Source organism: Camelus ferus, chromosome 10 (genome assembly GCF_009834535.1).
Source record: "Camelus ferus isolate YT-003-E chromosome 10, BCGSAC_Cfer_1.0, whole genome shotgun sequence".
Taxonomy (NCBI): Eukaryota; Metazoa; Chordata; class Mammalia; order Artiodactyla; family Camelidae; genus Camelus; species Camelus ferus.
The window spans coordinates 13,088,770-13,369,559 of record NC_045705.1 but is presented as its reverse complement, the minus strand read 5'-3'; the positions used below and the strand labels follow the sequence as shown (position 1 = coordinate 13,369,559).

General features: G+C 37.1%; 4 protein-coding genes across 8 annotated transcripts; 3 read left to right on the top strand and 1 right to left on the bottom strand.

Annotated features, from left to right (window-relative positions):
* The first annotated feature begins 73,599 nt into the window (after positions 1-73,599).
* Positions 73,600-79,020, top strand: CCDC179 (coiled-coil domain containing 179). 3 transcript variants are annotated; one of them, XM_032490437.1, is made up of 5 exons: positions 73,600-73,716; positions 74,581-74,625; positions 75,998-76,102; positions 76,561-76,614; positions 78,883-79,020. In XM_032490437.1, exons 1-4 carry the CDS (start codon positions 73,672-73,674, stop codon positions 76,582-76,584), a joined length of 219 nt encoding a protein of 72 aa, XP_032346328.1. In that variant the 5' UTR covers positions 73,600-73,671; the 3' UTR covers positions 76,585-76,614; positions 78,883-79,020. The 3 variants fall into 3 exon arrangements, with proteins under 3 accessions (XP_032346328.1, XP_032346329.1, XP_014423505.1); XM_032490438.1 differs by lacking the exon at positions 76,561-76,614; XM_014568019.2 differs by lacking the exons at positions 76,561-76,614; positions 78,883-79,020 and having other exon boundaries at positions 75,998-76,313.
* A 6,390-nt stretch (positions 79,021-85,410) lies between these two features.
* On the top strand, positions 85,411-96,555 carry SVIP (small VCP interacting protein). The gene is made up of 4 exons (XM_032488376.1): positions 85,411-85,594; positions 87,734-87,784; positions 88,315-88,428; positions 91,999-96,555. The coding sequence occupies exons 1-4, from the start codon at positions 85,541-85,543 to the stop codon at positions 92,011-92,013; spliced, it is 234 nt and encodes a 77-aa protein (XP_032344267.1). The 5' UTR covers positions 85,411-85,540; the 3' UTR covers positions 92,014-96,555.
* A 506-nt stretch (positions 96,556-97,061) lies between these two features.
* On the bottom strand, positions 97,062-216,930 carry GAS2 (growth arrest specific 2). 3 transcript variants are annotated; one of them, XM_032488374.1, is made up of 9 exons: positions 216,640-216,904; positions 208,507-208,671; positions 198,072-198,193; positions 172,723-172,864; positions 160,992-161,055; positions 152,950-153,091; positions 145,631-145,738; positions 132,440-132,493; positions 97,062-98,402 (listed from the first exon to the last, which is right to left on the bottom strand). In XM_032488374.1, the coding sequence occupies exons 2-9, from the start codon at positions 208,649-208,651 to the stop codon at positions 98,184-98,186; spliced, it is 996 nt and encodes a 331-aa protein (XP_032344265.1). In that variant the 5' UTR covers positions 208,652-208,671; positions 216,640-216,904; the 3' UTR covers positions 97,062-98,183. The 3 variants fall into 3 exon arrangements, 2 of the variants coding, with proteins under 2 accessions (XP_032344265.1, XP_032344266.1); XM_032488375.1 differs by lacking the exon at positions 132,440-132,493 and having other exon boundaries at positions 97,179-98,402; positions 216,640-216,930; XR_004323114.1 differs by lacking the exon at positions 216,640-216,904 and having other exon boundaries at positions 98,348-98,402; positions 132,440-132,496; positions 208,507-208,776.
* Positions 216,931-239,853: 22,923 nt separating this feature from the next.
* FANCF (FA complementation group F) lies at positions 239,854-241,080 on the top strand. The gene has a single exon (XM_032488373.1). It carries the CDS (start codon positions 239,876-239,878, stop codon positions 240,953-240,955), a length of 1,080 nt encoding a protein of 359 aa, XP_032344264.1. The 5' UTR covers positions 239,854-239,875; the 3' UTR covers positions 240,956-241,080.
* Positions 241,081-280,790: the final 39,710 nt, after the last annotated feature.

Below are 280,790 nucleotides of genomic sequence, written 5' to 3'. Positions count from 1 at the left end.
CACTAGGTGTTTTTATCATTTAATTAGACAACCCATTCACATAATGTATTAAAATATAGAATGGAGACTGGGAGAGGTCGAAGGGTAGGGGTATAATTTTCTCTGTCTTTTGAAGCTGACTTTTGCTGGTTTGTGTGTCTTTGTTTCTGGGTGGAGGTGTAGAGGCTTGTTTTCCATTCTGCCTGAACCAGTGGCTTAGGAGATGGAAATATATCAATTGTCTTGTCTATCCTCAAGTGACTCATGGTTGCCCAAACAAAATAATCCATGTGGTTTCACAAATATAAATTTTAAAATTATAAGAGAGAAAAATCATATGGAACAGATCACTTCCAAAAAAATGCTGGGAAGTGATTACAGAATCCTCATAAGAAGGAGATATTTGAACTTAGCCTTGATGAGTCCTTGACAGAAATGGGGATGTAGAGAGCAGAATATCGCAAGTAGATAAAAGAAACTGCATTAAAGTACAGGGACAAGTAAATTCAGACTGGATGAGGGACACTAAGTAAATTAGGTTACTGGAATTGAGTGTCTAATGCTTTTAGAGTTATCATAGCCAATGCTATTTTGAAATATTTCTCTTCATAGATCTTTTTGTAACATCAAGTACAAACCTCTGCACAATCTCTTTGTTTTCCCCGCAAAAAAATATGGTAAATTTTATCATCGCTATTTTATTGTCAATTAATATTATTTGTGTCAAGCTATATTTAAGTTGAAAATCCTCAGTTTATTCTTATTATTTTTAAAAACCCTACTCTTAGAATATTGAGCACACACATATTTTATCATTCCACCCATAAGTTTTTTTTTTATAAGAAGTTTTTTTTTTTAAAGAGGGGAGTCCTCAAACATAAAATCTATAAAAAGTTTCTAAATGAATTCAATAATGCTTTAAAAATAATATGTATTGACATTATTCAATATTGACTTTACTTTTTCATGAATATTTATGAATAAAAAATTTATGAATAAAGAAAGTGAAATATTGACTATAAATAAAGCAATTGAAGTCAATAACTGAATATTTTTTATTTATTTCTTGCAAAGAATTGGGTGATTTCACCCCCATATTCAAAGAAGCCATCTGCTGATTAATTTTTCTCTTAAAGCAAAGCAAAATAGAAATCTTCTTAGACTATTCTTTTTTAATCTATCTGGGAGCCAATTTCAGTGAATTAAATCAAATTGTCTTTTGTTAAAAAAAATACATTCTCTTGAATGATGGTCTTGTATTACTTTGAAAAAAATATTAAACTTCAAGAAACCAGTGTAAAGGAGACAGTGAGCTTCGAATATAATTAGTGAAGAAAATAATTATACATTACATTGAGCTCACATGCTGCCAATCCTAGTTTGTAATTATATTGCATTAAACATAATGAGCAAATGTGCCAAAAATAAATCACTAAAGTAGAGAATTAATCAACTGGCTTTCCTCCAGAATAAAAAGCATTTCAGTAGAAGAGTTTTGAGTATTTTTTCTGGAGGTCAGTTTTTAGCCAAATGCAGCAAATATGGAGCTTGATAAGGAGAAGAGATTGCAGCACATTTAAAAATTGGGCAATTATCGATAAAGTAAGTGTAACTAACTTGCTAATCAAACTGAAGTCAAACTTACTATATTTTAGATCCCTTATTGAGCACTAGAGATGCCCAGATGAAAGAAGAGTCACTGGTCAGAGCTGTAAGGGGCACAGGTTTTCCTATTGCATCTATAGTAACCAGCGTACATGGAATCATTTAACGTGTGTTGAGTATGTATTTTGAACCAGGAATTGTGCTGGACACTGTGAATTTAAAAAAAAAAAGGTGACAATAACCCTCATCTTCCAGGAGCTCAAAAATCTACAAGTTCATGACTGATAACCTTAAGTGTTTTGGGGACTAGACTAGAATGTGTGGCCCTCTGTCTCCTTTCCAGGGCCCAGTCAAGTCTAGAGCAGGCTCACCCATTTGTAAATGAATCAAAGCTGGGGCTCTTGGTTCTCTGTGAAGTGCCCGATGTAAAGTAGACCCTTATATTTGCTACATTCAAAACCACTAAAATAAAAAGTACACCTTCTAAAATGGTTCCACCCATAAAAATGTTGCCATGGGTATGTTTTGGTTTAGAGTGGTAAAGCCAATGAACACTTTGCTCTGCAATTTACTAGTTCTGTATTGTGAAGTGAGTTATTTAATTTTTTTTTCAATTCTCCATGTCCTCAACTACAAAAGAGTAAAAGTAATATTTACCTGGTAGATTTTTGGATGGAATTAGATAAGTATATATATAGTTCTACACTGCGGTAAACATTCAATAAACAGAAGCTTTTATTATTGACAGTCATAAAATAAAATAAAATGTAAAAATATAGGGAATGGAGCAGTTAAATCTACCTGAAGGTATTTGGACGGGCTTCAAGGAGAAAGTAGCTCTTAGCCAAAGAGCTGTAGAATTCTTCAGAAAGGCAGGAAGTCCAAATATTCCAGGACGAAAAGCTTGATGTGCAGTTTTGTCTCCTAATGCTCGTCCCCACCAGCCGTGGACATAGCAGACGTACTGAGCATTCACCTGATTTTTCATGTGCTCCCTGAGCTTGCTCTGCCATTAGGTTAAGTAAATGATATCGGGTGCTGATCAAAGAATCGTAGCTTACATCAGAGGTGATGTAAGCTACGCCTAGTTCTGCTCCTTGAAAACATCGTGTGAGAAACTCCAGCTCTCTTTTCCCTTGTCAGGATGATCAGGGAGTCTACATGCTGAGCTGACTGAATAATAAGTTTGATGGGGCCTTGTGTCTCAGAATGGAGGACACCTTTCAATGGTGTGCATTAGGCCCAGTATGAACAATTAAAAATAAAAAATCTTGTGTGTGTACTAAGCCACCGAGAGCTCAGGGTGTGTTGCAGCAGTTAGCATTTCTTATCCTGACTAGTGAAAACAACCTCCCGGTAATCTCTCCTGTTTATCCTCAATACTGAACGTGTAGCTTTCCTATTCAACAGCTCCACAGAGTTGGACAAAACTGTCTTTAAGTTAAGAGTGATTACAACCTAGCCATTATACTAGGGATAAGATGGGATAAGACGAAGCTAAATGATCATCTTTGTAATACCTGTACTCTACCATTTCATGGATGGCAAATAATTCAGTCCTTTGGTGACCAACATCAGAGGATTTTTCCATCTAGTAGTTAATTACTCCTAAGCATTAATTGCAAGGTTTTCAACAACATAGATGGATCATGAATAGAAAATAGGCATAAAACACAATACATTCAAAAAATTAAATTTTTACAGCTTTTGCGGGCACTGAATCTTTTACAATATATATTTTTTTAATTTAGAATGGAATGAGAATGTGATTTCCATAGGCATAATTTGAAATAGTCTAAGTACTTAATCACTAAGTGCAATTACTTGTAAATACAAATTGAAGATATAGCACTGCTAAAGAATAGTAAAATTAGATTTTTGAAACTTTTCTTAATGTGCCCACAAAAATTTTAAATGTTTAATTACTTTGTTCATTATACTTCTTATAGGCTTATGCTAAGCTGGGGAATGTGAATAACTCAGAATAACTATGAATAACTCATAAAGTAAAACCAAATAAAAATAAAAAGTTTGGGCTAATAATCTTTCACAAGGAGATCAAATGATTGTATTAGATATCCTCCAGCCAGGAAAAGAGAACCTATCATTGATACAGAGATAATTTAACACTGGTACCAATTAGCCAGAACAGGGTGTGGGTGATGATAAACCTGAGAATAAACCAGCAGTTGACCAACACAACTTTTTATGGATTGTTGAGGTGAGTGGAATCTAGTTTTGCTGATGCTAGGTAGATGTATATCTTTTTGAAAACTTTCAGCAATTCTGAGAATTAGGTATTATTTTAACATCTTCCAGGTGAGTAATCTATGAACCAAGGAACTAAGTGAACTGCCCAAGTTACCAGCTATCAAGTGACAGAGCTGGGTCTGACTCCACGTAGCGAATCCCACTTACTATACCATGTGCAATAAGTAAGGGAGAGGGAGGGGCCAGACCCAATTAGGAGACTCTCTTTAACTCTGAGTTTCCATAGTAATAGAAACAATTGCCTTCATAAAATAATCAATTAGTAGCACCATCCCAGACTGTAATATGTTATCCTTAGCAACACAAAGTGTGTATTGAAGTGAGGTTCTGCTGTGGGTGATGGAGCGTGCTCTGTAAACTGTGGAGGCAACTTGCTTAAATAACAAAGGAAAACCCCATGTCTTCTTTGGATAGATAAGTCCATACTGTCAATCTCAGAACGTGTAAAATGTTGTGTTTTCTCAACTGACTTTTCACATTTTATATTGTTTGTCTCTTTTCCCAACTCAAAATTGCAAATATCTCCTATAAGAAGATTTGAAGATGGATTGTATTAATTGTCCAAAATGAAATTTATTGTTAAGGGATTTTCAGGAAAGATTATTTGCTCAGCATTTGTGACAAGAGATCTTTGTCAAAGAGATCAGTGGATCTGGAAACCAGGGCTTACCTGTAAGACACGGCATTGCCACTAGGTTTCAATAACTTGCTAAATCAACAGAAATTCTAAGAGCCTCTCTGTGTAATGATCAGCTCCCAAAGAGTAATGATGGGCTTCCATGAAATTTGACAGAATTGGACTATATGTCAAAATCTCTCTTTTTCCAGAAAGATTTTTCTGTAACAGCGCGTGTAGGACTGCTCTTTCTTTTGAGTTACCTAATGAGATTTTTTTCCTGCACAAAAGAAAGCTAACTTTACAGTTTAACATATGTCTTTCTCCATGCCCCTTTTTCTTTCTTAATTTGCTACTTCTGTAAGTTGCCTGGAGCTCTCAGGCATCAGGTTCCATATGTATGTAAGTTATTGGAGAGTAATGGAGCCATTGACCTGGAAGGAACCAGCTCCCACATTATAGAAATGAAAAATAGGTTAATGAGAGTTAAGTTTAGTTGTATACAGTAACTGGCAATTTAGGGACATGTTTCCCAATATCTGTTCTGGGTGTTCTTTTAACTATGCCAGAATCTTTCTGTGAGCACTTTAGTCAAAAAATTTCTAATTAAATATACTATTAGAAAAAATAAATTTTGTTGTTGTCGTCAGGTGAATTTCTCTGTTGATCTGTCATCATTCTTTAACCTAAGTTTCCATCAAATCTTACTATAACATCTCGGCTGTTTGGGTTTTCTTCCTTCATTTTTATTATTCTTTCTTTTCCTCTTCCCTAATCTCTTTGGCTCTGTTGTAATTAGTTCTAGAAATTGTTTGTTTTTTAAATTTTTCTTTAGTGAATATAATACAAAATATATCCTGTTTTAATTCACAGTGCATACTTTTATTTCTCCAATAGAGATGCTCATTAGTATAGGTAAACATATTTTAAACTGCTGTGTTTGTTTTTTTTGGGGGGGGGGGTTACTGGCAAAAATATGTTTCCTTTTAATATATTTATTGTTACATGTCTCACTAAAAAAATAAGTTAAAGTTTTAAAGCAGAAACATTGAAAGACTGAATATTTGTAAAAGCTATACAATTACATACTAGAACTGCAACTTGTATCTTTTCAAAATAAGCAACTTTTATTTTAACAAGCAAATCTGAGACCTGTGATTCAAAAGTAGTGTGGCTGTGTTTTATTCATTTTTTTAAATAGGTGTTTTGATAAATTATAGATGCCGGTTTTCTCAAATGCACTGAAATATTTTCTTACAAGCATCTTTCAGCCAAGATACATACACCCACTCCCTCAATAGCCGTCAACAGACGTACTCAGAAATCCAGTGAAATAATACCTTTACCCTTTGCAGTCGACTCCATTTGGGCAGAATAATGTCTTAAGATTACACTTTTGGATCCCCAAAGCACAGAACATTATATATTGGGTCATTTAAAGTCTGACCTTTTAATAAAATGTATTTCAAACCAACCAAGCTGTAAAGGATCAAATGACATTTCTCACTATTCTCTAATCGCTGAATAATCCCTGAGTAAGTAAGTGGTACTCCTGGGATACACACATATACAAGAGTTTAACTTAACTTTTTAGGGCCCCCATCCAATGAAAGTGAGAAAAACACTCCTTCTTGAATTTTTCAACACTCCTTGTTTTTGTGAACTATTAATGCAGTGTTGTAGAAACTGATTTAATTACCAGGGAAGGGCAGCAACAACTACTAGTTCTGCAGCTTGCGTTTACGTGTCTGGAAAAGTTCCACAGCAACCAGATTTCTTCCCTGACTCTGAGAAATGCTCATGAATGGGGAGCCAACACATTTAGAACAACTGCTCGTGAGGACTTGCACTGAAATGTAAGGTTTATGAGCCTAGGCTGGAATAAATGAATGAGTTACTACTGGCAGCTAAATGACTAGGTTTGATCATAGTTGAGGTAGGACATGAAAGACCTAGTTAGAGAAAGAGGGTTGGCTAGAAAGCCTGAAGGATAAATAAGACAACAAACGGTAAGAAAAGCAAAGGTCACAAGCCGAGAACTTGAAGAACAGACCAGGGTTATGGCATGAAGTTGGAGGCCATATATATGGGGTATGATGCTCTGAGTGAGTCTGCCTGCCTAAAGAGTCAGGACCAAGGCAGATGGTCACTTATGGTCACTAAAGAGCTCAAGGTTCTCCCCACTGACAAGTCCCTGGGGTCTCTGACACAGCCTTTCTTAGTGTCACCTCTCCTAGCTGGTGCCAAATGTTTACTCATTGCATATAAAACTAAAGATGCTATAAATAAAGATGCATATAAACTAAAGATGCTCTTTGGCTCCCTGAAAGCCAAAGAGGAAGGAACAATGTTTGACTACTGCTATCACTCATTAGTTCTGGACACCTCATTTATCCAGGTAACTCCTACATCATTCTCTAGATATCCAGCTATGGGATAGACTCCATAACCTCTCTCGAGTCTCTTCATTTGAAAAGCGGAAGTGAACGCATCTACCACAAAGAAAAGAGCTCAGTGCAGGGACTCGTATATAGGTTCTAAAATGACTTTGTCCTCTTTTCATGTGGTAATTCATACAGGACTGAAACATTAGAGAGAGGCTGACAAGTTGGAAAGGAGAATATAGGGAGAGTAAGGAATACTGAAGATGCCAGATGATGATGCGTGCTTATTGCACAGGAACCACATCACAATAAAGGTGTTTAAAAAAATTCAAGAGGAAGCTAAAATATGCCATAGCTTGTGAACTAAGAAAATGATCATGAAAACTCTGTTGAAATATATTTGTATCAATGAATTTTACATTTAGATTAAAACTATGAGTTAAAACTTAAGATGTAAAATATGATAGAATACTAATAAGTAGATTGGCAAAATTATATCTGTCAAATATGAAGAAAAATAATATTGGAAAAGCAAAAATAAAAAAGAAACAATGGAAGAATAAAGGAATATGACATCATGACAAAGAAAACATAGAAACTAAATAGAAATACATAGGAAAACAGAATGATAAAGAGATAAGTAAATGGTAAAAGCAGACACAGCAAAGTAAGGGAAATGCAAAATTAAGGGCTCTCTCTTGCATAAGGAGCCTTTGAAGGAGTGGTTTGATTTATTGTCTATCTTAACTCATTAAATAAAATTCATCTAAAAATATCCACTTCTAGAACATAGAGACATGGTATCTGAAAAATCTGGGGAATTAGAAGGGACAAAAAGAAAAAAAACTGAGCAAAAAATCTACCAAAAAGTTATTTAGAAACTAACTGCATGGTAAAAGTAAATTCTAAAGTGCATGAGGTTTATAGTTTCAGGGAATTCCAAGATGACTCAGAAAATGCACTGTAGATTTGTTCAAGTTCAAAATCTTTGCAACAATTTCCCAAGGTTATGAGTCTCCAGAGGAGAGATACATGGTAGAGTCTTCAGATATTCAGTTTGTGGTCTTATCCCAAGGACAAGCACTCCATTTTATTCTATTCTTAATTGAAAATCAACAAGCCAGCACTGTATCAACGTCTTTCCAGCACTGACTGTTTCCACTTTCCCTCAGTAGTGCATGAATAACGAACTTGAAATAGGTACTGCTGACCTCATCACAGCTCAGCAAATTCCAAACTATCTCAGAAAGAGCAAATAGTTAGTTTTCTCCAAACTCCAAGAAATAAAGCTATAAGGTATTAAGGTGGGAAATCTTTATACATGAAAAATGAAGAGATGATTCATATAAAGGAAAATGATTGCTTAGGATATTCAGTAAAGTAATAGTAGCTCTCACTAATTAAGCTCTTACCATGTGGCAAGTTTTTTCAATAGAGCTTTATATTCATTTCTTAACTTCATATTCACAGTAATTCCACAAGAAGTCACAACTGATACTTCCATTTTACAGTGATAACTGGCTCAAAGTCTGCTTCTCTGTGCTTGAGTCAAGATTTTGACCAAGGCTGGCCTTACTCTATCAAAGACTATAATCTGAACCAAAGCTTTTAGTGCTATCCTCATAATACAAGAAAAACTCCACTGAAAATAATCACCTTAAAGTCCTAGAGTGGAGCTTTAGTGAACAATTATAGAAGAAATTGGATTCTCTGTCTTAGATTCTTGCTTTGATTAGTGCAAATTTCTATACAATCTAAACTGACAGCCCATAGCCAACAACCTTGACCAAAGTATTGAGATGTTTTCATATTCATTGGTAAAGAAATTTTGTCCTTATGGAAACTACAAGCTACCTAATGACTTTAGCAGAAGTCATGCAGGTTGGCTATGAGAAATCGAAACAGTGCTGGCATGTGTAGGCTGCCACTGTGGTACTTAGCACAATGAATTGGACAGTGACGAATTTGGGGAGGGAAGAAGGGATGTGAAGTAAAATAATCTGTCCTTTTGTTCTTGTAGTTTCAAGGTTTACAAGTGAACCTCATAATTTCAACATGCATGCTCTAAAAATTGTGTCCTCCTTTGGTGCCATATGAATTTTAGCCATTCTAAGTGTTGGCAATTAACTATACCTGATCACCCTTTAAGTAGTCTTTTGTTTTAAATAGTCTTTCTTAAATCCTAGGAATAATGCAAAAAGACATTCTATTTAACTTTCATAATCTGCATTTTTCTAAAAAAAAGTTGCGGTAAAATATACATAACATGAAATTTAACATCTTAACCATTTTTAAGTATACAGTTCAGTAGTATCAATTACATTCACATTGTTGTACAACCATCACCACCATCCCTCTCCAGAACTCGTCTTCTTCTCCAACTGAAACTCTATACCCGTTAAACAATAACTCCCATCCCCCAGCAGCCTCTGATAGTCATCATTCTACTTTCTATTTTGATAAATTTGCCTACTCTTGGTGCCTCATGGAAGTAGAATCGTACAGTATTTGTCATTTTGTGACTGGCTTATTTCACTTTGCATAATGACTTCAAGTTTCATGCATGTTGTAGTGTGTGTCAGAATTTTTTTAAAATTAAATAACATTTTACTGTATGTTTATATCACAGTTTAAAAAATCCATCCACCCATCAGTTGACACTTGGGCAGCTTCCATATTTTGGCTATTGTGAGTAATGCTGCAGTGAACATGGGTATACAAATGTCTCTTTAATAGCTTAATTTTGTTCAATATTTACCTTCTTTCCTTCTCTCTCTCTCTTTCTCAGCCTGGGCAATAATGTATTTTCTATCATCCTGGACTTTTTAGATATGGGAAAGGAGCATACCTAGTATCAGAAACTCCATGGATGATATTTCAAAGAAGAGAAAACCAATGTAATGGATCAAAGAATAGTAAAACCTCATTATAGAATCAACTTAAGCTCTCCCCTCTATGTAAAATGAGGAACTTTTGCACCATTACTGACAAGCACATGTGTCAGGAAGCTTAATGTGAGGGAATCCAGTGATCCTTGAAGAACTCAAAATGTCATAGTGTTTAAGTTACAATACTGTTCAGGAGCTAATGTATAATTCTAAAATAGCAGTCATAGTGAAAGAGGAACAGGTAGATTTTTAAAATGTACCCTTCCTCTTCCATTCACTGCTAGAGTGATCATCAAGCCTGGGTAATTCAAATACATCTGTTTGATCACTTCCTTTGCTTTAAATAATTCAGAATATCTCTATTAGATCTATCTCTAGACCCTGATGCATTCTACTAATGGGGGACATGCATGAGAAATGTAAAGAATTACATAGTTCCTGTCACTGGTATTTAACATTGTAGAACTGATGATTTTTCAAGGAGGCAGTATACCTGGGGCACCACGATTCCTGGTAAAATCCAGATTCTCAGTTACTGGTGACTCCACCCTTTCAGTTGGTCAAGCAAAAAAAACGCTGAAATCACAGTTGACTCTTCTCGTTCTCTCACACCTCAATCCCAATCCACAAGTGCACAATATATGTGTTAATTGAATAACATGAATCTCAATTACATAATGTATTAGCTTTGGAACATTGGAGAACATTAGTTAGAACTCTGGTCTTCAATGCCTTCCTTATATTATGGAAATAATAGGAGGAAGAAGAAGGAGGAGGAGGAGGAAGAGGAGGAGGAAGGAGGGGGAGGAGGAGGAGAAGGAGAAGAAGAAGAGGAGGAGGAGGAGGAAAAGGAAGGAGGGGGAGGAAAAAAGAAAGAAGAAGAAAGAAGAAAGAAGAAGAAAAGGAGGAGGAAGGAGAAACAAAATAAACTATTTATATAAATCATATCTAGTTGGCAAATAGTAGCTATTTTTTCAAAAATTGGTTTAAAGTTTTGTCGTTTCCTTTAAACTTTTCTCTTGGAAACTCTCCACCTCCAACATGAGCATAAATTAGATGGTGACTAGAGTCCCCATCAAGTAAAATAGAAAGTAACTTTTCAAGGTTCTGAAATGAAAATTATGCCATTTTCTTCTGCATGTATCTCTATAGATATGACAATTGGCATCAGTAGTTCAAAAATAGTTTAATAAATTATATGTCCTTAAGCTACATTTTTCTTTTCTTTAATTATAATGTCCTTATTGGATAAATAGTTTCATTATAAGCAGTGTAGAAAATGCTACTTATGTTTAATTCACCAATTTTAAGCATGAGTTACCTCGCATTTTCAAATATTGTCTGATGATAACATAATTTGTCCTCATTAATTGGAATGATGCTTTGCATCCTTCTCAAATCTCAGAAGGAAAGAAATTCAAAGCCTTTAAGTGGTGCAAAAGGTTTCTGCATTTTACAATCAATATAAAGTGATCAGAAAAATTGCTATATATATATTTTTTTCTGGATAATGCTATAAAGGAACAAACTGCATTTGAAAAGCATTGGATAATTGTTTGCATCAAAACAATTCTTTAAAGGGTGATTCCTGGTTAATACACATCCTTTCCCTGAGGAATAGCCATATAAATTACTTCCAAATTAAGTAGATTCCAATATTTTGTAAATCTGTGTAAATCTTAGTCACATTCTGTGAGACACTCATTAATCTCAAGGCAGTGCTACGGCATTGATTTATGATCTGACAAAGAAGCCCACCATGACCATGATCCACAGCCACAAAACAAACTTGTACTGCATTTAATTCTTGACACCCGTGTTGGCTACCAACTGTGCCAGGTAAGATGCTCAGCGACTGATTATCCTTGTTCATCAGTGATACTGTTCTTCTCAGGCTGTGTTCTGTGCTGTCCTATTTATCTGTAATACCTCGACTGCTCATCTGGTACTCTTGCATCATCTAGCGAATAAACAAGCTGGGGAAAGTCATAAATAATTGAACATCACTGGAGTCCAGTTGTTTACCTTCTTAATAGCAAAACAACTCAGTTTGGCGCCTTGTTGGCATTACCTGATTGTCCCTGAATTTCTGTTTATACAGATCCCCTCCTTCTCTGTTGATTATTTTTCTTAAAATCCCCTTTTTTTGTTTAGACTCTATCAGCTGCAAAGGACAATAATGAGCTAGAAAAATTTACTGGACTTGCAATTTTACCTTCATGTCTGATCACTCTTTAAAATACCTGTGGACATTGTTGAAATCCCCCTACCCTGTGGGCAGGGCCACATGAAGCTGTAGGGCATAAGTAGGGTGACCATATAGTTTTATCTTCCAAACCAGGACCTTTGAAAGGTAACAGGGTATTCTATTTGAAACTACAGTTGAACAGTAAATGTAAACTGCAAACTGAAGTGTATTGCCACACTTAGAGTGAAAAAAGAGTCCAGATGTTGGGTTCAAACAGTTTTAATAGTTTTAATACTAGCTCTGTCTCTTATCCTCTGTGTGACCTGATGCAAATTACTTGAACTCTCTGGACCTCAGATTCTTTACCAAAATTTAGAATAGTAGTCAGGCTTATCATAGTATATGAGGATTAAATTAGGTAAAAGGCTTAAAACCATGTCTAAAACAAAAATAAAAAATAGTTATTAAATGCACATATCATAGTTGTTGTTATTTATATTCTTAGTGCTTAGAACAGTGTCTGACACATGGGAAGTTTTCAATTAAAATATGTTGACTACATTAGCAAAAAATAAATGAATGAACAAATACATTAAGATCTGAATTTCAGTCGCAATTAAATGAAATTATAGTTGCCTTAATGACAATCCTGTAGGTCATAGAAGGGCTGATAAATACATAGAGTGTGCTAGGGAGCAATTAAACCAGTCTTGGAGAAACGACAAAATAAATTCAAATTAATATTATTCAGTAGAACATTACTTTACTCCATTTCTAAATGTATATTAAACCTCAGGACAATCTTAATTGTGATTTCTATTCATTTGCGTTAAGCATGTAAAATACCTTATTTTTTCATTTGGTAATCAAATATTTTTGTCATTATGTGTATATATCCCCACAATCTTTAGAATTATAGTTCTAAGAGTTGTATAGTATTCTATCATTTTAAAGTGCCAAGTTTATTGAATTTAAATATGTCATTTATTTCTAATTTTAAGCCATCAAAGTGCTAGAGACATACATGAAACAGTTAAGAAAAATGGTAAATTATTAGAAATGTATGATAATGGGAGTAAGGTAAGATAAAAAAAAAATCACAAACAACTTGAATTAAACCAGTAAAGAGGTACTTCTTTGATAATTTAAACAAGCAGCAATGAGATGCTGAAATAAATTAGAATCACTGAAGCAGTACATTGATTGAGCTTAGCAAATGGTTACGTCTAAAGAATGAAAAACAGAAAAGAGTCAAAGACAATTTGGAAGTGCTAAAGCCACATGCCCATAGTGATAACACTGCTCTGATGGAAAACACGGAGAAAGAGCTAGCTGATATTTGATCAGAAACATGATGAATTTGGGTTTTGGAACTGGCATTTGTTTTTATTTTATTTTTGTATATTCGGTCACTCATATCCATTCACCCCAATTTTCTTTCAGTATTGCATTTCCTCTCACTCTTTGTTCTTAGTTTTTGGTGAGGCTGACATACACAGCTCCAAAACAAAGCCTGTAACCCGGGCCTGAAATAATTAGCACTGTCTAGCCTCTTGCCGCAGCCATGAAAGGCCAGTTAAGGCCAGTTAAACCAGTTAGGAAGCAGATTCACGTTCCCCACGAGATCTTAAACTTTGAGAAAATAGGTCCCAGAGCTTCTGGATCTAGTCTTAAGCATTTCAGACTTTCCTAAATTAAATTTTAGGAAAAAGAAATGGAGATTTTTAAGACATTTTGTTTTTACGTATTTCATACCAAGTGAAGTAAGCCAAGGAAAAGAAGGTAGTATCTTAATCATCTTCTCAGTACTCGGCTTCTACATATTTCCAGGGGAAGTGGTCATAAGGTTTTTATGTATTCGTCAGATCAGCTAGTAGTAAAAGTTCAGTAGTCAAGAATGCTTTGGAAAGTCTAGATTAAGAGAATTAATTTTGCTATCAATATAAGGCAAGCTGTAGAACTAGAAAAATAAATGTAATGAGAAAATTTATCATATAAGCTCTGAAGTCAAACATGATTTACAGTTGAAATATTTAAATTTTAACTCTCTATTACTGTACATTCCTTTGGTGACTGCATTTAATTCACTAAACTAAGATGAGAAAAAGTTTCTAGGTGCATTATTGTCATTTGCTCATTTGTGTTGCCTCCAGTTTGATTTTTCTTAATGTCATTCTCTTGTTACATCTGTATTTCTTTTCTTCCCAATCTCTATTTTTAAAGTACTCTTACTTAGTAATAAATTTTACAGCTCCATTTTTTTCTGGTCCATGAAGAACTGCATATAAAGTTAGTAAAAATACTACTATTGAATCCCTCTTAATTGTACTGTCTTCAGTGTGGAAAAGAGGGAAGATTTCCCGGTATGCATGTGAAAGAACCATCATACATATTTACTTGTGTTTAAGGAAGGAAAGCTCATTTTCTTTAAAAATGAATTTAAGTTTAAGGGACTACATTTCCAAAACATCCTGGGCATTCTTATAAATTCTTCGGTCTGGATGTATTCAAAAGGACAGCTTTAAAAATGTAAGTTCAATGATTGCATTAAATGTTTGACGTAATTGACTCAACACTGAATGTATGACAAAAGGCTTTGCAGTTGGGTCTATAGACGAAATATTTGGAAGTACAGATAACCACAGAATGATTGTAATCGTGAAAAGATCACTTGAATGTCCTTAAAGAGGTTAGAGAACTCTAATAAGGAATCAGTTGATGACTGTACTCTCAGTCCTTGGCTGTATTATGATAGTCTCGCAAATTGAAAGAGAACCTAATTTTCAGTGAATGGGCCAACAAACATTAGAAGCTAAGTCTGAGTCTCAGGCTCTCAAATTTTTAATTTACTTAGTGCAATGACAACTTGAATCATTGCCTGTTTAGGCAAATGACAAAAGATAAACTTCTAAAGCCTATAAAGACACATTCCCCAATGTAAAGTTTTCTTTGATATGTAAAATGGCTTCCGTAGATTGTCACAATGCCATATAAGATTGTGTTTTTTTAACAACTTATTTTTCATTCACTTCATAAAATGTGGCATTATAATTAACTTCTGGGCCTTTACTCTGTTTGTCTTTTAACATTTTTTAATCTGAATTGTTTATCTCCCATATAACAACACTACCAATGACAAATGGACAGAGTTCAACTGTTGTCCAAGAATTTTAAATTAAAATATTTGTAAGTAAATTGTGCTTTATATGATAATGAATGCAATAGCAGACTGTTTATTGGCTGACTGTCCATCTGTTCCCACAATAATTCAAATCTAGTAGGGAATATGATCTTGAGCTGAAAGAGATAACTGCTGTCAGGTGTCAAACCCACATTTTTCGTTTGGTGCATTAATCTGGTCAGTAATAGCACTTTTACCCAGGGTGGGCAAGTTTAGAGAGGAGAAAGTATATCAAAATGTTTTGTTTTAAGAATGATCAGAATCAGAATAGAATTCCGCAGACCTATTTGTTCTTTGAAATAAAATGAGATTAATTTTGAGAACAGAAACAGAGCCTAAAATTCAAGAAGCATTTAGAGGCAAAAGTCAGTTTTGAAATTAGAAACAATTTTAAAACAGTAGAATTAATGATTCATAGAATATTTATAAAAATGACCTCCCTTGAGTTTTTTTAAATGGTGAGAGAAGACTCATGGGTTTTTTTTAATGAAATGAAGTAATTGGCTTTTGTCAATTCTAGTTACCAGTGTATTTCCCACAGCTTTGCAAGTGTCATATTTGGTTGAATAATGACAAAATTCACAGCATTTTGCTGTCTTAAAATTGATAAAATATAGTGGATAAGGATTAGCTACATAGTGTGTGAGAAAATAAGTTGATATACACATATACATTTCACTTCAGTTTTCCATGATTGCAAAAGTATAATATCCTAGGAACAAGAAAGCTTTTTCTTACTGGCTCTAAAACTTCTCACTAATTTTTATCAGTCAGAGTTCAATCACAGAAGCAGAACTACTGTAATACACACACACAACTGATTACTGAGATTGTCCTTACAGAGTTTAGGAAGATGGTGAAATAGACTCTGTCTGATGCTGCAGCCTAAAGTCAGCTGGGCGGGCAGTAAGGAAGGGAAGATGGATATCCAATGGGGACAGCAAGGCTGAGAGAAATCTGTGAGGGTTTGAAATCCACATAGACTGAATGACACTTGCAGATAAGCAAACCAGCTGATAAGTGATAGCCCACGTAAACTGCCTCGTGCCTGGGACCTGCTTTAATCTCATGAGTGTAAAAAGAAAACAGTTGCTATTCACTACTTTCTTCCAATTTTCACAAAGAAATTTCTGGCTAAAAGTAACCTGGAATGATCAAGCGAAAAAATTTCTGCAAAATGTGATTCTAGATTTGCTAAGTTGACAAAATACAATTCCACTACAATTCACCCCTTGTCAACTTGACATTTACGTATACGTTTATTAACCATACTTATTATAATTTCTAAGTAAAACAATAACAAAATTCTGTTTCTGTATGATATAATTGTTCTGTGTACTATCTTCTCCAGTAACACACAAAATCCCTTCATCTATCCTTAAGTGGCATTCATTTCTCTTCTACATAATTCACATTTCCTCTTTGATATCTTGTAAATCAAATGGTATGATTATTAATACATCTTACATTAGATGTTAGGCAAATGCAAGAGAAAAAGATTTTAAAAGTTAACATATACACAAGTATATACACATCAAAATAAGGAAAACTATCCATAACTGTTGTGGTTCTCAGTTCTGCCATTGGTCATGTGATCATAATTGATACCTATTACAATATTTTTCTACCACCTTTTGCCTTCAGCACGTACCTTGGCTAGTTATCATTTTAGTTGAGGTCATAAGACTCCCTCCTATGTTAGATTGTTTTCATTTTTCCGGTGACTTGAATCACTGAGTACGGGAATACTAATAGGTACCCCAGATGATCTTCTGCAATCTTTACCCAATTTCTTTTTGATAATCAAGATCAATCTCCTCAATCTGCAGATTTAATGCAATCCCTATCAAATTACCCAGGACATTTTTCACAGAATTAGAACAAATCATATTAAAATTTATATGGAATCACAAAAGACCCAGAATTGCTAAAGCATTACTGAAGAAAAAGAATGAGGCTGGAGGAATAACCCTCCCAGACTTGTTCTCCTAGGGTAGTCTACCCAAGCAATAGAAATGAAAGTAAAAATAAACAAATGGGACCTAATTAAACTTACAAGCTTTTGCACAGCAAAGGAAACCATAAGCAAAACAAAATGACAACCTACGGCATGGGAGAAAATATTTGCAAAAGATGAAACTGACAAGGACTTGATTTCCAGAATATAAAAACAGCTCATATGACATAATAAGAAGAAAACAAACAGCCCAATCCAAAAATGGGCAGAAAACCCATATAAGCAATTCTCCAGTGAAGACAGATGAATGACCAATAGGCACATGAAAAAATGGTCAATATCGTTAGTTATCAGAGAAATGCAAATCAAAACTACAATGAGGTATCACCTCACACCAGTCAGAATGGCCATCATTAAATAGTCCACAAATGATAAATGCTGGAGAGGGTGTGGAGAAAAGAGACTTCTCCTGTTGGTGAGAATGCAGTTTGGTGCAGCCACTGTGGAAAACAGTATGAAGATTCCTCAAGAGACTAAAAATAGACTTACCATATGACCCAACAATCCCACTCCTGGGCATATATCCAGAGGAAACCTTAATTCAAAAAGGCACCTGCACCCCAATGTTCATAGCAGCACTATTTACAGTAGACAAGACATGGAAACAACCTACATGTCCATTGATATATGACTGGATAAAGAAGTTGTGGTATATTTACATGATGGAATACTACTCAGCCATAAAAAATGATAAAATGCCATTTGCAGCAAGATGGATGTCCCTGGAGAATATCATTCTAAGTGAAGTAAGCAAGAAAGAGAAAGGTAAACACCGTATGATATCACTCACGTGTGGAATCTAAAAAAAAAAAAACAATAAAGACAAATGAACTTATATGTAAAACAAAAAACAGACTCACAGACACAGAATACAGACTTGTGGTTGTGAGGAGGAGGGAGGTGGGAAGGGTTAAACTGGGAGTTCAAGATTTGCAGATACTAACTGGTATATATAAAATAGATAAACAAATTTATACTGCATAGCACAGGGAAATATATAATTCAGGGAATTATATTGTAGTAGCTTACAGTGAAAAAGAATATGAAAATGAATATATGTATATCCATGTATGACTGAAGCATTGTGTGTACACCAGAAATTGACACAACATTGTAAACTGACTATACCTCAATAAAAAGAAAATTCTCAAAAAGAAAAAAAAGCTATAAGAACTTCTGATTCTGCTAAGGATCCTACCTGGAAAGCCCCTATGGAGAGGTTCCAATGCCAGCCACTCATCATAAACTTGTGATCAGTCTGCAGGGGCCGCTCAATCCCCTTACAAGTCTCCCAACTGTGACTTCTTTGGGTTTTGCTTTTGAAAATCCATCATCCCCTTTACCTCCTCCCTACCGATGTACTTTTGGTTCCAACTGAAGGCTGCATATTTCCATTCTGCAAATCTTGTGAACAGTAAAGCTGTCCTTTTGCTTCATGATAACCCTGATTCTTTTCTGGGATTTATTTCTGATTTAGGGCAACACTATTATAAATATTAGAGCAAACTGAAATTAATTCTTTCTTCTTATTTATAGCTTGCCTCATTTAAATATGATTTTAAATATGATATAATAGAAATAAAAATGAAATAAAGGAATTCATATTGCAGAAAAGTAATATGCACAGAAGATTTTTAGTTTGTGGAACTACTCTCTAGGATACCCTGATGGTAGATACATATCATTATATATTTGCCCAAACTCATAGAATGTACAGCACCAAGAGTGAGCCTTAATGTAAACTATGGACTTCTGCTGATAATGATATACCAAGGTAGGTCCATTGATTGTAACAAATGCAGTGCTGGGTGAGAAATTTTGATAGTGGGGGAGACTGTGTGTGTGTGGCAGAAGAGAGTGCATGGGAAATCTTTGTATCTTCTGCTCAATTTTGCTGTGACCCTAAAACTTCTCTTCAAAAAGTATATTTAAAAATTGAAAAAAAATTAAGATGAAGAAAAATAAAATTTCAAGTTTACTCATCAAACCCCACCATAAAGCTCTACGTAGTTTCTAGGAACAGCCCCCAAAATGTGGCCTTTGACAAGTGCATAGAGTAAATTAATACCAATACCTCAGTGTTAAATAAGACGGGGAAGTTTTCCTAATAATAAAGTCAGAGAAAAGTGCCCTTTTGTCCCTTTATAAAGGGAGGCATCATGTTTTGCTGTGGAATACAAGTCAGTAAATATATCAGTGATGTTCATAAAGTTATTCCTCTGAATGAACAATTCAACTAGTATAATTTTAGGAAGTATCAGAGTAGTGCATTCTGCATGTGCAGCTTTCGGGGGATCTGAATGTTTCGTAAATAAAATTTAGACTATCTAAAATGTGTGATTCTCAAATTGTGTTAGGAACACACCTGAAGATATGTGGAAGTGTGCAGGGGTATTCAAAATAACATTTTACTCAATTTTGAATCGTTTTAAACACTTGTTTTTCATTAAAAGAAACATGACTATAATGGAGTAGTGCACACAATTAGCATAACCTTCCCTCCTCACATAAAAAGGAAAGGAAAACCATGGGACGTAAGTAAAATTCACTCCCACTTCACAGCAGGTTATTCGGCTTTGCTCTTTGTTTTCCTATGGGTACCAATTTACTCTTGTGCCATTAGGGTGACTTTCCAAAAAAAACACCTGAAATTGTGATTCCAGAAGACAAGTAGGAGATTACATGCTTGAGCATGTCTGTGATGTGCTTCACGGGGCTACAAACCTCAGCCTCGCCACACCCTCCATTTTCCCTCCAAAGTCCATCATCCCTTGATAGCAGCAGGGTTTTGACTGAAGTTAAAAATGAAAAGACTAAAGGTAGGTAAAGCAGACGTATGGGAGAAAGTTTCGAGAGGCAGTATGAGGAGTGAATTAGAAACATGGGCTTCAGAGCCAGAAAAATCCTTATTTGAAATCCACGTATTTGTTGGTGCCACATATTTGTTCAGTCAGGTTACTCTGCCTCTCTGAGCCTTAGAATTCTCATCTGCAAATGAGAGCAACAGTAATATCTACATAATTGGTTATAATGAGAGGTTATATGATATGAAGCTGCACTGTCCAGTACGGTAGCCACTACCCACTTGTGGTTATTGAGCACTTGAAATGTGGCTGGTCCCACTTGAGATGTGCTATAATTGTAAAATACATACTGGATTTCCAAGACAATTAAAAAAAAAAAGAATATAGAATATTATGTTAATAATTTTCTACATATTTTACATTTAAAAAATATATAGGCTGTATTTTTTACATGTTACAATTATATTTTGGATATAATGGTTTAAATAATTATATTATTAAAATTAACCACCGATTTATATTTATCTTTTAATATTCTAATTTAATTTTGTATATCCTTTCTGAAAAGTTGTCAGGATTCCTTTATTATTCCAATTTATAGGTGAGAACTGAGGCCCAGAGAAATTAAGGCTCATTCAAAACTTCCCAAGTAGGGATAGAACATAGAAACAAACTCCAGTCTTCTGTGTTTTTTATCACGTAACTGTGCTACCTGTAAAAATCAGCATCGCTGCGTAACAGTAATAACAACAGCAACAACATTTTCATGTACTGAGTGCTCTTCGTGAGCCTGACACTGCTTCGAGCACTTTAAATAGATTAACTGATCTGATGTACCTACTCTTGAAATAGATGCAATTATGATCTCATGTTTTACAAATTGGGAAAACGAGGTACAAAGCGGCCTGTGTGTGCTGGCTTCCTGCACTGCGATCTCACCCATAGACTTTGACTTAAATGGGGAACGAATTATGGAACCTTGAAATTTGTTTACTCCCCAGTCCTTAAAGTCAGAAAAATCTCTGCACCTCCAATGCATATGCTGAATTTCACTTTATAATACTAGTTTGTTAGCCATTACTAGTGAGCATCTTTTTGCATGTTGCAACAACTTAAGCATTAACTCTGTAGTGTGTCTGTATCACTGTGGTTCAAAATGCAAGGTCTCGAGCCAGCCTGCTGGATTCAATTTCTGGATCTAAAGCCTCTCACTGTGAATGTGGACACATTACTAAGTTCTTCAAGTCGTAGGCGTTTTCAACTTTAAAAAGTAAAATGATAGAAAGTAAAAGAAGGCAGCTAAACAGTCTCTTTCCTATTTCAAAATTGCCGTATAACACTGTTTCACCAAAGGTTTATTTTTCTAAAGTGTCACAGAAAATATAAAAAGTTAAACCTTTCTGAAATTCATGATTTTAATGGATTTTTAAGATCACTTTACATTTTCTATAGTGAATTGAAAATGGGAGTAACAAAGAGCATACCATAGTTTTATCGATTCTATGCATAGACAGATATGGTGTGTGTGGTGATTGGTGCTTGTTACTGTGTTGTTCTGGTTCTTAAATTTAAATATAATGAGAAAAACTTCATATATGTTATGATTTAGAGAAGATTAAATATGTCTATAAAAACTTTGGCATTATACTTTTATTACATCATTTTCTTTTTCTGTCTAAGAAACAGAATGACACCATTTTTACTGCAAGCTTCTTTATTTTCCTTCAGGAACACAAACTATTTAAGCATGTGACTTGTCTGTATTGATCCAGCTCTGTGTACTTACTTTGTAATTTCTCTAAGGAAATGGTATAAGGTTATAGAATAAATGTAGACAGCACTCTCTAGATGTATAAAGTTTTAAGCACTGTGTTTGGCAGCCATGAAATAAATATCATTCAATTCCGTTTGGATAGTATCACCCCCAAACTCTATTTGCAACATTCTGTTAGTACTTTATCCCTCACACTATTATAGAAATAATGAAAACCATGTATTTTTAACTTCATCAGTAGCCCTGAGCCTCTTAGTTACTACGTTTTGTTCACAGAATGAAATAAACACTAATCCTTTCTTTGATTACTTGCTACAAATTTTCTCTCTCTGGATTTGGTAATTTATTTCTCTATGCCCCAACAGCTACTCATGCATATAAATTGTATATAGAAAATCCAAATACTCTTCAACCTAAGACCATTAAAATAAGAAAGAGAACATATTTGACATTCAAATCCACATGCTAATACATATTTGACCTATTTTTTCTAATCCTAAAAATGCTAACTAACATCACATTACTGAATACTTTGCAGATTTGTTCAATCAACATATATTTTTGAAGTGTTTCCTCTTTATGAGATACTGTGACAGAATCTGCTGTTAGAAAGATATCTAAGAAGTAGTACCTATCCTCAACTAATAACTGGAATACACTTAAATTGATGTCAGTATTTTTAATCAAGAAGAGAGAAAAACAAGTATGTAATTCCCTCCGGGTGAGGGATTGCCAAGGACAGGGACTAGGAAAAGATTTACTAACGAGCTTAAACTGCCTCTTCAAGGAAAATCGGCCTGGTGAAAAAGGCAGAGTAGAGTTTGGGGCATGGGGCAGTCAGTCTATGCAGAGGAAATCACTCACAGTGGCAAAAGCAAACACAGAAACATGAAACAGGTCGACCTAGAGATTATCATGTTAAGTGAGGTATGTCAGAGAGAGAAAACAAATATCGTATGATATCACTTATATGTGGAAATCGAAAAAAAGATACAAATAAACTTATTTACGAAACATAAATAGACTCATAGACATAGAAAACAAACTTGTGGTTACCAAAGGGGAAAGGGGAAGAGGGATAAATTAAAAGTTTGGGATTAACATATACACACTACTATACATAAAATAAACAAGAAAACCCTACTGTATAACACAGGGAACTATATTCAATATCTTGTAGTAACCTATAATGGAAGAGCATCTGAAAAAGAATACACACACACACACACACACACGTATAATGGAATCACTTTGCTGTACACCAGAAACTAACATTGTAAATTAACTATACTTTAAAATAAAATGAAAAAAAAGTCATGCAAAAAAAATGCACAAAAGAGATTTTTAGAATTTGTAAGTCAAATTTGAAAGGAGCTTAAATACAATAAAGGTAGTGTACAGGTGAACACACCTGTTGTGCTGGCTGGCTGCTGTCAAGAGGTGGCCCAGGTCAGGCCTGTCTAGTCCTTGAAAACAGGTCACTTATTGGGCAAGAAATTCTAAAGCGAGATCTGAAAGACAGGGGATGCAAAAACAAGAACTACAAGTGGGCATATCTCCTTGGGCCCAAAGACTGCCTTCCTCGGGGGAAGGGTTTCTCCAGGGAGGCCCACATGATATCCTCAAAGCCCAGTGACATGAGCATGGATGTTCCTTGCTTGGGTCTAAGACTGGCAGCCTTATGAGCTATGCACGAGAATTTGGACTTCTTTGTAGCCTAGAAGAGAGCCATTGAAGCTTTCAGTAGTGATTGTCTTAGATAACACTTTTGTTGTTTGCAAAACTACAAATTAGTGAAATTAACATTAGGACTCTTTTCTTTTCAAGGTAAAGTAATGCTATACACATATTGCAGACTCCTTTGAAAGGACTCATTTATTAAGGCCAAAGAGAATAGATACATTTAGAATTGGCAGGCTATATAATTAAAAGTATATATTGCTATTTATCACAGGTAATGCTTTATTATTTAAAAACCCCTCAATAACCATGCCATGCTGTGGATTTAATCCTGATAACGTTCACTCCACGCAATGAGAGTAATCGACTTCCCACAAAGGAGATTTGTAAATGTCTAGGCTGAGCCTCACAGCTCCTGAGGAGAGATGGGAGAAAGGAAGGAGACAGTGTTCAAAAGATGCAGACTTGGGAAGCGAATGTAAGTAGCTTGATTTTCAAACAGCCCAACTCTATCTTTTCTGCATTTGTTCTGTAAGTGCACAGAGACAATCCATGAATCCTCTAGTAATGCTTTGCTTTAAAATTGTTCGTCCACACAATGACTCATACAATTTATAAATATAAAAATGGTGTTGAAATGTAGGAGAATTTAGATCTCAAGAAAGAAACTGTCACACACTGGTGTGGATGTTGTGTTGTGTCACATGGATCCCCTCCCCCTTTGGAAGAGAAGCTCTCTTTCCCCAGTTGTTTGGTTGGCTCAGTCCCTCTCTGGGAACTGCCCTTTTCAGAAGAGAGCTGCCTCTGCTAAGGTTTCACCTCCTTCCCAGGGAAAGTCAACATGCAATTAATTAGTCAGTGCATGTCCCCTTATAAAGGTCCATCCTCCTTGCCCTAATGCATGTCACTCTGCAGGGCCTCCACAGCAACAGAGCTGATCACTTCACAGTTCACTCACTGCCTTTGCTGAACCCTGTGTCCATTGCTCTTCCACAGGTGCTGATCCTACATCCTATGATTTCCCCATTACATGTCTTGAGCATGAATTTCGATCTCATGCCTGCTTTTTTGGAGAACAGGGCCAGAAATATATATTAAACTCATTAGTTCTTAAAACTGTTATCTCAAGGGATGGGAGGAAAAATTCCATTCTAGAGATCACATGTGAAGCCAATCTCCCATCTTTTCCCTTACATTGTTGTTCTTGAAAAGAACTATTTTATTCTCGTAAGGGTAAATTATCATTATTTTTTTAGACATTTCCCTGGTGCCAAAAGTCAAAAAACCCTTTCTCCACTCACTTGCTTAAAACATTTCCTTAAGAAACCTTGTATCTATAAATCCTTTCTCTGTCGCTTTGATAGGGTGTAAACCTTCTGAAAGGACATGTAAGCTGGTGTTACAACCCAGGAATATTTTCCTTAAAGACCTGGGAGCTATTCCTTTGAAATGTATATATGAAGGGGAGTCGATCTGTCTACTCTGGTGTCTCTTTGTCATCAGAATTTTAGCCCAGAGGTCTCGTGCCAAGCTATAACCACGTGCTCATCATAGAGATAGAGTAGTTTTATTATTTCTTCAGATAAAAGCAATTAGCTACCCCAGTTGGCCACCCCAATTACCAGGTGAATTTGAGATAAACTATGAAAAAATATACAGCAAACAGTTCTGTCCAATCTTCTTCCAAAACAAATTATTGTTCATGTTGAGAACATGTACATAACGGATTATATCTGCTTGGTGTTATACAAAGGATGGGGTTTCTTTCTTTCCGTATAATATTATCAACAGATGATTGGTGATGCATATCCCAGTTTGATTTAATGTTTATTTAATAATAAAACTTTTTTTTTCTTTTCTATATTTGAGGAAAGTATTTTCTAGGTTGAAATGGGTTTTATTTTCATGTTTTCCTCAATACACCAAACAAGTTTCTGTCACAATAAAAATGAAAAGAAAACAGTGGTCTCATCGGCACCAGCCGTGCTGATGCCAGTGGTTTTCCTGTCACTTGATCAACCCTGGGGAGGCAGTTGTACTGCCAGATGAATCGTCACAGTGAAAAGAGTTAGAGAGAAGGCAACTCTGGAATCCTCATTTGTTCAAAAGGGCGCTGGGTAAAAATCGCACTTTATAACACTACAGAGATTGAAACTCCCATCCCTCTGTGGACTCTGGGTACTAGTGACCTGGCCTGGAGCATGTGTGTTGAGAGGACTTTTCTCACCTAGAAGTAAGTGGCCTGGTCCCAAGCCAGTTTTCCTTGGTCCATTATCCCCAGGACAGCGTTTATTGATCTTTTGGGAACTGTCATTCATTCTTGGGAACTCTGATGACAGCTTTGAATATTCTTAGAAAAGTACACATATCTACTTCAGGTCAAATTTTTGTATGCACATTTAGGAGAGTTCTAAATCTCCTGGGCCTCTTTCCTCCAGAAATTATGAGAATTATTCTCAAACACTGTATAATTTGTAACCAGTAGATATTCAGTAAATATTGGTTGGGTGAATATTAGTCTTCTTTGAAGAAATGAATGATGCCCATGATTTAAAAAACTATTTTTTCTTATTTTCCTATAAAGAACTGAGTTTCGAAAAGAAAAGTGTTATTTAATGAAGAACATAGACTCTGAAGTCAAATCATAAACCTCTGTGTCTCAATTTCTTATAAAAAGAAGATAATGGTATCTGGTTTATTTTTGTGTGTATCAAAACAATTCATGTATACATTTAGTCAATATTTGATATATTAATAAATGTCAAATATTAATAAATGTTAGCCATAATGATTATTATATGAAACTTTATATTTCAAAAGGTGCTATATAAGGATTCATCTGGCAGAAAACAACTGTTGGAAAAGTTAGCATCTTAAGTTAAGTCATAAGTTTAAGTAAATGAAGGAGCTGAAATGTGAAATAAGTTCCATCCAACCGAAAGTTCTTGCTCTTAACCACTACTTTACCTGTTTTACAATAAGAAATGATTATGTTTTAAAATAATAATAATGTATTATATCTATATCTATATCTATATCTATAAGTCTCCAAGGTTTTCCCTTGTGTTTTTAATCTTTCAGAGGTCTGCATTTATTCAAATGTGTATTAGGGCTCATGTAAGATCAAAAGGTCTCAAGTACAAAAAAATTCAAGACATGGAAAATTATAGGTGTCTTTAAAAGTTTAGGAATTCAAAAAGGAAGAAATTTTTTTGATTTTTTAGAAGTCAAGATTTTTCAGAATTAAAGATTTATTTTTAAATTTTCTTAATTAAGTGGTATTTTGGGGGATTCAGTTGATAACTACAGGAAAGCCTGTCACATTTTGTATAGGGAGGCAGTGTTCTGTTTGGAAGATCATCAGGCACTAGAGAAAAGTAGCCTATTAAAAGAATTCTAAAGAGTTGCGTAAGAAAAAGACACCTTCTCAATACTGCTATGTCTTTGCAGCATGGCCTTAGAAGACTCTTCACTTTTCCTTCTTTTATGAACAAAATAAAATATTTTATATTTCTTGATAAAAGTATCTATTTCCTCATATCATTTTATTGGTAGTTTCTGAAAGTAATCACAAAGTATATTTTCTAGAATGATCTGAATTTCTTCTATAATATTTTTCAATATCAGTTATCCTGGGCAAAGTAGAAATATAGAGAAAAAAGAAATTCTAGTTCAATTCATAAATCCTTATTGAAATTGACAACTCAAAAATATTCTGATTCTTATTGAAATTGACAAGTCAAAAATATTAGTCTGATGACTGGAAAGTTTCAGTCATTTAAAAATATTTATCTTTTTAATACCACCACAAATAAAGAGATTTCAAGCTAAGTAATGTATTTAGTAAATGAATACAGTTTTAAATTAGACATATGCAATTGAGTTTCTTTTACTTAGATGGGTATCCTTATGAGGTAAAATAGACCATAGTACCTAAATAATTTGACATAAAAAAGAATTTCAAGGACATTATTTTTACTTCATATATATCTATGCTTACAATGAAGAAATTTAGACCTTAAAAGAAATGCTATTTTAAAAATGGCATTACCTATAAAAAGTTTTGTCAGTTCAGAGTAGTTTTCAATGTCCACCTTAGTATCCATGAAATAGTTTTCCTTATCTGATCACTCAAATTAATTCCATTACCTGCCAAAAAGCCTATTTAAATCCAGGAAACAACTTTCATCAACTCTTTTAGTAGCTACGGAACCTCTTACTTTGAAGTAAATAGAAAAGGTTATGCGTCTAGTCTTTCCAATTTCAAACTCTCCTTTAAAAAGAAAGTAAAGGGACAAAGGCCCACAATTTTAAAATAAATTTAAATAAATTACTTAAAAGAGAAGCATGACCTACTTAATTTGATTTTCATAGTCAGGGTGTAAGATATACTATACTATAGAAGTTTTTTGAACTTAAAAATGTGTCATGGTAACTCAAGTAACAGGTTAATAATGCCAATCCTTTATAATAATAACTATTATTATCATAAAATTATAATCATCATAATAGGTGATGAATCACTTGTCCTTCTTTTGAAATCATACTTGAAACCTGGGGTTTTCAATAAGTACTATCCAAGGTTTATTCTCATTGAAGAATAAACCTGAAAAAATATGAATTACTTCAAAGAACAGTGTAGATCACCCCCTATATATTAAAAGAGATTTATCTTAATATTTAGGACAAAAGCAGATCTCTTCCTATATTAGTTTTAGCATAAACTGAAGGAAATTTAAAATTTATTTGATGAGGGCTTTTGTTATTTGTACATGACATTAAGTTTTCAATTGGACTATTAGATTTTTATCCTCCCCTTAGGACACAGGTTTTATCATAAGAGCTGGGTATATGTTGAGAGTTAGAAGAGAGGGAATTGGAGTTTGGGGAGAAAAAAAATGGGAAAGGATGATGATAACATAGCAGGAGTTTGTATTTTTGACATGCACTTCCAGCACGTTAATGTAAGTTCAACAAAGTAATTTATCAGAAGGGTTGGGGAAGGCCTGATGTTTATCTAAGAGGAGTTATTGCAAAGGGTCAAAAATGCATTGCTGTTGTTTTTGGCATTGGCATGAAGTCGTCATGGGCTGAGTTAGGTTTATGCAATTTTGTCTAGTAGGGAGAGACATTGAGACCACCTTTTGATTCAAGAGAAAAACCACTCTGTATGAAAATGCTGACTGCTAACAGAAAGGATTTCTAAAGTTGCCTTTACAATACAACTCTCTCCTTAAGGATTTATTCCAAAAATGGATGTTTATTGTGAACTTAGCACACCTGGAACACTGTGAAATATGAATTAGAATTAGAAATAGATATTAACAGGGCATAGTTACTGCCCTGTGTTGAGTATTATTATATGCAAATTATTGGCTTTAACAGAAAGCAGGTTAAATAAAGGTTTTGAGAGCAAATAATTAGAATTAATTAGGTTCAGATGGGTCACGATCCTATTGGAAAAAACCATGAACTTCAGATACCTAAAGGTCTGAATTTTCATCTATCATTTACTAACTTGGATAAGACATGTAACATTTTTGAAACCCAGAGTTCTGAGATAAGCACACCTGGGGTACCCTACATACTTCGTGTTCTGCTGCAAAAGTACTTAACCCCTCCTCTTCCAGCAACATATGACTAGCATGTTGTCCATTATCAACAAAATATTACTATTTTTTCATTCCTACATGGAAATTGGATATTGTGTTGATCCTTCCACAGTGGATATAATTTTAAAAGGAGATGATATTGGAAGGGGAAGAAAAATTGGTTTATTGACCGCTCTAGGTTTACAATCTGAGTTCAATTAATGGACAATTTAGTTTCCACTTTTTTCTGGCTGATATATAATCGTCTAAGAAAAGCCTGCTCAAAGGTTGGCAAGGTTGGATGAATTCTCTTCTCTTATAGATTTTCTGTCACATTCTCCTGTCTCTGGACCAGGATCCCAATTTTGTAGGTAACACAGGTTTAAATGTGAATTTCAGAAAGTGTGATGGTCCTAGAACTATTATTCTGTACAGCAGAAACAAAGTTCTAGAAGTTAAAAATGGAAACTTTTGATTATTAAATGCAAATTCTGATCATTTTAATGTAGAGTGCTTAACTTTAAATCAATCTAGCCCTTACTCTAGTTTCAATTAAAAAAAAAAAAAACTTCGTCAAAAGTGTGAAAATGTTCATTTTATTCTCCTAAATGTTTACTTTGTATTTTAAACATTCAGAAGAAAAGCAGAACTATATCCCTGTTAGGTATTATTTTGAATACTTTCTAGAGTTCTAAAATTTTGTGGAATTTAGTGACATGCAGATACCAGCCAAAGGATGAATTGAACATTGGATGTGGGAGGAGAAAGAAAAACTATTTTGACAAAATTCTCTTTAAAGCAACTCACGCAATAAGCGTTACCATAAAATACAGTATGTTAGCAATTTGGTAAAACAAATATTAAGAACCAACAACGAATGGGAGCTGGTAAGATAGAGCTGGGGTCGATGTTCTACCAGCAATATTACTAATTAATGCTGGATCTGATTCCACCGGAAAAGGGTCTGGACTTGCCTAATCATGTGATTTAAAAGCAGTCAAGGTTACTCTCTAGATCCTGACATTTGGTCCTCGTAGGTGTCTGCGTGCTCTAAAATGAACAGGTGATGTGCACCCCACATACACTGCTGATGCTGTCAGTGAGTCTCCCCCCAAGGACACAGCTGCGTCAGGCTTGATGCACTTACCGTTTGGTCATGTGCCCTCATTTGCATTATACAAGCATCACACATACCAAAGATACTGACAGTTGTACTGTTCTTTTTCTTAGCCCCAAATGGTAAGATGTAGTCAAGATAATAGTAATATCTACCCAAATAACAGGAAACATTACTAGTTAAGTGACGAAACTTCTGATTCCTGAGTTCCATGTATTATTTTACGCTTCCTAGGACTCCCGGGACAAGAAGGTTTTTATCGTCTTTTCCCTCCATTATTCAATCAGGAATCATCCTAATACCTATCTATCTGTCTTTCTCCCTTCCACCTCCCCCCTACTTCTGTCTCCTCTTCCTTGAGCTAGGCATTGCATTTATAGGCAATGTACTTATGATTATGTACTCAGGAACCCTCCATCTGTTTAAGGCCTTTATTTCCTAGAATGAATTTTTGCTAATCATAGCATTTTGATAAACACGTATTCTATCAAACACTAACCAACAGTCTAAATTTTCCAGAAGAATGGCTTCCCTCTTTTTCCACGGGAAAAAAAAATGTGTATCTCTTCTTGTTCAGGGTGCACTCTTCTTTGAGGAACGTGAGTTCTACACTGCACAGTGTGTGGCCTCTTTTCAGTAGTACAATTGTAGATCTTGGGGTTTTTCCTTTGACACTGAAGCACAGTACAGGAAGACGTACAACTCCAGGATGAGAATTTAATGTGGATTCCTGTCAGCCCTGTCAGACCAGTGACTGTATGTCCATTGATGTATTATTACCCACAATCCGTTGTTTCAGTTTCAGCTGCTGGAATGAGCAGGTCATATTCCTTGGCATCATTTTCTCCAGATGTCGTTTATGGCCTTTCCAAGGCATCAAGTAATTGGATGTGTGACTCCAGATGAGTTCATGAAAAATATGTTTATGAAGAGGCAATAAGCATTTGATTGTCAAATATCTGTCACCATTTGTGTGGGTTTGTGTCTTGGGAGTAACGACCGGCTTTCCCTACTCCCGCTCCTTAACCCCACTCTGCTAAGGCCATCATTTCTCTTCCCAAGGACTATGTGGATTTTAAAGATATAGTCCCGTGTTTTGAACCAGATCTATCCTCCTAGATTTAAGAGCCAGGAGATTGTGCTACTTTGCTCTTTTTGTGTTTATTCTGGTGTTTACAGATTTCCCCAGTCCAAAACAACAACAACTATAAATGAAATGAGTCTTCTCATTTGTTCCTTCCAAGCAAATAACACTAGGTGTGGAATAACCTGTACATTTACTAACCACCTATTTGTGCAAACTTCTCTAATTTCATTTTTCAAACCAGAGCCTTTAGGAGTTTTTATGAATTTCTTATGGAACTAAAGCCTTTCTAGATAGAGACACAGCTACTGATGAAAAATGACACTGTTTTTTTAAGATCAGGCCTAGCGATGAACATAAAATCCTGCTTTGTAAATCAATAAATCCCTACTTACACTAAACTAATAAATTTGTTTGCTTTAAGTATCAAAATAAATATGGGTAGGATAGAGGTTACATTTGCAAGGCTGCAATAAATAATTTAAAAGCAGCACAATAAAGCATAGAGCGTAAATATTTATTATTTGTTTTTTAGATAATGTGTTAGGAAAATATCTCTCCATAAGAAAAAGAACTGTAGAATGTCATTAATAATGTTGCTTTTTATTGGCATTTTTATTTTAGGAAATTATCCTTTAATTAATTTGGACAATACAAAAGAGTTGAAGATCTCTGGTTCAATTTTGTATTTCTTGTGTATCAAAAGGAAAATCTCATTAGCACCTACTTACTGTGAAACAAAATACAATGATTTTTACCATAAAATACATGTTTTAGCTAGATTTGTACTTAAAAATGAATAAATTGAGAAAAGATTAGTAACATTTAAATCTAATCTCAAAAAATCCCTTTAAGTAAACACCAATTACTCCTTTTTACTCTGTAATAGAAGCACATAAAAGACCATGTAACTACACTCAAAAAACATATCTCACTTAGAGAACCTGCAAACAAATTCATTAAAATTCAGATATCAATCAACAAGGAATGCAATCACCACTACAGAAGACAGCATTTTTTTCTGTAACTGCAGAATAAAATGAAAGTACAGATAATAAGAACAGTGACCTCAAAGTTGGAGAAACCATCATAAGAAATATTGGACACCTGAACTCCCAGGCTAAGAATATTGCTTGTTGGATCAAATATCTTTCTCTTTCTTGGATTCTTTATTTTTTTTTACAGCTTTGTTGAGGTATAATTGATATACAAAAAACTGCACATATTGAATATGTGCAATTTGATGAGTTTGAATGTATGCAAACACCTGTGACACCATCACCACAATCAAGGTAACAGACATATTCATCACCTTCAAAAGTTTCCTTATATCCATTTCTTTTCCGTGTTGTTTTGTTTTGTCTTGTTATAAGAACACATCACATGAGATCTCCACCTTTAACACATTTTTAAGTATACAGTGTATTATTATTAACTGTAGGCCTTATGATGTACAGCAGGTCTATAGAACTGATTTATTTTGCATAATTGAAACTTCATGGTAATTAAAGTTTAATTACCATGGTAATTAAAGTTAAATCTGCTTCTATGATTTTGACAATTTAGGTACCTCATGTAAGTGGAATCATGCAATATTTGTCCTTCTGTGACTTGATTATTTCACATAGCACAACATTCTACAGATTAACCCATGTTGTCGCAAATGGCAGAATTTCCTTCTTTTTTAAGGTGGAGTAATATCCCATTGTATGTATATACCACATTTTCCTTATCTTTTCATATGTCAATGGACATTTTGGTTGTTTCCACAACTCGGCTATTGTGAATAGTACTGCAGTAAACATGAGAGTCAGATATCTCTTCAAGATCCTGATTTCAAAACTCCTAGATGTATACTCAGAAGTAGGTTTGATGAATTATATAGTGTTCTATTTTTAATTTTTTGACTGTTTTCTATAGTCTATTGTGGTTGCACAATGTTATATTCCCATCAACAGTGTAGAAGGGTTCTAATTTCTCTACTGCCTTGTCAACATTTGTTATTTTTTGTTTTTTCTGTTTTTGTTGTTGTTTCTACTCTGTGAAAGGCAATGTCAAGAGAATGAGAAGGCAAGTCACAGACTGAGAGAAAATATTTGCAAAAGAAGGATCTGATAAAGAACTATTATCCAAAATATGCAAAGAATTCTTAAAACTCCACAATTGGAGACAAGCAATCCAATTAAAAAAGGGCCAAAGACCTTAACAGACACCTTGCCAAACAAGATGTACAGATGGCAAATAAGCACATGAAAAGATGACCCACATCCTACATCATCAGAGAAATGCAAATTAAAACAATAATGAGATACCACTGCACACCTATTAGAAGGGCCAAAATTCAGAACCCTAACAACACCAAATACTGACAGGGATATGGAGTTACAGGAATGCTCATTCAGTGCTAGTGGGAATGAAAAATGGTACAGTCAATTTGGAAAACATTTCAGCAGTTTTTTACAAAGCTAAATGTATTCTTACCATATGACCCAGTAATCATGCTCCTTGGTACTTACCGAAAGAAGTTAAAAACTATGTTCACAGAAAAATCTTCACACAGATGTTTGTAGCAGCTTTAATCATAATTGCCAAAACTTGGTAACCAACCAAGATGTCCTCAGCAGATTAATGGATAAATAAAATCTGGTATATCTAGATAATGGAATATTATTCAGCACTAAAAAGAAATGAGCTATCAAGCCATGAATTGACATGGAGGAATCTTGAATGTATATTACTAAATGAAAGAAACCAATCTGAAAAGGCTGCATGCTGAATGATTCCAACTATAAGACATTCTGGAAAAGACAAAACTATGGCAATAATAAAAAATCAGTTGTTACCAGGGATTGGTGGGGAGGGCAGGTGGAGCACAGAGGATTTTTAGGGCAGTGAATACCATAACGATGAGTGCATGTCATACATTTGTCCAAACTAACACAATGTACCACACCAAGAGTGAACCCTAATGTAAACTATCGGCTTTAGGTGATCATGATGTGTCCATAAAGGTTCATTAATTGTAACAAGTGTAGCACTCAGATGAGGAATATTGATAATGGAGGAAGCTATCCATCTATGGGGGTAGGGAGTATATGAGAAATCTCTGTATTTTTCCATGCAATTTTGCTGTGAACCAGAAACTGCTCTGAAAAATAAAATCTTAATTAAAAAAATACTGTTTTAACTTTTTCTGAAAATGTGGTAAGGATGTAAGAGAAAGGAAAGCACAAAAGTATTTGTGGATTCTAGGTACCAATGTATAACATATGAACATTAACATAATTAGATTTCAGAACTGCTTCTTGCTTTTTTGCTTTGCATTTTAATTACTTCATTTCCATCCAGTTGTAGTTATTTTAACACACTCAAAATTAGCTTAGTTAATAAATCTGTAACTAGTCTTAAATTTACAGTGGGTAAAATATTTGAATATTTTGCCACTGAATAAACCATAATTTACCTCAGCAGTAATGTTTATTATATTTTGTTTTTAGAATCCTTATTTAGCATATTTTGAATTGCATAATCCCCCAAAATATTACACAGTTGGAACCTGATTTATCAAAATAATAATTCACTTCAGTTTTATATTCCTACATCAGTGAAAGAAAGAGGTTCAAAAATGTTGTATATTTGGAAGAGGAAAAAAGTAGTCTATCTGATTGCATATCTTCCTACCTCTGAAATAACGGCTAATATTCTCCATAGTTCAGACAGTTATGTGTTTTTAAGGAAAACACATAGTGGACCTCAAGGCTAGTAATGCAGAGGTGTGAGATTGTTTTCCTTTTTTTGAGTATGTAGGGATGTTTGTATGTTGGAGGAGAGAAAAGATAGTAGGAACCCTGGATGCAGAGACAAAAGAGGAGACAAAGATCCTGGTAGAAGCTAAGGTTGAGACTGATGTAGGGAATCTCAATATGGAATAAGGAAGGCCATTTAAGAACTTGGAGGCCCCATGTCCAATTTTATGTTCTCAGTCTGTAGAGATATGATATGACTTTAAGGCTTAACTTTTTTTTTTGAAACAAGCCATACAATACCCCAGTTCTCTTTCCCAATTACACAGCAACACTGGGAGCCACATGTTCCAGATGGCGTTGCTGCAGGACAGAGGAGAGCTACCTGCACCACAATTGTCTTTATGGCTTCATTGGATTAAAACACGGTCATTTTAGGGCATCTTTGTTAATGCAGCATAACCTGTTCCACTGGGGATTGGCAGGATTAAGGCGATACCTAGTGAAGATAATGGAAGTGGAACAACCAAAGGACCCTTGAGATGGCAAAATCATCCATAAACTGGATTTAGTCAGTAGAATCAGTACCTTGGCTTCCACAGTGACAAGGAGAAAGGCAAGTCACTTAAATTTTCCTTAGAGTAATCTCCTGTGTGTAAAAATTCCAAATAATTCATGTAGATCCTCCATTCTCAAAGGGGTAGAACGTAACTCCCCACTCATTGCGTGTGGGCTGTGCAGAAAAGCCTCCTCCCAAAGATTACAGAATGGAAAGGGAATAAACCTGATAAACACTACCTCAGCCCAATGATTAAGGTAGACATCAACAGTGACACATCATTTTGAAAGCATGGACGCTTCATACGATGTGATGAGAATGCATAGGTGGTCTTCCTCCCCAGAATACATAGCCCCCGTCTTACCATGAGAAAAATAGCAAACAAATTCCAAATGTGGGCCTTTAATAATATACCTGGTTGTGACTCCTCAATGTTATCAAGATCATTAAAAACGAGGGAAGTTTGAGAAAGTATCACAGTCAAGAGGAGCCTGAGAAGAAATGAAGACACAGTGTAATGTGGTATCCTGGTTGGCGCCCTGAGACATAAAAAAGACATCAGATAAACATGAAAGAAATAAAATAATACGCAGACTTTAGTTAATAATGTATCAACATCGGCTCATTAATTTTGACAAATATACCATATTATGATATATAGTGTGTTTCATATTATGGTTTATAGTATATACCATATGTAAGTTCTTAAAAATAAGAGAAAGTGGGTGTGGTATATGCAAACTCTCTGTACTATCTTTGCAATTCTTCTGTAGATTCAAAAATTTTCTAAAATAGCTTCTTTTTTTTTTTTTAAAAAAGAGGTATTTGAACCTCTATGTTTGAACAAAGGCAATTCTCTCACAGGTGAATTTATTCTTTTACAGTTATCACTTCCAAGGAAAAATATCTTTATCAATGGTTTTGTTTATTTATTTAGTCTTTCATCCATTTATTTATTGTAAGGTGGACAATATGTTAATTGGATACCCTTATATATTGTGAAATGATTACCACCATAGCATTAGCCAATACCTCCATCACCTCATATAATTACTATCTCTTTTTTGTGATGAGAATGTTTAAAATCTACTCTTCTGGCAACTTTCAAGTGTATAACATTATATATAGTATGTGTATATACGTATATAGTTTCAGGTATGTAATAGGACTGTTAACTGTGAGCATCATGCTGTGTGCGGTAGATCCCCAAAACTTACTCATCTGGTAACTGAGAGTTTGTCCTCTTTGACCAGCATCTCGCCACCTTCCCCATCTCTTGGCCCCTGATAACCACCATTCTACTCTATTAAAGGTTCTATTTAGAGCAGCTTTGGGTGTTACTAGCCATTCCTTATTCAGAGCGTTCCAAATGTTTCTCTAGATCTTATCAGTTACCAACTGGGCTGAGTATTTTTTTGTGTCGAGCTAAAATACTAAATATTTTCTGAGAGCTTGAAATTTACAGGAATTGGCTATTTTCAGGTAATAACTTTGCAGTTATTACATAAAGCAAAATTCATTGGTTCGTTCACTGAATGTGTGGGAATTGCCTTATATTTCTTTCTGAAAGTTTATAAACTTCCTGGCACAGTTTCATACACAGATTGGTTCAAAATTCCCAAATCAATGTCAAAACAGACTCCAAAAACATGTCCATGTTCAACCGTTTTCAGTCTAGGTATTTTGAAAGTATTTCTTTCATGTCTGCCTATAATTGATCAGCTCTAAATAAACTGTTTTGTAAAGTATTTCTTTAATAGTTGTTAAATATAAACTAATGTAACACTAACAGACAAGAGGATCTAATGTTTAAACTATTAACTTGAGGCTAATTTCTTCCCTAAAGCCTACTAATGTGTATTGTTATAACCAGACTTTCTCTAAATTGTTAAAATCTAATATTTTATAAGAAATGGTTAAACATCTGTATTAAAATTTAGGTTTTATACAAATGCTGTGAAGTGACTGCCAAAGCCCGATTGTTTTCCAGTGACTCTTTGGATAGGTTAAGAGACTCAGAATTAGTAGGTGAATTGATGCTTTCCACTTCCTGCCCCTGGTGTCCTAAAACTGCTCTCTTCATTGAGGAAAAACGCATGGTAGGAAGGAGATGCAAATGAAATTATCCCTGGCTACGATTGTCCTCTCTCCCTAATATAGAGAGGAAGTTCGGTGTCTAACTCTGAGAGGCAGTGAATGCATGTCCAAGAATCTTCAGCAGATTTATCCCCCATTTCAGCAAATAGGCTCTAGCTGTGGGTCAGTCCAAGAGACAAATTAGAAGTACTTTATCTACTTAATACACACCAGCATGATCAAGGCATCCAGTCCCTTAGAGAAAATACAGTTCAATGAAATCGAACATACTTAGCCAACTTTTAGTAAATTTGGAGCATTCACTGGTGCATACAGAACTGGTAATTGTACATGTAAGTAGCTTTTTGTTCAGTGCACATCTGTTTGCAATCCAAATGTGCTGGTTAATGGAAAAGGAAATAGCCAAGAAATGGTAGCATCTGTCTTTTGAAGATTTACCTCTGATATTTAATACAGAATACACAAACTTCCACTACCACCAAAGCATAATTTCTATGCCCCCAAAGCATTCTCTGGTTTAAAAATTGAGAAAGGATAATTACCTGTATTCATAAGCAGCTAATGCATTCTCATCTGTCAAAAAGTTATCTATGCATAATGTAGAAATATGATACACGAGCTCTGTCCTAGTCAGCTTTAGCACATTTGGAAAGATAAAACTAAACAGATAAATCAAAAAAATGAACAGCTCAAAACATAGTTGTTGGCAAAGGGTAAACTACTGAGGAAAAGGATACTTAAGTCTGAGCTAGAAGAGCTGGGTCTAAATGTCCAATATGATAGAAGCAGCAAAATAAACTTGGCCCAATTCACCTCTCTGAGGACAGTTTCCTCTTTAATGCAAAAGAAATAATGTTATTACTGCAGACCTCACTGGACTGTATTTTGAAAAACCCACAGAACATTGATGTGTAGGGAGCAAGACAGGAGAAGATGGTATTATCCAGACTTGTGACCTTCAGATACTCAAATCTGTATCAACAAGGCTCCTATTGTATCTCCTGAGCAGGTACGAAGTGTTGCTATTACGGACACAAGAGTACTCCAGAGAGAGTCACATGTGAGTGAGTCACAGCACCCTTAATCTCCAAAGGGCAGATATTGTCTCTTTTCTTCACTGATAAAGCCAAAGAGCCTGACATCAGAAGATCATCAATAAGGATTTCTTAGAGAATAAATTAAAATGTTGAGTAGACCTGTCCATCTGATTCCCATAAACACTCATTTCTAATTGTTATGCTCTTCCACCTCTTTTCCACACTTTTTCTCAACCTGTTATTTGTGACATTTGCCAGCTTCAATGCTCTTTCTACAAACTTATGTGACACCAAGTTTTCATAGATGGTGTTAGAACTTTTCCTACATAGACCATTATGTTAAAATCCATCTTATTCAAGAATTTTGAGTAATAGTAGAGAAACAATATATCACTTGATTTGAGAAATACAATTTTCAACAAAATGTAACTTCAGAGAAAAGTCAATAATATATTAGCTCCGAGTTTAGCAAGAATATATGGAGTCAAACATGGTAAGACTAGCCACAAAGAATACAGAAGAGAAGACAATTACAAAAGGTCAAGGTTCTTATTAGAGATAGAATTCCCAATAAAAAATAATCTTTTCATTATAAGATAATATACCATCATTTTGAAAAATGGGTTTTGAAAAGCCTAGTCACACATGAGTAAAAATGGTGTTCATGGCCAACCCAGTAGATTAAAGCCAAACATATTGAGAAAGGAAAGAGTGATTATTGAAAAACTTCAAAAACTTTTAGTTATTCTATTAAAAAGTTTTCTATCTGATCATTTTTTAATAGCTTTTCATTGGAAGATTTTTATTTTATGAAGGTGAAAGGGAATGTTGGTCATATCTAGTTCTTTAAAAATACAGGGAGAGGTCAAATTAGATAGAATATTAAACCAGATTTCAGCTTTTTCTCTCCTTATAATCTACTTTCCAGGCATGCTGCTATTTCATGGTCCAGCTCAACTGCTTGGCTAGAGACAGCTGCCTTGATATTGAATGACACCTGTCTTCCTAAGGCTCAGTCAGTCTTTGCAACAAAGGACCATGGCTCATTTCTATTCTCTAGGGAAAGTCCATATTATCGAGTTTGAGAATGATCCCCAGACCTGGGCCCACTGATTTTAATTTTGCTTTTATAATCACCTGCATTAAACTTAACAGCTTTTCATGGTATCCAATCTTAGCTCTCCATTGATTCCAAAGCACCTCAGACTAAGCCTGATACAAAGATCACAGAAGGAGAAAGCAGGTTATGTTCTCCCTCGGCTCTAAATTCAGCCCCTGCTACCCACCAGAATCCTCAATTCTTATTTCCCAATTATTACTTCTGATTTTGGATGCTGTAACGATTTTTAATGTCCCAATCACTAAATTTACTACTAATAGTAACACCTAACACTTACATAAAGCTTACCATGTGCCAAACACTACCTTAGCACTTTAACAACTTTAAATGTTATAAGACCCCTATGGGGTAAGAATTATTATTATTATTATTATTATTATTATTATTATTATTCATTTTTATAGATGAGCTCTTCGTTCCGTTGTCCAGTAATCAGTTCTTCTACATTTAATTTCAACTACCCATACACGGGACACTGCAGGCACAACGACAAATACACATCCTTTTCCTTCACAGACGATATAATCTAGTGGGGAGACAAGCAAATAAACCAACAGTCACAGGATAAATTCTACTAGATGTGTGCAGAGAGTACCTTAAGGTCACAAAGGGGGCCTGTTTGAATCAGACCAGAAAGATCTAGGAAGACTTTCTTGTGTAAGAAACACTTGAAGCTAAATTTAGAATGACCGAGTAGCAGTTAATTAAAGAAAAAATGTTTGCTTTATGGACAGTGTGTGTGTGTGTGTGTGTGTGTGTGTGTGTGTGTGTAGCAGATGGCATTCCAGGCAGGGGAAAACAGTATATGTAGCAATGATTTTGATTATTTGTAAGTGAAATTTTGACCTATGGCAAGATATCACTTTGATGAGATGAAACTTTTAATGAAAAGCTAGTGGTGTGTCAGGGTTGGAAGGTGGGGTGTGAGGTGAGGGTGGGGGGAGTGGGGAGGTGGGGGTCACTGAGTGAGTGGCAGAGCCCCACTTACTGCCCCACAGCCATATTTTAAAGATGTTATTTTTGACCATACTTACCTAGTTGATCATCAATTTCACTGTAAAATAAAAATACATTTTATGAGTTTATGAAAAACAATAAAAGTTAAGATTATTGATTTAGTGCATACACAGGCTGGAAATATAACTCTTGAAGAGAGAGAGCAGGAGAGATGGGGAGGGATTTAGAAATAAATCTGGACAAAGCTAGGAAGCTTTGTGATTATTTCTGAATTGAGGGATCCAGAAAAGTCTTCCAATGTACTTGGCTTGGAGATTCTTTTTGAGTACAAACTCCCTTCTCCAATCTGCTAGCTTGTTAGGATCGAACAGGCTCTGGTTTGAATAAATTTATTCTTTTCCTGTCTCTTGTTACCAACAGCAGATGTAGATATCCCCCAGCAGGCACAGATATAAATATAGACATGTTAGACAGACAAGAGAGATTATTTTGTATAATAATTTATATTACTTTTTATTTAGTTCATCTCTGACAAGCATTCCATCACATGGAGTAACGGTAATATTATAGTGCCGTGTTCAGGGTCATGAACAATGCAGTTAGAGAGACTTTACATCACTCATTCAGACAGTCCAGGCTAATTTCAACACAGCAATTCTCTTCGTGAGCATCCCCCCCCCAAACAAAACAAAACAAAACCAAACCTCTTGGTAATTCTCTCTCTTGCTCTCTTACTTTCCCAAGACTGAGGTCAGGTCCATCTAGCATTCATTCTCCATGACTCTGACTGCGGGAAGCGCATTCTCAGGTTCTCCTAGAGGAAGTTTTAATCCAACTTGGAGACAAGAAAACAGCCCACTCCCACCCATCACCATAGGAACAGTGGCAGCTGAACCACAGATCTCCAGAGAAGAGGCTCTTCACCAACAACCTCTCCTCTCTTGATCCTTTTAAATCTTAGATGTGGGTGAAGAGGTTCATGTGTTGCAGAAGAGTCTCTGTTCCCTCTGGAAAGTATGTCTGTGTGCAGGAGACGTCTTCATCTCACACTCACTTTCGTGTCCTCAAAATATCTAAAACAAAGTCCAGCCTTTCTAACATGTTATGACATGGGAATATGATGCTAAATCCAAACCATATGAATTTAAACATTCCTTTCAGAAATACCTGACATCATTACATTAGTCAAACAACATTAAAAATAAGGAAATACAATATTTTTCAGAAGGTATCCTTTAGATGTCGGCACTGGGTTCTAGATCCCTCTTTGCATCCAGTAGGATGGTAAAAACACATCCAAAGTTACGGTTTGAAATCAATTGAATGAAACATCTATGAGGCAAAAGCATCTTTATAGGAGAATCATCAGGAAGAGAAGTAGGGAACCATCTTTTCCCTCTTATTATAATTTTGTTAAGATTGTCTTAGAATAGTTTCTCATGAAGAGTAGTCCATGGTATTCAAAGTAATCATAAGCCACTAAACGGTGGCACTGATAATAGATAAGCCTTAAAACTATAGCCATTAAGGAGTTTGATAGTTCTGTTGCTTCAAACAAGAAGTATAATCCAGTCTGAAAAATGGAGGTTCTTGGTTTTATAGATTCATAACCCCTTGTCTGAAATCCTTGAGGGCAGATAGTTTTGGAGTCCATAATTTTACAGCTTTTAGAAAAGTAGGAAGTGCATAAACTGGGTATTACATCATACCCCAGAGGGATCTGAGACAGTATCTTCTAATCAAACATATTAATATTACTGCAGTGAAATGTGTGGCTATTCACCCTAAGTAGGAGAATAAAGGCCATTAATAGACTCAGGTCAGTTCCTTTAAGATTTTGCCATGAAATAAGTTATGAAATCTTTTAGTATCTGATACTTTAAGATTTCAAAATTGTAGACATGGGCTTGTGAACACATGCCACCTTGAGACAATACTTAACCAGCTGACCATAAAACACAGAACATTAAACTTAAAGAGATGTAGGAAGTCTCAGGGCCATGGAAATAGGAAGTAAAGTTATTCTCCCATAAGAAGTAACTATTTGAATATTGGAAGGAACTTAAACCTTGTCATTAAAATTGAAAAAGGTCACTTCTCTCCTTAAAGGTAAATCTTAGCAAGTGCACATAATGGCCTAGGATTAACATAATATCAAGGGAGCAAAACTTGCCAGTCAAAAATGCCTCTCTGGCATGTGGATTATTTTGAGCTGGAAACCATTAAGGCCCAAAAGATTCAGGAAGGAACTTTGACCTTCTCCTTAAATGCCTAAAAGAATATAGACAGAGGACCTGCCCTGGGAAGGGCTCTCTCACCACTATATATGAACTAGGCACATAGACAGGGAGAACCCCACCCACGCAAGTTTGTTAAAATTCCTCTCTGTGTCCCACTGTCACTGGATTCCCAGCAGACATTTATTTACCAAATGTTTGCTTTCCCACCTCCATATGAATTGCCTTTCTCCTCTTTGAAATCTGGAACCACTATACCTAACATCCTCATGTGTCTTTAGCTGGAGATGGGGTCTATGGTGAGGGTTTCTGCCATTTTGGGGAGTTACTCAGCTCTCCTGGGTCTCTCCCATGTACACATGTTATTAAACTTTTGTTTTATTTTCTTTTGTTAATCTGTCCCATGTCAACTTAGTTCTTAGACCATCCAGAAGAACCTAAAGGGTAGAGGAAAATTTTCTCCTCCCTGACCATAGCAAGGGATGCTCACAAGACAATAAGCAAAATCTAGAAAACTGAAGAAGTAATTTTCTTAACCACTTTGGTGAAGGGGTTGTACCCATTTCTCAGGGGAGAAAAATGATTGGAATTAAAATCACTAACCTATTCTATGTTATGGTTTTGAATGCATGAGTATTTCTAAATTAACACTCTAGTAACCAGCATGGTTTCCTCAATCTATAGTGGTTGAGTTAATTATCAACAAAGCCTGTTTGAAGACTCATATGTGTTTGAATCATGCACAACTCTTCTCAATTCTGCAGCTTAGTTCTCTGATGCCAGAATAGGCAGATTTAGCGAACATAATTCTTTAATGAGTGCTGCTTATTGTCCTGCCAGATTTCCTGTATGCATGTGCCTCCTATTTAATAAACATAAGGTGTGAGATAATTTGCATAGATAGAAAATTAAATACCAATAGGGTGATTTTTATCCTGCCCAATTCCAAAATAGATTGATGCTCAAAATAAAGGCACAGTCATGATAGACCCAAATGATAGTCATAAAAAATAGAGTATAAAACTGGGAGAGAAGAGATGGGAAAACCAGTATTAATTTCTTTTCGTTAAGCAAAGATGAAGTAATTGGGTGTAAAAATTTAACCATCACCTTCCAAGTAATCATGACAAAAATTATGACTATAACAATGTGCTTTCGGTGGAATAAGGTGAGATTCATTGATAGAGTTTGAAAAGTTCTCTTATTTTATAATTAATATTAGAAATTGTGTATATATAAGATTATTTTTGGCGTAAGAGTTTCACCACTATCATTCAAAATATCTATGAGCACTACATATAAATATAATATGTTGCAAGATGTCCATGGATATTTTAAGAATTCTTACACTCTTTTTATTTTGCCAAAAAAAAAAAAAAAAAAAAAAAAACTTTGCCAAGATCAGATGTTTAAAAAAAGAGACCTGAGTTGCAAGCAGTTGAGGTTACTAGTCTACATAGAAAGTGAGGCTAATTGGTTAAAACTTTACTTTAATGAAAAGAATTCTATAAGACAAGGCCTTCTCCATCCTCTTTTGGTAAAAGTATTCATTGAGTGGTTTTTAAAATTTTGTATAATATAAAAAAATAAAAAGTACTGAAAAAAATGTACTTTCTCTCATTGTTTTACATCAAAATAATTGTAATAAAAATATTTTTTCAAAATGATTTTCTTCTAAATTACTGGATTTTCAAGTAAATTCTTATTCAAAAAAAATAAATAAAATTTTATTGTTATATACCAAAGTACTAAGACTTTATATTTATAGTGGGACTTCCAAAAAACAGAACAGAACAATGTGCTTGCTATGATAATGCAACTTCAAGACTTTTCTTCTGATGCCTAACCAGATTGCCACCCCAAAGCTTCTCTGACAAGGAAATTCGGGGGCCGCCAATAGACTCTGAGCTACTACAGGCCATTACAGCTGCTTCTCAGTGTGGAAAATTATCACTAGCATTCTGATTTTAACAAGCCAGTAAGAAAGAAGATAAGTTGAATCAAGATCTCTGTGTGAGCTTTTGTTTTGTGAAAAATTTGGAATAAATTATATATTTTGAGGGTTTGGAATATTTAAGTAGTGAGAAGTGAAGAAAATTCACTATAATAAACATTCACTGACCTCAGGCACCATATTGGTCCTGGGAACACCGAAAAATCAGAGAGAGGGTCCTTGCCCTAAAAGATCAGACAGTTTAGGGCCATTCATCTAAATCTTTTCTGCCTATTTTTTTTGTCTTTAGAGAAAATTTCTGTTCTGTTTTTTTGGAAGTCCCGTTTTGAAGAAGGAAGCCTAAATAAAAAGTTCTTTTTCTAAAGGATTCAAACTAACTATTGAAATGGAAATAATATACCAATCATAATTAATAACCAAATTTTAAACAAAAACTGAGTGGAGGCAAATTTTTATTCTTTTTTAATTTAAAGGAAGTCTTATTAAAGATGTTTTACAAAATAAAACTTCACAATTTTAGTGTTTATTTTCTGTCTTATTGCCAATGTAAAGAATGCATATATGTCCCTTTGTTTTATCTCTCTATATACGCAAATTTAGGAGTGATATGACCTGTTTAATACTGCAAAATAGTCCTTAGTTTCCATGGATTGTTAACACTGCACTATTGTAAGTAATCACAAACTGTAACAGAAAGAGAAGCAAGAATAAAAATGGACACTCAGTATTACTATGAAAATGTACTTATGTATGCAAGAATAGTTGCATTCATTCTATCTTAGAGAAATAATTTAACAGATTAATGAATTTGTTGTTTCTCTTAAGCGAGCATTTCTGCCTCTCAGCTCATCCTTGCCCTCTAAAACAAAGCATTCTTAACATCAGCAGTGGTACAAGCTATGCATCTTCACAGCATGAATGCTATAATCTTTTTCCAAAGAACTAAGGCAAATGCTATAGAAAAAATATTTCCCCAGGGCCCAGACAGGGTTCTTCACTAGTATCTGAAACATGAACAGCTCTTGCTCCAATCTAAGAGACTGCAAATTTTCTTCCATTGGCTATTAGAGTCCTGCTGAACATAAGAACGCTGGGTTTTGTACAGGTCTACCCTTCACATTGCAGACCTTCAAAAATTCCTAAACCCTACCTCCCCAATGCCAGTGGCACCTCTAATCACTTGAGCACCCAGATAGACTCCCACAGGTTTCCAAAATAATCTCACTTGGTTTTACAGTCTACGCTGGAAAATACTGTCTTAGAATGAGTTATGTTAGTGCTAGGAACTGTTAAAATTAAGACAGTAACGTTAATGTGGCTTCAGTTAAACTTCAGCTGGTAAGAAATGGCATTTGAGTTACAGTTGTCAGAATAGCGAGGATAGTTACCAACACTTTTGCACAACAAAGGAGCTATTGATGATCACTTTTGCACAACAAAGGAGCTAATGAGGCATACTTCCCTCTTTAGAACTTCACCTTCAGTAGGGTTACAAAGCACAAATGGCTCACTAATCATAATCAGTATCGCCTCACCAGCTCATATATATTGACTATCATGAAGTCATGTAGAATTAGGAAGGCAAGAACAAGAAATATATATGCCTTAACACTTGCTATGGAAGACGTGAGAAACTAACCCCAGCACACTTTCCTGCCAAGCAATATGGGTCCTCTTTGTTCTCAGACTCACATGCCAGGTAACCACAACTAGGCGAGCTAAGCAGAACATGAGGTGAAACTTGTTCACCATCCTTCATGTACATAAAGATTAACAAGTTACTAATAAGGCACTAATGTAAAGAAAGGAGACTGTTAGTTTCATTTGCGAAGACTTAAACTTCTCTACAAGAAAAGCTGCTACAGGTCTAGGCATTCTGGAATCACTACAATGGAATAAACGCCAACAGTTCCAAGGCCTTTATTTTCTGTCAGAAGGAGAGCATTTATCCTACAGGTATGCATTCAGTTAACCAGTATCCTCTAAAAACCTCTTTTAGAAAGACTATTTAAATCAAAATCACTGAGATAACATATGCTCTTGTTCAGGGTAAAATGGAGTAAACACAATCCACCCACAGTCTCACACTGTCTCACACTGATTACAATTATAAAATATGCACAGAATTCAGGGAGCGGCTATTTGAGGACTTTGAAAAGTAAACAGTAGCAGGCAGACTGAGGAAGAAGATCAATATTTGAAGTACCGCTGAACCATGAGTGATTTCACCTTTTCTCCCTCTTTGGTGTATCTCTCTGGTTCTGACTCTAGGAGTTGGAAGTGGGTTTCTTAATGCTTGGAGGTTTGGGGAGACAAATTCCTTTGTTTGTTTGTTTGTTTTCTCATCCCCTGGTGTATCAACCTTCAGACAATCCTGCAGCAACATTGATGACAGTGGGGTTCACAGGACCAAATTTTTGAGGAAAAGGAAACTTGCTCTCTGACCTAAGTTCCCAACAGAGTGGGATAAAACTCAACTTTTGTCTCCTCTCTTTGTGTCTTCCTCCTGTTTAGCCCTAAGTGGAGGCATAGTCATAGGAAGTGTACAGCGTGAGCAAGATAAATAAAACCTAGATTTCTGATGAGAGGACAGAAAAGGAAAGCACAAGGAAACCAGAAAGAATTGGAGATATTTCTGAGAGGGAGATCAGGAAAGCAACGTCATAAAGTTGTGAGGTGTGTATGCGCAGACCTGACACTCAGTAACATACCAAAGACATTAAGAAATTAACTATGGGATAGATCATGCCTAAGTTCCAACTAGTCATTGGGTAGTGCCTGAATAAAACAGATTAGAACAATGCTACAAAAGCTTTGAAAATATAGCTGACATTGACACCAAAACTTATAGAAAGTTGGTTGGAACTTGCACCCTGAACCCAACTGGGTCAGTTGCCTACTAAAACGAAAATATCTATATTCTTCATGGTATATAAACAAAAACAGGAGTTCTATATCATATTTACAATGTCCAAGATACAATTCAAAATCATTAAGCATACCAAAAGCCAGGAAAATTACCTGTTACATGGAAAAAATTAATAGACATCAATCTATGAAATTATCAGAAAGACTTTTGTAAAAGTATTCTAAGAATTAAAGATAAAGCCTTGAAATAAATGGAAAAATAGAAAATATAAGCAGTTCATTAAAATAAAAATTTTAGATAGTAAGTACAATTACTGAAATTTAAAAAATAATCTCACTTAAGGGCTTCAATAGCAGAATGGAGATTATAGAGAAAGGAATAAGCTTGAAGATGGATCAAGAGAAATTATCTGATCTGAACAATAAAGGAAAAAAAAAGAGTGAAAAAACAAAAGAGACTCAGGATCCTGTGAGAAAATAAAATTTTAACATCCATGTTATTGGAGTCCAAGAAAGAGAGAAGAGTTTTGAAAAATAATTTGTGAAAACTGTCCAAATTTGTCAGTAGACAAGAAAACAAAAAAGAAACTCAGCAACTCCAAACAGGAAAAATGTAAAAAAAAAAAGGAAAAAATCCATATCTGGACCCATTACAATTAAACTGCTGAAAACTAAAGACAAATAGAAAATGTTTCAAAGGCACCAGAGATAAATAGCACATTACTCAGAGGGCAGTGGTTCTCAACAGGGGAGATTTTGACTTCCACACACCCAGGGGACATTTGGCAAAGTGTAGAGTCAGTTTTGATGGTCAAACAGGGGGAGAGGTATTGTTGACATCTAGAGGCAAGGGAGACTGCTAATTTTCCTGCAATGCACAGGAAGGTTTCCCACAGCAAGGAAATTTTGGCCCCCAAATACCGTAATGCTAAGGTTGAGAAACTCTGCTTCTGAGGAGTAACTATGTAAGTGACTGAAAATTTCTAATCAAAAACCATGGAGGCCAGAAAAAAGTGAAACAACATTATTAAAGCACTGAAGGGAAAGAAATATTAACTCAAAATTCTATACCTAGTGGAAATATCTACCAGTAACAAAGATGAAGACATTCCCAGTTGGAAAAAAAAACAAAAGAATTTATTGCCAACAGGCCTGACTTTAAAAAGCTATATAAAAAGATGTGTAAAATACAGTTGACCCTTGTACAACAGGGGTTTGGAGCAGGTCCACTTACACTGGAACTTTTTCCAATAACTACAGACTGCATGGTCCATGACTGGTGGATCCACGGATACAAAGAATCAATGTATGGGACTTGAGCATCTGACAGATTTCAGTGTCTGCAGAGGGTCCTGGAGACAATCCCTGTGGATGTCAAGGAATGACTGTACACAGATTTTTGAACGTGTGCAAAGAGGGGTGAGGGTTGGCCCCCCCTAACCTCTGCATTGTTCAAGGGTCAACAAGGGACTAATGATAAATTAAAATGTGATATTAAAGTTGTTCAAATTACTAGAAAGAAAAGGGAAGTAGACAAATCAAAAAGATGGGGGAAAAAAAGCAGAAAATCCAATGCTGAGTAAAAAAGGCAGTCTCAAAGGTTACATACTAGGTGATTCCATTTTCAAGCTATTCTTGAACTAACAAAATGACAGTGACAGCAAAGACCCCAATCATCATAAAGAATTAAAGTTGGGGAGAGAATACATAAAAAGGAAGAGCACAAGGACATTTTGGGAGGTGATAAAACTTTTTTGCATCCTGGGTAGTACAGATAGTTATAGAACTCTATAAATGTACTGACATTTCTACACCTGCACACTAAAAACGGGTCAATTTTACTGTATCTAAGTTTATAAAAATAAAATTTGAAACCATTGAAAAGAAAAGAGATAATATAATCTGTAATAAGGTATTAAAAGCACATTTTTTTAGACAAGGGATATTTTTTCCTCAGATGTGTGAATCAGTCCACAAACAGTACAAGAGTTTGCGTAACTACTGCAAACATCTCCAGGACTGAAATCTTTTTTTAACTGTTAAAATTAGCAACACAAGTAACAATATAACATTTAGATGCACAAGGAGCATTTTGTCACATTGTCCTATGTGAAAACCAGGACTATATTTGTTGACTCTTCAAAACAAAAAAATAAAAAATTAATTAAGCACTATTCTCAATTTAGAAAAAAAATGGAAAAACACAGAAAGAACCATATAGGCTTTCAAAATCTTCAATGCTATATTCCACTCTTAAGAATTCGTCTTATGCTGCTGTGGACTAAATGTTGGTGTCCCCCCAAAATTCATGTTAAAATCTAATTCTCCATGTGCTGGTGTTTGGAGGTGGGGCCTTTGGGAGGTGATTAGGTCATGAAGGTACAGCCCTCATGAGTGGGATCAGTGTCCTTAGAGGCCCCAGGGAGCCCTCTGCCTTCTCCCCTGTGAGGACGCAGAAACAAGACGGATGCCTATGAACCAAGAAGTGGGCTCTCAGCAGACACAGATCTACCAGAGCCTTGATGTAGGACTTCTCAACCTCCAGAAATATGAGAAATAAATTTCTGTTGTTTATAAGCCACCCAGTCCATGGTAGTCTGTTATAGCACAGTCAGAATGGATAGATAGCTTTAGTCCAAATGGACAAAAGCATATGGCTGAAAAAATAAGAGAAGCATTTAAACAAGTACAAATATTTCATTAATCAATTACTTCTAAAAGTATAAACTGTGAAAAAAAAAGAGGAAGAAAGGAAGGAAGGAAGGGAGGGAGCAAGGGGGAAAGGAGGGAGGGGAGGAAGGAAGGAGGAAGGAGAAAAGAAAATAGAATGCCACATAGATGTTCAGTAAAAAAGAAAGCTGAATTAACAGAGTGTAATATAACATAATCATTCATAATTATGACGTTTCTCACGACACAGGAGAAAATACCGCATAATTTCAAAATCAGAAATAATGACCGTAACTGTTTAAACTGCATATGCATACGAACTGGAAACCAACTTTCATTTGTGAAAGTGAGAGTGTCATTAGGAGAGCAAAATTATGGGAGCTATTTTCTTCTGAAAATATTCTTTAATTTGCTACGTTTCTATGCTTAATGAGAAAAACAGTGCTTCAATTTAGAGTATATATGGTGAACTAATTTGTAAGCTTTCACATGCAAAGTTATTCTCTATCATGAAAACTGCGATCATTATAATAGTTTACTTTTCTATAAATCTTTTTAAAAGAGTGCCTCAATAGAAAACCAACAGGCAAAACAACCATTTTTAGCACAAAGAACATAAATTACAAAATGCAATTTATACAAAATAGACTTAGTTTAAAGACACATCTGCCCATAATAGTATAGAGTCAATAGCATATCTGACAAAAAAGAAACTAGGCAATGAAATGCTAACTAGCCTGAATGAATGAATGAATGAATAAACAAATTCAATTTTAGTTACTTTTATCCCAGCTCTATCTTAATATACTATAAACTGAGAGAAAGAGTTAAGAATATTCATTCCCAGGACCTGTGGAAGTAAAAAATGACGTGCAAAGATTGGTCAAGCTTTCGAAATACTAGATTAAAATACAGAGCAGAGAAGGCTGCAATTAAATGTACCTGCACATTGGTGAAATACACCCGTGCTCAGTGACAATTTCAGAATCCTCTCTCTGAATGTCCAGTTATGCTCACTTTCTCTCCCTCTCTTTCTCTAGCAATTACTGCTGTAGCTGCTGACACAGGTTGTCACCATGACTTACACTTATATCATTTACATTCCCAGAGGTTGTATTAGTCATGCAGACCAAGAGAGGGTAGACCTTTCAACTCTAGGTCTACAATAGAAGTAGCCCCGCAGCCCCAGGCCTGATTATGTACCTCCTGATGAGACATCTGATCACTGGGTCACTTTAGAATAGAATACGCCCTCTTGCAGTTGAGGCAGCTGAAACCAAAGGAGGCTAAGTGCTGTCCACCTGTTAACACCCTCATAAAAGAGAGAAATGAAGTGAATAATCATTGAGTGCCCACTGTGGGTTTTCCATCTTGCACACGTGACATCAATTTTTCTAAACAACTGCTCTCACTGAGATAAGTGTTATATTCTCCATTTCTCAGAAGAGGATATTGAAGCTCCACTTCTTATGTTTCCCAAGTTCACCTACTCGTGAGGGACTAAAACTGGCTCTCTCCCACTAATTAATTCACTTTTCTCTCCTTCTTTCTATTTTTTTTCTCCTGCTTTACATTAAAGCACTAAAGATGTGAACACCTAAAACCATTTGAACGAATAGAATGCTACATCATTCAAGCATTCAATGCCCATTAGTCATTTGACCAAAATACCAATAAATACCAGAATGCTATACTTGAGTTTCTACTGGGCAAAACCAAAAAAGGCAACCTTATGTTACAGCTTTGGTAGACAATGGCAGAGTAAAGATATCATGAGCTATGAGATGTAGGTTTCAACATACTCCTTCTGTAGATAAAGCACACTGAACTGTGAATGTGTGAACTCATGTTTGGAGATGGAAGGTGAAACAAAAGGCATAAACTCTACTTAAAGAGAGTCATTGCTCTCCTCATGTGCCAGGTTATCGGTGGCAGTATCTGGGCTGCACAGAGTTAAGACACCCTTGGCAGATATACTCTTCCTTATTCATTACCTAATAAGCCAAAATGTAAATAAAGGTTACAGAAAGAATTTTAAATACACTAAAGATGGAAATGGTGTTTCTGTTATTAGCACAGGTCAAGAAAATGGTACAATTAATTAAACTATACACTCATATCTGGTGAATTAAAATTATGTTACTCAAATGACTCTATTATCCAGACAGATTAAGTCCCTCACTGTGTTATGTATCACAAAGGCCAAGTGCAAGATACACAGGCATACAAAAGAGTAACCCTCAAATCCATGGCTAATATTAGATTATTTTAAGTTTTCTCTCTCAGTTCCCAGAAACCTAGGGATTATGGTTCTACTCATTTTCTCATCAAAAATCCAAGTGGTTTCTTAGATATTTCTAACTTGTTTCAGTAAATTCTACTTATGTTTATTACCATCTTGTTAATTTATAAAGGGGCACATAAGATCGAAATTTCCAAAATACGTCTGGGCAAAGACTTTACTATATTCGTCTTTTATCAACTGGGAAAAGTTGAGACAGCCTTCAATGTGCATGCGTGCACACACACACACACACACACACACACATCTTTAATAGGAATTATTAATTACATTGATATTTATCAATGAAATGTTTCTTACGGTTAGTGGAAATGACCATTTTGGGTGCATGATCATTCTTCTGTGATTTTTTAAATCACATAATCACTTGATCTTGTTCTCTTTAAAGACTGATGTGAAATGAATTTATTTAGCTATAAAAAACAGAAACCCCAACAAATAATGACTTGATAGGCATTTGATCTCAGACTTCTAGCCTCCAGAACTGTGAAAAATAAATTTCTGTTTTTTCTAAGCTATCCAATCTGTGGTATTTTGTTATATAAACCTGAATGAGCTAAAAAAAAAAAAATTGATCTTGAGAAGTTGGGTTCTAGTCTAACAAGTACCTGTTTCTCCCGCTTTTGAACTTTCCTATCAGGCCCTGTGGGGTCAAACAATTCCTTTCCTGTCTCTGGCTAAGTATTGTGCTGTTGGTTTTAACAGAAAGGGTTATGTCCTTCAGGGAATGAAATCAGGAGAGATGTCGTGTTACCTGAGAGCTGGGAGTCCATGCTGGCAGGCAGAGCTGAAACTCCTTTTTCTCTCTGATGCAGTCTCTCTCCAGAAGCTCCTCAGGGAATGGTCTCGGGGTAGCTGATACCCTACGTTACAGCCACCTCAAACAAACAAGCCACCAAGATGTCCCTGACACCCTCATAGGGACAATGTCCACTATTTCATCCACTTAAGTTATTTGCACATCTATTAATGGGCATTTTTTTATCCACTTAAGTTATTTGCACATCTGTTAATGGGCATTTTTTTAAAACTTGAAAATGTTAAAACCTTCAGGGAAGAAATTAATTTCACTCTAATTATATAACTTCTGAAACTTAGGCCCCTTTAGCAAAAACCTTGAAAGCCTACTCCAATGTAGACCTGCAGCTACATACACACGATATCCACAAAGAAACATATTTCCCTAGCCTTAGGGATTATGCGCTTGAATTCTCTTGGAAATGCATTTGAATTAGCTGGACTACGCATCGTGGTAAGAATTCAGTGGCTCCCTATACAGCTGGACCCACTGTAGATCGCTGAAGTTAATATGTGGACTAGAAATGTAGCTAGTCTATGCAAAAAGTATAGGTTGCTCTGAAAAGCATCCATGCTAACGGGCTAGAGGGTTATTATATTTCTGATCATTTCCTCCAGTCCCTTAGTCCCTATGACTACCAGCCCTCATTATGTCATTACAAAAATTGCCTCCTGGGAGACTATTGGGATTTTTGTTCTGCAATCTGAACTGATACAATTATTTACAAACTTCTAGAAGTAAATTAGCTTACTTATCAATTTTTCTACCCAGCTGATTTAGAGCTATAACTAATTGCATTGAGTCTAAAATTTTAATAAAAGAAACTTTTTACCTAGCCTAGCTCCACTAATAACTAAAAATTCCTTTATTGGAGCCAAGGAATCAATTTTGCACTAATGACTGGCAGGAAGTGGATTTTCATTGTGTGTGCATATATGCAGCCACATCCACACTAGACAGCCTCCATTTCTTCATCCAGTCTACTCTCCATCCATCTCCTTCTTGATCTCTGCCTTCAGAGGCTGACTTGTGTCGACTACAGCAACAGCTTTATCACCCTCTAGCTTCCACATGGATTTATCCAATGGGTAGCCCCAGCAGTCAGTTGCTGGAAAGGAGCAAGAATGTCAGATCATGGTATTAATCCCACTAGCTGTCTCTTTTCAAGTAATCTGTGTCTCTTGGTCAAAGATGTTTGTACCTATCAAGATAAGCGTCTTATTTGACTCCGTCCATGGTCCTATAACAATTTCTTTTAATTATCCTTTAAGGCCTTGGTCAGGGAGATGGGCGATAGTCACAGCGTTTGTGACCATTAAGGTGCACAAATACTGGGAGTTTTTGTATTGTCACCTAAGCAGCAGTGGAAGAAGACATAAAGGAAAAAACGCCTTCCCTCTGACAAGTTTCCAGTGGTCAGTGGGAAAGAGACTACAAGATGGCAGCACCTGTCCTCAGGGGAACTCCTTCCTGCCGAAGGATTCATTTTAGAAAGGAGACAAACGACTATCAAGGGGACTGCCACGAAAACATCTACTCTCAGAAGGAGGTTTCCCAGCATCAAATACCACAAATGTTCTGGCCTTCAGGGAAGTAGAAATTTCCTTACATAAGACTTCCCTGTAGCTTCTTTCTGTGATTTTTATGATGCTGAACATTGGCCCAAAGAATAGAACTATCCAGTAAAATTTTACTTTTCTAAACTAATCTGAGCACTTTATTGCTTCTTTGTTAATTAAATCTTTCTTATAATTATGAATTGTGTTGGTTTGGTTTCCATGGCCTCATTATATGAGCTTTGAAATCTGTTGTAGTTTTCTGTCATGATTCTGTCACTTTCTATCTCTGTTATCTTGGGTAAGCTATAGACTTCTCTGAACATAGTTCCTTGTTTTTTGTTTGTTTGGGGTTTTTTTTGTTACTAGATTTTTAAAAATTGAAGTATAGTCAATTTACAATGTTTTAATTACTGGTGTACAGTATAGTGATTCAGCTGTATATATATATTTCTTTTCATATTCTTTTTCATTATGGATCATTACAAGGTATTACATATAGTTCCCTATGCTATACAGTAAGACCTTGTTGTTTATCAATTTTATATGTAGTAGTCAGTATCTGCAAATCCCGAACTCCCAATTTATCTCTCCCTACCCTCTTTTCCCCTGGTAATATGTTTCCTTGATGATAGTGAATCCATTATGTCTTCTTCATATGTGTCTTTTCTCACAAAATATAGAATAGTATCATTGAAGCAAATAATAGAAACTGCAAATTGTAGCAATATTTTTTTGGATCCATAAAGGAAATAAAAGCAAAAATAAACACATGGGACCTAATTAAATTTAAAAGCTTTTGCACAGCAAAGGATACCATTCACAAAACAAAAAGACAATCTACTGAATGGGAGAAAATATTTGCCAATGATATGACCAATAAAGAGTTAATATCCAACATATATAAACAGGTCATACAACTCAACATCAAAACAAACAAACAAACAAACAAACAACCCAATTAAAAATGGGCAAGAGAACTGAATAGACATTTTTCCAAAGACAATGTAGATGGCCAATAGACACACGAAAAGATTCTCAGTACTGCTAATCATCAGGGAAATGCAAATCAAAACCATGATGAGATACCACCTCACACCTTTCAGAATGACTATCATTAAAAAGAACACAAATAACAAATGTTGGAGAGGATATGGACAAAAGGGAACCCTCGTATACCGTTGGTGAGAAAGTAGATTGGTGCAGCCACTGTGGAAAACAGTATGGAGGTTCCTTAAAAAACTAAAAATAGACTTTTCTTGCAATTGAGGCTCAGGGGTGTAAGCAATCTCCTCCAATCACATGCACCCATCCTGGTTTTTGAATCATGTGTTAGTAATGCAAAAACCGGTAACTGCATAGAGTCTATTCTGCACAGGGTGGCATCAGTGGTAAGGCTGTGCCAGTGATAAGCTACATCATGTATCCAAAGATAGTGCAAAGGACCAGTGCTGAGTGTCTACATAATATACTGTGGTGATAGTGTCTACATAGAATACTGTGATGCCTCTGACCAAGAGAACACAGTCCTATCTAGATGAGACAAGTTCTTCAGTGTCATATGGGGCCTCATTCCTGGCTACATGGTTTTTAACCCTTTTCAGAGATTCTGAGAGCCACTCAATAAACTTTCAAGAAATTTCTGCTCAAATTAGAGTTATTACTGCCGCTTGAACTTAATAATCTTGACGGGTACGGTCGCTGTTGCATAAATCCAGATGTTTCAGGAAGCTTTGACAAATGATTATGAAGCAGATCCATAATTTGTTTCCAAGTGAGGGTTCTTATACTCCCCTTTAGAGAGGTTGGTCAGTTCCTTATTGATGTTTGCATGTTGGAAGAGAAACATCACAGACAGGCATTTCATGATCTATTAGAGAAACAGTTTCTACTGATTCTGATCAAGATTTCTTCTAAAGAGGAAAGCCAGCTCAAAAGAAAAAAAAGTGTGCCCTTTACTATATTTTTGCATGGATTTTATAAGGTTCCTATACAATATGACACTGTTATCCCTGAAAGGTGATAACTGGTCCAGAGCCTAACTCTTAAAAGCCTCTCAGGAAAGGCTTCTTAACTTGACTATATGAAGCACAGCATATGAAGATCCCCTAATCATATTCTCACCGCTTTCTGAACAGAATGTTGCTTTGGCTGGTGATTTTCGAATAGGAGCTATCCTGCAGAAAAAATCACATAGCAGAACTTTTCATTCAGAGGCTACAAATCCACTTCTTAACACAAGATGCCTTCTGTGGTTCAAAGCTTAGGGAAAGGGGAATTGAAGAGATGCTGAGATGTTAGAAAAAGGACTCATTTATCTCTCTGAAGTTATGCTTCTAAGCCAGGATCACACACACCTTAGGGGGCGGGAAAGCATCCAATAACTACCAGCCGTGGGCACCCTATCCTTTCATGGAAATACACTTAATTATCTCACTTGACCCACACTCTTGTTTCTGCTCTTCCATCCAGAATTTCTGATCTTTCGTGTTTTATCTTTCATTCCCAGCCTCAGGTGTACTTGAACATCTGGTTTTTTCCTTGGCTTTGAATCCCTAAGCTTCCTAGAAATTAACTTGTACTCATGCAGAGCCTTTTTTCTCATCTGGATGCTTCAGATACCCACCTCTCCTCGACCCAGCTCTACCCAACTACATCCTAGCCCCAATCCACCAAGATGACACTCCAGCCTATCCCGCAAATCAAAAAGGGTATCAAATACCATCTTTATCAGTGAGAAGGTCTGCTCCTGGAAAAACAAAATTTTCAATTAATAGTGGTTTAAACAACATGGGCACTTTCCATCTCACCAAAGAAGAAATCTAGAAGGAAGAGGGACCAGCAGTGAAGCGGTCATTTAGCATCGCTACCAATGACTCCTCCCAGCTTTTCTGACTGCCATCGCCATGTTGGCAATTAATTTCAACATGGTTGTGAGATTGCTGCCACTGCCGAGGGCACGACAGCATTCCAACTAGGGAAAAAAGGCAAGGGCGACATAGGTTTCTTCTCACATGGCTCTCTTTTATCAGGAAGAGAAATTATTCCTAGGATATCCCTCTCAAACTTGTCTACATCTCATTGCCCTCCAACTCCCAGACCAATAAATGTGGGGCTGGGCACCCTCTGACCCAAACCCATCTGGAATCCTGCTAGGGTGAAAGCAAGAGATGCATTTGGATATGCAACCAGAAATGTCCACCAGCCTCGCCCTGAGCAGGAAGGGAGAAAGGCAGAATAGTGCATCCTTGTGCTTCCGACTTGTTCTCAAAAAATAACCAGAAAAAAGTTTGGAAACAAGATGTGAATCTTATTCAAAGGCTGATATTCAGTATTACTACCTGTGTTAATTGTTGATGCAGTCTAACATTGGACTCTCCTGCTTGTAAGAGGACCCCTTTGGTTAATGTCATGAGAAATCGTCTTTAGTGACTACAACCAACATCTCTGCTCTTGTTTCGTCACATCTGTGCTGTGATATAAGGCAGGAGAGCTGGCAGCAGCAGCAGAGCTGGGACAGCCACGTGAAGGAGATGTATCACCCCAAGTGCTTCTTTTTCTGCAGTATCTTGGAGCACAGCAGTGTGTGATGGGGTGAGTGCTGCGTGTGGAGAGAAATGAGCCCAAGGCAGATGTAAACCTTGTTTTGCATGGGCCGTGCAACCCTGAGGAACCCATGGTGATAAATATTAAAGGGGAAAGAAGGATTCAACTGAAAACTATTCTAATTGCACCGCAGAAAACGCTGCTGACTTGCTGGGATACTGCTAAACTAGAAGGCTTTAGGACAGACATCTAAAACAGAATTTATCACAGTGCAGGAAGTCCTCAGTCAACACCCACACCCAGATAGCATACTTTGCAATCGCGTGTGTGAATGAAATAGATTGGGCTAAAATACTCCCCACATGATAGAAATTTTTTTGTAGTGTTGCTTTCTTAGTATCATCTGCTCCAGAAAACAATCTCGAACCTGAGTCATCAGCCTTATTTCATCTCAAATAAGTACATTTTATAAATCTTTATGTTAAAAAAAAAGCACAGCCCTGTTAGTAGCAATCACTTTTTTAAGATAAATACAAATGAAAATTATAATAATGTACAGGAAACACGTTCATTAATGTGTTATTCACCAAACTGCATAAACCGGATCATGATAATATTGACAGCTTGTTTCTTGAACATTAACCTCTTGTATGCTAAACACCTCACTTTTGTGCTTTATCTCCAATGGCTATAAAATTCCTACCTTATAAATAACTAAACTGAGATTCCAAGTGATTTTTCCAGGACTATGAAATTAATAAAAGATGGAGCTGGTCTTCAAATGCAAGTTTGTCTGACTCTAAAGCCCTTATATTTGATATCTTCTAATAGACTGTTTCCCATGTCCTAATGTTTCCCATAAAACCAGTGATACGTCACAGCATCTAAAAATCCCAAACGTGAGAAAGAGGAATAGAGGGCAGAACCACAAAGAGGATGAGTTTCACCTTGTCCCACGAGGGGTGCAGAAAGGGATGGGGCAAAAGGCCGATCAACAGTTGTCCCCATAGCATGAGGACTAACCATTGAGAAATGCTGCTCTAAATAGACAGAAAAGGTAAATGAAGGGAATTAAAACAGCATCTAATATTTTTGCATATGAATCTTAACATTGGCAACATTCATAACACAATTCATAGCATTACACTGAATTTCTAAATTTTCCTCAGTCCAATTAACTAGTAGAAATATCATAAAAATATTTCTGGACACTTCTGTAAGGGTGTTTTAAGATGAGATGAGCATTTGAATCAGTGGACTCAGTAAAGAAGACTGGACTCCCTAATACAGATGGGTATCATCCAATCTGTTGAGTGCTAAATAGAACTAAAGGTAGAAGAACTTGGAATTCACTTTCTTTTTCACTTCTTGCCTTCTTGCTTCAGTTGGGACATCACATCGCATCTTCTCTGGGCCTCGGACAGGGATTTAAACCATTATTCCCCTGGTTCTTAAGCTTTCAGACTTAGACTGAATTATAGCACTGACTTTCCTGGGTCTACAGTCTGCAGACCACAGATCTTCTCAGCTTCCTTAATAGTGTGAGTCAATTCCTCATAATAAACATTTCTCTCTCTCTGTCTCAGTCCATATTAATCCATGAAAATTACAAGTTACAATGTATTTCATAGTCTATGATCCAGACACGACTGATAAATGCTAAAGTCAATAATGATTAGGGGAAAAAATGAACTTTTTGGTTCATGCAACCTATAAGTGAGATTTGGGGGTACTGGGCTAGAGGGGCTAAAATGTGTTAGCCCGGACAACATGGATATGGATTGAGGTAGAGTTTCCTTAAAGGAAGAGAGATACTGTTTTTTACCTAGAGAAGGATGGAAAGGTCTGTTGAACAAGCTAGAAAAGTAATAACTATTTCCAGCTGAGTAGATGAGATTAGATAGATAGACAGATAGATAGATAGGAGAGAGAGGCTAAGATACGGAAAGAAAATAGATAAGTGACAGAATGTAAAAGCTACTGTATTTGGATGTCCAAATTATTAGTAATTTTTTCCCTACTGCAAACATCCCTGTATGTGGTGGATACTTTGATTCTCAACCTCCGTTTCACTCTTTTTCACTTTGGAGGGTTTGGGAAGTTACCATCCACCTTCCCCCGGTACTCTTGCAGGCCAGTGTTCTGGATGCAAAAGACATAGTCAGTACCTGCGAGAGATTTGGAAAGCAGGATGAAGAACCGGCCACTTCCCTACCGCTCCTGGTTCTTGCTGCCGACAATTTAGAAATGTGAGTCTTCCCCACAGCCACATACCAGGGTACATGTTCCAGTTTTATGGATGTGGAAACACAGTGACTTCCTAGTCTGGAGTTCCAGCATCCTAATAACAGCTTCACCTTGCTCTTCCTCCAGAGCAAGAGGCCGTTGTCGCAGAAGCAGTGGCTGCCTCTGAGAGAGAAGCGCCCCTGGTGGCCGAGCTCTGCCTTATTCTGGAAGCCAGTCCAGAATGTCTGGCCCAGAAGCCTGTTCTTTCAGACCTTCCAACAATTCTGTAAGCACCGAACATCTTGGATGAAATTCCTTTCTGTTTAGAATACGTTCATTTCTATTTTTTGCATGCAACCTTACTGGTTTACCTAAATTTTATTATGTTGTGGGTGAAAGTATTATATCTCATATAACAAAAACACTCCTTTTAAGTCTCATGCCGTTTCTCCCCAACACAAATTTCTTATTTAAATTAAGTTGGTCACTTTACTGTTTCTAGAAGTGCCCTTTGTTCATTCTTATATGCAGGTTCCTTCCTCAAGTCTAAACCATGATCATAGTACAATAGCAAAACGTTCTAATACCCCCACCATGACCACTGTGCCCAGCCAAGCAGGAGCAGCAGTCCTGCAGGGAGACAGAGGTGTGCAACAGGGCAGGACAAAGCAGAGCGGGCTGGAGCTGGGGGAGTCCCCTGGGCCCAAAGGAAACGTTAGGTAGAGAGAGACTTTGCAGAAGTCTAGAGTTTCTCCTTGAGCTGGAACAAGAACAAGAAGGATTTGAAAGTATAGTTTACTTATTCTCATCTCCAGGTACGATTTCATTGTTATTCCTCCCACCTGAATTTTGACAGTGGACACTGGAAATGAATATCAACTTTGTCTCTGTTTGGCTATGATTCATTTCCTCCTCTTCATTCTTATAGAAGAAAGTTAACAGTAGGGTATATTACTTTGTGTCCTTCTTAGGTTTATTTTTTTAAAGATAAATGCATGTGGGAAAACATCTGACCCACAGTAAAGTGTCTCAAATGTGTATAAAGGGAGATTCCAATTCTCATGTTTGCAGACATTCCAATATGCAGTCCCACTGCCTGGAGATAATCACTGCTACCAGTTCAGAGAAAAGCTTTCTGACATCTTTTGGTAGATTTACATCATTGTTTTCTTTAATGGAAAAACGCTGTACATACTGTTTGTTAATGGATATTTTTTTCTTAATAATATATTATGGCCATATTTCCATGTCAGCATACATTACACTACTTCATTCTTCTAAAAGGCTGCATTGTAGCCCACTTGTCATATGCAGTTTATTTAAACTTTATCCCATTAATCAACTTTGAGGTTGTTTCCTCATTTTCGTTCACGAAAAAATGTGTCCTTGGGATTAAATTGATGAGGAAAACTCTCCAAATGTAGGTTTTGTTTGCAATCTACAAAAAAATGTTAAGAACTGCTTAATTGATATATTATGAGGCCTGAGGATAAACTAATATTTTTGTTTGTAATTTAATATAAAATATAATTTAATATAAAATATAAAAATAAGGCACACAAGTGAGGCGCTTATATATTAGTATAGGTATCTTGACCCCTTTTCCTGCAATAGAATCAAAATAGGTTCACAGGACAAAGAGCTCATTAACCATTTGTGTTTATGGACAAAGCTGAGAAGATCACTGTATTTGAAATACAAGATTTAGGTCACCCACAAGAAACAAATTAAGCAAGTTTTATTGTTCCAACATCCAAATGTATTCCCCCAAATTTATCTGTAAGTGTGACCCAATAAACGTTAAATTAAAAATGTACTTTGGAATAGACAATTTCAGTTATCAGAGAAAATAATACATCTGAAGCAAATTCTAGTTACGTTTTGTTTCAAGAGTATCCCAAAAAGAAGTTGACAATATGAATTTAAGCTGAAATCAGTGGTACAGATCATGTTAGGAAATCACGTATTCTTTCAAGTCCTAAACACAATGGAACTTAATCCTAGGAACTCTAAGGAGGAACCCACATGCCATTCAGCACTGGTCTCAGTGTGCAGTCAGCATGGCAGAGACAGAGGTATCTTTTTAACAAATCACACCCCTACAGGATCTCAAAGCTCAAAGGGACTTCAGAGGCCATTTAATTGCCCTATTGCTTCTTGAATTCTCTTTTCTGCCCTTCACCAAATGGACTACTAACTCATATTCAAATATCTCTAACTTATAGACACCTATTGCAGGAATTTGTCTTATTTTTCAGATACTTAGTTTTTTAAATCTTGGATTGAATTCTTTCTCTAAGCTTTTGGTCATAGATCAACCCTTTGGAGGCACAAAGAATGAGCTTCCCCTTCTTTTGCAGGACAGCCTCGTAGATTCCTGAAGACAGCTATGATCTGCGTCCTGAGCTTCCTCTTAAGGGTAAACATCCTGCCAGTAGAAGATATTCTGAACCCATGAAATCAATTACACTTTCCAGGTTCGTCCGATTTTTTTTTTTTTTTGATCATTCATTCCATCAACCTACAAGATTTATTGAGAGCTTCCCACATGTCATGAATGACACTCCCACTCACTGGGAATACAATAGTAAGAAAAGTGAAGCACAGGGAAATATATATAAGATCTTGTGGTAGCTCACAGCGAAAAAAAATGTGACAATGAATATATGTATGTCTATGTATAACTGAAAAATTGTGCTCTACACTGGAATTTGACACAACATTGTAAAACGACTATAACTCAATAAAATAATGTTAAAAAAAAAAAAAAGAAAAGTGAACACTCCTCTGTCTTCATGAAGCTTATGTTAGAGTTAGGGTAAAAAAGACATTGATCAATCTACCTCCCATAAACCATGTCCAGTTACAGAGGGGAGAGCCATAAAGGAGACTTACCCAGTGCTACGGGAGCGCAGACTAGAAAGTTCTGATACCCTGAGTGATCCGGGTAAGCTTCCCTGAGAAAGCGATGCTGTGAGCTGTGATCCAAAGAATGTATATGAGACACCTAGACGGAGACATGAGAGAACAGATTTGCTAATTGAAAGAAGACAAGTACAAGACTGGTAGGAGGAGGGAGCGTTGTCTGAGAAAGGTCATATAGCAAAGGCACAGAAAATACTTGAGAAGAATGGTATGAGAGGGACCTGAAGAAGTGAATTTGGGGAATGCTTGAGGTTTGGCTGTTTCTAAAGTTTACTGAAGAGCTCTGAGAACAAGAGTGAAATGATCAAATTTGTATTTACAACATATCGCTTTAATCTCATGAGGGAATACAGGTTGGAGGGGAGCAAGAGGGAGTGTAAGTCAATTACAAAGAGGCTGTTGGAATGGTCCAGTAGCTGGACCATGGTTAGAGGATGAAGGAATGGGGTGACTGGTGAGAAAGGATGCATTTAAGAGATATCTAATAGACAAGTGTTTGGAATTCCAAATGAACCAGCACCAATTTTTAGAACATAATTTTTGTCTATTGGAAAGTTTAAAACAGTTATAAAGCAGTTTAATTTTTATTTTCTATTATTTAAAAGTGATTAAAGACTTGAACATTCACAACAGAATATACAAAAAATGTTATTCATTTTTAGAAAAGTTAACCAAGTACAATAGAAGAAATGTTGCAAAACATTTTTTCCTCTGATTTGGGTATGTCAGGAAGTGTATCCGCAGGTTCTACATCTTCTAATTCAGTGTTCCCTCTTCCTAAGAGAATCTAGTGGAAAATAAGAGGAAAAGAGCTAGGAATTTAGAGGTGGATGATAAGCCCTTATATTTAAAAAAAAAGTACAATCTTGAAACTCGTGAAGCTAGAGAAACAGTAAATTAAAAAAAAAATAAAGATAATATTGTTTCTTTGCAATGATTGTGAGTTATAAAAAGCAGAGTAGAAAAGTATTTCTTGCTTTCATGAGCTGGCCAGGGTTCTTTTACTGTAAAAATAATATATTTGAAGTTTACATTTGAAACTACTGAAGATTTTGAAGAATTTTAAACAATGGGGTCCACAACACCATGATTATAAACCCTGGAATTCACCAAAATTGAAGTTGCCTATTTCAAATGCGGCCATTGATTTTTAAAGACTGGTCCACTAGCACCATCTTCTGGCTACGTCATGATTTTTGTTTTCTTCTTCACTACCAACTTGTTCCTATGTGAATATTGTGGTTGTGGCGCCACTTGCTGGATTTTTTTCAAAACATGAACAGATTGAAGAGATGTTGCTGAGAGATTAGACACTTACACCTCAGCTGCATGACTTCAAACGACTCTCGAAAAAAAAATAGTAGTAAAGTAGTTAGGTCCTCTGATTCGAAGCATTATTCTAAGCTATTCATAATAATACTTTGCAATAGTCTAAAAAATTATTCTGCATTCTATTGATTCATATGGAGAAAAAGGCTGTATGTCCTTTGGGAACTCATTCAAATCTATTTCCTCTTTAGCTGTCTCTGTGCAAACTTTAGCCACAGGAAATTATCCCCAAATAGTTTAAAGGGAAAGTAAAATAATATTTTACCGCCCTTTACATTATTCCTTAAATCTTACAACTCTAGGAAATAGACAGATGAGCCCCATTTTACTGACTGCAAAACAGAGACACAGTTTAGCTGCACCTAAGGCAGCTTATGCCAAAATAGAACACAGAAAGTTTTTTGTTTTTGTTTTTTACTTTTTATTTTATTTTATTATTGTAGTATAGTCAATTCACAATGTTGTGTCAGTTTCTGGTGTACAGCGTAATGTTTCAGTCATACATAAAATACATCTATTCCTTTTCATATTATTTTTCATTATAGATTACTACAAGATACTGAATAGAGTCCCCTGTGCTATACAGAAGAAAACTGTTGCTTATATATTTTGTATACAGTAGTTAGTATCTGCAAATCTATAACGCCCAATTTATCCCTTCCCCGCTTCCCCTCTAGTAACTGTAAGTTTGTTTTCTGTGTCTGTGTGTGCGCTCAGAAAATTTTGAATATTTTTCACACCGAAGCCTCTGCTTTTTCTGCCCAACCTGTTTTCATTGCTACTCAGTGGGGTTTGGGTAAATGCAGATTGTACATAAATAGGATTTTAAAAGCCTATTCAAAAGATTTTCTTATCTAAGTTAATTTCTACATTAGGGAGAAGTTTACTGAACGAGCTTCAATGTAGGCTAGTAACCTAAAGAGTATTGAGGTTCCAACAATATATTTGAAAAAGTCTTTCATAATATTGATATGGACAAGATGGATATAATCAAAACTTGCCGACTTTAAATCTGAGAGAATTTGTAACTGAATAAACAGTTCTTCCAAAAGGCACTGGTAAATAATTATTGATGAACCTTCAGTGCAGTGATGTAGAGCAGTCTTCTCAGCCCTGCTGCAAAATTTTCATCACAAATTTGGAAGATAACATGCTGATCTAGTCAGCAGATGATATAAGGCACTGTGCTATAAACAACAGAAAAGACCCTTGACAGGATGAAGTGATAGATTGAATTGAAAAAGATGTGCCTTCATATAGACATATTAAAAGTCTACATAGCCTAGAATTCACAATTTAATTGCACAGGTACAGAAAAGAAAAAAAAATCTATTAACGCCATACATGAAATAATAATAAAAATGACATTTAAAGTCTACAAATGATAAATGCTAGAAAGGGTGTGGAGAAAAAGGAACCCTCCTACACTGTTGGTGGCAATGTAAATTGGAGCAGTGACTATGGAAAACAGTATGGAGGTTCCTTAAGAAATTTAAACTATAGTTACCATATGATCCAGCAACCTCACTCCTGGGTACATATCTGGAGAAAAGTCTAACTCGAAAAGATACACACACCCCAATGTTCACAGCTGCACCATTTACAACAGCCAAGACATGGAAACAACCTAAATGTCCACTGACAGATGACTGAATAAAGCTTATTTATATATATATACAATGTATGTATAATATATATATATATATGTATGAATATTACTCAGCTATAAAAAAGAATGAAATAATGCCATTTGCAGCAACATGGATGGGGATTATCATATTAAGTAAATTATGTCAGACAGAGAAAGACAAATATTATATGAGATCACTTATATGTGGAATCTAAAAAAAAATGATGCAAATGAACTTATTTATAAGCCAGAAATGACTCACAGATATAGAAAACAAACTATGGTTACCAAAGGAGAAAGGGGTGGGCAGGAGGGATAAATCAGGAGTTTGAGATTAACATATACACAGTACTATATATAAAATAGATAAAGATAGAACAGGGAACTATATTCAATATCCTGTAATAACGTATCTGAAAAAGAATATATATGTGTGTATATAATTGAATCACTTTGTTATACATCTGAAACTTACACAATATTGTAAATCAACTATACTTTTGTGACTCCCAGTGTGACTACACCGATTGTACACCCATGAAGTCAGCCCTACACTTGTATCACTTTACAGGGGACCCATTCATATAGAAATTCTGCCTCGTTCACTATGAAAATTCCACCACAAGACACAGAGCCTGGAACAGAGGAGTCATTCAATGGATCTAGGTATTTATAGATTGAAAGAATTACGCAAAAGAAAGAGTGATAAATCTGTCAACATCCTATTTACTAAATAGAAAAATAGCATCTTATCCTGGAAAGGGAACAGTCTTTAATTGTAAGAAAACTTTGCAGGGTTTAAAGAATCTTAGGATCTAAAACAAAAAAAGATTTACTTCCTCAAAGTTATTTTAAAAAGTTATAGGAAAATTCTAAATATATAAACTAGTCAAAATTCTCTCACTTACTGTGGAAAGTAATTTCAAATCTAAAGATAGTTTTATTGAAATAAAAATAAATATATAAAGTTTATTAATGCCCCTAAATGGATTACACGGCCCATTGGAAACCCAGAAAGCAAACTAACAAAACAGAAAACCTGTGAATAGTGGTACAAGATAGATTAATGTTGATATTCCATTTGTATTTCTTCACAAGTTGTTTCATTTATGTGGTAAAGCTTAAAGGTTAATTTTTAAAGAGCTAGACACTACATTTGTATAATCTTTCAAAAGTAAAATCTAATTATGTAAATGTCAAACATGGCAAGCTTAAAAAAATAATAAATGTGAAGGATAAATTTAAATGCTTCTATAAATTCAGTTGCTAAATTGTCAAGTTTTGAAATACTAAGGATGATAGAAAAGAGCTAAAGAGACACAAACCTGAAAAGACTTCATTTGCAAAAAATGAAAGAAAATGTTTAATATTTAAACTAAGGAAAATTGTGTAGACACTCTATTTGATAAATCTTATCTTGTTTTACAGGATATAGATATATCATCTATTAGTGCAATGCCACTGTAACTGATTTCATCAGTATGTATTTATCAGAATACCAGGAGCAGTGTGGAAACACTTTAACAAGCTAATCTTACTTGCATTATGAACAGCCGTTGAAGATATAAAACAAAAAATCAGCAAATTTTGCTTAGATGGAAAATGAGGCAAATAATTGAATGTGGGAAAATCTGATTTAAATATTGATTTTGAGTTATTGATATAATTTATGCCATTACAAGGTTATGCTTAAAGTAATATAACATAATATTTAGTTATTCAGAAATAATTACTATCTTTATTATATATATATTTTTATTGAAGTATAGTCAGTTTACAATGTTGTGTCAATTTCTGGTGTACAGCATAATGTTTCAGTCATACATGAACATATATACATTCATTTTCATATTTTTTTCACCATAGGTTACTACAAGATATTGAATATAGTTTCCTGTGCTATACAGTATAAACTTGCTGTTGATCTGTGCTATATATGTTAGTTCGTATCTGCAAATCTCGAAATTCCCAGTTTATTCCTTTCTACTCTTTTCCCCCTCTGGTAAACCATAAGTTTGTTTTCTAAGTCTGTGAGTCTGTTTCTGTTTTGTAAATAAGTTTATTCATCTTTTTTTTTTAGAGTCCACATATGAGTGATATCATATAGTATGTTTCTTTTTCTTTCTGGCTTACTTCACTTAGAATGACAGACTCCAGGTCCATTCATGTTGCTGCAAATGGCATTATTTTACTCTTCTTTTTTTTTTTTTTTTACAGCTGAATAGTATTCCATTGTACAAATATACCACACCTTCTTATCCAGTCATCTGTTGATGGACATTTATGTTGTTTCCATGTCTTGGCTGTTGTAAATAGTGCTGCTGTGAACATTTACGGGGTGCATGTGTCTTTTTGAATTAAGGTTCCCTCTGGATATATGCCCAGGAGTGGAATTGCTAGATCATATGGTAAGTCTATTTTTAGTTTTTTGAGGAATCGCCATACTGTTTTCCATAATGGCTGCACCAAACTACATTCCCACTAACAGTGTAGGAGGCTTCCCTTTTCTCCACAGCCTCTCCAGCATTTAACATTTGTGACTTTTGAATGATGGCCTTTCTGACTGGTGAGAGATGATACCCATTGTGATTTTGATTTGCATTTCTCTGATAATTAGTGATATTAAGTATTTTTTCATGGGCCTATTGGCCATTTGTATGCCCTCATTAGAGAATTGCTTGTTTAGGTCTTCTGCCCATTTTTGGATTGAGTTGTCTTTTCTTATTAACTTGTAGGAGCTGTTTATATATTCTGGAAATTAAGCCTTTGTCAGTCTTTTGCAAATATTTTCTTCCATTCTGTAGGTTATCTTTTTATTTTGCTTATGGTTTCCTTTGCTGTGCAAAAGCTTATAAATTTAATTAGGAAATTACTACTATCTTTAATCTAGAATCCTTCACGTAGAAGTAAGAGAGATTATGGGTGGCACACTGAAAAGGGATTCCACAAGCAAGTAAATTAGAGAATCACCGTGTTAGATAAACCCTTCTGAAAGTTCTTAATCACTTTAGCATGTTATTGCTTCTCAATAGGCCTAAATTATTTAACTTTGTTTAACCCAGAATGTCTAAAATTTACTTAAACTCAGTATCCATTTTTAAGTAGGAGGGAAGGTGGCTTGTTTACTTATTTTGTTTTTCATGTAAAATTATAAACATTTTGAGTGGGTGGTATTTTCCAGAGTTTACTTTGAGAATTTCAGCTCTACACCAGCCAAACGTGAACAAGCAGGAATATTGATTCTGCTTGCGTTTAGTATTCAGGAGTTTTTATAATGGATTTCCCAGTTATATCATGTTCACTTTTTGCAAAGGTGATTTTTATGCAAACATACTGTCCAGGTTTGAAAAGCTAATACCCTGGCCCCTTTTACTCTTGGTCACTGTCACATATTAAGACTTATGTCCAGTGCAGGGCATTGGCTGACTGTGGTGTGATACAGGTAATCAACCTGGATAGTGGGAGATTTGCAACCACTCTCAAAGATGTACATCTGAAGGACTGCAAAGTGATTTAGGGCATGATGATTGCCGTTGCCCTGATCGATCTGTTGCCTTTAAGCTCTGAACCCATTCTTCCATATAGTACTTTGAGAAGCCAGGGCTGGGACTCTGCATACTTTACTTCTCTTTAGAAATAAAAGAGCCAGAAATTTAGCCAGCTGGAGTCCTTGTGGGTTTAGCTGCTTGGAGGTGCCAAAGGGGAACTGGAAGGTGGTTGGAGAGGAAGGATGGGACTCTATGTATAGTGTTCTTGCTCTCATGACACCGTCGCAATGACACTTCACCTGGTAGTAGCAATTCACCCCAGCAGCAGTAATTTCCAGTTTCTAAATTCCTTCTCCATGCCCGGGATTGGTTTCATTGCTCTTCCTATACCATACAGGCACGTGGCAGAAAGTAACCCCTCCTAAGAGATCTCTGATCCCTAGTTCTGCAGGATTCCCAGCCCGCCCGCATCCAACCTCCCCTGGTACTAGTTCAGCTTGGCAGACTTCCCCCTCCTCAGAGGTCTGATTCCTAACTTGTGGGGCTCCTCCTCCAAGCTCCTAGCTTCTGACAACCTCAGCCTCTTCCCGCAGCCTTCTCGTCCTGTAGAGAACAATAGGTTAATTGCATGAGGCCCTTGAGGGCAGAACTAGAACTTGTGGGTTGAAGTAACAGGTTCCTATGACTAGAGAGGTCAAAAAATTGAATGGGCTGGAGTAAGTTTCCTATCCATAATTTAACCAAAAGAAGGAGGGACTGCCACAAAACTAACATATTGACAGGGGATTTAAAGCATCAGATGGGAGACTAGACTGGTTGAGATCTAAGGTACTTTTCCATGTGGGGATTCTACAGTGTAATCCACAGTAGAATATAACTACAACTACCATTATCAAGTAACTACTAGCCAACTGGTACTGGATCCAGTTCCTTCCTTGCTTACTTACTATTTCTAATGCTCATAACAATCCTATGTTTTTAGATATTATCAGCCCAATTTTACAGGTGTGGAAAAAGGAGTTGAGGCTCATGCAAGATCATAGTGTTCAAGTGAAGGCAGGTGAAGGCAGGGTTTGGACTCAGGGATTCCACTGCCTGCTTCCTAAGAAGTCTCAGACATGCAACCCTGAAGCATTCTTTTATGGAAGCCGCATGGTGCCTGAATCATCTAACTATTGTTTTATTTCAATTTTTGCCCTTCTGTTCTTTTTGTTTCCTTACAGAGTAAGAGAGGGAAAAGGCAATGAGAAGTGATAAGTAAAGAGTGATAACAATTTGACAGTAGTCATTTATTCCTCAAACCCATGGTACTGTTCCATGCCCCCTGCCCTTTTGACATGCTGCTGCTTCCATCAGGAATGCTTTTTCTGACTTTGGTTTCCCAATGAACTCCTATACATTCTTTAAAGTCCAGCTCAGACACTTCCAGATCCACCTCCAGGGTCTGTCTTTACCCTATTTTTTAATTATAATCCTACTCTAAAGGTATTATACAAACTACGGGTGGTTCTAGGTGAATCCACCTGTGGAAGTATCATTCCAGCAGGGCAGAGGCAGATCAGAAAGTTGGAAGAATGAAATGAATGAGAGTGGCCAGTCTGGTTACTCCACTGGAAAGACTTCTTGGCATTCTTCTTGAAGGCTTCACCTTCAAACATAATTTGAAGCTCTTATGTTTCTGCATAACATACATCGTTATTCCAGCTCACAACACACCGTTCTATTATTTTTTTAATTGTTGCTAGTTTATCTGACTTCTTTGACTCCTCTTTGTATTCCTAGGACCTAACCAAATATAAAATAATAAATTTTCAAAATATACATTCTTGAGGTAGCATGGTGTATTGGAGGAAATGTAGGATTTCAAATCAATTTCTGGATTGTGATCATGAGCAAGATTACATGATTTTTCTAAGTTGTATTTTTCCTACAGAGGAGAGTTTCAAGAAGGGAGTGGTCAATGGTTTGGAGTGCTACTGGAGGGCAAGATTATTTAATCTTCCTAAGCCTAACTCTCTCAAGAGATCTCTCTGCAGTTTCTAACACTTTGCAAAAGTCACCTAGTAAAAAGTATCTATTGACTTCAGCAGGAAGACTGTTACTGATCATTTTGAAATAGGTATTAATGTAGTAGTAAGAGTCGAAGCAGGTCTCTGAGCCAAATATTACACTGGATGTAAAGAAGAGGAGATGGGAATTACAGGCAACTCTCCTGGATATTTACTGTAAATACAGAGGATGGGCAACAGTTATAATTAGTTGTTCTTCAAAGGGTTTTGGTTTATTATAAGAGGGGAAGAGTTGAACATATAGTATTTAAATATGTAAGGAAAGAGGCAATATAAAGAGGGTAACAAGGCAAGGGAATATTGTATAGAGCAAGATCTCTGAGGAGGCTTCTGGGAGGGAAATGTTATGGGAACAGAAATGGAGAGATTTACTCGAGACAGACGAGGGGCAACGACTTTTTTCAGTTTCAACAGGATTACAAGACAAAGAATAACGTGGATACAATAAAGGTTTTAGGCTTACAGGTGGCAAGGAAGTGAGGAAGCTTCAGTCTGGGCTTTTAAAAGCAGTTGGTGGCATAGCACAGTGTTAAGAGCACAGGCTTTGGAGACAGATTTTGTGGATTTAAATCCCAACTCGCCCCAGTTGTATACCCTTGGGCAAGTTATTTAACATACTAATACCTTGTTCCCTAGGTGATGATAATCCGTCACCCTGTCGGTGTTTTGTAAGGAGTTACTGAGTTAATACATATAAATTCATCTAATAGTGCTGAGCAGAGGTGCTGGTCATTGTCAGTGCGTGAAGCAAGAGTTGTCCTACCTCTGCGGAAAGTGACTGGGAAGTGGTGGGTCTGGAGACTTTAACAGAACGAAGACAGTTTGAGGGGGATGGTGCTGAGAACAAAAAAGAAAGAGCTAGTGCAACATAAAAGAAGCAGTAAGCAGTGGGGAGAACCCAGTTTAAGCTGGACATCATGAATACGTTCTGCAGTCATTTTCCAGATCCAAGGTAGCTGGATGGATCCAAATTGAAGTTTGAAGTAAGAACAATGAGGTGATGGAATTGAGAACCCTGACGATAGACTGGCGTGAGGGACCATGGAATTAAGTTGGATATGTTAAGAAGTGAAGGAGCTCCCTGGAGAGAGAGTAGAGAGATGAAGACTGGAAAGGGTGGAAAACTGGTCTGAGCAAGAGAGTGGGAAAGATAGCGGGTGGTGGTAACCTGACATCCCTAATTCCACAGACGCTCTCGCGACAGCTGGGGACTTCACCTTCCCTGCATTGGGATTGGAAGGCCACTAAAGGAAAGGGCGGGGCCGGGATAAAGAGAATTGTGATGGGACCGGGTGGGGCTCCCGGGCTGTAGGTGGCGGGGCCTGCAAGGACTTGGTGGGGTCCCGCAGAGGGCGCCGGGGCGCAGCGAAGCTCTGCAGCATGTGCCTGTTCTGTAGGGAGGACGACGCTGCCCAAGTCAATCCGGTGAGTGCTCCTGGGCCCTCGACTCCCGCCTCGGCGGCCCTGGTCCCGGCCTCGTCCTCGGAGGCCACCGCGGACACTCGTGCTTCCGACCGTTGCGCCAGGATTGATGCTTTGGGGTTGGGAAATCCCTGGTGAAGGAGGAAGACTAGATCCTGGGCTGCAGAGCCCACTGAGATGAGAAAAAGCCCCACCTCGCGCCTGCTAGGGGCCAGGCACGTACAATCAGCGGTTTGTTGAACGACTCATTGACCCACCCGCCCGAGAGGTGGAATGGGGGTCCCAGAGATGGGGGCAAAATTTTTCACATATTCATATAGGGAGGAGATTGCTTTTGGGTCTTTGGGTTAAACAACTGGATCAAAATGAGGGGAAGGGGAGGTATTTAAGGTACAATTTAGAAATCAGAAGGAGTGGAAATCCCCTACATTTAACAAGCAAGTTCCCGGTGCCTCAGAAAACCACACCACCTGATGGGGTTCCTCAATCACCCCAGCTTCCCTTGACTTTAGAAGCCAGATTAATGTCCAGTTCCTTAAGTGAAGAGCAGCGTGGCACCACTGAAATCAGTGCCAACAGAAACATAGATTTCTGGATTTCTGGTGCCCCCTTTCCTTCCAGAATAAATCCCAGTAGTCTACATGTTCAGGTAATGTGGTTCACAGCTGGTTCTTTTTGCTCATAATACTATCCTATCTTCCATCCCAATTTTTACCTTGATGTTCTTGTTCAGATCCTGCCTCTTGCAGCTGAGATAATAGGCATTTCATTACATAAACAGAAAACAGTAACACAGGCTGCCTATTATACTAGCTGATTTTTCAGTTTGCTCATAACTTTTATTTTTAAATTTTTCCTATTATGTAGGAAGGCCCAAGACAGCATCATCCTTCAGAGGTTACTGCAAGGCAGGTAATGTTTAAATAAATACTAAATAATTCTGGTTATCTCAAAAGTGTGACTATGACTCTATCTTGTTCCTTTATGTGTGGTGGTCCCTAATATGACAGAAGTTTTGTTAGCTAGACATTTCTGTGTTATCTTTCTTGGGACTCTGAGATCTCATGACTACTATCAGAATGAGTCTTAACTAGGGTAACCTAAAAGGTTTATATTCTCCTTTCCTAATGTAATATTTGACACATACACAAGGATATATATAGCATATATAATTTGTAAAGCAGTGTAATAAAATATACTTCCAGTTTAAGAAACATATGAGTAACCTTGAACTCCTCTAGGAGCTCCTTTCCTACTGTACCTCCCTACTTCTCTCCCAGAGGCAACCACTACCCTGAATTTTATTTTTATCAATCTAATCTTTTTCTTTAATAGATCATCATATATATGCTTCTAAAAGTATATTGTTTAGTTTTCTTGGACTTATTTCTTTGTGAACATAGGCTCACACAAAATCCATTGTATGATTTAGTCTTTCTTCTTAACACTGTTTACTAAAATTTGTCCTTATTGTTGTATAAGGTCATAATTCCTTTGTTTTCACTGCTATTTCCTATTTCATCGTGGCACATATCTGTCGATGGACATTGGGTTGTTTCCACGTTTTCCTATAAGGAAGTGCTACAGTAAACCTTCTAGGACTTGTCTTTTTTGCCCATGAACAAGGGTTTCACTTGATAATTTAGGCAAGAATAAAATGGCTGGATCCTAGGGAAAACAATTTTTTCCTTATTGTAGGGCAATGCCATATTGTTTTCAAAGCAATTGTACCAATTGAACTCACACTGGCAGTGGAAAATGGTCCTATTATTCCTGTCCTTTCTACCTTACTATTCCATTCCCTTCTCTTCAAAGCATTCTAGTTTGATCCTCTAGGTCTTTGCTACTTAACAAACACTCTACAATGGGGACATAAAAATCTGTGTGACATGCAGCATTTAAGAGAACTAAAGAATGTGCATGGATTTTATTTTCTTATTTCTGTGAAGAAGATCCCTTTGGGGTTTTAAAGTGAACATTACTTTTAAAGTAAAAGTAGACACATATATCCAGGTGTCTTAGAGCTATCTAATTGTGCACAGGTAGTGAAGAGGAAATCAAGGGTAAATAGTTTCATTTGAAAACTCTGCTGAGGCTCCTAAGTGTTTTCCTTCATCTGGAAACCACACATTTGAAAAAGGTTTTTTCCCTACTTCTATGTAGCCCTGTAAGCCATAATCAGTGATTGTATTTAGCTTTTTTTATTGAAACAAACTAAAAATATTTTCAGCATGCTATGTTGTCAAGTTGTAAAAAGTTTCCTTTCCTTTTAATTTTCCAAAAGTCCGCAGATAAACGTATTGAGCATATGAAAAACCTAAGGAAAGAGAAGAGGAAACTTAGTAAACGGTTTGCAAGGCCTATTCCTGTTCCAGAACCAGGACTCCTAGTAAGTGTTGAGACTTCACTGAAATCAGCAGATCTTTAAATGCGAAAGACATCCTTATTTTTAATTTATGTAATACTCTAAAATTTGTTTCCCCTTTCCTTTGAAAACTGTGTAATTGCAATCTGGGAAGTTATCTTAAAATCCAAATAAAATTCTCATCTGTTACTTAAATCTCCTTTGTAGTTGTCTCTTGGAGATGCTGTGGTTTAAAGGAAAGAGTGTTGGGACAAATTTCACTTTGCTATGGTATGCAATTCTTTATATACATTGTCAGATCAATTTGCTCACTATTTTGTTGAGTATTTTTGTATCTATACTCTGAGAGATAATAGTCTCTTATCGCCTCTCTTGTGGGTTGGGTATTAGGGTAATGCTGGCCTCATAGAATAAGTTAAAGATTTTTCTCTCTACTATTTTTTGCAAGAGATTGTAGAAAATTAGTGTAATTTCTTTTTTAGGTGTTTGGTAGAATTCACCAGTGAACCCATCTGGGCCTGGTGCTTTCTGTTTTGGTAAGTTACTAATTATTGATAGAATTTTTTTACACTTTTTAATTGTCCCATAGTTCTTGGATATTCTATTGCTTTTTTTTTCAGACTTCTTTTTCTTTTTAGTTTGGACAGCTTCTATTGATGTACAGTTAAGCTCTCTGATTATTTTTTCTACCATGTCCAGTCTATTGATGGCATTCTTAGTGTATGCTACAATGTTTGAGATTTCTAGCATTTGCTTTTGATTCTTACAGTTTCCATTTCTCCTTAGGTTACCCATCTGTTCTTGCATCTTGTCCACTTTTTCCATTAAAGCTCTTACTATATTAATCATAATTATTTTAAATTCTCAGTCTGACCAAAATTTCTGCCGTATCTGAGCCTGGATCTGATGCTTGCTTTGTCTCTTCAGGCTGTTTTATTGTTTGTTTTGTTTTGTTGCTTTTTAGCAGATCTTATAATCTTTTGTTGAGAGTCAGATATGATGTACTGAGTAACAGAAACTGAGAGAGATAGGCCTCTAGGTTTTATGTTTATCTGGCTAGGATTTAGGCTATGTTTTCTGTTTGCTATAGCTGTGGTGTCAGGCAAGAAGTTACTCTCATGTCCTTATTTTTGTCTTTCCTCTTAGATTTATGTCCCCCTAGAGACTCTTTCTTAAATAGGGTCCAAGGCTTGCAGTTCTTTAAGTTGGATTCCCCTGATATCATATAGGAGCCTCACTGATCTGGTGGTAAGAAAGGCACATTATAGTCCTATGATTAGGTCTGTCATTTAATAAGTCTGTGTCTCTGGGATGTGACTTTCTTAACAACAACTTGGCCACCATTCCCATAAGTGAGAGAGAAGGCTATAGGGATCTGGAATTGAGTATTTTCCTTCCCCCATGTAGAATGGTCTAGATTTGGGCATTTCCCTCCCTCTAGGTCAGTTAGGGTTCGATCAAACCCGAACTGGTTAGGTCCTGATAAAATAGTTTCCTTAAAGGTCATGCCCTATTGAGGAGAACAGAGAGCTCTAGGAATTTCAGAATCATTGTTTTTCCCCTCCTACTACTGGAAGCAAAAGGAGATTTTTCTCTAATCTTCACTCAAGGGAATATTAGGGCTTCCGTAAGGCTTGCTGCCAGCCTTGAGTTTTTACACTTTCAAGCTAATCCATACTGAGCCTCAGCAATTCATCCTTTAAAATTTAAGCGTTCCTCCTCATAGCATTGTCTCTTCAGTTTTAGGCAAGGTAGTTTGCCCTGTGACCTCAGTTCTCCGATGGATCTAAGGAGAGTTGTTGATTTTCACTTCATTCAGCATTTTTCTCGTTGTAAGGATGGTAGTGATGATTTCTAAGCTCTTTACATGTCAGATTGAAAACCCCTGCTTATATTTCTTTGGTCAAAACTGAGTCACCGGCCACTCTTAGCTATAAGTATGTTTGAAGTGGTTAAAAAATGAAGTGGCTTCCTTGCTGCTTTGAAGAGAACTGAAGTCCTGTTAGTCTGAAAGAAAGTATCTTCCTTTCCTTTTCAGGCTGTGGTGATCCTCCTGTAACATCTCCTCCTCACGTTTCTGGGGGGAAAAAATACAAACAATGAGAAAAAGTTAAGCCCATTAGCTTTGTTTTCCATTTGTCTTTGCATAATCCAGGGAGTTTACATGTTGCCACATAGAAACCCAGGCTCCTCTACATTACAGCATTATTATACTGTCTTAAGTTTCTACAGCACCCCTCCCTTGCTCTGATGCACTAGTGTTGTGTAATCCCACCCCCACGATCCTGGTCTCCCTGATGTGCATTAGAATATGCCTGCACAGTACATTTTACATTTGCGCAGTTAACCCTTAGCAAAACTCTCAACAGATGCGTATAATATGCTGTCTCCGTCAGTTACAGACCATAAGACTTGGAAAGAAAATCCTTATGTTTAACCTCTCTGTCACATCTGTTATGTTTAGAAATGCCTTTACCCTTTCTCCAAATTGTTATTTTTGGTTTCTACAAATTCTGCCTGCTTGTAGTGTTTGTTGCCTGACTAATAGAAAAAAAAATGTTTATATTGTATTGATCCCCACATATGATTTATTTTATAACAGTACTTCTCATATCTGGCTTCTGTCTGAATGTGACCTTGCTTTAATTTAGAAGAGCAGTTCTTGCTCTTCATACAAGTCTTTGTGGACAAGAAAGGCTTCTACCTCTAAGACCTTTCCCAGAAAATTTACAGTTTGTATAAACTTTTCCTTCTGTATATTTCAATTGGATTTATTGTTCTTTGTGTATTTTCATCTCTTCTAGTGGACATAAAGCTGGAGTCTGTATGGAAGAAATCACGCCAGACCAAAATATGCAGATTTCTAACATCGAGTGGCATTTTGTGATCTGACTTCATTTTACAAATAAAGGCAGAGCTCTGCCATTTCAGCAAAATAAACACAGTGCAACCATTTAACACCCAAGCCACAGGGTCTAGAATTTTATTAAATACCATATCTTACTACCGCTTTCTTTTCTGTGGTGATTTGAGGTCTGCTTTCAACAAATAACAATATTCATAGGCCTTAGAAAATGATACACTCATGTTTAAATTTTTCCAGTTGGACTTATGACTTATTTAGAGATTTAGAATTATGCTTTAATAATAGAGGGGAAGAGATTTCTTCTGTATATTTATACTGACTTGTGTTTAAACAAAATGTTTAGAATCTTCAAACAGTCTTTGGGGAGAGTTTTGTTTTGTTTTGTATTTTATTGAAGTACAGTTGATTAACAATATTAGTTTCAGGTTTACAATGCAGTGATTCAATATCTTCATAGAAATTTGAACTCCATTTATAGTTATTATAAAGTATTGGCTATATTCGCTATACTGTACACACATCCCTGCATCTTATTTATTTTATACCTCATTGTTTGTACCTAGAAAAGAAATGATAATCATGTCTGTTTCTGTGAAAACTTGCTTAATTATATAAGTATTTTCTAACATGCTAGTGGAATTATCACAGTCATTTTCTGGATTAAAGAATAACCAACTATTGAATTTATAAAAACATTATACTCAGTGACTTATTTGCAGTCTCCAAAATAGAATTTACAGTGAAGTACAGGGAATTCTGCTTCTGGGCACAATGGAAGTACCAGAATTATGCTCCCACTGTAAGCAGTTAGGAAACAGGACACAATATTAAAAACAGTGATTTTCAGAGTATACACAAAAGTCAAAAAAGGGCTGTGATCCTTAAGAGAAGAGAAACAAGGTGAACCTTGTTACTGCCTAGAGGAGCTTTCCAGATCTTCATGCAGGAAGAGGATCACAAGCAGAGCACAGCAGTTTTCCTGAGGTGAGGATCAGAGATAAGAATTCAGGGAGTCTGGTAATAACTGAAAACTTCCCTCACTTGAGGACAGTCACCCAAGTCCAGGAAGTGCAGAGAGTTCCACACAGGATCAGCCTAAAGAGGAACACACCAAGGCACATACTAATCAAACTGACAAAAATTAAGAATAAGGAGAAAATATTAAAATCAGTAAGAGGAAAGCAACAAATAACATACAAGGGAACTCCTATAAGGTTATCAGCTGATTTTTCAGCAGAAACTCTACAGGCCAGAAGGGAGTGGCATGATATATTTAAAGTGATGAAAGGAGAAAATTTACAACCAAGAATACTCTATCCAGCAAGGCTCTTGTTCTGATTTGATGAAGAAATCAAAAGCTTCACAGATAAACAAAAGCTAAAAGAATTTAGTACCACCAAACCATCTTTACAACAAATGTTAAAGGAACTTCTCTAGTCATCAAACCACAAGAAAAGAGATACATGCACTACGGACAAGAGCCAAGACATGGAAGTAACCTAAATGTCCATTGATGGATGACCAGATAAAGAAGTCATGGTGTATATGTATACAATGGAATACTACTCAACCATAAAAAATAATGCCATTTGAAGCAATATGGATGGACCTGGAGATATTCATACTAAGTAAAGTAAGCCAGAAAGAGAAAGAAAAATACCATATGATAATCATTTATATGTGGAATCTAAAAAAAAAAAAAGAAAGGACACAAATGAACTTATTTACAAAACAGAGATAGACTCACAGACATAGAAAACACACATGGTTATGGGGGAGTGGGAGAGTGATAAATTGGAAGTTTGGGATTTGCAGATACTAACTACTACATATAAAACAGATAAGCAACAAGGACCTACTGTATAGCACAGGGAACTATATTCAATATCTTGCAGTAGCCTCTAATGAGAAAGAATATGAAAAGGAATGTATATATGTGTAAGTGAATCACTATGCTGTACAACAGAAACTGACACAACATGGTAAATCAACTATACTTCAATTTAATTAATTAATTATTTAAAAAAAAAGAATTCAGGGAGTCTAGGGTAACTGGAACTTGTGGGGCAGGATTTCAGAAAGTATGAAACCATTCAAGCACTTTGTAGATCTGCATTATGGCTTGCATTTAGTCTTTACTGAATGCTAAGCTGTGTGCATAGGGTGAACTCAACAAGGTCAGGTCTTTTACTTGAGGCAAAGAGAAAAAGACTGGGAAAATGACTAGCTCCTCATTGATCTGTGAGACAATATTGCATGGTCTAACACATAAATAATTGGGACTGTCTGAGTGGGGAAGGATAGAAGTAAAAAAAAAATTCTCAATGTGTTTCAGAATTTTATGAAAACTAAACCCACAGATCCCAAGTTTAATGAACACCAAGCAAGACACAGCCCAAATCTTACCAAATTAACTTACAATTGAATTGCTGAAAAATATAGAAAAGAGAAAACAACAGGGAAGGGTGCACATTAAATATTGAGATAAAGCATAAGAAAACCACAAATGTCATTAGAATTTATGTAAGCCAAAATGGCATCTTTATAGAACTGATTTAAAAAAATTTAAAAAACAACCATGTCAATGTTAAGTTTTATTTGAAGCAAAAATATCCTTCAAAACTAAAAGCAAAGTGCAAATTTTTTTCCCATAAAAGAAGATCCAAAAAATATTTATCACTAGCAGACTTGCAGAAGAAAGTTGTTTGGGTGGAAGAAAAATTACCAGACAGACCTTGCATCCTGGAAAAAAGAGCTCTGAAAATGATGCATATATGAGTGAATATAAAACCCCTAAAATTGTTTTAAAATAATTGACTTTCAAGAAAAATTAATGTATTATAGTATTAATAACATGCAGCGGTAAAATGCACACTAACAACAATAACAAAAGGAATGAAGTAGCTGCATTTTTCCTCCTACACCTTTGAAAGACAAATGTTCTACCTGGTCTTCTTCAGGTACTCTAATCTCAGGCATCTTTTCTAAAATGCAAATTTCAGGAAGGTAACTTTTATTGAAAAAACAAAAAGGGGGAAGTTAATTTGGAACTTGACGTTTCAAGGACAAATACAAACTAAGTGTCTTATCTATAAATATTAGAAAGGGTTTCTCCCTCTAAAGAGGTGACTGTTGATTTGTTCTATCTGCTAGAAACTCGGTTTGAATCCAGCCTCTTCTGATGGGTTTTATATTATTGTAACTGATTCATGGCTGAATTTTTTAATGGAAATGACGGGATGTCTGTTTGTGTCTGTGTGTTGTAGAGATGTGGTATTGCCAAAATTTGTAAAAGAGCTCTATTCAGTTCGCTTAAAGGAAATTAAATGTTCATATAAAGACTTAGAAATATTTAAAAAACTATGCTAAATGAATTTCAGGATCACATGATCTAGGACTACTAGATTAGATGAAACAGATTTCATTTTAATGAATGAAAACAAGTTTAAGTTTAATTAACACAGACATGTCATTAGGGTAGTCAACATTAAGTATAATACTTTTATTGTACCTAGGTTTGCTAGAAATCAAATGAGATCTTGTTATTCCTGTTACAAAATTTGTCAGCAAGAAAAAAACTTGATATGATGAAACTTTTAAGTAAATTAAATGTAAATGAGACAAAACTTTTAGGTGAACTAATTAGGAATAATTACGTTTTGGATATGTCTATCTAAAAATAGTTTCTCCAGATTATTTTGTAACTTGAAACTTGTAAATGAAGGGAATTCATTGACTATCCAGACCATTTCCAAATAAGATCCTGGAACATTAATTATTGACATAGGCTTTCTTTTACAGAGAAACTAAAGACATTTAAGACTATTTTTTTAACATTTTTTATTGATTTATAATCATTTTACAATGTTGTGTCAAATTCCAGTGTTCAGCACAATTTTTCAGTCATTCATGAACATATACACACTCATTGTCACATTTTTTTCTCTGTGAGTTATCATAACATTTTGTGTATATTTCCCTGTGCTATACAGTGTAATCTTGTTTATCTATTCTACAATTTTGAAATCCCAGTCTATCCCTTCCCACCCTCCACCCCCCTGGCAACCACAAGTCTGTATCCTCTGTCTGTGAGTCTGTTAATAAGTATGTTTGGTGCCACACTGAGGCATTTTCTTTAAGGAAGCATCTGTTTTTAGAAATTACAAATAGTATTTATAAATTTGCCTATGTATGATGGGGAGGGGTATAGCTCACTAGTAGAGTGCCTGCTAGCATGCACAAAGTCCTGGGTTCAATCCCCAATACCTCCATTAAAAAATAATAAATGAAAAAGAATATAAAAACAAATATATGTATGTATATGCATGACTGGGACATTGTGCAGTACACCAGAAATAGACACATTGTAATTGACTGTACAATTTAAAATTTTTAAATCTAATAAATATATAAATAAACCTAATTACCCTCAAAATAAATTTGCCTATCTACAAAATGATAATGTGAAATTTCATAATTGCTTACTTCTTAGTTTTCACTAGAAACTAAGGTTTTTAAGGTTAAGAATTATAATTAAAATGTGTAATTAAAACTACTAAAAATTAACAAGAAAAACATCTTTGTCTGCAAAGAAAAAGAAGGCATGAGGATGGAAATGCATTTTGTTAAGGGAAAGGAATTTTGTCCTAAAGCTGGTTATTTCTACCTGGGAAAGAAAATAAGGGACAAATTAATATGGATATAGAAGGTTGTAGAAGGTTGTGAGAAAAAAAAATCTTTAGAAAGGTCTACGTGTGGTCAGGACTGATAAAGATTAGAATTAATTTAACTGAGTAAATGAACTTTAATACTAAAGGTAAAGTGGTCCAATGCCTGAATTTGGTTTTCTCTCTGTTAACTATTTTCTTAAAATAGTTACTGGTTTTTGATAACTGATTATAAAATTTCTTTACCTTTATTTGGTAAGCTGTTACAACTTTCAGTATTTGCTTTTGAAATCTTTTATTGTCACTTTGGTTAAGTGAGTAAGTATAGTTTCACAGTGACAGAAGCATCTGAGAGAGACTTATTAAACTATTTAGGCTTATTTTGTATGTTAAATTACATGGGAAGCATTGTCAAAGGAGTGGTGATAAAACTTCTTAGATTATATTATGAATGTTATTAATACAGAAATTCTAGAAATTATATGGAATTCCTAAAAAAACTGATACACCCTAGTAACATATTATCAGTCATAAGTCTAGTAATTATCTTAAACTGTTGTATGTCACAGCAGTAACCACGTATCTTTGTCAATTGCGTTGCAGTCAGATTTTCAACTGTGCCTTTTAAATTCTTTTGTCATTTATAGACAGTCATTGTTTTACTCTGATGCTTTTGCAAAAAACACTTCATCTTTAAGAGAAGTAACAGGAAGACTTTTTGACAAGTACAGATTTCTGATGATTTTCAGATCATACCACTGAACTGGGTAAGAAATTTAAAAATTGTAATGGAAAACTTGATGGTTTCATAAAACTGTCAACAGAAGACTAAAATCAAGAACCTAGCATGCTCACATCAATTTTCCAATATCTCCAGTTGGTTGTGATATTTATTAACTCATATGCTAACTCATATTTATAGGTGCTAAGTTGACATCTATATAAATGCCCAGGTGATTCTTATGCCTATTAACATTTGAGAAGCATTTAATTAAAATATTGCTGAACAAATCAAACAGTATTATTACTCTTGGAGAAATAAATGAATCCAAAGCACCAGAAACTAAGGGAATCTCAACTAAGTGCCACATTCATGAGGCTCAATTCTAAAACACAGTAATGGATTTTACATTCTGTCCTATCAACTGGAACAGTACTGAGAGGCACTTAAAGGTAAGGTGCAAAGAGGAGGGTATAGTTTAGAGGTAGTGTGTGCTTAGCATCCGGGAGGTCCTGGTTCAATGCCCAATACCTCCATTAAAATAAATAAATTAACCTAATAACCTCCCCCGAAAAAGACAAACAAGCAAAAGGAAAACATCATAATAAACAAAAAATAAATTAAAAAAAGGGAAAAGAGTGCTAACCTCAACTTGAAATTTTGGCTTGAATTTCTTGGAGGTCGGAGTACCTTCTCTCAAAAGAGGTAGTAGCATAAACTCTCCAGAGTCGTATCACTCATTTATAAAGGGCCAGGCAGTGAGAGCCTGGAAGAGCTCTGGAGGTCAGAGCCAGCTGTTCCATCCTTCTGTAAGCAGCCCGCAGCAGGTGCTTCCTGACACGGAGGCCTGGTCAGCACCTGAGCCTCTGCAAGTCAGGTTGGGGTATTGCCTCCGGGGAGCGAAGGCGAGTTAAGGGGCGGGGTGGCGCGGTGAGGCGTGGCACCCCGGGGGGCGGAGCCGAGCCCCGGAGACGAGGCGGGGCGGGCGGAGCCGAGGCAGGGTGGGGGTGGGGCGTTGCCGCAGAGGGGCGGGGCGGGGCGGAGCGCCGCTGCTCGGTAGCCCGGCCGCCGGGTGGGGGCGGAGCGAGCACAGCTGACTGGGACGCGCCGCTGACCGCGCAGTTCGCAGTTCGCAGTTCGCAGTTCGCCGGGCCTGGTCTGGGGCGAGCCCGGGAAGGGACCACCCCGCTACCGCGGCCGCGACCCCCATGGGGATGTGCTATCCCTGTCCCACGGAGGCCGAGCCTCCCTCGCCAGACCTGGTGAGTAAGGCCGCCTCCCCGCGTCCCTGTGTCCGCCAGCCCGCGTCGCGCGCACCTGTTCCCGGAGTGGCGCGCGTGGAGGCCCCGAGCTGCGGGCGCCCGGGCGGGCGGTTGACGCGGTGGCGCGGGCCGCACAGCCTGTGCGAGGGGCACCCTGGTGGCGGAGACGGGTGGACACGCTCCCAGGGACCTTGAGGTCCTGCCAGCGGGACTGGAGCAGCTGCCTCCGCGTGGGTCCGTCCGCTTCCGTTAGAAACAAATTGTCGAAAGGAGGCTCCAGGGTCCTTTTACCTGTCTCTGGCTGGCGACATCGGGAGTTCGTGGGACGCAGGCGTACGCGGACGGCGCGGTGTGGAGGCCATTCCCGGCGATGCGGTAGATGGAGTTAGGTAGGGGGCAAGAAGAGATTCCGTGAACTGGCGTGTTTCATGTTCTAGGAGATGTGCATTTTCCTGTGTCTGTACCAGCTGCTCAGAGAAGGTGCTTAGTAAAGTCTCGTACACTCCGCTTAATTGGACATTGTACTGATCAATGATTCCCCTTTAGTATTTATCTTTCTTTTCGTTTTTTTTTTTGTAAAGAACATCTTATGTAGTGCAGAACGTACAATTTGTAACGTTGTCACGTTAGCAAATAAAAATACAGGGTGCCCAGTTAAATTTGAATTTTCAGATAAACAAGAAATACCTTTTAAAAATACGTAGACTTACCCCATGCAATAGTTGAGACGTACTGTAAGTTATTGGTTATTTAGCTGGATAATTTCAGATTTAACTAGGTGGTTTGTGGTATAATACATTTATACTTTATGTAGCTTTCTCTTTTTAACAGTATTTTTACATTAGTAGTCCATACAGGACGTTGATAACAGAAAACCTAAATTCCTCTCTTCTCCTTTCCAGCTAAAAATTCGTTGAAGGAAATGAATTGTTTAGGGAAGTACATTAACTCTTCAGTCATTTGATCATAAGTTCTCAAAATTACCTGCAGGTTGATATGGGAAAGTTCAGCTTGTCTTTCTTGCTACTGTTCCTTTGGAATATTCTTAATTTTGTTTATATGGCTGTTGATAAAATACCAGTCTGCCAGCGTTTGTTAAGCTCTTCCCACACCCCACAGATAACCACATGGCTCACTACTTGAATGTCACTTTATCTTGGAGGCTTTTCTTCCCCACCGTAAATAAAATAGAGCCTCCACTCTCCCACTCACCTATCCTTCCATTTCTTTTCCCTCATCCTCTTCTTTTTGTTTCTCCAAAGCTCTTAACTTCTGTCTGACAGATGTATTCATTTGATTATATCTGACTATTTGTCCTCATTGAAATGTAAATTCCAAGTGGGTGGAAACATTTATCTGTGTTTTTTCTCTGCCATATCCTCAGCACCTAGAAAATTTCCTGAGGCGTGACAGTTGTTCAATAAGTATTTGTCCAATGAACGAATGAACAAAGGAACGTATTGTGGTATGGGAAGCAAGAGAATGATCAGTACAGCTCCCAAGAGAATGCTCCTTACTGTCTTAGATATTTAAAGAGTGTATAACTTATGGTTATGAAAAGTAGTAATACATGATATAGAAAAATTATAGTCACTGTTTCCCAACAAGAAACAGTGCATCTCATAAATTTCCTCCAGTCCTTCCTGTCCTGCACGGTGAGGTTTGTCCATTTCATTCATGAAGTTTTCCTGAAAACACCAGCCCACTTCAAACTCCTTTTTGACTGGCAGTATCAAACCATGTTATTTCCCTGCTTGTATTATTAAATGTCATTTGTTTTATTATTGTCCTGACCAGCTTGTAAGCCCTTTAGAAAAAAAAGCATAGATTATTTTATAGGCCAATATATATGTGTGTGTGTGTGTGTGTGTATATATATACACATGAGATAAACTATATATATGTTATATATATACATGTCTCATCATGTGCTTATTTGAAGGTATACTGATTGGGAGAACTAAATTCAGAAAGTTGAGTGTTTTATAAATATTTTAAATAATGGCATTCTTAGTGGGACATTTTGGGCCAGTAGTTAATATTTTTGTAAACTGTTATATTACCTATAATAAAAGTGTATAAATTATCAAGGAATATGTTTGGTTTTATTTTAAAACATTTTTTACACATTTTTCCTAGGAAGAGAAAAGAGCAAAGCTTGCAGAGGCTGCAGAGAGAAGACAGAAGGAGGTGAGAATAAGAATAAAATTCTACCTTAGATAATTAAATTTGTACTTTTTTCCCTTATAGATGTCTATTACTAGTAGTATTCACTAATGAAAATGGTATTTGATATCCTATAAATTCAAATTGAAGGTAAACATTTTTCAAAATGATTTCTGTGTTGCTCTAAATTACATTAATGTATTTATATCATTTATGGTATGAAAATCACCATACACATGTCTTCTGTAATGTGAGATGCCCCTTTAATAACATTCCTCCTTGGGATGAAATGACAGTGCCTACAAAACACTGACAGATATGAAGTAACTTTTGGGGAGAAATTTGTATGGTTGCAAAATACCCTATGAAGAAATGAAAATATATTTCATGTAAAGCTGTTGTAGAAATAGTCTAATTCTTTGTTACCAAAAATAGGCCAAAGCTCCCACCTCCAAAGAAAAACCTAACAAGGAACAAACAAACAAAGCACACCTACTGGACACTGGAAACTGATTTTTGTTATTTTTCTACATTTCTTAACAATTTTTTTGAAGGCTGCATCTCGGGGCATTTTGAATGTTCAGTCTGTGGAAGAAAAGAGAAAGAAAAAGGAAAAAATGGAAAAACAAATTGCTACATCTGGACCCCCACCAGAAGGCGGACTTAGAGTAAGTACTTAAATTTACTTTAAATTTAATATACTGGGAATTTTTAAAAACTTAAGTAGCAACCCATTCAGAAATTTCCTCAGGAAATGGATTATCTTAAAATTGTGAACTCATTTTAAAGCATGAATAATATAGATTGGAAGAAGTGTCAATTTATTTGGACATTCCAATGTTCATTGGAATAGATTTGCTTTTTCCCCAAACTGAAAAGAGACTTTCCCTGATTCACTTAACTGTGTATCGTAATACTTCATACTTATGTAATTGATGACAATCTTAAAGGTGTAGAAAATTAAGCAATATGGAATAATATAAAGCAGAAAATAAAAAATGACCCAAATTCAGTGTCATTTTGACACTGTCATTTCTAATCTCATACATCAGTCTTACTAAATTGGATTACACTACAACCTCCGCTTTTTTCACTCAATGATTTGAGATTTTTGAGCTTCCCATTGTCACACATTATCACAGTTATGTAAATGTTAATTTGGGCAATAGGGTATACAGTGGTGAGTCTGATATATTCCCCTCCCAACCGTAGCAGTTGTCGCTCTTGACATGAGAAGTACAGTGATGGGCAAGTTAAACAAGGGCCCTGAACTTGGGCATCTTTACAGTCTCTCAGGACTATAAAGGTTTAATTTTGTAAGTTAAAGCTCAGGAAAATAATGGTTCAGATATTAAAATTTTCTTCGTTGGTCCATTTTTTTTAAAAATTGAAATGAATTGAATTCCTTTACAGTGTTGTGTTAGTTTCTGGTGTACAGCAAAGTGATTCAGTTATTATATTGAATGTAGTTCCCTGTGCTACACAGCAGGACCTTGTTGCTAATCTGTTTTATATACAGTTGTTTGTTTATCCCTCCTCCACACCTTTTCCTCTTTGGTAACCACAGTTTTGTTTTCTGTGTCTGTGAGTCTGTTTCTGTTTTCTAAATAAGTTTATTTGTATCATGTTTTCAATTCCACATATAAATGATATCATGAGATACTTGTCTTTCTCTGACTTCACTTAGTGTGATATTCTCTAGATCCATCCATGTTGCTGCAAATAGCATTATTTCATTCTTTTTTGTGGCTGAGTAGTATTCCACTGTATATAAATATTGGGTCTACTTTTAAAGGAAATACATTTCTCAAGTGTATTTGTGAAAAGGGAAATGTCTTGAATTTGTCATTTAAATTTAACTTCTCAGTTATGAGATTTATGAGCACTTGTTTAGCTGTTTCACTGTCTTCTCAATTCAGTTTGGTTTTTGTTCTTAAAACTCTGTATAAATATGTTTAGGTGTGTACACCCCTAACTTGTTGGGGAGGCAGTTGAGCAGAAGTGATTCTGGCTCAGGAATATCCCATGGAAATAAGATTTTTCTGTGTATATTTTATCATTGCATGTTACTTCATCTAGTTTCATTTACTAGATAAAAGTAAAAGAAAACAGTGTTTTGTTGTTAACTTTTAACAATGTGTAAAATAGCTGCTTTCAAAATTAAGGTAAATGGCTGTGACCATTGTGTTTATGTTTTATATGTATATACATATATAAAACTTTTTTTAAAGCTTGAGACAATCTTCTTGGCTAAGAATTAAAATGAGAAAGCATAACTTAAAGAAAATTGACCAATAGATAAAGGCAAAAGTGAATTAATAGTTGGAGAAAACTATATATATAAATACGTTGCCATAATAGAATAGATTAAATGTAAAGTAAAACAGTTGGGAGATACAAAGTCAAATATTTATCAGAAGTATAGCTTTCAATATTCTGTTGAGATAAAGATCTATGTGACCAGGTTTACTTCATATAGGATTCTCAAAAACAAAACATTTGTGAAAATTAAATTATGGGACTGAAAAGGATGCTGAGATCAACTCTTTCATAGTAAAAGAAATGGAAGTTCTGAATGACTTAAAGTCACATATAATGTTAGAAAAAAGCACACTTCTTATGTATATATAGTAAGAATTAAGAAGGTACTTATTTTACATGTTCTAAGCCAACAAATTTAATATCAGTTTTTAAACTAAGAGAGAAAGGGGCTTTCTTTGTTAAACCTGAAGTTTTCCTGCCCTGAAGCCTGCAGATTAAAAATAAACTAGGTCTTATATTGCTTCTGGTCCCTTCAGAAGTGCTCTAAATGAAAAACATCTCAATGTTAAATTTGGTAACTTTTTTTCCTTGACCACCTGCGTTGCTCATCGAGAGCATACAGTGAAGTTCAAAATGAATTTTTGGAGGCTGGGGATAGCAAAAAGGAAGATACAAGACAGAGAGTAACTTTAATCGTCAAACCATTTGGCCTACGGTCCCGTGAGGGCCGCGGTCAGGCCCAGAGTATTCTATAGTGTAGCTCAGTTCTTCCTAACCAGACTGACTCCATGGTATACGGAAAACCTGTCCTTCCCTGTCTTCATGGCCTCCTCACGTACATCTGACTAGCTCTGTCTCCGGCCAGGACAGTTGGCATTGGCAGTGCTCACTGTCTTCTGGAAAGGCAGCCTTGTTTTAAGATGTCAGTGTGATGATGGCATCAGGACACAAACTGGCATCAGTTCAGGATGTACCAGCGCAAGAGCAGTGGCAGACCTCCAGCGTAGTGGCTCTCAACTGTGGCTGCACGCTGGGTGCTCATGGGGAGCTTTCAGAAAGGCTGAACCTTGGGGCTGACCTCACACCAGTCGGAATCCCTCAGAGCCTGGCTTAGCCGTTGGGGTTTTTAAGCTCCCCGAGGTAATCTGATGTCAAACCTGATTGAGAATTACTGCTCTAGTGTTTGTAATGCTCAGTCCTAAGAGAGATTTTGTGGGAAATTGAGTCTTGTGGTAAAAATTTTTTTACAATCCTGAATACTCTTATATACTGAATCTCCTTCTTGGAGATTAAAAAAGGCACAGTATTTAAGTCTCTAAGAAGTCCTAAAATAAAGAAAAGCAAGTTTACTTGGATTAACCTTTAACTTTCAAACTTTATTTAAATACAGATTTTTAAGAAATATGCAATACCCAGTAATATTCCTTGAATGTACTTAGAAAATGCTGCTCAAGAGACTAGCAGGTATCTCTGGTCCTATCCCAGTGGTTTTTTCAGAACTTGCTGTTACAGATTTAAGAAACGTGATTAAACAGAACACCAAATGGAATAGTTTCTCAAATCAAGCAAAGACTTTTCCAAACCATTATTTAATAATTTCTATCATTTCTTTGCTCCGTGCCTCAAACAAGAATTTCATTATTTTTATTTTGTAGTTTCACTGTTAACCTTTGTCTTGAGATATTTGGTTTTGTTTTTCCTTTACTGATGATTGTATATTTGAAATCTAGTTCTCATTAATCTGCCCGGATATTTTATTCTACTTCTTAATATTTTTAAACCATTATATATCTTATATCAGGCTTTTGACTATAATTTCAAGTTTTGTTAATTGCTGCTATTCACAGAGATCATTTTGCATTTGTATAGCCCATATTCCCCTCTTAGTTTGTTTACTGGAATATTGTTACATAACCTTAAATAAAATTTACTTTTCTCTGTGTTTTTTTTTTCCTCTGTATATTTTTCTTTTCTAGTGGACAGTTTCATAAAGCATAAAGTGAGTGGAAGAGTGTACTGCCAGGAACTAAAATCTGCAATCAAGTGGACATCCTCAATTTAATTTCTTCTCTTTGAATAAATGAAGATTCAGACTTTATAATTTTGGTACCCTTGAATGCAGTGCTTTTTCATAATTGAAATAGTTGAAAATGCTGTTGATTTTCAGAATTAGAAAATGGCCAGATCTTTCTTTAAATATCTATTTTCCCTGCATTTACTCTTCTGCCAATAGGTGATTTGCCAATTTTAAGTAGTTAAAACGTGGACGTAAATAGTGAATATATATTTGTATATTGCATGTGGAAATTCTGCATACATCTCAAATATTAAGGTTTGCAATTGTGTTTTCCCTTTTTTTTTTAAATAATCTAGCCATCTATAGTTTGCCAGTTAACCTTACATCTCTTTATTTCCTTATGTATGAAGACTTTTGCTTAAACTTATGGATTTAGTGCCTTTAAACTGAAAATCATCAGGGAAAATCTTGAAAAATCATGTGAAGGGCTTAGTGAAGGAATACAATAAATTTTTATAACTTACTAAGAAATGAAAATTTGTAGAAAATGTTGAATTTCTCCGTAATTTATTTTATACTTCTGTAGCTTATAAAATTAACATACTGTGTTTTACATTATAGTCAAGGTTTTTGTTGTTGTTGTTGTTTTGCTTGCTGAATTTAACATTGTATATTAGTGGTACCATCAGAGGGCAGTGATGTACTATTACACAATATCAGATTCAGCTCTACAAAGATCTTTGTAGTAAATGAATGAGTTAAACTAAGAATCTGGATGGGTTGTACTTAATGGTAATGTATCTTTCCAAATTTCATAGGTGTTTTTATTCTTTTTGTATTTATTAAAGGATGATCATAATATTTATACAGATGTGAAATTGCCAAGGCAAGTATGAATGTATGAAAAAGAAACGTGTAAGTACTATATTTAAAAAGATCTACTTTAAACTTAAAAAATGTTATAAAGTAATTCTATATGATGCATTGTCATAAACTTTTTAGATTTTTGTTCATGAGTAACATGTTTTATAGCAATTTTATTTTTTGAGTTTTTTTTGTATATAATAAGCGAAAATGGAAGAATTACTGTATCTTTTAATTTGGTTGCTTTTTTGGATGATAAGGCTAAACCCTAAATTAGAATTTGCAGATATTAAGTGCAATAGAGACTGTAAATTAAACAGACCAGCTCATTTGATTTGCAAGAAGAAACTGAACAACTATCTCACTTACCCCTCCCACAAGAGTTGTGTTATATTAAAGTATATTGTCTATGTTAATTTTGGAGAGTTTGAACTATAATGTAGAACTCTTGACTCCTCATTGGAAAAATCACTTTTTTCTACCATGGAATGAAATATTCTATGAATATCCAGGCAAGAAGTATAGTTAGAGACAGGTTCAGTTTTCTTCATCCTTTAGAAGATCAGTGGTATTTTTGTTTGTATAGTGAAATCATTATATTTTAGAAATAAAAGTTTTGACTTTATTATACAGTTAAGTTTTCCGAGGCAAAAAGGGAAGAGGACCATTAATAGATGAATGGATATAGAACCAGAGCCTGTCATCCTAGAACTGTACAGGTTTTTTCCTTCCAGTTTAACGCAGAAAGAACAGTTTTATCTGTACTGCATCTTAGAGAGTGACAGTTTGGGTTGGTGTAAATAAGAAGTTTATATCCAGGGGATGATGTCCTATTTCTAATAGTTTATATCCAAATGCCATGCTTATTTACTGTTGATCCAAGAACGTTATGCTGCTGTAGTGCTTTCTAGGAACAGTGGGATATGCCGTTTCCGGCCATGCCCTGCCTCCCTGGGTGTTAACGGCTTTCTCCAAAACCACGCAGGTTGCTTGGGCTAAGGGGCTGTACTCAAAAGTTAGGAAGAGGAAGGAGTAAGGGGAGACTTGATCCCTGATAGGAAACTAATAAGTGACTACTTCAAAACAATGTACACACACACACACACACACACACACACTCTCCAGGCATCTTCCTCAAGAGTTATGAATCAGTTCCTGATGAAAACTTTAGCTTAGAGCCAATTTCCTATAATTCATAATTTAAATAGGAAACCATTATAATCCTTAAAATGTCACCCAGACCCCCCAACCAAATTATTAAAATCTGAAACAGTAAAATGCTTATATGTAACAATCACGTTAAGATGTAAAATGCTTAAATCATTGCTTCTTCATTCTAATCATTAAACTATTAACTATGACTGGTAACAAAAAGTTGTGTACTGTCACACAGCCCCTTTGTTGACAGGCATGTTTTTTTAAACATCTGTATGTGATACTCTTGTTCCACTGATTGTATTTGGAATGTAATTAATAGTTTTCTCACACATGGTTTTATAAATTCTGTATTTTGCCTTTCAGGGGTACAAATATACATTTTCCTATATAAAAAAATTGGCTTTGGCCATTTCTGTTTAGCAAAATTTTATCTTCACTATACCTTAATTAACTATAAATAGGCATGTTTCTTTTCCTGTACTCCCAAGGAGATATGCCATTATTAGTCTCCTGTGTTCTTAGAGAAAAATTGTAATAAAGGTTCTAGCTGTCATCCTTGGTACCTCAGAAGAATTGACATAAGCTATGAATTTTCCTTTTCTCCTTCTGCAGTTCAACTTGTTTATTTTCACTGATAAGAATTATGCTACACCCTTAGAAGAAAAAGTACCTCTTGTCAGTTTTAGATTTGAATAATACCTGCATAACCAGGTCAGTAAGAGGTAGGGAGATATGCATACCTATCTGGGTTGACATTTAATGTGTATTCCTTTAACTCCCCAGGTAAGCATCCCAGATTCCCATGACAGCTATATGTGCTTTATAGGTTGATTGAAATGTGGTACTCTTTCCTCTGATTTTTTTTTAAAGCTACTGACACCAGCCATTTGCATATATAGCAGACTTTGAAGAAATTTTGGTTTGATAAGTTTGTTTCCTGACAACTCAAACGATAAATTTCTCATGTGATCTGACTTTTTATTATCCTGTTTTCCCCCTTCTAGGTATGTTTCATCTTGTAAATATTGCCTCTAAATATGATCATTATGGTCTAAGTACTGAATATTCATAAATTACTTGACCCGGATGTGATACTTCTGCTGTATCCTGCATTGAATTGTCTATTTTTATAGCACCACACTTGGCTTGGGTTGAGTTTCCAGTTAATGTCCTCTAGTCATAAAAGCAAGTTTGAGCCATCTTTTGCCGGTACTTCAAACTTGCCTCAAATGGAATTAATTTTGCACACAAACTGGCTCTGTCTAGGCTGTTTCTCTGAAATCTCTTTTGTCACATAAGTCAGAAGTCAAGGAGTTTCCTAAACTCCTCACTCCACTCCTAAGGTGCCCTTTTCTCATTATACATTTGTTAGATAGTCAGGTTATAAGTACCAGACATACTTGAAAGTCAGTTAAAAAAAATACCAAGTGTCTTGATGTAGAAAATTCTTCAGGATCTACACAAAAAATGTGTGGAACTAATACATTTACATTTAGCAAGGTTGCATAAAAGATCAATTCTATTTCTATATGCAAGTAATGAACAATCTGAAAATTAAAAGTTCCAAGTATCCAGTATCAGCACATAGGATAAAATACTTAGGACAAAGCAAGAGAAGTAAAAGATGTGAATTAAAAACTACAAAACACTGCTGAGAAATTTTTTAGAATATGAGTGGTCAGACATCGCATGTTCATGGACTGGAAGATACAATATTGTCATGATGGCCTTCTCAAATTGATAATAAATTAAATGAAAAATCCCAGCAAGCTTTTTCAGAAAAATTGACAAAATGATCCTAACATTTATATGGGAAATGCAAGATTTATAATAGCCCAAACAATTTTGAAAAAAGAACCTAGTAATTTCCACTAGGGAGTCAATGAGTAAGAGCTGTCTACACCTGGTTATTTCCTTCTGAATATAGTCTCGTTTTTCCATATTCTTCTTCAGTGCCATTCACCTCGCAGGCAGACCCCAATGTCAATTATGACCAAATTCTTAGCGCCACTTAAAAAGACCATCATAGAAGTGGTATAAGCAGTAAGAATAATGCCACCTTCCCCCAAAGAGGGTGACATCCTAATCCCTGGAATCTGAGAATATGTTACATTACACAACAAAAGGTATTGACTCAGTTAATGACATTAAAGTAGGGAGAGTATATTGGATTATCCAGGTGGACCCAATCTAACCACATGGATCTTTAAAAAGCCGAGAACCTTTCCAACCTGTTATCAAAGAGATGTAAAGAAAGAAGCAGCATGTTGAAATGCTCTATTTATAACTTTGAAGACAAAGGAAGTAGGGGCATGGAGGCAAGTGCCAAGGATATCAGGCAGCCTCTGGAAGGTGGAAAAGGCAAAAAAATGGATTCTCTTCTAGACTCCTCAGAAAGGAACACAGCCCCTGCTGACATACTGATTTTACTCTGTGAGACCATCTTAAACTTCTGACTTACAAAACTGTAACATAATAAATTTGTGTTATTTAAGCTACTGAGTTTCTGGTAATTTGTTACATCAGGAATAGGAAACTGACAAAATAGTAACTAAATTAATGGAATTAATTATTAAAGATAGAAATATTTATGAGAAAAATTTAAGCACAGGAGAAAGTTTTGATGGAAATATTGCTGACTACCGTACAGAGAAATTCATCGTTAATATTAATTTAGGAACATAAAAATCAAATCACTCATATTTTAGAAGATATTACAATACTCACTATTTCAAGGTGATTTTATTTCCTACACTGTTTTTTTTCCATAATGAATACCACCACTTCCAGCACCACCAAACTATACAAAGCCTGTTTTTTTTTTTTTATTTTTTAAAGTTTGTCTGCTTTGACTAAAATCATCCTTATGACAAACTGAGATACTTCTTCCCTGACTTTCTGGGGCAAGAAAAAGTAGATTTTGTTGTTGTTGAAAAATGAGGAAATGACAAATTAACTCTGGCTGTACTTTTTATATTCACGGTCGCACTGGAGGGACTATTTATGACAAGGTCTACACTCTGCTGTGAAGAACCACCACCACCACCACTCAGCCGCCCAAAGTGAAGACATGCAAGGTAACTGTAATTTGATTCTTCCTATAACCCTCAGGGGGAGTTGCCACTTGAAGATTATCTTTATTTCAGAATGAAGCATTAATACAGAGACATACAGTTTTTAACATTTATCTTTTTAATTCTTGAATCAGTAAGGACAAGAGTTTGCTGTTTATGGGTACAAAACAGCCCTGTCCTAGGTATACAAGGGTATACAGAAGTCTGTAACATCATTAGCTACAGTGAAATTACTTTACTAGACAGCATAGCAAAGTTGGGTTAACTAACGATAGAGTCGTACAAGAAAATGCTTTGAAATAACATGAAGTCAGTGAACATCTGACTGTACAGTTTACTCTGTCAAAATATAAACGTATATCAACTTAGGTGTGTGAATTACACTCAGTCTCAACACAGCCATGTGCCTAGGATTGTGTGAAACAACTAAGGGGTTCAGTGAAAACTTCCAGAAGTACCCCGGATATTTGGCTATAGACAGGGCTAGATGTTTAAGGCAATCTTCTGAGTGATGTAAACTTTTCTGAAGTGGCCTTTCCAGTAAAGTACTGCTGTCGTGACGACGCTGTACTTATCCATAGTGTTGGATATTTTTAGTAGCACACCATCACACTAATTGTCACTTTTTAAAAATTAGCATAAAAATCCTGCAATTTAAAAAAATGTCTCGGTTGCTTTTATTCTGTGGACATTAGGCAGGCACTTTCTGTTGACTTAACTGTAAATCCTAACTATTTCCGTCTAATAATTTTTCTCTAGCTAGAATTGTATTTCTAATACTGTGTTCACATATTAAGCAATAATAATTTGCCTACACTTTGTCTAGTTTAAATTTGAGTTTAGAATTTCTTTTCACAGGTCATTTTCTACAGAAGCATTTAAAATAAATAGTGCTACTTTTTGAACATGTTTCAGTATGAGGACATTTTTTCTGTCTGTTATGTTTTTTTACCCCAAAGAAATTCTCAGAGCATGTGAACTAGACTGGCTACCCTGGAGCTGTGGATACAGGCCATTATGAGAGTCCTCTTGTAGTGACCAACTAGTTTCATTTAATTTCCTTCTTAGCCTTGTAGTTGGCAGAGACCACCAGGTAATTATCTGGATTCATGTCCTTAAGGGTCGGCGATTTGCTCTGGATGGGGGACGTTTTGCCGTCCACGCGGGAGATCTGCAGCATCCGGCAGGGGTCATGCTTCAGCAGATACCCTGCAAAAGTTTCCCATCCTCCTCCCACACGGACCATGACATGCTTGTTGTGCAGCATCTGGAAAGAAAAGAGAGCAGAAGGGTTAAATTCTGAGAACCCTCACAGGCTCCCTGGTCGACCTGCAGCCCTGGCATCCTTAGTGTTTTCTGTTTTATTTTTCGAGCCCCATTCTCCTTCCATTTGTTGCAGTGTCTGAGCTAGCACAGAGCATATGAGAGAAGCTTTGTTTTCTCCATGCCAGTGGCTCCGGCTTTGCCCTGGGATGGGAATCAGTGTGTATAAACTCCCCTGCCTGGTTCAGTGAGCCTGGAGGCTCCTCGCTGACCAGCCTCACCACTGCCCATTTCTTGCTTACTGACTCAGTCCATGCTTCACTCTTCCCCCCGGCTTAGTCCCTGAGGCACTAGGACTTAAAGGACTGTGGAAATGCCTTCTATTGAATACAATGGTAATAATCACTCAAACATTCAATGCAAAATAGAATTAAAAATGCACTCAGAAAAACCGACATCTTCCCCAGTCACTGTCTGAGGCTTTTGAGGAAAGATATTATGGAATGGCCAAACATTCATTTTTTTCTTTACTCTCATTCTTCCTAATTACTTTAGAATACTTTAAAAAACAAAAAAGACAACTTACCCTCAGGTCCACGAACCATCTAGGGCTCCAGGTTAACAAAGCTACAGATCAAAAAAGTGAAGACTGTGGTTCTCTCTATCTAGTAAAAACATGTCCAAGGTGAGGACTGGCACAGGGAGCCAAAGACTTGATCTTGGTTTCTTTCAAATATCAGAAAATGTAAGATTAAGGGGGAATGTTTCATCTTCATCAAAGACCCTGCTGACCTCTGCCCTGCCCGAAACATTGTGTACACACAAAGGCAGCGTAATCTCGGGAAGGGACTGTCTGTTTGGGAGGGGGGCTGGGGAAGTAGTTTTCATTGTAGGTAGAACCTATGAAACTCTCCTAATTCCTCTGGCTCTGTGCCAGCTTCCGATCTGGATTTCCGTGACTCCCATCGTGTTGGGGATAACTTTGCTCTTACCGCTCTCATTTAGATGTTGAGCTTCTGATGAAACTTTGGAACGGTCTTGTTGTTTGCCCGTATCCACAAAATTCTGTTATGTGTGTTTAGAAGTTTCACAGACTCCCAGAAACCCATCCACAGGCTCAAGCTAAGAAATCCTCAATCATGTGGTTGACATAAAGCAGTTTTCTAAATCAGATATTGTGGAAAGTAGTAAAAGTGTGCTGAATAACAGTAATTAAAACTGTTAGACCCATGAGAATTAAATGTAACTCTACTGTTATTCTCATGTAGAGTACTAGAACTTTAGAGTAAAAAGGATCTGGGGGAACACCTTCTAACTAGAAGTCTTCAAAGTTATTTTAGCTCTACTCACTAAATAAAATCTCAGTGAGAAGCCCTGAAATACAAAGCTAAGAGGAGTCAGGATTTAGCCTGAAACTGTTTTGCCTCCCTGGGTCCTGCCAGTGGTACCATGTTCCTGTTTTCTAGGATGAAGAGACTGCGGTCCAGATCTTCGATGTGATTTCCTGACTCCCAGTCTAGTGCCTTTCCCACAACAGTTCCTTCTTACATAAGTCCATCAAGGCTTTTATAATTTTACTGGCCTGTTCTCATTGCCACAAGTTCCTGGGTGTGCCTCTGTTTCCTGTTTTCAAAACTTGGAGTTACTGGAACAAAAACTACAAAGGCCAGTGTCAAAACAGTACTCTGACTGTTTCTCATTGTTGCAAGAGAGCTGTTTTGCCTATTCTGAAGTTCTGGCCTCTCTTAGCCTTGCAGATTACATCTAAGAGTTGCCTCTAAACATCCTTGTTATGAATGCCTCTGGCAGAACGCTCAAGGTCACATGACTGTGTGGCAACTCCAACCAGAAAGAACCACCAGTCAGAGGAGTTGTTCAACAGCTAACTCTGGGAACAGTGACAGAAATGCTTTTCAGCCTGGAGTATCTGATCATTTAGGTGCAAACGCTGCTTGCAGATTCTTTAATGAATCCATAGGACCAGGTAAAGAGGACCCAACATGAAACAGGGTCACACTGAATGAGACTAACACAGGAATGAAATTTCCACCCACGTCATCTTCCATGTCCTTCCTACGGATAATCAGCAACCTGTAATTTGCTAAGAGAGCCAGCGGTCAAACTGGGCAACAATTTCAAGCATGAGATTAAGATACCAGGGTCATAAGCATTTACAGCCCTGGGTGTAGAGACTTGAACTCCATGCCTTTTCCTAATAAGTGCCCAGTCTCAAGGGAAAAAAAAAAAAAAAAAAGAATGCACACCTCCTCCATAAACAAAATCCCTACTGTTTAACCTAAAATCAACCTGCTGTAAGTCAATTACTCTCAACTCTTCCTTCCCCTCACAGCGCGTACTGTACAAAACCCCAACTGTGGATTCAGTGTATAATCTTTCTAAACCAGGGCTGAGCTGCTGAGCTCTGCTGGAAGGCCTCCTTCCACCTCAGAGATCAGTGACATGAGACTAACTGCAATTAATTGTTCCTTTTACTCTGTGTTTTGGTCAATTCCATTTCTCATTATTCACAAACGCCCTACTCATTTTATCCTCATCTGTCTGTGGGTGACTTTGTCTTTGTCAGGTGTGGCTTCCTCTCTCTCAGCACCTCCACTGGCTGGATACTCCAATCTACATTTACCCTCTTCTCTGTTTTTCCCCTCAAGAAAGAAGTCCTTCTGTCCAAGGTCCGTTTCTCCCCTTCTTCCTAATTCCCATCACCACTCGTGCAGAACCTAGCTCCATCAAACAGCTCATCCCTCCTCTCTCTCTCCAACTTAGTGTATGATGGTCCTTCCCCTGCAGGTAAGAAACACACTGAAGCCTCCCTCACTCCCGTACACAGCGAAACCCTTCTTCGTCCATCTCAGTCTACTTGGCTCTCATACCTTCTCCTTACGTCCAGGTATCCTGGTGGTTAAGTTTACATTCAGTGTCTTCACTTTTAACTTCCTATTTAGGCATCGCTTCTGCTTAACTGCACAAGAAAGGAAATTGGATGGCTTCCAGAACTATCAAATCCAATAGCTGGTCCTTAATCCTTGTCTTAACTGACCATTCAAGTAGGGTATCTGACAGTATTGACACCCCTACCTTGAAACTCCCTACTCCTTTACTCTCTTTGACAAGACTCTCTTTCCTGAAATAGAAAGTAAGTTCTATGTATTCTATTTTTAAGTTTTGCCCTTCTGAAGGATTCTGAAGTTTTCTGTCCTTTCTCTGCCGCTTTCCTCATTCTAACCACTCTCTATTTGCAACCTGATGGTTTTTACTACCATCTACTTTTGTCTCCCAAACTCTGACTCTAGCTGTTGCCTCCTCCTGGAGCTTCTAAATGCAGAGGCAACCAGTCCTGTACCTTCCACTAGAAGGCCCCACAGGTCTTTCCTCATGCAGTTGGTGACAGGGGCATTCTCTGTACCTACAAGATACCAGAAACATTCATTTCCCCCTAAATGTTTCTCGGGATCTTTGCCGCCACTGCCACTGTTTAGTTCAGGGCCTCACCTTTTCCCTGGTCTACTGTAGGGCTCTCACGACCTCCAGCCTTGCTGTGTCCAATCCATTTAGTAAACTGCCACCAAAGGGAATTCCATAAATGCAGGTTTGATTGTCTCCTGCCTGAATACTTTCAGGCCCTCCCTCTCTCCTGTAGGCTGAGTCCCTTTATGTGCATACAGTACTCTCCATGACCGCTCTTGCCAGCCTCATCCCTTCCCTGAGCCCCAGGACCCATGAATTCTTTTAGTTCTACAGTCCCAGATAACATACTCTTTCTCTCAAGCTTTTGCACATCTGCCCCTAAATGTGCAACGTCCTTTCTGTTTTGCCCTTCCTGCTTCCCAGGACCACAAACCTCCCCCCAGTTCAAACATCACCACCATCTGAAAAATCTTCCAAGATCCCCTCTCTCATTTAATAAGTGAATTCTTCCTTGACATACGCTGTTAAGTTTACACATGATTTCATTGCTTCACTCATTCTACTGAATCGCAATGGCTAATTTATCTGTATGCCTCTTTTAATAATATGGAAGCTTTCTGAAGAGAGTGATGCATTTTTCATTTTGGAATCTTATGTGTGTGAGCTAAGAACAGTGTCAGTGCTGTAATCATAGAGTACCCCTTTTCTTGTATACTTTCATATGCTCTACTTACACTGCCTAACCTAAGATATGATTATCAGTATTACTCCCATTTTATAGACAGTAAAACTGATGCTCTTAACTTGGGCAAGATCACACAACAAATCAGTGGCAAAACTGGGGCAAGAATCCTTATTTTTTCTGTTATCCCATACAGACTTATTCTATAAAGTGCCTAAGATTTGAATTTTCATACCTGCTTCGTTACTTACAAGTGATAAATTCAGCACAGGCAAGGAATCATCAATGTCAGAAATAGTTACAAGTTGCTTAAGCAGATTAAATGCTCATGTCGAATGATGTATAGTTTTATGTCCTAAAAAACTTTCAATAAACATTGCATTTAATTTCAGAAGATTATCCTCCAATGGCCCTAAGTATTTAGGAAACAAACAGTGCAGGTAACAGGATCAAATACATTTATAGACAGGTGTCTGTTGGCATCAGTCGCACTGAGCTTTGATTCTCGGGTCAGTGTACATCTTATGGCTCCTTTAGTTTTGATGCTTCACAATAGTGAACAAGGCTGTGTTCTCTGTTCCAAAAGAGAATTGCTCTTCTCTAATATCATCAGTACGCATGCGAATTGAGTATTCAGTATAGTTGTCTATCTGTTGGTTGCTTTCTCTCGAGTAAAGGAAAATAAGCCAGAGATGCTACAAATGTTTCCCAACACTGCACGTTGCAAAGCAGTCGTTTTTGCACCTGAGGCCTCTTCTGACTGTTACTGTTTTCTACAATCGGCCTCATTCCTCACTGTGCCCCGATTCCAACAGAGGGAAGAAGATTCATTACCAACTTAGAAACATCTCTAATGTTGAAGGGGGAAAAAACCAAAACAACAAATATCTCATCTCATTGTTTCTCCCAAAGGGCTTCATGAAGTTTTACAAGCAGATCTGGGTTGTTGCAAACATTTTCTCTTTTGATGTCTACGGGTGACATACATACATGCATACATACATACATACCTTGCCCAGAGAAAAGAATCAATGTGTCTCAAAGGGATGTTTTTGTTTTTTAATGATTTCTTCCAGTAATGGGAAAAAAAACTCTCAGTCTTATCAAGGGCATTTTGCTTTATGCCTTTGTCCTGTTCTGATGTTTAATTATGTGTTGCTTTCCTAGGATGCCTCTTCCTATGTACCAGCAAAAGGGAAGCTTTTTCCTTAGCTGACACAAGAGTCATAATATTAGAGGACCTACTCTGTGCCAGGTGGGGATCTACAAATATGCCTTGTTGAAATGAGGAGGATGAAAAGAAACACTGAGGTCGACGTTGGCATTCTCTCCTTTCACAGATGTGCAAACCGGCAGGGAGAGCGCCATGCAGTGGGTTCCCAGAGCCAGGCTGGAAACCACATCTCCATTTCGCCCAGTCTAGCACTTGGCCTTACAGCTGAAAAGCTATACTCTTCCAAAAATTATCACCCTAAAAATGAATCCAATCTTTAAAGGTAGGCGAATCACTGAATACATTCACCCAGCAGCGGTTTATAACCTGTCAGCTAAATCCTCTGATTTACTGGATGAATGCACATCTTGTTAGGCTGCACTGTGTTTGCCTAAAGCCTGCCTTCTAATACATAACCTTTCAATCTGATCTTCCTAACATAGTAAGGTAACAAACTATCCCATAACTAACAAGTTCTGTAGCTCATCCAGATACTTAATTCGAAGTTAAAAAAAAAGTGGGGGGGTTGAAAGTAAATAAGTTCATTTAATTCTCTCATATCAACTTGGAACATAATGGAAAATTCAGAAGTGGTAGAAATGATTAATCAACAGCTCCCTACAAATGTTGGGGTCACTGTGGTATCAACGGGGGGGGGGGGTCTGGTGATCTGGCTCTTCTGATATGTGATAAAAGGACTTCAGAAAGATTTTTTTTTTCCCTTTTAATTATGTAGCTTGGAGATCAAACGGGAATCACGTGATGTGTAGGTATTAAGAGCTTCAAGAAAAATATGTATTTTTATTCTTCTTGGAGACACTTATTAGTCTTTAGAAGCAGAAATACATAGACTCAACTTTTGTTGACAAAGCACAGCCAATATTTAATAGATCACAGAAAATCATATTTTACTAAATGAAAAAAATGGTCAAATAAGAAAGCTGGAAAATATGCATTATTGATAATGTATTTGTTTTTAAGGTGACCAGGCTGTGTGAGTTACACAAACAAACAAAAAATAAACAAAACACTACCAACAAAAATAACTGACAGGAAATGTCTTTTAGATAAGCAGAATTTAAAATGAAATGCTTCATAGCCATACTTGATGGCTTTATTCCATTAATTCCCCAGCACAGAGCTGCTTGAATGTTCACATCTGTCCTAAATCATAATTCCTACGAAATGCTTCAGGTGTCACCACCTTCTCAGGAAAACACTGACAAATCTCGTTCATTCTGATTTGAGTCTTGTGTCCATGACCTTGAAAACCCAGGGAAGCATGAGTGTCTGTCAAGTGCTCTGAAACCAATGTCATTAGACACTGAGAATGTTAAAGCTTTCCAGCAGGATATCCTCATCAACGCTTGCACTTCACGAATCCACCCTCTCCTCCAGAGCCAGAGTCATCTTTGTAAAAGGAAAATCTAACCATGCGACTGCCTTGCTAAACATCCTGTGAGTGGTTCTCCATTGTCTGTAGTGTTGCTCAGCCATTTTCAGGTCCAGCCCCCGTGAGGAGTATGACTCATTCTCATCAGCACAAGTCTGTGGCAGAGATTCTGGGAGAGCAACAGTGTGAACCCGCAAGCACCTGTGTGCATGTGTGTTTGTGAATGTAGGGACTAGGCAAAATCTGCATCTCTAGGGTGGGCAGAAGCACACATAATTTGAAGAAACGATTCATCAGTGATTCTGATGTCCCCTCCCCTCCCTACCTCTGACCCCCTTCTGCCCATATGGGAACAACTAGCTTGGGACACTAAGCACTTTATGGTCCAGCTACTATTCGTTCCCTGCCTTCTTTCTCACTATGCCTTAATGACCACATACTGTCGTGCAGGTTGTGCACTGCACAATTATGCAGCTATATTGTGGCCCTACTTTTCTATGCCCATGCCCACGCTCCAAATTATTTACCTAACAAATATTCTGAACTCCTTAGAATCCCCTGAATGTTTCAAGCTTTACTACATACAGAGAATTGTTCCACATTCACCAGGTGAATTAAAGTGAGTCTCTTCCATTGGCCATTCAACAAATAGTTATTCAGTGCTAGACAAGATTATTCTTTGCTAAATTTTATACACTGGGGGCCTAGGACGGTGGAAAGTACACAGTGGACACCCAGTAAATGCTTGTTGAATGAATGAACAAACAGCGTTAACACCTACTAATGTTCCATCCAGGCACTGCTGCCTTTATGGAATATTTTTGCACTCTCTGAGCTTTAGATTACCTTCTTTGGACCTTGAGATCTTCCTGCACTGACCTCAAGCAATGTAATGACAATAATTTGTTGCCTTATTTCTTGTCCATTTTTCTGACATCCTATTCAGCTTTGTAAACATGGCAACTATTACAATATGTGATCTGTAAGAGACATTACTTACTCACGAAAAGATAAGAAAAAGGAAAAGATGAAATGCTCTGTCTGCAGAAGGAAGAGTCTGAAGAAAAGCAGGAGGTAGATGATAATCCACATTAACCACTGCTTAGAGAGTTCCTTTGAGAGAAAGATAGATTTTGGGTCTGCAAATGACGCTGTAACAGCAATCATATTTTAAAAAGGGGGACCATATTGAGAATCCATAGGACAATGGACAGGAGAGAAAGAAAATAGGAGGAGAAAGAAGGAGAGAAGAAAATATCCTGAATTAAAAGTAAGTATGTTATTCTCTTCATTATTTACTTTCACACATGCTCAGAACACCTGGAATGCGTTTAAAAAAAAATACCACTCACTATAGTAACAAATTACTTAACAAAATTTTCATCCCCTCCTGCTTCTCTTTTTTTTTTTTTTTAATTTTTAAAGCTTTTTTTTTTTAGGTTTTTTTTTGGAGGGGAGCGTAAGTAATTAGGTTTACTTATTTTTGGAGGAGGTACTGGAGATTGAACACAGGACCTCATGCATGCTAAGCATGTGCTCTGCCACTTCAGCTATACCCTCTCCCCTGCCTCCTGCTTCTCTTTTAATGCTTACGTGTTTGGGGTCACTCTCATTAAGCCCTTCTCCACTTAACTGACCACAGCGGCTCATATTTCTGCCCAGTCAGTTGACTGCTCCCCACCAGAGCCATCCTTTCAAGAGAGAACCATCTCCGACACTGACTAGGGAGAGGAGACAACCCCACCTACATTTCGATCAGTTTGGCCTCCCGGGACATCATATGCTTCCCAACGTCTTTGTCAACCCCATTCACTGTATGTTTTTATAAGCCATCATAACTTGAGTGAAAATATTGTTTTTAGAATGCAGTCATCTGCTCTCCAGAGAAAGTGTGTTAATTTATAGGACAACAGACTCTATCACCATCTAATATTATACTGAAATGGCATATGCTCAAAATTGGGCGACTGGGAATTCAGCTATCTGCCTAAGGTACCCTGACACATGGAGGAGTAAGGTGGCAGGTGTTCCATCCCCAGTTTGCCATGTTGAAAGGCTGATACCTGCATATTCAAGGTAAGTGATGAGGTCCCCCGTGAATAGGGCAACTGAAGCTCTATTAACCACGGATGACATGTGACACCTTCTTTCTGTCATAGGTTGGGATTCAGCTCAACCTCTCCAGCTATTGAAATTATAAATGGTTAAATCCTCCCCAAGTAAACAAGCTCCTGAAATTATCACTTGATTCTTTATAAAGATTTTTCACATTTGTTATCTCGTTTTTACCTTCCAAATCATCTTTTTGTTTATTATACCCTTTTTCTTAGATAAAGCTTCAGAGAGATGAACAGTAACCATAGCAGAAGCTACCATGTGTTTTGTCTTTATCAGACTGCCTAGATATGGTTACCACTAACTAGCTCTACGACCATGAGACATTTATTTAATCTCTGTGCTTCAGTTTCTCATCTGCAAGATGATTTCAATTTAGAGTCTTGTGGATAAAGATATCAATATATGTAAGCATGTAGCCAGGTTGCCTGGCCCATGATCCTCAAAAACAACCTGCTCTTATTATAGTTATTATTATAATAATAATACTGTTATTGTGAGGATGATGATAAACTCCTTATAAGTTTTATTTCGGTTAATTCCTATATAGCAACTCTAAACGGTTTGCATTATTATCAACATTTACAGATGAGAAAATGGTAGCTCAGAAAGGTTAAGTAAATTGCCCCAAATCACTTAGCTAGAAAGTGACAAAGTCCAAATTTGAACTTGAGTCTCTCTGACCTCGAAGACAATACTCATTACTACTTAACTATATGCCCTAAAGGGGCTTCAGCAGGGGTCACGGTTGTCTGAGTTCTCACCTAGACTCTTCCCATGGGCAACACTGCTTTTCTTTAGGAGTGCACGTTGCATTTTATAACGTCTCCATTGATGGTCATATCACCCAGCTCTAAACTCCCAGACCCAGAACAAAAAAAGGTGCTTGATACATGCTTGGAGGAATTTAGTTGAATTTAAACTTGATCGTTTCACCCGTACAAAAATGTTGAAAATTAGGTACCCCTAGAGTGCTCTGTCTACTCTGAAAGGAAACTGCATAGGAGAGACCCTTGATGGTCTGCAAAGTACGTTCAGTTAAATCGTTTCAGTTTGTTATCCTACCTGCCCAGTGGTTTGGCAGATTACTATTACTGTTCCCATTGCACAAATGGAGAAAAAGAGGTTCAGAGAGGTGAAGTGGGTGGCTCATGGACACACAGCAAGAACACAGACCTAGTTTCCTGATTCCCAGTTTTGTGATTTGTTATCTTCAGTAATAAATCATACATTAGGGGGAATGTAATTCTCAACTCTCATTTGAAGGGTAAACTGTTGCAGTGTCAGAAGTGGTGACAACCAATCTTCCAACATGGACAGGACCCTGAATCAGAAATCTTCTGGCTTCAGAGGCTGGCCAGAAAAAATTCCTGGCCTGCTTTTGTGGTTTCCCTCTGGAAGGGTAAAAAGTTTAATCCCCAGGCTCAGTGTTGACAAATGACTCTCAGTAGCTTCTTTCTGGAAGCAAACATGAGAAAAGCAGCTAGCAGATGAATGTAACCATCGACTGGCAAAAAGTTCCATTTGCATCTGCTTGAAAATATGTGTAGGAGCACTTACTGCCAACCGCCTGTCACTTCTCATCTACTCGTTACGTAACATCTCCATTTTCCCAGCTCTGCACCAAATGAAATTAAGAAGCCTTAGCCGCAATCTAATTACCAGTCCACGGCACCATTTCAGGCAGGGAAGGCAAAGTTATGATAAATATTTCATAGGAAGCTCAGCAGAGTGAAAGCAAAGAGCCGGAAAGCGCTGGTGCTGGAAAGAGAACAGCTGCCTAGAGAAAGGATTTGTAGCTGGTACCTACCCGACTGAGACTAGAATTCATCCGCCCCAAAGATGCTATTCAGGAAAGGGAGCTGGCTCCGAGGGATAATGAAAACCCACCCCTTCCAATAGTCACGTGGGCCCCGTTTGACTCAATCTGAGCTTCCATTCTCTCTTCTAAACCAAAACCCAGCAGACTGGAATCAGCACTGAGAGAGCCAAGGTTAACATTTCCCGACAGTGACGCGCACCAGCGGTTTCCAACCCGGTGTCCTCCTGGGTCCTGAAAAGTAACAAGGGCCTGTCGTTCAGACACTGGATTGCTGAAAAAACTATTTGCCACTGTTTTTAATGTATCTTCAGTACATCAGATCCATTGAAATGGAAAAACAAAGTACTACTAAATACATTCAGATCTTTTATATTGACAAACTATTTGAAAACATGAGTCTCCTTGTCTCAAAACCCCATTCAAATGAAAGACAAGGAATAAAAATGTTCTAAAGCCACAAGGGCAAAGGGAAATGGAGAGGGTCTAACAGTAGACAAGAAAAGTCAAAGACATTTTTAGAAGATGGAAAAAAGATAAATGAGTCGGAATTGACTAAAGGTCGAAAGAGCTAACAACCTGAATTGACAGCTGCCAAGAAGAAGCAAGTCAAATCGTGCCTTGAAACTACAGGAAACTCAGGTTTTAAAATCATCAGGTGCCTCCATCAGGTAAGGAGAGACATGTAGCTGAAAAAAAGGGAGACCTGGTGAAAACTCAGTATGAAGTTCAGTCAGCTCCCTAGATTTACTGCACCCCACTCCAGATTTATTGTCTGTGACTATCCCAATGTCTACATCGTCCCAGCAGAAGGCTGAAGGTTCATCTTTGCAGAAACTGACTCAGAGATTCTCTAGGCTGGGGGCTGACTCAGGCACAGAATGGAGAGAGGGACAGATACAGGATAAAGCAAAAACTGCAAAGTGTTGACTATAGAACCAGATGGTAGTTTTTGGGTAGTGACTTCTCTGTATGTTCGAAATTTGTTCACAATAAAATGTTAGAGGACAAATTCACATTGAACCCCAATCCAATCTGCTCTCACCATCTTTACTGCTATCTCCCTAGTCCTAAGAGTTCTCCGTCTCACCTGGGTTCTTACGATAACCTCCAGCTGCTCTTCCTGCTTCTGCTCTGCCCCTTGGTGTATTCTCAACAGAGAAACTAGAAGGATCTGGTTCAAACAGAAGTCACCGCCGGCCACAGCTCCACTCGAAACCCCACGCGGCTCCCCCAGTTCACTGGGCTTCCCAGCGCCTGTGTGACCTGGGCTCCTGTGACCTCTCTGATTTTATGTGCTACCACTGGGCCCCTCGTGTGCTCGGCTGCAGCCACGCTGCCCCCCTTACTATTTCTCAAACACTCCAGGGTCACTCCGGGGATGCCCCGGACTTGGTGCTGCTTCTGTGTAGAAGGCATCTCCCCAGAAAACCGGAGAGCTCCCTCCTCCCCTCCTTCATGCCCTTGCTAACTTCTCACCTTCTCAACGAATCTTACCCGAAGCACTCTTAAAGCTGCAGCCTCTGCTCCCAGCACTCCCAGTCTGCCCTGCCCGCCCTGCTTTTCCTTTTCCACCCAGCAGGACATGTATCCCTTTCTTACATATTTATTATGTTCACTGTTCAGACAGTATAATCCCACCCAACTAGGGTTGCCAGATTTATCTGACAGGGTACCCCGTTAAGTCTGAATTTCAAATAAGCAACAAACCCTCTCTCAATCTAAGTTATGTCTCCTGCAGTATTTAGAACACACTAAAACTAAAAAGTATTTGTTGTTTATCTGAAATTCACATGTAACTGAGGATCCTATATTTAATGTGACAACCCTACACACACACACTCACACACACACAGGAATACGAGGTCCTCAAGGGGGTCAGGGGTCATCCCTTTTGTTCTCTGGTATCCTTTGCTCCTAAACACTGCATGTGTCAGAGTATATGTTGGATAAATACATGTTGGATAAATGAACGATGACATTTTCTTTTGAGTTCTAAGACAACAAGGGAGTAATCCATAGAAGACAAGGGATCCAGGAAACAGGGGCTCCAACACCAAAGCAAGTTAATAAAGTCTCAGATGACACTGTGAGGCCGACCCGGGGAAGGGGGACACGACGTGGAGCGGCCAGAAAAATGAAACCGACAGTGAACTGGTGTATCTGCCTGGGACATTATCATCGTGACGGGCTTTGTACTTCTCTCAGGGGACCTGGCGGGGGTGCTTAGTCATACTTAGGACAAACAGTGAGACATTACTGACTTCAAGGAAAATAAAAACGGTTACAAGAAGGACAAGCCATCACGGCACACTGCAATATTCACATGATCACTGTAAAGTGAACACTGAACAACAGGACGTGGTATTGCCCGTGATGCTCGGAGAAGAGGAGGAAGGGAGGTGTACGTGTGCGGTGGGGTGAAGGGGGACACTAAGGTGAGGATTTAAAACACTCAGTTCTGCTCCTTAAGAAAACAATACTGAAAAGGGAAAAACAGAACTTCTAAAATATCAACATAGGAAAAATACATATTTCATTATCCAGAGAATCATTTTATGGCTATGAACACCCTATTCTTCTTTTGCAAACTCGCTGGCAGGCTCTCATATACTTCACTATCTAAGAATGCAATCTGACCTGAAATCACTGCTGATTTAAAGACCATCTTTTCCCCCCTTGGTGTTACTTCAGGAGTAGTAGATAATGGAAGTGGATTCGGACCTGAGGTTCAAACTGGCCACCGAATCTCAAATGTCTCCTAACATTTTAATAGGACTTCATGAGTTATAAAATCTTTTTTTCTATCACCGTTTCATATGATCCTCAAATGGTACTTAAAATTTTTTTTTTCATTTTATACATATTGGGATTTCTCCCAGCATCAAACAGAAACATCCCCCTCTCCTCAGGTAAGACGGCGGGTGAATTTAGGAAGGCAAAGGCGTGGCTCGCTGTGTGGTGTCCCTGTAGTTTGTTTTATTCTCCTCTTTTCTATAAGCTATTTCTGACTCTTGAACAATAAGCCTCAGCGTTTCTCTTCCAGAACTTTCTTTCCAAGATCACGATCCCTAGTTCTTCTGATTTTGCCCTTCAGTCTAATAAAGTGCCATATGCTGTCCAGAGCTCAGTCACCGAGTTCCCTGTAATCCTCACTGGCTCCGAAAACCTTCTCTGAGGCACAAAAGTGTTGCTCTTCTTCTAACTCAGTTTCTCATGCTATTTAAACAGATTAGGAACATAGAAGAAAAATACGCACCAGTCTCACTTAATCAATATATGTGTAAAAGTATTACTTTTGTATATGGCTTCTACAAATCTTTTGTTTTTATCTTCCACACAGCTACACTCTTTGCTACATCTTTTAAGTAGATTGTGCTATTCTGAACTCAAAAATCTTTCTTGACTGAATATTCTATTTCCACCCTCTGTTTTCCAATATGAATAGGTGGAGTTTGGGGCTCACTTTCAAATGATTCAGTCTTCCTAAAGATGCAGTCCAGAACAATTCAGCAATTCATCGCTGACTGCGTCTGTCCATCCTTGGTTCAGGGGCTGGTCACATGTTCACTTATAAATGAGTCTGCTGTTCCGTGGGCCACCCACAGGTCCCCACAGGGAGGATGACACAAAGTCTCTTGATAATCCTACACATAGCTAAGTGCCTTAGGAAATTGTCCTGAAACTGCTCAAATTCACCCTGTTTTCAGACAAGAACTCCCAAAGCTCCCACGCTGCCTTTCTTGGGTCTTAAATTTACTTTTGCCTCCAAGAATTCAGGTATCCCGTTTACCGTCAAAGTTTCCGTAAAATTTTTCACCAGCCCATCTTCTATTTTCATGTTTCCATAATCTCATATCCCTCTTCTCTCATTTCTGTAACTTTGATCATGATTTTCTAAAGCCTTTCACACGGGCAAGTACATGTGTGAGGACGTGTGTATTACATACACATAGTTAGAGCAGTCACACATAAGTGTATCCTATCTGATACACACACACACACACACACATCTGTCCTCATGGTTATGTCTTTTTTCCTTCAACTACTGTTGGAGGAATGGTGTCTGTCTAGCCGGGGCCTGGCTGCACAACGGAACACCCTTCTGTTGTTTAGCCCGTCTCTCGCAAACAATGTGAATTTCCTCGTGACAGAAACCCTAGAACCAACCCTCAGCCATGTGGGTTCCTTGGCCACTGCCTTTTCCCTCCTCAGCCACCCACTGCACGTGATGACACGTTCCTGTTGAGACAAGTATCCCCATATGTTTCAGGAACTTACTTGCACAGCAATTCCTCTGCACGTCCATGAGAGATCATGCTTTTCCTGACAAACACTTCCCTGTGTCCCTTTGCTCTAAGTTAAATTATGATGTTGAATGAGCAACACGACCTACCCCTCCTCCATTTGTCAACACGTCTAGTCTAGACTTCTTAATGCTTTGTTTCAAATTCTGCTAAACCTTCCATAGTGGGCATGTTAGCATCAGGGCCTCAGATACAGACTCTGTCCCTAACTTGCTAGTAAGAATGTCACCAGGGTTGACAGCATGAAGCCATTCGCTATCGGCAGCATAGGTCTGAGAGAGGTGGGGCCAGCAACGCTGGGACTCTCTCTGATTCTGCCCCTCCCTTCTTCTGTCCTGAATGTCCTCCTCGTTGGTTCTAATATCTTTTAAGGCCACTCAGAGCGCTTTTCTGTCACTTTGTGATCCACGCCCCCTAGCATCTAACCAGCTGATGTAGCAAGGTCAAAAGCAAATATTTTGTAATGAATGTTGAGGTCACATTAGCAGCCTTCAGTAATGAAGACTCCGTATTTTGCCATTAAGTAGCTATTAAAAGCGTGACTGTCTGAGGTCTGGAAGACCTTGGCCCTGTGGCCTCCACGCTGAGATGCACAGTCCAGGTACATCACCTGGCAGTGGTCTTTGAAGCGTGACCTCAGCTCCTAAAACCCCCCTCTCCCCTCTTTGCCTAGTTCCCCTCCCTGCCCTTTATAGCCTTAAAAGCTCTTCACTCAATTTCACAAACTCCATTAACCAGTCTTAGCACCTTCTCCACCTATTCACTCTTCAATCTCAAACCTGCCACCCTTTCTTCTCTGTCTCTCCCATATCCCAAGAGGTCTTCAGGAAGGAAATTTAATCTTGCCTGATCTTGGTGTTTTTTTGTTTTTTTTTTTCATTTTGAGCCTATCTGATCTTTTTATTCTAACAGTCTTAACCATCTCCCACATACCTTTATCAAGCTTGTTCTGATGAAGGTTTGCAGAGGATATTAGGAAAGCATATTGGAGGTACCTTCAGCCTCGTCTTGAGGAGCAAGGGTTCTTGTGAATATTTCCTAGAGGAAATGATCTAAGACTCAAAGGATTTTGCTGGATATAGAAGGGATAGAGAGCAAAGTAGGGGCAAAAGAACAGACACAAAGCAGCATAGTCTGGACATGACACTGAGCGTTCACTGTTCATTTCTTGGCTCAAATATGAAAGGAACAAGAGAGACTGTGTGGAGATGCAGCTAGTGAGATACAGAGTGATCAAAGGTAAGTTGACCTTGACTGTCCCACATGGGACAGGGAGGGTCACCGGCTGATTTAAAGCAAGAGATTAGCACGATAAGATTTCCATTGCTCACAGAGCTCCAGCAGACCTGCAGAAACGTGAAGGCTTGGGGCAAGAGAGATCAGATAAGAGGCTTTTACAGTATTTAGGAACGAGTTTGAAATGACTGAGACTCAGACTTAGATGAAGAGAAATGGACACTATCTGTTGCATCCTCACCTCTGCAACCATCTAATGACCACAGGGAAGAAACGTGAATGTACACGCCAACACATGAAGGGCAGCAGAGCAGAAGACGGGAACAGCCCAGGTTCTTAGTGGGGTCCCTGCGTTGGTGAATTGACAGTCTTAGGAAATGATCTCTGAACTTCATGGTCTGTGAAGTTTAAGCCACTATGAAGACATTTGTTGTTGTTGTTGTTGTTACATTTAATCAAATGCAATCCAAATGGATCCAAAGGAAAACTAACAATGTTGGGAAGTCCACGAAAGGTGCCTGGAAGACTAACCTTCTGTGCTGAGCCTGGAAGGATGTGTATGTGTTAATTTGTCAAAGGAAGTGGGGGCAGCAGCAAGCAGAGAACATTCCAGCCACAGAATCAAGTTGGTCCTTGATATGGGGCACTCATCTCACTGAAGACGCTACAGAAGCATGTGTGGTGATGATGCTGAAGAAAACAAGGGACACGGTGTCATCAACCAGCCTGAAGAACCAGACAGGAACCCGGTAGAACCATTTAAGGATTCTGGTCTCTAAATTCAGTGAAAAGTCTCTTATGAACTCTAGGAGGGGAAATAATGTGTTTGCATCTTTGCAAGCTCACTCTAGCTTCACTGTGACGACTACATAGAAAAGAGGAAAGAACAGATATAGTAGACCAGTTTGAAAGCTATTGCAGTGGTCCATGCTGAAGATGGTTGCCTGGGCTAGCAGAGTGTGCCTGCTAGACTGTTTCTTATAGTGTCCCAATGACCTCATTCCCTACACGACCCCCTGAGATTGATTATCTCCTTCCCAGAATGCACCACGATTCACAGTGGGGAATGTGTCATCCTCTCTGACATGAGGTGAGGTGGGTGGGGTGGGGTGGGGAGGGCATATATTCCCCATCTGAGAGAAGAAAAGTGAGACACAGGAGGCAAACTGCCTTGCCAAGCATTTCATTCCTTTAGAGCAACTTCTGGGACAGGCTCTGAGATCCATGCCTGTATATCACACCAAGTTAGAAAAACACTTTGTCATAATTGATATGTTATAATCAACCTTCACTCTAAACTATCTCTTAAAACTCAGCATAAAACTGAGTTATAAACATAGGTAAAATGTATTTCAGAGGTAAAACATATTTCTTTTCTGCTAATTAATTTCAGAGTGTATAAAGTGGAATACTTTTTTTTCTTAAATCGAGCGGCCATCATACTGCTCCAAGAAGGTAGGATTTTTTCTCTATTTCAGCTGATTATTGACTAGCAGTTGATTCTCTAAAAGCATCTCTGTCATATTATTGTCGACCCCAGTAAAAATGACACCTACTAGGGCCATGTGCTTCTCCTTCATCTATCATGATAGTGATCAAAATAATTATGTAAACCTTTATTTACTTCTTTCTCTAGCACAAGTTTAATCTATTTTGGAATAACAGGTCAACCAGCATTATCTCCCTAGAGACTGGCATGATCCCTGGCACAGAGCATTTACTAAAAGTATCTATTAAACAATAACCAATAATTATCATGTAATTACTAATTATTAGATACTGTGCTGTGGACTTTAACTGCAACCTCTCATTTGTTTTTATATTAATCTTATGAAGGAGATTGAACTCTTTTAGTTTAGACTTGAAGAAAATGGAACTTAGAGATGTTAAGTTATTTAATCACAAAATCTAGTAAGTGGCAGAGCTGGGATTCAAACTCAATTCGCTTATTTACATATGATACTGCCTCTCTTGAATATATTAAGGAGTGAATAAATCAATGATTTGATTGACTGAATTTGCTGACAAATCACTAGGCACCACACAATCTGTCTCCAATTAGTGCAAACCCTAGACTAAATACAAAGTATAAAAATCACCTGTTTACCTCCTGCAAAGCACAAGACAGCTCCTCACAAGAAACTGGTCCCAAAGTCAATTGTGCCAAATTTGAGAAATCTTGTTCTATATCATATGACTGTTCCTATAAAGTCAAATCATACTGATGCCATTTCTGTGGGGAAAAAAATCTCATGAGATTAACTAACAGGCAAGACTTATGAAATAACACTTTCCTACTGGAATAATAAGAGGAGATCTGGCTACAACATTTCTTTTTCTTGTAGGTCAGTCTTGCCTTGCTAAAATGCAGACCTGAGGAGGAAATGTACCCTTTTTCATTTTGCAGAGACACCCTGACATCATGTGACCAGTAAGAAGCCAGTGACCCACTCCACTTTGGCCAGAAACTCTTCACTATTACATACCACGGACATAGCTCAACGTTATTTAGCATCAGTTTCACCATGATTGACAAGGTACTGTTTTTCAACCTTGAATACGTGTCAATGAAACAAACCCTTAGCAAAATTGCAGTTACTGACTATAGACGCTAGGTGACAGCAGCACCTAAGTGCGTGGGTTTCTCTCTGAATAAAAATTTAGTGCTGCACTGTTTAAATTCTACCTGAACAAAAGAAGTAAACATGTTTTTCCCCAACATTTCTCACTATTGCCTTGTATTTCTTTTATTGGACTTAAAATTATTAAGCTGCTTTTTTTTTCTGAGTAAATCCTTTTTATTCCAGAATACTTTGAGTAACAAATACTAAGTATGCATGTGTGCATGTATACACATATACACACACTAATTATATATAAAATTATGTATATTATATGTATGTAAGTTGGGTTTTGTGTATGTAATTGTATAAATTATATATGTGCCATTTATAATAATAATGATGGCAAACATGATCCAATAATATTTGTCACTCTCTATTAAGCATTTTATCTCACTTAATACTTTTAACAATCTTATGGAGAAGGTATGAGCTTTCTCCCTTTGCAGCTTAATTGCCAAGGATCAGAGAGATCGAACAACTTGGCCAGGGCCACACAGCATAATGAGCTGCAGAAGTGAGATTCATGTTGCACATTTCAGAGAGCTCAAAGTCTGGGATCAGAGATCTTGTCTGAATTGCTGTTCTCTCTCACCAAATACGTGCTACGGATACGTGCTACAAATGTATCAGTTGTAAGAACAGCTGGTGCCCATTTCATAGTGTTAGGAAAAATAATTCATATGGGAAAATGAAGGCGATTACCAGAATGCATTTAAAGTGCACATTACCAGGCCCCACCCCAGACTAAATAGATCAGAATTTCTTATGACAGGTGGATTTCTTAAAGCTCTCCAGGCAATTCTAATATGTAGCTTTGTTGAGAAGCCACAGGGTAGTGATAATGGGAGTCAAATTTTGAGTAGTTTGAGAAGCATTTCCTCACTTCTTTTTGCTAAGTCCTCAAAGACAGAACAGAAAATGTTAAGTAGCTACGGAGAAGGTGATGACGGTGATGTTTGCCACTGAAGGAGACACAAGTTTGCAGCTCACCCGCATCGTTAATGTTCCACCCAGTTGTGTCCTGTTCCTTTTGTGATCCATTTTGTGACTTCACTTACAGAGGCAGGAATCTATTTTGTCTGTCTCCACAAGGAGCATTTCCATGTGAAGCCAACATCCATTGAGGATAGTGGTGGATCCAGTTAGAATCATTCCTGTCCTACATCACTGATGATCTTCTAGGACCTCAGCAAAATGGCCAAGATATATCTCAAGATGTGATTTATTATTAATACTAACTCTAATTTGTTATTACTGAACACAGGTCCTTACACATAATGAACAAGTGATAACCTTTTGCTGTATGAGTAAGCGGATAAATGGACTTAGGGTGACTTGTTAAGTGATGAGATTCCTGGCTGATCTTATCAGTTAATCTTCAAAAACCCACCTCAAGGCATTCTTAACTCACCTCTACCAGTATTTCTATCTAGCTGATTGTTTAAAGAATAAAGATTAACATTGACAGCTTAAAGTTCTCCTTTTCACATTAAAAAAACAAACAAACAAAAAACTCTACTGATGTAAATACAAATCTGAATCAGAACTGAAGGTCTGATGAGGTTTGTGATTGTTTTAATACAACTATGAGACATAATTAGAATAGACAGAAGCTATTCTAAGGAGGTGCGACATGCATGGCGTGCCTTTGTGAAGATGAAAGAGTGTGGAGTTTTGTAGCTGTTGTTGTTTTGGTTTGCTCTGGTTTTTAACCAAAGCTCCTCATGAAAAATTAAGTCCTTTTGCAGGACTTATCCAAGAAGTCTGACTCGTGTGTTTTGTACTCCGTTATGTTCAGAATCAATTCAGATCACTACAATTCCTGGAGGGGCTAACATGTTGACATCTTTCAGAATTATATTGCCAATTCCCACATAAAAGCAAAACCATCTATGTTAGTTGTTCGCTTCTTGTTCTGTCCTTTACATTCCCATGAATCCATCCTCCTAAAGAGCAGCAAGTGGGAAACTGACAACCCTTCCCACAAAGGTGGTGTGACACCCCGTACTCTGAGTGGCAGAGGGAACAGAGCAGAGACTCCAAGTGCTGCAGAGGTAGTAACAAAAGTGAAGGTGGAGACACACTTAGCAGAGTCCTGGAAGAAGCCTGTCATCCAAACAAAGTGTCAAGGCACAGCTGCGGAGGCGACTGGGGCACTCCCTGATTCCCAAGACATCAGCAAAGTCCTTTAATCAGCACATATATTGTTCTGTTCTGTATATAAAGCTGGCCTTAAATATTAAGCAGCTGGTGATTCAGTGCCATCTGGCAGAGCCTGGGTACGCACAGCTCTGATACAGTAAGAATGTGTCAGGAGTTAGGAAAAACAGTGTCCAGTAAGGATAACAATGTGTCAGAGTGAATCAGAGAGGCCAAGTGAGAGTGTGAGAGAGGACAGGATACCCACCCAGCCAGGATTCGTAGAGAAACAGGGTGGTGCGGCACCGGATGCCTGGTGCTTCTGACCCTCCTTGTCCGTGCAGCCTGCAAGGATGTGCTTTCTGAGTGCTGTGCGTTGTCTGGTTTTTGGTTTATCCATCAGCAAGGATGCTGTGAAGTGTGGGTCTCTAATGCATAGAGTAGATCGGGCTTAGATGACAAAACAGCTACAACTCATGCTGCCCAAACAAGCTGCCCTTGGCCTTCAGACCCCTGCAGGTGAAACAGTTAGAGCACCACAGAAGAACCTGAGGGTTTGTTCTGTCCCCCCACCTTCTGTTCTCCAAGAGTGAGGCTGTCCTTGCAATTTAACTGGAACCTTATGTGACCAGGCCAGAGATGAAAAATGGTTTGCAAATGACTGTAACTGGTCACCTCAGACCTTACAGGCAGAGGCAACAGCTCGCTGAGAAAACTAGGTAGAAACAGTGTCAAGAGAGATGTCTCAGACATGAAGGTTAGCGGGGAGGGTCTAGCTCAGTGGTAGAGCACGTGCTTAGCATGCTTGAGGTCCTGGGTTCAATCCCCAGCACCTCCATTTAAATAAATAAGTAAATAAATAAACCTAATTATCACTCCCACCCAAAGAAAAATGAAAAAAATTTTTAAAAAGAAATGAACGTTAAACGCCCTGACGTGAGATTGGAGATGGAAGATGGGCAGAGGACCTAGACCCCTTATGAGAACACGTGTGCAGGGCTGGGTTAGATTCCCAGGCCCAGTGGAGGAAGGACAGAACCGACTTCGAGTGCATCCAGAGAGTGTGGCCAGGATGGTGAAGAGTCTAGCCAGCCTTGATGGGGAGAAGGGCTGAGTGGGCCCCTTCAAGTGATCACCTGCCCCTTACAGTTTATACAATTTTGAGTCTATGCCAGGCTGTTAGTATGCAACAGTCCAGAGGCAGAGATTTCTGTGTCCGTCTTCTAGAGAAGAAAACTCAGGCTCACGGAGGAGCAGTGACTTGCCAGACAGCACTGTTAGTGTAAGGCTGAGCTGGGGAGGGAAGTCTTGGCTGGGTGGTGAGGAGTAGATACTACCTAAGCTAGCAAGTACCTTGCAGATCACCATCCAGTGCTTTCCTCTGCACAGATGATGACAAGGAGCACTTTAACAGTATCATGACTTGCGCAAGCTGGCTTTGCCCAGGTCAGCTGAGTCTTGTCTTTGTCGGGTCTTCAAACAGTGCTTCTCAAATGGTTCTCAACTAAGGAACTGTTTTATTTTACTTTTCTTCTGAACGCCCATGTTGTGATGGGAAGAGATAACAATGGTGGTGGTGGTGGCGATGGTGACGGCGGTGCTGACCATCCTTTATTAAGAGATTGCCCCATGCCCAGCTGGGCCAGCTCTCCATCCTCTCTAGCTCTTATGATGAATCTGTCATCAGTATCATTAATCCCCTTTGGACAGATGAGAAAATTTGTTCTCATAGTCGTTGCATGGCTTATTCAAAGTAACCAGACAATACCAGTGCTCCATCTTATGTTTTATTCCAAAATTTGCATTCTTTCTATATATCATATTGAGAGAATTTGTCTGCAAAACCTATTTCTTAAGAAATAACTAGTCCCCATTTTAAGCAATGAAAAACAAAGAAATGTTATGTAGAACAGCCGCTGATCAGCATAAAGAAAAGATTATACTAAATCTGACCTAAAACCTAGTGTTTTCGAGAGCTCATGCACCCTTGCCATGGGTAAAGGTGCAAGGTCCATTTTGCTTTTGAAGACACTGACATTAGCCCATGAATCCCCATTTCTATAAGTACAAGACCTGGGGGTCTGGATATTTCAAGGGGAGAATGCCTTTGTTACATTACTACAAAAAATAATTCCTGCCAATTTTCTATTTGGGGACTTCATATTACACTGACTTAAATAATAAACCTCTGGGAGTTTACACGCATATTTTTTAGCAAAAAGCACAGGTCAGCAATTGTGATTTGCTTTCCATTAAGGCTCCCAGTGAAAATCTATGAGTTGCTAAAAGGTTACAGGTCTCTTGGTACAGAAACAAAGGCACTAGAAACACACTAGAGGTAATGCACGGAGCTCTTCTCTCCGAGAGGGAGAAATTACAAAAGAGAAGTGATAGATGGTGCTTGCTAGAAATTTTAATTAAACGTGTGAGTGACAAATTCTGAATCAGGCCAGGGGCAGCTGCACTCATACATGACCTGCTGCGATCGCAGAGGTGGGGACACGTGACAGGAAATAGATATCCTGTGACAACAGCCATCATATCCTTGAATTTCATTTCATCTCTCACTCCATAAGGTCGACCTCTGAAGGGCCTTCTGGGAGACGCCCCCCAGCTCAGAGAAACAGTCAGAATACAAAGAAATCTGCTCTCGGTTGCTGAGTGACACCAGCATGCAGACCACAGCGTGCCTCTAGTGTGTGCATGCTGTCCTCGTGTGTCCAAGGACGGTCTGCCTTGCCACTCTGCACTGCTGGTTTTGCTGCAGTAGTTAAATAATTAAAAGCTCTGACCATGGAAGATTCCGTATGCAACTTCTCTAAGAACTATGATTTATGTATACCAGCTTTCCATATAAATATCGTAACATACACTCCTCTCCTATTGCCTGCTTTACCCACAAGGCACTTAGGACACGCATCTTCTCTCAGCCACTCTCCTGCATGCTTCCCTCACCAGGTTTTGACCTGCTCTGCTGGACAAGAGGAAGAACTTGAACTTAATAAGACATGAACATGGTTCCACTTTGACTCCGTCACTTATAAGTTGTCTGACTCTGACTCTGGCCTGTTAGTTTCTCAGGGTCTCATCTGTAAACAGCCTTGGCGGCTGTTTGTTATGGGGTCAAATGCCCTTAATTCAAAGTGCTTTGTAAATAATCAGGTATTAAATACACAGAGGGTGCTGTGACTTATTTTTCCATTTATTTCTAAACTACACTTACTCTCTTTTACTATACTTTTGAAAGTTATACTGCAGATTGAATTGAATCTTGACTCCAAGTTAGAATTAAACTGCTTGTGAGAAAAGCATGCCATTCCTTACTAAACCCATCCTTGTTGTGAGAGTCTCCTGTACAGATTCGATGTAGCTAATTTACAGCCAATGAGATGTAAGCAGAAGAGTCAGGTGAGTCAGGAACTTTCCTCTCTTCATCCTTTCCTCCGTGTTTCTGCCTGGGGGCACAGAGCCACCCTGGACCACGTGTCTGAGACCCACCACTCACGCTGGCAGCGTGCTGAGCCGGAGGAGCCCTGAGTCCCCGAGAATCCCGAGGATTAGAGTCCCAAACCAGCACTGGGCTTCCATGATGGAGAAATCAACTTCTATATCTTCTTTAAGTCACTGATGTTTTGTTGGTCTCTATTACTCACAGCCAACTTAGGAAATTACTTTTCCACAGCTTTGTTTCCAGAGTCCCTCAACTTTCAAAAATCCTGCCGTATGCCTTAACAACATCTGTTTATCTTAGTGCGCTCCACTTGACAGGTATTTACTGTGCAGATTTCATACGCAAGACCAGGCATGGGAGAGGACACCGTACTGAGAGAGTCAGTGAGCAATCCAGCGCATGTCCCACCCCTGACGTCCTCACTAGTCAGTGTAGTCAGAGCAGAACAAGGAAGACACCGGATGTAGTGGAGGGGGGAGTCGAGGTCCAGCACTCCTCCCCCCATTCTTTACTGTCTCCCCATCCCCTTCTAAACTGGGAGGATGGACCAAAAATAGGAGAAAGATGAACAGAGTTCATAAAGAATTAAATTCTAGAGCCCATTTGTCAGAATCTCCCTGTGGGTGAGGAGATAGAATTTAACCCCACGCCCCAGAATCAAAGCTGCCCCTGATTCTAGTTTTTGATTTTTTTTCCCCCAAAAGGAAAAACAGTCAAGTAAGAAAAGATAACACTTAATGGGCTCATTGTTTTGCCCTAGTTTATGTAAGAATGAACAGACCAAACCAAAATATGCAAGTCATCCCTCTCAACAGAACGCTGCTTGTTCCCCCTTCTCCACCCCCTTCTCATTTATGAAAATAAAGAAATAAATGGGACTCTCCTCTTTGACAGAAGCTGGCTTCTCAGAATTCTTTGTTTCCTACATAAGAAAGTATGAATGCATTTCAGGGGACCAATGTGTGCCTATACCCTTTAGCATCCTCCATGGTACTGAGAAGAGGTGGGGAAAGCTGGTGGGGAAATCATCCACGGAGGACACTAGAGGGCAGGTGTCCCCTTAGGATCTGCTAGAATTTCCACCAGAGACTGATCACCAACCTCTGTCCTTGTAGGTAGGCATGCCTAAACTGGTCCCATTTTTCTAAAATTGTTCAAAGATAAGCTTAAAAAAAAAAAATCGCTACCCCTGCCTCTCAGTAAGCCAAGCTTCGTACTCGCTCCTCCTGTCACCTCTGAACTGTTTTCCCGGCCCTGCTTGAGCTTGGTTCCTCCTCAGCCTGTAAGTCTCACTTCCGACCTCACCTCCCAGGAGAGCCCATCCCTTAGAGCGTGACCTAAAATAACCCCTCCTGAATCCCACTGCTTTATGTTGCACCAAATGTTTCCCTCTAACATTTACACTTTAATTTTATAAAGTTTTTTTGAGGGGGGAGGCAGCTAGGTTTATTTATTTACTTACTGGAGGTACTGGGGATTGAACCCAGGACCTCACGCATGCTAAGCAGGCACTCTACCAGTTGAGCTATACCCTTTTCCCCTCCTTCTAACATTTATGGAACTCCAAAATTACCTGGTTATATTTACTTGCTTAAAATGTATCTGTCTCTACCAGAAGGCACACTCCTTAAAGGCAGTGACCTTGTCTTACCCACTACTCTATTCTCAGGAGGTAAAAAGGGATTTGTGGAGTATCTGCTGAATGAATGGAGGAATGGTCCGTCCTTTAACATGAGCAGTGTTGTAATCCATGTTGCAGATGACACAGATTTGAAAGAACTCAATCAAGGGTACACGGCAAGTCAAAGGCCGAATCACCTGACATCAGAGACATAAGCTGTAAGTGTTTCTTCTCTCAAGTTTGGTGGGGGAAAGTAATATCTCTTAAGAAAATCATTTTCAAAATTTCAGTCTCTTCTTTGCCTCTTCCCTCTATTCTATTAGTATCCAATTAAGCCCACCCTCAAACTATGCTTCACATGGTCCAGACTTTTCCTTTCCGCTCTCCCTGCCACCGCTTTAATGATGCTCACACATCCTTCCAACAACTGGAGCAGCCTCCTAATTAGCTGCATTGCCTTTCGCGTCTCCCTGCTCCGCTCTCTGATGCTATATATAAACCTCTCCCCGATTAACTGCCTCAGACTTTGATTTTACCACGCTATTGATCAACACCTCCCGTTGCTGTCTAATGCCTGCAGGTTAAAGTGCAAATTTTCTGGCTTTACATTCCAGGCCCTCCACCATGGCCCCCAACCTACCTTTCTCACACTGCCCCCTCCTTAAACTCTCTCGGTGATTTCCATCTAAACTGGCCCACTCGCTGTTCTAACACCTCTCGAGTTCTTCCTATTCCTCAACCACACTTAGCTTGGTATCCTCCAGAAACACTTCTCCACATTCAAATCCCATTCATCTCTCAAGCCACTGGTGAATCTCCACCTTCTCTTTGGAAGCTTTCCAGATAAATCCAATGCACCTGTCTCTAAATTCGGTGGCCGGCCCACTGTAGGTGCTCAGGGAATTTTTGTTCAGTGAATCTGTAGTCGAAACCATGCTGAGTCTTACGGCACCTGTGAATTTGTCTTATTTTATTTCATCTGTGTAATTAACTCTCAGGTGCCTTTCCAACCAGATCTTCGAGGTCTGAGGCCATGACTTCCGATTCAGCTCCTTACACACAGGCGGTGATGCCTCTTACCTGGCAGATTATTCCACACGCTTTAACCAACTCAGCCAAATGTCACACTGTGTTATTATTATTATTTTTTAACAATGTCAGGGTCAATTGTGCCATGAATGACAAATGACTTTGATTTATTTGATGTCATGCTTTTCAATTTTTAAAAATGTTTATGGCAGGATTATTTAGTAAAATAGGATGTGTTCTGTTTGTGGACACTAAGTGTTTTCCCTCACCCATTCAAAAAGGATGGAGAGGTACCTGTGCTCTCTTGCCTCAGGGCTGATAGCTGTCATTCAAACCTGAAGGAAGAAATTGAAGAAAATTTCCCCCACCCCTCAGCCCCCACCTGGGATTCTCTTATTGAAAGCCTCTGACTATTCATCAAACCAACAAAATATTAAAGGAGTGTTGACTAAGTTCTCAACTTGATTTTAGGGATCGAGGAGAGAGCAGTGAAAAGAACACCAGACAAATAAGTTACCTGATAAACGAAACATAAAAATTCAGACTGTAAATTACCAGGAAAACACACTGTATTATTGGTAAACTTACACTCTCTGATTCGTTACATGGCTCAGGGTTTAACCACTACACAGAAGACCACCGACCCTACACAGCTGATCAGAGAGACCCCTCGAGATTCAAAGCATGGCCTCCGCTTCCTTCAGTTACTGTTTTCCCATCACTGATACATTGTGAAAGCAAATGATCAGGCAGAGCCACTTCTTGTTGGAATTCCAGCTGCATTCTTGTTTTAACTTTCCTGGTTCCTCATGAAATTATAACCTAATAGTTATGGTGTGTCAACAACGTCAAGACACCAAACTAGGCACCCAGGTATAAAACAGGGTCCATACATTTCAGGGCAGCACACACAAAAGACGTCCTGACCAACGGCACGTTTTCTCAGTACTATGTGAGTATGATCATTTAGCACATGCCACGGAAACTCAGAGGAAGTAGGAATCAATGAGGCTGGAGCATTATAGGAAGAAACCTGAAATTCTCTTCCACAAGAGTGCAATAATTAGTGAGTCCCTGTACACATCAGCCTGTTCTAGATGGTCCATATGTCCTATAAATATGTCATCTGCAATTTAACTTTAATAGCTTTACATACGCTCTTTTTTGTTTGTTTTAATTTTGCACCTAAGTGAGTAAGCCCGAATGTCTCACTAACCTCACCCTACTCAGGCTCTGTTTCTTTTTTGTTTGTTTGTTTGCTGATTTGTTTTTTGGAGGAGGGCAGTAATTAGGTTTATTTATTTTATTCATCTGTTTTTTAATGGAGGTACCGGGGATTGAACCAAGGACCTCACACAGGCTAAGCATGCATTCTATCACTGAGCTATACCCTCCCCAACCCAACATATACTTTTAAGAGGAAGGTAAGGAGGTGATATTGACAGTGCGCTCTTGAATCATGTGGACACTGATCTCACCCAATCGCAAAGACATCTTCCCAACCACCGCAGCCACAGCAGCCACGTCCAGTACGTCTCTCCCACATCATCCTCTTCTGTCTTAGTTCTTACTAGTACATGAGAAGAGCTAATTTACTCACTGACCTATGTCAGGGCTCAGCAAAATATAGCCCCTAAAACAAATTCGACCCTCATTCTACTTTTACTAACAAAGTTTTACTGGAACGCAGTCACGCTCCTTCATTGCATGTTGTCCAAGGCTGCTTTTGTACTAAAACAATAGATGTGAGTAATTGTGGCAGAAACCGTATGGCCCACAAAGCCTAAAATATTTATATCTGGCTTTTGACTCTCTGACCCTTGGCCTGCGAGTTTACTGCCTGTCTCCTCACTCCTAGAACATGAACAGAGACTTTTTGGTTCAGGGCTCCAATGATAACATTTGCACCTGGTACACAGTAGGTGCATAACAGCTGCTGCTGACCACCGTGGGGGCTTAACAGAAGAGTAAACTGTGCTAACGTGTACCCAAAGCTTTGGACTCAGCTGCACATCTGGAATCACTGCTTTCTGGGTGTATGTGTAATGAACTCATGTCAAGAAATTTGTAAATGGCCAAAGAATACTCTGGGGAGGATTCCTGGCCCAAGAAACAGTTTTCATAGAAAACGTCTTGGTCTCACTGCTGGGCTTACTGGGGGCAGAGCACTGTGTTTTTTTTACAGCCCCGCCATGCTAAGCGACAACACGCACTAAATCACCAGGCAGGCCTGGAGCTGAGAATTGGGGGAACATCTGGAGAACAAGAGTTTAGAGTGACAACTTTCTAAAATCTTGTTGATAGGAGTACCAGTCTGTGCCATTTTATTAATTTATTTGACTCAATTGATATTACCCAGAGGTTTTAAGGAAAAAAAACCCCACACACATACATACAACAGTTGTAAAATATAAAAACAGCATTTCCCATCATTCTTTTTTTAGTTTCTAGGAGTAACATACAATTTTATTCTACGTAAAATTCTCACCAGCGAAACTCCTTATTAACAAGTGGAAATTCTGACCTATTGAAACCCAGCCAACTCCTCTGTGCCAGGCAGTTGGGTCAGGAGAAGCCAAAATCAACATAGTGCTTTTTTCAACATTCTGTCAAGGGGACAAAGATGAACTGAGTGTCTCAACTTGATCACATTACATCTGGAAGTTTGAGCAGACAGGCCTCCAGGTTGAGCTGCCACCGTCACGACCCAAGTCAAAGTGACTGGATGGTATTCCTCCAATTTCATATCCTTTGAATTCATTCTTTGCACTACAGCCTGAGAGACTTCAAACATAATCTACTGATATTTCTCTCCTTGGAGAAATCCTTCAGAATCCCCTCCCTGCCTTCAGGAGAAAGCTAGAGATCCCGTCACACAGGGGCTTCTCCGTGAGTTGGCTCAGTGTCTGCCTGCCCGTCTCTCCTGGCCACCAGCCTCCCCATGCTCTCTACTCTGAAAGCCGCACTTCTCACAGTCTGGACAGGGTCTCACTCCATCTCTGGCTCCCTTCCATCTCCTTCTCCCTCCTTGTCCCTCTCCCTTTCCTCTGGTGCCTCTGAGCCTTTGTGCATGCTGTTTCCTTTCTGATTCTGACAGAAACACTTTCCTTTCTACTCTCTTTTGGCTAACCTCTGCTTATTCCTTGAGTGTCATCTCAGACTTTTTTTTTTTTTTTCTTCTGTTTCTAGCTTTTCTCAATTCCTGAAGTCCAGATGAATAGAAAACCCTATGATAGGTAACACTCTGCTGGGAACTCCAACCCCCAAATCTAACCCCAAAAACGTATCATGGGAAAGATGACGGGAAGGTAGAGCCCCTAACTTAATTGTGTTTCCCACAACGTGATCTCAATTCTTCAAGTCAATGTACCAAGGACAGATTTAAGTGCCCTTCCAACTCCTCCCAAGAACTTAAACTATGGGTCTCTTAGAAAAATCTTTAAATGCTTTGCTGTCAAGACAAACAGGAATTGTTCTTTTAAAATATGGCAGAAGTGCTCTGTTTAAAATGACACACTAAACGTATTTTCATCAAAGACATTAGACTTGTTCTGAAAGCCCTTCACTTTAAGGGAATCAAAGAGGGAACATGGGTGGAGGCCAGCCACTTCATGGATGGAGTAGCTCCAGCATCTCGTAATATGAGATAGCACCTGGTTCTTCTGGAGAAATACTTGTAATAGGGTAAATAGGCTTGGAGATAATGTGAAACTCCATGTCAGATTAAAATGGAGCTTTGAGATTTTTAACTGGAAATGTCCAGGCAGCAAATACTGGGTGGAGGCATTTTAAGCACATCCACACCTCCCTCACTAGCCTCTGGTTCTGTGGACACTGCTGTAACCTAAACGGTGAAAATGATGCTTGCCACCGTTTTTATAACCTGCTGTGGATAGAGGGTCAAAAAGTGGTATCCTGGGGGTGAAAAGAACTGATGTAAGAAATGCCAATGACAGCAGGTAGAAAAGGTGATCTTGCTTCCGAGAGAACAACAGTTCATACCAAACAAGTCCCAGAGCAAGTGGCCAACTCCAGCCTGGACAGACCTGGCAAGATCTGAAGGTGGTGTAGATTTCAGAGACCAAGCTTGAGGTGTGGCATCGGACAGAAGAAGCAAAAGCGACTGGAGCATAAGTCCCGCCTGTTGAAAGGTGTTGAAACAAGGCAGGGAGAAACACAACCTGGGAACAGAATTGGGTGATGAGCCTCCAGGATGAAGATAGCTTGGCAAGCAAGCCTCCTTGGAAAAAATCAGAAGGACCACGGGGCTGAGATTCCTGCAGGGAACAGTGCGAGAGCAAAGTGGGACCACTAGCAGTAGACGGCAGCCCCTGGGAGGAGGAAGAACCAGGGACCTGGCCTCTGTTGGCCTCCAGATATTTCAGTCCCTGGGTCCCTAGGTAGCAAAGCTTCCTACACCAGGCTTGTACAGTCTGGGAAGCTCCTAGGATTCTCCCCGAACCTTCTGTGCTCAAGGGTGAGAGGAGAGACGGTTCTCAAACGGGCTGTACCCACCAAAGGACAGAGCCCATCTCCCAATTCTTTCTTTGGCCATTACAGGGTCCCTGCGAAATGGGAAGACTCAGGAAGCAAGTCTTGATCTTGACTTTAGAGCATTTCACTTCAGTGCAGACAGTGACAGTTTTGCTATTCTATGTCTGTATTTAAATTAAAAGAATACCAAGAAACCAGGATGGGGAGGCCACCTCAATCCTTGGCAAAATATGCTCTCTTCCCCTACTTATCTTGTCAGGGAAAAGAGGGAAGATAAAGAAAAGAAGAGAATTCTACACAAGTTTTAACCTCCTCAAAGGAGAGATGAAATGCCCCCCAAAGAACTAGCCAGCCGGCTCCGTCACAAACTTTCACTGTAAAATCCTTCATGCCTACTGAGATCACACCAACCTCAAAGATTTTCTATAGAGACTCACCCTAAACTATGAAACACCATGACTCAGGTTATCAGACAACTACATTCCTGATTTCCTAGTTCAGTACCCATGCCCTTTTAGAAAACACTTACGGCTTACTTCACTTAGTATGACAATCTCTAAGCCAGAAAGAGAAGGACACGTACCATATGATATCACTTACATGTGGAATCTTAAAAAATGACACAAATGAACTTATTTGCAAAACAGAGACAGACATAGAAAACAAACTTATGGTTACCAGGGGGGAAGGGAGTGGGAAGGGATAAATTGGGAGTTTGGGATTTGCAGATACTAAACTACTATATATAAAATAGATAAACAACAAGGCCCTACTGTATAGCACAGGGAACGATATTCATTATCTTGCAATAACCTATAGCGGGAAAGAAAATGAAAAAGAATATATATGTGTATAACTGAATCACTACACTGTGCACCAGGGACTAGTAAATCAACTGTACTTCAATAAAAATAAATAAATAAAAGAAATAAGTGAAAAATTTTTTAAAAAAAGGAAAGAAGCAAGAAGAGGCATGGCAATTTAAGTTGTGAAAAGAACACAGACACTCATATTCTTTGAACAAAGGAAACCTGTCAGGCAACATTTTCCTCTTTAACCAAGTGACATCTGAAGAGTGAAAAGGGAAACTTCACAACAGGCTGCGGGGGGGTGGGGGTGGTGTCAATCAATTCTAGTGACAGAAGGGGGTGAGGGCTGTCCCGGCCCCATCAGAGCAATGGATTTAGGTTTCACATTCATTTAACTTCACAATCATCATGCCACGACTTTCAACAGGTCCAAGGAAAGTTACGCCTGGTGTTTTCCTGCCACCCAACTCGGTCAGGCACTCTGATGTTCTGTGACATTTTCAGGTTCGTTGAGGAGATTTTAGAAGTAGCCTAAGGGAACCCAGCTCCTTCTCCTGCTTGTCAATTATGAATGTGGATAGTCAATTAAATTATATTTCATCATCAGAATTGTTAGTCGCGTGTGACCAATTATTCACACTGTTAAGCATGATCTTTACCAAGAAACACAGCTTACGGAGAAACTATACTCTCAAGATTCCTAAATGTTCTTTGCACACGCTGCACACTCATGTATTTGGTGAATAGAAATAGGGTACTCATAATAGATGAGTAGAAATAAGGTACTCATAAATAAATGCATTTAATGACACTTTTTGTTTAGAAATCCAAACTAGTTCTTATAATGTAATTTCAAGATAAATTCATCCTGTTTAAAGATTAATTTACAAAAGACGACTTTTCTAATAACTTTTTGTACTTATGTGAAATAGACAAGACTTACTCAAGTAAGCTGTTCTTTCTAGATCGTAACTATTAACATTTAAAAATGAAAAATGAGCCAGTATTTCTGTCTATACTGGAAACCTCAGGGCCTCAGATTCAAGTCCTATCAGATTCCTATCCTCCCTAACTTTTCTGGCAACAAAGTACTAAATCACACGTGTTAGTTAAAGCACTGCTGATGTATCTGGATGTTAGGTATGGTGTTAGGAGCAGAAATTTGGCAAAGGTCCATGGGGTTCCATGTGTTAAACCACAAAGGGCAATTTGTGCAATGGGACTAGAATGGAAATATTCTGAAATTATAGGGTGTTTCATTTGTATTCCACAAGTGTATTATTTTAAATATTTTAAAGCAAAGGCTAAGTGATATTGCATACAGAAGCTGAACCCAAGTTTATACTTCTGAATAATTTTAATAATAAGCTTGATGAAGGAGCACACTGGAGCATGGGAACTGATGTGAATGAAAAAGACAAAAATTCCTAGGCTGCTGCCTGCCGCCCACCCACAATGAGCCCAGATTGCCATTTTTACAAACTATTATGGGAACACCAAAGGAGAAATAGCATTTTAATACCTCACTGAAATAAAGAAAGAAACCCAGGTAAAAGATTCACTTTTGGGTCCCCAACTCCCCTCATGTGATGGGAGGTCAAGGCTCCACAGTGAAGGCAAAGTGGAGAGGTTTTCCCTTAAGTTTGTAAATCACTAAATAATTACTTAAGTGATCTAAGTCATTACCTTAAATGTCTGCTTTGCTTTGGCTGTGGAGACAGAGTCACAACCATGAAGACCCTACTGAAACAAGAAGATACGAAGTTCATAAAACACGCTCCGTCTCCACTGCAAAAAGGCACACGAACGTCACCTGGAAATGCAAACTGTGATCTTTTGTGACGAGGTTCAAGAAAACCTTTACTTTCAGTTACAATGAGAATGACTATTTCTATGTTTTTTTTTCCTATGGTGAAGGGAAGTTTTACTGCCTAGCAATCCACTTTAAGTGATAACTGAAACATTCACAGTCTGAAAATTACAGACTGAGTTGATCATTCCCATTTTACAACACAAATGTTTGGAACTATCCATCTTCTGGGATCCTCTGGTCTCCTGTTCCTTGCTCAGAGTTCTTACTATAAAAATAAGAGATACGTGTAAGGAAACAATTTTTCCAGGGAAACAGACTCCAAGTCTGCATCTTGATTCTACAAGAGAATATACCAGCCTTCTGAGAATGTTTCATGAAATCGTAAAAAGATACTAAGTAAATGAAGTGTTTATTTTTCTGTATGAAATTTCCTATGTTAAGGACATATCCTGCCATCTTGTTCAGACTTCCCTGGTACCCTTTCGTCTCACTTGGCCTCTCGCTTCTATTCAAGGCCCTACCATTATATTTACACCCAGAAAACCAGTGACTCATGAGGCATTCCACCACCTCTTTCTGTTGTAATAAAAAATGTACTCATGCAGCATTCTAATCTCACCATGGTCACAGACCCTCAGGGAGACACCTAGTTTGTCTGAAAGGTGATTGGTTGAAAGACCTTCAGTCAGAATTGAAGGACATGCCCAGATTCTCTGCCTAAGCGCCAGGGTTCCAAAGTCAAGTCACCCTTGGGAAACATGCGTTTCCCTTCCCACGATTAGGTACTATTATGGCGGTTACTTCTTATTAGTCAAGGCTATCTTGGCTTTTATCCTGAGGATATTTCATCTTTACCTTTCCTCCTGTTGATGTGTGTAAATGTATTATCCACCAGATCTACGGATGCTGTGCATGAAGAAAGATCCTATTCAATCCTGGGTGCCAAGACGTCAGTTACAATTCAGGTTTCTCTAGAATCCTTTCAGTGCTCATTGGAAGATTTCTTTTTGTTTTAAGATGTCAGGTAAATACAGGAGATAGAAAAGATATCCAAGGTTGGATATGAGACACATTTCTCTCTTGGCTTCTGAGAACACTTTTCACTCCTTGTCATGTTGGGCTGTGGATTGTTAGGGAAATAGATGGTAGAAAGATGTTTTGTCAACATCAACATGGGAGAGGGATTTTCTGACATATACACTGTGGTCCAAAGTGCCTTTCTGTGCAAGGCTGAAGGCTACCTTAGCCTGAGGTGGACAGGCTGATAAAATTCCTATGGTTCTATATGCCATAGGAGTTTCCATAATTTTTCTGTTAACCCAGGACTTCAAAGGACCATGATTATCAAAGGACGAGTCCCAGAATGGGTAACATTATCATGGCTAACACACTGGTGGATGATGACAAATTAAGGTGTTCCTGTTTGTCTGGGTGTTGCAGTTTGGGGATGGGATTCTTGGAGACTTTATGCCTAATGTTAAAGTCAGCAGAGAATTTGCTCTTTACTTGCCTTCAAATGAGGTCTCAGAGAGAAGATCCAATTTATCTCTGCCCCACACATTCTAGAGGCTGAATTTAAAGAAAAAATATGACAAATGACCATGGTCATTTGTGGTCAGAGTGAAAAGTTAGAGACTGTTAACTCAGGTGTCAGTTTCTGCGAAAATGAACAACAAAAAACAAGCATTGTATGAGTTAGTTTTACAAAAAGAGAAAGAATGAGAAAGTCTGTTACATGGTGAAGTCTCAAATAATTATAATTTTTTCCATGGACTTTATAGTCCCCTACAACGTGTCTGTAATACAAGCTAGGTTATAAAAAACTCTGGGCTAGAGAGAGGGCATTGCTCCACAATAGCCGAGAGCGTTGGAAGGACGAGGTGTGAGTACAGGGCAGGAGGATTAGAAGCTGGCGAGAGAAGCTAGTATGAAAAGGGGACTGCAGTGTAAGAGAAAGCTGCAGTGAGGAGACGAGTGATGGAATTAATGCAGCGCTTTCTTGCTGGCGTTCTTTTAGGGAAACAGGGCAAATATCTCTTAATTATTCACTGGGATGTTTGTATTTTTTGCGGTAACATTAGGATTTTCAATATAGTAAAGCAGATTGAGTATACAGACTATAGCCAATATGAAACCCAAATTCTTATACCTTGTTCCTCCCAAAATCTACACAAAGATTTCCTCAAGACCTTAGTATGCTTCTAACAAGGGGCAAGAATTGGCAGAATACATCTTAAAACGACATATAACCAAGCTTCAAACGCAAACGGTAACACTAATGAAACGGGAACACACCATTCCAGTGAACTAAAATTGGATGTGAATCAGTAAGTCTCCTGCGATAAACGTCTTGGCACTTAAGGTGAGGGAGGCACCCGTGGGGTGGAGGACCAAGTGCTAACCTTTTTACTGAGGAACTGAAATTCAAAATATTGAGTATTAGAAGAGAAAGGCAAGGGCAGGTCTAAAACGGCTAAGTCTGTGGAAACTCAACCCATGGATTTTTTGAAAAAAGATACCACTAAATAAATGAGCCCTAATTTATCACAGTCAATGTTGTAATGACAAAATTGCCACCATGTTTGACTACCTTCAATACAAACTCAAGATGGCCACATTTGCAAAGTATGTTTCTTAATGAATCTGGCCAATCACCTGTCTTTGCAACTTGAGCCCATGGAAGAATTATATACAATTTACGGTGACAGATATTTCACAGGTTAGTTCTCTGGCTGCCAGAAGACTCATTTGTAATTCAAGAACACGACCCCTTTCTGAATAATTGTTTCATTTCTTCACTTCTTTCCCTTTTGCAAAGAACCATTCATATTTGAATCATCAACACTCATTCACATTTATCTCAGCATAGAACACGTAAACCAAGAAATGTTCTTGTTGGGAAGACTACAAAAGGAAGAAAGAGGAAAATCTCACAAACTTTGTATTTTCACATTACTATATAATGCAAGGCAAATGACCCTTAAATCAAAAACATAAGGAATATCTAGTGCTTTCATTTATGCTAGATTTTTTTAAAATTCGAAGGGAAATTTTATTGTGTAACATTTAAAATATATGGAATTTAATATATAAAGTGTATAATATGATTTAACACTAGATCAACCCCTTACTAATTGGATTACCTTGGGATAGTTGTTAAATCTCTATTATCTACAGTTTCCTCATCAATAAGGTGTGTAAATTAACAATCACACTGATTTTTCCCAAAGAGCAGTAATGAAAATAAAATGAGATAATGTATACGTAAGTGTACTTTACAAACCATATAAAAGTAAAATATACTCTACCCTCCAACAAATAACGGGATAAAATTAGTTAAGAAAAAAAATGTTATTTAAAAATTACTCAAAATCTATTTTTAGGGAAACCAGCTTTCAAAAGCAGTAATTGCTATGCTAAAAGTTTTCACTTCACACTTTGTCATAAGTCTAATTTACATCCTTTAATAAAAACATTAAAAGGTACAAAAGGCAATCTTACCTCCCTACCCTGACAGCATGTTCAGAAAATTCTCTCCTATATAATCAAATTAAGGGAATTTAATCTTAACTACGTAAAGGCAAACTGGAAGTGGAAACATATAATTGCAGTAAATTGAGAATATTCCTTATATTCTGATCCACCAGATAAAGTTTTGCTTCTGGAAGACTTTTCAAGCCTGGTCAATATATTGGAAAAAATCAGTCAATGTGCTGCACAATGTAAAAACCATTCTAGTTAGTTTTTCTGAATTTTTTAAGGGGGGAGTTGTTATTGTTTTATATGATATTTTGTTTCCTAGGTTCTCTCTCCTGACTCTCCATCAGGGATTGGCTATTGACTGCCGTGTTTTACCAAAGCACACCAGCAAAGGAAGAAGCAAATTAGGGGCTGTGCATTAAGTACAAGTCAATTATTAGCAGATGTTGAAAGGCTGAGCAGCAATACTCACAACACGACATGCCAAGGGACTAGCTAGTCTGAAGTAGAATGAAGAGCACATAGTTAAAACCATGGGCCCTGAAATCAGATAGGTTGAATTCAAAGAAAGGTTTGGACTCCTACAGCTGTGGGACCTTTGGTAAGTAATTAACTCCATAATACTTGTTTCCTTATTGTTATAATAGAGATAAAAATAGTGTCCATCGCAGAGAATTGTGAGGGCCACATAGAAGAACCCAAGGAAAGTACTCAGAAAAGCACCTTGACACACAGAAAACACTCTGAGTGTTAAATAGTATATGTAAAGAAATGCAGACAAAAGATTTATTTTGCTCACAAAATTTTTGACAAGAAATTTAAATTCCTGGCACAGAAAAATCAACTGGAGGTCTCTTTTAAAATCAAAATGTCAAATCATTGGACTAATTATGTGCCTTTCCCTAACCACACACATACACATGTTTGTGTATATACACACATACATGCACATACCACTATATAAGACATATATGTATGTATGTATGTATGTATGTATGTATGTATGTATGTATGTATGTGTGTGTATATACATATATGCAGCAAATTTCTCTCAATGGCAGGAAAGCTATAGCAATGCAGAAATCGGGAATGCAGATCATAGAACCCATGCATTTCCTCAATAAAGCCATTTAATTTTCCAGTGCTTCTGTGAGTGGAAATAATTTTTGATTTGTGGCTAGTGAAAAAAATTGTCCATTTATTCTAGATGCAGCAGAATGGCGAAAGCAAATGATCTGAGGTGAAATAGAGTCACATGTGTATCGCACAATTTAAAAGCATGGTAAACCTTTCTAACCCAGCTGGAGACGAGTAAGAATGCTTATCAGTTCAGGACAAAGGCAGACACAATATTAAAACATCTATTCATTGCGAAGTGGCCGAGAGTGGCAAATTTTCAGGGAAAAAGGATCTTTAGTTTTGAACTCTCATTTCTTTATTGTTCTTCACACTTGATATACTTCCTAACAATTCAGTGGAAAGAGAATCAGTGAATTCTCTAACTTAATAGGAACGTAGATAATGGCCCAGACATATTAATGTTTCCATTCTTCTAAGAAATATCAGACTGCATTTTTTTTTCTCGCTTTCAAAAGTGGTGTCAAATGTAGTGTTAGGTGCAATCTTGGACAAAGTCTACTTTAAATTTTTTTTATGTTTAAAGGCTTTCATCTTCAGGGAATACATCTCAGAAAGGCAACATCCCATGGGCTGATTGTTTTTTTTTTTAACCGAAATGGTTAATCACTATTTGTTTATTTTGCATTCATCCAAGAAGAATGCCTTTCTCTGAAAGAAGAGCTTAGGAAGACTTATTAACATTTGCTAAGTCCTTTGAGAGATGTGCTACCAAAGTGTAAATTATATCCAATTACCCCAGCCTCATTGAATATGAATAAACTATAAAGAAATGAGAGTGTCTTTAATGGAGCAAAGATATTATTTAAAAATATTTTAAATCTGGAATTGAAGTGTTTGAATACTTGAAATGTTGTTGTTTGCTTTTCTTGAGTTAGTGCTCAGTTTTGAGGCAGCTGGCAAAGAAAGGGACTCAGTCTGGAAATAAGCATATACTAATAATAGCCATGTTTCTCTCACCGTGGATTAGAGCACTATAAATGTTCTGAGATTTTACATATATCAGAGGCAAATATGGCCATATTTCTTTTCCTAGAAATGAATATAAGCTATTAGATAGTTTTGAAATCATAATCATTGCTCCCATGAATTACTAAATTAGATGAAAGGTTTATATCCATGTTATTAAAAAAAATGAATTTTCAACATTCAACTGCTGAGTAATGGCTGTTTGTGCAATATTTCCACTAAGATAAATGAATGTTTTACTCCTTACTATGTGCTTAAAACTCTTTTGCATTATTACACAACAGCCCATTTTTCATTATCAGGAAATGTATGCAATTTGGACCATGCTACTTTTTATTCACAATAAATCAATATGTGTCATAAGGGCAAAAAAGGAAGTAATATTACTGGCTATCAGTGGACCTTCCCTTAGAGCAAGTCCCAGAAGACACTGCCAGGCTGGGTTGCTATAGCAACAGAGCTCTGGTACCTCTCTTGCTTGGTTCGTTAGAGTGAGTCAATTTTTACCACACAGGTGTAACCCTGAAGAATTTTTATGGTAAAGAAGAAATTACAAAGAACCAGTAACAATGTGTGTGACCTTTCCATTGATCTGCGATGATTTAATTCAAAACCAGCATAAAGACAGTGACTCCACAGTATTTCCAATTAAAGTATTCATTGCCTTTTCTTACAGCCTCTTAAGTAGTCACATTTCTTCAAATGTGAAGACAGGGAAAAAAAGAAACAAACAAAAAACCCTGAATCTTTAGAGTGTTAGCATGGAACCTGATATGGCTTTCCCCAACTGTGAAAGTCAGCTATAAAAATGTCTTGAAATAATAATATTAATCTGCTTTAAAAATATCAACAATGAGTAGGAAGACTCAAAGAAGACTGTACTGGCAATATAGAAGAATTGTCTTCTGACTTCTACCAAAAAGATATCAGGACGGAAAATAGTATATCTTACGATGTAGAGAATTCTAACTAGTTCTGTGCCTATTAAGATAGGCCATATAGACAAACCATTTTGAACAGTGTCTGGCATACAAGTAAACAGCTAATAAATATTGTTATGACTTTTATTACTGTCACAATGCAGGCAGGAAAGCGAGTTACATTCTTGTCCTTACAGTGCAGTAGCACTGTTGATCACACAACTGCAATGTCCTTTGTGTTCTGAATACTTGTAAAGTAAAAATGGTATAAGGAATACACTGCTATATAGTTAAGCTTTAAATATATTGCAAAAAAGGTGCAAATCCTTTTTGGAGGATTAACTTTGTGAAAAAAAATATGTGCACTTAGTGGACAGAGGGAGGCAGCCTGGAATGGAGTGTGTTATGGGTTTGGGAGTCAGGACTTCAACTTTATCATACCCACTATTGAAATCCTAAACCCTCTAAGTCTTTGTCTTTTTATCTGTAACAAAAGGATAAAGACATTTTCCCAGCTGAATGGCGGAGAGGATTCAGTGAGACAATGTATGTAAGGGACTTGTTAAAATGCCTGACACAAATGACACTTACTAAATTTTAGCTGTCTTTCAAGTCTTCCAGTCATTTCCTTGAATCATAATTTCTAAATGGAACTCAGAAGTCAAACTGAATATAAGTGCAATATTTCTTAGCAGTTCTTTAATATACATAGGTTCTAACTTGGAAAAATGTAGAAAACTTTTATTTCAATATAATTCTATGTTACAAATTATGTTTGAAGTTGACTTGATTAACAATGCCTTTTCCAAATTATATTTTCATGACCTCCTAGCCAACCATGATGCTCTGGGGAAAAAAGAAAAAGAAAAAGAAAAAGAAAAAGAAAAAAAGGTGGGAGAGGGGCCATTTCTATGGTCAGATCCACTTGGAAAATGCTATGTAATATATCTCATTCTAATGATTAATAAATCACATTAGCATAGTTAACCCCCCAAGAAATCCCAGATAATCTCAAATAAATAAATCAGTATTGCTTAGTGGTAAAAGAATGGAAATTCAGGAGTTCAGCCTTTGAACTCCATTCTCACCACTCAGCAACTCATAATCTGGGAAGTTACTCAACCTACATATTTTCCAGCCATAAAATGGGCATGGCAACAGTGTTCACCACACTGGAATGAAAGATTAAAATGAGATACAGCATGTGCTCAGGCACAGGCTAATAGAGCCAATTATCAATAAAGAAGTTATTAAAAGAAGCCTGTTTAAACCCTATACCATGATCCTTCTTCTGTATGAATAATATTATTAACATCTTCTGGAACCATTATTCATTGGAACACACTTTGAACAACACTAAAATGCCATGTTAAGGCAGTGAAATTTGTAATTAAGTAAAAAATTATTCATCTTATTGGCATCCAAAGCAAGTAGCCCCCAGAAAGTCAGCTACCTCACATGTGACCCCACTGGCTTGTTCTGATGTGCTGGTATTGGAACACTGCGTTAAGTATAAAAGTCTTCCCCCTGTGGATGCTCTATTCATTAGAGTCATTTACATTTCATGCATTAGCACAGATCGGTTTATCATGCTAGATCATTTGCATGTCACTAACAACTGAGTCTTAAAGGGAAGGGATAATAAAGGATTAAAGCTTTCCAGACCGAGAGAGAAAACTGAGCGTATGATTCACTGATGGGGTCAGCAAAGAGAAGGGACAGTATTAAGGTGGTTATCTGTGTCCTAGTGCTAACCAAACACAGTTTGAATGAGTTTTCGAAAGAGAGAAATAAAATAGTAAAGGAAGACAAGGCAAAGTGAGCGCTTCATCCAAGGAAAAATACACCACAAGTTTCAGACAAGATACAGAGTCCTCCCTGGTCTGAGTAACACCACGGTTCCAGTAAGCCTCCATGTCCTTTTATAGGCGATCAGAAGCTTAGGCAAAGGGCAGAAAAAAGAGCAGCCAGCTAATTAATCTGACACCTTTTAGAAATCCTTTTACTTATTCTTACATTTGCAACTGTATTAAGTTGCTGACTTCTCTTCTTTTAAAGAGTTCATATTTTTTAATGTTGTCATTGGAAATAAATGCAGAACAGGAAAAAAAATCATTCACTCATAATTTAATGCCCTCTGAAAATTAAAAACTCTTTTCAGTTATTCCTGGTCCTATATCATTTCTGCACAGAGGTATTTTTATATGTAAATACATTTCAAGCCTGAGTTTTTTTTCCAGTTAACATTACATATTCAGTATTTCCTCACAACAATATAAAGAAGTCTTCGAAATGATCATTTCTAGTACCTGAAAGGTTATATTCTTCCATGATGACACCTGCAAATGATTTCTAATTGTGTTGTTATAAACGAATCTCTTCCTTCATATAGTTCTTCCTTCCTTTTAGATTAGTGGTTTTAAACTTTAGTCTCCACCAGGATCACCTGGAAGGCTTGTTAAAGCGCAGGTGTCCGGGCCCCGCCCTCAACGCTTCTGATTCAGCTGGCCTGGGGTGGGTCCCAAGAATCTGCATTTCTAACAAGTTCCCAAGAGATGCCAAGGCTGCTTATCAGGGGATCACTTTTAAAAATTACCATCAGATTATTAACAGAATAATATCATTGCTGAATTGGGGTTGACAAATCGAATACTATAGACATTTTTATGACATCTAAGATAAATTTCTAAAATCCTTCATACCAGCTTTTACAGCTTTATATTGCCAATGGACTTCTTGATACTTGAAACCTGGGTAGATACCAACTAACCGAATAAACAAAAGAACAAAGGCAAATTCTTAACTTCTCTCCTCCTCAAAATCATAGCATTATGCCTGAGACCTATTTACCTTTCAAAGATACATAGCATGGCTAAATGGTAACATCCAAAGCTCCATGACCACAGAAATTAGCAAGGAGGTTTTATCATCACTCAAAAGTCAGTGAAAAATAATTGATCTATTTAAACCTTGGAGGAGACTAGCTTTGGATCTACACTACACAGATACAAACTAGCCGCATTTAGCTTTGCTTGTCCACCAGATGGTTCAAAAACAATGTTGCACATTGAAAGGTGTAGGACAAAAATCTGGCTTTGAGAAACTGTTTATGATAAGCTAAAAACAGGATAATTCCCACTTTGGCAGAGGATTAACATGTTTGCCTAAAAGCCACAGTCAAAAACTTCAGAGGTTTTCCGTTGTACTCAAGGATTCTTTATATTTGGGTAGAGATTACTCCCTTGGCTTTAAATGGAGACTTATGTAAACAAACATGCCCGTGGAAGCGTACAGATGCATCTACATACGAAGGCATTGGATGGCCATGTATGCAAAGTATTTGTTCATCCATTGGTTCCTTAAAAACCCGCAGATAACACATATGCTTAGCAAAGGTAACCTCTGCAGAGACTGTCTTCTGGGCTCTTTCTCTGTAATCTGCATACATTCTTTTTTGTTGTTGTTGTTCTTATTTGTTATTGCATTGCTTTGAATGCATAAAGAGAAGATGTGTTCAAATACACAGTAATCATAAAGCCATACATAAGTAAGCAACTGGGTGTTGTCAACAAACCTTGGAATTTGGTTAGCCCTAAAATCATGAACTCTGGCTTATGTTGAGAAGAGTAAATGGGGAGTAAACGTGTTAGATACAAATTTATTACGAGGATCACGTATTTATGACTTTCCAAGGAACAGTGTCTTCTATGTCAGTGTTTTGGTGATTGTTCTCTCTTTAAGTAAAAGTAAGTCAACAGTCTTAACAGCCTGAAAGGACCCTAAATTGTTTTTTGCACCGACTGGTTCATTATGGCCATATGCAGACATGGCTGCTCTCAGGATGGACAGAAAACTAGGGGATAAATGCTAAGATACCACATATATTTCATTGCCTGTACATTTTATAAAATAACATGCATAAATGCATCCCTTATTATATATTATGTAATAAATATGACCATATTTGGCAGCCTCCAAAAAGAGGACAAAGTTTAAAATACGCTAATGTGAAAAATACAGACTTCAGAAACCCAGCACAGCAACACAGACACTGTGGGGCGATCATGCCCCTAGTATGTCTGAAAATTTGACCAAAGGCATTTTCTACTTAATTCAGGTGTTTAGAGAAACTTAAAGGATCTTTAAGTTTGATCATTTGAAAATCAATACCTCTTTTGTGAGTAACACCTGCCAGTTCCTTACAATGAGTTAGTACAGAATGACAATCAAAAAAAGTAGTCCCTGCCACAAATCAAAAAGTACTCGCCAAAGTGTGCACACATCAGCGAGACATTTCCAGTTCATCCATTCAGTACAGAGAAGGAAAAGGGGAGAAAATGTGCGCTGATGGGTGTGTACGGCCCGCCTGTGAAATTTCAATTCCTGAACTATCGGGGATGAGAGGTAAAAAGTTTCCAGGGATAACCAGATACAAGAAAAGAAATTTTTGTAGAATCCCTTTACTCCATCAGGGTGGGAATGAACCGCTGGCAAGTCGGAAGGTAAGAATTTCAATGAATACATGTTAATGAGCATTTTCCCCTTTTTATGACGAATACTTTTCATTTGCAATTTAAGCAGTAAATAGAAAGTTTCTTTTTAAAAAATTGAGATTTGAAAAAAAAGGGCTAATTTTAAAGTGAAACCTGTTGTAAAATACAATACAAATTATATGTGGATGGTGCAAAATGAGAAAAAGTGAATGACTAAGGTTCATTAAAACCCTATTTTAAAATATCTGTCACAGCCACGACACTGTAACTTGCTCGGCCAGTCAGTCAATAACCACATGACAGTTAACTCTCTTACTGCAAGCTTACCTGGAACATTAGAAGCGAGAAACAGCACATTATATTCTGCTGTGGTAACTGACATTAAATTCAAATGCTATCACTAAGGAATTTGATGCATTTTTCTCAACAAAGTAAGTCTCAGTTCCTCTATAAACAATACATTCATAGATTTCACCAAAAGGAAACCATTGTCTGAAAAGAAAAATGGAATATCAAAAATATCTTACCTGTTACATATGATATAATAAATGTTATTCACATAGACTTCAAATTCTTTGACAATTGACTAAATATGGAAGACCAGATACAAATAAATATATGCAATATATATTTTTGCCCAAAGATAGGTTACAGCAGAGGGGGAAGCATCTAATTTATTAATCATGTGTTTTGTCAACACTGTTACTATAAAAATGAATGAATGATTGTTTAAATAAATCAAACCCTATGCTTTGATTCTAGGCTCGAGGGCTGAATCTTCAAGAAGCCTGAGTTTCAACTGAGAAAGGTCAACCTGGTAAAAGTTAAACACATCTGTGGAGGTCATGCTAAATCACTACTTCTTAATGTGTTAAAGTGAAAGGAGGCAGTTTGGCTAAAATAAATGTGCTTATTATTCTTGTAATAAGGAACAATAAGTGATGACTGGGGCAACTGGCTACTCCAGTGAGGCCATTCTTCTAGATTTGTTCTCAAACCCCTAAAACGAATACGTCATTCTCTCTCTCTCATTGCCATTCCAAAGCAAGATAGCAATTATTACCTGGACATTTTTTTTAATCAATAAACACTGACTTAAAACTAGATTAAAATACAAAGTTATTGACATTATTTTTGAAGGGTGATTATGATTAAACTTTTCTTTAAATTACATGTGGTAGAGCCTTTAAAATAGTCGTACAAAAAAAATTTCAGTCAAAAGTTGAAATTAAAAATAACTCTACACTGGACAAAATGTCTACTGGGCCATCACTGATTTGAGTATGTTAAGAATGTTCATTGTGCTAGATGTGCACATTTGACTTATTCAGCTCTACAAAATCAACAAGCAAATACTTTAACTTATTCAAATGAGAACAGAATACAGCTCCTCTGACTCAAAACCTCCGTTCTTTAGGAAATGACTAAAAATAAGATAGAAAAATGCATTTATAGATTTCTAGGAGGATGTCAGTGCTTTGTTTTTCACTTATTTTTGAAAAGAAGAATTCTTGGTCTTAGGAAAAGCCACAAACTAGTTTTGAGAGGTCGAACTCTCTTGATTATTCACAAAACAGAGGGGAAAGGCCTGAAATACGACTTTACTGAGCCACTAATTACAGCCTAAATTTGTTCACGATATCTCGTCCGAGTTTTAATTAGGATGACTGTGAAACGGATGGAGACCACCAAGTCATTCACTGGCACAGGCCCGTGTCTCTTTATTCTAACCCAGAAAACTAGTAAAAATTGGCAGTCGTCAGGTGAAACTAAATGTCTAAACAAAAAAGGAATTCGTTTTCTCTTCTCTTCCTCATTCTACTTGCTTTCTGTTTGGTGTGAATGTTTGTGTTACGTAAAAAGGATAAAGTTCTCTCTTTTTAGCCCTCGGTAGTAATTATGTATGATAATAAAAAATGTTCATACCTCATGTCTTCAAAGCCAACTGCAAGCACCGGAAGGGAGATGCCTGCTTAGTGACTGGCCACATTTTCCCTGGAGCACCCCACTCAGTCCTGTCTGTGCTCAGAAAGGACAAGCTGCCCAGTGGAAAGGAAGACTTTACCCTAATGAAGAGGATCTTCTCCCCGACGCGGTACCTTCCCTGAGAGAGCCTCTCCACACAGAACTTGCTCGGGCATTTGCAGGGAGGATCTTCAGAAATCCGTTTCACCTAAAGCAGAAGAGGAGGCTAGTTCATTCTCCTTAATCAGCTTCCATTTAGGTTAATTTGTTCTGCGGGTTCAAAGACCTCTGCACCATTAATGCTTTTAAATTTGTTCTATCTCAGACTATAGACATGATGTGAGCACAGAAATATCACATTAAATCTTAACTATGGAAAGGTCAGGCCCTGGAGGCACTTTGTGAAAGCCGGTAACTGCACTCAGGCATGAGCTGGAAGCGGACAAGGATAACAATGCTGGAGGATAATCATGAGCAAATCAGCCGGCGGTGCAGGAGTGATGGGCTGGGTTCTCGTGTTTGGAGTATTGAAAAAAATCATGCACACTGAGTTGCCAAGATAAACATATTGAAAACTAGAACAGAATGAATGTTAACATAGTGTATATGTTTTCTCATCACAATTTTAATATTAATATTACTCATTTTCAAAATAATGAGAATTTTAAAATTATTATTTTAAATGAGACTACTGTTTCACCTTACTTTGAACTCTGAGCCAGACTCTCTTTAAGGAATCATTTTTAATTCATCCAGACTAATCCAGAAATTCACTCCATCTCAGTAACTCCCACCTGACAAAACCTATTTCTGTAGCAGTATCTTACAGTTTACATGTATTTTGTAGAATCCATGTATGAAGGTCAGATTTTCTCTGTTTTGTCTACCTCCATGCTCTTTATAAAATACATAAACTAAATGATAACTGAATAATGCTTATAAATAGTTGTGAGTATTTTTTAAAAAATTTATGGGGGGGAGGTAATTAGGTTTATTTTATTTATTTTTAATGGAGGTACTGGGGATTGAACCCAGAACCTCATGCATGCTAAGCACACACCCTACCACTGAGCTATACCTTCCCCCTAAATAGTTGTGACTATTAAAGACAATGTATAGTCCATGATTTTAAAAATAAGGTTTAATTTATTTATGCTTTCCTTGCTTGGGAACCTGCCACACTGTATCTCATAACTGTCCTCTCTTCAATTAACCAACCAACCAAACAACCCAAAAGAATAATGCCTTGTGTTTTGAGTCAAAGTTTCCATGGAAGACAGATCTAAATAATGTGTAGCCTGCATCTTAGAAGCTAGATAGAACACATTTAGATTCTGAAGGAATTCGCTTGGACTCCCCTCACCCCAATTCTTTCTTCCACAGAGATATGATTCCTCGAGTTTTGTCATCAAAGAAATTCAATCGTTTCTCCAAATAATCCAATACCTGACCTCAATCAGCCTTCCACTAGACAACAGCTGTGGGCAGTGTAACACAAGAACTCACTTGCAGGCTGGTGTGTAGGAGTTAAACAGCTTGGTTTCCCTACCATCAGCAACGTTCCAGAAAGTATGGAAGCACAAGGGCAAAGCTAGAAAGAGTGGGTTGATCCTGAAGCAAAACTTACCTTAAGAACTAGACATAATGATGCCTCAGTGAAGACCTAGCAAGGAGAACCAACACTACTGCTGGGAAAAAGAGAATCAGTTTCAGGATGCATTTTTTCCATCAGTCCCTTCTGGAATTCCTACTTCTGCCAACATAGCAGCCTACAATTCTTTGTGCTTATTTGTGTCACAGTACATTGCATCTCGGTGGTTGGTTACCCTGAGTGTCTCTTTGCTAGATTGTGAGTTATTTAAGGGTTGAGATAGTGCTTCATTACAGCTTTAAATACTCGAAATAAAGCACAGTGCCTTAACAGCATGTAATATGTGTTCAGTAAATGCATATTGACACAACATTGTAAACTGACAGTAGTTCAATTTAAAAAGGTTAAAAAAAATGTATTTTAATAAATAAGTGAATGGACAAATAAACTTAGGGACCTATACAGGACACGGTCAGGGGGGGATTAGTGCAACCAGTTAAGACTGGATTCAAAGAATCTTAGAGATGACATTCACTGAAAAAATGAGAGAGTTGCCTAACATTATTACATTAGTGATTAGGCCCATGTCTTTGAGTTCTGAATCTTTCCTACCATATGATACTAGGTCCACAGACACATCCACCCATCTCCCCAGTATTCACAGAAATCTACCCCTAGGCAGTTTTTGAAGGGATATTCTTAAACAAAATGGTGATGACAGAACAAGAATTACAAATGTCAGGTAATAGTAGTGTCATTCCCCTCCGTAATGCAGACCACATTCTGGGGTGGGGTGGGGCCACAGGACCGATGAATGTGTGCTGTTTTAAGTGGTCCTCTCTGTGTATCTCTTTCTATACATATTTATAAAAATGTTTTCAAATATTAATGTATGTATTATAAATTGTGTTTATTGCATACATTTCTGGAAGCAGGACAGGATTCCTTAGCACCACAATAATTCCACGAGAAAAGAAGGAATGCAGGAAAGGCAGGAGGGTGGGGTCAGGGAGGAAGGGAGAAGGACTTCGGCCACCCTGGATAAACCTGATAGTCCTGCATCCTAAAAGCACGCAAATGTTAGCCACTATATATAAAAACAGATTAAACATATTTCTTCTGTACAGCACAGGGAACTATATTCAATATCTTGTAATAACCTTTAATGAAAAAGGATATGGAAATGAATATATGTACGTATATGCATGACTGGGACATTGTGCTGTACGCCAGAAACGGACACGTTGTAACCGACTCTACTTCAATAAAAAATAAATAAAGCACAAGGCCTGAATTTTAGGAGAGTTGTGCTTGGCGCAGCTTCGTAATTGAGCAGACAGTAAATTGGCCTTCAAGTGGTTCCTCTCCCAGGAAGTGACAATCACAAGTATGTATGTATGGAAAGTTTCTCCATCTTGAAGTGTTCTTAGACCAAACACAGAAACCGTTGGTATCAAATGAAATAAAACACAAGAAACACTTTCTCAAGAGGCCTGCCCTTCTCTAATACCTTCCTAAGCTTGGAAAATATACTTGTGCTGTTTCTTTTTCTTTTTCTTTTTTTTTTTTTTTAATCAAGGGCTTTTGTGTAGTTGTGAGAGAGGTGCAGGCAGAAATGGAAGGGCGAGGCCAGACTGTGGGTAGTGGAAACAGATTGTTAAGTAAACAGTGACTGATGACATCTGTGCTTCTTCCATTACCTCGGGAGAAGTCAGTCTGGCAGGTGTTCTGTTTTGGGCCAGGAATCCAGCCAGTTTTCTGCCGAAATGGGATTTCAAGAGGAGCCTGATTACTCAGAATTATACTATCTCTCATCCCCAGACTGAGGAAGTTGATGGAGGAGAGGAAGAAAGTAAGAATGGTTTCTTAGAACTGTATTCAACTCTTTGTGTGGGAACGGGCTCCGTACAAGGGAACTCAACCTGACCCCATCCCTGTCTCACGGCTGAGTCACTCTGTCAGGACATCTGGGGAATAAATTAATCTGAATAGACTCCACTGTGTTTCTCTCAGGATGTTTCACTTGATTAAAGAAGGTGGGAGGTATTACCCACATAAACGGTCACCAAGTTTTTTTTTTTTCCCCCAATATTCCACGATTCTCCTAAGCACCAACCAAGGAAACATGAGGACACATTGAAAGTTTCACAACTGACAGTTATTGTTGAAACTGTTCGCTGGAATATGACATCTTAACACAGGTCCCTGTCTCTCTCTTTTTCTTTTTTCCTTTATTCTTTTCTCTATTTTTTCCTTTTCCTTCTTTACTTCCCTTCATTAGCCTCTTTCTTTTATTTTTTCCCTCTGATGTAAATAATAACTTTGTCAGTGTAGAAACAGCCACTATTAATAAGTAAACACAGGAACTTAGCAAGCAATCTTTATGTTATATCCCTACTTTAAAGCATATATATAAAAAGACCAGCAAAAAAAAAAAAAAAAAAAAAAGGTGGGGGTGGGTATAGCTCAATGGTAGAGTGCATGCTCGGCATACATGAGGTCCTGGGTTCAATCCCCAGTGCCTCCATTCGAAAAGAAAATAGCAAATCACCCGTTGGAGTGCATGAATTTCAGCCTCCCTCTGGCTATACACGCCTCATCTGCAGTGAAGCAATTGTCATAGGAACTATTTCCTTTTTCTATCTGACATGCAAAGCTTTGATTTAAACCATTAGTGCAGGGAAATGGTTTTTCTCTCTGTCCCACTGTCCCTGAAATAAAACACTTCAACGAAAAGCTATCACTTACACAGAATGCAACCATTTCAGTGCTAATTTCCCCAACATAGAGTGAAGGAGACTGAAAGAGGCTGCTGTGGCCAAATAAGCATGGAAAATTCCAGGTTAAACAAGACCTTATGGAATTCACCAGTGCCTTTGATATGCCAGGGTGCACTGCCAAACGCTAGGTAGGGGCTACAGTAAGCTGTATGTCTCAAACTAACCTAAGCATGGAATTCTTTTCCCCGTGGGGCATCTGGTGGTGTGAGTGTCTGACTAAACATTCTTTGAGGAATGCTGGTTTAAGGGCTGTGAACACAGTACTCCAGCTGGCAGCAGTACAGAAATACCCACTTAGCACATTTCTTCCATCCAATGAAAACCTCTTACCTAGCAGATGGTTATGTTCCCAAACTCTGTTTGATAAACTTTAAAGGGGGTTTAAAGCTTCTCTGGAATCCCCTTAGGTGTTTCCAGCTGAGAGACAGAAGTTGGAGTAGGGCAGAGCAACCCCGGAGTGACAGTCTTGCCATTTTCATGAGGACCTATCTCCTTCTGCCTCTCCTGAACAGGAGTACTCCTAACACTTGCCCCAAATCCCTTTCATTGTTGTTTCAACACCTTCTGCCTCCTGTCCTTTTTCTCCCCTTCTCAAGGAAGAGGGATAGCTACACGTGAGACAAGCTGGTAAAGAAAGGGAACCATTCTAGCCACTTTTCCCAGGTTCAAGAAATTGGCTTCAAGCAGCAACACCTCCTCCCTCGGCAAAGCTACAGCGGAGCTGAGAAGTGCCCATGGCTGTTCCAAATGAATAGAAACAGGGAGACTCCTTTTTAAACTCTGGTTACCCACATTGCTAAGTTATCCAACAAGCACGGTGCTCGATATAGATGGATGAAGTATGGCCCTTGCTTTGAGAACAAGGACTCTACCCAGAGAAGAACAGGTGTTTATGCCCAATAAGGTAAACACTTGATTAAATATATAGAAAGTATTGGGGGACCAATGCCTAATTTGCCCATTTTACCTGGAATGAGAGATGCCAAGAAAAGCTTTATACAGAAGGCCAGGGAACCTGAATTTTCAAAGATGGAAAGGTGTCTAAAAGCAGATTTCAAAGATGAGTCGGCAGAAGCTGGGTGAGGAAAGTTAGTGAGGAAAAACATGGGGTATAAAACGTCCTTGGGAATTTGGGATTAAGTACAGGTTTACAATAGACACATCAGAGTGCAAGGTTGGGAAAGATAAAATGGGCCAGAACGTGGAAGGCTTATATGTGACACATACATGAGTGTGGGCTTTACCCTGGGTATGACAGAGAAAGCCTATATAACTTGAATCAGATCTGAGTTGCATTTAGTTGATCACTCTGGTAGCAATAATGTTTGTGGAGAAGAATATCAAGAACAGAGTGGTCAGTGGTGTCAAACATCAGAAAGTGGTCTCTTAATTTGAGGACTAAAAAAATTCACTTGATTCAGTAATTCATACATTAGGAGATTAAGGGTAGTGCCAGCCAGACCTCTGACTATAATGTATTAAAGAAAGTGAATGGAGGTAACAGTGGAGAGGAAAAGGGCTTAAGATCAAGTGTTGTAGGCCCAGAAGAACACATTTATAAGAGAAAGACTAAAAGGAACATCCTACTCTAAAGTAAGTCTAATTGAAAAAGTAAATAATTGACAACGAAGAAAAATTATTCTCATCAATATATAAATAATGCACCATTAGCTACTATTAATACAATGTTATTCAATTTCCTCGCAAAATAAAAATGAAATATTATTATGCAAGGCATACACCCAATCCTTAAACACAGTCCTGTGATTTTTAAAAACCCTTTTAGGTGCATTCTATTAAAATGTCCTGCCTATTCTTTAATTTCTGAGTGAACCGAACAAAGGAGAACTAAATTAAACTGGTATTGGTTAAGACACCTTGTTGGACTAAGTTTAAGTTTGCTGCCCTTAGCAGAAATGGGAATTCTCAATCTGTCAGACAAATTATCATATGTCTGCTCACCTAAGTCCACAATATAGGTTGTAATGCACATGGAGGAAAGCAAAAGGTGGGGGAATCTTTCTTTCCACATCCTCCAGTGCCAATCAGCCTTTCCCCTGCTCTTTTCAGCTCAGACCTTAGAGAAGGAAGCTCTCTACTAGTGTGCCAGCTGTCCCTTCTCAGTGCCCAGCCCATGTTAAGTGGCATTGTGTTTGCTGCTAGTTTCTAAGAACGCTTCCCGTGAATGTGAGACATACTTCAGTTTAACATCCCCAAGGTTACCAGTTTTTGGATAGCTCATAGCAGTTTTGACATTTACACTCAAAACATATGTGCTAGGAAGTAAATGCATACACATAATCAAACACACTACTTGTAACCAAGAACGGCTTACGAGACAAAAGAGTCAACAGATCACTTTCATTCATCCTGTTTTGCTGTTACACTCAGAACCTGTTTTCTGTAATGATGAAGGTAGAATAGAAACATTTCCTAATCTGCCAAAGATGGTGACTCAAGGGTTCTGCTAAGTAGAGGGATGGTGACCTCTGAGAGTCAGACAGAACTGGGTTGGAATTTAAGCTCCGCTCTTCCTCTCAGCAGGTAATCCAACTTCAAGTCTCAGGTCCTTCAATTAGACACCTGCCTTACAGATGGCAAGAGCACTCGAAGAACACTGCAGACAGACCCTGGCCCAGAGCTGGCAGTCTGTAAAGGGCACTTATCTTTTCCATGGTATGTTTGCTTTTGCTTCTTTAATGATCTCAGGATCTCAATCCTCACGCTTCTTATCTATGAAATAAGAACCATGAACCAATAGTATCAAGGCTTAAGTGTTTTCAAAGATAGGTTTCTGGAGTCTGACTTATTATCCTAAAATTTTAGCTACTACTGCACAGAGTTAAGTAACACTTTCGATTTCAATAAGGGCTCAGTTTTGAATCTTAAAATGAATGGCAAGATTACAAGCTTTTTCATAGGATTTTACAACAAATTTCAGTAACACTGAACAAGGTAAAGCTTAGACTGAGAAGAGGTTGTACAGAATGAATTTTGAAGTTCAAAAAGAACTAAATGCTGGTAAGAATTCTGACCCATTTTACTTACTGCATCATCCAGTAAGTTTCCCGTACTCTTTTTTCCAGAAGACTTTGAGGAAGGCGAAGGTGAAGGAGAAGGGGCAGAGAGTGTTTCCTCTTGTTCAATCTCTTTTTCCAATTTTATCAAACCAGGAGGCTCCACCCCATACCTTTTAAAAGACACCAGATCAATACATGTGCATAACTTGTAATGACACATTTAACCATATGTTGCATTCAGTTATGAGCAGCATAGGATCAAACTGCTGACTCTTCAAAACAACCTTCTTATTCTGGCATTGAAATGGTTGATTTTTAAACTGGCATCATTTTAAGCAGGGAAAAACACATGTATACATACACACTTACATATACATACACACATGTTTATCTATAGATGAGCATATATGTGAACAGACATAATATCATTCTAAAAATAAATTAAACTACTCCATGTAATATATTAATGACTCAATAACATGAATTACAATGTAATTCAGTCTTCAGCTTTCAGATTTACTAGCTTTAATGAAATTAGTGCTGTAATTTAATTCCTATTTTGAATACAAGCTTATTAAAGAAGGAAAGAAAATCAGAGAGTCAAAGAGTTAAGTTGAAAACAGCAGTCTCCCAAAAATAAATGTCCTCAAGTGAATTAACAGAGAAGAAATTCACTGTTAATTGTACACCTTTATGGACCCGGAACAATGTAGAATGGTCAATACACTTAAGAACCACATAATGAAAGCATGTACGGCGTTACCAGGAAAGAAAATGAACAGAGAACAATTTGGAATAATAATTTTTTTTCTTAATTATGTGTTGTAAATTACAAGTGCCACAGAAGTTCAAAGAGAGAGATGCAGTTGTTAACAGCATTCTTACCTCCCCTAATCATATTTCCCTTAGGCTAAATTTAAAATCGGTTTGTTTTCCGAGATCCATATCAATTTTACCCAGGTGGAGGAGGCCAAAGATAACTCTAGAATTTGAGGGTCAGGAAGGATCTTTGGGTTTGTGTAGCTAGACTCTTTCATTTTTACAGAATAAATAAAACAGATCCAGAGAAGGTACAGAACTAGCTAAGCAGCAGGACAAAGCAAATGCAAATCCAGATTTTCTCTGATATTTTAAGTAGGTGATCATGTGTTAGAAAGCAAAGGAAAAAGTCACTTGGAAATTAAAAAAAAAAAGGTAATGGATAATCTATAAAGTAAATAGTCTATGTAGAGAGGATAAATGTGTTGGCAATATGTCTAGTACCTTAGAGTGAGTGAATAGTATATTAAGACATCATTAATGTAAAAGCTGAGGTTATCGTCCTGTTCTCATGGCTTGTTATTTTAACTGACATCACCACACAGATGGCAGGTGCCCTTTGAGAGCTGGAAAACTTACAGGAGTTAGAATTCAGTACAAAGCAGTTTAAGCAGGCACAACTCAAATAACAATTGCTGTTCTGATGACTGCCTCTAGTGACCAGAGTCATTCTGAGTTAGCAGAAATCATTAGCTAAAAGACCGAGGCACTATGTATCATATTTCTAACCTTCTATGCCTCTTAGCCAGTCCACGGGACATTAGTAGAAACTGCAATAGACTGCAGATTCTGTAACAGTAGAGACCACTGTCTGATTCACAGCATCCCCAGCAGAGAGCACAGATTCTGGCACACAGCAGCTACTTAATAGCTACTGCTGAATTAAAAAAAAAAAAAATCCTGCATTCTCCTATAACAATGATTTCAGGTTCCAAAGGTGAATTAGATTTCACTGTTTTGGATCTTTCACTGCGTATCACTTAAACAAAATACATCAAATGTTTTACCCTCAAAAAATGTTCTTCTAGAAGACTTTAAACCCTATCATTTTTACCTCTCTAACATTCATTAATTACACATAACACAGCAGCTCATTACCGTTGACAAGTACCAACAATATTCACTTAGGGGTTTGGGTAGCATTCTTCCCTGAGGCAGACTTGAGCTAACTCTGCCATTAACCTACTCTTTAAATTTAGCAAAATCACTTAACCTCTAAGAGTCTGTTTTCTATCAGGAAAGTAAAGGGGAAAATGGCCTGCCATAGAGGTCTGACATAGCAGGGGAGGGTGGGGGAGGTAGAATGTTAGAAGAACAACTGGTGTTGAATGTCTTCCATGTGTCTGGAACATTTGGGCACCTTGACATACATGATTTCTGAGCCTCAGTTTTATTTCACTGTAAAATGGAGATTCCAATCCCTGTGTTTCATTATTGTTAGAAGGAATTAAAACAGCATCCATTACATGCTTAGTATAGGCCTGATGCACGGCACCACCACTGAGATGACTTGATAATTGATGCATCAAATTTGCTCAACTAGGAACCTGCAGCCTTGAGGTCCTTCTGCCAAAGTTTTAATTTTTTACACTATATTATACCATCCAGTGAAATAATGTAACAGCCTCAACATTAACATGTAAAGTAGTGTAGTTACTATTGTTACATATTATTACTATTGTTTGTATCCTTTACAAAAGAACTGAGTATACAGGCTTATAGGGTTTCGTGAAATTAATTTTCCTAGAGCTGTGGAACAGCAGAAATATCTCAGTGCTGGAGCCTGGCAGAACAAGTTATAAATTCAGCGTTGCTACTAACTCATTGGCAGAACTTCAGCAGACAACCCTTTTTAATCCCTCTAGACTTCCTTGAATTTTTAGTTCCATCAAGGTGTAATGTTTTCTTCTGTTTAATATTCTTAACAGAATAACATATACTGGGCAGGGAAGCTAGAGGAATTTAACACACTTGAATTCACAGCCAATTAAAAGTCAGTCATAAGTGAAAACATCATATTTTAAAGTATAAATTAAGTCAATTGGAAAATATGATTTCATTTGTAATTGTAGGTGGATTCATGCCACCTTTCAGGAAGAGGTTGGTTGCACAATTTTTTCTTTTTCTTTCTTCTTCTTTTTTTTTTTTTTTTAACAAAGTGAAACAATAAGAAATATTAGAGAAACAACAGGCTCCATTCCATGTCCAATACAAAGCAGACTAAGTTCAAATGAAGTTGGTAACAAAGTCATACGTGGAAAATTTTGCCCTGGAGATTTTTCTTTACCTGGGAATGCTGAAAATTAGCTATGCCACTGAACATAGAAAATCAACACTAAACCCCAAATCTCTGCTTATATTGGCTTTTGAATACTTGAAGCTGCCTAAGGTATAGTCAGCCAGTCCTGAAATGCACACTTAAATACGATTCATTGGCTTCCTGTCTGTCTGGAGATGTCAACAGGCTGTAAATCATGAAATTCCCCTTGGGTTGTGGGCCCGCACCTGAAGCCAACTTAGTCACCAAATAGGTCTCTTTTTTTGCTCTCCAAAAAGCTGCTTCGTTCTGTTTCCGTGATTAACTCTATACCACTTTATATTTCGATTTTGTCTATAAGGTTTTCGAAACTTCTACTTTTTTTTTTTTTTTTTTTTTTTTACTCTTTTCCAACTACAAAATTTTAAAGCTTCAGGGGACGGGGACAATTACTGCTTTCAAACTGAATAAGGGTCAACTAAAGATAGCAAGAAGGTTGAATCCACTAAAATCAAATCTTCACATCTGTATACTCCAGTGATATGAAAGCAGGGAGAACACTGAAATGGCAACACTTTATTATCATTTTTGTGGGCTCATTGAAAAATGCAAAGTGCTAGGGAAAGGGTCCATGGTTAATGACTTGATGATAAGATCCTAGGAAGACTTCTCATTTTTCTGGCACCTGACTGTAATTTTTGAGATTGGTCTAGATGAAATAATTTGAGTCCCCAAACTGAGCCTTGCACTAGAAAATGTACTCAAACTATTAAGCAGACTATAATTTTCAAAGGAGAGACATCTGGGACCTATTTTACTAGAGTTGGAGGGATAAAGTTTAGACATTCCCCCTTCTTAAGGCATGTAACAGACAGCTTATAGATTCTTGCAAGTGAGTTTTTGGCCCATTTTTTTATTCTGCTTTAAAGTAATTTAAAGATATATTTAAATCTGGAAGGAAATTTCACTCATGTGAAAACAAGTTTTACTCTTGGCAGTCAGAGTCAAGCTCTTTAAAAAGGATGAGTTAATTATTAAGCCTTGTATAAGAATATTTTATTTTAAGTAACATTTCATTGGGGGCATGGATTGAAATAGGAGACTAACGAAAATATCCACAAAGCATATTTCTTTGGAATGGTCATAAATTTTGTTCAAAATCAAGGAAGCAGTCAAAAATAAAAATATAAAAAAGCTTCCCTCTGAAGCTGACAGTTGATCATAGCCCCAAATCAAAATATGAAAAGCGCTTTCTTTTTGTTTAACTCTTATCGCAAAGCTAATCTTAATTCTGCAGTCTGTTGAAAGGCTGAATTCATAGCAATTTTTTTAGCAATGAATATCAAAACACTCTCATTAAAAAGATCTTTGAGATTTAATGACCTGGTTTTGCTGAGTGGTTTACTTTGCAGAAGGCAAATGTGCAACTTTTACACTCAGAAACTGACATAGTTTCTGAAATATTAACGGAGGGATTTCACTCTCCAGTGATGATCACTCTATTTAGTTGAAAATAAAGGGAACTGTGGCCCATGAGAACAAAAATAAGTCGTCTCACACCCCTCTCAGAATTCAGAGACGTCTATGGCTCTCTAAGGAGCTTCACAAAGTGTTCCCAGGCAAGACATGATGGCAGAGAATCAGAAACATTTTGTGAATCTTTTCTGAAGTGATGTGGATGATTTTAAGATGATATCTATGCCATTTTGAGAAGTAAATGTTTAGAATCAAATACAAAAACGTGTCCGCTATTGGGTAAAACCCACAAAATTCACAAGATTGTACTGGGAACTTGCTTTGTTACAATCAAATCTCATCTGCTGTGTGTACAAATGAATGCTGTGGTTCTTGAGAGCGCTCCCAAAATCACTTCTAGTTTTGGCCAACTCTGTCTTATTTCAATAATCTATGTAATCCTCTGTAGAGGAGTAGGGGGAGAAGGAAGCACAAGTGCAATGATCTAGTAAAGATTTAATACAGCCAAAGAAAAATTGAGGAATAAAATAAAATGGGGATGATGCACTTCTCTTTTTTTCTTTCAGCTTTTATGCTTCAACATAGGGCTAAGGTAGAGACATTTGAGTTTATTGGAGTTGCTGATTGTAAAGCACAACTGAACTTTCACTAAAATTAAGAAAAAAAACTTCAAATGTGTACAGAGAGAAACTTAAATAGACATTTATACTTAAATGTTCAATCTGTCCAATTGATATTCAGCTGTTGAACCTTATCCTGCATGTAAAAGTAATACCCCGAATTGTCTCTTAGCATATTCTCTCTTTTTCAGCAGAAGTGTCGAATACTTCACACTGGTGAAGTAGGTGAAGAAGATAAAAAGCAAAATTTACACGTTGAATGTTGTAATGTGTTGTCTTAATCCTTAGATAATTGCTTTGAGAAATCAGTAATTTTTTGGGGTAATGTGAATAATCTCTGCTTTATCAGTTCACATAGTCATAAAGTGTGGTCAGAAATGTTGCAATCCATTCTTATCACTAATAATAATAATAATACAGGAGGCAGGAGGAAACTTTTGGAGGTGGTAGGTACGTTTATGGCAGAGATGTGGTTGGTGATGGTTTCATAGATGTATACTTACATCCACACTCAGCAAGTTGTTGACATTAAGTATGCACAGCATTTTGTGTGTCACTCGTATCTCAATAAAGTGGCTTTAAAAAATGGAGTAGTCCAGAATCTCAATTTTAAAATAGCTGGGGGAAAAAAGTCCCCCCGCAAAACATTTCATATAATGCTTCCCCTTCAAACTGACCAGGCCATTATGACTCCCTTTTGTTAACCAAGATATTAATTTGTTTTATACACCATGGCAAGGGTCAATTTATGCCGAAGTCAGAGCTGGAGGAGAGGTAACTTCTAAGGGGATTTTATCACTGGGTAACATGCCTTCTCTTTTGATGACTTGGTCATAGTTAGACGGCTTAGTTCAGCAGGATTCCTAACAGAGTGTGCAGGTAGTACACAAAGTATAATTACAAAAAAAAAAAACAAAAACGAAAAGAAATCCAGAAGGCAGACAAATAAAGCACACTAAACAGGAGGAAAATGACAACGCGCAGCTAATCCTGTAGCCACGCCACTTCTTTCCACCTCTAGATCACGAAGCTCAGAATGCCAATTTGATCCACATATTTCGATTATTAAGGCAAAAAAATGGGATCTGGCATTTCAGAATATTCTAATGATGTAACTAAAGAAACAACTAAATGAAATTCTTCTGCCCAGGCTTCTATTAAAGAGGAACTCTAGACAAACTTTCTTTTACTCTAACATTTCAGGGGCATCAGTTCATTTACTGATTTTACTTTGTGTGTATTCCTCCTTCCTGTATTTTTTCTTTTTTTCTCTTTTTTTTTTTCAGTTGTTGTTTTGTTTGTTTGTTTGTTTCATTTTTTTTCTTTTTTTTCCCTTCTCCTGTATTTTTAACTTCACCTTTCTTATGGGATATCTGTTAAGCCCAAGGACACGAGCCTGAGTCCTTTGACTCAAATTTGTTTGTCCTGCATGTCAGTAGCCTTAAATTTGGTGGAAGACTGAATCAGCAGAGTCCTAAGAGGGACAGGCATCTTTGTCTTGCTCCCTCCTGGAACCCAAGGAAGTGACAGCACTGACAGGGAATGGGGTCCTAAGAAACAGCGAGACACTACGAACTGTGCCTGAGTGGCAGAGACCTGAGTGGCTGGAAGACTGGGGACCCTCTCCGGAGGCCGCCACACAACGTACATCTGGGAATGGTGTGGGGAAGGAGGGGGATCCCTAAATGTCTCAGACTGATTTTTTTCACTCCTTGTTGAGCAAAGCCTCAGTCATATTTAATTTTATTTTTTTAAAAATTAAAACAATCTTTCTCTTACCCAATTATTATGATAAAGTAAAACTTATACCTGATGTACAATTTGTGAAGATTATGTTGACTATGATGCTTTAAAGAAATTGGGCTTACTTCTCTGATTATGGGCTAATTTCCCATTGGATCAAAAAAAAAAGGTTGTTCACTGGCAACAAGTTTTCTACTCATTGCTGTAATTTGCTGATGTGCACACCTTGTATTTCCCTTTCCTGGATTTTCTTTGTAGCTTTCTCTTTGAGAACATCCAGAGTTAGCTCTTACTATAACTTTCTGGTTCATCTGATCTCAACGCTAAAATTATACCCAGATCTGGATGAGAAAACATCTTCCAATTAATTCCAAAGTTAACCGTTATTTCTTCATTTCTACTTCTCTGAGCTTTATAAAACTGTCAGAAGCCTTGTTTGATGATTTGCAATGTAGTAAAGGAGAAGACATGAAACCAAATCAATTCGGCTATGCTAATAAGTCCCTTTCTTTGCTGGTTTAGCTATGATTGTGATTTCCACAATCACTATTTTTTTTCTAGAAGAAAAAGATTCCAAAGATGTCTCTACCTATGAAGGATAATATTCTATGTCTTTTTCTAATCAAAAGATGGAGAATCATTTTAAAACTGCCACCCACCCCCACTCAGAAGTAGAAACTAAAAGAGCTAAGGGATGAGATGTTCAATGGAAAAAATGAAGAAAAAGAAACAAGAAAGAAAGTTGGAAATTATTAAAGAGTAAACAGGAAGAGAGGGGTGAAGGAGATGGGAAAGTGCATAAAAGGGAATAGGGTTCCTACCAAGGAAAGGGCAATTGTCATATACAACTTCATGGACAAGAGCCTCGCCTACCTCCTACGAAAGAGTTGGGGAAGGGAAATGTACCTAATGAAAGGATATTTAGCAAATGCTTAAACATAGTGACTTTGACAATAAGGCGATGATATTAAGAATCCTGGTGGTACACTTTCAGTTTGAACAACTGCTCTTGAGATGTTTGTACTGATCATATTTGAAGGAGTCACTTTTCACCATCCAGATTAAACATGAACAATGAAAAGCCAGCAAGCTTCTCAGCGGCTCGGACTGCTGAGACGGTCCGTGTCTTGACATTCTGGCAGCAGTGTGACCTACCTGGCTGCAATCCGGCCAAGCTCTAGCAAACAGAGACACACTTCTCTGGGTTGCTTGTGGAGGACTGAAAGACAAGACAGAGGTGGACACCTTTACAAAAGAAGGAATTGTAAAGCAGCTCAGTGGGGAACAGGCTTGACAATGACCCCTCATCCTGCATGGTCCCAGTAAATGGGCTAGTCTTCATTCCAACATTCACAGAAACCATCCTACCCCACAGTACACTTAGCTCTACTGAAGTTTTCAGAATACTTTGCCCAACTTTCCTCCCAAAAGCCATGAATCTCAGGAAATCCCACCCTGAAAACACTTTCTTCAATTAGTTATTATTAGTAAGTCAATGTTGGAAAAACATGTAGCTGTAATTATGCTATACATAGTTGATAGATACTTAAAAACGCATCACACATGTAAGACTATGGAGCAAAGACTGGATTTTTAAAAATCCTGACTCTATCTTCACTACTGACTTTAGCAAAAATAATGCAATGAATAAGGATTAAAAAATTACACATCACAGTCCTTTGTTAGCCTCCAAACAATAATGTCAAGTGAGCTCTTGAAATAATGTCTTCTCCTAACCAAATCTGATTAAATGATTGTTTAGAAAGAAACACTTTCAACTGACTGGTTTTTGTAAATATATACCAATATATACAATAAGCCAGTTTTGCCCATAAAATGAGCAAATTAGAAGACAGTTCTTTGCATTGATATTTCTATTCTAAAATAATCTAATTACTTAATAATTTTGCTTCACCAACTGCTTTGGACCCATTTAGCAGTGGTGGCAAACCATACTTCCGTTTATTGAGCCTATCAGAGGAGTATGTACTCCTTACACTGCTCTTTTTTAACCTAGAAACTTTTAAAAGTGTTTATTATATTCAGCACCTAATAAAGACAACATTTATGGGGAGGGGAAGATAACACTGAGAATGGTCTTTACATAGACACAATATCTTGATTTAAAAAATACTGGCTTATTGATAAACTTAAGAAAAATAGCAATATTGCTTCAATCCTTAAACACAGAATTTTATAATAATTTAATTTCTCAGCATTATTCTAATTCTTCAACCTAATTATCTAATCTCTTCTCTCCACAGATTATGGTAGTGACAATATTTGCCACTGACACCAGAATGGAATTTATTGGGAGTGTGTGAATAGAAAAATACATTTATTTGGATTGTAAAAGTATATGATTTCACTTGGCTTTCAACAGACAAAAATTTATGACCTTGTTATAAAATGTCATTTTTAAAGCTTTCAAAATAAGTTCGAATCTCATTAGCAATGCTCATTAAAACAGAATTCATTATGGGAAATCTGAATTACAGAATACTTCCAATCCCAGTAATACAAATTTTAGTTTTAGCTGACCTTTAGTGAATTGTCACAAAACTCAAGTTGGGGAAGCCTAAAATTACTTCTAATGAAAGGGGCTTAAAATAAATATATTTACTACCTCCAGTTTCAAGTACACTCCTAGTTGACTCTGGCTGAAAGATACAAACTTCACAACTTTGATATATTAAATCAACTTCGATGCAATGAAACATACGGACTGTAATATCACAGAGGTATCAATTTCAAATAGAAAACAATAACAAACATCACAAAACAAAAGCAAACAAATGAAAATCAATCTCCCTATCTAGATAATCAATTTCTTCTGATTTGGACTTTTTTTTTTTAAATCCTTTCGATGGTACAGAATAACAAACATAATAACAGACAGGAGAAAGGAATACATGAAAGCCGAGGAGAGGATCTTTAAGGCCCTGCTGTTACCCTCATCTTCCGTGAAAGCTGTGTGAAGCAAGTGGTAAGGCTCAGGGAGACTTGGATACAAAGTCATGCATTTCATGATGGAAACAGTGTCAAAACAGGAGAATTATTAGTGAACTGACCAAATGGTGTCGGTGTGCAGTCAACAACCAACTATAAAAAGTAATGTGTCCAACTATGGTGATTCCTTAGCCAGCTTACTGTACTTATTTTGAGGACTGTATAAGCATTGGAAGTAAATAAATACATCTTATGAAAAACAAAATTCATTCTGAAGAAAAACAGTAACGTGGGCAACATACGAAAGACAATGTGATAAGTAGGATGCACTGTGATTGTGTATTTCTTTGCTTTCTCAGTTCAGCTATCAACATAAATCAGCTTTTGCATGCCAACACTCAAATATCAAACCTGCCATGGACTCATTAGATAATCAATTTGGCGAACTGAAAAGTAACTACATGATTCTGCATTTTAGATCCTTATCGGAATCAGCTTATAAAATTTAAGACAAATAAACCTCTCGGCCTCATTTCTTAGGAGAATGATAATAGAAAGATGATGTTTTACTTCTCAGTTTTCTTGGTGATGTTAACTTTAATAAAGCAATTAATTGCATTATTGCTTCAAAATACACCTATAATATTGTCTCACGTATTAATGGATTTTTTAATACTGGGCATATCATGCCTGGCCTATAATGGCCAAAAAATCATGTTTGATGACTAGAAAGCAATGAATGACTTAAATCTACAGAGGGTCATAACTTGGCACAACACCTAGAACAGAGTAATTACTCAACATTATGTCTCCCAGTACTAAGGATGATGGCAGTTATGTGGTGATGACAGTAGCTGTGACAATGAACAAACTGAATAAAGACTAAAATCTTACCTAGCATCTTTAGGAAAGGCAAGAATTTAAATGATGCAAATGTTCATTTAATTATAAAACAAGCACTCTTCCTTTATTCTATCAAGTTAAATTCAAGAGTCTTTAAGTAGGTTCTCCATGATACCAAACAGGTGACTGTGTTTGGGTTTTGCACTCAAGCAAGTTCTAAACTAAAGTTAATAGATGGAAAGAGTATAGTGGCTGGTGGGGGGATTGCAGCCACGAAGATCTGGGTCTGAGGGTGAGATCTAAGGTTTACTAGTTATGTTATTTGGGGAGATTACTCTATAAAATCTCACTTTTCTGAGGGAAAATAATATTTTGCCATATTTTTGTGAGGATTAAACAAAATAATATTTATTGCTATTCTTAGCCAGTGTTGGGCATGTGGGAAAACTTGCCCAACGTTAGTTTTTTATTATTGCTTTTATTATTATTATTATTATTATTATAAATTATTTGTTTAAAGATTATCTTCATTTGGCTTAATCAACATTAATACACTCTCGTTTTTTCTATAAGCATTTTTTTTTCTGTGCAACTATCAAGTGTCAGTCACCATTCTAAGTAGTGGAAGAAACTTCAGAATAAAAAAAATTACTATTGATAGATGTGTATAATTTAAAGTGGTCATTATAATAAGTATATTTTGAATATTTTATCATTTATATTATATAAAAAGCAGTTATTTCTAAATATAATCTAAGATTAAGTAGGTCAATTTGGCCAGCATATATAGACAGATATACAGCAGATATCCTATCATTACTGTGAGTTTGTGCTAAATATAAAACTTAAGTAACAATTTTATTAGAACATGTCATTTTATGAAACACTAAACATCTTACCATCAATTTTTGTCCATCTCTGGGAATAAAATAATTTAGATGAGCCCATTTTCAATAAATTACCTAAGGTGATTATATATTTATTATATATATGGATGCATGTTTTTGTCAGGATGATAAGAAAGACAACTTTTAGTGCACTGCATTTGAACTTAAAGCCTTTGTGTTGAGTCATATGTGCTATTCATTTTAAAGACATTTACTGATTTGTCTTTTCAAAAACATAAGGGAATATCTACTTACACTGAAGTTTATGGTAGAAAACATTTTTCATTCTATCACTGCAACATTAATATGGTCTTTTGCTTTGAGTTATGAATAGCAGAGGGGGCCACTATCACTTTCTTTCCTCTGAATAAATTCTCTTCAGAACAAATGAAAAGCTCTCCAGCTGCTGGTGACTATTATGCAAAAGGTTTTATCGTTGGAGACTTCTTTTTAAATAATCAAAACCATTTCAAAGAAAAGTATAAGGCAGGACACCTCTGGGAGAAGTAACACAGATCTCTATTCAAAACTGTGTGGCAAGAGACTCAGTCTTATAACCTAGATTCTATAAAAATCTCATGGGCTTCAAATGTCAAATGGAATGCTGTGAGCTCCAGGAATAGAAATGAGACCTTCCGCTAAAGCAAGGGATAGAGATTCAGTGTCACAGAATCCGCAAGGATAAAATGCATTAGACCATGAGTGTATAGTTTAGCTAAATATATTAAGTTTAAACAGATGGTCAAAAAAAAAAAAAAAAAAAAAAAGAAAGAAAGAAAGCATGACCATTGTGTTGGCTATTTGGGTTCCACACATTAGAGGCTACAATATTCATGTTGGTTTTGAAAGAAACTGAATTTTTGGATTTATATTTAGAAAGAAAATTTGAAAGAATTGTATTTGGGACTGAATATTACATTGTGAAAATATCATAAATTAAAAGCTGCCCACCTTCCCAGAGTAGAGAACAGGTTCAGAGAATACTCAGAAAGAGTGATATAATAGAAGATAGAACCAGCTCGATGTCAGAAGACTCGGGTTCCAGGCAAGGCTACATCATTTTCTTATTTCTAAAACCTGCGTTCTACTCGCTCTTTCTTATGAGGTAATTTTATGGTTAAGGGTATATGGTATACAGTAAGCACTCAAACTTTACTCCCTTGCTACTTAAGTGGTGGTCCACAAACCAGTAGGATTGGCATCAGCTGAGAGCTTGATAAAAATGCAAATTACTGGGTCCCACCCCAGACTTACTGATCAAAATTTACATTTAAACAAGCTCCCCAGGCAATGGATATGCACGTGGAAGTTTGAGAATCATTATATTAATCAATGTTATGATTACTATAATAAACATCAGGTATAATTCTTTATCTATTTGGTCAAAAATGTTCAAATGTGCTTTGATATATGGAATGTGCTCTAGCAATGTTCAGGATAACAGTGATGATAAAGAGGATAAAGTGATGATGATGAGTGGAGGAAAAAGAATTTGTGCATTGGATTAGCCCTTAATGGGTATTATGGGCATTTATCACCTGTCAGGATCTATAAGGTACAAAAGATCCTTCTCAAGAAAGTGAAGAGATGGCCCTCCACGTCATGTCACTCCCAGTAAGTAACATGCAGAAATCTTTGAGTTTAAAGGTAGGAGGCAATTAGGAATAGAACAGGAATTTAGGTGCCTTAAAACGGATCTGGGGAAGGCGAGAGAGAAGAAAAGGCAAATAAGAATAAACCCCACAAACTAATGGATGCTGGGAGTGTGTGTATACACATTTCTCAGAATCACTATTCACTTTAAAACAGGATGCAACATCCATAAAATTCATATAAACAAGGAAAATTTATTCATAATCTCATCAGTAATGGAACATGCATAGAATAAAATGTAGCTAATCAATGTGGTTAATTCCCTTCGCCCCTAAATCAGGAGATGTCCTGGGGCAAGTATGCCCTTTCTGTCTCCAGCACCCAGACTTTATGTGGAATTAATGGATTAAGTCACTATCACTCAGAGCAGCAATAGGAGGCAAGAGTCTTTTCTAATTTGGTTTACATTTATATTTTATTTTTTCTTTTACTTGAAATAGTCATATGAACTAAAATTATCTCATACAAAGCATAGCTTTCTGTAATACGGGGACATGATCTTTGGAGGCAAGTGGATCTGAAATCAAATCCTAGCTGGGTCATTTAGAAGCTGTGTAATATTCTGCAAGTTATTTAATTCTCTAGGTCCTAACCTAGCATCTTTGCTTCTAGAATGGCGGTTTTTGGGAGATTAGATATGGGGGCACATGACCTTGGCTACTGTTATTGTGCATATAGTGTTATTATTGAATATTGCATAGTGAAAATTTGATCCTGGAAAAGCTAGAAGGCTGACCACTTTCCTAACTCGACCCTGACTCCGTCAAACCCTTGATACACCTATTACTCCTGAGAGACATTTGGTTCTCTTAGATTCCATACTGCTCGCTCTTACATTTTTTCTTTTCTGACATAGGGACAAATGGTTATATTTAGAGAGAGTTTCTGCGCTCTAAAGAGTGAAGTGAGATGATATTAAAGTCCTCTATGAGAACAGGTGTTAAAAAGTCCAAAGTCTAAAATAAATTGTTCCTGGGCAAGAAATACTGGGAATATAAATAATCCAGAGATGATTTGGTGTCCTGAAATTATTATCCTACATTAATATTAATCAAAGTAATATAGCTTTTTTTTTTTTTTAACAGAAATACTCATATAATCCCAGTACAGACGACGACAACAAGAAGGGGTGATTTGTCAAACACTGGAAGGCAGGCAGAGATGCTTTTTTTCTGATGCAATAGGTATAAAATGGGAAATGTTAATGCTTAAAAATCCACATACAATCCTTTTCACTTTTGTGCAGTGACATCAAAGCAATAACCGTAGGTAGGTCAGTGCCTGACCAGTATTTGATAGAACAAAGAATTGTATAAAACTGCCCTTCAGAGTCATGCATCAAAAGAAGACAGGGCCACACAGCAAACACGAACACAAAGTAAGAATGAAAAACAAATCACACACATTTGCATGCTAGCACAGCAGATAGCAAACCCTTTTCTTGCTGAGGAGATTCTTTCTCAGAGAAATAGGTGAAGAATAGTCACTGGCCTCCAAATCCTATAATCATCCAATAACATAATGATATTGACACAATTACAGCAAGCAAAAATCTGTGCATATTTCAAGTACCCCCCTCCCCAAGCCGTTTTTCTTTCTCCCATCTCCTAGCTCATTAGAATCTATACAAACAGAACAAAATAAAAACAAAGATCTGGGGAAAACATTAAGCTAACGTAATAATCTCTAAATCAGTGTGCTAAAGTACATTACAAATAATAAATCCTCTATGCAAAAATATCACTAATTTAAGGAAGTAGTTCCTACTTAAAATACCTTAGAAAAAAAATCATAGAGCATTCATTTTAGGATTCATACTTTAAACCTTTTTAAGATTGAGAATAAGTCATCAATCTGGTCTAAATCTAAATGATAAAAAGTAAGCCATATAAACATATTCAGCATTATTTCAAAAAGGTGGTTAAGGTATCTAACCTTTGAAAACATATTACATTACTGTTAGGAAGATTATTGATTAATATGGTGTGATAAGTTTTACATCTCTGTGAAACTGAAAATTGAAATGCTTTCACACCTAGAATTTTCTAAACATTTTTTTCTTTACTCCAGAATTGAAAGTTCTTTTCTTTTAAGATAATTACCAGGGGAATATTTTGTGTTTAGGCTGATAAGCTACATACTTTTTGAAGTCAAGAAAATGTTCATGTACATCTTTTTAACATAAAGCACAATCCTAAATATTTTTAAGAAATCCAATAAAACCAATTAATAATCTTAATAAATCAGAGACATGAGAAAGGAAATCCCCTTCAATGTACTGACTTATACATCAGCATGGTTTGAATAGTGGACTTGTCAGTGAGCATTACATGCAGAACCAAAAAGTTAAAGTGTGTCCCACAACACACACAAAAATTTTTGTCATCTATTCCTGTAGTTGTATGAAACTAATCACTTGAAATGTTTACCCTTAACAATATGAAACAGCCCTTATCATACACAGATTATAAAATACACTGATGTCAATAAATAATCCTCTATGCAACTTGGTTCAAATTGTATCTTAATATAAATAAAATTGTTCATGTTTCAGATTACATGCCATACCAGCTTACTGTCTGAAGCTTGTTCATGGATAATTGAAGAAGAAAATGGTTCCACTTACAACCCAATTACTATTTATCTTACTTTCAAATTCTGAACATATTTTATTGTTATTTACTAGATGTAAATGCTTGACCTCATGTTCATATTATACCATAATTTTCCCATATTCTTAACTAGTCTCAAAAATATTATGAATATTATTTTTGGTTGGTATCCATGGATGACTACAGTTTGTTTAAGCTGCCACCAAATGTCACAGACTCTTAAAAATATTTCAATGGACAGTCTATTGCCTATCTCTACTTACTTTCTTCAAATAAACTTTTAGAAGTAGAACAACTTGATAAGAGGTTATGAGCATTTCTGAAATCTTTGATACATAGTGTCAAATTGCCCTCCAAAGAAGGCATACTGATTTTCAATTTTTTTCAGCAATTGTAGGAGACCCTGTTTTCCTGCAAACCCAACACTAAATAAACAATTCTTAGTCTTTGCTAATTCTTCATAGTTTTTATTTATTATTAAGGGGTCAAACATTTTTATATTGTTTTTGGACTTCTGTAAGTCTTTTACGAATAAGCTGTTCGTGACATTTATCCATTTTTCTATTGGGTCATTTCCAAAATATTGCTCGGGATATTGTCAAACATTTTTATATCTTTTTTGGACTTAGGAAAACCCCCCCAAAAAGATATGAAAGTCTATTATGAATAGGGTGTCCATGACATTTATCCATTTTTCAGTTGGCTCATTTCCAAAACACCATTTGGGATATTAGTTGAACTTATGATCTAAGAACTGACATTTGAAAGAGGAAACATTCTCTATCAAGAATGTCTTTGAAGATAAACTGCAGGTTGTACTCTGTATCTGATTGCATGGTGGTACAGAAAGTTATCCGCCAAGAATCAAAAAGACAAGCAGGAGAGAAGCATATGGAGCAAGGTGCTGCCCATCCTCCCCAGGGCATCGCTGGCATAGCTTCCCCACCCACTGAGAGTTCTTGTCATTAGCTGTTGTGGAAAGAGAACAGACTGAGTTGTGAATCAAGATCCTCTCACAAATAATCGTACAAAATAGCACGGCAACAGAGGGTGGCGTATCAGTTGCCACAAAGATAAGAATGCTTTATGCAGGCAGAGACCTTTGAACAGCTAAAGACAGAAGCCTCTTGATACACTCAGTACAGTGATCTACTTTATCATTCATTCAGACAGATGTTTCCCCTTCATCAGGGCATCTTTTCATTGTATTTGCTGTTCAAAACCCTAGGACACAAAGGATGCTCTTCATCTTGTGTGCTACTGAAATGAAATCTTGAGGTAGGGAAAAAAGCAAAAAAACCCTTGCCCTAAATTCCCTTTCAAAGGTGAAGTGTGAAAAGACATCAAGCAGAGGACACAGTGTTACTGTTCCAAGAAAGTCAATTCTGTGGAGTCCAAGGCCTTCAGCGGCGGTGGCTCAATCACTTCCTCACCCTCGGTGAATAATAAGAAAAATCCAAGGAGAACGGGTTCCACCTGGGGACCTGGAATTTCTCATCGTCCTTCCTCTTGATTATACGCACATCTCTGGGCACGGCTGTTTCCTGTCTCTGAATAATCCTAAAGTCAATGCTATGATATTGGCTCCCTTCTTCCGTCTCCACGGGGCCTACTGCACATCACCTCGTGTCCTATTCTAAACAGCAGAAATTTCACATTTATCTTTTCATTGAGCAGCAAACTAGAAAGCCTAACTATATGATTTAGTTTGGTATTGACAGATTTAAAAATTATTTAAAAAATTGTATAGCCTTGAACATTTGGTCTTATTAAAATTTCTTGGCTATATAAATACATTTTAATTGCAAGGTCTAAGCTAAGTGGTACTAAAGAACATAATCAAAAATCAAAGAAATTTTAACAAAATACTCAATTGTTATTGCATATAAATTATCCTGGGCTTTCTTTTATATAAAGTCAGGTTTTTTTCAAACAGGGTGAAGAACTCAACCATCTCAAAATTCTTCCTGGCATAATTTTATGTGCTCTGGAGTATGTGTTTATATACCAGGGCCATTGTTCTATAAGCTGCTTTAGGCTTTACTGTTTCAAGATAAAATGTATTATTTATTACATGAATGGGGTTTTAAAAAGCCATTCAAGCTTCCTGGAGTCCAGCTGAAAGGTTTATTAGTTCAATCAACAGCAGAACTTAAGGGGCTAAGAAAACTGAGACAAGATCATATTTACATTCACAGCTCCTGGTAATTCCTTGGCCTGTAGCCGTCACTGGAAAATGCTTTTTTAGTGGAAACCTGTGCAATGAACAAATTACCAAACAAAGAAAGCAGTTCCCCGACGTAGCCATTCTTTAGCGAGGCAGGGGCACGCCAGAATTTTAAATCATGATGTTAACTGTCCACACATGAAGTGTACTTCTTGTGATGAAGATTTGATTTTTAAAAATGTATATACATATATACACATATATATATGTGTGTGTGTGTATGTGTGTGTGTGTGTGTATATATATATGTAAATGTGTGTGCGTGTACACGCAGACATTGACTAGGTCTTGCAAGGATTTTTTTTTCACAAATAATTTTGCCACACACTCTTTTCCTATAATCTTCCTCTCACATAGTTTCCTATCAACCTGAGAGTTAACATCCATTTGTAAAACAACCACCAGAATGAAAAAGAATTATATCCATGCCTGTCCTCCACTGAGTCTGTTTTACTTTGCTGTGTGGAAACAGTAAGAACGCTGAAAGCCCATGTATACAATGAGCACTCAAGGAGCACGGTGTTGCATACAGTGCGCTGCTGTGCAACTATTCTGGCTTATTTTTTCTTTCGGGTATAAAATGTTCTAGTCTAAGTTCACGGTATTCTCTGCTGAGAGAATTCTCAGAAATTTGATGACAGTCTTTTCCATATCACATCAGCTCTTAGTACAAACACCAATCTCCTTAAGCACATAAAGTGAGTAAGATTTTAGAGGCTGCCATCAATTTCCTGGGTTCAGCAGGGGAACACTGTTCTGCGAGGCCTAGAGGCAGAGAGTATTTTCCTTGTTGGGAGGCAATTTGCATCCTTGTTCTCTCTGAAGGATGCTCAGCTTACTTTGATGCTAATATTTAGTATTATGTGATTTTGTGAATTGATTTTTTTAAAGCCTCAGGCAAAAGAACCAAAGCTTCAGTTTTCCCTTCTAAATGTGTCCTATCTTCACTTAGTTCCGCTTTACTAGAACTGAACTTTAATCCCCAAATTTTCCATATTAGGGTTATACTGGACTAGATCTTGTAGGAGGTCTGATCATTTAAAGGTATCAAGTAATGTCAAAACACTGAATGGTCCAATGTATGTTTTCACCCAAGGAAATACAAAACCAGACGCTATGGTCTGGAAGTGGATTTGCCAAAATTCAATCATAAAACAAACCAATCCCCTCTCCCCCAGATATCTGGGTAGGCCCAGGCACTAAGGTATCTGCCTTTTATTCCGTCATTTTCAATTATCCTAATCTCCTGCTTGCTTGTCTGATATTAACTAACTGAAAAAAAAAAAATCAGTTTCAACAAAGAGAGAGCTTATGGCAGATGGTGTTTTCATACTTGTAGAGGCGAAAAGACAAAAGGGCTCTTGATGGCTGGCTGAAGAATAAATAGCTACCCTTCTAGTCCAAGTAAGAGCCTGGTGGTAAAATTTAACTCTCCATTTTCCAAGTACCCCCAGTTTTGCATTGTATATACTTGTTTTTAGCCAGGAAAGAATTATGCTACTTGTGTTCCTGTTATTTTATGCACAAGGTGACCAAGAGTAAGAGGGTGCAGTTTTCTACCTTCAAAGGCTCAAGTTGACAACAAACTACAATTGTTTTGAAGTTAGCAGACTGTGAAATGACATCCCACACAAAAAAAGTTAGTTTGGGTAGTTACATTGACCAACAATAACTGTAATGTTATATCAGCTAAAAATTCGGAAACAAATACATACCCAAACCTTCGGATTCAAACAGACACGTTTCGTCTACCCCTAAATCTCGGCACCAGGATAGGAAATTTGCCGTATTGTCTCTGGCGAAAAAGGATCCTGAAGGCGCGCTGGCTTTGCAGGGAATCTTCTTCAAGGGCAGATTCTGAAAAACAAAGAAACCTCACTCTGGTGGAATATCTAGCAAAGTCATCACAGAGACACATTAAATGTACATTTACGTTGTCAACAAAACGCGTTGGTAGGACCTCATGTCAATAAATAGGTTTGTGAAGAACTATAGAAAAGGACGTGAAATGCAAATGGGATGTAGCCAGTAATTAAGAGACTATGGAAATCTGTGCCTGTAAGCACATCCTTGCCTTTCTAGTACCCAGAGGTAAATATACACAAGTCCCTTCCCTGGCGCAGGTCACCTCTTTTCTTTCTCTTCTATTATTGCTTTGGCCTTCTCTTTCATCTAAGTTTTCTGTCAGTATTTTTCATAAAGTATGTATAAATGTATTTCTCATTTGTGAAAGAAGAATGAAACACAAATACAGTACATGAATGTAGATAAAGTATAACACACACACCTGCATTCTTATATGCCTACACACACAATAAAAATTCCATGAGAATTATAATGTCAAAATTATAATGTCAAGAATTATCGAACATCCATGTCCCTATCACAAATATCAAGAAAAGGAACTATTAAAAATCTTTTATCTTTCAACAATAACATTCTATCATCTTCCTTCCAGCCTATTTCCTTTTAAATCATAGGTCACTGCGCTGTTATGTAATATAAAAGTCATTCTGGTTGGATTTCTGCTATCAGAACCTTGAAACATATTATTTACATTCTGCATCATTTCTCTTCTGGGATAAGAAAATACTTACAATAAGGGAGGGTGTGAACCTGGAGAGACTTTCTATTAATCGTCTTAGACAGTTTCAGCCCTGGAGATCTCCCTTGGTACCAAACCAAATGTTATAAAGAGTTGTGTGAGGTTTTTTCTGTAATAGAATATCACCCGTTTTCATGGCACTTCATGAACTTATAGAGTATGATTCTATGTGATGCAAAAAACTGAGCCAAGTATTTGGATGCTCTGGGCTAGACAGAATGTTGCCTCTAAGAGCAAAAAGATCAAAGGAGAAGCACTCTGTAATTTAAATTTACAGATAGGTTCTTTCCTCTATTCACTGTAAACAACAAATATAAACAAAATGCTGTTGACTGTTGAGGTCAAGGTTTTCAAGGTTGGTTATCAAAGAAATGAAATAGTGGTCTTAGCGTGTTGGTGAAGCCTTGCTAACATCAAACGATTACTAGCATTTTTCCTGTTCAGGGATTTTATAGCTACATAACTAAAATATTCAGTTTCTACATCATTCAAAGGCTGTATCTGTATAATCTCAAAGATCCATCTCTTTGTTGCTGACTGAATTTATTTTAGGGTAGACTTTGCATGAATATACACACATATATAGGTACATATAACAACACCCCCTTAACCAGTTGGTTATGTAATGGTTTCCAATGCTTTCCTATAGGAAATACAAAAACAATAAGAAATAGCACAGTATAATGTTTCCTTTATAAAATATTCATAAACATCAATTAGTCAATTTTTATTTAAATTAAAAAATACATATCCTTAAATCTAACAATTCACTTCTAAAAATCTATCCTACAGATATAATGGTATTAGTGCTTAAAAATACATGTTCAAGTATATTTGTTGCAACACTGGTCGAATAGGAAAGAAATATAAATAAGAATAAGTCAAGAATGGGCTAGTTGAATAATATATAGTATACAAATACAACCAAACTCTATGCAATCATTTAAAAAGAATTAGATAAATGTGTATGCATTGAATCACAAAGATGTTCAGTATATACTCTTAAGCAGAAACCAATTAATTTGAACACAGATACGTATGATACAATTTCTTTTTATGATGTGTGCGTATACACAGATATACTAGTCATATATAATGTTAAAGATGGCTGTATATAATGTTAAATTGCATATAAATGTCATATTATAAATACAAATATTATATTTATTTACATAATATTAATTTGGGAAGAATTCAAGAAGGACATCCATCAAATCGATAGTAATTATCTTTGAGGCAGGTGATTGATGCATAGATTTACATAATGCCATAGTATGTAGTAGGATTTTGAGTGACTTTTACAGTTTATCAGTATTTTCAGATTAAATAATCAAAGTAGGTAAATTATGTCAGCCAAAATATAAAAAAGAAGATTTGGTGGAAAAAAATCTTCAAGAAGTGACTGTAAAATTCCTCTATGATGCACATAAGACAAGAACATATAAAGATTCAAACACTGACCCATTTTAAAATCTACCACCTGTTGGGTGGAGGGATAGAGCTCAGCAGCAGAGCATGTGCTGCGTGTGTGCGAGGTCCTGGTTCAATCCCCAGTGCCTCCATTAAGAGGGGAAAAACATCTACCATGTCTATCCTGGGTGGGGAAAAAAACTTGTGAAATCACTTCAAACTGATGAACGAGTTTGCACACAGGAACTATAACCTAGGAACGATAAAATGTTTGACAGAACTAAGGGCATGCCAAAGGACACGAGGCGCATGGCTTGCAGGGCAAAAAGGACCACAGTACACAGATTGCACTAGAGAAGCTAGAGATTGCTTTGACACTTGATCCACCAAGGACACATTTTGAGAGAGTACCCACAAGCCACAAGCCCTCAAAAATCATTCAGCCTACTCTTTAAGAACTTATAAGCACAAACACTAAGCATATTAATGAAAACAGCATTTTTCCCCCTAGAAGTTTATGGTCCTTACAAAGTAACCTACATATCATATGCCAGAGTCTAAGCATTGATTTAAAACTCAATCACCTTGAAAGACATGAGAGTTACTTTAGGACAAATAAAATGAGAGCTAGCTAGTGACACTTGGTAACTTGGGAACCTTCAAGGAAGAGGAATTCAGTGGCACCAAAGACCTAACCTTGTGGCATGTAAGTGATTTATAGGGTATTTGTTCCTGTCCTGGAGCTGTTAGAGTCAGTACTTCCACGTCAGCTGAAGACTAGAAAACTGTAAACTCTGTGAATGGAAGCTTCCAATCTCATCCAGATAAAATCTTTTGTTGGGTCAAATTTTAAAAAGTCATTCTCATTAGTCCAGATGCCTAAAGAAGCTTCACACACGGGACCTGTGAAGTCCATCACATATAAACAAGAGTAAGTATCTCTGCTCATCAGCCGAGAGCAGTAGTTCATAGCTTGTAGGATCTAGTATTCTTCCTGGCTGCATACCAACCAAAAATCAAAGGGTCAAAATTCTTCCCAGGGGTGCTGTGCCATTCATTTATAAATAAAAGTCTCAGAGCAGAAATCCAATTTCACTTGAATTAAAGAACAAATGATCAATAATACCAGTACCCAATACCTTTTGAATGTAAAAATATTTTTGACATATTTTACACACACACACAAATTTATAAAGTTCTGAAGACGTTAGCAATTACATCTCTCCAAATTCTGTGACTTTTAAAAAATTTATTAATTTCTCTAGGCTCTCATGAAAATCCTAGAAAAAAATGCCCACTTTGTAATCTCTTTTTATAGCACAATTATACATAAAATGCTTCTCATAAATTAAGAAAAGCATAACTGAAAAATTTAAGTAATACTTTCGAAACTTTTTTGAAAGTTACCTAATATAGAATGAGTAGAGAATAGTTGTCAGGCTGTCCTGAGATTGGGTAGAAATTTAGGCTGACTTACTCACTAGCAAGTCATGCCACTGTATTCCAGCCTCCACTGAGTGGGATTCAGTATTTTGTGTTAGCAAGAGGACAAATGACTACCAAAAACCATTGGGACTGTGTGCAATTAGTCAGCAGGATGCATGTGAACTTTCCTAATATTGAGAGTCTGACTGAGAGTCTTTTCTAATATTGAGAGTCTTTTTATCGCTCAACTGTATTAACCCCAGTTATATACTCATGGCCCCTAAAATACGGATAGAATGACTAACATACAAGAAAATGGTCTGAATTCTGAAAGTGTCCTCCCCATTCCCTCAGAACAACAACCAAGTTAGTTTGCAATAAAAAGAAAGAATTTTAGTTTACTTCTAAGAGCTTTTAATTCAGTCCATTACCTCTTTGGTTAATCACCTCCCAGGGCTTTGGACTCCATTTACCTGAGTTCAAACTCAGCTATGCCACCTTCTTGCTATGAGACTTTAGATAAATTACTTAATGTTTCTGTGCCTCAGTCTTCTCTTCCAATCAAAGCACATAGGGAAAAAAAAATCTCATTCGCTGTGTGTGTGTGCAAGCACAAATTAAATAATATAATTCAAATGTAGAAGTAAGTGTTCAATAAAGGTCATTTATATATTATTTTACTGTTTTTCATTTATTTATTTTAATTAATTAATTAATTAGTTTATTTTATTGAAGTTTAGTCAGTCACAATGTGTCAATTTCTGGCGCACAACATAATGGCCCGGTCACGCATATACACACATATATTCATTTTCATGTTCTTTTTCATTGAAGGTTATTATAAGATATTGAATATAGTTTCCCGTGCTATACAGAAGACATTTGTTTTTTTGTTATCTATTTTTATATACAGTGGCTAACGTTTGTGTGCTTTTTATGATAAATAAAGTTTATTTATTATCATTGCCATCAGTGCAAGTAAAAATATACTGAATTGCCTGGGAGTTCCTTTTCTCATATTTCCCTGCAAACATTTCACTTTTTCTGTAATGGGTACAAGAACTCAGAAAAAGATTGGCAAGCCATTTATTTCTATCTTTGCCCTAAACTTGAACCTCACCTTTAAAATAGTTTTCTAAGATAACTTTCAGTAATAATAGAAATGTTCTCTATCTGTGCTACCCATTACAGTAACCACTAGTGGCATGTGGTTACTTAATGTACATTACTGAGCACATGAACTTGGTGAGTGTGACTGGAGACTAAATTTTAAATGGTATTTCTTTTTAACCAACTTAAACAGCCACATGTGGCTTGTGGCTATCCTATTAGGCAGCACGTTCATAACGGGGAAAGTAAAATCATTACTCGGGGTTTCAGAGAGTCTGATATTTGACCACTTGACTACTTTCCCTCTACTACTGTCCCCGTGTCTTTCAATTCCCTCCAAATCCAATAGTTCCCCTGGATATAGTTACAGAGACGTACAACTATGTCTGTCATTTAGAAAGATTTTACTTATGAGCTGCAGGAGTTCACCACATGTATGTCATAGATATGGTGTCGTGGGTGTTACAGCTTCAGAAGGGCAGCAGTGACTGATTCTACTTACAATATTTATAATAATCTGTGCCTAGAGAACCAGGATGTTACGTATCATTATTCTGCCACAGTGCCAAATATAGTGCTTTACACATAAACAGTACCGACTTGTTTTCTTAATCATATGGTGGGTGGGGAAGAAATAAATTAACATTGTGAGTGCCCACCACGCTCTAGGCACGTACAATAGATACTTTCATACACAGTATCCTCTTTAATTCTCAGAAAATGATGCCATGAAATTAGTAGACAACAGTATCAACATTTTCTAAGATGAAAATCTGAGTTCATTCAGTCAAAATCAAATTGTTCAGACTCTCATACCCACACACTTCAAGTTTAATATATTTCAGTATTTGATTTATTTCCCAAGGTTTTGGCCAGGTAACATTAAAATAAAGAATTGTGTATTTTCTTTCATCTACTAAACCTAGAAAAAAAAGTTGGAGAGAATAGCATCTTTAGTTCTCCATATGCAGGGAACTGAGAATTTAATACTAGTAGTTTAAATAATCCATTCTTCAAAGAAGTTTGAGACCAAATACTCCCCTTGATGATATCAAGTAGACATTTCAGATATAAAACAGAAGAGATATATAAAGTAGAAATGGAAATTGCCAAGAACTAATATCTTTCCTTTTCCAAAGGGTATATAGAATATACTTTGAAATATGCAGGCAATAAAGTCACTCTTTCCATGATGGAATCAGTGTTTCCACTGAATCCCTTTGCTCCTTTTAGTTTTACCATATATTTTATTAAAAAAAAAAAACTCTCAAAAATGATTTCATTGAACATTCATAGTACCAAGGTAACTAAATATATTTACCAAGTGGATTTAGAAAGGATGAAAATATATTCTTCATGATTAAAATTACTGGAATTAAAAACAGGGGAAAAATTATTCCTGGTACTACCGACCTCTTCTGCAGACCCTGCTCTAGACCTCATGCCTCGGACAGAGTGAGCAGTGATTTAGCATTCTAGCAGCTGAACTTGCTGGCACTGAACTCAAAATTGACCTTCCCCATCCTTTCCCTCTTCAAGATAGATTCCACTCTGTGGAGAACAGGTCTTGCAGCAAAATTTGGTGTAATATTCATGCTAGAGTAACATAAGAATATTGACATAAATAAGAAACAATTCTAAAAAAGCTTTCTCAAAGTAGACTTCTGGTATACCCTGTAAAATCATAGAGAAATTACTTGACCAATAAAGCTAGAAAATGTTAAGTATTTTTAATTATCTGAAATTATCTCTGGCACAATATAAAATGTAGCTGGAAATTAAGGTCTCATACTCCAGGCTTGAAAGATAGAGATGGACAATAGAAAGTTAAGACTTAAATGAGATGAAAACTTACATCCACACAAAAACCTGCACACATATATTTATAGCAGCTTTATTCATAATTGCCCATACTTGGAAGCAACCAAGATGTCCTTCGATAAGTGAATGAATAAATAAACTTCTGTATATCCAGAAAATGAAATATTATTCAGTGCTAAAAAGAAATGAGATTTCAAGCCATGAAATGACATGGTGGAACCTTAAGTGTATATTACTAAGTGAAATAAGCCAATCTGAAAAGGTTACATATTGTATGATTCCAACTATATGATATTCTGGAAAAGGTAAAACTACAGAGATAGTAAAATAACTAGGAGTTTGGGAGAAGAGGGGTATAAACAGGTATGAGACTCAACACATGGCTTTTTAGGGCAGTGAAACTATTATGAATGATACTATAAGAGCAGATCTATGTCATTATACATTTGCCAAACCCTCTGCAATGTACAACACCAAGAGGGAACACTAATGGAACTGTGAACTTTGGATGATGATGGCATGCCAGTGTAGGTTCGTTGATTATAACAAGTGTACTATTCTCTTATACTCTCTGCTTAATTTTGCTATGAATCTAAAATTATTCAAAAAATTAAATTCTATGAAAAAGTTATAATGTCATTGATAGTTCATTTAAGACATACCAAATGCTTCACAAAAGAAAAAAACAGAGGAAGTTCAAAAACAAATGCATTCTTTCCATTTCTGTATTCATCTTGCCTAATTTTACATATACACCCACATGGGAATCATTATCTAAATGCTATGCTGCCATGAAAAGCTTCTGTTCTCCCAACTAATGGTTTACACACGGCTAGACAGAGATTATCTTCTTAAAAATTCCTGAAGTCTAGTTCTACACTTTAAAATTCAGTTTCTTGGTGGGTCTATCTAAAAAACTTTTAAATAGAAACCTAATCTGATTTGATTCAACCAATCATTATTAAATCACAATTCTACACCTGGTCTAACACTAGATGCTGGAGACAGACAAAGTCAAGGTTCATTTCTGGAGACCCTCAGGATCTTTGAGTACAGACTTAAAAATCATGATATTGTATGGTAAGAATTACAATAGAAGTTTAGGCATTCAAACAGAAGTTTAAACTTAGTTCTTTGGAAAATTTAAGGATGTGCATTTAACTTTGGGGAGGGGTTGATGGGGCATCATTATAAAAAAGCCTCACAGAGGAGCTGCAATTTATAAAATCGAAGGATCTCAAGTGCTCACCAGGCATAAAAAATGATGAGCAGTGCATTCCATAAAGTGAAATCTTTGACAGGGAGGCAAGGTGTTATGGATGAGTACAGAATGCATGTGGAGGAGGAAATGAGAGCAGAAAAGTTTATTAGACCAGGACCACAATGGGTATCTTATGCTTAACAAGAATTACTGATATTGTAACCTCAAGCAGGAGTTATAAACTCAAAGGCCCAGAAGAAGTCAGGCAGATTAAGTAACAGAAAGAAGTGGCTAGCTCTAGGGGACTGACTATAGGGAGTAGTGGAGATAATGGAAAATTAAGAAGCTCATGCCATCCATGTCCAGGAGGGGCAGCCATATTTATTTAGTTCTAACTCACTGTTATCATAAAGAAATGCAGTCCCAGTATTGTTAGATATTCCAATTTTTCAGAAGAACTTGTAAATCTGTACACTTTAAGGTGAAAAATCCTCTGAATTTGAACAATTGTATCTGTAAGCAGTTACACAATCTCAGTGTTCATAATGGGGAGTGATAAAAAATTGGTAACATTTTAAACTAAGAAGTAACCTAATTATATGCACACTTTGGAAAAAAAAACTAGGTCATTTGTTGTCAAAGGTGGATTTAAGGAACAAAAGAACTTTTTTCAGCTAATTCTACGGAAGTGAAAAATAGTGATTTCTTTTTCATCTGCCACTGCCATCTTGGAACACCTCTAAATCATAGTAAGAGTAGTAAGCTTGCAAGAGTTAGGTTTGAATGGAAGGAAGAAAAACTTATTTGTGAATATAAGATTTCTCAGAGAAAGGAGTGTGGGATGCCAGGTGTGACGGTCCCTCAGAGTCTCAACAAAATTATCAGTAAACAATTAATTATAGGAGTTCAAACAAATTGATAATAATTTTTTAAATGTTTTTGAGAGTATATGTCAGTTTTCTGTGTCCTTTCTACAGTAAAGAAATTACCTTAAGGAAATAGGCAGGAAAATTATTTTAAAATGTATCTTTCCCACAAACATTTTGTACATTCTAAGGTACAATAATTTATGATGACTGGAAGCAAATTTTGAGTTCACAGGGCCACTGACTCTAATATTTTAGTTAAAATTAGTTTTTAGTACCCGTCTGTAAAATATCCAACAAACAAAAGCATTTTTCAAAAGTCCAAAGATTGCTTAATGGATGGATTCCAGGAAACTCAATTTATTTTAGTGGCTACTGATTTTGAAGTATTTTGACCAGACTTTTTTTTTTTGGTTACTCCACTGGACTGCCGATTTGGGGGACACTGTAAATGCCCATCAATTGACCGATAATATCTTCCTAAATGCTCAGTAGGTTTTAAACACAGGGATGTTAAACTTTAATAATTCAAAGAGGAAAGGATTACACTTTGACAACAAATCACTAGCAAAAAGATGATAACCAAGGACGGTAATCTATCTAACCTTTTGAAACCTCAAGTCCATCATTTGTAACTTGTTATGAGGATTAAACAAGATGTTTTGAAAAGTGCCTAGCACCAATCCTAGCCCATAGTTTATCTTCAATTAATGTCTATTTTTTCAAATGCACATCTATTTTCAGTCTATTTACGAAGAATGTCCTGATGAGAGTTGAACACTAGTTACATCATCACATCTGTAATTAGTATAAGAAGCCCACAAATACATAGGGGAAAATTAAAAGAGTTGCTTTATATTTGTATGGTAATTTAATTACAATTTGTTTCTATCCATCCTCTAATTTTTTTTTTAATCATGCTGTGCATTCATCCGCATCCTCCACACTCTAATCTCAGTGGAATCTTCAAAAGGCAAATTTAGCTTCCCAGTGCTTTTAGGATAAAGACAAATCTCCTGATAACATGCCTTTCACAGTCTGTCTGAGCCTGGCTCCTACCTACCGACGTAGCACCAGGGCCCTGCAGTCTCCCCTAGCCACCTTGCTTCTGTTCCCACGCCCGCGTACTCCCTACGCTCCCTCCCACCACCCAGCCCCCACATGGAACTGTCCTCTGCCCTCCTCATGCCTCTCTGCCCGATTACCTTCCAACCCTGGATGATGGATCACTTCCCCCAAAGCACCACCCCTCAACACTTCTTTATAAATTGCTTAAAATCTACAATATTCAAATGCTCCTACAGCCATGTTCCCTGTGTGAGATGAATTGATGAGCAAGTCTCTTCCTCCAGATGGCTTAGTTCCATGAGGAATGGAACAGTGTCGGTTTTGTTCACCCCAGCACCTAGTATAATACCTATCCAATAGTATTTATGGAATAGTTGTTGAATAAATACAAGTCTGAGTGCAGCTAAGGCATATATTACAGCCAGCGCGGGGCAGCAGAATGGAGTGGTTATAAGCACAAACTTTGGAGCAAGTCTGCCTGGCTCTGAATCCTGAATCTTGACTCACTAGTCATGTGATTTCAGACAGTAACTCAGCTACACCTGTGGAATGGCATATTAACAGTGTCCACATCATAGGGTTGCTGTGAGCGATGTATGAGGCTATCTGGAAAGTTCCTAGAATAATGCCTGCCATCCAGTATAAATATACATTTGTTAGAAAATGGAAGCAAAGGGAAGTTTAAAAAAAAAATGATATAAAATTCAGCCTGTGGTTTCAATGACCTGCTGGGGATTTTAATGATCACTGAAACACAACAACAGTCTCAAAAATATTTCCTGGTTCCACTTATACATCTTGCCATCTGGGATATCTATTTAAGGATTGTATTTCTCCCCAAACAGAATTTCCTTTTTTTTTAGTTTTGTCCCCTCATCATTGTAGGTTTTCAAATTTCTAAAAGCATAGTATACCTTTGATTCTTCTCTCACCCCTTCCTACTGTGGCACGTAAGTCACCAATTCAGCTCACTGTTATTTTCTGATCAATATGTATTCAAATATCCTGCCCCTTTCAATACAGCATTGACACTCTTACTCTAAATCCTTCAATGTCTTACGTATGAACAAATGCGGAAACCCTACAAAATGTTCCTCCTATCTTCAGCCTCAGATCTTTCTAACACAATTTCCACATCATCACCATGTTCACCTTTCTAAAATGAATGCTTTCAGTCTCCAGCTCGCTGCCTGCAAAACAAGGTTCAAAATGCTTAAGCCTTGCAGCTATAAAGGTCATCAATTTAATCAGCCCATGTGCCAAAAGTTCTCCCCATGTACTATTCATATCAACTAAGTTGATCTCTTCACTATCCCCAGAATACGTTTGTAAGTTTCCAACTTCAATATTTGCTTCATTAAGCACAAATTTACACTGCATTCGCTCTTTCTCTGTCCATTTATTTGCACCAGGTCTGGACAATTCAAATTCCACTGTGTCCATGGAAACTTCTCTGAGCACTCTGATGAACTGACTTGTTTCCTGAATGTCTATAGAATCTCCTATCTATACCAGTAGATGTCAATGTACAACGATGTGTTTCAATTGCTTAAGAGTTAAGTCTACAGATGTTTGTGATCCAAAAAAGTATGACTCTAACCGTTTAAAACTGAGTATCTTTTAAGGTCCATGGCAATTAAAGCATGTTCAAGGTTAACTCTAAGAGTCTTCCCTTATTCACTTGCTTAAATTTTTTTCTTGACCAGTAATGAAAGGATTGGTGTGACAGGGAGCCCACAGCACCCATAATGTGTGGGTACTTACGGGGGTACACTGCACATGTGCATAGAAATCCAAGATCTTTCCTCAATCTGACTCTTTCCCTGCCTTTTCAATTGTAAAATAAAGCACCATCATCCATCTGTTTCTTCATGTATGATACCCTGGACCAATCTCCCTTACCCTTTCTGTCTAACTCAACACCAATTCCTGCCAAGCCCTCCAACTGTGCATCTCAAAACCAACTACTTCTTTCCAACACTACTGCTACCATCCTAGGCTAAATGGTCATCACCACTCTCCTGACCTGGAAAAGTAGCTTCCTAAGTGGGTCCTCAGCTCTATTTTCACCTCTCCTAATCCATTCTCCACACTGTTATCTTTTTAAAAGAGTTTATTATGCTCCTGTTTAAACACTTCAGTGGTATAATCTTGACAACATCCAACAACCCTTAGCTCTGGTCTCATCTCTTGATGCTCTAGTGTTACATCCTCGTATCCAGACACATCTTCTTTTGGTTCCTCAGAGTCATCACGCACCTGCACATGTGAGGGCTTTCATATATGCTATTTTCTATATTTCAAATACTCATTATTTCTCTCTGCCTGGCTCGTCCCCATGCCTGCTTCAGAATAACAGGGAAATTCTTCCACAAGACTAGGTTAGGTCTTCCTCTTACTTGCCCATGTACTTGGACTTCCCATATTTTAACATAACACAGCTGTAATTCACTGCTGGCTGAATTATTAGCTTAAAGTTATTCTCCTTTCCCTGCTACTTCACAAGGTACCTTGCCCTGCATATTGTAGGTCTTCAGTAAGTATTTGTTGAATAACTGACAAAATGCCATCAATATAATATATGTTATGGTGATACAAAGTTTGAGACCCATTGGTATATGTCATTTATTGAGCACTTACCATTGATATCTGTATGTTTATATGTTCATATTTTATTTTCTTAACTAGACTGTAAGCCCTTTGAGAAGAGACAGTAGTGCTTTACTCTTCTTTTTAATTATCAGCATTCTGAACACTGTTACCTCTCCATAAATGTCTATCTGTTGAAAAATCAAGAAGAGCATCCTTAAAAGATACTTTCTGTAGGGTGGTTAGAAAAGTCCTCAATCAAGAGATGACATTTGAACAGAGGAGTTCTGTTCTGAAGGGAGTGAGGAGCAAGTCATACTCATATATAAGGAAAGACCACCCTAAGAAGCTAGAAGAGCAAGTGCAAAGGCCCTGTGGTGAGTGGAACCCACTTGTTGGGTTCAAAGAACAGTAAAGAAGCCAGTATGACTGCAGCAAAGTGGGGTTAGGGCAAAGTTATATGAAATATTATCAGATAAACAGCTGGGGAACGGAGTGCATAGTGCCTGGTAGACTGTTACAAAGATTTTGGCTTTTACTCCAAGTAAGTCAAGGTGCCATTGGAGAATTTTGAGCTAGGGATCGACATGATAGACTTAAGTTTTAAGTTATCTGATGACTTAACTCATTGAAAAAGCTCACTCTGACTGGCCCAGAGTCGGTACTTAGTAAGTGTGTGCTTTATCATCATATCACGTGGTATTCATTTAGTCTGAGAGAAAAGATCAGACATCTACTTTTCCATCTTTAAACAATGTTTAATATAGCAAGTATGAGAACATGGTACAAAATGTGGTGTGGTTCCTCTTTTATAATATATAAAGTCATTTATACATATATATTTATATATGTTTACACACACAGTATATAGGTAAAGATATAAAGATTAATCTCTCCTGCCTTAATCTTCTCCCTGTACTTTGTTTAAAATCTGTTTATTCTGAGTTCTGTATGTTGTTGGCAATATGCTTCTCTAGGTTGTGATCATCTGGAACAAGAGTTCTTGGTCTGGGAGGACCACGAACTTGAGATGTGGAAAAAATAATCTTTATTTTTTCTCTCCCCTAACTAAATTTTAATATTCCTTTATCATGAATGCAATAAAACTACAGTAGCTGTCTCACCAATAGAAGTCACAGATGTTTTAAATTCACACTACAAATTTTGCAGATGTCTGGAAGTAATGGGTTTACTTTCTCTTGTACTTTAAATCTATAGTATTTTTGAGACCAATGGCAGAGTACTAAAAGTAAGCAAAATATTTTTCCTTATTTTTAATTTGTGCTTTAACATTTATTTTCAATATTGCAATAGCTGCATTTCAATGTAATTGATTCCTTATATTCTGTATTTGTAGTCCTGTATGTTTAATGTATTTTAAAACATCATTCTAAAAAGGTATCCACAGTCTTCACCCCATCGCTAATGGGGGGCACTGCACAGAAACAAGCAAGGACTCCTGATCTAAAAGGAAGAGTCTATGACTTATTTGCCTTCACATCCTTCATAGCACCTAGTACAAAACGGACTCTCAAGAGATTTTCACAATTTAGTTGGTTGACTTCCACCTTAAGATTCCTTTCTTCCTTTGCACTTCAAAGGTTTAATTCTTTTTAACAGTAGTTGATTGAGCTAATTTTTGATTTTTTTTTTTTTAAATTATGGCTCCAAGATACATAAATTGCTGCATTATTTCTTATATGGAGCAGTGATGCTCACCAGGCATCTGGATGGCCAGGCCACTCAAGGTGACTGTTCTCTTGCTCTCTTTACATTCCCTGCTCGACCAGGGAGGGCCTGCTTAGCTTTACCCAATTCACAGGACAGACCTTCCTACATACTTGCCCCAGGCTCCAGCTAGTGATTATTCTTAACAATGGGGCTGCCAGGGGCATGCTCCTCTGCTGGTTTCCCTGGTAACAAATGAGCCAATCTGACATCAATTCCCACTATGACTGCTAACCTCCCCCTGTCCCCAGGAGCTAAGACTGCAGTCATGTCCTGCCCATCCTGCCTGCTGTCTGTCCCACATGGTGGGGCGTTGCTCCGGGACCTTACTTTAGGCATATAAGCTCCCTTTATCTGTTAAATCATCGACATCTCTGTCACTGACTCTGGACTTTCTTTGCTCTTGTAGCTGAGCAAATACAGGCCTTGTAGACCTGTGAGGTCCAGCTCAACAGCATCCATTAGACAAGAAGTCTATGCTGGTGTGAAATTAGACACAACCAGCAAAGCAATATAAACACCAAATACATACCAGACAGCTTCATGCATGATATGTCATGCATTTTCAAACTGCTAAGTGAAACAATAGAAGGTATTCATGTAGTCAAGCCTCTAAAAGCTTAAGATACAGTTGAAAACTTCTGTACACTGTAAACTCAGTTACCTCATCTAAAAAACATTATGCCGTTAGCCTCTAATGTACCAGTACCACATACCTTGGACCACACACACATCAATATGGGAAGTACTTATATTTTGAATCACCTAGCAATCCCTAGACATTTTTAAATGAAAAAGAAACTCTTTCCCCCTGATTTTCATTCCCCTAAAAAAGGCTCTTGTTATAAAATCTGTGACTGTTCTCCATTAAGAAATGGCATGCATAATCACTATTGATTTGTTTAAATGATCTGAATTTCTCCAAAGCATTAGGTAACAGCTCATTTTAAAATAATTAATTTTCTATTTTCCATATGGCGAGAGTGACTTTTCCTGACCTAGTATTCTATATCCACAGTGCTTTGAAACAGCAGTGACCACAATTAGTGCTATCAAATATCACGAAGCAGTTCCCCAATTACACTCCTTTTACAATCGTGTCTTGCCCATGTGACTGCATGTGGTTAAATGCAGGATGTGAGCGTGTAAGTGGAAGAGATGATGTCATCGTGGAAAAACTCGATCAGGTTTACCCTTATGCTCAGGGGGCCATGTTCTGCTGGTGCTATATGAAATTACATAGATGAAAAATGTGTGTGGTGTGTGTGTGTGTGTGTGCGCGCACGCCTCCTCCTTCTAATCCAGAATTTGTTGTAATTTTTTTCATGCATTCTGGAATTTCAATTCAACGTGTTTTATTGTTAGTTTTATACTTTTATGCTTCATACGTTTTTAATGCAGCCATTAATTATACTACTAAACAACAGCTTACAGTTTGAACTTTAAAGAGGAAAGAACAGTTTTGAAGGAGAGTCCTTCAGTCCTTCATCTGAAGCAGATCCACATCAATTTGCAGCCTCTGAAACTTGGCAAATTTCTAGGTTAAATGCAGCCACCTTGTCTTTCTCCTTCTCTCCCTCGTTTCTGGAATGTGAGCATTCTCAGCAGAGCATTAGAATAAAGCTGGAAATAATCTCTCTCACATCTCTCAGCACAAAGAGTTCATCAGAGGCAAACTCTAATGTGAAAAAAAAATCATGAGAACTTGGGAGAATAATGACTCCCTCTTGCTCATATTAAAAGGTCAACAGCTACTGATCTGCAACAAATAAGAAAGGAGCCAAGGGTAATAATAATAGATTATATTTTACTCTCTTGTAATTTGAGGGGAATTTTGAAATAATTCTGATTCTTGTCAGTTGCTTCTTTTACATAAAAAGACAGCTGTCTCAAATGTGAGTGCGGGTCCCAAAGGTTAATTCCATGCTTTGCAAATGGTTATTTTCCATTTGGTTATGATTATTTGGACCTATACACTTGTCCAAATAATCTTAACTATGTAAAGCCAAAATGTAGCTCAACATCTAATTCCGTCTACAGATAAAGGAACAAACTTTATACTGTTTTCAGTAATTTTCCCAAAGAATCTCAGCCCATCTTCTTAGACACTGACCTTCTTTGCCCCCCACCAAAAGAGTTATAGAAAAAGAGGGAGGATGGCAATTCTTCTATGATGATTCGCTGAGAACAATGAAATGAAAATAATTTAGATTTTTGACTTTGTAGTCATAAAAAGTTAGATTAACAAATGTAATAATGTATGGGTGGAAAGGATGGCCAAATGAATGTATTGAAATACACTTAAAAATCATTGCAATAGGCCAGATAAAAGCACCTTGGGCATTCCAATGTGTGTACAGCTGTTATTTTATAAAGTCAGTATTATTATTTTTAACTGGTATCCCTTTTGATTTAGGAATTAAATGAAGTAGACTCAAAATATTTTTTTTAAAAAACTATATGTACAAAAATTTTTCAGGGTATATTACTATATGTTTTCAGTTCTATTCTAAATTCAGACACAAAATATTGCCTTTCTCTTATTTAACCTGTGACTACTTCTTTTTCAAATCGTTTTGTAAACTTGATCCCAAAACCTATGTATCCCCACATACATCATACTTCTTCCTCATAGAGAGTAAACTGCTTGAGTAGACTGTGTCTAAGTCACACCCTTACTCATCACCAACACAAATGCACGTAAACATCCACAGTAAGGAACATCATCTCTCGTTCCTAACATATACTCATCAATCATCTCTCAGATTTTAAAATAACGTATACAACTGGCACTCAATTATAAAATATTCGTAGTTCGTAATATTCTATATTGTTAAAGGTTGATGAAATGATAAACTTGCTTTATGTTATGATCATTTTAATTTTCTTTTTGAGTTATCCACTGGTTAATAAAGTAACACATCTAGCAGAAAACCAAATAGCAGCATTTATTGCTCTTTGTTCCTAAGCGCTGGGATTCTCTGATTCTCTCCTGCAGTTTTACAGAAACTTTATTTTTATCTTGCTTGTTAAATAGTGTTTTGGTGCATCACTAATTAGGCACTCTGAGAGGAAACAACAGTTCTTACATTCCCATTTCACTCATCAGCTACTTTATTGCACAAAAGGGGCAGTTATGAGAAAGAGATGCAAAAGAAAGAAAAAGAAGAAAGAAAGAAAAGAAAGAAAGCAAAGAAAGAAGAAAGAACGAAAGAAAGAAACGAAAGAAAGAAGAAAGAAAGAAAGAGAAAAGAAAGAGAAAGAAGAAAGAAAGAAAGAGAAAGGAGAACGAAAGCAGAAAGAAAGGAAAGAAAGAAAGAAAGCAAGAAAGAAAAGAAAGAAGAAAGAAAGAAAGAAAGAAAGAAAGAAAGAAAGAAAGAAAGGAAGGAAGAAGGAAGGAAGGAAGAAAGGAAGAAAGAAAGACAGACAACATGATGATTTCGTCTTTATGGCTCCTTTAGTAATTGAAAGACCCAACCATTAATTACTGTAACAATACCTCAATTCAGGTAAAAAATAAATCTCTTGAGGACCTATTATAGGAAATGCCCTACAATTATTCTTTCTCCTAATTCTCAATGGTGAGCAAATTCATAAAACTATATTATTACTCGTCTCATTCTGACTTTAATGGAACTATGGCAAACACTATAAATAGGCCTTGCACAAAAATCTTCAAAATGAATAAAACATTTGGATTAAAAAAATGCTCTTTTTCTGTCATCATTTTTACCTTTAGATAATGCTCTGAGCTCAAATAATAACGTATCATGGGACTATATAATAATAGCTACAATTAACTACACAATGGCCCTCCTCTAGAATTCGTTCACTAGCTAGCTTAGACTGTCACCATCTATTGCTTCAGCCAATCTCTTGTCAGTATTTCTAATGTCCTCAGGTCCTTGTTCTTCCGCTGAACCATCCTAAAATTCTCCAATCCTCAGTTTTCTCCATTACTTACACGGTCAACTTTGTTCTATATGATTTTGCACATCAAAGACTTCTGAGCTAAGCAAAACCAGCTGAGGGGAGGAATTTTCAAATTGGTAAGGATAAAAGTCTCCAGGATTAAAAATCCCCATAATAACGTCTGGATCTACAAGTAAAAGTCTGCATTGGGCCATTTATCCACTCTTTCATTTATTTATTTATCCAAAACATGTCTACTGAGCACCTGTATGCCTGCTACTAGGATAGACTTCTATATGAGTAAGACATAAACTATTTCCTCACGGATCGTAGAGTCTAGTAAAGGGACCAAGACAAGAAAACAACTAAATACAATAATATGGTACAGGTGCTCTGACAGATGGGAAACCAATTTTACCTACAAAGTATAAAAGATCATAACAGACATCTCTGCTTTTCCAGAATCCCCCTTCCTTTCCTTTGGGAAACCATCCCTCCCTCATTTTATTTTGTCTGGACAAAAGTCCGTCAAAGCGAGCCATGAACCAGTCAGAGAGCTGTCTCTTAATCGAACTAATCAGATTCTTTCTTGCTGCAATTTGAATCTTGAAAGGAATGATAAGATAAATTTAATAGCTAAATATTCATGAGGCCTGTATGTACTAGGTACTACTCAGTGCTTATGCATATTAAATTATTTAGTCTTCATAATAACTTGGTAAGGTAGATAATATTATTACCTACAGGTTACAAATGAGAAAATTAAAGCATAGAGAAGTTAGGTCATTTCCCCAAGCTATGTCATGATTTAAACCCAGGAAGTCCGGTGGCTGAGTCCATGCTATTAACCATTTCTGTTTAGCTGCCCTCTTTAAACGATGTTTAAAATGATCAATTCTGATAGTGGTACTGTCAAATGACTGTCCCTGTATCTGTGCAGTTAACCTTTGGAAATGGCATAATTTCTAGGCCCTCCAAGGCCCTACGTTTTTATTACTTCAGTACCAGAGAGTAAAGTTCAGGCATCAGGCATTAGAAAAATATGGAATATTTGGAATTGGTGTTGAGGCTGCTATTGGCATCTGTGGAATAAAAACTAGTAGCCCGTGCAATTATATAGGGGTTGGAGAAGAAACTGTTTTTGTGGGGTCTTAAGCTTATCTCATTTGGGGGATCTTTTATGAAAAGGAACACAGTTTATGAATATAAAATTCGACATGAAACTCAATATTTACTTAAGATAATAAAAGAAAGCACAACAGATGAATAACTTTTGAAAGATGATAAACACGAGAACCATTACCAAGTACAGGAGAACCACACAATATTTTTATCGATTAACTGCCCTACAGAAACTTATCTTATTTTTTCCTGTAGATTTTGCCTTGATACTCTTTGATTGCCTCTTCATAAACAATGATTTTAGGAAAATTTTCATAGGGAAATAGAAGGACAACTCAGTCTTTCTTTTAGCATGATTATTCGGAACAAATTTTCATAGTGTTAGAAAAATTCATTATTGGTGAATATCATAAAAGAACATTACCTTTTTGTGAAGGGCATCATGCAAATGTTCCTAGCTGGTTCTGGTTGTCTGATGGAGACTGAGTCTCTGTCTGGGGATGCTAATGACAATGAAACTTAAACTCTTTATAATGAACTTAGTGCCAGATAATCAACATGGTCATATTTTTTTGTGTCACCTCTTTTATATTTTTTTAACACCTTTACTGTGTAATGGTTCCTGCACAGTAAACTTAATGTTTTTCAGGTGTACAATTTGATGAATTTTGACAGATGTATACACCAACGAAACCACCACCACAATCAAGATAGCTAACATTCCTATCACTCCCCAAGAGGTGCAATTTTCGAATTCCCAATTTATCCCTTCCCCCCTCCTTTACCTGCTGGTAACCTTAAGTTTGTTCTCTATGTCTGAGTCTGTTTCTGTTTTGTAGATAAGTTCATTTGTGTCCTTTATTTTTTAAGATTCCGTATATAACTGATACTATATGGTATTTTTCTTTCTCTTTCTGACTTACTTCACTTAGAATGACAATCTCCAGGGCCATTCATGTTGCTGCAAATGGCATTCTTTTATTCTTTTTTATGGCTGAGTAGTATTCCATTCCATCTTCTTTATCCAGCCATCTGTCGGTAGACATTTAGGTTGTTTCCATGTCTTGGCTATTTTAAATAGTGCTGCTGTGAACACTGGGGTGCATGTGTCATTTTGAATTATATTTTCCTCCAGATACATACCCAGGAGTGGGATTGCTGGGATTTTGAGTTGTGCCTAGCAATATTCTATCACAGAGTAGAAGTGTCACACACAGGATTAGTTCAATTCAGTCTGAAGATCCAGGTAAATTCCATAAGCACACCATTCACTCCCTATCACACCCATCTTTTCACACTGCTTTTTTTCTCAGCCTGCACATATAGTTCATATCAAATTCCCTATTACTAGTTGACTGTGCATGGAAAGAAAAAAGCCAAGCACCTTTTCACATCATTGTACATGACATGCCAACATTTATTGCTATAGCACTTGAGCCCCATTTAGGCATAACCCTGTAAGAAAGTATAGAACAGAAACACTCCCAAAGCTAAAAACATTAAACAAGTCATTTCATCGTTTCTAGACAATGAGCTAGAGAAGAAAAATTTGCAAAGAGAAATGGTCACAAGAGAATTTAATGTTACACTGGGAGATAATTGAATATACTTAAAACTTGATAAGATATTTATACTTCTGTTTAATTCCAAGGAATTGGACTTAATCACTGACTTTCCTATTTTTTCATTCTCTCCTCAATCCCAGGCTGCAAAAGAAAATCATTTATTTCCATATCATTCCACCTATATCCCCTCCCTCTCATTATGAGTCACTCTGTTGGTTTAACTCTAGCATTATAGTTGCATTTCAAAATCATGGATTTCTTTAAAAATATAGTTATTTTAGTTGCATAACCAGATACATTTATGTGTAGTTTAATCACAGCTGAGATTTTCTTCTCAAGAAAACCCTTTTAACACTTCTACCATACTTTCTTGTTCTGTCAGAGATGTTGGCAGTACACACAGATGACTAGGTTTCTCTGAATTCAATCTAGATAAGATGTTCTCTAAACAAAATGTGCTATTGATTTTTGAGGGAAAAACTCTAATCTTTATGTCTGATTTAATTCCTGGATGGTACAACATCCTGAGGTATTGTTATCTCGCAGCTCAGGGAACTAGGAACTCTTGATGGGCAAACGTACTACGGGCATTCTATCTGCCTGGGATGTTCTTTCCCACAAACAAGGGCTGGATTCTACATTTACATGGTGAATGTTCAGTTCCTTCTTCAGAGCATAATGCAGCATTCTACTAAGTAACAGAACTTCTTCTTTTTTTTTTTTTCCCCCTTTTCCCTTCATGTGCTTCAAACCTGATCTAACCACCCAGGGCTCTTTGAAGTCAAAGGAAGCTCTGAACTCAGGGAAACTCTGATGTCTGGGATAGAGGCTCCTAAGATAAATGAGACAAAAGGAAAGGAGTGTTAGGAGAAAAAGAGAGGTTGAATCCTTTGAATATCTTGCACCATGTTGATGCCCCAGTGTTTGAGAGAATCGTGTACACAATCAGTGAGTCATGACTGGGAAAAAGAACAGAGGAAATACACAGTAAGAAGGGGTTCCTGCAGTTAAACTCTCTGGACCAGGACATGAAAGTTTATATCAATGTTAACACTTACTTCGTCTTGACTGGAGATGCCAACATTGAGTCAGCTAACAAAGGGTCAAGAGCTACAAAACCTAACCTTGGATTTATCACTTGTTTTGGTTTTCTCATCCCAATAGGATATCCAAAAGATTAGTTTTGTTTAGATTTTTTGCCTTTAAAGTTCCTCAGCTCCAGGAATAATTAACATTTACATATATAATAAATTGATCATATTATGGTGCATATAAACTAATTAAAATTAAATTATACAAGGCTAAGATTAACTACTCACAGCTAAAAACCTAAGAGGTTATTTTTCAAAACTGATCTATTGATACTTGGAAAGAATTACAGGATATAATTTATTTGCATTCAGAGTATTTTACCAAGTCAGAATAGGATATAAGTCATGCATTTATAATTAAAATATTAAATATGTAAACTGTCTAACATATTTATTGAATTTACTTGCAAATATGAATAGTGTTTAAATCACTCTTAACACAGACATACTTCACACATACCAGACATAACTTACTCGCTCTAATGTGTTTACACAGCTGTAAAATTCCCAAATTATCTATCAATCAGGAAAAGTAAAAATATTGCTGTGAGAATAAGAACGTAAGATTTAAGCTGCTGGAGAGAAAATTCCAAAGGACTTCCTATAACATGACTTTAGATGGGATCAAGTTTGTTCTGGATTTTTTTTAAAAGTCATTCAGTTTTAACATCTCCCTAAATATAAGTTTCACTAATTCAGTAAAGGAATTGACCTCTCAATTGATTGAATCTCTCTTCACCACTATTGTCCCTAAATTTCAAAATGCCAGGGTGAAAAAAAATTACTTCCATACACACAAGTGGACTTAATATTGTCACCTTAATGTTGTAACTCCCAATTTGAAAGTCTCCTTTTTTCCTAAGGGAAATATTCAATGCAAACCTAACTACCCAGGTTTTAATAAATCTATTCTTGTTTAAATTTAGATTTAATAATAACAAAATGCTGTAGAATCTCATATAACAGCTCTTTCTGTTTTTAGAGAAAGATGGATTGAAAACTATGAATCTTGACAAAATCATATTTATGAACAATAATAGCTATGAAGATATTAGCCATTGGCTTTTCACCCTCGGAAAAATTTCTCATAAAATGCAAAAAAGAAAAAAAAGCTGTCTTTGCATTTTTCATATAGTAAGATACATGCTATTTTGATTTGCAATGGAAGTAGGTTGTGAAATATATAAATTTTGCCAAGGACACAGAAGGCAATTCAGTCAAGAGTAATTGTGTCAATTTCTAAGTCAGAGTAAATTTGATTTTTTGAGCATTGAGTATTAGGTCATACTGGGTATTTTTAAACCTACACTTGTTCAATTACCACAGTTGAGTTTTTATACTAAAATATATTTACCAAAATCAAAATAAATTTGAGTTTTATATTCAATTGAACAAATGGATTAGGATCAAGGAAATACTTTAAGTTTAACAAAAACTTTCTTCAGTTTTATTCATTTTGAAAGGACAACTTCCTTTATTTCTTTTTATGTTTTATAGTTTTATTATAAAATGATATAATTTGAAATAGATTGCAAACTCCCAACTCATAACTATTCTCAATATTACAATTGTTATGGAGATTTGGGGCAACTATACACGTATTTGTATACAGTAGCTATCACACTAACTATGAATTTTTACAAGTACTTAATTTTTTTATTCTAGTTTCCTCTAGTTAATCTAAAATTCTCATCAGGATATCTTAACTTTTTCACATAGAGAAGAGAGATGGTATTTATCAAGAGCCTTTTTTGGGTAATGCCCTCTGGCAGGCAGATATGCATAATTTTTAAAACTATGTTACAGATAGGAAAGCCAAGACTCAGATATGTCTACTTACAAATAATAAAACTAGAACCAAAGCAAAATGTGGTCAACATCAAAGCCTTCGAGGGCTGTCTTACACTTGACAGTCTTAGTATTACAATTCTATATGGGGATTTTAGCTTTTGTTTAAAAAAGCAATAGTTTAGAAAACAATCAAAAAGTTACTGAAACTGTACCTTCGAGTTGTTCACTCTTTGTTACTAGGAAGAATTCAAGACGGAAATATGGAGACAAGGGGCTCTCTCTATGATTAAGATAATGCTTTGAAAAAAATCTGAGCACGACACTTTTTTTCCCCTCTGTTCATTATTTTAGAGTGAACTTTGTATACAGATTGTCCTCCTATTAGGCATTATGTTTTCTCATTAGCAAACTGAAGTAGAGGCCGGTTGCATTACAATGGAAGCCATGACAGAAGAATAACTGGTCTCCTACCAGTCCTAACGTTGAGTTTGCATTTTCGTGAGCAACCTCTTCGTGCCTATGCTCTCAGAGTGAACCGAAATGAGACAGCACTAGTCTTGGAAAGAGGATGTCTGTGTCAAGTTCTCAGCTCGGTCACTGCCTAGCTGGGTGATGTTGCACAAATCACGTAGTCTGCATCTAAATGCAGAAAAAAAAAAAAAACCCTCAGTGGTTCCCAAACTTTGCTGCACATCAAAAGCACCTGCACAGATTTTAAGAAATCCCAATCCCCCCAGGTGGCTCTCCCTAGGGACTAAATCCGAATGTTGAGGCATGGGAGCCAGCTCCCAGTAGTTTTTAAAGACCTTCAGGTGATTCCTCTGGGTAGCAAGGTTTGAGAGCCACTGAATTAATTAATACCTTCACAGAGCTGCTCTTAAGGTGAAAAAAAATAAGGGGCTTTGTATATTATACAGTACTTTACAGGGTGATATAAAATATTATCCCCAAACCAACTGTAGTGCTGTAAAAGGAATACATTGTTTTAGGGAACCTGATCTTTTGTTTTGGATTTTAGTTCCATAGTCATAAAGAAACAATACATAAATAATCAGCTTTACTTTTTTTCCCCCAGAGTTGCGGAGAGTTTAATAGTTTTCTTATTTTTGTTTTCAGCTGCCCTCAACATTATTTTAACCTTATTTTTTCTGCCCTCTTTTCCTTCCCTATTTAAAATTAAGAAAAGTGTCATTTACCTTGTTCCTTTAAAAAATTATCAACACCACACTTATGTATTTATAATAACCGGGAAAAAATATTAGAACAGTGTGCAGAAAAGAAATCAGAGTAGTCAGAAAAAAAATAATTTGTCCAAAGTTACTTAGTTCAATCTATTATTTAAAACCAGCAAAAAATTACACACTCCAGATATTTTAATTCAGTATTCTACCATAATAATCTACTTGGAAACAAAGACCTCTTCAGTGAATCTTTCTTGACCATTGCCTGATGACTTAAGTTACTTCTCTGCTAAATTCTGAACCAATTTGTCAGATTAACCAGTTTATACACAGTATTTATTTTGTACTAATACTATCAATTTCCATAACCTCCTATTTAATCAGACTTACCAAAAGGATTATGTAATTTATGTAATTGAGGGCAAATAACATGTTACCTAATTAAAAAGCACCCTCTGAGTTTTAGAAGCATTACTGCATCCATTCACAACAAAATCCTCAAATTAAACTCAATTCTTAAGCCACTACAATTGTAATCCACCACCAGACAGTGAGTGATTCTGCCTTGGGATCTTTTACCTTTGTGGGCTTGTTGGCCTCCATGCTCTCCTTGAATTTCTCTTGCACGGTTTCTGCAAGTTGACAGAGCAAGGCACCATTATCCAACTTCTCCATGAAAGTTTCTGCTGTAATCTCCTTCCCTGAAATAAAAAAAAAGAAGCGTTATAAAAGCACAGTGATTCCCCAACCCAAGTGTGACATTCATGCTGACATATTTGATGCCATTTTTACCACCAGAGTTTCAATTCCAGCTGAGTTGCATATCTGGGATAGGAAATCCCTGGGAAGAATAGTTTCTTTGGAATTTTATGTTTTCCTTTGGCCCCAAGAATCTCAATATTTTCTATTTTCATAGTATAGTTTCAACTGCATGGATGTTTTATTTGATGTTAAAAGTGGCAAAAGGATGGCCTGGGTAAAGGGTCCCACTACTTAGCAATCAAGAAGAATAAAAACCAACCAGTCAATGAAACTCAAGGAACAAGCTTTCAATGATCATATAATTTGGCCTCTGAGATTTGTTTGAGTCTCATCCTCTGTGACCCTTTACCATGGCCTGCAAGGCAAGTGCGCAAAGCACAAGTAGGTATTTTGTGTGATGTGTTCATTTTTCATTATAAGAGTGCTCTGTTGATTTTAAATACAGCCATATCATATCAAAAAATCAACCGCCACTGGCAATTTTAATAGCATGGTCAATGCATAAAGCCATATCTCTAAATTCCACTACATCTGCTTTCCCAATTAAGATAATACAGAGGTTAAATTAATGCAAGTGGTAAACTCTCTGTAAGAACACACAACCTCTGATCATTCTTCCCCTTCCTGATGCGGTGCTTGACCTGTGGAATTATCAGGTTCACATCTCTGCTTTTTTCTCTCTCCTCGCAACCACTCATGGCTTCAATTACTGCTGTTCCAAACTATTCAAAATTGTACATCCCTGACATTTTTTAACTGGTGAAAAGTTGTTTTTCTTCTTTCTTCTATGATCCTAAAGTATATTTTCTTACTTCTTTTTATTCTTTTATTTTGTAACAGCTTTAGAGGATGTAATTCACATACCTTACAATTCGCCCATTTAAAGCATATAATTCAATGGCTTTTAGTAAATTCATAGAGTTGGGAAATCACCACCACCATCAATGTTAGTGCATTTTTATCGCCCCCTAAAGAAACTGTATGCTTTAACTATCACTCCTGATGGCTCCATTCCCCTTTACCTATAATACCATTCCTTTCTTTCTTATATGTTTCTCAAAACTCATCTTTCCCAAAGCTCTCTCCTTTTCCTGGTTTTGTAATTCTCAAAGTTTCAGAATGTTTCATTTCCCTGTCTTAATTTCCTGTAACGTATTAGTCACAAGTCCTGTAGATTCATGCTCCCTTCTGTTTCTAGTACCATAATCTCAATAAAAAATTTCACGATCTGGTACCCAAACTCTAGCAAAAAGAACAACAGCCAGTCCTTGGACCCTTGAATTCTCCCTCCAGTATATATCCTAATCACTGCTAAAATTAGTAATGCCAAACACCACCTGCACTGAGTCAGTTTTCACCTTTACTGCATAGTCCTTAATCTCTTCTACCTAACAAATAAAATATACCCACTTTAACCCCATATTCAAAGTCCTCTCATCTGCCGCTAATCCACCTTTCCACTCAAATGTCCTTACACTCTGCTCCTCGGTCGGCACCCTGCCTTCCCAGTTCCATTAGCAGACCTTCCCGTTTCCAGTCTCATGCCTTTATTCTAGGCATGGGCCCTGCCTGAAGCATCCCCCAATTTTCTATCTGCCTAGCCAAGTTCTACTTTTCCTTTAACCAGAAACCCAGAAAGAGATCCTCCCAGTATACACTGGTCTCCTTTCTAAAATGGTCATACTCAGGAGTACCACATACTTTGGCATGCATCAAACGTCTTCTATTGCTAATAACATATGTTTTGTGTAAAGTTCTTGCCGTCTTCGGTACACTATTGACCTCTTGAGATATTATTGTTTTGTGTGTATTCCTGTCATTTACATAGAAGGTACCTAGTAAATGTGTTCAGTGAGCATGAGAATTAACAAATAAAGAAACAAGAGGGAGGTAGAGCCCAGTGGTAGAGTGCCTGCCTAGTATGCATGAAGTCCTGGGTTCAATCCCCAGGACTTCCATTAAAAATAAATAAATAAATAAACCTAATTACCTCTCACCTTTAAAAAAAAAAAAAAAGTGAAGAAACAAGCTACTGGAAAACTTAAAGAAAATGTTGGATATTATTTTTGTTGAAAGTAGTAAAGTTAAAGCAAAAAATCCCCGGTATTTTAAAGCTTTATACTGAGAGTCATCATAGGATTAACTTTAACCTTAAGGAAAATGCATGCAGCTCAATTCCATGAACACTTAAGATAAATATGAACCAGTTGGAAAACAGATAAATTAGTGGCCTACAGTTAAACTGTGTACCTAATATATTTGGATTTTAAGGAACATCTGTTTAAAATGATTTTTTTAAAAATAGTTTTAGGGGAAGGGCAGGTAAAGGAGGAAAAAGAATTACTTTTTTTTAATGTTCTTTTTTCCCTGCTGGATAGTTCACATTCTAGCCCTCGGTTAGGATAATGACTTCTGCAGGAGGCAAAACGTCAGTAGCTTTAAGTACTCACCACAGAGGCAGCCTACACAGAACTACTATTATTTCAAAATTGTATGCAGCTCAACTCAATTAAGGAATGAAAGTAATAGTCTCAAGATGTAAAATGTCAGCACAACTCAGAACTTGCATTATGCATTCACCATATTGGCTTGCATTTTCAATGCAGTAAGGAAGTTATGTTGCAAACAACCGTAAAAATAAATATTAGAAATATAATTTAAATTATCAGTGAAATTTCAAGGTAAAGAAGGTAAACTTTAAATTGTTGAATGGTTCCCTTGTAAATTGTTTCTAAGATTTTCTACATTTGGAAGAAGTCTTTAGGTATTCTCATTGCATTAAACTACATGAAAATTTAGATTCTACTCATAATGTGAAGTGACAAGATGATTACAATAAATTTAAAAGAACTTGTAAATTATAAAAAAGAAAAATGGCTTTCATTAAAAAGTCATTAGCAATTTACCAAAAGGTATGGTTTTTACTTTTTAGGCATTATACCTAAAAAAATTTTAGTTATCCTGCTTTCCATGAATACTTGAGGAATTTTACATCGAACATCTGTACCTAATGAAAAATATATTAGGTGTCAGCTTTCAATTCTGTATATTTTATAGCTCCAAAAGGTGGGATTTTTTTTTTTTTTGGCTAAAACAAGACACTATTACATACTTTATAGCTGAAACGTACTGACTCGAATGAAGGAAAAATGCAAGACAGAATTTTTTAAACCTTCATATGTAACATATTTTCCATTCAACGATTAAGAATCATAAATTATACATTTCAAGTGTACCGAATAATTGTAAGAAATCACTGCAACCCTTACATGGTATGATATGTTATCTCATTCTTTACTGCGTTAATATTACCAGAAATATTCAAAAACCAGAATATAAAAATGGCTGAATTTAATCATCACAAATCTACCAGAATAGGCTACAAATTACTAGTTACAACTTAAGTTATACAAAGTTAAATCTCTGTGAGGCAGAACCAGATCCTCTTTAATCTAAATTGTGTAGCTAGTTTGAGGATTAGATTATAGACGCTAGAAAAAGTAGAATTCTAGCTGTCACAGAATCATTTCTCCTGCAATCCCATCTTTCCTTGTTGTTGGTACATTTAGGGAAAGAAAGGGCAATGAATAGATATAATGGCATCACCTTGGAGTGCCAACCACACTGGGTTGGACAGATTATTGACTTGAAGATTAATCCAAAATAGCCAAGTTTAGCAATAATATCTTTACTTCCTGAGTTCATAATTGCGGATTTTGATCTTTATACCATCAATTCAGTCACGACTGACAGCTTGCGAGTAGACAACAATCAGGAGGTTTGGTTAAACATTGTGATTAGCCATTTCCTCTTAAAATGTGAGGAGGGTACAATGACACGAAATAAACTTCTACCTGAAATATTCTGTCTGGTAGCTAAAATCAACACACATACTTGTACATACAAGTGTGTTCCTGTTGATGTGTGCTTGCCATAATTTCCAAAAAGATTACCCCTTTATCTTCTATTTTTCTAAGAAAGAATTTTTCCCTCCTAGTAAGTTAGCAGTACTACACTCAGGTTCCTAAAAGTATGACAACATCTAATAATGACATTCAGCACTTGAGTTCTTACTATATGCCAAGCACTAACATATATTCACAAAACTGAAATGGGTGCTACTGTTACATCCTTTTTACAGACCATGAAATTGAGGTACTTAGATTAAATAACTTGCTTAAGCTTGGGTTTAGAGGCTATGCTCTTGGCTACCATGCTTAGTTAAATAAATATTTGCTGAACACACAAATGAATATTTCCTATTGTTAAATGAATTCTCTCTAAAGCTGTTGTCCTTTTCTCTGTAAAAAGTCCACAGGCTATTTCTCTCGGATACTCTTTCTTAAAAACAAGCAAATAATAAAAAAAAAAAAACCAAAATAAAAACCAACCAACAAACAAAATACAGCATGGGGTTGAAGATAGAGGTGTGAGAAATGAAAAGCTGTCTACATTGCAGACTGGGAAATGGCTGAGAATGTCATTCAGATGTGCTCTGATTTGTAGCCTGATTCACTGCAGAAGAAAACTGGTATATTTTACCTGTAAGGGTGATTCAGATATGATCAAACTGTACTCCAGTCTCCATAGTACCTCTCGGCCACAGTCTATTTCTCTAATGGGAGAATGCAAAGCAACTCATCTGTTATCTTAACTCAAATTGTTCAGTGTTTTGAGACTGAAATTTAAAGGTTTGAAGGTTGTGAGATAGGAAACGATTGATTATATAAAGTAACCCTAGATCAGTGCCTGCTCCACACTGATTCAAAGTGTCTACCCTGTATTTATATCAAGAGAAGACAAGGCTGGTTTTGCTGGGAAAGTTGGGAAAAAAAAAATTAGGGAGTGACTGATCTGAAAGGTGTCAACTTGTGAACATGAACTTGATTTTTTAAACTTTCAAATTAGCATAAGACACCTTCTTTCCTAAGGAATTTTTATTGACTATATCAAGAATATAAGAACTCTGCAGGGTAAGTATCTAGTAAAAGGGCTTCAAGAGCTGTTCCAAACTCATTAAACAGTTGTATTTGACAGCAGCAGCTTTAATAAATAGGTGCTTAACTTTTAAAGGCTGAGGATAGGTTTTTTAGAAATAACTGAAAAAATGAAACCATTATATGTTGATCTTATTAAGCATATAAATAACTAAGCTTTCTTTTATGTGTGTGTAGGAAAGTCAGAGAAAGGGTCAATCACCAACTGTCATGGTGCATTTCTAAATATAAGTAAAATCAATTCAGCTTAACTTGATTTGTAATATATCTTATGATTTACTCAGTCTCTGTATATATCCACACATTATGCCTACAACCCAAGGATCTTTAAGAACAATGTCAATTTCTGTGATGCTTAACATCTACAACGTTTTCTTACAAGTTTACTCCCATGTGATTCAAGCAATGTTATGAAACAAATACTAATTGAAGATAAAGGTAGACCATCCTTTTCAAACGATGAAAGAAGCACAAATAAACAATTTGAAAGCATGCATGTTCGTATCTTCATTTCAAAGCTAAGCCAGCAACAATCTTCAATAGTCTATCAACAATCATGAATTTGTAGAATGTGCCTCATCTATTTGAATAATGGGTAGTTGCTATAATCTGGGACTGCTAATTTAATAACATGCTGTTTATTCAAAGTGACAAGTTTTCCCCCAAGATTTATTTGTATAATCATTTGATATTCAAATATGTCCTAGGAACATAATTAACAAACAGGCAATAGCTAGTTCATGAACAAAAATAACAGAACAGAAAGACTAAAATAAAGATGAAATATGTATATTTAATGTATAGCAGGTGACAATGATCAAAGAAACATTTTTTAGTCAAGATTCTTTTGCTGCAGGTTTCTTTGGCTGTCTTTTCTGGCTGTCGGTCATAAAACTGCTCCATGGTTCCAGCTATCCAAACACGTACTTGGACTACAAAGATATGTGAGTAGTCATTAAATATCACATGACGATCTTCTCATGAATCAGACTGGTATTCTGCACCACAGACGAATCCCAACTACCGTGATGGTTTGTTCACCTTAACTGGTTAACTTATGACAAAGACAGCTGGCATTTTATATTCTAACATGTATATTTTAGTTAGTCTAAAAATTTGCTATTATGAATTTGCTATTGCTGCTTTAATTCCATGCCTAGGAATATAATGTAGTATTTATTATTGTTACTGGCTAAATAAGTAGATAGTACTTGAAAAGTACAGTATTATACTTACATGTTTGGCATGGATGTGAATATTGGTCTATGAATCAATGAAATAATTTTCTCCTCTATCTAATAATTTTTACCCATCAAAATATCTGAATACAAATTAAGCACTCTTTAAGAAACTCCATCTCTCAATTGACATTTCATATGTAGGATCAGAAATATCTGAATTTAGAGTATCACAGATACCTTTTTTGAAGGACATAAAAGGAAAAAAGTTACACTTCAGACAAGTATTACTAGAAAGAAATAGGAAAATTTTCCACAAGTAAGGTCCACAGGATGTTGGCAAAAGCTAATTAAAATCTTTAATTTAGTTTGTGAATTTCTATCTCATCAAAAACTTCAGATAATCTATATGGAGACCAGATCAACTTTGAAACTACTTCAATATCTCTAACTTTGAAGTAGATAAAAATTGAGAATTGAAAGTGTGAGTATAATATAAATTTCTGGGCAGAGGATATTATAGCTCAGTGGTAGAGCGCATGCTTAGCATGCAAACGTCTTGGGTTCAATACCCAGTATCTCCTCTAACATAAAGACACCTTATTACCTCCCCCTACCAAAAAAAAGCAAATAATAATAATAATAATAATAATGTATGTGCAAGTGTTTCTAAGTAACATAAATGGCCAATAATAAATAATTTTAAATTTCACTTTAATGACACCATGTCTAAAATATGTGCATACTAAATGTATCTATTATGTGTAATAAAAATATCTTCTAACATAGCCATAAATTTTTTTCCTCCCTTCCTTATCATCATCATACTAGCACATAACATATTTTCTTACTTCTGAATGTTTCATCATTTTAAATAATCTCAAGCTATTGGTCTACTTTCAAAGTTACTATGAAGATATTTACTTGAAGGCCATTATCTAGATACTTTTATGAATTCAAGTCAACAGAAAGTGGTACTTTACTATATTTTAAGATTCTTTCAGGATTTTTCTGAGAAAATTTCACAAGCCATCTGTTGCATTTGTGCTACCAACGACTAGCATAAAAAAAATTAGTCTTCTTAAAAAAAGATTATTCATTTATATAAATTGTTTTCTCCTTGTTTATGCATATAGTTGATTTCAAAGTGGGTCTCAAGAGATGGATGTCTGGGAAACTTAGACTTTTGGAACTGGAATGGACATTAGAGATCATCTACTGCAACCTCTTCATTTTACGGTTGAGGACACTGAGCCCAGAAAAGATAGCTGAGTGACTTTGGGCAAGTTTCCTACCAAGTGACAGAGCCAGAACCAGAAGCCAGGTCTCCTGACGCCCAGTTAGGAGCCAGGTCTCCTGACTTTTCGTCCAAGGATATTTCCATTACACTGACTCTCTATTCTTTGAGGCTGTCTTGGGCTGCTCACCCTGATCAAGCTACTTTGTAAATGATCATATTCAGCAAATAAAATGCGTCTGATGACAAGTGATGGGACCTTGGAACATACCTGTGTAATCAGGCTATACTCTAATTAATCACGATTTCCCACTGCCTAGGACATCTCAGGGACTCCTTGTTGACCATGCAATAAATCATAAGCTCCTTAACGTGGTCTTCAAAGCAGTATATCATCTAGCCCCAAAAAATCTCATGAAGCTCTCCCTTTCTTGATCTATGCTGTTGACACCAGCCTTTATTCAGTTCTTCCAATGCACCAAACTCCTTCCTCTCCCAGCACAGTCATTCCCTCCACCCCGGCTCTTTTCCCATGCTTTGTCTGGCTATTAATTACTCTTCAGATCTCAGTTCTAAACATAAGACCCCTTCAAAAGGATTTCCACAAGCCCTCTAATCATTTGCCCCACTCCCACCTCTTTGTGTATTCTTATTACAATCTATATCTTTTAGTGTTTATAGCAAGTCCAATTAATGAATAATTTATTCAGTTACTTATTTAATATGTTCCCTGTTCAATCTACTCCAAGCTCTATAAGAACAGGGATGCTGTCTATTCTTAATCACCACTCTACCCTCCAGTACTTAGCAGACTCTGCTGGAGCACAACAAACACAATAGCTCGTATTTACTACACTTAGTTGATAACTATGTGCCAGACCTTGTTCTAAAGCTGTTGATCTCATTTTAATCTCCAACAAACCTATGAGGTTGGGGCTGGTATTGCACATATTTCACAGATGACAAAACTCAGGCTCAGTGAACTAAGATGCTTGCCCAGCATCACAGAACCAGTAAGTGCTGGAACTGAGATTTAAATCCAAGCATCCTGATTCCAGAGTCCATTTTATTATAGTAATACTTTATGCTGCGGCACACTCAAATATTTGCTGAGTAAATGAATGAACTTACCCACAAAATCAAATCAACCACATCCCCAAACTATGTAAACAGAATAATAACAACACGTATAGAGTTTATGCCAGGCACTGTTCTAAGGAGTATATATATTTTAATCATTTACTCTCACAGCAACCCTCTTGTTATTACCACTCTCCAGATGAGGAAATTGAAGCCCAGAGAGGTTAAATAACTTGCCCAAGATCATGTTTCTGGTAAGGGGCAGATCTGGGACTCAAACACAGGTGGTTTATTCCACGTCTATGCCTTAACTTCTGTTCTGCACTGCCAACCTTGTGCTAGCCCAGATCTGAAAACAGCTCCAAGTTAATGTTACTAATGCAGCAATAATTAGTGAACACACACAAAAAGGGAGGACCCCCATCTGTTTAGGCTAAACTGACTTCTATGTGATGGAGAAAAATGCTCCTCCTTTGCATGGGTGAAAGGTAGCCCCTTCCTTTGGGTGGCTACAGCTCCATAACACAGTGAAGGGTCTTCTGAGGGAGTGATGGAGGTGAAGAATGGCTTCCGCATCTCTGTCCTTACCCTTTAGCTGGGCACCCTTGCCAAGGGTACCACCTGCATACCCAGATGTGGTAGCCCTGGTTAGACTACGTGGAATTGTCAAAAGCACATGGACACAGTGAGGAAAAAGGAAATATCTAACTCTAGGATAAAGGCTAAAAAAAAAAAATTGCAACAGCAATGTAAAAAAATCCAGAGCCACAGTGAGCAAAAGGAAAAATACTGCTAAAACCTTGCCAAATGTTGCTAAAATTTCAGATGCAGGTTCTCTTCACCAAGCTCTTAGTTTGATCAGCTAGAAAGTGAAGCTAATAGCAGTTACCTTGAAAGGATTCTTTCAATAACAAAATAATGTTGGTGACATCCTCTCTGTAACTGATAAAGCACCGTCCAGATTGTATGTTTACTCAATATTCAAATCTTGTATCTTACAAACTCCGTAGGGATCCTTTACTCAGAACTTAAATCAATTTTGTTCTCCGTGAAAAATCACCAGTGAAAATTACATCGCTATACATGCTGATCTTTTAAATGTGTGATTCCATTTTGCACATGGTTGAAATTGTATTCTATGAATATGACAGAACAATAGAAACTCTAGAAAGAGGCAGCCTCAGCATGAGGTAGCATTTTTTCTCAAAGACAATCCTTTTGGAAGGTTACTTAAAAACAAAAATGAAATGAAAAGAAAATTTTTAATTCAAGGTTGGGTGCACTCGTCAGCTTATTTGGATAAAGGATAGATGCTCCAGAGTCTGGGTATTCAGCAGTTTTAGAAGGTGTGCTGATAAAAGTAGGGCAAACAAATCTGGTTTTACAAGCCAGATTTCCCAGACTGTGGTCTGTGTGCAAAGTCAAAAGAATAGGCCAAATTGGTTAGCTGCATGAAAAAAAGAAAAAAAAAATTAAAAGAAATCAGATTAGTATATAGATGAAATAAGCAATTTGACCACATGGCTCCCAATTTCAAGGCATGATAGTGGAATCACTAAGCACAGTTACTGTGAGAGACACTGGGAAATTCATGTAAATTTTCCATATGCTTTGGGTCTCCCCAAGCAAAATGCAAATAACCAAAGTCTTCCTTTCCAAGGTGCTGTCACATGCTTAGGTGAAAGACAGTTCATGAGTGGAGGGCATGGGGAGGGGGAACCTCTTATCTTTGCTGACAAAACAAGATCTTATAACCTTACCTAACAGATTGGTCAACCACAGGGCCAGATCTTCTTTCATCGGCAGCAAATTAGCTTCATGTCTGCTGGCCAGCCACTGGCTATACTGGTGCATATCAGAGAGGCCAGGTCCACTCCGTACCTTGGGGCTCAGAGCAGTGCACATTATTTATCCACTTGGAATACCTGTTTTGGAAACAGAAGAGCAATTGCTTTTTACACAGACTTGTCTTGTGAAAATCCTGCTACCAGTGACACAGTAAGACACCAGATCCGTGGACGTTTTGATGACAGGCCAGGTTATTAATTATTAATCCCTTATGAAACCTTATTAGCTTTATCTGTACTGGCCCTGTCACTTTTGACCAGCCATTTGGTTGGAAACAGCAGCAATCAAAGGTCAAACAGAGTAATCAAACAGTAAGCTCTATGTTTGTGTAAAACATCATATTTGGAAAAAGTCAGCTTCTCAGGCAAGAAATTGCATTCATTGAAAAGCCATAAAAAGCAGCTGATTACAATTTTGGTACCTAAATTGTACATTCCCATTGTTTGGGTTAATTGTTGAAACCACAGATTTTCATAGAATTTTAGGAGTAAGTGCTAGCAATGACAGTATTTGCACAATGTCTTAGAAACACATGGTCACTACTCATAAGACAACTGGGAGATTAAGCACAGTGCTTGCTTCTTTGCAGATCGCTAAGCAATCGTGGTCTTACAGTTGAGACAAGTGGTTAGAAGACAAGGTAGGCGTGCATTTAAAGAGTTCCTACTGTACTTCTCTCATTTTACAGTTAATGAAAACAAAAAAACAAAAAAAAAAGGGGGAGGGGGAAGTGACTTAACCAAGATCATATAGCTAGATCATGGCAGAGTAGGGCCTGAATTTGGGACCTCATATAAGACCGTTACTGTTTTCTGAGTGACACATTTTACAAAATAGTATCATCAATAACCCCCATTATAACCTAGAAATTACACCATAATTCTAATAAATACCACCCACCGCAGGTTATTCTTTTATTGTACTTTGTACCTTCCCACATACCAGGGTTTGTTTGCAATCATCTTCATAGTAGAAGTCATTAAATGTCTTATAGCTACAAAATCAGAGATGATGTCACTAATCTACGAGGAGCACAGTTCTCCATGTGGGTTGCAAAAAACATGTATGAATATAGACTTGGCCTTGAATGTAGCACTTCAGTATGTATTACTTATAGGACCTTAGACCACAGAAATAATACTGAAGCAGCAAGGGAATAAACTCATAAATTAAACTGTGCATAGAACTGCATTCCGTATGCAAATAGTGCCTGCAAAATAACCAATTGTGCTATGACTGAATGAAAATGGTAAGAAGTAAGATTTATATGATACAATGAGGGCTTCAGCTATGTTTACTACTAATGGCATTTTAAGTTATCAATGTAAGTAATACGTTATACTTATAAAATATATCATTTTATATATATACATATACACACACATATAAATATATATGAGTTTTATTATCTGCAACTTAACAAAGCATTCCTTTCCAGTTAATCTCAAATTCTGATTCTCCTAGCCTACATTAATTTTTGCTTTCTACAGACTGCTTTTTAAAAAAAAAAAAAGATAATGGTGTTCAGAAAAATGTAAAATGTCACAGTCTCCCAAACGTTTTGCTGTAGTATTAGAAGACTGACGGGAGTGTGAGTAAACACCTAAAAGGGTCATCAACATAAAAATTAAAAGCACAGACAATTTCATTTCCAAAGCAATTATGTTTTGAAGTAATCCTTTGCAAAAAAGACACTAAGTTTTCTTTGAAAACACTTTCTATAAATCTTTATCTATCTAGTTTTCTAAAGTGATAATCAGTGAAAATGTGAAATTTTCTTAATACGCCTTGTCCTATGCTATTAAATTGTCATTATAGGGACCAGTACACCACAAGTGTCCATTTCCTTTTGCAGCTAATCATGACATTATTCATATAAAGTCCTAAAGTTTTCTCCAAACCCTGCGATTAAACCAGAAACCTCACACATTTTTTGCCCCAGTTCTTTAAAGAGTAGCTCCAGTCCCAGGAAAACAAAACATCTCCCAGTAGCTGGTTAGGGCACATCCAGGTGAGACAGCCTCAGAAACAAACATTTAAATAATAATATATTTCAGCGCATGATTCATACATTTAAATAACCAACTGAAATCTTAAAAGGGTTACCTCTAAAATGCCTTTCTTCTCAAGACACAATCTCTCCCACTACTTTCCTGAAAGCGAGATGCGGTAGTTCAGTAACTTTACCTGCATCCTATTATGTGCTCTGCAACTTCCATTTAAGCATCAGAGTCCTATTTTGCTTTGTAAAAGCAAGAAGACACCTCCGATTCTTAAGCTCATTGTCCAGCAAAGAATTCATCAAGGGATAGTTTACAGTAAGCCTAATGGCATGTAACAGTTTCAGTGAGCCACAGGGACATTATCTGTTCCCTCAATACTTCTACACAGTGAAGTTTTTATTTTCTTTGACAGTGGCACATTTATTTCTCATGTAGTCTGTCCTGTATTTTGCCAGGAATGTAATTCAAACTACCCTCTAATAATTACAGATGAACATTAAGTAAAAACAGTAAGAGTAACTAAGCTTTTTTTGTTATGCTGTTTTGTATATAATCAAAATTATATCCAAAGTGGAAAAAAAAAAAAACAGAGTTATATTTTCCACAGAGGCAAAAGTGTGAGAAAGAAGGCTTAGTGGGTAACTAGCATGCGAGAGAAGTTAAATGATTAAATATATGCCAAATATGTAGTCACCTAAAGTTACTGTCAGAGATAGGGACTCCTCTATTTAAGTCTCCTTTTTAAAAAATTAAGATTCCATCCAAATTCTTCTGATTCTTTTTTCATATTTCAAATTACCGTCAAACTTGTCATGACTCTATTGCTTAGTTGGAAGTCATTACATGGAGGTCTTGGATTTAAATATGGTGGAGATGTGAATAGGAAACATGGAAATGGACCCAGCTAGCAGGATCAAAATTTGAAGTGTGAAGGAATTCCCCCATGTTGAAGCAGTTTCCAAATGAAATGATTAAATTGGGGTGAATTAAGTTCAAATGAATTTATATTACCCAGATAAAAAGATCGCTACAGGATTATAAACCTTTTATAATTTTCAACAAATGTTTAATCCATTTGAATGAGCTGAATTGGTCACAAAGAATAAATTACAAGAAAAAGATCATTTCTGATATTTTGAATTCATTCAAAAGTCTTCGAAAACCACGAGAGATGCCAAGGGGTAACTTTTAAAGATGGGAAATGAAATGATTAATGATACACTAGACTTGAAGAAAAAAATTAGGTTTTGGAGAAAGAAAAACTTTTCTTTTGTATAATATATTTACATAGTGCAAGATGTTACTATTAAAATTCATATAATCTAAATATTAAAAAGCTTGATAAGTAGTTTGATAATTAATTAGTAAGCAAAGTCAATCGCTCTGGAAGAAGGAGTAAGGACTCAAATGCTTCTATGTCTCCTCCAAACTATGGCTTCTCCAAGCTTTATGGGTCTATCTAAAAATGGATAACTCAACCCTCAGGATTTGGAATTCAGAAAAATAAAACTTAAAGGGAAAAACATGCAGAAACTTAATACAGGTTCTTCAAAGAATGTGTGTGTGTGCGTGTGTGTGTGTATTTTTTTCTTTCTTTCCACAGAAGTGACTCTGGAATAACCATTATGAATATGATGAGACTTGAACTAGCCCAGGGGAAGAAGAAAAAATTAATGACTCCGTAAGTAAAATATCACATGTTTAAAGACTGTTTAGTCTGTTGCTCCAGAATCCCAGTTGAAGACATTACAGTTTTGACTCTGAAGAAAAAGTATTCTTTTTCGCCACCTAGAGGTGTGCTTTGATTATGACCAAGATGGTTTCCAGTCTATCTCGAGTCTTTGTTGACATGTTATTACAAAATGTATTGCAATACTGCATAAAGAATGAATTGGAAAGAAAGAAAAATGAGGACAAAATGATAAGCACTATTTCACTACGGTCTGATACGAGATTCTGCTAAGAAGTCTTATTAATAGACCAGAAGTCCTCAGGTCAAATACTGACTCTCCTTCCTAGACGTTTAGCTCCCGTTCTATTCTAGTCACATGACTTTTTGTGCTTGCGTTCTCCAGTGTGTACAGTGGCGGCTAACATCTCAAATATACTTGTGAAGATTAAAAACCTGTGTCAGTATTGGGCATCTATTTTATAGTCAATAAATACTAGCTAAGCTGAAATCATCACCGTAGGACATATGCCAAAATAAAACTTCCATTGACTTATTTTAAAAAGAATAGCGATTCTGTAACAAAATAGGAATATTTTGTAGAACTCTAAATCACTAAGAAAAGACAAAAGACCAGGGGTAGACATGAAAACAGGTTAACTTATTGATGAAATAAAACCATAAATGACGGAAAGTCCAAAATTTCCTTCATATTGAAAGGGATGAAGCCCCTAAGGTGATGGATGAAATGCTGAGCTCTGAAGTGAGTAGTTCATATGTTTTTTAAAAACAAATTTTGGTAACAAATTATAGTTCACTTTGGCATCAACGACTTATTATCTACTAAGGCAAGGCATGCTATACCTTTCAAAATAAATGCGAAGATGTCACTGCATTCCTGTCCCCACTCACAAAGATACCTAACTGCGACCATTTAAAACAGAGTGCTAATTAACCCACAGGCAAGGGTCCCATCACTAAAAGCCACCTTTGTTCTGATTTAGAGCACTGCCCTCACTTCTGCCTAGTCAGTTTTGTGTCTTACAGGTATGAAACAATGACGAAAACGAAGTTTCAAGGCCAATAACACTGTTTTTTAAAAATAAAATAAAAAAAAAACCAAAACAGAAACAAATCCCCTCAAAAACTTAAGCCAAACACCCTTTCAAAATTCAGAAGGAGAAAATGCTATCTTTCAAGCTAGACTGAAGGAATTAACAGCCAAGGATGGCTCTAGGTGGCTCCTTCCCCATTATGAGTTCTTTACTCCTACGTGATTCATTTTGACTGGCCAATAATGGGTCTACAAAGCTGTGTATTCTCAATCAATGTCAGAAATGCAAAAATCTTAAACCTAGGGATCTAAACAGGATATTTAATTTTAAAAGTCCAAAATTCAATCAGAAAGGTAATTCCAGATCTTGCAAATGGATCTTCACTTCTGGCCAAGGGGAGTGACTTGTCCCAAATTAAAAAGCACCAAGTATAAAGGGAAAATGACACTAGCAACTAGTTTTTCTAATGATGAAATAAAGTCTTCAAATTCAAATGGACCTTAGGAGATGTACCAGCCAAATTTCTGTGATTAATAAGGGGCTGGAGGCCTAAGATATTCTGACCAAAGTAACAAGTCTGTTTAGTCACAGAGTCATTAAAAGTATCCTACTCAGCCCCCCTGGTGCTCAGACTCAGGTGATGCTAACTCTCTTCCAGGAATCTCCTTCTTATCTTGCCCATGATAATTGTCTTGAACCAGATGGCATACCTGTAATAATATTCCTTTCCAAGTCATGATCAAAACATTAAGACTGAGTGGGAATTGATTTCTTATATTTTCATTGCATGAGAGATATTTTTAGGCTTTAAAAAAAAATTCTACTAAACCATTCATCCAAACAATTTAGCTCAGGTTTTCGGACCCCTACCAGATTCACTTGAAACGTAATTTGAACAGAAAACCATCCTCAAAAGTTATTAATCAAGTTAGACCATTTGAGGACTTATATCAAAATTTCACCTAAGTTGATTAACTCATGACAATGAATTAGCCTTAATTCATGAGAAGATTTTGTTTTGTCTCTGTGTGTGTGGTTTATAATAAAAAGAGTTCTGTTCTATGTATCTATCATGTAGTCGGGAGCTAGCAGAGTTCTACATTCTGTTGAATATATATTTAGAATCATGTAAGAGCATTAGCAAAAACTCAAATTGATTTGACCCTGAAAACATTTAGGACAGGAAAATTATACAAGCACCTTACTCTTTTGGACAAGAGATATTTTCTACCTTTACTCCAGTTCTTTTCTCTAGTCAGAAAACACTGAGTGGAAAACCTCAAGAGTTGTGCAGGAGAAATTAAAAGAAACAGTGGGATCTCTGTGTGCACCATATCAAAACCACAAAGATACAAAAATAACGTTAACGTCAGCTCCAGTTTTAACAACTCCCTCTGCAAACAAATTGTTAGAGCCTCCTTATTTGGTTTCAACCCAGGTAAATTGGGCCTTTCCAAAGGCTCCAAAAGTCCATAAAGCAGCCTTGAAGCAAAGTTCTAAAATTATACATAACATACTCAGGATTAATATAAGATCTGACATTCTGCCATACTTGCAAGTTGAATTAAGATTTCTTACCAAGATACTAGACAACTCAGTGGCAATCACAAGACCTCTTGCACTAGTTGAAAGAAATTTTGCCTTGTGAATTTATTTCCCATCAAAGCACAGACCACATCACAAAAAAAGTCTGGTGTTCAGCGCTATAGTAAAGAACTAAGCCCCAAGTTTAGCAGCACATAGGCTGAAAATCAAGCTACCTTTCCCTGTCAGAGCCCACTCCTGGAGCCCTGCACGAAGGCTACAATGTGCATTGCCAAAGCTGCCTGCCCCATGCCTCAGACATCTGTCCCTTACCTTGTCTTAGGCACTGAGAACCAGGATGCCCATGTTGGAGAGAACCACCAAAGTCACCACCTCCTCCTCCACAGTTAGGGGGGAGCATTCCTTGAGAAGGAACTCATTGATGGATTTCAAAGACAGGCTGGGCAAACCAGATCCCAGCTGGAGTTAATCAGTGTCCACAGTGCTAAGGGCTTGGGGCAGAGAAGCAGTGAGCACGCAGACGTGTTCTCAGCCTTGCCTCTGTGAATCTCAGGGGATAGGTGGGGAGGAAAGGTGGACTTCCTCTGCCTGGCTGGCACCTCGGACCGGTCTGAGCTTTTGTTTAACGCTCGGAGACCAAATGGGTGTTCCTGTGCGCAGGCAGACCTTATTTCCTGGGCATAAGATCTCCCATACACAGTTGATTTAGCTTTGTTGGAGAGGGTTCTTGGGGAGAGGGAGGAGTTTACAAGAGAGACAATAAAGTTTTGCAAACTCTTCACTGTAAGAGGGTGAAGATGAAGTGGGTGAGAGAATAAAGACGAAGAAGGTGGGAGAGAGGAAAGGCTTTTTGATTTCCAAAACGGTTAACTGGAGGAAAATGGATAACCTCTCCCCTCCTCCTCCAATTGTACTGGAAGGTAGAAAACAGAATCCGTTAACCCCTGCTTTTGCTCCCTCCCTATTCGGACGTCTGGGTTAGGTTAAGAGCAACTTACTTTGTTAGGTCGATAGAATTTAATTTTGCCAGAATGCTTAATACCTCCAAGGCCAACTTGGCTCCTCTGCTCCCCAAATAATTTCAGATTCCAAACCCTTGCTTTTTGGACGAAAAGAACAATACTAGCCAAAATCTTCCCTAAGGGGATTGATTCGTAGGCTAGCATTTGTTTATTCATGTAAGAACGCTCAACTCTGTCAAACTCATCAGTGAAAAACAGCATCACCCCCAAATCACACGTGTCGCGCTCCTTCCTCCCCTCCCGGCCTTCTAGACTGAAGTGAAACGTTCAGGATCAATCCATTAAGACAACCACCCCCCTCCCCTCTCCGCAGCTGGAGACAAAGCTGAGCGTGCACGCAGAGACCCTCGTGCACGAATGCATAAGTGTGCATTTACAACTGATGTACTAATTAGAAATCCTCTCTTCCGTCCCTGGTTGGCTGAGCCGCCTCAGCCGGCTTCTCGCTGCGGCGGTTATTTGGGCTGTTCCACAATAGGGATGAGGAGCACATGGTTGCTTCCAGGGAAAAGGAGAGTCACCCACTGCAGCGGCCACCCAACCCAGCGCCAGAGCCCATCCTGCCGTCCGCGGCTCTCCACCCTTCGCAGCCGCATCCCCGAGGCTACGTGCGCTGATCCCCATCCCCACCCCCTCCCCACCCCGCCCGCCGCCACCCGTGCAGCAGAGGCAGGGGCTCCGCCAGCCGGGCTGCAGAGCGCGCACGCCGCGGCGGCGGCGGCGGGGGAGCTGGGCCTGCCCGCCTGCTCACCCCCGCGTCCGGAGCTGGGCTGCTGGCGGCTCTCAGGGGCGCCGGGGCTGGCGGCTGGGCTCCGGCGGCGTCTGCGGCCCGGCCCCCTCCCCGCGCAGGTCCTGCAGCGGCCGCTCTGCGCACCCCACCAGCCCGGCGGCAGCGGCAGCGGCAGCAGCTAAAGCCGCACTGGCCCTCTTCATACTTCTCCGAGGGTTCCTCTCGGTGCTGTTTGGGAAAACGATTTTTCCCCCCTGCCAGAAACAGATTTCCTACATTTCATCAGTCCACATAGACCGAGCGGAAGTAAAATGCTTACTTTTTCTGGTGGACAGCAAACGCAATTGACACTGATTTACCCTTCAAACGGGGAGAGATTGTATTACAAGCCCTTGGCAGCAATTCCGAGGTTGGGGCCAAGTTCCAGCCCCCTCCTGGTCCCCCAAACGCCAACCTAAGAGAGAAAGGGCGGGGGAGGGGGTGGGGAGGGGATCGTATTTAACTCGGGGGCTTTTAACAGAGTCAATGGCTTTAGCACAATATTAAAATTGGGTGTTGGAAAAGTTTTCGCTTTCCTGGCCAGTGATTTTGCAGACTCGGAGGCTTGAGCTTTCCAGTAACTTCGGCCACTCTTCGTTCCAAATTGAACAATTTGACTTCTTACAGTTCCCTTTAAATATCAGATTTTAGAAGAGGCTGTTCTCGCGGCTGTTTTCGCTTTACAAAAGGAAATACAATTCCACCCTTCCTTCTCTCAGCCTCGGCTCAGTATTATGTTGAATGTCAGAGACAGTCTTCTCCAACTGTTGTTTATTAGGGCATGTATTCTGAGATGAAAAGTCTTCCCATGAAGCAGATGTTCGAGCGTCTGCTTCACCTCTGATAGACATGTGACCTCTTGCTGGATGTCCTAGTCGCCTCAAGTTACCACTTGGCGTGGAGCGTAGATGAAAAGGATCACACGTTTTTGTTGTGGTCGTTTCCGTGTTCATCAGTTTCAGGTGTATCTCAGCCCACGGATGGCGGTGCCACAGGTATTCGGATCCTCTCTTGGACACCATTTTTAAAACGATGAGTAGTTGACCACCTCCCCACCTCACCTCCCTCAAAAAAATAGAAACTACCTGCAGATAGACAGTAGCAAAGTGATGTGGATACTTTCAGATCTCATTGAAAAAAAAGCATTTTGCACTTATTCTCGCTTTCATCTGGAAATGGTTATTTGCTCTAAAACAGCAAGAAATGGCATCAGTTCTTTGGTTGTAGTAGCAGTACAAATAATGAAGAAGGGGAGAAAACAGATGGAAAACTTTGGCGGCACTGAACTCCAAGCTTTTTATTTTAGTTCAGTTGGGTGTTTGCAGTTAACCCCATATTTCTCCTTGGCTTCTCAGAAGGAAAGGCAAAAGAGCCATTCCTCAGTTTAAGGAGAAACAGCACTATAAAAAGGCCTGTCTCCCTGCTTGGGGATACGTCATCAACAACAGAATGCACAGAACAGGTTACTGATGCATTTGAGTAAGTCATTCTGATTAATAAACTTTCTCAAAATTTAACCAGATAGATCTGAGTGTAGGAGCCCCAGCAAAGTACTGTGAGTTTCTGAGCTTTTAAAATTCAAGTAAAATCAAACACCCTTGATTATTTTTCGTGACCAAAACATCATCAGCCCATAACTGTTGATTTAAGTTATCTTCAGGGTCTATAATGATTCAAAAAATTTAACACCTGGGTTTTTGAAATTTTATATTCTGTTCTTCTCCAGATATAAATATTCTTGTCACATTGTTCAGATTGGTGTTAGAAACAGCAAAGTGTAAAGGCAATATTTTTGTTGATTCAGAGACAATGTTAAAGCCAGTGTGGGAGTGTAAGGACGCTTCTGGAGGCATTGGGAGAGCATGATCATTCAAATTACTCCCTGCCATGCCCCTTTCTTCTGGGTATTTTTATTTTTAAATTTTGCATTATATCAGATCCTCTGTCCTTTTAACAAAAACCAAAAGGAAAATACTGAAAGAAACATGTATTTTCCTCCCTTAGTGTCTAAGAGTTGTGCTGAATATTCTTTTGGTGACAAAGGAAAAGTAATATAAAAAGATTTCTGAAGAGGCATCAAAGTAGTTTCCACTTAAACTTTTTTCAGCATTTGTAACCACTTCCATTTTTATTTTGTGTTTTCAAAAATCAAATTTCTATCTACGTGTTCCAGTCAGTCACTTATAAAAAGTTGTCAGAAAATCTTTTTGTCCAAGAATTTTCTTGCTCTGGTCTCAACCTAAACATATTTGTCTTAGGAAACCATAGTGCAACCGACTCGGTTTATAACCTCTCTAATGTGAAGGCAGAAGAAGTGGAAGCCTCACCTAATGGGTCAAAAATACATTTTTAAATGTTGAATTTTAAGAAATTTTATTATCAGAATGATTTATGCAAATGCATCAGTAACCTGTTCTGTCTAAATACATTCTTGAAACTTAACTGCATAAATAAGAAAAGTCAAGGCAGATTTAAAGAAAACACAGTTTAGTTTTCCAAGTTACCACAGTTTTGAAGACTTTAATATTGAAAATTCCTGGGTTACTATGTGTTTCAGGCATTCTAAACTTTTCAACATTGTCTTGAGTATTAAGTGTGCCTTTCCTCTAAATATAAATATATATGCTTAAAATGAGCAAAAATAAAATCTTTAATTTTTTTTACCTCATCTGTTGGTTAGCCTCCCTTACCATCTCCCCTCCCTTGCTCATGGGAGTCATATATTTTAACTTACTCTGAAAAGTGGGACAAACCTTCAATAGATGGAGATTACTGGGAATTTTGAAATAAGTTAAATGATGTGGGAAGGGACACTGGGTTAAAGTTAAATAAATTTCCAGAGATGACCAAGACACTCTTATATCCCTAAATACCTTCAAACAGGCACTAAAAAATTGCAAGTGGCAGCAAAAAGCAGTATGAAGATATGCAATGGTGCTGAAGGAAAATGTTGAGCCATGTAATAAGGGAAAGCATCTATTTACATTGTATTGAAATAATTTATCAGTGATGTATAAAATATGTTTATCTTTCCCTACCTAGCTAGCATCTTGGCCCATGGTATAGGCCCTCAACTGGTTTATACTGAAATAAAAAAATTTTAAATGTCATAGGGCACACAAAATGGATTTTATAAGTCCTAGTATGGAAATTGCAAATACTGTTAGGGATAAAAAGTCAATGCTATTACTTTTCATTACTATTCATATAGAAAACTACAAAGAATAAATGGGAAAAATTTCACAGGAGAAATTCAAGATTTACTCTCAGTCTGATATGCAACTTAAAAAAACCAATCGCTTTACTCTCAGTGGAGAACTTTAAACTTTATAAGCACAACAAAACAGTAGCACAGATATCCATTCCCTACTGTGCAAGACTCATATTTTTGCAAAATGTGTGTTATATGTGAGCATATGTCATCTAATTTTTACACAGGGGATAGATTCAAATCATTTCATGGAATATGCCATTTGTCTTGTCTGGTTTTAAGTATCCTGTGCAATCTCTGCTGTTGTGTGATTTTTCTTGTCTAAGTTGGAGTTGTTGTTTTTTTTTTTCCCAAATATTTGTGTGGTTTGTTTCTAAATCTTTTATTAAAATATGATGCCATCCTAACTGCAAGAAGCTTGAATTTTATATGAATGTTTAATATAAAATATTTTTATTTCTGTAACCTTGTCTTTCTCTGTCATCTCTAGCATCTAGAATGCTATTGAGCATACAGCAGGCACTCAATAGATAATTGTTGAATGAGTATATGACTATCACAGAAGAAGCCAGTCTCTTAGGAAGCTTACTGCTAATTGGTTAGGTTTTTATATATTGTCTTTAATTTAGTAGTTTGGAACTCAGAATAGAAAAATAATGTTAAAATAGCATTATAAATGATGGTTTCACTCCCACGTTAGAATCATTTCATCTGGTAAAATGTAACCAGAGTTCAGTAAAACAGATGCTTGCCCGTGTTCCAGGCTTATAAATGAGGTCAGTCTGTGTCACTTGTCACTTCATTAAAAACCAAGGTTGATTTGGATTCAAGGTTTAATCATAACCAATATAATATGGGTGCAATGAAAAGTAATAGAAAATATGACTCCTTCAGTGGCTTTCAAAGTTTTTTTTTTATTGTGACCCACAATAAGAAATACATTATGGAACAGACACATAAAAACACACTCAGACACACAACCCAAACCTGTTTCACAAAACAGTACTTACCTGCTTCAGTTAATGCACTCTATTATTTCTCTATTTGGCTTTCTTCTAATCTTTTCTGTGCCATTCAGGTGAAAAAAAAATGCTGTTGGGGAGCTGCTACATGTATTTCACAACCCACAATTTGAACAAAGTCTGACTTAGAAACCAAACTAAGAAGAAAAATTAATCAAAATTGAGGTAGAGCATCAACGAACAGATGGTTTTATTATAAAGCGCGAAACAGATGTGCATATATATTCTCAGCGGTAGAAGGCGTGATGTAACGTCACAATATCCCAAATATCCTACAACCTCACACCTCTGTGCCTTTGCTCATGCTGACTTGAGTGATCTCTACCTTTTTCTTTCTCCCTTTGAAGAAATCAGATTCCTTCTTCCAGAACCAGCTTGTCATCCTCTTTGTGGTTCTCTTGATCTCCCTGGCAGAAATATTGCTGTGCCTCTCCTGTGTCCAGTGCTCTGAGAATGTTTCCATTTCTTTTATATCTCATTTATGACATGGTATCACAGTTATTTTCTTACGCATCTATCTCTTCTACTAAATCGTGAGTCCCTAGAGAGCAGGAAGTAGTTATCCATCTTTGCATATCAAGCCCTCAGCACAGCGCCAAACCTAAGGTTGTTAAATGATTGAATGAATACATGAATGAACTATTAAACTGCTGAATATCTGAAAGAGAGAAAGCAGGTGTCACTGGGGGATGGGACAGACTACAGGAAGGAAGCACTGTTCCCAAAAGGGGAACTAAGTGGAAATCCTTTTGTAAAGATGGTACCAATGCCTGCAGGCTTGTCCTAATCAACGGCTTGGGTCTGCTCTTCGGTGACTCAGGGAGGCCTGGGAGACTTCAGCTTGTCTATAAATAAGAGGCAAGTGTTGGGGGGCCCACAGGGTCCTGCTCAGTATCAGGTTTAGCAAAATCATCTAACACAAAGCCTATTTTAAAATAAAGTATTGAATAACTCATGGAGTTTATTGAACTCAGTACTAAGAGTGAAAAACTGCACGGTTGGATGGGCACAGAGTGGTGGTGGGTGTATCGGGTGTTCACACGCGTGATCGCGTGGCTGACTCGGAGCTGTGGCTGCTGCCCAGCATCACCAGAGTGTCTGCATCTCGCTGGCTTAGGAAAAGATACAAATTCAAAATCTGAAGTCTGGTTTCTACCGAATGCACATCATTTTGGCACCGTCATAAAGTCGAAAAATCTTAAGATGAACCATCACAAGCCAGGGACCATCTGTATTTTGTGGAAGGATAAGAAAACTTGCTAAAATTTCCATTATTGAAAAACTGTAACTTGGTCCACAAACATGGAGTCTTTGCCAACTGCTGATTTACACGAAGCATTTAGAGAAATGGCTCTTAAACTTACCGAAGGGCTTTTCTAGCACCAAACAGTAGGCCTGGCAATACGCCGAGAAACGTAGCTCGCCTGAGGCAGAGCGAAAGAACCGCACAGGAACGAGTCGTAGGCCGCGGGGCTTCTCCTGGCGGAAGGAAACGTTGCCGTCCTGCTGCTGTCACTGTAGCCTTTTGACGCTAGAGCCATTTACAAAGAGATTTCACCAGCCATTATCCCCACCAAAGCTGCCAAGAAATAGGCATATTAAATTGTACTAATAATAGTCACTGCAGTTAAAAATAATTAAGAATCTAGATTTGGAGACAAACAAAACTAGGGTCAAGTTCTAGCTTCTTCCCTTACTTGCTAAAAATTATAGGCAGATTACTTAACCTTTCTATCAGTTTCCGCATCTTTGAAGTCGGGTTAACAAATAGCCCCTCTCATAGGCATGTCTTGAGTGTTATGTAAAATAATACATCTAAAATATTTAGTTTACTGTCTGACATAGAGCAAGTGTGAAATGAAAGTAGGTATCTTATTGTTAACCGAGGACCTAAATCATCTTTTTGACTCATTATAATAATCCCCTGGGATAAGGAAATTCTCATCATTAAAAATACAGAAGATCAGAGAATTTTATGAATAGTTTCTCTGAATCTTTCTCTCCTCCTTACTTTATGACATTCCATTTTACAGCCATGTTTTGTTCATTCATCCTTTTAATCACTCATTCTCCTACTTCTTCTGTGTAATTTTTATACAAAGATGAAGTTGCAGTCTTGGATCATAGGTTAATAGGAAAAATGATATCTTAAACAGCACAGGTAGGATTCAGATTTGTGTCTGAGTCTGACTGATTTGAAAGTCTGAATTCATTTTCCTTCTCCCTCCCTCCCTCCCTTCCATCCATCCTTGCTTTCTTTTTTCTCTCTTTCTAAGGAGGGGGGGGAAAGTCTATACATTAACCATTTTTACCTTTGAAAGAAAACCAAAATAAATTTATGCTCAAATGTTTAAATGGATAATAAAAATCCTCTGAAAAAAAAAAAAAGGCTGAATCATTTTTGAAAAGAGGAGATCGTTTCTTCTGAGTGTCCAGACTGAAGGCCAAATGAGCAGTGCCTGGTGCTGAGGGTTCTCCATCACCTAGAATTAAGTCAAATCCTTTACGGCAGTATGAGAAAGGACTCACAAAGATCATAGCAGAAGACCTTGAGAAAAAGCTTCTGAGCAGGAAAAGTCAAGAGGAGGTTTCACACTCTACGTCAGATAATCTCTTTCCTCTTGGCTTTAGCTGTAGGAGAGGAGAGATGGGAGTTAAGGAAGGCATCTTTTTAATTAGCTCCCACAGCCTGAGCAGAGTGAAGAGCCCAGAGACTGAAAGAGATTTATTACAAGGAATTGGCTCGTGTAATTATGGATGCTGACAAGTCCCAAGATCTGCAGGGTGAGCTGACAAGCTGGAGACCTGGGAGAGCTGATGGTATAGGTCTAGCCTGAAGGTCGGCAGGTTCAAGAACCAGGAAGAGCCACAGTTTCAGTGTGAGTCTGAAGGCAGGAAAGATGTAATATTCCAGTTTAAAGTCAGGCAGGCAGGAGGAATTTTCTCTTACTCTGGGGAGACTCAGCCTTTTAATTCTATTTTTTATTCTTAGTCTTCAACTGATCAGATGAGGCCCACCCATATTAAGGCAGTCAATCTGCTTTACTCAGTCTACCAACTTAAATGTTAATCTTGCCCAAAAACATCCTCACAGAGACACTCAGAATAATGTTTGACCAAGTATCTGGGCACCCTGGAGCCCAGTCAAATTGACACATAAAATTAACCATCATAGGAGAAATAGGTGAAAAGATGCATTGGTGCTGATTTAAAGAACCATAATCCTTACAACTCTAAGCATCTAAGTTTCATCATTGTCCATGCAAATTAAGATGCCAGAATGGAAATAAACATGCAGAGCTTGAAAATGAGAAGGAAAAAAAAAAAAAAAGAAAAGAAAGTAGGAAGGGTTTGCACTGTATTCCATTTGAAATAAAATGTAATGACTGAGGTTCTGACATGTTTCTTCAGTACCAGCGTAGCATTTATGCATCAAAAACTGCTTATGAATCCACAATAAATGTAAATGTTCAACTAATCTTGTAAAACAAATGTAGCCACTAACTGTTCCAGTTCCTCTGTCTCTTTTCATATATTGAATAGAAATATCAAGATGAATCTTTTTTCTAGAAACATCATTCCCCTTAGGGTACCTTTTATTCTGCTGGCAATAAACTATTAAAATGAGGCATGTCTTGTTCTTTCCAAGGCAAAGTCACTGACTTCACTGAACTTGTGTTTTACCAAAGTGAGACAGAACATTAAACAAATAATCCAATAAAATTAATACATCATATGTCAGCTGATAATAAATGGGATCATCAGAAAAATAAAGTGAGAGTTAAGAGAACAGAAAGTGCTGAGAGATGGCAGGTGTTATAAGTGGTCATGGAAGATGTCACCAGTCAAGTGACATCTGAGCAGAAACTCAGTGGAAGTCAGTGCACTATGTGATTCCCTAAGGACCACTGAAGACAGAGTTAACAGCTAGTGCCAAGTCCCTGAGGCAGGGGGGTGCCACAAATCAAATGTTCCAGGAAGTCAAAAGGATCCTATGGCAGAAGTAAGTAAAGAGGGAGTAAGAGATGAAGTCAGAGAGACTGGGGGTGCAGGGTCCAGATCCCACAGGGCCTTGTAAACCTTTGTAATAACTTGCTTTTCCTTCACAGTTTCAGCAGAGGGGTAACATGATCAGATTCATGGTTTAAAGCTGTCATTCTGACTCCTAAGAGGATAAGAGACTGCAGGAGGACATGGATTAAGTGCAGAGGAAAACAGTTTGATGGCTATTGTAATAATCTAAGTCGAGGTGATAGTGACTTGGATGAGAGGGATAGCAATGGAGTAACAGTAAAAAGTCAGATTCTGGATTACTCCTGAATGGTCATTGTCTTACTCTTTGCCTCACACGCTTTCCCCCTAGGATATTCATTTTGTGATGAGGCAGGTGAATTCCGTGAGCATCAAATTCTAGTCTACAATACAATATTATCCGTGACATGTTTCACCATGATTTCTATTTTAAATTAGGATTTAAAATTTGTCATTGATTGATGGGTAGGCAGTGTGAGAGACAGACAAGGAGGACCTCGAGGTTTCTGGTGTAAGCAGTTACAAAAACTGTACGGCAGTTTACTGAAACGGGAAAGACTTTGAGAAGAAGTTGTTTGGTTGTGTTTTGCCTTATCTCCTTTAGAGAGGAGTGGAAACTAGGCTCCTAGCTTTGCATGAGTTAAGTCTGAGATGACTATTTGATATCCGAGGGAAGCTCTTCTGTGGTCCGTGGAGCCAAGTGAAAGGGTGAATCAAAGAAAACTGAGTCTTTTAAACGCAAATCTTGTAAGTGTTCAGTTGTCTCCATTTCTCTTCCTCACAAACATGTCGTGTGGTTTAAAGCCTCTCAAATATTGGCGAATTGCTGAACACAGGTGGAAATATTAAATGTCATTTCTAATTGTTTAGCTACCAGTTGTTATAGAACACTGGGGGAGACCCAGTTCATTACTAAATTGTGAAATGAATTTAAAGCTTTAGTGTAGAATTACGGGCCAAGATATGATGCTCACATAATTGGGCTGCCCCACGTGACAGCCGATGCCCTGGGGGAGAAAGAGTGTGAGGGAGTAGAGTAGCCCTGACACTGCAGGCTAAGGAAGAATCAACCTCATAAAGAATCTCCCTTCCCGACCCCTTTCTCTCTCTGTTCTTGGCCTTCTGTGTATTTAGAGTTTAACTGGCCCTGCTGGTGTGTGTGTGTGTGTGTATAAACATATATATTTTTCCCCTTTCTGGTCCAGGAAAGTAGAATGTAGTGGCATTGGATGGACTGTTTGTTTGTATGCTGTCTTGACCCAGTTTCCAGGCCCTGGGTATTGTCTGGTCCTTCCAAAGCAGCCGATGAAGTCTGCCTGCTGACCACTTCTCTTGTTGGGCTCTCATCCTCTGAATCGCAGCACACTCACCCTAATGTCAGTGTGGTCAGGAATCAGCACTAGGGAGAACCCCAATGCCCTGGGGGTCCACAAAAACGTTCAAATTAGACAGTTCACAGGGAGCAAAGATGAATTAACCCCCAAGTTTGCCATACAGAGGCTGCCCCGAGCGGCTCCAGCGGGAGGTTGCCCTGTCCCAGGATAAAACTGCTTGTGGGGCTCTGCCTGGCCACCCTCTCTCATTTGGAGCTGTAGCAGAGTTCTGACTTTCATCATCTGGGTAGCCAAGTGTCACTGTGTTATGATGTGCCCTGCCGTGAAAAGAATCCTTAAGTTTTATAAAACAGGAAGGAAGGCATGGAGAACTTTGTTGTTATCCTGACTACTCCCCTTTCTTCACCTTAGCCACACTCCTAGAGTTCCCCTCCTCCTTGTATGATTACTAGATTCTTTATGCTTCTTTGTCCTTCTCTCTTAAAATGTTCCATCCTTCTCACTGTCTGCTCTCTATAGAAACACAATGATCCTAAGTCCCTGTGCTCATGAATTTCTGTACGTTACCTCAGAATACTTTGTAAACATTAAAACTAAAAAAATGAGTAAAAAACATTAAAACTTTAATAGAATAAAAGTGAAAATGGGGGCAAAGAGTATAAAAGCTTGGAAGTTCTACAACGTGCGCACACACACAATAATGGGAGAGTAATAGGCAATGCTTCTGTGTGATTTTCACTGTAACTTGAACTACTTTTGACTATTTCCACTGACAGCAGTTTTCTCTAACTCATACACCTTATGACTTATGAATAAAATGTTAGGGTGATTTTCATTCATTAATATGGCCTTACCACTTGGTTGTGGATTTGGCAAAGCAGAAGCTGACTTCTAGATGATTTTTATTTAAGTTTTTAAAAATTCCACTAATTCCTTGTAGTTTACCTGGATTATACCTCGTTCCTTTTTTCTCTAGTATGTGAACACTCTTTTTACATTCATTTCAGTTTCTCCTTTATACAAGTCTGCCCTTTCTTTCTTTTCTTTCCCTGTCTTTCTCTTTCTTTCTTTCTCTTTCTTTCTTTCTTTTCTTTCTTTCTTTCTTTCCCTTCCTTCCTTTTCTTTCTTTCTTTCCCTCCCTCCCTCTCTTACTTACGTCCATCAACCGTCATTGCTACATCAGATACAATTTTCAATGTTTTCTGCCTTAGGCAGATCTTTCTAATTGAACATAGAACAGCAAGGGAGCTGACCCAGCTCCCTTCATTAAGGACACATGTTGCTGCAACTCCTAAGGAGATGATGAAAAGCTTCACGTTTCAGAAAATACAGCCAAGTTTATGACGCAGAAAAATCTAAGCCAAGAATCAGAAGAGACATCAGCAACTAGTATACGCAATGGTTTTATAGTTTGTAGAGATTATAGGTGTGATTGAAATAAAAAATTTTCATCTTGTTCTGAAACATTTTTAGTTCCTTGTTCATGAATGACTTTGATCTGTAGTTTTATTCAGATGCTATGACATCACATAAAGATAATTTTATTTCTTAGTAAATAAAATATTTCTATGAAATAGCAGGAAGAAAGTGTGATCTGAACAGCACAGGAAGTACAAAAATATACTATAGACATAATGTTTACTTAATACGCTTTCTTAGAATTACTAAGTAATTTATAACATCCCATATACTCAGTCTTAAAAATTGCACTAATTTTGCTAATTAAATTTTAATATTTAGTCTTAAATATTTGCACTAGAGACACAGAAGGTAAGGAAATGAAGTCAGGCTCTGCACCAAGAAAGTGTGTGATTTACATCTTCTGGTTTGGTTTAATTTGCTGAGCCAGCAGAGGAGGCATTTATGAGGCCTGCCAGAACGTACATTAATTTTTTTTCATTGAGGCAGAGTTTATAAGTGGAACCAAATTACGTATGGGAAGTATACAGATACGTCTTCATGAATAGAGACACTATTTTTTCTCAAAACAAACTGGCAGTTTCCATAATTGGGGGAGTTTATGATTTCAACAAAGTGGTGTAATTTTTGTTTTTACTCTTGCTTCTCAATTTTGGAATTAAAGAGTATATTTAAAAAAAAATAGTAGATGGAGGCTGACAATGTTTTTGGAATGCTTCTTGCCATATTACAAACTTACCTCTGAGTGTTCCTTATATTTTTTTAACTTTTAGGAAATCTTTATTAAAGTACCTGAGTTGGGTACCATGGGAACAGAAAGACAAATTAGACAGAACATTTCCCTTGAAGAATTTTCCATTGGTGAAGGAAACAGACACATGAAGAATTAGCCTAATGCAGGAGAAGTGCCAAAGAGAGATGACAGAATGTGGAGGAGAGCAAAGATTTGCAAGATCAGCATGTCTCTGAAATCCCAGTAGGTGAGGTGGTGGGGTGACCCTACCCACCTGGGTGACCCCAGGACAAGGTAGGGAAGTTGAGCACAGGAGGGGAGGAAGTGTATAGTCTTCAGGTGATGAGAGGCAGTCTGGAGAGCCTGGGGGTTCAGCCGATAGAGGGCAGTAGTGGAGATTAGGCTTGATCGGATTTCAGATCGTCTTGAATAGCATCCTGGAGACTGTCACACGAAGTGAAGTAAGCCAGAAAGAGAAAGAAAAGTACCATATGATATCACTTATATGTTGCATCTACAAAAAAAAAAAAAAATGACACAAATGAACTTACTTACAAAGTACAGAGAGACTCACAGATATAGGAAACAAATTCATGGTTACCAGGTTGGGAAAGCGGGGTGGGGTGGAGGGATAAACTGGGAGTTTGGTTTTTGCAGATTCTAAACTACTATACATAAAAAAAATGGATAAACAACAAGGTCTTACTGTACAGCACAGGGAACTACATTCAATACCTTGTAATAGCCTATAATGAAAAAGAATATGAAAAGGAATATACATGTATATGTATAACTGAATCACTATGCTGTACACCAGAAATTAACATTGTAAACTGACTATACTTCAATGAAAATAACTAAATAAATAAATATAAAAAAGAAGTTTGGACTCAATAGTATAACTTCAGCTTCAATTCAATTAATTTTCTAATTGATTTGGTTATCAATTCAGGGGTAAGCATAGCACAACTACGTATTTTTTTCCTCTGATGAAAACTCATTTTCTAACCGTAAGAAATAGTTACGCAGCTCTGTTGGCCATAACTCTTTATGGTCTACCTCTTAATTTCATAATAAAGATTCAGGGAGACATTTCACATTGGGAAGAAATATCTCTCTATCAGAAAAAAAAGAGGTAAATTTTATATTATTTATTAATTATTTCTCATCTCTTGGATCTATAAGTTGTTCCAAGTTATTTTACACTTACTTAGGAAGAAAACTATTTAAATAATTTCAACCAGAGGGGTTTAAAATATTATTGGACCATTAAGTGTAAATGACCTCACAGTGTTTGGCCAGGTTTTGAATTAAGCACCTTCACCCAGGTATTACCAAAAGCTCCAGTTACTATTACTGTATAACCAACCACCCCAGATTGAGTGATATAAAACCACCACCATGCAATTTTGCTAATAAACTCTATGGGAAATATCAGACAAAGCACGGTGGGGGATGGCTTATCTCTGTCCCACCATGCCTGGGGACTCAGGTGGGAAAACTCAAACAGCCAGGGATTAGAATAATCAGCAGGCTTTGTCACTCTGTTATTGGATGCCCGGGCTTGGATGACTGAGGGCTTCCCCTTGTGAACTGGCCTTCTCACAGCAGGATGATCCGATTCCTAGAAGGAGTATTGTGAGAGGACTGTCCTGAGAGCCAGCAGTTCAAGAGAACCAGGTAGAAGATGCATGGCCTTTTAGGATCTAGCCTCAGGAGTCACACAGCATCCCTTCCGTTATGCATTATTGGTCAAATTGGTCACACGTCCATCCTTTCAAGGGAAGGGCTGTCAGACATTTCTGGAGCCCCGTTTAAAACTGCCGTACTTGGTATCTTAATCCTAACTGTGACTATTGGCTATCTGAAGTTTTCTTCTCTCTTAGACTGGGTCTTGCTGATGCAGATTATATTTTATTCATAACGGTTTCCCTAGAACATAATATGGCACGTACTTTGGGTTGAAAAAGTATTTGTTGAAAAAATGAATAAACTGTTTCCCAAATGCATCTTGCTCGCCACATTTTTTTCATCTTGCCAGTCCTCATAGCTAGAATATCCTTCTCATTCCTATTTCAACAAGAAAGCAGAAAAGAACTCTCTAATCACAGTTGTACGTAGCTAATGTACTAGTAATGTTCAGATTACTAGTAACCTAGTAATAATGATGTACTAGATGTTCTAGGTGCCTTGCAAACACGATTTTATTGAGTCCTCATAACAACTTTATGACAAATATCATTATGTCCTGTTTATGAATGAATGAACAGACTCAGAAAGTTTAAGTAAGCTGCCTGAGGTAGCCTCTAAAGCAACAGAGGTTATCATCCCTGGTCTGTCTGATTTCAAAATTTCTTTTTGTTCTTTCCACTCCATCACGCTCATTCATCCTGTAAGGTACCATGGAAAGTACTGGGGGCATTAAAGATACCATTAAGACAGTTATCTCGCTCAAAAAGATTAAGTTGGAGCAAAGATATACAAATGCACTTGAAAATGTAATTGGCCTGCGTGTTCTTGCCCTTTTTGTGAAGGAGGGGCCCTGCACAGTGGACCTGGACTATTGAATCCAATCCTTGTGGTAGCAATATGCTTAGCTTGGGGATGGATTCGGTAGAGTCATGTCACTAAACATTTGGATCATAAAAGGAACTGAACGTCTAGTGAAAGGCAGTAAATAGTAAATGACAAATTAACAATCCAATCACAGGTGGTAAAGGAATCTGGCAGTGAAACAGATTACTTTCAGTTGGAGTTATCAGGTAGGGCTCATAAAAGAGGTAGGATTTGATTTGGGTTTTGTAGCGTGGAAGGATTTCATGTGAAGCAGAAGGGATGACAGGTGCAAGATTCCAGGTGCAAGAAACATTAGGCTCAGCAATTGAGAAAGGAAAGAACAAGACTGTTCTGGGATAAAAATAGACTAGTGCAGTAAAATTAGAGGCAAGGAGCATTTTTAAGGAATATCACAAATAAAGCCTGCATATATTTCTATTTTTGAGCTCCTATACTACACAAAATAATATTAGCTCCCTTTTGCTGAGTGCTTTGTATTATGCAAAGCTGGTGAGTCTTATTCTGACCATATATAGAAACAAAGGAGTGAGCAGAAATGAAAAACAAAAAACAGAAAGAAAGAAGGAAAGAAGAAAGAAAATAAGAAGGAATGGAGGAAGGAAGGAAAGGAGGAAGAGAGGAAATTTTGCAATTAGAAAGCATACTTAGCAGTGTCCAAATACTACTTAACTAAGCCACTTACCGTGGATAGTGCATAAAATAGATTTTTGATTTCTGGATTACCGTCTAAGACAGATGCCATACCGAAACAATTTAGCATAGTCAGTCACATGTCTTATGACTCCATTTCCAAAATACCCTACCTTTCTCAAAATAGAATTCTCTCTTGGCAGTTTCGATTGCATATTTCTTTTAACGCTCTGCTGCCTGTCCTTCCAATCCAATATCATCTGGGTATCAGATTAATATTCATAGTTTATGTTCCTCAACCATATACCTAATGAGATTACAAAATTCATGAACACATAGATTTAAAGCTGAAAATTCTTGAACTGCTAGACATTGAGTGCTAAATTTAGTGTACTCTGGGCTCCAAAAAGTAGAGAAGAATACGGGGAAATTTGGCAGCTAGTAGAGGCAATAAAAGGTAAATTGATCTTAAAGCACATGGTAGAGGCCTTCAGTCATCCTGTTAAAATTAAATTAAGCTGTCCTGCCCCCTTTTTATTAAAATCTGTAAACAAACTAAGTAAAATCATCATATGGAGAGCCAGAGAAGAACATGATGTTCACATTAATCATTTCTCATTATACAGAACTGCAGACATTAACAGATTTTCTCCTGGTTGGGCAGAGGCTAGGAACACCAAACTGGTTTTTTTCACTAAATGAATACTGTTGTTATTATTATTATTATTATTATTATTATTATTATTATTATTATTTACAACGGAGAACAGAAAACTTTATTTGAACTAGAAAAAAGTTTAAGAATGTTATGCTTTAAAAATTATAATTCTTACTAACACAATTTTTTACTATAAAATTTGACATTCTTTATTTGCTTAAAATTATATTGTTGACTGCCATCCCTAAATTTGTAATATTTCAATGACATTATTATTTAGGAAAATATTTCTCTGAAAAATTTCTCAATGCTTCCCATTACATAGTCAAATTTAATACATATATATACGTATTTTTAATCTTGCCTTTATTATTATCACTACCTTTGTCTTTCCACCCTACGATTCCCTCAGTAATGTTGTCTGGTTCTGAACTCTTGGCATTTTCTAACATGCTGAACTGACCATGGAATACTGAAATGTCTTCAAACGGATCCAGGGTCAGGGTTTACCAACATCCTTTAACCGAGATGTTGCTCTCTCTGATGCATACAACCTTCTCCTCTATGTCCAGCATCAAATAAAACAGATGAATGTAAAAAATCAGACCAGCTAGGGGAAAGGTGAAGATACACCATATTCTAAGATAGCAAGAAATAGGGGTTTTTACCCACTGCATCTGTTTAAGTAAGGATATGCAAACTGTTAGAAAATGACAACATGCATTAATCCACTCAAAAGAACAAAGGGAAAAGGAATGTTTACTATAGCACTTCTGCTTTAAACACCTTTCTCTTCCCTTAAATGGAGTATTTCCTTCCATTCTGATGGAATATTCTCTTTAAAGCTTTACTTTATGCTTAAAATTTGGTAACTAACTGATAAAAACATTACCAAAAAGAATTTCTACATTCCAATAAAATGTCTCTGTGACATGAATTTTGGTTTAATCACTTATTTGGCTTATTTCAGCCAGTTTATTTTGAAATGCTAGGACTCTCTGGGGAAAAAACTCCTTGACGTTAATGATATTAACAGACTAGTCCAATCTAAGAACTAAGAGCAGGTCTGAAAGTTATTAAAAACAAAAAAGTTTCTTGATAACTTTTCTACCACATTTGCTACTCAGTGAGAGACTATTAATAAAGAAAATCAAATTCATCTATTACCTTTCGAAGGAAAGTTTAAAATGAGCTGACGTGTCTATCTGCATGTATTATATATGCCTATTTTTCTTTGCTTTCCATCTCCTAAGCTTTATTTTTTTCTATATTAATTCTCTTAGGACCTTTCTGGTTATATGTCTGGAAACTTCAGCCATCCAGAAAAAAGGAAGGTCGGGAAATAATGAAAAAAATGTGCTGAAAGAATTCACATAAAAGTTTTGGAGACTTGAAAATGGGAACAACAGACACTTAAAAAGTTATTGAACCAGAAAAAAAAAAAGGCTTTCCTGGCAGGTACTTATAGAACAATATACTGATAACAGTGGGATAAAAATAAAGGCATTCAGACATCATTACAGTGCTCTCCTCCACGAAACCAAACTTCTAATTCAAAGGTAAAGAGAATCCTGATTCATATTTTTCCTTTCTGGTTTAGATATTAGGAAAAAAATCACCAATTGCAAAAGAAAAATGAAATCTTAAGAATAAATGTAGTTCAGGTTATTTACTTTAAGTGTCTTCTCAGGAATTTCATACCATTTACTTCTATGCAAACACACACATATACACAGAGGAGGGTACATGATCTGTGTATTGACATATGTCAAAACTATATAGTATGTATTCAATTTATGTCAATATGAATTTCATCATCCCTTATATATAGATTTTTTCCAACAAGCGTCCAAGCAGTGGAAAAAATATAAAAATGATGAAAGTCAGAGGAGTTTCTTCCAGTGGGATTAATTCAAGTATTTAAGTAGTTTCTGAATATTAGTGATCCAAGAGGTATCAAGTTAAATGTTCAGATGCTGGGAATTGAATTAGAGATCATTTATGGAAGGGGAGAAATTCTTGTTTAAATTCTTCCTTCCACATAATTCAATCCATATTTCAATAATTCTCATGCAACCCAGATATCTTCTGGAGTTACCATTTTACTAATTACTAATAAACTGTTCTATTATCTAATATAATAATCCAGGGATCCTAAGGAGTGTGAGGAATGACAATAATCTGGGATTAAAACAAATTCATAAGAGTTTCCACTGAGCCATGTTTTGCTCTGAGGTTTTTTGTTTTTTGTTTTTCTCTTTCCCAATTATTGGCGGTAGCTGAAATCAATACCAATCCACACTCCATTCCAAAGGTAAAGAGACTTCACTTAATCACTTCAATGAGAATATGCAGAATAATTCTGATCATTCTCTCCATTAAAGCTCTAATGATTCTTCCTTAGAAGGAATTTTCAAATCTGAGCACCACTCACGCCCCCACCCCTCCTTAATGTCTCCTCTGCCACTTTCTTCATCCAAATGTCACTGTGTGCACTGGACTACTGTGATATTTTTCTAGTGGACCTCCAGCTCTAGCCATGATCTCAGCTGGCTACAACTGATTCTCTACACTGCTTTACAACAGATATGGTCATGTTATTCTTGTGTTCCAAAACTGTCAATAGTATCTGGATGACAAATGAACACAGACCCTATTCCTTACTGCAGTATTCCATGGTCTTCACAGTCTGGGTCCATCTACAAACACTTCTACCATTTTCCATGTTAGACAGGAGACTTTCAAAATTGTGAATTTCATAGACTACCCATTTATCTACCTAGATATAGATATATACATATAGCTATATATGTATACCCACACACACACACATTTTCTAAAGTAAGTGCACAGGATAATAACTGCAAACTTAGAAAATTTTCCAATTAAGAAAACACAAAATTGCCATTTAATGTCGCCTTTACTTTATAAAGAAATACTTGTTCCCTTCACTTAAATTAATTATGTTTATGAAAATACTTCACATTGTCTGTCATCTATTTTTCATATATCACTGTAACAATGACGGCTTTGTCATAGATTGGCAGGAGTGTCTGGCAATGACAGGTATTTGGGAATCACTGCACTAGACTACTCATCATTCCCTAAACGCATACTGATTGATAATATTATGACTCACAGACTTATATTAATTATGAGAATGGTTGAAAACTCAGATGACTGCGTCAGTCAAGGTCTTGGCAGGAAACCAGCACAGTCAGCAGGGATTTTGAAGATAATTTAACAGAGGAAGATTTGCAGAAGCAAGGCCAGGGTTAAGGAAATCAACAAGGTATTTCAGGGCACCCAGGGACTAGGAACAGCAGAAAGTCCCCAAGGCTGCCGGATTAATAGGTGGTATTAGCAGCTCAGGGAGGCCTCATAGAATTTTTAAATGAAACAACTAGAATCCTGAGGCCTTAAGCAGAGAGCAGAGAAAGAAAAATCCTACATTTCTCCCCTCTTTCTAATTGCTAATGCCTCTCACCAGTCTACTCAGCAGCAAGCCAGAAGGCAAGGGAAAAGGGCTGACAGAGTCAGTGAGGATCAGGCCCGTCCTCTGCACAGAAAAGGGAAGAGAAAGGAGGAAATGGATGGAGTGACATGGGAAGGACAAGTGGAGAATAACTAGCCAACTAACTTTCTTCCTGCCCTATTTGTAGACACCTAGGGCAGGCTAGTTTGAATTGAGGTGTCCTTTCTTTTGCCCCTTTTCTTTAGCTCAGTGTATTAGAATGACTATGTGAGAGCAGTGCTTTCCAATCTTTTTCACATTACGGCCCATGGCGGCCAACCAAAGAGGATGTGGGATGCATACAAACAGTGCCCAGTTTACAATGGCTCTACTTGGGATTTTTCAACTTTACAGTGGTACAAAAGTGATATGCATTCAGTAGATTCATACTTTAAGTTTTGAATTTTGATCTTTTTCGGGGCTAGAGATACGTGGTCCGACCCTCTCACGATGCTGGGCAGTGGCAGCGGTGCAGCTCCCCGTCACCATGTGATCACGATGGTCAACAACCACACACTTACAACCATTCGGTGTCCATACAACCACTCTGCTTTTTACTTGTAGTACAATGTTCAATAAAGTCCATGAGATATTCAGCATGTTATTATAAAATAGGCTTTGTGTTAGATGATTTTGCTCAACTGTAGGTTTATGTAAGTGTTCTGAGCACATTTAAGGCAGGCAAGGCTAAGCTGTAATGTTTGGTAGGTGAGGAATATTAAATGCATTTTAAAAATTTATGTTTTTAAAATTTATCTATTATTGTATTATTTAATTATTTTATTTTGGCAGCGGTTGCGGGAGGTAATTAGGTTTATTCAGTTTTAGAGGAGGTATTGGGGATTGAACTCAGGACCTCAAGCATGCTAGGAATGCGATCTACCACTTGAGCTATACCTTACTTCTAATTTAAATGCATTTTTGACTTAAGATATTTTCAATATATGATGGGTTTATTGAAACAACTCCATCATAAGTTGAGGAAGATCTATATATAATAGACTGGATGAAAAAAGTAATTACACTCTCTTTATATGATGCTATAAATAGAGATGATTCTACATTTTAAATTTATATGAAACTTCCCAACAACACTGAAAACTCTGAATGCTTTTAAAGAGGAAAATTAAGCTTGCTTTCATAAATCTGTACATGTTTTTACGTTGAAATGATCAGTCATAATTCCATAATTTAACAAAATTCTCTTCATATTCTTGAGAGTCACCACTAACTAGAAATGTTATTAATAAAACAGGGAAAACCATTTTTATGGCCTTTTAAAATTTATAATGAGTGAGATTATATTTAAAGGAAAGCTCTTTTTTCTTTCCCTATATAGGCAATATGATGTTAAACATCACATGATGACAGAAATGAATTTCAAATACAAAGAAAAATGTTCAAATCAAGTATTTCAAAGTTGTCATGAAGTTCTAATTTTCAGAATACACATGCATTGTTAGAGCAGTCTTTCTGCTGCTAGCTTAGAGGCCACTTCAAGTCCTATCCACGGCAAATGGAAGGGATATCTCAAAAAAACAGAGATTTGGAGCCATCATCTAGCTCTGTGCCCACAAAGAGCTCTCAGCCTTTAATCCTTCCTCCAGCATCTTCCTTTGGACTCATTAGGGTTAGCCCTGTCCTTCTCAGACATCTGGAACTCTTTCATTAGCTTTTTGGTTTGCAATATGTATTCACTGTAGCCACTGAGTAGATGTCCAGGTGGCAGAGCATGTCCAAAGGACTGAAGGACGGATTATCAGATGTCTCATCATCTCAGTAATGACTCCAGCCTCCGGACTTCACTCATATGCCCCAAGGCCAAACGAGATCAATACTTCAGGCATATGATTGTAACCTCTTCTGTTCACTGGGAAACTCAGGACCCAGAAAAACACTTGCTTAGTTATAGTCAGTTACCTTTATAAAAACAATTGTCAAGGTTAAAGAGATCAACGTCGTGTGTTAATGTCTTATCAGTATATAAATTTAATATTTTTGAAATCTGATATGAGGTTTTACAGTCTGATCAGGGACTGTGGGGAGGAGTGAAATTTGGAGAAGACATGGGAAGATATATACCTCAGAGGCTTGTATAATACTAACAACAAAATAGTGTTTACTGAGTGTTTACATGTATCACAACCACACAGTGTTCTGAAGGGATTGTATTAGTTGGGGGGGGGGGTGTTTAGTTGAAAGGAACAGAAGATAAAACTGAGACCAGCCAGAAAAAAACTGAGAATGTATAGCGTTATCATCTTAAACAGGGTTAGTTTGAGGGTAGTCTTAATCCAATGTATTCTTTGTGATTCTGAGATTCCGTTAGCTCAAGGAAGGGGACTCTTATAGCAGCTTTAGGCTTCATATAAATATATAATATTAAGAGGAAGAAACTATCTTTTAAGCGTGCCTTATACCCGGCTTGTAGGTACCCACACAGCCTATCATGAATATCTCTTCATATTGGTCAGTGTTCATAATCTACCAGTTCTGAAGAGTAAGGAAAGTATTTTCTGAATCACCTAGGCCTAACTGATTGGAATTAGTCAATTTTTTAAAGAGGCCTTCCCCATCACCTAAGTCTTGGAGGTCCACCTTCATTATAGCCTATCACAGTTGAGGTTATCTGTTTAATTTCTCTCTTAAATGCTAGGAAATGAACTCCCTCACTAGGACAAGGGCTACATTTATTTAGTTATCACTAAAGCCCTGGTATCTTACACTATGTGATATAGTAAGTGCTCAAAATAAGAATAAATAAATGGATTGGTGAAACCTGTAAATCTGCTAACAGTAGACTGCACATTTAGTTTCTAGTAGCCAAGACAAAGATAAAATCAAGTAACCACTTCAGGTTCAAATAAGCGTTTGGTTAACTGATAAACAGTAAATACTAAAACTGAATTAACAGCATAAGCACCACTGCTTTATTTATTCATTTTAAAAAGCAATAATAAAAGAAACATGACTCTCCCTCTGGTAAATTTGTTTCTCTTCCCTTTTTTGTTAAAGCAAAACAAAACAAAACATCAGTTCTGACTACTCACTAAAATAGTTTTGCTTAGTGTCTTTAGGACTGGAAACAAATTCAGCTCAAATGAGTTATGTCACCAATTTCTGTAGATTATCAATTGTTGTGGGTTTTTGGACGACAGAACTCCTAGGAGTTGGCAGATAAATATTGCAGAATACATAAATAAGTGAATAATCCAGATGACATTCCAGAAATAGGTCCTTCTTCCCCTCTCCCCACAATCTTGAGACAAGCATATGTTTTTTGTTATATGCTCCTAAATGACATTTTGTTTAATCAGTTGTTTATCTGTGTGAAATAAGTCAATTGATAATACACAGCTAATTAAAATAAACACTTAACATACTAAAGTACGTATCAAGCCAAAAAAAAAAAAAAGTCAGTTGAGCTATTTTGCTTTGGAAATTACAAAAACAAAACAAAAAAGTACAACTTTGAAATAAAATTCTAAGTTCCTTTAATATTTTAATAAAGTATTAATCGTGAATTTCAATTAACCTGGGCTTCAGTTTTAATAATGAAGTGACAAGGCCAAGGCCTAGACTTTAGCATAGTGCCTGGTATTCATTAATTGGAGGCCAGTACATTTCCACTACACTGACTTGAACTAAAATTTTCATTTAATAACATTTTCTTATATGTAACAGCACGTCTCTGGCTTATGATTATGATAAACTTTAACACAGATTCACTCAGGCAAAACTCAGGAAATTTCTACTAGAGACTATTTTCAAAGCGAAAGGAAGCACGGAGACCTTTGTGAATAGCAGCATCTCTCACGTCGCTCGGGTAATTCTCACTAAGATGTCCTGCATTTATTCTTCCTCCCATAAGCGCATCCTCGATATTCGTGGCGAAAGTAAAACCAAGTGCACTTTGCTCCGGCTTAACTTTCCCTTAGGGCAGGTACCCGGATTCTAGCTGTCAGATTGACAGGGATTGGATCCAATATCATTGTGGAGAGGCGGAGCATTACAGGGACAGGCCAATCACCACGCAGAGAGTCTCCGTCTCCAGGGTGAAGGCGGAAGTATGGCCCTGGTGGGCCCCAATGGACTCGCTCCTGCAGCAGCTGGAGCGTTTCTCTGAGGTTTTGGCGGTCTCCCGCACGACCCACGTCAGCACCTGGGACGCCGCGACCGTGCGCAGGGCCTTACAGTGGGCTCGCTACCTACGCCACGTCCACAGGCGCTTTGGCCGCCATGCCCGCATTCGCAAGGCTCTGGAGCGACGACTGCAAAACCAGTGGAAGCAGGAGGGCGGCTCTGGGCCCGCTCCGGCCCTAGGGTTGACGAACTTCCAGGCCTTGGGGCACTGCGATCTCTTGCTGTCCCTGCGCCTGCTGGCGAACCGGGCCCTCGGGGATGCTGCCTTTCACTACCTGCTGCAGGAGCTCTTTCCCGGCCCTGGCGTCCCGGGCGCCGAAGAGGGGACGCTCCAAGGCAGCCTGGCCCTCCTCGCCCGCCGCCGGGCTGCTGTCCACATGCTGCGCTCCAGCGCCTATAGAGAGAACCCGGTCCTTCAGGAGGACTCACTGATGAAGACCCAGGCGGAGCTGCTGCTGGAGCGTCTGCAGGAGGTGGGGGAGGCCCACGCGGAGGGCCCTGGCAGGTTTCTCAGCCGCCTGTGGGAGCACTTGCCCCACAACAACTTCCTGAAGGTGACAGCGGCTGCGCTCTTGCTGCCGCCTTCGTCTCCCCGGCACCAAGAAGAGGAATCGGAACTCGGCAACCCCAGAAGAGCGGGAGAGCGGGGCCGAGAGCTGCTTCATTGGCTTCTGGGGAAATCGGAGGTCATAGTTGCCTTTTGCCGCAACCTCCCAGCCGGGCTTTTAACTTCGGTGGCAGGGCGCCATCCAGAGGTCTCCCGGGTCTACCTGGGTCTGCTAACAGACTGGGGTCGACATCTGCACTACGACCTTCAGAAAGGCATTTGGATTGGAACTGAGTCCCAGGATGTGCCCTGGGAGGAGTTGTACGGCAGATTTCAAAGCCTCTGTCAGGCCCCTCCGCCTCTGAAAGATGAAGTTCTAACTACTCTGAAGTCCTGTAAAGCTCAAGATGGAGATTTCGAAGTACCTGGCCTTAGCATCTGGACTGACCTGTTGTTAGCTCTTGAGAGTGGCGCATGATACTGCATTTGGGAAGAGACAAGTTTTAGGTCTCAGCCCAGACCCCAGTTCTCAGTGGGCAACGCTCCATTATTGATTACTTGAATATATGGCTTACAAAATTAAAATTCCAGTATTCTCACCAAGTCTCCCATACTTTCATGTGTCAAACTATTATTTTAGTTGCTAATTTATAATAAGTGTACTTGTAACTTACAAATATGTAAAGGTACTAGCTTGCAGTGCCATTGATTTTCTGGATAGAGGAGGTAACATTGGAAATATCCTACCTAAAACCATGGAATTAACAATAGTTTGCTTTTCAGAAGGCCCGTTTCTAATAATGCTGAAAAGATGTGCTTTTCAAAGAAAAAGCAGCTTTAAAGTGACAAACAAGACACCTTTTTATGCCATTAATGCCTTATTTGTGTAGGGTTGTTTTTGTTTTTTGATTTTTCTAATCTTCTGAAGTGAAGAAATTATTAACAGGCAGATTCAATTATTTTCTCTTCTTTAAGTTGATAAATATGTAAATAAATCTAAAATGTGATTCACACTTAATTAGTATTTATGGAAAGCAACCAGACATGAAGGTATAATGAGAACTAAGAACAAGACTCACCGTTAAGATTTGATCATTAAATTTAAAAATAGATTGAGGTTGGGTTTAATATTTTAAGTAAACTATTATTGGGTAAATAATACGGTAACAATATTAAAGGAATATCCTATCACTTTGGCACTATTTTCATTTTTGTAGCCCCCCTTTCCATCTTTTGATCATATGTCTGCTTATCTATAGATTTTATCAAGTTATCAAATATTTTTAAGTTTAGTCTTTAAAAATAAATCAAGGAAAATATACACCTATTAGAGAGTCCTCAATAAATGCTAGTTAAATGCTCTTCCTATATTTAATGAGATGAAAATGTTGAGGACTTTTTCCCCTTTCACTATGTTAACTTCTAATGATCATTTGCTGTTGCATTTCAGAGCTACTACAACTTAGTCAAATGTATTATTTTTAATACTCTGTTCAGTTCAGTTTATATTTCATTTAGATTTTTGATTCCAAGTTCATGAATGAGATCAACCTGTAATTTTTTATTTTTACATTCTTTTGTTTAAATTTAACATCAAAATTATACTGGCCATATAGAATGAATTATGTACTATTCCTCTTTTTCTTATTGTCTGAAAGAGTTTTTATAAAGTTGAAATGATCAATTCCTTTGGAGTTTTATAGAATTATTCTGTAATACAATCCGAGCTTGATTTTTTTAAGCTGAATAACTTAACTACCATCTCAATTTCTTTAGTGATTTTAAGTGCTGTTCACACTTTCTATTTCTTCTTAAGTCAGTTTTGGTAAATTACGTATATCCAAAAATTTATTTCATCTAAGTTTTCAAATTTTGGAGCAAAGTTGTTTCTTAACTTTTTTTTATCACTAGTATCATCCTACCCTTTTTATTACTAGTGTATTTGCAGTTCTGTTTCATTTTTTTTTCCCCCTTTGTCTTTACTTTTCTTGATTTGTCTCCCCAGGTGTTATCTGATACATAATTTCCCCCATTGAACTAACACTTTATTATATAATTTTTTTCTATTTCAAAAATTTTTGCTCTTAATTTATCTCTTTTCTTCTTTTCTTTTATTCTGCTGTTCTTTCCTCACTTCTTAAGCAAAGTCACTTAGCTCATTTTCACTTTTCTTTTTTTATTATTTAATTGTCCTCTAAATTCTGCTTTCACTGCAGGTCTTTTGATGTATAACATTTTCATTATCATTCAGTTTCAGGTATTAATAGTTTAGTTTCCACAATGATTTCTTCTTTAACCTATGAATTATTTAGAACTGTTTTTTAAATTCCTCAATAAGTATTTTTAAAATTATCTTTTTGTTATTCTTTTCCAAATTAATTTGATTTTGGTCAGAAACTGTAGTTTATAAGATATTGTATCTTTGATCTGCAGTCACTGTAATATATAATACATCTAACTGTTAATTTCTCTGTTCTTCCTGCTTGTTTGTTATGTGTTATATTTCATTTATCTGTGGGTTTGTGTTTTTCTCTGCTTAGTTTTTTGTTTTTGTTTTTCTTCCCCACAATGCTTCGTTTACTCTGCTTTTTTCTAATGTCTCCTGTGACTCTGATCAGGCCTCTATTACATCTTCTCATACTATCCTTATATCCTACAGCCTCTCTTTCACTGTTTTTATCTCCTTACCACTCTGTGCTGGTGTGGAAACTGCTGTGATCTCCAAGGATACATTTCCCTATTTTCATTTTAGTAATCATATCTCAACCTCAAGTTTCATCTAGAAGTGACCATGCGTGGCCATAACACTGGATTTTGACCACCTGTATATGAGCAGGATTGAATATGCACGTCTGAGGATTCACACTCGAGAAATAGGAAATCATTTGCCCTTTATGCTCTGCTTATCCCTTTAAATTGGCTGGAAAGTCATGGTGGTGCTAGTGAATGAGCTGCCTTGAATCACGTGGCTGAGAAAGATTGCAGCAACTGCTGTGGACACAAAGATGAAGCCACGTGTTCAGGAGGGCAGAACAGAGGCCACTTGCCCCATCTGTCTTGTTATATGAGAGGGAAAGATGTTTCTCTCTTATCCAAATTACTCTTTTGAGGTGTAGTTTTCTTAACTTTGCCTATATCCTTCATAAAGGTATTGTACATAAAAGTATATTCTTGTTAATTCATTCCTATCTATTTGATGTTTAAGAAATTCATGAGGTTTTAATTTAAAATTTTTTTTCCCTAAAAATTTTATTTGGCTTTTTTCCCCCTCAAATCTGCCTGGTCATTTCTTATAATCTCGTATTGCATGTTTATTTTTTGTGATTCCATTTTTATCTTTAAGATTGTTATTTTATATTCTGTAGTATATTATATATAATATAATATTTTACATTATAAAATAATAATTGGAATTCTAATAATTAGAATTCCAATTATTATTTTATAGTATAAAATTGTTATTATTTTATAATAATTTCGAACTCAAAGTAGCTGAGGATCTACACCTGTTTGTTGTTTCTGTGATTCTCACTCATGATGATTTGTTTCTTTACATATTTTGTAATTTCTTATTGTGATCTCGCATTTATTTGATTCAATCTATGGAAACGTAGGAGTCCAAATAGGGTATCTTTTCCCCATGAGGGCATTTTCAATCATTTCTGTCAGAAGTAGTGAACACCTCTTACCTAGGGCCACTTGGCAAGGTTCCAGGCTTTATTCAAGAGTTTTGGCTTCAATTTCCCTACCTTGTGGCTCGCTCAAAACATAGTTTCCAAATACTATTTGCATGCCACTCATATCGCTCTGTTTTTGGAGATATGTATGTTTGATGGAGAAAGGTAGCCTGGAAATTCCCTTCAGATCACCCATTTTCTTATCAAATACAGTCATGTTATTCACGTGTGTCTGTCTTTCCTACTAGAATATAAGTTCAGTAAGGACAAGGCTGGCTCTGTTTTGCTTGAATGTCCAAGGCCCTCACACTATACTGGCATATATTATGTAGTTGATAACTATTTAAGAACACAAGAATGGAGTAAACCATAAATAGGAATGGAGCAAACATTTGCCTAGAGCATCACCCTTTGGGTATATCTTTAAGAAACATAAATCATTTTAGTAGTGGCTACAAGAAGTATTCATTCAAACAAAGAGTAGGGTTTTCACCACATGGTAACATTTCCAGACTATAACCAACCAATATGAAAAATCTTCCAAAGCTTCTTTGTTGGGTTTGAGTTAGATCAACAATCATCAATGTCAAGATTCTGTTGTTGTGGTTAAATTATCCAGTTTTACTTGATCTTTATAGCTCTTTTATACATTTTGTGAGCTCTGAAACAGTATACTGAAACTCTAAAGCAGTAACTAGTGTATAAATAGAATGGCCCATCTTCCCTAGAAAATTGTGGATAAAGGGTGTTCATATTAACATAAATTAGTTAATGTAAATGCTCTAGGAAGAAACCATTGATTTCTCTCGGGAATTAATTGGAAATGATCAATGACTGTATTAGAAGTGTGGCAGTAGCATCATTTATCAGATGCTAATTGTTAGAGTGGACTAAGAATACCATTTTGGCTTAGAAATATGGTAGCCTTAAGGGAAAGTAGCTTGAATAACTATGATAATTAATGTGTATACAACTGTCTCTTGAAGCTTCATTACTCTTAATATTGGGGTAAAGGTTTGAGTTCAAAAGAGCCTGCAGTGTTTTGAAATCTTATTGTGGTTTTATACTTTTATCACATGAATGATTAGGACTGAAATCTTAGAAATTTTTTAGATCCAGTAATTCAGAAGTATAAGCATATGGATATAAAATGTGAATTTTATATTTATATATATAATGCAGATAGTATTATGTTCTGAATGAAGTCTATGATAATATCAATGTTAGGGATATATTTGAAATTTGGGTCTTACACATTGATATTTAACATAAATTTATTCCAAAGGAAAATTTATTTATCATTACAAAAAAGCCTTTTTACTTTATATATATCCTTTCAGTTTGATATTTGTGTTGTAAATTTTTATTCATTTATTTTCTCAATAAGCATTTGATCACCTGCTTACATGTCAGGCTATGATGTAATGCACTAAAATGATACAAACCAACTTACTTGACTTGTGTATTTTAATGTTATGAACCAAATTTCTAATTCTTAAAAGGAAATATGTCTGAAAAGAAATATGTGAGGTATAGATCTATGTGTAGATCAATATTGGATATTTTACTCTCCATAATTCCTCAAAGCTCTAGGGATAGCTGTTAAAATATTCATTATTATACAAGCATCTGACACATTATCAATACTTATTTGGTAAGGTATTCTGTTTGAGGTTGCGCATGTATTTATGAGATTGACAACATGCCAAAATAGAATAAGAAAATAACACACTGTTAGCTTTTACTGAATATAGATGCACCCATGGACAAGAATGGGTAAATGCTCTTTGCTAATCTCAGACACATTAGGTGTCTTAAAAATATTGACTGAATTTGAATTCACAATGAATATTATGATCTGATTTCAAATAATCTATCACTAATAAATTGACTATCAGAATGCAGATAGGAAAAACAAGGCAGATAATAAATTATTTTATATTCTTTTCTAGAGGTAAAGAGATCTCAAAATTCTGTAATAACTATTCTTGGCAGAAAGAGAATATATTTTATTATCTTTTATTTAAAAAAATCATGTTCACAATCTCTGATGATTTTCAAAAATATTCAGAAGTTTACATAAACGTTAATAGCCAAGAGTGGGATGAGGTTGGAGGTGCACATTCCCTGGTTTGTTTTTCCAATAATTGCAAAAACATGTGTTCCTGACACTGCTGGTTTGAAATTGTTGGAAACATAAAATAAATTACAAGTGACTAACAAGAGCAATTTACAGAAGATACACGATCTAGTTCACTAGTCAGCAGGCACAGGTTGCATGTGGAATTACTATAGTAACTAAAACTAATGGAGACCAGGCACCGGTTTCTAATTATAGCTGGAAGCACTGGACCTTGTGCGCTGCACCAGCAAATTGGTCCCAGTAGATTCAAAATGATTTCACTGCTTGTCATTACAGACGTTAGCTAAGGCAGGATATTTGAATCTGCAATTTGTTAAAGCTATTATACCCATTTTATAGTCTAGTTCTGTGAATGGGATATTACACTTACTATTACAATATTGCAATTAAAAGGCATTTATACTTCCATTTAAGAGTTAAAGAAGATTTAAATTTTTTTTTTTTTATGATGGGGGAACTAAACTGTAACTGAGGAGACAAAAAGAGAGAATAAATAAACCTTGTTAAATGGCTTTCTTCTATGACTTATGTTTATCATACACCACTGTCTCTGGACAGCCTTGAATAAATTCTTTCATAGCTCTAAGCTTTCGTATTCTTATTTATCCAATTTGGTTAAGAATAACTATATTTTTCTTCAGTAAAACAATTAAGAACATGAATATTCAAGAACTCCTTTTTGTCAGTCTTTTAGAGTAGGTTCATTGGTGTCATATTCTCCTAATGTTCCTTCATCTGAGAATGTCTTGTTTCCCCCTTTGTTCCTGAAGGGTAATTTAGCCAAATACAGAATTTGGGGTTTTCTTTCAGCATTTGAAAATGTGCCATTTATTTCTGGCATCCATGGTTCATGATGACGTTTGAGTGGTTTTCATTCAAATGAAAGCAAAATGTCATTTCTCTTTTTTCACTTTAAGATTTTTTTTCTTTGTCTAGAGTTTTCATAGGTTATGATGTATCTTGCTGTAGATTTCTTTGGGTTTATCCCATTTGGGAATTGATCAGCTTCTTCAATCTTTAGGCTTATGTCTTTTGCCAAATTTGGAAAATTTTCATCATTACTTCTTAGAATATTTTTCAGCCCACTCTCTTTCTCTTATCTTTCCTAGAGTCCAATGACATGTTAAATATTTTGTTTCAGTCCAACAAGTCACTGAGTTTCTGCCATATTTTTTCTCAGTTTATTTTCTCTTTTTTGTTCATGTTGGGTAATTTCTACTGTTCTAGCTTTAAATTCACTGATTCCTGCCTCTGTCCTCAACAGTCTATTGCTGTGTTTTCTCGTTGAATTTTTATTTCTTGTTAGTGAATTTTTCAATTCTAAAATTTTCACTTTGTCCTTCTTTGTATCTTTTATTTATTTACTAAAACTTTCCATTTATTTTTGATTTGTTTCAAGTGCTTTTGTAATTACTTAACAAATCATTTATATGATAGTTGCTTTAAAATCCTTGTCAGATAATTCCTACATCCATGTCATTTTGGTGTAGTGTCTGTTGATTGTCTTTTCTCATTCTCCAAGAAAACATTTTGATGGGATGATTTAATCTTTTTAATCAAAAGTGAGAAGAAAAATAGCTCCTTGAAGATGTAGTGCAGTAATAGAAGATATTATTTCCAATGCTAAGACCAGGGGCTTTTAGCATATGGTCCCACCAAACTTTAGAGGTGCAAAGAATGGCTGTTAGTTATCTTTGAGCTAAAGAAATTATATGCATGTTCACTTTTATGGAGAAGAACATCAGATTCTCAGATGGGTAAATGATATCAAAAAAATTTTAACTCACACTGCCCAAGGGCACTACCTGGATGTATAAAGCAAGTTGCTGTATCAAAATCATCTTGATCCTGGACATAATCAATAATTATAATAAATGTGCTAATACTCTAGTTATTTCTTTTGTGTGTACTAATGCATTCAATCTTCATAACAACTCTCTGGGGTGAGTTACTAATATTTCCCCAATTTTGACATAAGAGATACTATGGAAATCATAAAGCCTCTCTTTCTTGAGTAAATGCCCTGGTAGCATAGCCTTTAAAACTTCACGTTACATCATCACATGTTTAGTCGGAGTTTTATTTTCCTGAACTTGGATCTCAAACTGCCAATGGCAGAAATTTTTATTTTGCCAATTTAAGATAATAACATTTCTTGTGATTTAAATCTCAGGCTTCTTCGGATAAATACTCTCCCTTCTGTCCCTGTATTCTGTAGGTGATCTCAGCTCAGTAGGGCTTTTTATGTCATCCTGACATCCACCAGAGAAGGGCCTCTGATCCGTGAGCACTCCTCTACTATTGCAGCTTTTCTGTTCCTTTGGTGTGAGGAATGGGTAGAGAGCTTCATGGTTATTTCTTCATGAATATGTCCACACCTCGGCTGCCACTGGCATTTGATATCATTGTTCTAAATTGTATCTTGAGGTACTTATTTCCTCCCAAAATATTGTAGTGCCATAGTAGGACAGAGTTAGGTAAAATAAAACAACAAAGAAAGAGGTTTCGGAGTATATCTTTTAAGAACAAAGAAATAGCCAGTGTAGATTTACCTTTAATTTTGATGGGGAGGGTTAGAAAATTTTCTTTCAAACATTCTTTTGAGTCAGGAAAGACAGACTGGAAAGTAGGAATGATTGCGGCCTTTGTGCAGCTGGTCGTTGCAACTATTAGGTATGTCTTAAAAGATAACATATTGGTTAACATTGTATGTTAGTTATCAAATAAATTGCTATCTTCTTTAATGTCCTAATTATGGTTAAATACATATGATACTCTTAAGATTAGAAAAAAAAAGAGTAATGATTACTGAAATGTCCTATTTTACATTAAATTAAATATATAGAAATCTGTGTGTTTTACTTAAATATTATATTCTGAAACTCTGGTGTGAACAAAAACATCCACTTTATGATGCCTTTTTGGAGATATAATAATGCACAGTGAATAATTTAAACAATAACAGTTACAGAATAACTTTGAAAGAACAGGCACTCATAACACTTTGAAGATATTATTTGAGTGTTTGTCCCCATCAAACCATTTCTTCAGGCTATTCCAAAGGAGGTATACTGCTAAGCTTTAACTGAGTCTAGAAATTTCTAAGGGGGAATTAAAAAAAAAAAAAAAAAACCTTTGCCAATATTGCCATTCATTCAGTTCATAGCCAGTCATCATTCTTTTTGGTTTTAATTTTGACTCCATACCATGTTAGATAGAAATTAACAACTTAAATGGGTGACTTCAGGTTGACAAAGACTCTCCCCTCGACTAAACGTTAGTTAAATTCTTCAGAATCCTCTTTTCAACCAGCCCTCATTCTTGGCCCCTGTCCAGTCCTGTCTTTGGTCTGCTCAGCTCCGTTTTAGGAAATAATCCTGCTAAGTCATCTCCCCACCCTTGGTATTTGATCACCCTTGATATCTCATCAACTACTTCACTCCCAGCTTTTGGTGAAATGCTTATGGTAAGAATCCTGTAAGCCCAGTTTAGCAACAATCCCCCTGTCTCTGACGCCTCCTCTTAGTAATTTGCTAACCACTCCCTCCTCACTCTTCTAGTTGGCTATGAATGCCCATCTGTCTTTGCTGTATTCGAAATTGAATCTGATCTTTCTCTCCAATGCAATACCCCTATTGTGACAGACTTGAATAAAGTATTCCCTACTATTTTAACAAGTATCAGAAAAATTTTTTTTCTTTAACAGTCATAATAGCAAGATAAAACTTAAAGGATTAACTTTCCAGGGTTTTCTATATAATCTAAGCACAGGTAGCAGAATGCAGAAAACAAGTATTATGCTTTCTACTTTGACGCTCATAAGCAATCACAGAACAGATGATTCCGTGAGCACTTGCAAAAGACCACAGTAACCAGTGTTAGCCAACAAAGATTCACTAAGAACAAGTCGTTACAAAAAAAAAAAAAGAGGTTATTTCATTTAAGTGAGGTTTACTAGGCTAATATTCTTGGTAATGCCATTGACAAAACTTTACCATGATTTGGGTAAGATACTTGACTAAAATATTTCATAGTGTTCTTGTATGCCAGATGAGGAATATGAGCTGGATGGTTGTTGGTTGGATCTATTGATTTTATGAAGTAGCCCTCCCTCCACGACCCACCTATACATACTAGATTTACTCTGTTACATGTCTGTTTTGCTTTAATAATAGCACTTATCACTATTTGTGATCTCTCATTCATTTATTTGATTATCAACTTGGTTAGTTTTTTCACAGCACCATATAAAGTAAGTGCCATTAGCTTCCTCATTTTATGGATAAAAAACTGAGGAGTAGCAAGTTAAATAGCTCAGTCAAGGTTATACATCTATGGTTATTGCACGGTACCACCTTCCTTACCAAGGATTAAAGATGATGAGTTTTTACGGGCACATGGGTGGATGTTCATGACTCAAAAGGGCATACAAGATACTGGGCTTAGGGCTGCTAATTTTTCTTCTAAGCACCAATGCAAGGATTTGCTGGGGAAGTTAGCCGAGTGAAGTATGCTGTTTAGACTTACTCAGTCCTGGAGATCAGAATGACTGGGGAAAATCTAGGACTTAAATTAATTAAACAATCAGAATCCCATTATTTAAAAGGCAATTTCAATGATCTAGGCAAAATTCATGAAATAATTTAAATAGTCAACACGATTGAGTGGCCTAATGGCACTAATACAGAAACAGATATGTTCCAGAAGACAGTCAGTTAAGATATATTTTGTATGTTTGAAAGACTAATGTTCTGCAAACAGCTGAAAATATGAAATTAGAAGTTTAAAAGTTAGAAATAGATACATAACATTTGACATAATTAGCAATGAAAATTATGAGTATAAGACTTGATTAGTCCTCTAAGAAAGCTGGCATCAAAGTTCTGTCCTTGGCCTTGGGATTTTTCTTCAGCACTTATGTATTACATGCTGAGGAAGTCTACTAGTCATGATGCAAAAGAAGGAGGGCAGATTTTAGAAGCTGTCATACAGAAAGATGAGAGGACAAAAGGGACATGGGGTCATAAAAAGAGTATTTTTAGAAGAGGATGGCCCATGGTGTCATCTGGAAACAGAAGGTTGAAAAAAATAGAAATGCCTTGGGATATGACTAAAAGCAGATTTTTGATAAACTGAGAACCAGTGGTTTCCCAGGAATTGAGAAGAATAGAAAGACAGCTTTTAGAAGAAGACTAAAGAGAACATGTCAATGCAACAAAAACACGGGAAACAGATCACAGATCACTGACTGACTTACTGAAAACAGAAATATTACAGAGTTTTTGCTAAGGATCCAGTGTTTGGAATCAGGCAGGGGCAGATTGGAACCCTATTGCACAACAGCCTTGATTTCTTCACCTGAAAAAAAGAGGATCATAATAGTAGCAGCCAACAGAGTCCTTGTTAGGATAAATAGTATAGCATGTGTGAAATATTTAGAATAGTGTTTACATGTGATAAATGCTCAGCGAATGATACATACTGTCATGGAATCTCATTTGTAGGAGGCAAGCAATAGTTTTTAGAGTGTGTGTTTGTGTGCGTGTGTGCGTTTAAAATGGTTTTATGCATATTTGAAGGGGCAATGTAATGGAGTTTGTAGTCTATGCCTTCTAGAATGCGGCATCTCTTCAAGTAACAGCACCCTGTTTTTGCTTTAGGAAAAGCATCGTAAAGAACAGAGACAAGAATGACAGAAGACAAGAACAGAAGACAAGAATGTGCTGAAGCCAAAGGTGTTAGAGAACTTACATGTGAAAGCACAGGTAGAAGCACAGGCTTCAAGCTCAGTGAAGAAAAATGTCATAGTCATCCACGGTAGGTGAGGATGGGGGGAAGGAAGTAGGACCTTTAGAAGAAAAGTGTGAGATAGCCATCATAAGGAGTCATTTGGAAAAAGAACTCATGAAACTAAAATTTTTCAGGCCTTGGCAGGACAACTTCATAATGAATTACAGGAAAAAGAGCACTGCGTACGCTAATACATATATATATATTTTTTTCTCATGATAAAACCATCCAGTATCAGTAAGCCTTATCTAATCCAGGTTCCTTGTTCTTTGACAGCAGGTAATGATGAAAAATAATTACTTCACATCAAGCCAGTTGAAAAATCAGATTTTTCAGTTACAGCAAAATATTTGAGTCTGAAAGAGTAATGGAATCTTGGGAATTAGTGGTTCTGTACCACAGTGAACTCCGAGCATTTTGTGCCCTAAAGAAACAGAAAAATAATCACATCCATGTCACATCTGTCAGAAAGGTGCAGGGAATGTTATTTACTATGTAATGGCTGCCTCTGCCATTGAAATATTGAGGATATTAAAAGGAACAATTGAATTATTTATATGCAACCCTGTGGCTTCATAAAAAAATACTTTTTAGTTCTTATGGCTGATTTTACCTCAACTCTCTTGTTCAGAGCTGAGCAATAGGACTTTTGTGATGATGAAGTGTCCTGTAATGACAAAGATAATTGTGACACAGATAATCTGTGCTATCCAATATGGCAGCCGCATGTGCCTGTAGAGTATTTGAAATATGCCAGTGCACCTGAGGAACTGAATTTTTAATTATATTAAAGTTAATTATAATTAAGTTAATTTAAATAGTAACATGTGACTAAGTGGTACCGTATTGGACAACACGGCTCAAAACCATATATATCTTATTCATCTAATGATATTATGAAATCATACATGCAATATCCAAGAAAAATCCAAATGGAGGGCATAGATAATTATCAGAACAGCTAGGATGCAAGGAAAAGCGAGGATTTTATTGTCAATTAGCAGGGTGGGGGTGGTTGGGAGATAGAAAATTACTTTTTTTTTTTTTTTTTGAGAAAAACATACATCACTCCAGAAGAGAGAGCATCTTTTGCCGATACAGGTTAGAATGTTGCTAGTGTAATGAAGAGGGCACTCGAATTTAATTCTCTGCCGAATTTCAGCAGCACTTGAAAAGTTCTGTTTTCAACTCAAGGGTATTTTTGCAGTTCTTCTTGAAAAATAACTTAGTAACAGACAGCCGTTAAGTGCATGCGCGTGCCCGAATTCGTGTGTGCTTTTACCTGCATCCAAAGTGTGCGCCGGCCGTTCACAACAAGCTGGGATGAATGAGCCGTACGCCGCCTGCCTGGAAATCCTGTGTTCCTTCTTCTTTCATGAGGAAGCGCCCAAGGACAATGCTGCTGGTTTAATCTTACCTGAAGGTCACCCCAATTATTTCATCATGGCTTTGAACGAAGTCCTGTTTTTAGGGGCTGCATTATCAGGGCCATTACACCCCATCGACCCTCAGGATCCTGAAGCAGATTTGGGGGCTCAGGACATCAAGGGTAAGGGGAGCTCTGGGATTCCGGTTAAACTGATCTAACAGGATCCTTGCCAAAACTGAACTATGCAGAGACAAACAGGAAAGCCAAAAAGTCAGGGCTGAGTAGAGAAGAGAGTTTGGAGGAGCCTGACTGAAGTTTGGTCAAGGAGAGACTCTTTGTCATAAGCATAGATCCCACCATCATGAAATGTGTAGACAAACGAAGAAGACAGATGTGAAATGAACACACAAACATACACACACATAGAAGCAAAAGATACACAAGGAGAAAATGTGTTATTTTTCCCTCAAATAAGACTACGCAGCCATTTTTTTGGTTAAAGCATCTCACAGCACTACTACTATGAGGAACACAAGTGCAGACTTTGATTGCAAATTTCCTACTCTGGTAGTTTTTTTCTTTATGTGATTCAGCATATTTGCCTTTTGTGACTAATAAGTAATATCTTCTCACATACAATTCCTTTTCTAATGGGGCAATGATTTCTGTGTTATGATTGCTCTGATATTTTTATGGTCTTATGAAACAATTGTGGTAAAGAACTTGAGAACTTTGAAATATAAGGTTTTTTTCCTTTTTGGTTTCCAGCTGTAACAAAATGGCATTTTACTGAGGTCATAAGTAAATTCCAACAATAAAAACAATGCAATATTTTGTGTAATTTTTTTGGAATACATTAATATGTATTACATATAGTTTTATTATGCAGAATATATATAATATATTCAATATATTAACTCAATAATAATTAAATCAAATCACATTTCTCCAGGCCATTTTGAAGAGAAGTAATGACTAATTCTTTAGTCCTTTGGTGAATATATACATTTATTAATTAAAAATGTTGTTTATCTTAATATGATAAATGTCCTAGGTTACATATGAAGCACATTTTTGTAGATTGATATATTATCTTTTAAACTTAACCTTTTGTAACATTTTTACTTAAATTAATGGCAGTGAATTTGCACAGCATTGATTTAACTGTGCTCCTAATGTACCTAGTTAGCCTGGAAAAGATTACCAAGCCATTTAGCAATGCAAATAATAATATTTAAAATGAAACCTGAGTGCATACTTAAATACACTCAACATAATAGATCATTTGGACTATATGTTCTATTTTTTAAAGATATAGTTAACAGAACTTGTTTTTTTTTATTCTACACATATTTTGCTTTGAGTCATTTTTCTGGTCAATCTGTCTATTTTTCTGGGGAAAAACAATGATTATGTGAGAGATGACATATTTCTATTGAGTACATATGAGTAACACAGAGTGCAGAATTTAAGAAAACTTTTTGGTCCCACATTTCCAGTAATGCACAAAACTTGTCAAATCTCTTCATATTTTAACTGCCAAAACAGCTTTTTGGTGAAGCCCTGCAGACCATCCATCACTATGATTCCACGTTGAGTGTGAATGTTGTTTACATGTACTTCTGGCTACATTTTCATGTTCCTAGAATAAAGAGCTGGCTAAAGATGAGTTTGTGAGGAGGATAAGTTAGAGGTTAGAGCAGGTTCCCCAACTACTCTATTTCCTGAATCACATGAAGCCATTTATTGAAAGGTTCACCACCACATTAAACCGTGGCGGACACATGAATTTAAATCAAGGAAATACAGTTAGCACCTCTTAGAATATATTTGCAGTTAGCTTTGTTATAGTATTTACTTCACTAATAAAACGATTAAGATCCTCTAAAGTGCCAAGTATCTGTGTTGGTGACACAGAATGAAAAGAGAGGTATGAGCCCATTATAAATATGCCCAAAAGTACATATCATAAATTTTATAAGTCAGTGCATAATGTGCTATACTTAATCATCCTTTAAATTAAATGACTACATCGATACGTAACATCTATTTGTCAAAAGAACCCAGTCTTCCCTATTGTTTTTGTCATTCATGCATTTAGTTCTTCAGTTAGTTAATACCTTATCACAACTCCTACTATGTAACACTCTGAACATGGTAAGAGATTAGCAGATGCATACAAAAAACGTTGTTACATGGTTTAAGAGTTGTTTGCTTATAAAACACTACATTAACACTTAAATTACATTAAATTCCAACACTGGAATACAAAATTATGAAATTTAGAGTTTCTTGTTACAGAAAGTTATAAAAAACAAATTTGTCCACTCATACCTATGAGGCTTTAAAACTAAGCAGGTTAATAGGATTTAATAAGTTATTTGTTTCGACAGTGGAAGTGTAACCAAGACCTTAAACTGTGTATTTTCTAATTGTTTAGTTTTATTGCAAGTAAGCTTTTAGTTATTTGACTGATTTCTTAAAATTCTACTTAGTAATGTATTTGTAATTGTGTAAATAATAAATAGAATGCATGAAAAACTCTATCAAGTTTTTTTCCTATCTGTAAGTATTGAAAAATGAAAAAGAAAAGCAAATAAGAAATAAGAAAATAAAGGAAAAGCAAACCAAAAAAAAAAAAAAAAAAAAAAAAAAAAAACCATACAAAAAGCCAGGAATTTAAAGGCTGGTTCTAAAATGATAAAAGCCAGAGGATGATGAAGACTCATTAAATTTTGCCTTTTGTACTGAAGTATTTGCAAGTGATGTTTCCTCATCAAGATCCTTGAGAAGCAGATGATCTTATGTGCTAAATATTTACCATTGGCTAATTTCAATATGGTGAGTAAAAGACTGATCTTTCTGACTTTGAAAGTATAAATAAAAAAAAAATTAATTAACTTAAAATTAAGGTGGTTTTTTTCAATGTAGAATACGAAAACAATTCTAGGTGAACCATTAAATTATTTACATTCCATTTATCTTATAATACAGTAGGTGTCAGGAGAAAAATCAGGTGAGGATTAGGATGAAAGTATTCCCCTATTCCATGTCATTCTCCTGTTACTCTCATAAAATATCAAAATGATCAAAACTGGTCTTTTGCCACCTGACCTGCCAGCTGGTACTTGCACCAGCTGTGCCCATCCATCATGGAGAAGATCCTTGCTCTTCTGTTCTTCGCCAGTGTGGTTCCTGACCCCCAGGAATCATTATCAGCCTGGGTGCGGGCGAGCTCTGCCTGAATAGTGCCCAGGGTCACAGCAAGGGCTTCCGGGCAAAAGCTACCTAAGGCTGACCCACCGCACACCCATGGCCAGCTTATTAATAAAAAAAAAAAATCAAAACTATTAAACTCTCAAAGTCTACAGCAGAACTAAACATTCTGATCTACAAGAAGTATTGTAATAGCCAAATTGAAACGAAAAACTGAATTTTTTGACTTTCACCTGGATTGGTGATAATTCTATTTGATTGATAATAACTGCTGCTGAACTGCTGAGTCGAGGATTTCAAGACTGCCTCGGGGCTGTGCATTTGCTGATTAACTACTCCCCTAGGGTGAGGGAGTAGGGGTACGTGCACCATGTGTTTAACATGGGATGCAGCCTAATGTTCACTAATATTTCGGTGATGATCAAATCCGTAATAAAGTCTCTGTACTTTGCTGTCCTGCTGATTCACATCATAAGTAAAGATCACTCTGTATCCTTACGTAAAATGGATGGTATGTTTCAGTTAGAGGTCTGTGACTGAGCAGGGACAATCGTTTGGAAACAACGTTGGTGGATGTGATTATTTTCCTTTTTACCTGGCATATGGTTCTTTCATTGAGGGAAAGAAACCCCTCCTGCTGATTTAGTTATTTTTCATGTTTATAAGGTGTAAGTATAGGCTCATATGGTAGATCCATAAAAAAGCAGTCAATTGCAAATAACTTATAAAACATGATTTATTTCTATTAGTTCCACATTTCCCTTCATATATAAAATGCATTTTATATATTTTGCCAAAGTTATCACATTTTATCATTTAAAAATTGTAAAGGCTGTGGCTATGCTTTCTTTGTTTTTTAGTTTAAGATGAGATTTATTGCTTTTAGCTGAAAAGGCACATTCACAATGGGAATACCATGTATACAAGCGAAGGGAGGCTGTGTTCCTGCTGGGGCTGGGGCTGGGCTTGGCTGCCTGTCATCCCTGTTGACACACCTTTTTATCCGCTGCAGTGGGCAGTCACTAACTTAGGATCTCAGAGTGCAGCCATGTGTGGGTTTTCAGAGGCCGACCTTTCCTAGCGAGTTCACCTTCGTCCCTGCCTCTCGCATCTCAGGTGATATTCTTAATATTTTCATTTATTTAACTTCAAAAGTAATTTAAAGCCATACATAGAGCAAAAATAATAAAATTCCCTTCCTCATTGCCTCATCACCTATACCCAGTCTCCCTTCATTTTTCAGAGAGATTCACTTTTAACAATTTGGTGTGTACCCTTTCAGACACAGGAGATCTTTTTTTTAACAGATCATATGATATATATCGTCTAATCACTTGCTTTTTTCACTTAATTATATATATCTTGGAGATATTTCCATCTTTCTTCATGTGGACCTAATTCATTCCTTCTAATCACTGCATATTATTCTGTAATGTGAATAGATCGCTATATATCTATTTTATAAATACATGAGATCATTTCCATAGTAAGGACATTAAGATTTCCAGTTTATTGCTATTGGAATACTGTAATATGCATCTTTTTGCAGACATTATTTTGTAATGTTAGAAGTACTTCTGAGGTTAAGTTCTGGGTCCCAAGGCATAACTACTTTAAATTTTAAAGCTGTCTCCAAATTTCCTCCTCAAAAGGCTATGCTAAATTACAAATGTACAAGTGTCATTTGATCCAGCAGTTCTACTCCTAGGAATTTATCCTGCATATATATTCACATCTGTGTGATGCAACTTATGTATAGCGTTTTTCATTGTAACACTGTAGTCAACCTATATATCCATCAGTTATGTCACATCTATACAATGGAATACTATAAAGCCAAGAAGAAGAATAAGCTCTTTGTGTGGAAATTAAAGTGCAAAACTTTGTGTATTTGCTTGTAAATGCATAAAATATTCTTATAAAATTCATAGAAGATTAATCAAATTAATTGCTTGTAATGGATAAACTGTTGGCATGGAACTGGGTGAGATTTCATTATACAGAAGTTTTTACTTTGTACATTTTGACCCATGTGAATATGTTACTTATTCAAAAATGAAATAACATATAAAAAATTGATCTACTAAATTTTATATGTATGTATTCTTATGTTACATGCTAACTTCTAACTTTAACATGTATTTCTCTGATCCAGTGACATTGAGCGTTTCTTATATGGTAATTACCCATAGGTATTTCTTCTTTAATGAAATAGCCTATCCTCTCCCCTATTTTTATTGTACATATTTTTGCCTCCTTCTGTATTTGAGATGTTAGTATTTTATGTGTTAACAATGTTCCAAATATTTTGTCTCCAAATTGACTCACCCTTTAACTGTTTTTCATAGCATCTTTAATCATAATGATGTTGTAAGTATTTAAAAGCCAGTCTTACTTTTTCTTCACAGACTCTGATTTGCTTATTTAGGAAAGCTTCCCCTACCTTAATATTGTCAATACTATCTTTCTCTATGTTCTTTTAAAACTTAAAATGTAATTTATTTGAAGTTGATCTTTATTGCATCTATAATTTATTTTTGCCTTTAGTGGGTACAAATGGAGCTCTCACTATCCCACTGCTACTCAATCAGTAGTGTATATTTTTCCTGCTAATTAGTGACATTAATTTTTTATATACTAAAATCCTCATGCAAATGATCCTCATGCAAATGCTTCTAGACTCTCTACTATGCTTGATTGATCTATTTTTTCTTTTTCTTTTAAAAATTAAAAAGAAATTTTTTTGAGGGGGAGGTAATTAGGTTTATTAAAAAAATTTATGTACCTTTTTAATGAAGGTACTGGGGATTGAAGCCAGGACCTCATGCATGCTAGGCACGCACTCCACCACTGAGCTATACCTTCCTCCTGACTGATCTATTTTTTTTTTGTACTAAAATTACTCTGCTTTAATTTGTATATCTTTGTAATGTGACTTGATATCTGAAAAGTTTCCTTGCATTATTTTTATCAAGAATGTCTTACTTATTCTGTCACATTTTCTACTTCAGGTGAACTTTAGAATTACTACACAAAATTACATCTAAAATTTAATGGCTTTCTCATTAGATTATGTTGAATTTACATACGAATTTGGGGCTGACATCTGTTCAATTTTAAAGTCTTCCCACCTGGGAAAATCATATTTCTTTTAATTCAGGGATTTTTATGTTATTTTTTTTTTGTCATTTATGTTATGTTATTTAATTTATTCTTTACAGATCTTGGACATTTCTTAGTAAGTTTCTTCCTATGTATTTTATAGTTTTTGTTGCTCTTTTGAAATCCTTTTTGTTTTTAAAGTATTTGAAAGACTCTAAATAAGAGGCAGTTAATTTCTGCTAGTCATTTCTTATAATCAATATTTTTATCTTACTGTACATATTCTTTCATTTGAGAAATGTGATTTTATATATATGTATATGCATACACCAAATATATATGTTACACACACATGCACACAAACATACACACATATTTGTGTTTGTTGGTTTCTTAAGCTTCAGCTATTTAAGGGTTAATCTAAAGCTTGCCTTACCTACCTGAAGTCTCATAGTTTCAGGGAAAATATTCTATATTTCTTGTCCTTGGGAAAGGGCAATTCCCTCTTTTCTTACAATTTCAGTATTTTTGTTAACAAGTATAAAAATATATATATTCAAGTGTTTTTAGTTTTTCACCTGAGATTCAGTTTGTGTGCAGTGTGAAATATGGAACTAGATTTGAGTGCTGGAATTGAGAACATTTCAGTTTATTTTTACCCTAAGACACTTCTTTCTATGCTCAGGCTCTAAGTTTCTGCCAGGCAAGTTATGAAATTTAAATTTGCACGGCTATTTTGGGCATCATTCATTAGATCACTGATGTAGCTCTATGTTTTTCATGGCAGTTTATTCATTTCAGAAAGTGGGAATGCAAACAAAAGAGGCAAACAAATTTTAAAGTCACATAGATTAGCCAGATTTTTGGTACAATACTTTGTTTCTTTATAGCATATCATTTTTGGGCATTCTCCTTTCTGGCCTAAAATGCTAGGTTTTTAGCAACTTGGTTGTAGATACTGTTCATCCCAATTTCTATATGTGATATATTTTATATGTTTTTTCATCCCAATTTCTATATATGTTAGTGTTTACTAACACTTCCTTTATCTTATTTACTTTCGCTGCTTCTCTACTGAAGAACAGTTTTCAAAAAAAATGAAACAAAAAATAAAATGACATAAAGATTCACCCTGAACAATCATCTATTGGCATTTCTGTTTAACGTCTCATAATAAGAAGCCATAAGCATCAGAAGAATCACAGAGATGAATACTTTCATTGTTAGCAGCTGTCCTGGGAAGGGATAAACAATAAGGTTTCCCCTGTAATTTAATATTTCAGAGTCTGGCATCTATCATTTTTGGGTCCCCTCCCTTCCCTCTGTATGGCTTGGCTTTGAGCCTCTCAGACCTGTGGCTCTTTATTGGAAGATTGCTTTCAGGCACTGGGGCCTGTTTTGCCAGCCCTTGTGGAGAATTAGAAATGTGTGGGGATTTAAATTTATGTCTCTCCCACTTCTCTGGGGTAGCCTGAAACCAGCAAATAAAACCCCAGCTCTCTCTTGTCAAATCAGGACATCTTTGAGGCAAGTTTACACTCCAGGAATTCCCTGAAGTTTCCTGTCATGAAGTCCATCTTTTTTGGCTTTCTCCCTTTCCCCAGTCAGCTTTCACACTCTTACCAGTCTTCCTGAGAACATCTCCTTACTAAGCCACTTCTTGTAAATCCTTGACTCAATCTCTTTCTCATAGGCAATGCGACCTACGACACCATGAACAGAAGCATTTCGAGTGCTATTGTAAAACTTTGTGCCCGTTTTCCACGCTCCCCATTAAACAGCTTGGCTCTCTCTCTGTTCTTCTTTAGCCTCTGTTCTTATTTCACTATAAAACTCTGCTTTTTCTGTAATTACCCCCACATTTCTAGCTGGTGTCTCAAAGTCTTTATTTTTCATTAGTCTTGCCTTCCCACTCAGACCTACCTCACAACCCCGGGCCTCCTGCATTTGCTAGCAACTTCTGCAGGGGGCTGGGGAAGCAAACTTCGCAAGATTGGGCTTGAGGTTTAACTTCCCTTAGCCCACAAAGAGTTTTCTGAACATGTAGTCTCAGGCAGAGGCAGGGGGAACATCAATAGAACGCATAGTTACCAATTACGGACTGCTTGTCATATGCCAAGTACTCTGCTAAATATTTCATATATTATTGTATTTAAATATGATAGCCCATATAAGATATCAATCCTGTTATCAAATGTTTATATACAAAGAAATTAAGATATAGATTAATAATTTTCCTGTACTTAGTCCATCAGTAAGTACAGGAGTAGAATTTGAGCTCATGCCTTTGACACCGATTCATGGTTTTAACCACCAGGTAACATTATCTCACAGAAATAAGCCCCTTAGAAGTGAGTTAGATCTTTGATTCTGAAAGTATGGTCCAGGGAACAGCGGCATCTAAATCACTTGGGAGCTTACTAGAACTGCAGAATCTTGGGCCCCACCTAGATCTGCTCAATCCGGATCTGAACTTTAACCAAATCCTCTGGTAACCATGTTCACATTTGTTCCAGAAGCGTTTGGCTGGAGCTCTTGATGTCATCAACCTAGATGGAAATCAAACTGACAGCTAGTTCGTTCACTCCACAAATTTCCTTGAAATTTGACGGTGGGCAAGCTTTGAACTTGGAAGAAGTGGTAAAATTGATCCCTGCCTTTAATGTGTTTAGAGCTGGGTTGGGATTCAAATGAGTCAACCAATGAAATAATTCACGGTGCTCAGCCAAATTGCCAGTGCGTAAACCACTGCAAACTATGGAGTCTGTTACACAAGGAGCGGAGAAGTTTACCATCTAGAAAAGTTTAAGCTTGACTTTCACTGGTCTCACTTTCTGACTCAATCTGCCTCATATCCTGTATCTCCTGGATTTGCTATCAATCACTGGAGGGGGAATCTAACTTGGCAAGAGGATACTCGGACTTTTGCCTCAATTAGCTTCTACCTTTCTATCTATCTGTCTATTATCTATCTTTGTCTCTATAAAATATTCTAAAACAGCTAATGAATGATATATCTGACCTTGGATCTCAGACCAAAATTACCCACATTTTAAAAGATGCTAACATTTGTTTACAGTTGATAAAACGTACTTGGCTGATCAGGTATGTACCATAGCTGGACAGCAGGAGTTCTTGTTTTCACTTTGATATACCTGCTTAAAAAGGAAACGAGATGTCCATTTTAAAGGGAGAAGAGAATTAAAAATAATGAGAACTTGATCGGACTTTTTTTCAAGTAGTGATGGAGTCCTAGTCATTTCTGTACTTGCTTCTACTAACTCCCTTGTGGTTTAAACACAATACCTGACAGCTCTGAAACTATCTTTACACAAGTAGGTCAAGGATTCATGCAAATATTATCTTGCGAAGTGTGAATATTTATCTTGGACACAGCTATACTATTTCTTTCCATTTTATAGTTTCAAGGCTTGGGTTGCCAGATGTCTATAAAACTACTGGATTACCAAAGAGTGATGAAAAAACTCCCCACTCCTCTCAAGGTGAAGTTTTTGATAATATGATTACCAAGGACTCAAGAATAACTGACTGTTGCTTTTTCCATGACCCAAGGAGTCCCACAGAAAGCTCCACATTCAAACAATAGAAGAACATGGTTATTGCTTTTTTATTGATGTGTGAAGCGCCTGATATCACTTGATGCAGCATTCTGATAAAGCTCGGTTGTAAAATCAGCTTAGATTTGTGATCTAAATAGAGTCTCCATCTTTTGTCTTAGCACAATGGAAGACTTACCCCTGGCTGGTCTCTGAGCCGGAAGAAATGACAGTAGTGCACCATGCAGAGAGGAACTGGGGAGCCAAGAGTGAGGTGAATCTGTTCTGAAGAGATTAGGCTTAGTTTACCTATCCAGCAGCACAGCACGTGGTGCACTTAACTCTGCCATCAGTCCAATCAGTAAATAAGGCCTAATCAGTATCTGTAAACCAGACATTCTAATATATATATTATATATATAAAATATTATATTTTATTATATTTAAATATATATATTTTTATAAATATATTATATTTTAAATATATATATATTTATTATATATATATAATATAATATATTATATTATATATATATATTTTTTCCCATTTAGGAAGAGCAGGAACTTTCCCTGCCATGGGAAGACAACTGAGAGCTCCCTCCCAGGATTATGACAGCCTTTCTCAAGTAGAACTTTTGACATCTCAGTCTGAAGTACTTTCATTTGATTAACACCACCATAATCAGGGGCTGAATCAAAGATAGTGAGTAGGAACTTAACCATGAGGCTTATAAAGTGATCACTCTTACAGTTTAAAAAAAAAAAAGGAAAAATAATTTAGTAGAAAGAAAATTTTCTTTTCCTACCTTTAAAGTCCTAAACACTTACCAGTTTTATAATTTAATCTCTGCTTTCAATCTTTAAAAGTTCAGAAATACTGAGTTCAATTTGTGCACACAGACTTAAACAGAGCCTCCATCTTTTGTCTTAGCCCAAATTGAAAACTTACCCTTATCTGGCCTCTGAGCAGAGAGAGATTTTCAACAGCATATTAGGTGCTTATAAAATCACTAGAAGGGCTCAAGGAGCAAGCTCCAGCCTTGGTTCCCTAGGAAGGACTCCCAGGATAAACTGCAAGAATAGGGAACTGCTATCCCTTCCACAGTAAAGAAACTGGGAAGTCAGGAAATCATCATAGCAGCTACTGGCTCTGGTGCCATATTACCTCACCTACACAATCCAGTCAGGAAGCCACTATTTCCACTGCATGAGGAAATTATTGCTTATCAGCGACAAGGAGGTCAGAAGGAATTTACAGGAAAGACTGGCTTCAGATCCATGATTTACCTGCCAATTTACACATGTAAAATGAGTGCTTGAAGCCTTGATTCTCTCCTTAGAGTTCACCTGCTTAGAATCAATAGCATGTCTGGAACCCTAGGTTTAAGGAGTGTGGGAAATTCCATTTTCACCTTTCCAGACTCTGTGTACAGGAAAGCACTATAAAAGCAGACTGAAAAAAGATGTTGAGTGAGTCAATCAAGAGAATAGGATATGGTCCACGCCAGTCTTAGAGAACCCTGCTACAAAACCAAGAATGCTTTAATGATTAAAAAATGATATTTATACAATTATTGTTTTCGTAGTTCATTTTCTATAAAGGAAGTTAAAATGTCAAATTATTAAGTTAAAGTTCAGATATTTGGCAAAAATAAACAGCTTGGGAAGTGTTGGTACCAAAATGCAAACTACGGAAAATGTCAGTGACAAAATTATAGAAACCAGGAGTAGGATCTATGTTTCAATTTCTGTGTTTACTACTTCCTTAGCCATTATAGAAAAGTGTATAAATGATTAATGAAAATATCTTCTATTCATTATATGTTCCATGATGAGTTCTGGGCATTGGGAACATCTGTTAATCTTTTTATGATTTAGTGATTTTTCTAATAACTATTTGAGCAGGAATTGCAACTATGATAATGACTGGCAATGCTGGATAAGCCAGGATAACATTTTAAGACACAAATCTGAGCCATGAATCTGTTTTCTCCCATAAGAAGGCACAGTATTAGACAGGCTAACACCCCTACTCCACAATTCTGAAACACATAGTGTAGCTGTGAATACCTGAACTGAATTCATTAAGAAAATTATTCATGCCCTCATTTTTTTCCCATTAAACTTTGATTTTCCCTTTGATTAAGGATTCTTTGTACCATATGCAGACTGTTGAAGGAAGTAACCAATGGATTTACAATCCCCTTGGGTAAAGTGGCGTCAGTGTTCCAGTGTTTGAAAAATTGAAGTGCACTTCTAGCTCTACAAGTCAATCTGTCATTCCTCAGCCTTTTAGAAAAACTGTACAATATTGTATACAACATTATATTCATTATAAGGTTAGTATCATACTAAGGCAAAAATATATTTCCAAAAGGATATAATTAAAACTTTATCAACTCACATAATCAGACAGTCACACTCTAGGATGTATGCTGCCCCGAAGAGTCTAGGAGAACTGATTCTTTGATGTGGCTTGCTGGATGTGAAGCTTTGCTATAAGGATGCATCTAAATACTAAGAAGGAGAATTAGAAAGAATGGCCAGGTCCATGCATTGCAAAGTTTAAGATTCAGCCCTAGATAGCCATACTTGGCTACATGAAAAAAAATGGTAGAAGTCCAATACAAAACCAGAGGGGGATCCAAAGGAAGTAAGCATCATGCATGCATCCTGCTTTTGGCATATCTGGCTCTTTCTTGACATTTAGATCTCAGCACAGCCTTCACGGCAATTGGTTTTTCAGAAATGAACTACCTGTAGGTTGAGACCAGTCACTTTCTTTTGCCTCATTCTGTTTTATTTTATTTTCGTACATATTTCCACTGTCATAATGATCTTATTTATTGTTTAGTTGCATATCACCTAACTCCTCCCACTAGAATACTATCTCTACAAGCACAGATGTCTTGTCTCTCATTTCCCGTTTGTCTCTCTGGGCCCCAGAACAAGGACTGGCTGGCAGACAGTAGTCACTTCACAAATATCCCCTGAAAGAATGAATAAATGGATCCTTAGCTAGATGCTCTCAGTTTCTCAGAAAGTTTTATACATGCATCCTTATGCACATGAATTCTAATACCCAGTTTCTGGGATTATCCTCAGGTGGGCTTCCGTGGAAACACTCATGAGGGTATTCCAATGCCAACTTATATCCTTTGGCTACACTGAATCTACTAAAACCAGTCTATAAAATTTCAAAACTAATAACTTGACACTTTTGGCGAGAGCCAATGTAGCAAGTAAAATGTGCCTCATGATTTGATGCTCTGGGAGGGTTTGTGTCAAAGCTATTATTTGTTGGATGTTGCTAACGAATCAGGTCTTCATATCAAATTACCCTAGATCCATTTTACAGAACATATATTTATACAGAAAACAATAGTAACCTTATAGATCTTGGCTTAAATCCTTGGAAAATTCTCTCCCAGGGTTATGCTTTTCCCGTAACTGTAATTATTTTTCCTGCACAATATTTCTGGCCAGAAAAAAAAAAGAACATTCCATCTTTCCCAGCATTGAGTCTCCATTGTTGAGTTTGGATGTCCACAGCTTTCTCGACCAATCCATCTCTAGATTTTGTCCTTATTATTACTCATCCTTCTGTTAAACGTCTAAAAGAATAGTTATGTTTCTCAGGTTAAGAGATGTTTTCATTGGGTGGACTTTCTTTCTGATGGAGAGTTGCCTTAGTAAGTGTGGGAGTGTCACTGAATCTTTGATGATGGCAATGTTGTGGTGCTGAAAGTCACCAACCTGAACCTCGACTCCCATTTAAAGCATCTTTGATTCAGAAGGAAGTGATTTGTAGGCTTCCATGGAAGTAATTTTTAAAGTCATATCTCAGAAAAAGGGCAACTGACAATTGGAATAGCTAATTTCCTAGAAAATTGGAGAGTAGGAGAAAATTAATTAATTAAAATACAGTCACTTTTAGTCTAAAGTATTGGTATTTTTTACAAAACCAAATTATTTTAAAAATCTGGAGTCAATGTTGAAGAAAAAAATTATTCTTAACATTTTTTCAAGAACATTCACATTATTCAAACTTTAAAAATAATCCATAAACATGTTTAAAATTCATTTATAAAACAGGCCATTATTCCCCTCATATTGTGGTACTTACGAGAATCATAAAGTGTTCATCTGAGCAATCTATCTAAAAATTATATATTGCCTGTGCAAGCTCAGAGTAGAAAAGTGAGAGATATCTGTTATGTCTTGAGAGTTCAGATCTTATAACAATTTTTTAAGAGCTTAGATTTTGTAGCTGAATCAACCTGGTTTCAGACGTTGGTTCTGATAATCAGATTTTGGACAAGTTGTTTGACTCTGAGTTGCCTCATTTGTAAAATAAGAAAAAGTATACTACCTACTTCCTAAGGAGCTCTGAGGATTGAATGTGAACTCACTAGCACAGTGACTAAAACAGAATAAACTACCTCTTATACTAGCTATTATGGCTGTTGGTTTTATAATTCCTTGTACCCAGAAAAAGTTGCTTCTATTCTACAGTCTCTTGTAGAAATCAATAACCAAAATCTTTATGATACAACATAAGATCTCTTGATGAGGGACTAACTATATGAACTTTGCGCTAACTTTAGCAGTTTAAGATTTATTGATTGGTGACTCACCTTAATTACATACCAACCTTCTGTAAGCATTTGAGCTTTAATCCCAGGTATATAAAATACATGCACTTAAGAGCACAATAATTTATGCTCTTAGAATATGTATATATGCATGTTTGTATATATATACATATGCATATATACATATATGTAAGAATGTGTATATATACACACATATTATATATATATATATATCCTATGAAATTCTAAGCCATGTGCATGCATTATTTTTGTTTTTAAAAATGTGAACAAAAGTTATGTGGGTTTGATAGGTAGTGGGATTATGGTTTTTTGTTTTGCTTTGATTTTTCTAAGATTATAAGAGTTTACAAATAGAAACACTTAAGAGACTTGTCTGATTAAAGTGGTGCCTCTCTTCCTATCTCTTCCTAGTTCCTTCTCTGAATCACAAATGAAAGGTCTAGTCATAAATTATGGAATGAAAAAATACGAAAACATTTGTCTCCCATTGTCTCAGTTCTTCCATCAGTTTGAGGAAGTTCTGCTTATGAAGCTGGAGATAAGCAGTGCTAATTGTATAATTATGTATTTATTCAGAAAAGCCATAGCCAATTGCCAACATCGGTTTAGTTACAGTTTTGCAGAGGAGAGAGTTGGTGAATGTTATAAACTGCCTTCCACACAGGATGCGTAACTCACCCTTGGAAGCTTTGTGTGCTTTGAGTGAGGACACCAGGGTTTCTCTGATGGAATCTGACTCACGAAAATATCCAGAAACTTGACCAAATTCTCATTCATTTAACACAGGAACTATGGATGGAAATGCTTTGAGATATGTCTACTAATCTATAAATTGTAACACATCAACTCCAGAGACCATCTGGAGCAAACTCCCAGAGCACAGTGTCATCAAAGGTGAAGACGTATATCATTTGAAGACATTTGACAGGAACAGATTTTCAATAACTTTCAGAAACTTGTATCTAATTAACTATCTGGTTTTAGCTTCTTTCAAAAGAATAGTACGATGGAATGATAGACATTTCTTTGGTTTAAGTATACCTCAGTGTGGGCTATAAATGGACTCAATATGGTTTCTTAAATTGCACCATAAAACATTTCAGTACCCTATGCTGTACAGGGATCTTTTGGGAAGGTCTTCATCTAATGAGAAGGGGAAAAGGAAAACTTAGGCTTTTTACTTGTGAAAAAGTGAGCCAGGTAAATTGTTAAGGTGACATAAGTGTTCACTGCTCTCACAGCATTAAATCTCTTGGGACTTAAATGGTTAATTAAGATTTATGGAGTTTTTCTTTGTGTGGGGAAATAAGCTGAGTAATTAATAATGTATTATCATATTTAATCCCCTTAAAACCCTGTGAAGCAGGTACGATCATTATCTTCATTTCACACACACACACATAGTTGAGTTTCAGAGATGTTGAGCGACATACCATGAAGCTTGTAACCAGCCAAGCTGGGATTTGAGGCTAGGAAGTCAAACTCTATCACACATGCTTTTAACCAGAAAGCTCTACTGATTTTACCAAACGTAGAGCATTTAGCTGAAGGATATATCACATAATTTTATGGACTCTTTAAGGAGTCTGATAACATGTAAATAACCTTCTAAATTGCTTGATAGAGACCTCAATTTAGGACCACTACAGGTGCCTTACCTGGGATTCCCAACATTTTAATTGAAACAATCAATTTGTATTTTCTAAAAGACTTTATCACTCTAAAAAGAATGAAAGGTAAAAGCTTTGCATGTGGCGGGGCAGTTAATGGGAAATGTGCACTGCTCTGAGTCATGGGAAGAGCCCCTTTAATAATTGCTGCCATTCATTTGTGGAGTATCTGGGACTAACCTGAAATCTTGTCCTCATTACAAACCTGCACTGTAGGTGTTATTTTCCTGATGAGGAATTGAAGCTGAGAGAGGTTAATCAACCTACACAGAGTCACACGGGACTCTAATAGTTTGTCTCCTGTGGTTTTCCTCTGTACCATACTGACTACTTATTATCAGCTGGGTAAAATTTAGTGATTAAAGAACTCTTAGGGCATTTTAATTGACTGTTCCAGGAACTTTCAGCCTTTGAACATCCCAGCCATTCAAGGTGTATGTGGGAAGCTGCTGCACGATTCCTTCTAAGAGGATTATTGATATTATCTAAAATAAACAAGCAGGAAATCTTTGAGAATAACATATAAGCACAGAGTTCTGCCCAGCCCATGCTGGGGAACTCATGGCCTTAAGGAATGGAAAAATAACCACAACTCAAACATGTGAAATCCCTGGAATAATATATCCCTCTCTTTTACCTAATTTAATGTGCTCACAAGAGACACTCTGATTAAAATGATGGCTGGCGAGATATGTTTCATGCAAATAATAGCTCATGAAGTTTGGGTAGTGAAGAGGTTACGGACAGAATATGATGCTAAAACTTTAATACACCTCATCAGTATAAATACAAAGACTAACAGAGCTAAGAATCAAAATGACTTAGAAGTTTTAGCTGCTAGATCCAGAAGAAAGCTGGATTAAGATTAATTAGAAATATTGTAAAATACCTGAGTATCCTGGACTAAGAGGCCAAAGATCTTTCAAGAAATGGAGGTTCTTCTGGCAGGAAGTATTTAGAAACACAAAGACTGAAGTAAGAGACTATGGCTGGGATCAGTCCCCTTCGTCTGTATTGGGTTATCTGTGATGTAATAGCACATCACCCTACTAAGTACCTTAAAGCAATAATAATAATCATTTATTTATCTTGCAGTTTCTGTGGATGGTGTATTGGGGAACACCTCAGTTGGTCAGTTCTAGCTAAAGGTCTGTTATAAGATTATAGTTAGGTGTCTATGCTGGGGCTACAGGATTTGAAGGTTTAATATTTGGAGGATCCACTTCAAAGTGGATTTATTGCCTGGCAAGTTAGCACTGGCTGTTGGCAGGACGCTTCATTTTCTATCCTTGCAGGCATTTCCACAGGGCTGCTCAAGTGTCCTCACAGCATGGCGGGAGGGAGAATTCCGAGGGACCAAGGAAGAAGCTGTCCTCTTTATGACCTAGCCTTGCAAGTCCCTCCCAATGACATCTGTTGTATTCTACTGACCACATATACCAGCTGTGGTTCTGTATGCAAGACAACTGTCTAAGGGTGAGAATATGACGAAATGAGTGTCACTGGAGGCCACAGGAGGCTTGCTATCCTACTTTCCAATCTCCTCCCCATAACCTTGAAAAATAGCTTGTGAACTATTGCTGACTACCAACGTGAGAAAAGTTTGCAGATCTGGGCCAAGTTCAGAGTTACAAAAATGTAGTGTAAGAGATCTGTAATTGGTTGCATGTCTTATTTAAATATTCTGCAAAACCTGTCATTATTTTATCCACATTGCATGTTATTTTTATTTAATACTTTTTTATTATTAAGAAACTTATCATGCTAGTTCATTAAAAGCATCTGAATAATGATATTTACCGGAAGCACCATTTATTGAGCACTTAACTACGTACTAGTCATATGTGAAATACTTAGAAGCATTACCTAATTTAAGCCTCACAATAACTATATTATCTTCATTTTGCAGGTAAAGAGGCTGAAGCAAGAGAATTTAAGGAAGGTGTGCAAGGAGCTGAGATGTGAACTTGTATTTATCTGAATCCAAAAATTGTTCCTATTAACCCCTGTGATATTCTTCTAGATTCCAATAGTACTCTGATCACCAAACTTTGTGTCCTAACATTAGTTATAGGGAAGGGGTAACAGAGTTAATGTCAAAAGAGGGAGAGCTACAAGTTATAAGAAATAAAAGAGAGATTGAGGTGTACTGAGGGTTGGAAGAAAGATAACAGAGCTGGAGGGAGTACAGCAAGGGTGGAGGATATCCAGAAGGAAGATATGTTGCAGAGGACAGCATGACAAGTATGACAGTCAGATCCACAGCTCCTTGAAACATCCGGACAGAGCAATTTGAATATCTAGGAATATGTGGGCTATGTTAAGTGCTAAGGAGATAGTGAGGGGAAGGGTGTCATAGCAAAGGTAGGCATATACTTGGGCACCTAATTGGGCAGTTGTAAGAATGAAAGAAAAATGACATTATTAATGCACCTGGGAGAAGGCTTGCCACATAGACAGCCAATGAGAACTGCTTTTACTCTACTCCAGGAACTATGTTAGATGCTTTATACACATTATTTTATTTAATCATTAATACAAGTTTGGATTTTCCCCGTTTTTAACATAAGATCTTAAGGGACATAAGCGGAGGTGCCTGTAATGTCAGAACAATTTAAAGCTGAGCTTAGTCAATCTAAATGTTAACAGAAAATGGCTATTTTCCATAAGGATTCTTTCATTAGAAACCAGTATAAATATTCTTGTTTTTTAAATTAAAGGCGCTTACATTTTCTCCTTTAGCATTCTGCTGAAGTTCCAAAACTGTAGCATTTTATTTGCTCTTTTGTGGCGATTTGTTATTAATCCACATTCCTTCTGTTCTACCCACTGAGTCGCAGACTCTGTGAGGGCAGACATCTCGCCTCCTGGTTCACACTGATATCCCCAGCCCTTGATACAGTGCCGGGCAGAGTGAGGCCTCAAACATTTACTTAACCAAATAAAAGAAGTTTGAAGGCTATGCTGAAGAATAGATATAAATTAGCTCTGCTATTATAAAACAGCACACATATCCATACGGTTTTATCATAATTAATTTTTGCATTATTATATTAAGGTATCACTCAGCTGTAATCCAAGCTGATAAAATAGATTTGAGCTCTTCTCCAGAGAGATATTAGGCAAAAGTCAGAAGATAAAATACTATCTTCCATGAATAAAAACCAATTTTTCCTTTTTAAAACTATCGGTCTTATTTTAAAACATTTTTTCCAACTTGACTGAGGTATAGTTGACAAATGAAGTTGGGAGATATTTAAAATGTACATAGTGATGATTCTATATAAGGTTTACCAGTCATAGCAATGCTGTTACACTCCATATAGAAATAGCGAGTTAGAAAAATCGATGTGTAAGCCTGATCTATTTAAACAGACACTGGAGGGGTCTGCTGTACGTATTCCAGCCTTCGAATCCCTCCGTAGCCTAGAAAAAACAACACTGGTTCTGGTTTGACTCTCAATACACCCACCTTGTTAGGCACTGTGACTGGGCATTGTGCTAAACCAAGAGATACAAAGATGAATATGCATAGGCCCCACCTGCCTTGAAATCTAACGGGAGGGAAAGCATGACTGCAATTCAGGTTAGATCGTGATAAGCAATATATTCACACACTAGGGGACCCATCAGAGAAGCATATTGTGACATAAAGGATTGAAAGAAGCCTAGAGAATAACTAAGATTTTGAACGTCAGAAAAGGGACAAAGGAGATTTATTTTCATGTTTACTGTTTGCTATGTTATTTTAAATAAAGTAATCCTTAGTGCTGAGCAGTGGACACAGAAAGTTGATATGGATGGAGCTGGCTTCAAGATGGTGGAAGAGAAGGACGTGGAGCTCACCCTCCCCCATGAATACAACAAAAGTGCGTCCACATGTGGAGCAGTTCTCACAGAATACCTGTTGAGCTCCGACAGAAGGTCTTGTGCAATTGGAAATGCAGGGTGAATCTTCACAGACCTGGATAAACAGCAAGGTCCTACTGCAGAGGAACATAACTTGGAACATAACAGGGACCATAACTTGTAATAGCCTAAACTTCAAAAATATAAAAAGGAATATACATCTATTATATATTTATATATATAATATATATAATACATATATAGAAAACTGTGTTAGATAAGTGGGGGCACCGGTAAGACAGGTGGAGGAGAGGGAGGATGGTCTGGAAGTTGGTGTTATGCCTTCCTCCAGCATTAAGGGACTTCACTTCCTCTAAATGAGTGCCAGCAAGAAACCAGTTGAAACCCAACAGCCACAACTGCCAGGTAGCAGAAAGGACTTAACCAGACACACCCAGTGTTCATTGTATTATAATTAACATTGAGGTTTAGGGCCCACCCCCATGGGTTTTTCCGTGTACACCATGGTTAAGGACATGCGCAAAGGGGCCAAACATGACTAAGCTTTCCAGGGACAAAAGCTGTCAATCAATCAAGAGACCACCTCCAAGTGAGGGTGTAAGAGAAAAGGGAGACAAAACCCCCTACTTTTCCTCCCTTGGAAAAAGTATGTTCTTGGAGGTGTACTTTTCCTTTTTTTAAATAAATCTTTTAAAATCTTTTGCTACAAAACGCGCCATCTCCCGACTGTAAACTTGTCTTTCAGGTATGACAAGAATCGGGGTCTTTACCTTTTGGGGTAACAAGCGAATCCCTGTGCTGTACACTAGAAATTAACACAACATTGTAAACCAACTACATTTCAATTAAAAAAATAAAAGGTTGATATGAGAAGACTCCCCCTCAACCAGACTTTCAGTATTGAGAGGCCATGTATGTCTCCAAACTCCTTGAAATGTGATGTGTTATTGTACCTTGCTGGAATAGCATGTTTTAAGTTAATATTGCAATATTTATTTTCATGCACAGAGAAATCAGCCCAGTATACATATTCCAGTTTAGTTGTAAGCTCTTCAGCAATTGCTTTTTCAAGATTCACAATGTCAATACTTTCTTTAAAAAAAATACCGTTTGTATTTCTGACTACAAAAGCAACTCATGCATTTGCTCATCACTCACGTTCTGAGGATTGACAGTTTGGCCTCCACCCAAAGCAGCAATGTAAACACAATCATCAGGAGTGCTTACAGCAGAAAGGAGTGGTAGCAACAGAATGAGAATCTGATTCATCAGAGTAGTAGGAGTGGGCATGATGAGGTAGGGTACCAAGATAACCATGGATGTCCTGAGTTATGCAGGAGAGTGGAAAACCACCCTAGGCATCGTCTAAAGGAAAGAATTAGGAAGAAAGAAGGCAAAGGCCAGGTTTTAGGAAATTTTACTGATCAAATGAGCTTGAATATTTTCCCTGTCCATCACTAGGACCCACTTTTTAAATTTTTTAACTGAATACTCATTCTGGTATGGCCAGGATAAAGTGTTTTTGTCTTGCTTTAATTGTTTCACTGTGCTTATATAGTACAACTCAATTTTTGCTGCTAATTATGTATAATATATTCAACAAGTAGTCAGTGAACACCTACCACTGCATGAGTGCCACGGAAATACAGGGGTAAACAAGAAAAAAGTGCCCCTTTCATGAAATTTACAGTTATTAAATTTCCAAAAAGCCATATATTTCTAAAGTCTGAAATAATGCTTTTTAAATATTTTATTATTGTTTTTGTCTTGGGGGTATAATTAGGTTTACTTACTTACTTATTTTCCTAGAGGTACTGGGGATTGCACCCAGGACCTTGTGCTTGCCAGGCACGCATTCACTATATCACTGAGCTGTATCTTCCCCCTTGAAGTAATGCTTTAGACTTGAGGGATTTAAAAGGAAAAATCTGTACAATTATGTTGGGTCTTCCTAGAAATAGCAGTGAGTATATCTTTTATTTAGGTTTAATTCCATTAATCTGTAGAACTATACAGAAATCATTATGACTATTTTTACTAAGGTGATTTTTTTATCCCCTTTGCAGCCCTTTGTAGATGAGTGTTGAACAAAAATCAGTATCAAGATTGCAAAGAACAAAGTGCTCTATTTGGGGTCTTTGGAACTGCAATTTGACAGACTCAGATTCAGGCAATACTGAGAATGTTCTGAAGAAGAGAACGAGTCAGGGGCTTATAAAGGCAAAAGCCATGAGGCTGTACACTGTTGTGGGAAAGGAAATGTGTGTCCTTAAGGAACGACTGTCGTGAGTTGTTCTAAATAAGGGTCCGGTAAGTATCTTGAGTTTCTGGAACATTGGGAAGGTGTTCTGGATGCCTACATTAATACAAGAAGTGCTCAAAGTTCAGATTCCCTCCAGGCTGAGACGTGCATAAGTCACACTTCCCCAATGGCCTCTCAGCTCGGTTTCAGAGCGTTCTCCCTGCAACGTCGACTCCATTTTTATTTTCCATTCACATTAGTTTTCCCATAATATAGCTGAGTAATGGTAAAATGATATTTTAAAAATCTTTTTTTTTTCTCTATCAGCCTCCCTCCCCTAACAAATATACATGTAAGGTGGGATTTAAATGTAAACCTTAAACCCATACTCGGCATGAAGATATCTCGGCTGTGCATGCGTTCATATAAAGCTATAGGGAAGTAAGGGATGGAGAGCTATTGTAATAAAATGATTTGGTGATGAGAAGAAAATGAAACAGCTGGGGCAAGAGGAAGCCATGGACTCTAGGGGAAATCAAATTCATGTCCACACTAATGCTCTTACTAGCTGACTTGCTGGAAAACAAATACAATTCATTAGATAAATTTGCTGCAGTGAAAGTTTTTTGGTTTTTTTTTGTTTGTTTTTTTGCAGAACCACTGGTGCACCATTGCTCAATATTATAACAATAGACAGGATAATAAAGATTTTTAATCATGTTGATTACTGATTTTTTTCATGAAGTGCAAAAACTATTAAAAAAGAAGCAATCACTGTTTCATTTGTACTGATGAGAAAGTGAAATCCAATATCTAAACAATCATGAGTTCCCTTTCTTTCTTTTTTTTGGGTATAAACTTTCAACACATAATAATTTACCATGCATTTCCTTCTAATTAAACTCAACTGAAATTTCAGCTAAAGTAGACATGTGTCCTCTGTTGCTTTAATTAAATAATGACTGAACTGAAACCCAACTTCTCATCCAGGGCAGAATGAGGAATAGGTCTAGAAGGTTGCCACTGAGAGGGACAGTGATTGTTTTTATTTAAATGGAAAGTTCGTATTTGGAGACCTTGCTGTATAATTTTTTTTGGTACGTGCGCGCGATTTTTATTTTTTCACAGAGGTGAGACTGCTCGTGTGCTGTCGGGTTTTCTCAGGAGGCCTATTCTCCTGGCTGGATGTGTATGACAGGTTTAGACATTAAATGGCTTTAAGCTTGTCAAAGAAAGGTTATTAAAAATGTCCCTGGCTTTCAGGCTCCGTGCTCAGTAGGAGCCCAAATGCAGTCCTATGGGGCCGTCTTTCTATTTAGTCATGTCATTTGGCTCTTTGCCTATAGCAAGAAATGAGACACCATCTGTTATTTCTCACTAATGGCTGTCGGTCCTGAGCTTGCCTGGCTCACTGTGCTTTTTTTTTTTCTCACCAGTGGCTGGACACAGCTTCGCTAGCATGGTTGGTTCTATTGAGAAGTGTGCCTTCTCATCAGATGGGCTTAGGGATGTGGAAGGGCTCCCACGCTCTAAAGCACTACTTGAATCTAAGATATTGTCATTATTTTATTAGCACTGTAAAATCTATGGGCTGTTTTTTGTTTTTGTTTTTATATTAGAGTTGATCCAAATTATAAGTGGAAAACCTCCTTTTTGCTGATAACAATAGCTCATATGAACTGAAGGCTTCTATGAGTTATTCCTTTAATTTTCACAGAACCCTAGAGCTAGACATTATTCCCTCCATTTTATAAGTTAGAAAACAAGGAAGTTTATGTAACTTGCTCAGTTTCAGAGCAATAAAGAGCAGAATTAGAATTCACCCAGCTCAAGCCATCCTCCAGAGCTGTACCTCCCAAACACTGTATCCTTGCTTCTCCAGAGAACATGCTGCACTCTTTGGTGCTATAATCTGAAACTCAAAGCTTAAAACCACTATAAATTGCAAGCAAATTATTTTCCCTTGGGTCGTTTGAAGTGTTTGCATTTATTTATGAGAGAAGAAACACCTTCTGTGTAGCTTCAGGAGCCATTGTGGATTTCCAGCTTTGCAGTTGGCTTCGTTAAAAATTCTCCTCAGTTTACAGATGGGGATTCAGAACCCAGTGAAGCCCCAGGATGTCAGCCTGTTGTCGGGCTCTCAGAAGCAGTGCTCACTTGAAAAACATTGGCTGAAGCGTCACTTGTCATCAGGGCCATGATGTCTTTTCCATTTCAAAACCTCAACACGAAGCAGTGCTCTGGGGACCAGCATTTGTAATATGGCAACAGATAACCATTGTATCAGACTAAAAGCCAGGTAAAAATTTCAGCTGGAATACATTCTTTTTCCCCAAGTTGCAAAAAAGTTTTTGGAATGGTTTTAAAAACCTTATTATATATCCATCCTAAGAGAGGGAACTGGACATACTGAAACAGCTAAAACAATAAACATCAATTTGATTCTCTTTGTAAATTCAAATCAAAATTAGTTCCTGAAGACTTGACTCTGATGAATGTGAAGCTAAAAAAATTGTTAATTACTTCCCTGCAGTGTCCTTTTGGCAATTTTTGATGAACATTTAGTGATGAGTTAGGGGAACGGTAAATTGTGACAAAGTCTTCATTGTTACGCAGAAGGCTAGGTTTGTATTATGCTAACAGAGGCTGAGCAAAAGGAAGGTTCTACTGTTAAGTATGTTTGGGAAAATTACCTTGAAAATATATAGGTCTCTTTACTGCAAAAACACAACAAAATCTTTGATCTTTAATATATTGATGTGCATTGTAAATCTCCAATGGCATAGGATTCACAGTATCTTTTAAACCAATTTATCCCCAGAAACTTACCTTTTGAAATTTTCACATGGATAGTTTTCCTAGTGAACATATATCGGAAAATCCTTAAGAGATCTCAAACTTGTACTGGTGATGTATCTTCTCCCCAGTTACAGCCTCTTCTGGTTCTCACTTCCCCAGCTATCCAAAGCCCCTAAGCTTCATTTATGTTGTCTTTCCTCGCATCTCCCAACATCAATTGGTTGCCAATTCGTATACACTTTAACCTCCCAACAAACCCTTGGAACTGATCTCCCTTCCCGTTTCCACTGTTCCTGCCCCCACTCATGTTTTATTGTGTCTTGTCTCCACGCAAGTTAAAGAGCTTCCCAACTGATTGCTCTGTTTTTCATCTCCTCATTGTGGCCAGAAAAATCTTCGTAAGATATAAGTTGGGTTTTATAAATCAGTCAGTTTTTCTATGACTTCACAGGTTCTCTACAGTGAACCATCAAAGTCGCCCTCCTCAGCATGGCTTCTAAAGTCTCCTGTGATCTGGTGCAGGCTTAGATCTCTCTCTTCTGATGCTTTGGCCACATTAGTCTTCTTCTGGTTTCCCAAACACAAGGTGACTTTTTTTTTTTTAAATGTATGTGTGATATTCCTGTTTAATCTGCCTGATGTGTCTGCTTGTCCATCTGCTTCTACTCCGCTCACCAATGAAATCATCACTCTTTCTGCAAGGCTGTGATTAAACTCATCTCTTGGGAAGACTTTTGGGCTTCTTCAGGCACAGTTATGGATTTGGCCTTCTGTTGGTACCGGGTTTCTCAGCCCTGCATCTGTGGTGCATTTCTCTGGGAACAGGTCCATGGAGTAAGTGGTGGTCAACTCTAAAGATGGCTCCAAAGACCCCTGCCTCCTGGTACCATGCCCTTGTGTAATTTCCTTTCTACATTTTATGAAGGTTGATCTGTGTGACCAATAGAATACTGCGTAAGAAATGGCATGTCACTTTTGATCATAGGTCATAAAGAGAGCATTATGGCTTTCTCCTCTGTCTTTGTTTAAATTATTATTGAGGTATAGTTGATGTATTAAATTATATAATCTCCTTTGTCTTTTTCAGGAATCACTTGTTCTGAGGACAGTCAACTGCTATGACATGATCAACTACTAAGAAGAGGTCCATGTGACTGAGAATTGACTTTTTCTGCCACAGCCTATAGGAAGCTCCCTGAAGCCTCCTTTCAGTAGCCATGTACTGTGAGCGATTTTGGAAACGTTTCCTCCAGCCCCAGTCAAGCCTTTCAGCTGACAGCAGCCCCAACAGACAGCTTGACTGCAACTTCATCAGAGACCCTAAGCTAGAACCATCCAGCCAAGCCACTTTCAGATTCTTGAACCTCTAGCAATTGTGTGAAAAAAACAAAATTTTCTTGTTTTAAGCTGCTAAGCATTCAGGCAAATATTTGTTTACAGCAACAGATAACCAATACAAATCATCATGTCCTCAAAAGGGTCCAAAACCCAAAGAGGATTAAGAACCCCTGGTATGAATATTGTTCTAACTCCTATTAGCATTTGTCACTGGGTATCATTCAATTATTGTGTGCTTGCCAGGTGCTCCTTACTGTAGGCTACCTGAAAACAATAAAATTGCATTTATCATTATATCTTCAGTACCTAAATCAGAGCTGGAAATATAATAGACAGTATTTTTATTAAAAAAAAAAAGATTTGCTTGATTAAATTTAAGTTTGCCTTTTATGTGGGGCTTGAAGCAAAGGCTGACTTATAAGAAAGAGTCAAGTCACTGGAAGGCCATTTTAAGGGCTTTTGGTACTATGGCATGTTCACTGGGAAGGGCTAGAGAATTCCAACGTGTGTGAGACTTTTAAAAGAGTTCTCCAGTCATCTGTTGATGAACGTTTAGGCTGTTGGGTATGTTTACACAATGGAATACTATTCAGCCATAAAAAACCAACAACATAACACCATTTGCAGCAACATGGATGTTCCTGGAGAATGTCATTCTAAGTGAAGTAAGCCAGAAAGAGAAAGCAAAATGCCATATGAGATCGCTAATATGTGGAATCGAATCTAAAAATAAAAAAGAACATAAATACAAAACAGAAACAGACTCATAGACATAGAATACAAACTTGTGGTTGCCAAGGGGGCAGGGGGTGGGAAGGGACAGACTGGGATTTCAAAATGTAGAATAGATAAAAAAAAGATTATACTGAATAGCACAGGGAAATATATACAAGATCCTGTGATAGCCCACGGCAAAAAAAAAAA

What these genes read in the sequence shown, in the direction of transcription:
- CCDC179 (XM_014568019.2), top strand. Translation starts at nt 73,672, where the DNA reads ATGTGCCTGTTCTGTAGGGAGGACGACGCTGCCCAAGTCAATCCG. An exon ending in ACGCTGCCCAAGTCAATCCG is followed by an intron (nt 73,717 to 74,580) that starts GTGAGTGCTCCT and finishes CCTATTATGTAG; the next exon opens with GAAGGCCCAAGACAGCATCA. An exon ending in CAGAGGTTACTGCAAGGCAG is followed by an intron (nt 74,626 to 75,997) that starts GTAATGTTTAAA and finishes ATTTTCCAAAAG; the next exon opens with TCCGCAGATAAACGTATTGA.
- SVIP (XM_032488376.1), top strand. Translation starts at nt 85,541, where the DNA reads ATGGGGATGTGCTATCCCTGTCCCACGGAGGCCGAGCCTCCCTCGCCA. An exon ending in AGCCTCCCTCGCCAGACCTG is followed by an intron (nt 85,595 to 87,733) that starts GTGAGTAAGGCC and finishes CATTTTTCCTAG; the next exon opens with GAAGAGAAAAGAGCAAAGCT. An exon ending in CAGAGAGAAGACAGAAGGAG is followed by an intron (nt 87,785 to 88,314) that starts GTGAGAATAAGA and finishes ATTTTTTTGAAG; the next exon opens with GCTGCATCTCGGGGCATTTT.
- GAS2 (XM_032488374.1), bottom strand. Translation starts at nt 208,651, where the DNA reads ATGTGCACTGCTCTGAGCCCCAAGGTACGGAGTGGACCTGGCCTCTCT. An exon ending in GTGGTTGACCAATCTGTTAG is followed by an intron (nt 198,194 to 208,506) that starts GTAAGGTTATAA and finishes TTTTTATTTCAG; the next exon opens with GGAAGGAGATTACAGCAGAA. An exon ending in AAGCAAAGCAGACATTTAAG is followed by an intron (nt 98,403 to 132,439) that starts GTAATGACTTAG and finishes TTTTCTTTCCAG; the next exon opens with ATGCTGCACAACAAGCATGT.
- FANCF (XM_032488373.1), top strand. Translation starts at nt 239,876, where the DNA reads ATGGACTCGCTCCTGCAGCAGCTGGAGCGTTTCTCTGAGGTTTTGGCG.